At 48.4% G+C, this 250,984-nt stretch overlaps 6 protein-coding genes and 1 long non-coding RNA gene across 32 annotated transcripts; 2 read left to right on the forward strand and 5 right to left on the reverse strand.

Annotated features, from left to right (window-relative positions):
• Nucleotides 1-1,571: 1,571 nt before the first annotated feature.
• Nucleotides 1,572-136,046, reverse strand: GNG7 (G protein subunit gamma 7). 6 transcript variants are annotated; one of them, XM_030540819.1, is made up of 5 exons: nt 135,922-136,046; nt 115,394-115,470; nt 59,601-59,626; nt 11,684-11,802; nt 1,572-7,555 (listed from the first exon to the last, which is right to left on the reverse strand). In XM_030540819.1, the coding sequence occupies exons 4-5, from the start codon at nt 11,762-11,764 to the stop codon at nt 7,430-7,432; spliced, it is 207 nt and encodes a 68-aa protein (XP_030396679.1). In that variant the 5' UTR covers nt 11,765-11,802; nt 59,601-59,626; nt 115,394-115,470; nt 135,922-136,046; the 3' UTR covers nt 1,572-7,429. The 6 variants fall into 6 exon arrangements, with proteins under 6 accessions (XP_030396679.1, XP_030396678.1, XP_030396682.1 ...); XM_030540818.1 differs by having other exon boundaries at nt 135,850-135,932; XM_030540822.1 differs by lacking the exon at nt 59,601-59,626 and having other exon boundaries at nt 135,850-135,932.
• On the forward strand, nt 22,742-43,368 carry LOC115638826. Of its 6 annotated transcripts, none has more exons than XR_003997527.1 (4): nt 22,742-23,958; nt 24,199-24,334; nt 32,997-33,147; nt 42,558-43,368. It is a non-coding gene; the product is annotated as an uncharacterized LOC115638826 (long non-coding RNA). The 6 variants fall into 6 exon arrangements; XR_003997526.1 differs by lacking the exon at nt 42,558-43,368 and adding an exon at nt 34,741-35,029; XR_003997529.1 differs by lacking the exon at nt 32,997-33,147.
• Nucleotides 136,047-154,769: 18,723 nt separating the features above from the next.
• Nucleotides 154,770-173,033, reverse strand: DIRAS1 (DIRAS family GTPase 1). The gene is made up of 2 exons (XM_030540727.1): nt 172,970-173,033; nt 154,770-159,623 (listed from the first exon to the last, which is right to left on the reverse strand). Exon 2 carries the CDS (start codon nt 159,597-159,599, stop codon nt 159,003-159,005), a length of 597 nt encoding a protein of 198 aa, XP_030396587.1. The 5' UTR covers nt 159,600-159,623; nt 172,970-173,033; the 3' UTR covers nt 154,770-159,002.
• Nucleotides 173,034-178,531: 5,498 nt separating this feature from the next.
• Nucleotides 178,532-188,456, reverse strand: SLC39A3 (solute carrier family 39 member 3). 10 transcript variants are annotated; one of them, XM_030540448.1, is made up of 5 exons: nt 188,392-188,456; nt 185,918-186,036; nt 185,508-185,549; nt 185,044-185,395; nt 178,532-184,437 (listed from the first exon to the last, which is right to left on the reverse strand). In XM_030540448.1, exons 4-5 carry the CDS (start codon nt 185,248-185,250, stop codon nt 183,697-183,699), a joined length of 948 nt encoding a protein of 315 aa, XP_030396308.1. In that variant the 5' UTR covers nt 185,251-185,395; nt 185,508-185,549; nt 185,918-186,036; nt 188,392-188,456; the 3' UTR covers nt 178,532-183,696. The 10 variants fall into 10 exon arrangements, with proteins under 10 accessions (XP_030396308.1, XP_030396303.1, XP_030396302.1 ...); XM_030540443.1 differs by having other exon boundaries at nt 185,918-187,279; nt 188,392-188,451; XM_030540442.1 differs by having other exon boundaries at nt 185,918-187,724; nt 188,392-188,433.
• Nucleotides 188,457-192,843: 4,387 nt separating this feature from the next.
• SGTA (small glutamine rich tetratricopeptide repeat containing alpha) lies at nt 192,844-207,816 on the reverse strand. Of its 3 annotated transcripts, none has more exons than XM_030540413.1 (12): nt 207,670-207,816; nt 204,651-204,777; nt 202,671-202,774; nt 202,316-202,400; nt 200,647-200,746; nt 199,315-199,419; nt 198,985-199,123; nt 198,112-198,174; nt 197,665-197,702; nt 196,203-196,292; nt 195,661-195,784; nt 192,844-195,308 (listed from the first exon to the last, which is right to left on the reverse strand). In XM_030540413.1, the coding sequence occupies exons 2-11, from the start codon at nt 204,748-204,750 to the stop codon at nt 195,670-195,672; spliced, it is 939 nt and encodes a 312-aa protein (XP_030396273.1). In that variant the 5' UTR covers nt 204,751-204,777; nt 207,670-207,816; the 3' UTR covers nt 192,844-195,308; nt 195,661-195,669. The 3 variants fall into 3 exon arrangements, with proteins under 3 accessions (XP_030396273.1, XP_030396274.1, XP_030396272.1); XM_030540414.1 differs by lacking the exon at nt 207,670-207,816 and adding an exon at nt 207,431-207,583 and having other exon boundaries at nt 204,651-204,786; XM_030540412.1 differs by lacking the exon at nt 207,670-207,816 and adding an exon at nt 207,429-207,583.
• A 550-nt stretch (nt 207,817-208,366) lies between these two features.
• On the forward strand, nt 208,367-224,199 carry THOP1 (thimet oligopeptidase 1). 5 transcript variants are annotated; one of them, XM_030540328.1, is made up of 14 exons: nt 208,369-208,744; nt 209,863-210,066; nt 212,196-212,344; nt 212,912-213,019; nt 213,753-213,855; nt 214,249-214,409; nt 214,907-215,042; nt 215,129-215,495; nt 216,378-216,579; nt 217,176-217,362; nt 217,707-217,835; nt 218,444-218,580; nt 218,831-219,009; nt 223,257-224,199. In XM_030540328.1, exons 1-13 carry the CDS (start codon nt 208,435-208,437, stop codon nt 218,987-218,989), a joined length of 2,352 nt encoding a protein of 783 aa, XP_030396188.1. In that variant the 5' UTR covers nt 208,369-208,434; the 3' UTR covers nt 218,990-219,009; nt 223,257-224,199. The 5 variants fall into 5 exon arrangements, with proteins under 5 accessions (XP_030396192.1, XP_030396188.1, XP_030396189.1 ...); XM_030540329.1 differs by having other exon boundaries at nt 218,831-219,007; nt 222,754-224,199; XM_030540331.1 differs by lacking the exon at nt 223,257-224,199 and adding an exon at nt 221,211-222,747 and having other exon boundaries at nt 218,831-219,007.
• A 4,405-nt stretch (nt 224,200-228,604) lies between these two features.
• PLK5 (polo like kinase 5) lies at nt 228,605-242,146 on the reverse strand. Its single transcript, XM_030540503.1, is given in 19 exon segments — nt 228,605-228,636; nt 228,639-228,668; nt 228,671-228,738; nt 228,740-228,786; nt 229,744-229,854; nt 230,140-230,272; nt 230,655-230,814; nt 231,214-231,291; nt 231,336-231,338; nt 233,915-234,023; nt 234,125-234,213; nt 234,296-234,434; nt 234,970-235,168; nt 235,591-235,686; nt 235,766-235,853; nt 237,345-237,474; nt 238,438-238,554; nt 239,676-239,783; nt 242,033-242,146. Coding segments are annotated over 19 exon segments (1,851 nt in total).
• Nucleotides 242,147-250,984: the final 8,838 nt, after the last annotated feature.

A 250,984-nucleotide genomic window follows, 5' to 3' on the forward strand; every position in this document is an offset into this window, starting at 1 on the left:
CTGGGAAGCAGGACTCTCGGGGTTCTGGGAGGGGCAAGGTGTAAAGTCTAGTAAGGGACCAACAGCCTGGGCTCTGGTCTTATCCCTGTTGCAGAGACGTGTTGCAGGTGCAAGTTACTTTGCTGTAACTCCATTTCCAAGGGGGTAAGAAGTGTGTTAAACCCATCACTGCCTCCCAGGAACTGGGCAGGGTTCCTGGGTGGGAGGTGGTTTGAGGCTCCGTGTGTGAAAGATGCTACAATAGGTACAAGTTAGGCACATTCTGCAAGGAAAATCAATCAGTAACCTGACCCCGTTGCTTTGGACAGGAATGATTTTTGATGATTGAACATGCTCTCCAAATGCTCCAACTCTTCAACGATCCTGACTTCAGAACTGGGCACAAGCTAGAGGGGTCGGCGATCGTGCTCCAGCTGTTTCTTCCCCAGGGAAATAAACACTTGATGTGGTTTATGTCATTAGATGATAATCTGACAAGTGACTTTATAAAAGAAGGAAGCCCACACCAATCAAAAGTATGTTAAAGCCTCAGAAGGTGCAGATCTGGCTCAGTGTCTCCCTGCAGGGATCAGTCCCTTTCAGGAATGTCTCAGCTCAGTAATGCCTGGTTACTGGAGAATCCTGGGTAAGTCTGATTAGCTGCAGTGGCTTTGAAACACTACAAGTCAGGCTGTGATGCGCCCCTCTGGACAATCCTGGGAGGTCTGCAGGGAAGGTGCTTAACCAGAAATAAAACCCAGTTGCTTTTCTTTAGAGAAACTCATTCAAATCCTGGCTCGCACCACAAACAGGCACTAGCCCCGTGGTCAAAGTCTCTCCTGGGGATACACCCACACCAGAGCATTCGGCCCAATGGAGCACTGCTGGAGAAGACTGGGGGCTGGAACAGCAAGGGACTGCGGTGTGGTGTCACCCGGGTCCTTGGCTCCCTGGACTAGAACAGGGAAATCAGGGCAGGTGCACCATGATCCAAGGCTGCACTAGTCGCAGGGGAGATGAACTAGATAATGGAGTTCAGAGCCTTTACTCCCTCCAGTTTCAGTGATTCTAGGAATGGTGCAGCAGAGGGTTGCTGCAGGGAGCTCAGTGCCAGAGTGCAGTGACTGAGCAGGGTCTGAGGAACCTCACACTGCACTGTCTAGGCTCCTGCAATCCCATGTCTCCTGCCATTTCAGTTAGAAGATGTGTTTTCACTTCTGCCCTGAACTGCTGTGTAGGATTGTTGCTGTCATATCCCACCCCAGAGCTGCTGCAATTCTACAGCGGCGGCAGAGATTCCTGTATGTAAAGCGCTTCGGGAATTCGGGGCTAAAACCTCCACAATACAAATGCAAAATTATGCTGGCTAGCCATAGCCAATAGCAGCAGGCTCTTCAATTTGGTTCACTACCTCAAATAGTGAAAACTGGCACTGAGGTTAGTGGAGCTGCTCTCATTTTCACCAGTTGCAGATCTAGCTGGCTGTGTTTAGTCTCTGGTACTCTGGCATTCAAGGTAAGACTCTGCTCAGTCTTCAGGAACTGTGGCTGGCTGGCAGAAATGGCTGTACGAAGGATAAACAGCATACCAGGTAAAATGAAAAGTGAGCCTTTTTATTGTGTTATCAATTCACTTTTAACAACAATTCCACAAAATATTAAACACTGTGCAAGAAATAGTTCTATGGCACACCAGAAATAAAAACCAGAGATCCAAAAATGCAGACATTCTGAAGAACCTACATTACATACACTGATTACTTCCTAAAATACAGTTTTTACAACCCTTGATTTGCATTTGGCAACAATATCAGAGTTTGGCAAAATAATAATAATCGGAATAATAAACCAGAGAGAGAAATGAAGAGCGCTAAGTGTTAGATGCGTGGCTTCTTGTTTTGATGACGGAAAGGTGTTATTTTTACTCTAGTTAAATAAAGTTGACTTTTTAAGTTCTCGTAAAAGGAAGAGGGACTTTTGTTTCCCAGAACTGGGCAAAGAGCGATGAGTTCCCCATTAGCATTTCCTAAGGGCAATGAGCGGAACACCCTTCAAGCCCCTCCTCACACAGCTGGAACGTGAATTGAAGGATATGGACACAGTGCTTGAGGCCCAGAGATCACTACAGTATCAAAGGGGTTGGCTTTTTAGAAGCGCCTAGAGCTCTGCGCTCTTGTTTGTCACAGGGCTGAGTGCACCCGAGTGCAAAGGGGGCACAGAAGCAAGCATTGCTGCTCTGTCTTGTTGCCAAGTGCTCAGCTGGCCTGCTCTCCTAATGGATAAGCCTGGCTCACACAGGTAAGGATGCTGGTCAGAGCTAGGTAAGGAAAGCTGCCTTTATTCTAAGAGGAACAGGACCAAAGATGCATCCTGGAGAGGCAGAGCACTGGAGTTACATTTATAACAAGGGGACTGTTTAAGGGGGGGTTGGATGGGAAATAATCCCAAATCCTAGGCAACCATATGCCTGGTTTCAAGTACAGAGACCATCTATGGGGAAGGCCATAAGTAACATTCCAGGAGTGGGAGAACTGCCTGATCTTCCCAGCTAGAGACATCATGCAGCCTTTGTTGTGTCACTAACCTGTTTGTTGGGGCCCAGATACTTGGCACACAGCAGGGTAGCCTCCTGGCTACTTGCTAGCCCAGCAGGAAGCCGTCCAAGAGCAGGGGGAATGGGCTGGCCTAGAGATTACATCCCTGACCTTTCTATTTTAGGCAACAGCTTCACCACATGCTAAAGAAACCTCAGATAAATTTGGGAATGTGTTTGCCACCCAAAAAGGCATTTGTGGAGTAAGTGCTGAGCTGGCACTGGCTGGCTGGCCACAGATTCAGCTCACAATCATCCTCCCCCCTTTACATTCCGGAGCACTTAAAAAGTCCTGAAACTGTCTTTTTTTTGTTTGTTTTTTTTTTGGCAAATACACTAACAAAGTACAAGCAGCTACTGTAATTTGCACTTATATTTATGCTATACAAAAACATCTACGGTATGATCACCCATTTACTCAGACAAGGAAAAACTAAAAACGGTTGAGGATTTCTCCACCTAGAGGCAAGTCACCAGTTGAAGATACATCAGATACCAAGTGGCAAGGCTCCTAACAATCCTCCCGCCCCCCTCGGAAATAACTGTTCAGACCCAGCTGCCTTCGCCCTACCATTCCCCTTATATAGTGCCAAGGACTTCCATTCATCTCCATCGGTGAAGACCAAGGAGGGGCAAGGACTCCTGACAGCACAGGCCATGCACGTGTGAAGGGTTCATGAAAACCTGGTCTGAATCAGTGGGGCCCAAGCTGCCAGCTGCTCCCAGCTTCCCTCCTCCCCCTATTCTTTGCATAGCTCTTGTGGGGAAACCACAAAAACATCGACTGTATGAATCAAAGGAATTGGCTCTTGCTTGGCACATGTGGCCTGTCCCCTCTCCCCTTCCCATCTCCCCCACCTTCTCAAATTGTGTCCTGCACCAGAAGACCATTCCCCCGCAGCCCCTCTCCACACATGGGATAATATGGCAGAGGCTAGACTCCACTACAGCTTCATGGTGTAAAGGACCACCCTCCCTGGTTATCAAACCGGCTGGCATGTTAAAGGGATTCAGACAGAGGGAGGTTAGGTGAAGGTGCCGTACTGGATATGCCAGGCAGAGAGAAAGAAAAGGAAGATCGACACTAATTTGCTAAACTATTAAATGACTGGTTGGCGGAATTCAACAGCAGAATGACCTGTGGGGGAACCAAGGGTCAGCAGTTTATATGATTACTAAAGCCGAACCCTGCAGAAATGGTACAGGGGGTGAGAGCTTGACTCAGGGATGATTTGAAAGAGCTTTGGGGAGAAGATGGCAGTGGCATGGGACGCAAAAGGGCTGCTGGAAGTGGAGAGAGGGATGGCGTCAACCTCAGAGGTGTAGGTTTGGGGAGACTCCTTTGGCTGTGCGAGCTAATGACACTGGCTCGTCCTTTGCTTGGGTCTGGAGTGGAGTAGAAGTGGATAGCTTCTGCAGTAACCTCTGCCACTAGCTCTCTCCTATGCACATGAAGAGCCCAGGTCTTCTGGTTGACCCAGAAATTCATGCATCTGCCTAGATTGCCCATGATAGCACCATACACTGTTCTCTAACGTAAAGGAAGAATCAGCAATCTGGAGTAGAAAAATAAGGCTGGACCCACACTAGGTTAAGAACAGAAGGAATCTTTAGTCTACAGGAGAACGCCCCACTGGGGAGAAACCCAGACACCCCTTGGGACAGTGTTAATTTCCCACTACAGGAGTAACCTTCGACAGAGTCTTAAATCACATTGGATAAAGAAGAACAAAGGCATCGCTCGCCGATTTCATGGGAATAGCTCAGCCTACAGGAAGCCCCAAAGGTAGCTGGCTGCCCCGGGAGAGGCCCATTGGGTTTCTTGGCTGACAGAGCAAGGTTAACGCTGTGCACTAGACGGCCTACAGCAAGCTAGCAGTTCACAGTGCAAGGGAGAGGCGCGAGAATGCTGTGCCAGCCCAGAGGCCTTTAACGAGCACGTCCTGGGGACGGTTCACTGCAGAGGGAAGCAATACCCTCCCCACTGCTGCCCACTTCCTGTGGCACACAAGCGAAGGCAGGGCAGGAAAGGGAGTCACCCAGGGACCTTGGAAAGGCCAGTGGAAGGCTGAAGCTCCCTCAGCTCAGCACGAGGCCTTGGAAAGCCAGGCGAAAGCGACAGCCCGACGTACGGTATGTGTGGCAGTTTGCAGTAGTGTTACAAATGTGATTGTTCTAAAAAATTGTTTAAAAAGGCAAATGATCATGTAATAAAAAGCTGCCGGAAAAATATCTGGAACCCAGGAGATCAACAGAGCTCATCTCTCCTGCATGACAGGTGCTCCCGTCCTGTCAAAAGCCGACCCTGTCAATCAGTTGCATGAGCAGGTCGAGTGGAGTGGCATTCAGGAGAGGCAGACTCAGATTACTAGGTCCCCCCTCCCCAGTAGTAAATCTCACATTGAATGGAGAGAGGTCGAGAGTTACTCCCCAAGCAGACAGGCACTGGATGCACACTGAGTGGTAAAGAATCGAAGCTAGGTTTCTGCCCAAGGGCTGGTGTCAATGACTCAGCTATTATCCCTATAGATTTTAGCCTGTATTGTGGCACTAGCGCCCCATTTCACTCAAAGTAACTGCTGTTGGATGGCATGCCAGGAATGTGAATCCAGAGCACAGCCTGGGCTCCAGAACCGTCTTCAAGAGCATCACACGCTGCAACACTTTTCCCTTCCAGGAGCGCCAGGGACATAACTGGGGTGCAGTGCCTGCCTGCCTAGGCTGGGCTCAAGGCAAATCCCCGGTTGCTCATTTTACTATTAAAAGGTGCGTGCAGTCTCCATTATTGATATGCAAGTCTTCCCTCCCCCAGACTGCACCTCAGAAGAGCCGAAATCCTCAGAGTTCCCATGAAAGCTCAAACCCAGGTTCTCCTCTAGTGTTTCTTGTCCATTGCACAGAGATCAACCTGGTGACAGGAAGCATTCTCTGGCCTGCCATCATTTGAGGGTGCCAAAAATGCAAAGCACTGGGTTTCTATTAAAGACCTAGACATTTCCAAAAGACCTAAAACACTGGGGAAATGGCTCAGTGTGGCAGGCTTCCTAGGATTCCGTATTGGAGGCTTTTTTCCTTCTCATCCTGAACACAATCTGGACCCAAACGTGGCAAGAATATGTACAAATGGACACCCTGTGAGTCAAGTGAAAACGATTAGTACTTGCACCTTGAATTTGCCAGTATTCAACTCCTGTTTTAAATCAGAAATGAGAAATTAGTAACTGTTCTGCAGCCTCAGCAGCTTGTTCATCCTCCATCCCTCTGAAGGGCGCCACTCCCCTGCTTCTCCATAGAAAGCTGGGTATTCTCTTTTAGGAAGAGATCTAGGCCTGACTGTTTAGATAAAGCCGACAGTATTGGACAGGTTCTCTTATAAGCTGGTAAGCAAATCCGCTGCTGTGCCAGAGGACTGTTCAGAATTCTGTTGTGTTCTTATAAAATGTTCCCAGCATGCGCCCCGTGCTAACAGATCTAACTAGATGGGAGAGGCAGCAGTACTTCCCTGAGCTCTGATCTTTCTCCCAAGCACCATTTGGGTTGCACTGCAGGGGAGGGGGTGCTCAGAACTTGCACGCTGCAACAAGGATCCACAAAGCAGGTTAAAAGGCCCAGTTGTTATTACAGTCGCTTATATCCTGCAGCAGGTGACACAGGCAAAGAAGTGACTACCTCCCTTCTCCCTTGCCTGCTCTGCATCGAGTTTGTTCCCAAATTTGCAGTGCCCGTAGTTATGTTGGTAAATGAAAAATTAGTTAAATTTCATAATTCCAAGGGATGGGAACTGTTGGAGTTAATACTTTTTCCTGACAGCCTTAAACCGCCTCGCTCCTCCCTGAATAGGTTCGAATGCAACAGATTCATGTTAATGACTAATGAGAGGGAAGGAGAGCTGAGAGGTTAACAGTGGCCACTTCTAGTGTTTTGGACCTAGAATCTCTGAAGGGCCAGGATAGAAAAGTGGCAACAGGATACTGCAGAACAGAACAAATCGCACCACTCATCAGAAAAAGGCAGAACAAACCCAATTCAATGCCCTCAACATCGCAATTCTGCTAGGAAAATAGTGGCAACACCACAGAACTAAAAATCCAAACTGTGATCAGAGGGTGTAAACACCCACATCTCCTTTGCCTTGGGCCAAGCACGATTTAAGGAGAGTTATTTCATTTTTCATGGCTGATGGGTTACTCTACAAAGTATATTCCCCGCAATGGGATTCGCTTGTAACAAATACCATAAGATCACATGATGCTTCAGAACCACATGCCACATTTCATGGAGAGAGAAAGCTTCATGATTTCATTACACATTATAATGCAGCTGCCAAACACTCTGCTCTCCTTCCCCCACCAATAATTCTGAAATTACTAATTTATAATATCCATTTAAAAAACAAAATTAAAAAACAGCCACTCCCACCCTCCTCCCCAAGAAACAGAGCGATCAGACTGAAATTCTTTGAATACGTCAACTGGAATAATTAATTGAATCAAAAGTACACCCAAAGCTTTGCCCAAATACTTTAAAGGTCAAAACTCCATCTTTTTAAGAGGCCATGAATCCCATTGGCAAATGCAGTTAAATTCTTGTTTCCCCCACCACCCTGAAACTAGAATTAGTATTAATAATGCGCCCGCCTGCCCTGACGGTTTTTAAATTGGAACCCCTCTCAGTATGGAAACTGCCCAGGAGCAGCCGAGCCCCTTTCTGAACACTTCAAATTTGAGATTTTACGTTCTATTTGAATCCAACATTTAGTGTTTATCCCTCTGCGCAGTTTTAAGTTTGGGACTTGGTTTAAATTGATACAGAACGGTGCCCTGCCTGAGAGAGTGCGTGCACGCGAGAGCAAAGAAAGCTATAGGATGATACAAGGCTTTTTGTCCTTAAAAGGATTCTCCGAGGCGGGTACTCCAACCAGCAGTGGGTCATTCCTGGCATTTTGCTCACAGTAATTCATTAGTTCAGAAGATGCTTTGGAGACCTAAATGTTCAGAGAGAAAGAACAGGTTTAGTGAGAATGCCTTGGATATCCCCACAAACTCCCCTTATGGGCAGCACTCAGCCTGCACTAGACCAGCTGCTCTTCAACATTTTTGAGTTATACAGATGTGCAGCAAATACTCTAAGGAGGGGACAGAGACTGGAATTTTAGGGGTGGTGAAGTTACAAATCTAATGTTTCCCTACGGGAACTCTACAAAACTGATCACCAGAAATAAAAAGGGGAAATGAGCGTGGAAAGAAATGCTAAAGACTCAAAAAAGCGAGAGAGTTTGATTTTTTAAATTATTACTTATGGGACGGGGGAATATTTCTGTCATCTTTCAGGACGTTAGGAGAGAATACATGCCTGGAAGTGGTCATTCTCTGCTGCTAAAAATGGAGGTTTTGAAAACCACAGCATTGAAAGCATTAGAAGCCGTTACTTATGATTCTGCTTATTTTAGTTCAGAGATTTATTTTGAGAACTTGGAACCCGGAGTAACAACCCAACCAAGACACTAGATGGAAGGGCGGCTAACTTGGATGCACCTTTTAGTAATTAGAAGCCTGGGATATGTGGTTAGCTTTAAGTCAGGGAGGATTCGTCAGCTTCGGAGACCGTACTTAACACGGTATCCTTTGCTATTGACTTAATAGCTGGTTGTACATAAGGCTAACACAAAATATACAGATTCATCACATCACAGGGAGGTCTCTTCTGGTCCCAGATGAGAATTATTCATATTTAATAGCTTTATTCTAGGTTTCTATTTCAGCATCAGAGCGTGCCATTGCAAACCCTACCCGCAATCACAGATTAAAGAATGAAAAGACCCTGTTAAACTTAATTCCATCCCACATCCTTGGGTAGCACAGAATGGTCCTTTGCTTTCTAGCACTTGGTCCACAGCACATACAATCGACCCAAGCAAAGGAGCTTCCACTACTGCCCTTGGGAAAGGATTTTAGTCTAACAGATCTCACTGGTAGGAGTAATTATGAGGAGGAGGAAGACAGCCTACACGATGCCCTCGCCCCAGGATGCAGTCAGGATACATCCTCGTACAGCCTGCAGAAGAGGCGCTTACATTGGAAGATTCAGCAATTTGGTGCATTTCAGTTTCTAAACCTTCTAGCAACAACTCAGCATACAAAGAGCCAGAGGAAGACTGGTCTTGTGCTCGAGGCACTGGGCTGGGACTCTGGAGATCTGGGTTCAGCTCCAGGCTCTGCCACAGACTGACTTTGGGCAACTCACTTCATCTGTGCCTCACTTCTCCAGCCATACTTTCTCATACCCTCTGTTATTATTACTGAGGGCAGGGACCATCACTGTTTATTTGCATGGCACCTAGTACACAACCATGGTTGGAGTCTCGGACACTGGTGCAATAATACAAAAAGTACTGAAAGCCTAGGAGTCATGGCAGGATTCTAACATCAGCTGTCACTAGCCATCCTGACCAAATATGTGGAGGGGACAGTAACTACCTCTTCTGCAATCAGTGACAAGGTCAAACCTCCAGATGAAACCAACTACTCATACATGAGGCTCTAAGGAACAGTAATGACTCCTAATCCCAGAGCAAAGGGAGGGGAGAGAGATTATCTTGACAGGAGTCTGACAGTAGGTGGGTTTGAAAGCCCTGGCAGTAATCCTAAATCTTTAACTGATCTATAAACAGCTGAAATGAACTGAATAAGGGAGTAGGAAGAGAGACAACGGGGATAATACTTAGTCCGCTCACGAGTGCAGGGGACTGGACTAGATGACCTCTCGAGGTCCCTTCCAGTTCTATGATGCTATGTGATCATCTGTACGAGAGGTGTGAAAACTACAGAGGCTGGATGGCACAGTGAGTTATTCATGAACAGGAGAGAAGTGTGCAGTCAATCAGCATTGTGATGTGCTGGTGAAGCATAAAACCTGCACAGTGTCAGGTCCAGCTGAAGTCATTCATTGCTCAATTCTCTGAGTATTTAACCCTCCATCCTGGAGCTGGGGGTGAACATACTGCCATGCTCCTCTCCCAACTCATTCAACAACATGTTGGCGGTGGAGCGTCAGAGGACTGGAACAGTATTTGCATTTATCTTCATAGCTGATGTTTTAGTAATCGTTCCTCGAGGAAGCCCACCTTTTTCTCCCATGATAGAAATAGGAGTTCACCCACATTTATTTGCAATGCAGATAGACATTTCACTCCTTTTAGCTGTGAAACATCCAGAGAAGAAAACGGAGGATGTAGAAGGAACAAAAAAAAAAAAAAAAAAAAAAAAAATGTGGGGGAGGCAAAAATCATGCGCATCTGATCCACTCTCTCACAGGACCAGCAGATAGATTGCTTGGCTAGGGCTTGGTTTGTGGCTTTAAAAAAAAACAAAACACCACAACGAAAACCCAAAGTTGGCCTAGACAGCACGTCTTCTCCATACATGCTACATAGTAGTATGCTGCAGTCCCGCTGCTGCTGTTCTTTCCCCCAGCAAAGGCTCTACAATAAGCACAAAGGCAGGTAACTATACCCACACCCTGCTTGCTCTTCACCACACGTGGTTTTGGATCTGAAAGTCAGAGACACTTCGTAATACTTGGAGACTCAGCAATGTCTGTGCCAGGGAGACCTGTAATTTGTTGCGTCTTCCCCACACTGGCCTCTCAGATCAGTGCATCACTGGAGTCTGGAAAGTGGTGCCCCTAAAAACAGCTACAAAACCTCAGGCTGGATTTAAAGAGAGAAATTCCAAAGCAGAAGCAGCTCTCCCTGCCCATCAAAAGCTCAAGATGATGAATCTATCCCTGCAAGAGTTGCAGGAACTGACAGTCAAAGAAAACATTCTTCAACCAGGAAGCGTTTAAATCTTAAACCAGGAAGAATTAATGTATATTTAACCATTATTTTAGTTTTTACTGTGTCTTTCATCACCATCCAAAGGCTTTTTTTGCTCTGCTTGCTGACAGGAAGTGATTTTTCATGAACACTTCTCTGCAGTTACCCAGCCACCCACCTCCCCTCCGCTCCCCCGGAGCTTCACTTCAAGCCACTGACAGCAGAAACATTATACAACCTTCCTGCCCCTAAAAACCAGTGCATACAAGGCAAGTCATTTTCCAGATGGGAGCGACAGTGCTGGCCGTCTGGACAAGTGCAGTTCTTCCAGGGCACAAGAGCCCAGGGTTCTAAGGAGGACCTTGGGAGTCTTGTCCATTGGGGTAGAGGGGTCAGGAGAGTCACAGGAGACAATGCAGTTTGTAGGCAAGGATACGGAATGACTGCAGCCAGCGCGGCCGGTTAGTACAAGGTGCTAATGCACGAACTAGCAGCTGTACCCTTCAGCAGAAGCTGCCCACAGGAAATCCCATGCTCAATGGAGACACAACAGCCTCCTGGAGGGCTGAGAGGAGCATGGATCCCAGAACAGAGTACAGTCCTTAAGGATCCACTCTCACACCCGCTGTGCCTCCTGGGAATTGGAAAGAGGAGTCAGAGGGCATTTCCCTTTGCCCAAAACAAACTCTTCAAGAATGTTGTGATAAAATGCCTCAAAGCAGAGTTTAACGTGTGTGTGTGTACAGAGACGTTGCATTTATTTTGTATTTTAAGACACAGCAATGGCAGAGAAACAGCAGTGTAGCCAGAGACCCTTTGGCAGAGGTTGTGAACTGTGTTCAGGCAGGGTAGAGAGAAATAAAAGTTGAGATGGTTTGTGCGGTATTCATTGGGGAAGCAGAATTCACTAACAGGTGCTGCAAAACCCAAGTCCACTGAAGAGGTTACAGCAGCATGTGCCTCTGCTACAGGGTGCTTTTAGTGCAGAGTTGAGAGAACTGGTTCTGCCCATAGCATGACTGTAATGGTGACTGAATGTTTTTCCAAACAAGCGTTAACAGAGCAATATGCAGCCGTTAACAGAGGGGCAACATGCAGCCATTCCCATGAGTTAAAGGAAACTTGCTAGCAACAGGCATTGATTCAAGAGCAACATGGAAGGGACCTAATTTATTTTTTCGTAGCCCATTCTGGCACAGGCTAACAAGCATTGAACATAGAGGCCCCCCTCTTCCCCTCCTCATAACCACTGAGAGAAAGGTTACTCGTGCATGATACGCCCAATCCCCTTCTCACCTTGATCCTCTCAATTCCAGCCTCGATACGGAGCTGCTCCACCAGCTTCCGGGCCTGTGCTATGTTGTTAGTCGTTGACATTGTCTGCCATCAGTTCTAGCCCCCAGCACTTGAGAACACTACAACAAAGCAAAAAGAGAGTAAAAGGTTGGATTTAAGAAGCAAAAGGTTCACTCTGTGCTACACCCTCTCAGAAAGCTGGACAGGGAGAGAGTCTTAAAACAGCAGGATTTCACCTTCTTGTCCACTTCTTTTCTTCATACTAAACCCAATGCAACATATATAAGATGTCATTGTTCAGAACTGCAACAAGACACTCATGTAACCATTCTGGAAGAGATCTCATGTAATATGTTGTGATTCTTTCCCAAGTTCCCTTTATTAGATACATTTTGAATAAAAGGTAATTCTTCTGCTCCTGTTTATATATTATAAGGGTCTTTTCAGCAAGGGAGACGCTAACTAACTACAGAGGAAAGTGAAAAGACTATGCAGAAAGTGCTACCAAATTCACAAATTAAACAGACTGAAAAATTAACAGGAACATTTTTTCAGTTATCGTAGGTGAAACATTTTTAGTTAGACGAGTCTCATTGTTTCCTGAGGTTTCCACTGTCCTGGTCAATTTGTTGCATTTCCCTGTTGTCTCATCTCATACTTAGGGTATGTCTACATCTACAATTTTGCAGCGCTGGTTGTTACAGCTGTATTAGTACAGCTGTATAGGGCCAGCGCTGCAGAGTGGTCACACTTACAGCAACCAGCGCTGCAAGTGGTGTTAGATGTGGCCACAAGGCAGTGCTGTTGAGCGGCTTCAAGGGGGGTTAGGGGAACGCGAGAGCAAACCGCGGGGAAGCAGGTCTCCTTCCCAGCGGTTTGCTCCGGTGTTTTTTGAACCCCCGTGCAAGCAGATCTCCTTCCCCGCAGTGTGCTGTCGCGTTCCCCGAACCCCCATGCAACCAGGTCTCCTTCCCAGCGGTTTGCTCCGGTGTTTTTTGAACCCCCGTGCAAGCAGATCTCCTTCCCCGCGGTGTGCTGTCATGTTCCCCGAACCCCCCTGCAAACCGCGGGGAAGGAGATGTGCTTGCACGGGGGTTAGGGGAACGCGAGAGCAAACCGCGGGGAAGGAGACCTGCTTGATTACCAGAGAGGCTTCCTCTGGTATGCTGGGATACCTGTTTATTCCACGGAGGTCAAGAAAAACGCTGGTGAGTGTTTACACTTGATGACCAGCGCTGGATCCTCTACACCCGAATTTCAACGGGTGTACGGCCAGCTCTGCAAACAGGGAGTTGCAGCGCTGGTGATGCCCTGCAGATGTGTACACCTCCTAAGTTGCAGCGCTATAACTCCCTCAGCAGCGCTGCAACTTTGTGGTGTAGACAAGGCCTTAGACTGGAAGCTCTGAGGCAGTAACTATTTCTCTGCTCTGTGTGCATGGGGCCTCGCACAGTGGGGCCCTGATCCATGATTAGGGCCCTTCGGCACTAGCACAATACAAAAACAACACACATTACCACCACCACCACCACCCCCCAGCAATTTTTAAATGGGTGCCTTTGAAAAGCAGAGTAAGAAGCTCAAACGGTTCGATAAGGGAGAAGTCTCTGCTGGGATCTGAATTTAGATGGACAGTCAAGAAGCAGAGGAGACCCAAGGAGGTTCTTCCCAGGGCTGCAGGGGACAAGCGGGGCAATTTGTCCCAGGCCTCACAGGGGTCCTGCGAGCCCTGGCCCAGCGGCAGTCTGGGTCTTCAGTGGCATTCTGGCGGCAGGGGGCCCTTCAGTGCTGCAGAAAACGCGGAGCGATTGAAGGGCCCCCCACCACTGAAACTCCACTGAAGACCCAGACCACCGCTGGGTGAGTACAAGCGCCGCAGCTCCCCCACTTCACCCCAGGCTCCCTGAATCCTCTGGGTGACCCTGGTTCTCCCAGATTGCAGGAACAAAGGGAAAAGCTTTCACACCAGAAAGGAGCCCAGTGCTAGACAAGAAGCAGAGAAGCAAGTCAGATGAGCTGATGCAAGGCCATTACAGGGATATTTAGAGCATGTGTCTCAGATGAGGTCTTGCAAAAGAAGGCCATGAATGCACATGAAAGCCAAGTGCACAAGAACAGTGCCAGTGGAGGCGACATGTTTCAGAGGAGGTGGCAGCATGGTCCAGAGTCACAAAAAGCAACATTAAGGGATTTCATTGTCTGTCTCTGAACTGTGACCTGCTCAGCTGCCCTGGGATGGAAGGTCCAATGCAGAAGGGACTGAGACCTGGGTACCATCAATGTCGCAGAAAGTCAAATACACTGGGGGACTCTTATGACATGGTGAGTCTCCGCCGCAGCTTGTATTGTTTAGCTGTGCAGTGCAGACACAAGCAAGGTTTCAACCATGCTTACGCCTTGGATTTTAAGGCAGCTGCAGCCTGGCTCAGAACAAACACGGTTCCAAGGGGCTGCACAGGAAAGCTGAGGCAACAATTTAACTGTCCAGGACTAGGGCGCAGTGGTTTGAGTATTGGCCTGCTAAACCCAGGGCTGTGAGTTCAGTCCTTGAGGGGGCCATTTAGGGATCTGGGGCAAAAAATCTGCCTGGAGATTGGTCCTGCTTTGAGCAGGGGGTTGAACTAGATGACCTCCTGAGGTCCCTTCCAGCCCTGGTATTCTATGATTCTGGAATAAGTGTACTACATTTATCCCATGAATGAATTTGCAGAGCAGAAGCCAGTTAAATTCAGGGCAATCAAGGCAGAACAGCTGAATGCACTTTTTTAATGCCAGAAAGTAACAAAAACAATGTTGGGTGCTATCTACTTATCGGCAGGTTTATTCAAATTAAAATAAACCTCTGCTACTGCCATCCAAGTCTGTTGCTGATGAGCAACATGGCCGTCCCCTAGTGTTCAATCATGGACGCAGCACGTGATATGCAATAGTGACCCTCTGCCACAGTTTCACCCTGACCCATTTGGCAAATTTTGCTCCCTGATACCAGCCACTGACTAGTCCCACAGGCTGCTGCTACATTTGTATTACCCCAGGGCAGTTACAGAGGGGGTCATCCGAAAGATCCTGCTGGGCATCTCCTGACAGTGACTTATCCAGGAGCTGAAGGAAACTGGTGGGAACTGAGACAAGAGGGAGGAATGGTGTCAACACTGCCTCCCATCTTGCAATTCCTACGCCAATTGCCAACCCCCTGATAATTGCAATTGAACTTAAAATGAGACCAAGCACCAGGCTGCAGATGAACCACACTCCTGGATCTCTAGTCAGCCACCTACGGGAATCCTGGTGTGCCAGCTTTAATCCACAATGTTTCCAACTCAGAGAGCTTCAAAGCAGACACTAAACTGCTCTTTTTAAGAGGGAAAAACAGGCATCTGTCCTACTTAAAAATATCCCTCTCAGTCTAAATATAGACATTACAAGGGTGTATTCTAGACCAGAATGGCATGCTCTGGGCATGTTTTGCTTGGCAGAATTGTGCAATCCTCATTGAACTTTTAGATCCATGACAAATTCTACACATGAATTTCGTTCTGTAACATTGAATGCTGAAGAAAAACAAATGGTGTCTCAGCCAACATTACTAATTCTATTACTAGACTACACCCTAATGCAGTAGGGAGGAATTTCTTCAGAATTTTTCCTTCCCTGTACACTGGAACATGTTATCAGTGCAAGGTACCAACCCTTAACATACTGTTACTGGACAATTTGTAGTCAACAGTATTGTAAAAGAGCAGGCAATTTATTTATTTATTTTTAAAACAGGCGGAGGCAAGTCAGCTCCTGTAGAATTTCTAGTTTCTCAAGAAAAGCTGCAGAGAGAGAAAATCCAGGTGGTTTACACCAGAAAGTAGGTCTTGCCCCAAACTGGTGGCACCTGCAACTACCCAAATCCAAACTCTGGTAACTCTGCACCTCAGGGCATCATGGTATCCGGAATTAAAAAGTGATGGGATCCTGCAAAAATCTTAATTGTATGTCTCAGCACAACTACCCTCACGAGACCCAAATGTCACAATCTTAAAACCTTTGCTTCTCCGCTGTACAATCTGCCTCCTAGAGATTGCCTATAAGGGTGCTTGGCACAGCTTTAACTTTCATGACTCAGCACTTTCCTAGACACAGTCTGACTAGGGAGAGCGCGTGCGTAGGACGCTCCAAGATTTGATCTTTTCCCATGATAAAGCAACCACAGTTCCACCTCCCTCTCACACATAACAGAGTTTTGAAAATAGTTGCTTTAAAAAGTAGCCTTTTGAGACTGTACCAACATAGGCTGGGAGTTGCAAAAGGCACCTTATCTTGAAAAAAGGTTATTATGGTGTGAAGAGCTACACAAGAACTGCTAGTCTCCCTAACAAATACTGACAAATTCAGAAGAGGAATGTCAGTGGCCTGTGATGCGACCTTGTATCATTTATAGGAAGCAAACTTATTTAGCACTGAGCTCTTATACTTAAATTAAGCCAGAATTAGATATTAATTAGTAGTACGTGTCTATGGTATTAACAGTGTGAAAGGCAGGCTGGTTTTAGTGCAGCCAACAGCGTGTTTGGATCAGTGATGTCTCATTTACGTATCTAAAGAAAGTAAGTTACAGCCTGGTGAAATATCCTATTAGACAGCAGGATTATCATTAAAAAGGGAGCTACAGTGGAGTACTTCCTACAGCATATGCAGCGATATTAGGACCAGGGAAGAGAACCATCAAGACCTTACTGCAAATAAAGCAGCCAAATAGTCATTGTTAAAATATTAATTGTTCATCTGGATAAGGACTTATCACAGAGCTGAAGGGTGGACATACAAGCAACCAGACACCATTTATGTTTGCAACAGCACAAGTCACTTGTGTGTACCTTTACAGCTTTCTGTTTATGGAACACCACCGGTGAATCAGCCAAAACCTGTTATTTAACGAAGTTAGTACAATTCACTGCTTAGGGTATTGACATAAGTGCAAGATCACGCACAAATTTGAGCTAATTTACATCAACATTCAGCTTAGTTTCCAGATGAGAGACATAAATCTGACACAGCAAAGGACAGGTCTTGTCACCATGCTCCGCAGGGTTATCTGCCTCTTCTGCTAGCTTTACAATTCTTAAGCCAATAGTCTAAATTAAACCTTTTGCAAAGGGCAAAAGTCCTTACTCCTCCCATGTCCTGGCTTAAGAGGGTCCATCTGCAGCTACACATTGTCTATCGACTGTAATAGTTTGCAACACAGAACCAATGAATGCATGTCCTTCACTTTTAACATATAAATGACGTTTCATTTAGTCACTTCAAGAAGTGCAGAAGAAATCCCTCAAATGGTTAATTTGGAAAAAGCCCACAAATAACTCATTCTTTTGAAGGTAGGCAGATTTCCTTCTGCTGCACTATACTATTTTTTTTGACAAAAACTCCCCCAGCTGATGGGGATAGTAATGGGACATACCAACAAACAACATTTGAGCGCAATATAATCCACGTTCTACCCATTTCAAAGCAGAGCATCACTAAGAGCCACTGCTGGTATGTTTATTAGTTTTATGGCAACAAAAAGATGAGGTGGGACAACAGCCCTGCCCAAGAGTTTCCAATCTAAGTTTTAGATGTGACACCAAGCAGGGAGGAAGGAATACGATCATAAGGATACTCTGTTTAGATAAGTGCATGAAGTAGTACACATACCAACATCTGCAGGCTACTGCGATGTAATGGTTTGAGAAAGTGCAACCTAAAGGCTCCCTTAAAATAAAGAATGGAGAGCAACATAAACCCATAACATAAAACTATTCAACATCAGAAGGCATCAGGCTAAGCATGAACTACGTTACTGTTACACTGTTGAGAAACTGACGACTACATTTCCCTGGGAATGTTCTCCTGGTAAGTCCCGAGTAGACGAACAGATGCTAAAGATGGAGAACATCCTAATGAATATGCTAAACCTTGCTTTGCTCATTCAAGCAATAAAGACACTGAAATAATAACTAGAAAAGGACATGAAAAAAGACCTGAAGAAGAGCTCTGGGTTGCTTGAAAGCTTGTCTCTCTCACCAACAGAAGTTGGTTCAATAAAAGAACCAACCTTGTCTCTCTAGTATCCTGGGACCAACACAGCTACAACACTGCAAAAGAAAAAGAAAAAGAAAGTTCAAGTGTCTTGAAGATCAATACGATGCATACAACAAAAGGACAATGTATATTTCTGCTCTGTGAGGCTATGAAATTGTCCATATTGCCTCGGTACACCCCGGAATGCAAGTTCAGAAACAGAATGGCGTTTGAACGAGTAACCTATGTTTAAATGACAAGCCCTGTTTACAGTTATGGTAGAAAGCAGTTGATCATTTTTGCAGGAGTATGTCACTTTACACCGCCTTTTTATTTTGCATCTTTTCTGCTTCACCTGTTTTTTCATAGTCTAACTGCAGTCCGGTGAACTAAAGTAAATCCATAGGGCTCTCTACATGCAATGAGACCAGTTGCCTACTGTAAGGGGATACAATTGCCATCTTAACAATGGTTGGCAGCTTCAGGACTGAAAGGAGGATGCTGAGATATAAATTGCAATTCTGCTCTGTTTTGGGGGTAGGGGGGTACAATATCTTTGTATTGTGAAATGTATATGACAGAACTAAGACATGATTCTAACAGCAATAATCACAAATAGCAACATTTAAGTGCCCAAGAAACGCAAGTCAGATTAGAGATGATGCATTATATGCCACTAGTGCAAAATGTTTACAGATCATACTACATTTCTACACAACTTTTCAGCTTAAAGGATTCCAAAGTGCATAATAAAGTAAATACTTAGCATGTCTAGAGCACTTTGGAAACAAAGTGCTATGAAAATATCAATTGGACCTCACAAGAATCACTGTCCAAGAGTCAAATTGGGAAAAAAAAGTGGTACAACTTCTCCTCTACCTAAAATAATTTCAGAATAGCTGAATGGTTCCGCTAAAATGATCAAGACAGCACAGTTGATAGTTACTCTACATTTGTTATAATGAGGCTTCAGTGTTAACTGAGATTAAATTGTCCTGCTTTGTCACCTGGCAGAGTCAAATGACAAGTATTGCACTAGGTCACATCTGGAAAGTTTTCTTCACGGTCATAGAGGCTAGGAAGCTTTTTTAAAGAAAGATTTTTTTTTAAATGAAAGCTTAAAGTCCACACAAACTAGCAGGGCCCATAGAGGTGAGGGCAAAGCAACTACACCCGACTAGACCAGTGTTGCTCAGGTCTTGGTCAAACAGACGATAGCCCCAACGATAGCCCCATTTTTCAGACGGGGAAACTGATGTACAGAAAAGGGACATGGCCAAGGTCACACACAAAGTGACAGCATGGATTAGAAATCTGAAGTTCCCTGGTTCCCAGTCCTGAGTTCAATCCACTGCCTTAATACATAGGGATTACAATCTACCACAAATTCTCTACGATGGAATGTACCAGTTGCTTGACAGTGCAGATCAATGATACGCAACTGTCTGGACAAGATGACAGTGAAATTTATATACAGCAAGGAAGTCCAGGCCTAATATGCAGTGCGGCAGATTGTGAATTAGTGCAACAGATTTGATGCTCTTTGTAGTGACAAGGTGTGCAAGGCAAGTCAGAATATGGTCTCTTAAGAAATTTACCACTTGTCTAAGGAAGAAAACCTATCCACAAAATGCCAAGGCCCAGTCTGATTACTTTAGTAGCTTCCAAGATTATGGTACTTATGACTGTTGTATTGTTTAGCCAGACTAAGAACGACTGTTCGTCTGCAGCATTTGTAACCCAAACACTGCAGTGCTGAACTACTGCATGAGAACCAGAAAGTGACTCAGCATGTTTGACTGCCCAAGCTGAGAAAAGAACATGTGTAAGTCACAGACAGATTGAAAAACAAGTTAGATTTTAAAAGTTGTGATGTTCCTCTGTAGCACGAATACTAACATTAGGTAAGAAATGGGCTTCAACTATGATTTTGTCACTTGAATCTGTCCCTTTATCTTTTGTTTTCTGGAGAAGAGCGTGGCTACTTCCGGCAAGGAACACAGCATGAAAAGTGCAAGAACACAGTCTGTGTTCTAGTCATTAAAGCCGATCCTGAAATCACTGATGTCTGCGGGAACTGTGTATGCACAATCAGAAAATGATATAGAGGAGGGTACAAGACTGGCCTGTAGTTTTTAGAGAGGGAATTCAAATAGTAGTTCCCCTCCCACATCACTCCCACACAGACATTCTTTACATACAAAACCAGCTCAACCACGTTTGGCTTGCCTTGAGTTTTGGACCTTAGTAAACTGAAGTTTTCACACTTGTTTACAATAGAGTTGCACTAAACTTACCACAGGTTGACAGTGAGTGCCTGAGCCTTCTGCTGAACGCATGGAGCTTAAATCTCCAGAACCCCCCCCGATTTATGCCCCAGTTATCTGTTAATGCACTGCAGTCATGTATAAACAAAGAAAAGTTAGATTGTTGCTATATCCAGTAGGACCATGGGTGAAAAACTACAATCCTAGTTTCACTTGGGATTATCTACAGATAATCTGACCAAAGAGTTGCTTTGTAATTTTTATCAGGTCAGTGCAGAACACTTAGGACCCAACTCTGCAAAGGGTCAGGAGCCCTCAGCTCCTATTTTATGAGTGTGGGCTCCAGTCTGCTGAAACCCAACTAGTTTTCCTTAAAACGAGTATGCAAAGAGACTATTTGAAGCTATGTGCCATCCTAATTTGTTAATTTTTGCTAGTTTCTGGGGTTTGACCTCATTACTTGGCACAAAACGGCCAACTGGAGCTCTGACATGCATAATAAAGAGAGACAGGCCTTGTTTATGCCTGTGAGTCTTGACTGTGTAATTCTTCAAAGCCCAGATTCTTTTTATTTTGTTTTAAAAATACAAATTACTACAATCAGTCTCTTCTCCTCATCTCCCAAAAGAGCAACCATTGAATATTTCTATTATATAAAAACTACTTCAGATGCTACCCCTGGCCTTCATGCACAACATGCACTGAACATTTTCAAGTGCACTTAATATCTGTACTGTATCTGACTAAAATGTTCAGATCAGCCTCACCTGAAAGCTCAATATGTTCTGGTTCACTCAAGTATACGTGAGAAGCAAAGGCCTCTCTACATTTTGCTTTCACAGCCAGAAGAAAGGGAAAATTAATTTCACTGACCATTATCAGTTAACCTGCATTTAGCTTCCTTCTAAATTAACTTCATTTTCATTTCTAACCTAGCAATTGGAGTCATGGGGACGGGATGATGAAATTTCATCTCCAAGACCCAGCCAGCATTCTAAGCCTGGACAGCATTTCAGAGCAGGTGCACCAAACCATTGCTAAGATCTGGAGGTATGAAACTGAATACCTTGCTTCTCTTGTCAAGGGAACTACACGCCTAGTTATAATCTAGGACACTTTACATGAAAAGGCGGACAAATGCAAACATTCAACACAGCCCGTGGAGGAACTGGAACTCCATCAGGGTTTGAGTACACTAGACTGATTTTTCTGATTTCCCATCATTGCTAGCACTGGAGGTGGCACTGATGAGAGCATAGACGAGGTGCTGGCAGTCAGCGTGTCGTCTAGACCTGCTCCGAGGAGGGCGAGAGGACAGTTAGAAGGCTGGCAGTCCCAGCTGACAGTAGCACTCCCACTTGCCAATGTTAGCAAATGGGGCGGGGAGCTTGTATGGACTCTCCTCTAGGATTAGAAAGAGCTTGGTGGGCCACAGGCAAGCCATTCAACCTGCCCAGCCCAGACCTGTTTCTTCATCGATAAAGTGGAAATGGAAAATCTGCCCATCTCACAGGGATGTTGAGGGTCAGTTACATTTTTGGAATGCACTAGGAAGACAAAGCCATATTAACCCACCTTCGTAAAGCCCTCAGAGCTATGGAGAAAAGGTGCTGTAGAGAGGGCCTTGGTTTCTTACTGCTAATTCATTCCAAGTTTAGGAAAGAAATAACTGCTTGGACATTTGTTGTTTGCATCCAGACTTTATGGTCAGCCGGCAGCTGCTCACCTGGGCTCCTCTTGCAGGAACAACTACAGCTGATGGAGAAGCAGCAGCAGCAGCACTGGAAGTTAAATGAAAAGGAGCTTTGGAGGGAAAAGAGGAGGCCTCAGAAACAAGCACTGCAGCTATGTGCATTTCCTTGGCTGCACTGTACTGCTTCCAAATGCCATTTCCAGAACAGCATTTTAAACAATTCAATGAGAAATTCAGTATTTATTTACACATCAGGTAGCCTTACGTTGGAGATTTAGCCAAATAAAAACATCCCTCAGCTACTGGGGCGTACAGTAGTTATGCAACTCGGATTATTACAATGCATACGTGCTGCTCTTCCATTGACCCAACATACACCCATTCAACACACACATTGCACCCACCGACAGCACACCCCTCTTGTTAAGCAAGCTGAAAAGGCTGCTATAATGACAGATCTGGTCACGCATACTTCTAGTCTTAGCTGCATGGTAGCAGTATGTTCCCGGGCTTTAAGAACATCTAAATAAGTTTCTTTGAAAAGGTGTTGGATAGTTAAATTGCCTCTCAAGTTGAGATTGTTGGAATGTTTGTTTCAGGTAGCCAAGCTATAATACCGGTCACATTCCAGGATGGCTTTGCCAGGCAAGTATTGAAAAAAAGATTTCCGTTCCCTGGTAAATAATTGACTAAACGCGTCATTAGCAACTGGAAACCATGAACACAAAAGATCCAGCAGCTTGCTGCATAGCACATGAAAGGCTTGGATTACTGTTTCAGGACCTTTAAGAAACCCAAATAAAACTTTTAAAGATGTCATCTGGAAGATTTAATGGATACATAAACAACTCCCAACATGAAATTCTTTGAAAGAGGACCTTATGGAACTATGTTTGAGCAAAGCATTTTTGATCCTATGCTAGTTCATATCGGAATGAGGTTTAGGCCACATCTGATCCTCCCTCTTCTTCCCAAGGAGAGCCTAAAAGCAACGTGTACTTGGGAATACAATTTTAATATGAATAAAGGAAACACAAGACAGTCAGGACACCTGGGCTGTTCTCACATCTCTGCCACTGATTTGTGGTATGACCTTGAGCAAATAATTTTCCCACCCAACGTTCCTCACCTGTAAGTTAGGGATGATACCTTACAAGGATATAGATAGAGGCACAAAAGAATATTTAGACATCTGTCTAGGAAGACCTTTTCTTTCTGTGCCATCTCTATTCATGACTGCAAAGACAGAATAGAACTGAAGACTGTTCACATTCCATAGACTGTTCTGCTTTTGCAGAGCCTTTGAAACAAGGTAGGGGAGGTAATATCTTTTACTGGACCAACTTCTGTATCGGGTTTATGGGAGCATGTGACGGTTTCTTATTCGAAGGGGTCCCTTCTGAAGTATCTAAGGTGCAGGAGATGGTTCCTCAGTTTTTCTGAAGTCCTCCTGCAGAGCTGTTCAGCATATTTGAAGTTGTATCTAGTGGTCAGGGGGTTACAGATGGTAAGTCCTCTGGGGATGATGTTTTGTTTCTTGCATCAGGAAGTAGATGTTTCTGTTTAGTCTGGCTTCCTTCTTCATGCTGTGAAGTTTCCATTTTAAACAGCAAAATTCAATATCTTTCACGTTGTTTGCAGTGTTGGTCCCAGGATATGACACACACAAGACAAGTGAGGTAATATATCTTATTACTACTACAAAGGCAGCCATTGGAAGAGATGGAAATCAATAAAATTAATAACGTGTATGTAAATACAACGTAAGTATTGCACCAATAGAAGCTAGGACCTCACCTACCTCGTTTTTGATAACCTGGGAACAACAAGGCTACAACACTGCAAACTGCTTTCCATTCATGACTCAGCAAAGTGATGCAATTGGAAAGAAATCTCTTTCCTCATTCCTCCTTTGCCTAGGCAGGTTTTAACTCTCTTTAGCGTGCTGGATCAGAGAAGGGAGAGACGGAGTAGGAAGACAGTGCTTCTGCAGGGAAAACAGCCTGAGTTTCAGAAATGTTGCATTAGTACATGCAAAGTTAAAACATTCCTACATTTATATTCACGTGGTCATGTGAGCTAATACAGAATGGTTAGAGTGATACGCTTCAGAAAGTTAGGCAGTCTTGAAGTTTTCTGCCTACCTCCACATTCCTCCTCCAACAGTACATCACTCTGAAAACTTGCGAAAGGAACAAACTACAGGTCATGATCACCTGGTCACTGAAAACTCCATGCTGAAGAGGTGATGCTACAGCAACAAGGTAATAACACTTCCCACTTTTCTCCTGCTGATGATAGCTCATCTCAATTGATTAGTCTCTTCCAGCTGGTATGCAAACATCCACCTTTTCATGTTCTCTGTATGTATAAATATCTCTTGTCTGTATGTTCCATTCTATGCATCTGAAGAAGTGAGCTGTAGCTCACGAAAGCTCATGCTGAAATAAATTTGTTAGTCTCTAAGGTGCCACAAGTACTCCTGTTTTTTACTTCCCACATAGCAGCAGCAGCAGGACAGACCGGTGGAAAGAACAGCATTTTTGCACACTCCTGAATGCAAAGAAAATACTACGAAGGCAGCCGCTGGGAGAGAAGGCGATCAATGAAATTAAGACCTTGTATGCAAATACAACACAGGTATTGTACTAACTGGCAATGTGTGGAAATCTCTATAAGGAAAGAGATGTTGAAAGCATGGAGGAAGAACTGCACAGTCTTGCAGCAACCAGGCAGTAAATGGAGAATGGGGGTAAGGGACAGAGCAGCAATCAATCAGAAGCAGGAACAGAGCAGGCAAACAGAAAGAATTTTGGTTTGGGGAGGGTAGCATGAATTCCAGGCAAAAGATAAAGGCAAAACTGATCATGAAAAACAAAGAGTAAGTCCCAACAGCAAAGTTAGACTGAGTTGTGGGAAGGCCAGAATCCACTGTTTTCAATTAACGAAATATGTAGATCAGTTAACTGAAACCCATCTCTCACACAGGATATAAAACAAACAAACAATCTCATTGGTGTATAGAGGCATGTGATAGTCTGCCACCACTGCCCCACAAACCAGTTCTTTTGATCTAATGACTGGCTAGCAATTAGCTGGAGACACTCTTGCAGAAACGTTCCCATGTAATTGTGACAGAAAATCAAGTTCCATCAATAAATCAAACAGAATGTAAAGGTTCAAAATAAAAATGATGTAAAAGCAGGTTTCTCTGTTTAACATACATAAATTCCCTTTAAGGGGTTCAAAAACCTGACAGTATCTTCAGAGTTAAGATCTGATAAAATGCTTTGCACAATGTTTATACTGCTTACACACTAACGTGTGTTGATTTGTGATCCGTAAATTGCAATCCAACAAACATTTTCAAAATGATATTAAGTCATGAAAAACCAAGAGTCCTCAAAGCCTGGGATCACTTCAAATTTGTTTGGTTTGTTAATTCCTATAAACTACAGAGAATCCTCAGAGTTTCTCACTACAGTTTCCCTATTCCCAAAGCAATTTTTCATGCCCAAAGTAGTTTACAATTCTAATGATTTTAGAGTTTACAGCAGCAAAACGATTGCTTTGCTGAGTCACAATGCAGCGATACCAATGATTATTGCACTCAGCTATGAGAAATCATGACTCAGTACATTAGAGTACTGGGGTGGAACACAAGATGCAAAAAACAACCTGGCACTCAATCTTAATTTGGCTTTTAAGGATTATTTGCCCACTTTCATACCCCCAACTCCTTTCCATCAAAACACCCTGCCTGTCTGAATATAGCCTTCAAAATTAGCTCAGGAGAGAGAGACTTGAGTTCAGTTCTCTGTTCAGTACTGTAACATCACTGTGGTGGCAAACACGTTAAGTGGCAAATTTTTCTGCATATCTTGGAGTCTAGTTTTTCTATTCCTCCCCCAACATCGAGAGCATTCGAAGTGATGCACGACCCTCCTGCCAACCCCTCCATCCTGCACCTTGCACTCTTTTGGTGTAGTGCAGTGTTTAATATACAGCATCCAAATTAAGAGGAAGAAGCTGAAACACTCAGAAGCATACACTGAAGAACTACAGAGAAACCAGACTTGTCCTGACATGTTTTCGTTTGCAAGATATGAGGTGAGGTGTCCTGAGCTGTATTATAATAAGAGGGACACTCAAAGCAGTTTAATCATTAACCTTGTATAAAATGGAATGCTCAACAACAAATCCCTTTCTCTTCTATGCAATCAGTGCTACCTCCACCCTCCCACCCACAGGGTGCTCCCCAGCTTCAGGACAGGAAGTATTACAGTAGGAAATAAATATGCATTGATCCCTCTGGTTTCGAAATTCTTCCCATACTTCTCATAGCTGGGAAAGCAGTCACTCCTAGCTGGCTACATAAACAAGTTAACATCTGAGTTAACTGCTGAAGCTATGTTGGCATTTTTTTTAAATATTAAATAAAAATAACTTAATTCTGATGGATGTTTCTGGATGTCACTGAGTTCAACATGCTACATGAAAAGCATCTCAAGAATGCACTTTGTGATGCTGAGGAAGCTTTGCTTTGGTTTCACATCCCAAATCTCTGAAATTGATTGAACTGTCTGCCACACATCCTACCATCAAGAGCTGATGGAACTGGCCAGGGCACAAGCTCAGCATTTGCACCCTGGGGAGTCTATTAAGTAGATGTCAAGAGAAAAAGGTTTGAGAGAGAAGAACATACCGCTCCTTCAGGATCAACTTTGGCTACTGCCTCTAATTTACTGCAATTTGTAAGCCAGCTGCTGCATGTTAAAATCTCCTCACTATACTACAGCAGAGTGTGTAATTCCACCTCAGGATAGGAAAACTGTTTAGTACAAGTTAGACACCATTAGCAAGTTGTGGAGCGATATACAAGTGGGCACACACACAGAAAGCCATAAAAGCCAGCCCCCCATGTGAACATCTTAGCACTGCTTTCATCATCAGCACTATAAAAGCAATCTTGTCTGGCAGTCTGAAGTTAGGTTCTGTATTTCATTGGTGCCCAGCAGGGGACAACCATCAGGGACTCAAGGGAAAAAAGGTACCTGCAAATTCAGCCCTGTTCCCTCCCCTTCTGTCTCACATTCTAATTTCAGATACAAAAGGCACAAGCTAAAAAGGCATCGAGACTATAGGGAAGCATATAGCTTAGTAGTTTGAAAGCTAGGTTGGGGGAGCCTCTGGCTCAGTGGCTATTAGGATCTGACACCCTAGAAGAGACTAGAATTCTAATTTTAAATTATCTTAATTTTGCAGTGTTCAATAGAGGGGAAGGCCAGTTTTATAGATCAGAACAATCTGAGATGAGGCACCATCAAATAATGCCACAGTATGTACGTACACCCACCCACCTTTACCTTCTTAACACATTCTTAGGGCCATGCTCTGCAATAGCAGAGCCCCTGCAACCAGGGCCAGATTTTCAAGAGCTCAGCTCCCATTTAGATACAAATAAGTGGATAAATTAGTTGAGCTCTTGAAAATTTGGCAGGAGTTTAACTCTGCAAAATCTGCTCCACAGTTGAGGATGTTGGGTACTTGAAAGTCTGGCCTGATTGCTGCTTGCTGGGACTATTTGGGGGAATTTGAAAACCCTCTCACATCTAGGAATGGTTTCCTCAGAACATTGTTTAGAGCACATTATTCCTACCTACAACTCAAGCTATGAGAAGGGTAGCACAGAGTGAATACAACGCTCCTTCCAGACCAAAGCAAAAAGAAATCCACAGATCTGAGTCTCTGGAAGAGCATAGTGAACCACTGAGCAGAGACCTGGATTCTGAAGTTCCTGTAGTTCAGTGTAGACACCGTGTCCTGCATCTCTTGAAAGATAACCACAGCAATAGGTTATCCACCAATCCTTCTCTATACATTCAAGACAGCATTGCTGCCTGCCTCAAATATTTACAAGACAATGGACAACGCTCAGAGATCCACCCCAAATACACTGCCAAACTCATCCATTACATCCTCACCCATAACCATTTTAAATTCAACAACAAAACACTTTGTCCAAATCATGAGAACAGCGATGGTTACGAAGATCGTCCCCCAATATACCAGCCTCTTCCTGGGCCACCCTGAATAGAAATTTCTGGCCAAGTGCACCATGAAACCAATTATATACCTGAGATACATCAATGGTATTTTCATCCTCTTCACAGGTGACAAATTCTCTCAGATTTCCTCCACAACTTCAACTACCACCATCCATCCATTAAACTCTCTCTAGAACACTCCCACACCAGCATCAACTTTCTGGACATCACAATCAGCTTCAACAATGGAATGCTACAGATAACTATATACAAGAAACCCACGGATCACCACACCTACCTTCATCTGTTATCTACAGCCAGGCACTCAGATACCACAGAATATGCTCAGAGGAGAAGGTCCGGGATATACACCTTTAATCACATTGTGGCATGGGCCACCCAACTACCTGGAGAGAACCTGCTTCAATCCAGAAATAAATCCCGCTCTGCCTGCACACCCCTAGTTGTCACTTACCACCCTGCAGTGAAATCCATATGGGTTATCAAAAGAATTACAATCCATACTTGATAGGGACCCCATCCTGAATGAAATCTTTCCTGAATCCCCTCTTCTGGCCTTCAAATAACCGCCCAACATCATTATCAGAAGCAAGCTCCCCACAGACCAAGGCACACCAACTCATAGCAGCACCAGACCCTGCCAGAACAGATGCAAAACTTGCAGACATATCTCCACTGCTACAATGATCAACATTCCTTTCAAGATCCATGGGTCCTACACATGCCTATCGACGTTGTATACTTCATGCAGTGCACTAACTGCCCCAACAACTATGTGGGTGAAACCAGACAAATCACTACGCTCTCGAATGATCTTCACACAGGAAGAAGATAAAACACAAACACCGTATCACCTGTGGGTGAGCACTTTTCACAAAGCGATCACTCTATATCTGACCTACCAAGCCTCATCCTCAAAGGAAACCTGTACAGCACTTTCAAAAGATGAGCTTGGGAGCTTAAATTCATAACTTTGCTAGACACTAAGGCCTTGGCTGCGCTGGTGGTGGCTTTACAACGCTGCAATTTACTCACCGTCCACATTTGCAAGGCACATACAGCGCTGTATCTCCCTGGCTACAGCGCTGCATGTACTCCACCTCTGCCTAGGGAATAATGACTGCAGCTCTGGTAATGCAGCGCTGCTCCTCCAGTGTGGCCACCAAAAGCGCTCTTATTGGCCTCCAGAGGTATTCGGAGGTATCCCAGGATGCCTGCTCAGCCACTCTGCTCATCAGTTCAAACTCTACTGCCCTGGCCTCAGGTGACCCGCCCTTTAAATGCCCTGGGAATTTTAAAAATCCCCTTTGTTTGCTCAGCCAGGTGGGGAGTACAATCAGTGAATCTTCCCAGGTGACCATGCCTCCACGCGCCAAACGAGCCCCAGCAGGGGGCAATGGCGAGTTGCTGGACCTCGTCAGTGTTTAGGGAGAGGAAGCTGTGCAGTCCCAGCTGTGCTCCAGCTATAGGAATTACGATCCTATGGGCAGATATCAGGGGCCATGCTGGAAAGGGGCCATGACCGGAACACAGTGCAGTGCAGGATTAAAGTGAAGGAGCTGCGGAGAGCCTATTGCAAAGCCCGTGAGGGAAACTGCCGCTCTGGTGCTGCTCCCATGACCTGCCGTTTTTACAAAGAGTTGGACGTGATACTTGGGGGTGACCCCACCGCCAATCCGAGGACCACGATGGACACTTCAGAGCAGGGGAGGAGGAGGAGAAGGAGGAGGAAACCGAGAGTGAGGGTACTGGGGTGGCGGCAGACACCCTGGAGTCCCAGGAGGCATGCAGCCAGGAGCTCTTCTCAAGCCAGGAGGAAGGTAGCCAGTCGCAGCAGCCGGTACTTGGAGAAGGACATGCAGAGGAGCGGGTTCCCGGTAAGCAGCTTTTATTTTCAGAATGGAAATGTTTCGGGAGAGGAGGGAGGATTAGGGCTGCATGCATGCCTAGATGTGGAATAGCCCATTGATGTGGTCTATCACGTCGCGGTAATCGGCCTCGGTAATCTCTTCAGAAGTTTCAGCCAGAGCATGGGCAATGCGCTTGTGCAAGTTTATAGGGCGAGCCACTGTGGTCCTTGTCCCAGTCAGGCTAACGCGTCCGCGCCACTGTGCTGCGAGGGGTTGGGGGACCATGGCTGCACACAGGCAAGCTGCATAGGGACCAGGGCGGAATCCACATTGCTGCAGAAGACCCTCCCGCTCTTCCCAGGCGACCCGCAGCAGCGAGATATCTTCCAGGATTAATTCCTGTGGAAAATGTTGGGAGAGTGTTCAGTGTAGGTGCCCCCTGCAGCAGTTTGCTTTCTCCAACACACAGAAACCCCAGCACAGTCCTGAAGCAATCAGTCCCCCTTACTCACCATTTCGGGGCTCCTGTGGGTTGTGTGTGCTCTCTTTGGTATGGGAAAATTATGCTAAAGTGAAGACTGTTAACTCCTTCATTGTGTGGGAATAACTGTCTGAGATATAAACAATGCTGCCTCTGTTAACTGTTGCCTTTTTTTCCTTTCCACAAGCGACCTTGAGTTCTCAGCTGACCGTGTTAACAGCAGCTCAAAGACTCCAAAACCTGCAGAAGAAGCCGCGAAAAAGCAAAGACGATCTGCTGCAAACAGTTATGGATCACTCTGCCAGAGAGAATAAAAAACTGCAGAACTGGAGGTAAATGGAAAGCAGGATCGGCCAGAGAAACGCAGTGGCCAGGAAGAAAAGCACAAAGCAGCTGATAAGCATCCTGGCGCGCCAAGCAGACTCTATCCAGGCACTCATAGCCATGCAGAGCACTACCATACGCCCCCCCCGCCCCAAAGCTCTTTCCCTTGTGCCCCAATGTCAGTTCCAAACCCCCTTACCCAGCATCCAGGTTCTTAACTCCACCAGCTGCCTCCAACACCTGTACGTTCATCAACCAGCCCTGAGAACTACGACCCTTACCCTCTGCACTCAACCCCCATCACCATGCAGTATAGGCATCCTGAAGTGCAGCAGTCATTGCACAGCACTCCAGACAGGACATATTCAAACCTGTGACTGTACAGTTCCCCACCACACCCCCCTACCCTGTTAGGTTCCCAAAATGTCGTGTTGTCTGTCAAAGTTATTTTCTTTTCAATAAATGAATTCTTGGCTTTAAAAACAGTCTCTATTATTGCAGAAAGTCAAAGATACCTTAGCCCAGGAAAGAAACAGGCACTGCAAATCAGCTTAGGAAAAACAGATTCCTACTAACATTGTAACCACTGCACTTCACTCCCGTGCAAGGTACCAAACATTACTGTTGGTTTTCAGCCTCAAATTCCTCCCTCAAGGCATCCCTGATCCTTGAAGCCTTGTGCTGGGCCTCTCTAGTAGCCCTGCTCTCTGGCTGTGCAAATTCAGCCTCCAGGCGTTGAACCTCAGAGGTCCATGCCTGACAATGTTTCACCCTTCCCTTCACAAATATTATGGAGGGTACAGCATGCGGATATAACCGCAGGGATGCTGCTTTCCCCCAAGTCTAGCTTCCCATACAGAGATCGCCAGCACCCTTTTAAACGGCCAAAAGCACACTTCACAGTCATTTGGCACCGACTCGCCTGTAATTGAACCGGTCCTTGCTTCTGTCAAGCTTCCTTGTATACGGTTTCATGAGCCAAGGCATTAACGGGTAAGCGGGTCTCCAAGGATCACAATGGGCATTTCAACGTCCCCTACTGTGATCTTCCGGTCTGGGAAAAGTCTCTGCCTGCAACTTCCTGAACAGGCCAGTGTTCCGAAAGATGCGTGCATCATGCACGCTTCCAGGCCAGCCTGTGTTAATGTCAATGAAATGCCCACGGCGATCCACAAGCGCCTGGAGAACCATAGAGAAATACCGCTTCCGATTAACATACTCAGATGCTAGGTGGGGTGGTGCCAGAATAGGAATATGCATCTCATCTATCGCCCCTCCACAGTTAGGGAAACCCATTTGTGCAAAGCCATCCACAATGTCCTGCACGTTCCCCAGAGTCACAGTGGTTCTTAGCAGGATGCGATTAATGGCCCTGCAAACTTGCATCAAAATGACTCCAACGGTCAACTTTCCCACTCCAAACTGGTTCCCGACCGATCGGTAGCTGTCTCGAGTTGCCAGCTTCCAGATTGTAATAGCCACCCGCTTCTCCACCGGCAGGGCAGCTTTCAAATCTCGCGTCCTTGCGCCGCAGGGTGGGGGTGAGCTCAGCACACAGTCCCATGAAAGTGGCTTTTCTCATCCGAAAGTTCTGCAGCCACTGCTCGTCATCCCAGACTTCCATGACGATGTGATCCCACCACTCAGTGCTTGTTTCCCGAGCCCCAAAGCGGCGTTCCACAGTGCTGAGCATTTCCATGAAAGCCACAAGCAATGTTGTGTCGTATGCGTCAGGCGACTCGCTATCATTGTGGGACTCCTCATCACTTTGGAGCTTAAGGAATAGCTCAACTGCCGAACGTGATGTGTTGCTGAGACTCGACAGCATACTCCTCAGCAGTTCGGGCTCCATTTCCCACAGAAATCGCGCTGCACAGAAACTGTTGGGAGAGTCACAATGGCGCCAAACGTGGACGGAAAAACAGGGACTCCTGGGACATAAAGCAATGCATCACGGGGCGTTGGGACAGGAAGCAGAATGACCTGCACCCTTCTGTCCCTTTCCCACAACCCACGGCGCCAAAACGGGATGAGGTGCTCTGTGGGATAGCTGCCCATAATGCACCACTCCCAACAGCGCTGCAAATGTGGCCACACTGCAGCGCTGGTAGCTGTCAGTGTGGCCACACCCGAGGCTTTCCCTACACAGTTGTATGAAGACAGCTGTAACTCCCAGCGCTGCAGACCTCCAAGTGTAGCCAAGGTCTTAATAAAGATACTGGATTGATGTCTTATTACAGGTAATCTATAATCCACTAACCCCCCTTTTGTCTTATAACTACAGAGGTGTTAACAAGACACCTCACCCTGAATGGTCCCTTAGAATATGCGTTAAGTACTTATGCTAAATGATCTATTTGAACGTCTTTAGCTGTGATTCTCTTCCCCTGACTTGAGGAAGAGCTCTGTGCAGCTTGAAAGCGTGTCTCTCTCATCAACAGAAGTTGGTTCAATAAAAGGTATTACCTCACCCACCTCATCTCTCTAATAACAATAGGGATTCAATCTGCTTTTCTTATACACAAACTATTTTAATCACAGTCTCCAAACAATTTTTTTTTTTTTTTTTTTTTTAAAAGTAAGGACACGGCTCCAGAGAAAATCCTTGCTTGCAGATCACTGACCTGCACTGACCCTGGAGGAAAAAAGTGCTCTTCCCACACTACTCCTGGATGACAGCCAGGAGTGCACTGGCAGCAACTACAGAAGCTGAGTGGGACTTGACATGAGGTAATGCACATGTTACTGAACTGATACTTAGCACAAGTCTTGAACCTAGAGCAAGACTGGTGCTTCAGGAAAGGAGGAGGGGGACGGAGACTGGTAACCAAGTGTACACTCATTTGGTGGTTATTTCTTTTAATGATGACCTCATGCTTTTTTGGAACAAGAGAGTGGCTGTTGGGTGATGGCTTTTACTTCTTGTCTGGGGAGAACAAAGCAGGCTCCATTTTTCTTTTACACTTCCTGCATCAGTAGCTCAACAGCTGAATGAGCTATTGAAATTTTTCCTGAGTGCTGTAATTTTTTTTTTAAAACCTCCAAATTTCTATGGTGTGAAACAATACATGGTGAGAGCACTGCAAGAATCTCTGCAGACAGAGCTATATTTTGAGTTGGAGCACACAGTCTTAAAGGGACAGTGTCAGGTAAAGATAAGCTGCCACCCCCCCTCATTTCAATTTTGTTCGTGAAGAAGAATTAAACAAACGCAAGAGAAGTGTCTGCATTTTAGTTGGGGTTAAACATTTCCCTGCACTGTTTACAGCCCAAAGGCTGAAGCACAGTGCTCGTGCATGAGGACTAACAAGTGAAATTAATCTAGTCTATTTTCCTAATAGCAAATATTTTATATTCTGCCCAAGTGTTAGATCTAGGTTTAAGGCTCCATGGCACTGGGCACTGAACACCTCCTAGACAGAGAATCCCAGCCCAAAGGACTTGCAGTTTAGACTATGTCTATACTATGGACCTTACAGCTACAGCTGTGCCCTGTAAGGTCTCCTGTGTAGCTGCTCTTTGCTGGCAGGAGAGAGCTCTCCTGCCAACATAGCACCGTCCACACCAGCACTTTTGCTGGTAAAAAATGTGTCAGTCAGGGGTGTGTTTTTTTACACCCCTGACCAACAAGAGTTTCAAGATGAGTGGAATCCAAGTAATTAGTGAGTATCTGAGACTGGTTATCACTTTTCCTTTTGGGGTTGACGGGTATATGCTCTGGCTCTCGGTTCTTGGATTAAAAACAGAGGCTAGAACCGGGACTATAGTTTGAGAACTCCTGCCTTTGGTATTTGCTTTCCATCATGGTTCCCCAGATCCAGACACTAGTGAAGTTCAGCCATCATTTATTTTGTTGCTTCGAGTTTGATTTTTTGGTTTAGTTACGATTTAGATTAGATGATCAGCAAAATAAAGTAAGCAAGTGACTTTTAGGACAGATGGGATGAAAAAATAGCTTTCTAAGGATTTAGTCAATATGCTGAAGATGCGACTTCACATACAGCAAGCTGGAAATCATCATTTCCTGTTATTTTAGAAAGCAAATAAGGGCTTGCAATTCTGAACTGAGGAGTCAAGGCCTTCAGAGAGTAAGGGACAGAGAGCAAACTCTGAACTCGACTGACTTTTATACACTCCTCCAGTAAACATATGGCTAGCAGGAGAGGAGCTTGGGAGCTCATAGAACCAGCTTTGCAGTGAAAGCGTGTACTACCATGGTTGCCAAACACCGGCGTATTATTGCCTAGGCCAACAAGGCAGCAAATTTATGGGCAGGTCTTCACTATTGATCTATCAGGGATTGATTTATCGCATCTCATCTAGACGTGATAAGTTGATCCCCAAATGCGCTCCCTGTCGACTCCGGAAGTCCAGCTCACGAGAGGTGGAAACAGAGTCGACGGGAGAGCGGCAGCAGTTGACTCGCCACCATCCTCATGGCCAGGTAAGTTGACCTAAGATACGCTGACTTCAGCTACCCCTAGTGTAGTAGCAGCTCACCTCCGTGAGCACGCTGCCGCGTCCTGCTTCTCCCCCCTCTCCCAGCGCTTGCACCGCGAAACAGCTGTTTCGTGGGGCGGGGTGGCGGAGGAGGGGGAATGCGGCACACTGGGGGAAGAGGTGGGACCAGGGTGGGGATTTGGGGGAGAGATTCAATAGGGGCAGGGAGGGATGGAGTTGCGGCGGGGACTTTGGGGAAGGGGTTGGAATGGGGGTGGGGAAAGGGTGGAGTCGGGGCGGGGCCAGCAATTATTTCAGGTCCTAGGGGTGGCAAAATCATTAATCCGCTACTGTTGCCAAGTTACAACTGTGCAACCCCTGTAAAACTGCCAAGCCGTTTCTTCTGATGTAAAAACAAGAGCTTCCGTGTTGAGGGAAAGGGAGTGTTAACTGATACACGATGTTTAAAAAGGTGTACAGATGGGCATTGTAGTTTACAGCTAACAAAGACCAAAGTGTTAAAATGGCACTACCCAAGTCTGACATGAGAGCTCAGAGGCTAGTCTACTGCTGACATCAGAAATCTCAATGTAGCTACTGACTGAAATGAATCTTCATCGCCTGATTTAATCAGCCAGTAAGCTCAGGTGAGGTCATGCAAAAAATACAGGACTGAGTGCCATTATGCAAGGTCACTAGAAAATTTACAGAAAAACATGTGTTTCTCTCGTCTTCTGGGAAGCAGTATAAGATCTGTTCCTGGAAGCATTGCCCATGGAGAAATGGGGGTTAGCACACCTACAAGATGGGGAGGAGAATACAATTACACAAAGATGACCTATTCTCTAGCTTCAGCTCCATGGAATTTCTTTTAAGCTAACCAGTGGATTTTTCCCTCTTTCAGGGCACTAATTTACACATTAGTATCAATTTAGGCAATAATATGTGGAAAGAGCTCATGTGGATCAATAGCAACCACCCCATCTATAAGATCTATTACTTGCATAAATGTTTAGAAACTGGAGCAGTTTAAGAGAGTGTTCTCCCAGAATCCTTTGCCATTACATCTTAAGAGGTCTATAGCTCCATTTCCTTCCCATTAAAGATGATGTTACTTGCTAGAGAGAATATGAAATTCTGTAAGACAGCAGCCGCCACTTAAGACACACAATAATTAAAAAATGCAGGTTTGGAATTGTACTAGAATATGTTTATTTTAAAAATTACATGGTATATAATGTAAACCTTCAAGTCAGCGGCACTGCAATGGGTACCCGCATGGCCCCACAGTATGCCAACATTTTAACAAGTCTTCCTCAGCTATCATCGCCTAATGCCCCTACTCTGCTTGTGCTACATTGATGACATCATCATCTGGACCCATGGAGAAGAAGCCTGTGAGGAATTCCACCAGGATTTCAACAATTTCTATCCCACCATCAACCTCAGCCTGGACCAGTCCACATAAGAGATCCACTTCCTGGACACTACAGTGCTAATAAGCGATGGTCACAAACACCACCCTATACCGGAAACCTACTGACCGCTATACTTACCTACATGCCTTCAGCTTTCATCCAGACCACATCACACGATCCACTGTCTACAGCCAAGCTCTAAGATACAACCTCATTTGTTCCAATCCCTCAGACAGAGACAAACAACTACAAGATCTCTATCAAGCATTCTTAAAACTACAATGCCCACCTGCTGAAGTGAAGGAACAGATTGACAGAGCCAGAAGAATACCCAGAAGTCACCTACTACAGGAACGGCCCAACAAAGAAAATAACAGAACGCCACTAGCTGTCACTTTCAGCCCCCAACTAAAATTTCTCCAGCGCATCAAGGATCTACAACCTATCATGAAGGACGATCCCTCACTCTCACAGATCTTGGGAGACATGCCAGTCCTTGCTTACAGACAGCCCCCAATCTGAAGCAAATACTCACCACCAACCATACACCACACAACAAAAACACTAACCCAGGAACCTATCCTTGCAACAAAACCCGTTGCCAACTCTGTCCACATATCTATTCGACGGACACCATCATAGGACCTAATCACATCAGTCACACCATCAGGGGGTCGTTTACCTGCACATCTACCAATGTGGTATATGCCATGTGCCAGCAATGCCCCTCTGCCACGTACGCTGGCCAAACTGGACAGTCTCTATGCAAAAGAATAAATGGACACAAATCAGACATCAAGAATTATAACATTCAAAAACCAGTCAGAGAACACTTCAACTTCCCTGGTCATGTAATTACAGACCTAAAAGTTGCAATTCTTCAACAAAAAAACCTTCAAAAAACAGACTACAACAGAGAAACTGCAGAACTGGAATTAATTTGCAAACTGGACACTATTAAATTAGACTTGAATAAAGACTGGGAGTGGATGGGTCATTACACAAACTAAAAACTATTTCCCCATGTTACTTTTTCTCCTACTGTTACTCACGCGTACTTGCCAACTGTTTGAAATGGGCCATCCTGATTATCACTACAAAAGTTTTTTTTCTCCTGATAATAGCCACCTTAATTGATTACTCTCGTTACAGTTGGTATGGCAACCCCCTTTTTTTCATGTTCTCTGTGTATATATCTTCCTACTGTTTTTTCCACTCCATGCATCTGATGAAGTGGGTTTTAGCCAAGAAAGCTTATGCCCAAATAAACGTTAGTCTCTAAGTTGCCACAAGTACTCCTTGTTCTCTTTTTAATGGTAAGTTTGACGATTCCGCAGAACAGAGTAGATTAATGCACATATGCTACTGCAGATAGGCCTGTTGTTAAAAGTAACACTCTCTCTCTTTTAATTTTATCGTTAAAAAGCCCTTGGTGTCAGGTAGGTGGGGACTTCTGGTGCCAATGCATTTTCACACAATCATAACCTTTCTACTATTGAACTCAATGTGACCAGGCACTTCTGTGTTATAGCAGTTATACTTCTAGTCTGTCTGTCTATATAAAATCAGCAGGAGCAGCAAAAGCATGACGCTAAATATGTGCACAAGTCACTACCTGGTTTCACCACCCAGTTCTTTTGTAACTAATCACGTAAATGCAAGAACAGAAGCAACTGCTGGCTTCCGTTTTGCATGCATGTTCAATGTGGGCTGCCTATTTCAGTCACCTCCCAGATACCTACAAGTCCTCCCATGCATGAAAGCAAAGCAGTTAGAGTGGCTAACATATCTACTCCCTTCCTGAAACCAGACAACACAGCTCCCTTATCTAAGTAGCTAAATTTGATTGTTTTTCTGAAGATCTGAAGCTACCCCCAGGGTTTTTAATATTAGTCCATGGGGTAAGACAGCTAGTTATAAATACTCCACTAGCTAGATGAGTATCTAATTTATGCTAAAAGACTTTGATTTCAAGATGTCTCGGATTAGGATTTTGGAAGAGATATAGTCAGGATTTGGGAGCAGAGCAAGACTTTCAACATTAACATCTTCCTTTGTGTGCATTTTAGTTAATTTCAGTCAAGGAATAATGTATGCTGAAAATCAGGCCACTTGTGGATGAAGTGCTAAGCATCTGCTGCTCCCACTAATTTTAATAGGAGCTGCATGTGTTCAGTGCCTTTGAAAATCAGGCCACAGTGTACCTACTCAGTCTCCTAGTCCTAGAGGGTCTTCGTCAGTATTAATTACATTTTTGTCTGGGAGGGCAGGAAAAAAGAGAAAAAGGAATATGCTGATAAAGGCCCGTGAGTCGACCATTAATGGCTATAACGTGGCAGCTCGGTCTCCAGAGTAACATGCAGATCAGCGACAAAACTACAACACGGCTATGGCCACACAGTCTGTAATGCAGAGTTCACTGCTTGTAACCAGACATAAAAAATGCTTCCCCTCTATTATCAGAGTCTCTCCTGCTTTAAATCTTCCTACTTTTGATCACTTGTGGTTTATTCTCAGCTACTTTCCCTGTGGCTTACAGAATCAAGTTTTGTGGTGAAATTTACCCATATGCAGAGGGTCGTTACAAGGAATATGAATCACTTATGTCCCGCTTAGATGTACTATTTTGAGGGCTTATTAGCGTCTAGGGCTGAATTTCATCCATAGTGCTCAAGAATCCATACTGCAGAGAGGAGTAGGATAGTTACTCCCTTTTACTCTGATTCAGTAAATTCCCTGAATGATGTTTGCAGACTTGCTCATGGGATATAATAAACCCCACAACTGCTCAATACTTTTGTCTGCTAAATATTAAACCGTCTTTTGCATAAGGGCCTTTAAAGCTAAGGACATTTATGACCTTTGAGCAATACATACGGTAACAGTACGTGTAACCCGTAACCAAAGAGATCTGTGACACTGCCTAAGGAAAAAGGGTAATGCTCTTTATGAAAATAGATACACTGTGCAAAGAAATTCAGGTAGTTACTTTTAAACCTTGAAGAGGAGCAATAATTTTTAAGTAAAGGAACATTTATATAGGGCTTGCTAGATACAAGACTGTTAGCATTAGCCAGTTACCACACTCTAATATACTTTGAACAGGAGCTATCAATGAATTAGTATTGACTTTTTAATAACCTGCCCTAGATACATTTCACAAAGTATTTTATTAGGACAGTTCTATACAAGGGCATAACTAAATGATGTATTGGATCGTTCTTTGAAAGTCCTACCAAAAAACCCCAACCACTTTGTTCTGGTGTTCTGCAATGACATTTGGAGGTACAGCAAAACACAAATGGATAATAGTATATACAAAAAAGAATCCATTTTAGGAAGAAGAGGCAACAAGAAATAGTACTGCATCCCAGAAAGGCAGCTCTGTACTATTTAGCCTACTACATTGAAGCAAACTTGTTACTTTGATACACCACAATTACAAAAATGATCATGCATAAGTCATTATACCTTGAATTAGGAAAGCAACCCTGTTCAAGATAGTACAGAAGCTCCGGAATGCCTTGTGTAAGTCATATTTTGTGTAATTCAGGAACGTATCTCCGACAATTACGCAAAAACAACAAAAAAAAATCTAGATTTCCCTAAGTCAGGTTTGTATAACCTGGGGAGCGTCTGTAATTAAGCACATGCTTAAATACTGTCCTGAATTGGAGCCCTAAAAAAGGGGCTGATTTAAGTGGACAGATTGAGAGCTGAATATGTACAGCTTGGCTAAACCACCGGTGAGGTTGTAAATTGTTGGGAAAGGGGGGGGTGTGCTTGATAGTGACTCTACAACTATCTGACATGTAAACACTAAGCAGGGGGACAGGGAATTCAGACATTTTTAGAGTGGGCCAAGAGGGTATCGCTAGGAGTTACAGGATGAGATTAAGGAAAAGGAAGTTTAGGCTGAACATCAAGAAACTTCCCTTGACTTTTTCATAGTCTACGTGACCCGACTCGGGAAATGGTGGAAGTACCTCTGGGACATTAAAAAGAAAAATGGTAAGGACAAAGCTTTGAACAATGTGCTGGACTGAGCACGTATGCATACAGCGCTGCGGTAGCAGAATCAAGAGGTCTATGATTTGTACAGAAGGGAGGCAGGTTAAAGAAGTGTACTATGCAAAGAGAAAAGTAGGAGATTTTACAAAGCAATTAAAAATACAAAGCTGCCACCACCTACTAAAATTAATAATTCTGCTCCGCATTGCTCTTACAGTGTGATTTGTCCCAGATCTAAACTGGCATCAGATCAAAAACAAATTTTATCTTTCCTTTGCTGCTCTGTAGCTCCTGTGCATGCTCCGAGTGGGTGGAGAGGTTTTGAAATGAATCTTGTTTTCTCAAGATGAGCAAGGGCACCAGGAGGGGAAAACCCCTCCAAGTCCAGTAGCCTCATTTGTTTTCCCTCCCTACAAAGAGGGTCTTAAATGGAGGCCAATGTTAAATGTCATGCATTTGCAAAATTCTCACCTTCAGCAGCCAAGCAGCAGCCTAGCACTAAGTTGCACCTGAACTTGTGTACAAAGTAAAACTGGACCGAAACATACACAAGACTGTCCTCTGTCCACCAAGAACATGATGGATCCAAAATGGCTCAAGGCTGCGCACCATATTTTGAAGCCAAACCCTTGTGGAAGAAGGGCAATGCCTGCATGCACTATTCTTTAGCTGTTAACAGCAGCATTACACAGAACTGTCAGAATTCTGTTTTTCTGCCAAAGTCTAAACGTGAACCTTTTGAGTATCTGGCATTTGGGAGATTGAGAAAAGTTTGGTATCATTTTACCAACTGGAGGGGAGAGGGAATGTATGGATGAAGGCAGTGATTCAAGACACTGAATAAGACTGCTGTTCAGGTGTTTTTTTAGTGGACTTGATGCACGAGTGAAGAGAAATACACAGGTAAGTAACATGCCATTTATAGTAACAGAGCAAGAACTAAACTATACCTGTTTATCTCACTGTAGCTAGAGGATAGAGGTTACCTATGGTCTGTAAAACCCATCTTTCCTTACAGCAAACTAATATGGCTTACCAGAATAAAAGCTACCCTCATAAATAGAAGGTCTATGCCAAAAATATTTTACATGGTAAGTAGGCATTGAAGAATTAAATGTCAAGTATCTTTGCTCAGCATCTGGTAAGCAGAATGATTTTTTTTTTTGTAAAAAGCAAACCACTAAAATTTATTCTCTTCCAGAAATAGGATCATACTGTTGCAATGCAAGTTAGCCATATATTAAAGAGAATATAAAAACACCCTGTACTACACTCAAATAAGTCAAAGCAACTCCTGTGAGGAATACACCAGAGCGCATCATTCTTATTATAGCACTGATTTACAAATGGCACGGGGACAGTCAGAGCTCGGGAGAATAAATACACCCTAAGAAAAAAAAGGAGGGGGTATATTTACTGAAACTTTGCACAGCTCCGTGTGAGAGGAATGGAAAGGCTACGGCATTTGGTTTCATAGGATTTTAAATTGATCGTGGAAAGTGAGTTTGCTGGGAATGACATCAGAACCACAAGTTATAATATCCTCATTGTATGATTAGGCATAACAATCTTTTGTTCGGTCACTGCTACTTGAGATGCTAAGACTGCTGGTAAATACTGGAGGTAACGTGACCATTAAAACTTTCACTGGCACAATATGCCTATAAGCATTTTTTTTAAAAGGTAGTTACTGGAAGAAACCTTGGCTTCTGAATTATATTTCACTACAGGTACTAGGCCGGAAATACCCTTACTCTGTTTTCTAAAGATCAATTCAGCAGAAGCACAGCTGTGATGAAATGTTACTGACATCCCGGGGGGATAGCTGACCCTCTCAGAAAGGCTTCAAAGTAGCAAAAACATGTTTTTTTCAACTACTTTGCTGCAGCAAAATGTTAGTACCACCCAAAAGCTTATTTGTTCTCTACTAGCCTGCAGGTATTGTGCTTTCAGTTGTGATCTATTGGGGTATCCCACTCTGAGCAGGATCAGGCTTGGTCAGTATTGAGATTAGAGATATCCGAGGTGCTACATGAATCAATACTGGTGGTTTAGTAAGCAACAGCATTCCCTTCAGATCAGTGCTGAAGCAAAGTCCCTATGGGGTACTGGATTCTGTAGGTACAGTCTACATCAGGAGTGGGCAAACTCTTTGGCCTGAAGGTCACACTGGGGTTCCGAAACTGTATGGAGGGCTGGGTAGGGAAAGCTGTGCTTGAAATCAGAGCCAGATCCTTCTTACTGCAAGAATCTTTTTCATTTACTTTGCAGGCAAGTCTACAAACTGATCTATAAAGACCTACATGGTTAAGAACCAGAAAGTTACCATCTCGGAGTTGTCACAGAAGTTGGTCATCTACCAGTTTTAAGGTTAGGCAGTCAGGAGCTTGGTGAGAAGACATTCTTCACAGAGGTGTTCACTACATCTGGTCCAGCACTGCTTTAACTTGTTAACCTTTAGGGCACAATTCAAGACATTTCTTTTTTCAGGCTTTTGTCTATAGGTGAGCTGAGGGTAGCCTGCTCTGGGACTTGTCCTTCACATGACTAGTATGCACAGAGATGTCCAACTGAACATATTTTAGTAAGTAAAGAGTCAGTGCAGGGTAGAGTCTTCCCCCTTCAACACATTTTCTGCAGCTTCCAAAATAAAAATGTAAGCAACAGCTGCCTCTATAAAATCATGACAATAATCCCATACAGTACACAGATTAGATACATAAACATAATCCACTAGAAAAAGGTTTGGACATCACAGATTCAGTTGTTTGCAAATACCTGTGCAAGGAGATTTTTGGCCTAAGTATTTACCAGCAAAAAGTTTGCTAAAATTGATGTTATGACAAATATTTACTTCATATGAAAAACCCTATGTCTCAGTTTCAAGCAAAATAAACTATCAACTGGATACAACTGTTCTTGGTCAAACTTCACATTATTGGGAACCAGCATTCAGATGATGCTGAGCAAACAAGAAAAACACTGGCAGGCCCTTGGATGTGTCTTGGTGTAGTAAATGCCCATAAAAAAGTTTGGCACTTGTGTTCTTGGCGAACATACACTAACCTCTTTCATGTGCTTTGACAAACCTGATATACAGTTTGCTTCACCAGCTCTAAACAGACTTAAAAAAAAGAAAAAACCTATAATCACAGCATGTTTTCTAGTTGTCAGAGTAATTCTTTGCACATTGTATGTTTGTAAGGAGTCTCTATGAGCACAACACTGCATTTAAAATATGAAGTCTGAACACTTTGCTCCTAATGACAGAGTGCTTACCAGGAGTACAGTGGTGATGTGGAAGGTCAGACTGGTCGAGCCAGCCAACATGGTTTGCACAATCATTGCAGCTAGAAACTTCTTCCTTTTTTCTCTCTACTCCATTTTAACACCAAGTGGGGTTTCTCATCTACTGCTTCTTAGGAAAATGTTTGTCAGTTGAAGATAAAAGCAGACTGTAAACGACAGAGCTGGGACCAGCCAACCCAGAACTATCAGAATTACTTCCCCTGTTCTGCTTCCCAGGAAGAATCCAAGGAGACATCTTTCTTGGAATGTGCAGCTATGGCCCTCCTCTGCCAATCAATCTAGGGCACATCAACATTTTTACCAGACTAAGTGATATCTATAATGGGTGGATGTACCTAGGAGTCAGAATCTTCCAAAAGGGTCTTTTTGGTATTAATCTCAGCAGAGCTCCCAATACCTTTCAATTGAACAGAACATTTAATGTGCCAATGTGAATTGGCATTTGCTTGAATCTGGTACAAGCACAGAAAAGCTAGTTTTCCAGTTTCATACAAGAGCTATTTAGTGTGAACTCTCACCCTTCACGAGAACATATTCCTTTGCTTTACAATGCAGCTATAGTCAGAGAAGTGACTGTATAAAAAAGGCACCTCCTTATTCATCATATCTGCTGTATGCACATCTGGGTCAGGTCTGTCAGCAGCACTGCCAGGCATACAAAGTTTTGCTGCAGATCCACTACAGTTTTGGAAGAATGAGCTTCTGAATTCTATTGTTAGCTCACAGCTCTGTGTATGGGTACGTTTCCATTAGAGAATCTTTATTAGTGGTGACAATGTGAGAGGCAAAATGAGCCCAGTTTGGTTTGAAGATCCAGAGTTGAATTTGCAATACTGGCTGTTTGAGAAATCTCTTGAGTCTGGGTGACCAAATTAGATGCAGAAGAGTGCGTGTGCTGAAAGTCACCAACTAACTGCACTTTCACCCACGTCAGTGGAAGAGGAAGACAGCAGTAACAGGCCCCTCTAGAGTTACATCACAAGCACTGCAGGAGGTTAAAGAACAGGAGACTGCTACTGGGACAAGTAGTCCCGAGTGTCTCTCTCTCCTTTACTGAACATGCATCAGAATGCACTTCACACAAAATGTGGGACGAAAACCTGACTAACTGCAGAGGACAAAATCCTTTTTGTTGAAATCAAGTGTCTGATATGAATCTCTACTGAACCACTGAACGGTGGCCGAGTTCTCACACAAAGAAGTTTCTATGAATTTAAATACAGAGTGTGTATTTGCCCATAGATCACATGATTTAGTTTGGCGACACCCACATTTCTTCACATTCTAAAAGGACAAATGTTTCACAGTTAATATTGACAGCCTATTTTTAGAAGTAGATTTCATTTTGACCAATCAAACTTACACAACCACCAGGAGTATTTCTATTCTCAGAATCTTTGACTTGGATTTCTCATAAAGAAAGGTTTTGCCTCCTTCATCTCTCAGACTGCAGTGCCTGATTAGAACAGTGTAAGTGCGTAGCATCAAGTTATATTACAAATGTCATTGAACAAATGTCAGATTCTCATCCCATCGCTGCCCAGCCATTATGGTCTTGTGTCTTATTGCCCTACTTTAGTGAGATAAACACTTGTGGGACCAAAAAGGAGAGCAGAACATTGTGAGCACTTAGCATTTGATGCTTCCTACAAGAAGAGTAGGCAGAGGGATTTCGATGCCACTAAGTTTGACATGACGGAGGGAGGACATTACTATTGGTAAGTAATTGTCTCCAACTCACATCACTCAGTGTCATATTCCCTGTTACCCAAGGTAATGCTAGCCTAGGAAGTGTGGCCTGTGGGATTTTATGACTTCATTTCCCAGCATGCCATGCTCCCCACTGCTTCTCCTACTTGGTTGATGGCAGGGTGGATTAAGGGAAGACCCACAGGCTCCACCAGTAGACAACGTTGGGCCAGAGGAGAAGGAAGCGTTGGCAAGGTATGGAGCCAGCTGTGTGATAAGGTCTTTTACTGGATTCAGGCCCAATTCAGCCTTAAGCCATGCATGGCAGCTAATGGCTGCCTGGAATGACAGCTGAGGAGAAGAAGAAATGGAAAAAAGATTGGGGTAGGAACGAGTGCAGACTCGGGGAAGAAGAGAAGAGGGGAGAGAAAGTAAAGGCATGTAAAGAACTGAAGTGGGAGATTTAGGGGAGGGGAAGAGAGGAGAGAAGCAACCTAAAGCCAGGACTCAACATTCTCTATCTGTACAGTTTATCCATTCCCACACTTTGTTACGTTTCCCATTCAGAGGGGATCTGAAAAAAAAAGTGCTGTCCTCGGAGCTTGGGAAAGCTGCCACATGTCCCTGTATCCTGCAGTGTCTGGGCACAGTACAATTAAGGTAATTTCCCCACCTCCCATTAATTACAACTCCTTAGAAGTTTGAAATGTGAGCTGTTCTCTTGTGTCATGTGTGTTTACTTTGTTCTTGCGCACTGCTCTCATGAGTGTGGCTTTGATTGCACTAAGGAAAGAACAAGGAAGGATTTTCCCCTCCCCAACAAATAGTTACATGTTTTTTCTGGTCAAGGAAACCGGGGGTGAGGGGGAAGCAAGCGAGATTTTTAGTCCAGCAACCTTGATGCTGTATCTTTAATATCACATCTTTTAGATTAGTGATTTTCAAACTTTTTGTCTTGGTGACCCTTTTCACACAGGAAGCCTCTAAGTGTGAGCCCTCCCTAAAATAAAAATGCGGCGGGATTTTAATAGAGACTCAAGGCTGTCAGCCCCATGGAGCTGACAGCTCGCAATCCCTATGTAATCACACTGCGACCTCTCTGAGGGGTCACGACCCCTATTTTAGGCACTGGCCAGACTACCGTGTTATGGATTACGAGTTCATTTGAAAGGAGGTTTGTATGAGAAACTAAGGAGAGTATGTACAGTATACACAGGAATTAGAGCTGTCAAATCATTAAAAAAATTAATCACGATTAAGTGTGCGATTAAGCGCACTGTTAAATAGAATATCATTTATTTAAGTATTTCTGGATGTTTTCTACATTTTAGATATATTGATTTCAGTTACAACACAGAATACAAAATGGACAGTGCTCACTTTATATTTAAGATTACAAATATTTGTGCTGTAAAAAAATAGTATTTTTCAATTCCCCCATTACAAGTACTGCATTCAAAAATAAAACAGGCATTTGCATAGCACTGTTGTAGCCAGCATCGCAAGTATTTACTTGCCAGATGCGCTAAAGATTCATATGTCCCTTCATTCTTCAATCACCATTCCAAAGGACATGTGTCCACGCCAATGACGGGTTCTGCTCAATAACGATCCAAAACAGTGCAGACAGACATGTTCATTTTCATCATCTGAGTCAGATGCTACCAGCAGAAGGCTGATTTTCTTTGTTGGTGATTTGAGTTCTGTAGTTTCCACATCAGACTGTTGCTCCTTTAAGACATCTGAAAGTATGCTCCACATTTTGTCCCTCTCAGATTTTGGAAGGCATTTCAGATTCTTAAACCTTGGGTCGAGTGCTGTAGCTATCTTTAGAAATCTCACATTGGTACCTTCTTTGCATTTTGTCAAATCTGCAGTTAAAGTATTCTTAAAAATGAACAACATATGCTGGGTCATCATCCAAGACTGCTATAACATGAAATATATAGCAGAACGTGGGTAAAACAGAGCAGGAGACATACAAGTCTCCCCCAAGAAGTTCAGTCACAAATTTAACTAACGCATTATTTTTTTAAACACGCATCATCAGCATGGAAGAACGTCTTCTGGAATGGTGGCCGAAGCATGAAGAGGCATACGAATGTTTAGCATATCTGGCACATAAATACCTTGCAATGCTGGCTACAAAAGTACCAGGAGAACACGCATTGTCACTTTCAGGTGACATTGTAAATAAGAAGCGGGCAGCATTATCTCCTGTAAATGTAAACAAACTTGTGTGTCTTAGCAATTGGCTTAACAAGAAGTAGGATTGAGTGGTCTTTTAGGTTCTAAAGTTTTATATTGTTTTGTTTGAGTGAAGTTATGTAACAAAAAAAAATCTACATTTGTAATTTGCTCTTTCATGATAAAGAGATTGCACTACAATACTTGTATGACGTGAACTGTTTCCTTAATATTGACCTTACATTGGACAGTCCCAAATGTTCAGGCGTTCATTTCACAGGCAGTGAAACTAAAACTAAGAGGGTAGTAGAATCATACCAGAAGGCATTAAGAAAGATGACAAATTGCTCAATTAATGGAGACTTCTAGCTTAAACCAGAACAGTTGCACCTATATCCCATATGTGCTTTGGGTGCATTCACCACCTCCCCCACCCCTTTACATGTAGACATAAGCTCTTTTTCAATCTATGTGAAGCATAAACAACAAAGATGGGGATAAGTAAGCACACAAAGAACTCTCTGAAAGGTGCAGATTTCTAGGTACGCAATTTTCAACTGGAGCAACATACCATACGAACTTTCAGGGAACCATAAGAATCAAAGAAGAGAAGAGCAATATTCTCTCTGTGAACACTGTTGTGCCATTGACAATGTATGTAGCATGAACTGAGGTGACCGTGTCCTTGAAAACAGGGTGCCAAGACAGTCTGTTTCTAAAGAAAGCTAAATATTGCAAAACAGAGTAAGTAAAATACCAGACATTACTGCAAAGCCATGGGCAAGACATCCGGACACCAAGTAAAATTACTTGAAGCAGTGAGAGTTGGGCAGTTTCCACTTTCTAACCTAACCCTGAGAATCCCTCAGTAACCCTGTGTCAAGACAATTGCAATCCCTGGTAGATTCAGCATCTCATCTGGTGACACAGAGTGCTATTTAAAGCTCTTAATTAGGAACACAGCCATTCAAGATAGAATTAAGCAACCAGCCTGCTCTGGAAATCATGAAGGCTCTGTGCACACTGGCAGAGAAACTGTTAGCACCTCTAACAAACCATATTTGAATACTTCTTTTGCCAACCTATTTCCCTGATTTGTGCAGCTGACAGGGCTTTATAAAGGCAAGAAAGTCTTCATAAAACCAAAGACTGGTGCCTTGTCATCACTGGGAAAAGCAGGATCCATAATTCCCCATTGATGCTTCTGAAAAGCCCAACCTATAGCACAGTAAAATTCCTAAACACCTTCACCAGTATTAATTCAAGAGCTATCTGCCCAAAAGAAGCTAGGAATGGAGGAGTGGTGCACAACCTGCAAAAGAGGAAACATCACTTTGCAGGAGAACATGTTAAAACAGCTAGAGACTTAAATAAAAAGGATGACAAAGGATGACTGAATGGGCACTTTTGCACTCCAATGATTTTACCTATAGCAAGGCAGAGCCACACAGTGACGTGTGTTTGAGTAGTGCCAGTAACCTGAACCAAGTGAAGCAGAGAGGAAGAAAGTCTTAATGCTAGTTTCTTAAAAATATTTGATTCGTGATGCCATCTTTGTGAGGTGACCTTTGCTTGTCAGGTTTCAATCTCACTCAGCAGTAATCACTACTACAGTAAAGTTCACACAGCAACAGCAATCAAGATGTACTAAAATATCCTTTTCAATCCATCTACTCTTGTTCCTTTACGTGCTCTCTTTTCACTCTTGCAGATCTGGCTTCCCTCTTACTCCATGCTTAAGCCTTCTCCAGTTTATTCCACTCCAGGCCAACACAACACTCGAAGCCCGGATATTAAAATTAAGATCTTACAGGGAAAAAAAAATAAGCTTCTATAATTAAAGCTAAGCAGAGGAGAGCAGCACCTATCCTAAAGCTGCAGTTCGGATTGTGTGTTTTACCTTTCTCCCACCCCGCATCTGCCTTGTTCAGCTTGCAGGCTCTTTGGGACAGGGACCATCTACTCCTCTGTTTGTACCACACCTTGTGGAGCTGGGGGCCATTCTTTCTTGGCCCATAGGTAATACAGCAACAATAATAGCAGTAATTGCCCATGTCATAGGGAAGTGCATTTATTAACAACACTGAAAAACCAGATCACCTATAAAACTTCAATTCCTCTGTAAGTTATTTCTTTGGAAGTGGCAGGAGATGTATGGTATCCATGATATCTTTAAAGAGAAGCAGTGGCTGGCATCTCCCCCTAATCATATGACAGGCATTCCAAGAGATTTCTTAATATTTGTGTTCCAGTACTGCCTACAGGTCCCAGCTGATACCAGGGCCCCACTATTCTACGAACATACTAAATAACAGTCCCTGCCCCCAGCAGCATACAATTTAAATGAAAAAAAGACAAAAAGGTGGATGAGGACATGGAGGGGAACTGACCTGGCCATGGTCACCCAGAGAGTCAGCGGCAGAGCTGGGAAGAGAACCAAGGTCTCCTGAATCCCAGCCCAGTGCCTTAGCCACTACATTGTTTTGACAGGCCCCAATTAATACTGCTTCAATAATGGAAAAGCAAGTTTTAAATGAATGGTTAAGCAAGATGCCCTAGACGCATGGCAATAAGTTGCCAGAAGAATAAAACGACTCTTTCACATGCTAGCAGTTTTCAGGTATCTAAAAGGGTGTCATCAGGAGGAAGGAGAAAACTTGTTCACCTTAGCCTCCAATGATAGAACAAGAAGCAATGGGCTTAAACTGCAGCAAGGGAGATTTAGGTTGGACATTAGGAAAAAGTTCCTAACTGTCAGGGTAGTTAAACACTGGAATAGATTGCCTAGGGAAGTTGTGGAATCTCCATCTCTGGAGATATTTAAGAGTAGGTTAGATAAATGTCTATTAGGGATGGTCTAGACAGTATTTGGTCCTGCCATGACGGCAGGGGACTGGACTCGATGACCTCTCGAGGCCCCTTCCAGTCCGAGAGTCTATGAGTCCTCTGCCAGGTTCAATTACCAGCAACAATTGACTGCAGAAAAGATTTCTCATTCATATTTTGAAACTGCTTCACTCCCATGCAGAGAGAGCTCCTGGTAATTTCACTATAAATGTGCTTGACCTTTTGTAGTAGTCACATCACATGAGGACAGTAAGCACTAATGCCTTGGTTTATGTTAATAAAACAAAACAAAACATACTGGTATGACAGCAGTCTTGTGATTACTGCTCTCACTCCCTTTCTATATACTAACCTTATTTTCATTAGGGCTATGTGTGCAGAGGGCAAAAATGAGGTGCCCACAAGGGTCTCAAAATAGACTAGCAGTGAAGCCAAGATCCCTTAATTAAGTCAGCAGCATGCAAGTAAAAATGAGGATACTTGTTCCTTAAACCAGATTAAAATACAGCTTGATTGACTCGATGACTACGTTCTGCTTGTTTCATCCATCAAAGTAATTACGCTGCAGCCTGTGACTGCAGTGTCTGTGTAGCTGTTTTCACGGAAGGCTGGGTCTTTTGGTAATGCTGATGACTGCAACATCATGTGAGGATTTGCAACTGAGGAGCAACTCCCACATGGGCCATAGAATCTGTTAGGCAGGGAAAGGAAGCAGAAGGTCGCTTTCTTTTGTCTCTTTTACAGGAAGTTAAGTCACGCTGGCTTGGAATATGTTCAGGAGTTGAGCTAAGAACTGGGTAGTTTTAACTAATTTGAAAGAGTTCCAGGCTAGAAACACAAGGAGACCAAAAAAAGAAAAGTAACTGACAAATTACACAAGAAGTTATACAAGGAGATGAACAAGTAATGAACCCTCATGTAATAGCTGACCTTTAGTTTACTGATTTTTGTAGAGCTACACGTTTTAGAAGATCTAGTACAGACTAGAATATAAATCCATTCAAACTTCTCCGTTTAGATAATGGATGTTGTAAGAGATGCCGTTTTAGTAGTCTGTCCCACAAAAATATTAAAAATGAAGAAAGTCATATTGACCTAACCTATAAACTAGTAGTATTTTAGAGATTTACTTTTATAATATATTGTGCTTTAGACTTCAACAATTTATCTTTATATACCGAAGTGCATGTCACAAATTAGACTTTTCATACAGCACTAGATACAGAACAGCTGCCAGCAGCAGCATGATTAAAAGGCCAGCAGGATGCTATCTTGGAAACAAAAAACAGACCTCATTCCCCCCTCCCCTCAATTTTCTCTCCCCCTCGCCTACCACCCACAGCCTAACCTGAAAGCACTTAATAGGATGTTCTAGATTAGTACTATTTCCTTATTTCCCAGCATTGCATCTAACTCAGGTGAATGCTCAGTTTCAGGTAGAAAGAGAAAGAACTAAGGTGACCAGGGGGAGGGGGGAAGAGGGAGAAGAAAAAGGAATAACTAGGGTGACCAAAGCAGGGTAGATTGATTGATTGATTGATTTTTTTTTTTAAATCAGCAGTTCTGTTTACGATTTAAATTAGTAAACAAAACTGATTTAAATAATTTGATTTCAATCAATCTAGTTCTGCATTTGTACTTTTTATTTTCCTAAAGAAAGGCTCATTCTCATTGGTTGGTAACCATTAAAACATGTTTATTTGAAACCAACTAATTCATTACTTTTTGCTGACTTTTTGTCTATACATATTTAAGCAATTATATGACTGGAATAAATACATTAAACAGTTAATAGGTCACTAGGACCGGATGGTATTCACCCAAGAGTTCTGAAGGAACTCAAACATGAAATTGTACAATTTAACTGTGGTATGTAACCTATCACTTAAATCAACATCTGTAATAGATGACTGGAGGGTTAGCTAATGTAATGCCAATTTTTAAAAAAAGACTCCAGAGGCAATTCTGGTAATTACAGGCCGGTAAGCCTAACTTCAGTACCAGGCAAATTGGTTGGAACTATAGTAAAGAACGGATTTATCAGACACAGATAAACAAGATGTGTTGGGGGAAGAGTCAACAGCACTTTTTAAAAAGGAAATTGCCTCCCCAGTCTATTAGAATTCTTTGAGGAGGGTCAACAAAGATGTAGAGAAAGATGATCCAGTGGATATAGTGTACTTGGACTGTCAGAAAGCCTTTGACTAGGTCCCCCTCCAAAGGCTATTAAGCAAACTATGTAGTCATGGGATAAGAGGGAAGGTCCTCGCATGGATCAGTATCTCGTTAAAAGACAGGGAACAAGAGGTAGCAATAACTGGTCAGTTTCAGAATGGGGAGATGTAAATAGCAGTGTCCCCTAGGGATCTGTGCTGGGATCAGTTTTGTTCAACATATTCATAAATGATCTGGAAAAAGGGTGAAGAGAGAGGTGGGAAAATTTGCAGATGATATAAAATTACTTAAAGATAGTTAAGTCCAAAGCAGACTGCAAAGAGTTCCAAAGGAATCTCACAAAACTAGGTGACTGAATTTCATCTGCCATTTTATTGCAAAGTAATGCATATTGGAAAACTTAATCCCAACTCTACATGCAAAATAATGGGATCTAAAATTAGCTGTTATCAGTCAAGAAAAATCTTGGCGTCGTCATGGATAGTTCTCTGAAAACATCCACTCAATACTCAGCAGCAAAAACAGATCGTTAGGAATCAGGTAGGAAAGAGATCGATAAAACAGAAAATATCATAATCCCACTATATAAATCCATGTTACACCCACACCTTGAATATTGTGTACAGTTCTTGCTGCCCCATCTCAAAAAAGATATTAGAAATGGAATAGGTACAGAGAAGGGCAACAAAAATGATTAAGGGTACGGAACAACTTCCATATGAGGACTTTTCAAGCAGGAAGAGACAACTAAGGGGACACATGATAGAGGTTTATAAAATCTTGACTGGTGTGAAGACAGTGAATAAGGAAGTGTTCTTTACCCCTTCTTATATCACCAGAATCAGAGGTTACCCAATTAAATTAATAGGCAGGTTTAAAAACAAACAAAAGGAAATATTTCAGTCACACAATGCACAGTCAACCTATGGAACTCATTGCCAGGGGATGTTGTGAAGGCCAAAACCATATCTGGATTAAAAAAATAATTAGGTAAATTCATGGAGAATAGGTCCACCAATGACTTAACTAACATGGTCAGTGATGCAACCCCATGCTCTGTCTCGCTCTAAGCCTTTAACTGCCAGATATTGGTACTGATGATGGATCCAGGGCTGGTGCAAGGATGTTTCGCGCCCTAGGTGAAACTTCCACCTTGCGTGCCACCCCCCCCCCCACACCAGCCTAAGCTGATTGGCACCACAAGCCTGGGAGGTGGGAGAAGTGAAGCAGCTCACCCCTGCCCCATCTCCTCCCTGAACATGCCATCGCTGCTTCACTTCTCCTGCCTCCCAGGCTTGCAGCGCCAATCAGCTTAGGCGCCGCAAGCCTGGGAGGCGGGAGAAGTGAAGCGGCCACGGCGTGCTCGGGGGGTGCCGGCCCCTCGCCCCCCTTACTTGCTGCAGGCGGCCCTCCTCGTGCTCCCCTGCCCTAGCTCCCTCTGCCTAAATGCTGGCGGTGACCAGGGTGGCTGAAGATCCGGCTGTCACGGTCACTGCTGAAGAAAATGGCACTCCCCAAATCCTAGTGCCCTAGGCGATTGCCTAGGTTGCCTAAATGGTTGCACCGGCCCTGGATGGATCACTTGACTATTGCCCTGTTCATTCCTTTTGAAGCATCTGGCATTAGCCACTGCCAGAAGATGGAGTACTGGGCTAGATGGATCATTGGTCTGACCCAGCATGGCCATTCTTATGGAGCTTAATACATTTATTCAGATTCTTAATTTTTACATTATGTTAGTTAGCTGTGAATGATGCATTTCTTATTTCATAGATTATTTTACTTGGGATTTGTGTCAAGTTCCATTTGGATGGAAACTGGAATTCAATTCAAAATGTACAAAACCAGGCCTTTTTAAATGGTATTTATTAAAGAAATCTATTTTAAGTGTGCAGGATACATAAAAAGGTTATCAAAACATATTTTATATTTAAACAAAAGAAATATTAACTATAGTAAGTGAACTGAAGATAGAAAATCTGACCCCATGGTGAACAGAAACAAAGGTGCCTTCAGCTGCAGAAAGAGACCTAGTGGGATTTTTAAAAGCACTTAAGTTTAGGTACTTTATAGGCCCCTATTCTGCATCTTCAGGTACCTTTGAAAATCTGGCCCCAATGTCCTTCAAAATCTTAGAATTAGTAGACCTCTTCCCCTTCTCCCCTGATTTAATTCCTTGATTTGAAGAGGAAAAACAAGCTCTCCTGCCTCAACTCCCAGTCGTTTTCTTAACTTTGAATGAATTAGTCCAAGTGAAGAAAGTATTCTCTCCATACTCGTTAGCTGAACTTAGCCAAAAGTAATTAAGATAAATGAGTTTCTGGAGTTCAGAAAAGCTAAGTACTTAAGTTTGGAAAAATGTTAATACCAACATTCACTCCACTGTAACAACTGAAGATACAGATACTTAATGCAGTGCGTGACTTTACAATGCTTGAGTTGACCTCAAAAGTTAAAGATCCCCCCCAAGCACACATTCTGTATAAAAGAGCAGCACGCTTTAACTTATTTGAGGAGGGCTCACTGATGCAGCACATTTACATTATTTTGTTGTAGTAAATTTGTCATAATTTCAAATTTAGTTTTAAACAGGTTTACTTTTATTTAAATCTCATTTAAATAAAAAAAGTCTGATTGCTAAATCAATCCGTTAGTTTTATTTGAAACAGATTTTTATCTACCTTGGACCAAAACACTTCAAGCCTCCTACACCTTTCCTGGGAAACCTGTATCTCTTAAATAGACATTCATGTGACAACCACAGTAGAAAACAGATTCCAGTCCAGGCATCTGTAGGTATCACAGCAACCACTGTGTCTAGCCATTGGTGAGAAACAGTGATGCATGACCTCATGTCAGTGTCACAACCCAGTGCCACAGTACGGTTTCTACTGAAGACTCAGTGTTGAGCTACCAGAGAAAGGACTGTCCTCCACCTTGGAAAGGTGAGCCTTTCAGTACAAAGTAGGCTGATCGGCTGCAAATGAGTTAATTAATATGAACTTGTCTAAACATGGAGTTGTTTCAGATTCACTGGTTTCAGAGTAGCAGCTGTGTTAGTCTGTATCCGCAAAAAGAACAGGAGTACTTGTGGCACCTGAGAGACTAACAAATTTATTTCAGCATAAGCTTTCGTGGGGAAGTGAGCTGTAGCCCATGAAAGCTTATGCTGAAATAAATGTGTTAGTTTCTAAGGTGCCAGAAGTACTCCTGTTCTTTTTTCAGATTCACTGTTTCTGATTAACCCCATGTGTGGACACTTATTCCACAATAAATCTATTTCACTTTAAATTCACATGCTACCTTAGTCAGGAACAATTCTCAAGTTTAGCTAAGCCTTTGGACTCTGCCTACCCTTCCTTAAATCTGCTGAAAATAATTATGTCCCACTGTCTAAGCTCCAAAGACAGCTTACATAGGAACAGACTGATGTAGATTTAAGTGTGTTCCAAAAATTTAAAATAGCTCTCTTAAGAAGTTATTACAAACCCACCAAATTGAGATCCTACTTTACCTAGCAAGTAATTGGCTTGAGGCAAAACAATTAATTCTGCATTATAGTTTTGTTGCAATCACTTCCGGTTTAAGTAAAACCTGACACAATGATCCAATTCCAAGCCCGCAGGCTCACATTTATAGCACTGTTTCCTGGAACCAGTCTACAAAGAGCATATTTTGCATCATGATCAATACCCACAGTTTCCTAAATAGACGCTTTAGGCTGGCACAAGTGACAGGTAACCACCTAGTGTACACAGAATCCTGTGCTTATCTAGAGATACAGCCAAATGTGCACTCATCTGGGAATAGGTTTTTCAATCTGAATTTTAACCAGTCCTCCTATGCAAGATGCATTTTTTATATTTATATATAATTGGCCTTCTCTACATCTCTGGGGGTGGAGGTCAGAATCTTCTGTTACAAATGTAACATATGTCAAATCCAAGAAAAATCTTGTTAAAAAAAGCCTTAAGCAAGTTAGCTTTTCTTTTGACCTTTGCCCTGCCTGTTAGGAATAAGGAAGGAAGTTCCAATTTGCATGCATTCAATATTGTGTTGATTAAGGAAGCTTATTTCTTTAGAAATTGACTATGATGTTTGAACAAACATGCAAATCATGACAATAGATGGTACCTCTCCTTTGTTAGCTTGAAGAGATCATGCACATTTCAGGACCCCACAGTGGAAGATGCATTTTCAGAAATTGTAAAATAGATACTGAAATGTACAGAATACACCATGTCATATCTTATACAAAGGATGATCAGTATTTAAAGATGGGCAACCTACAATCACCAATCCACATTCATTCACTTCATATTAGAAAACTTTGCATGTATTTGTAATTTACTTTTCTGTTTTGTTCCATTCTCTCTCAAGGGTTTCAGTGCTTCTGTCATTCATTCTAGTACAGGGAAATAACTGATCATGCTGTTTCTACCCATCCCTGTTCTGCACTTGGAACATCAGTTCTTTAGATTTCACCACAAACCTGAGGCGAAGTTGGAGAGTCACTTATTTGTACTGTGGTTTATAGATTGCCCCATCAGGGCAGTGGTTTATATTTTGAAGTCTGGCAATTGTACTGAGAGAAACATAATCTTTACTCAAGTATAAATACAAACATATTGTGTGTCCCCCCCACCTTTTAAAAAACTAATTCTAGCAATGTAAACCCAGCAAAAAGAGTGTGCGCTTCAAGGTGTAGAAATCAATTTTTATAGGACAACCTTACTCAAAATTGCACCTGGGAGTATTCTGAATGGCATATTTACATGAACCAGGAATACCACCAATCCCGTTAGAATTCTGTGCTTTGTCCCACAGAGAATGCTGTATGCAAGCATGCTTACAATGCTCATGAAAGAGTCCAAGCAAGAGAAGGCCTTGTATTTTCACGTAGGTTGGTTTGCTAATGGAAGACCAGGATGTTTTTAGGTTTCACAAACAGGAATCAAAGTTCTGGCATGTACAGCACTTTACACTTAGTGCAACCTTCCAAAGACACCTAGCACAAGGACTCTCAAATTCTTCCCCAGGGTGGACCACATTAGTACAGAGCATTGGCTTAGACCACCTGCCTTTCCCATCATAATTACATGACGGTCTGTGGAACACAGAACTATGGAAACTGCCTTACACAGCAAGCTAGTGGCTTATCAAATAAAAATTATCAGTACCAGATGCTTCAGAAGTAGAAGGGAGGAAAGATTTATAATCTGCTTGGGGGGAGTTTCTTACTGATCCTTGTCACTTAATTGTTGGTTTAAGAGCTGACACACAAGAGTGTATTTATCCTTTCTAAAATAGCTTTTCCTTTTCCCAGATGGACTGCATACATTCTTGTCAGATCCTTTTCTGAATCTACTATGCCAGAGGTTGGCAAACTTTTTGGCCCAAGGGCCACATTTGGGTGGGGAAATTGCATGCAGGGCCATGAATGTAGGTCTGGGGCAGAGGGTTGGGATGCAGGACGGGTGCAGCAGGGGGCTCAAGGCAGGGGGTTGGGGTGCGGGCTCCAGCCCGGCGCTGCTTACCTTGAGTGACTCTGGAGTGGCAGTGGTACACAGCAGGGCTAATGGCCCCATGCCGCTCGGAAGTGGCCAGCATGTTTGGCAATGGCTCCTGGGGGTGGAATGGGGCAAGCGGCTTCGCCGCGCACTGCCCTCGCCTGTGGGTACCACCCCTGAAACTCCCATTGGCTGCTGTTCCTTGTTCTTGGACAATGGGAGCAGCAGGGGGGCAGTGCTTGCAGGTGAGGGCAGCACACAAAGTCCTCTGCCCCCCCAGGGATGTGGTGCCAGCCACTTCCAAGAGCAGCACGAGGTCAGGGCAGGCAGGGAGCCTGCCTCAGCCCCGCTGCGTCACAAGGCTGACAATCCTGCAGGCCGGACTGAAAGCCCCGACGGGCCAGATCCAGCCCGCGGGCCGTAGTTTGCCCTCCCCTGTACTATGCTCTTGGCTTCAACGACAGCCAAGGGCAGCCAGTTCTTCGGGTGAAGTGCGTGGTGTAGAAAAGCATTTCCTTTCATTAGTTTTAAGTTTGTCGCCATTCAGCATCCTTGAACATCTTGTTTGTGAATTTGTGGGAGAGGATAATTAGAAGTCCCCATTTATGCTTTCCACCTTTCTTCATTTTGTATACCTATCATGTACCACCGCCAGCCCCACAGAGTCCCAATCTTCTCTCTTTTCGTATGGAGCTTTCCCCATGCCTTCAATCAATCATTCTTCTTAGTCACTCCTAATGCTCTTCTATACAGTTTCTGAGGCAGGGAGATGAGACACGAACACAGTATTTCAGGCAAGGACATGCTATTCCTTATATTACTGCTTTTTGGCATATAATAGCTGCAACATCTGGGAATTCAGCAAGATCTAAAAAAGCTACTTCAGTGTGCACTGCTTGTCCGCCTCATCTTCTTACTGCAACCTAATGAATTCTAAAGCTTTCTACAAGAATTTAGCCAGCCTGTGGCAGATAAGAGATTTTGTGCAACCTGGATCTTCTGCAATTCAGCAGGCATAACCACAAAGGTAACTTGATGGAGAAGAGATATGAGACAGCTCGGTCATAAAGGCTCAGAAGCACCTTACATCCGGGGTGCCATGGATGTGAAGAGAGATAAGAGGAAAGCAGATACCCTGAAATATAAAATATGAGCCAAACAAATCTTGATCCAGGCTTGCAATGTGCATTATGTGCCACAAGCAAGAGCAGGGTGCCAATGAGCTGCCTCCCTTTACTGTTGCAGAAGAAGGAAAATAACTGGCCCGTGCATCATGCAGGTTACATGTGATGCAGAACCACTCAACAGTAACCTGCTCTGCTTGTTAAGAATAGTCCTTTCAAGACCTCTTCTGAAGAGACCTCTGTGTGTGGCACTGACCAATTCAGTGAATTCTGCCCAAAGGCTTGTCCTGTAGGTCTAATGACACAGTCAGTTTAAGGTTCAGTTCAGTCTGAACTATCACTTGTTAATACTAAGCAGTACTACAGACCAGAAACCATTCCAATCAGACATACAGGGATGCCAGGAAACAGCATGCCATTTTTAATTATACAGTTTTTAAGAAAAGGGCTCAAAATGGCCAGTGTGCACATACCTTTCCTCACTGTTCCTGGATTATTCCTGAAAGAAAAAACACTGGACGTAAGTGTTACCTTCAAATAATCACACAGAACTAGTTAGCATCTAGCGCGCACTTACACCCTTCACAATGGAACTCAGAATGTTGCAAAATGTTGCAGTTTGCAACATCAGATACTGGAAGTCCCTGAGGTTATAGCAGCCTAATGGTATCTGATGGCACAAGCTAAAACTTCCATGAAGGGTCACTTCAGTTGCACAGCATTCAGTAAATTACTTTCTAGCCAGGGGCTGAAAGTCAAAAGGTAGAAGTGATGACCAAAGCCGAAGGGAGCAATGAGACATCCAAGGGCAAGAAGGTATTTGGGCACACAGCAGAGCCTATGCCTTAGGCACTCCATGTTGGCAGGGATAAGGGGGCAGAAAGGATGTAACCAGCAGGACTCTGTAGTAGTGTGCATTTTTCACATAACCAGCATTCTTTAAGGAGTCAGGCTTTTCAAAAATGTGTTCTGCTTCATAATTTTAAAAACACAACGGGGAAAGAATGAATCAAGTTTATTTACCACAGCTCCGAGTAAAATGTTTAAGCAAACTCAGTTGGCTTTACGTGGTATTAAAGATTCTTAATGAGATTGTACTATAATTTCTAAGCAAAACTTTTAAACCAGAAGTTTCCACTTGTCAACACTGAATATGTCAGATATCTTTACAAGCTAAAAATCTTTGTGTACGTCCAACTTTGGGCTCTAGTTTTAAAAATGAACTAGCAGAGAACTTAGAGCAGCTGAAAGCTGGAAAACCATAACCTCCCTATCAAGCAAATTAACCTAAAATGGAACAAGTGACAGGGACATCATTACAGGAACCAATCTGATTTTCTGGCATGCTGTTTTATTACATTGAGTAGAGGGGGCAATGAAGGCAACAGGAAATTCATATCCCATGATCAGCTCACTTGTAATGGCCTAGGAAAAGGGTGGCCTTAAAAGGGATTTATGGAATTTTACCAGTTTACTAAAATCATTTACACAAAATATATTTCAGAAACACACCAGTACTTCTGAACCTTATGAACCTATGTCAGAAGAACTTAGCTTGCTATCCCGCTACAGGTTCAATAGGTGCAGGAACAAGGTCAATACCCAACACATTCTCATACATCCTTACATGAACATCTTGCGGTAAAACATCTAATTTATCTTTCCATCTTTTTTACCAGTCTCTTTTTTAAATTAGGAAAATCTAATTAACTGGTCAGTTTCATCTGAGCTGCACATTCTCATGCACTAGCTGAATTCTATGAAGTTTAGGTTGTACACACGGCACAAGTGTCACTTAAACCTTTTCAATATAAAACATGTTATGGAAAGATATCTATTAGTTGTAAGCTTTGCAAAAAAACATCTAGTTTTAAAAGAAAAAAAGTCTGAGACCAAATTTGACCTGGCGATGTCCCTTTAATCCCCAATTTGCATTCTTTCAATTTAAAGTTCTAATTTACCTTGTTAAAAAGGAACAAGACAAACAAGTTTCTATTGCAATTGCCACAGTGTTGCTAAAAAGTGACAGACTGAAGACAACCAATGGTCTATCTACCAGAACAGTGTCTAAGAGCAATCACTGTTGGATAAATTACTGAGGAAGGCACAAACTCCCCGAGAATTCACCTAGCTTTGTCATACTCCAAGACAAATGAGCATGATCACTGGCTACTGAATTTTTTTCATCCGGGAGGGCAAATTACAGTAACTCCCCACTTAACGTCCTCCCACTTAACAGTTATTTTGATCTTATGTCCCTGCTCCATTACAGAACATGCTCGTTTAAAGTTGTGCAATGCTATGCTATAATGTTGTTTGGCCACCTGCTCTGTCCACGGTTTACAGTCCCCCCCCACACACACCCCCAGCCATCAGCTCCCCTATGCGGCCCCCTCCAGTGCCTCCAGCCTGCTGGTAGACCCTGCGGATCAGTGCCTTCCCCCTGCTCCCCCCACCTCCTGCCTGAGGCAATCAGCTGGTTTGCGATGTTCAGGAGGCAGGGGAGGGAGCAGGCAGGCTTCGTGCCCTGTTCTCACTCCTCCCTGCAGCCTGCTGAAGACTGCAAGACAGCTGATTGCCAGAGGCAGGGGGAAGGTGCTGATCTGCGGGGTCCACTGGCAGGCAGGAGACACTGCGGGGGGGGGGAGAACGGGGGATGTAGGGGAGTTGATAGGGGGGCTGCCAGCATGTTTAATACCTGTATTAAATTGCTTCTTTAAAATGTATATAATGTCTTCTGTCTAGCAAAAACAACATTTCCCTGGAACCTAACCCCCTGCCCCTTTACATTAATTCTTATGGGGAAATTGGATTCGCTTAACATCATTTTGCTTAAAGTCACATTTTTCAGGAACATAACTACAATGTTAAGTGAGGAGTTACTGTACAATGCAAAAAGTTGCCAGTGCATTTTTACAACTAAAGTACTACTGCCATCTGCCAAGATGATTTCAACGAGTGTAATGAACTCTCTGTTCTTACAGCTGATGGAAAATGCAATCAATACCTGCTGTTACAAGAATACAAGATATGGACAGTCCAGCCCTTTCTCCAGGAACTTTAAAATTATTTTGATAATATAATCCCACCCACTCTATTACAGTTTACACCTTAAAATCTGATGCACAAGCATATGAGAAACACAACCAGCAGTGTCAGGTACACGTGCCAGTATTCAATATTTTAAAACCCTCGGCATTCCAGTTTCAAGGAAGAGCCCAAGTTCATTTCATGAGGATTCACTTTCAACAATTCAGCTAGTTGAAAGTGGTTGGAGATGAGGAAAGTGTATTACAATAGGTAAAAACAGCCAGATACACATTTAAATTTCATGTGGTTTGGTGTCAAATTTAATTTGTAGCACTGAAGTTAGTTGATCAAGATTGCTCAGCCTCTGCCAGCGAAATGAGGTTTCAATTCTCTGGAGAACTACTGTAAATCTGAAGAGAAGGGTGGAGAGGGGAGAACAAAAATATTTGTAAAAATTAATGGGATTCTTTCCACAACTGCTAGAGAATGTTTTTCAGGCATTTAGCCAACACTGCTTCAGAGAGTAAAAATGCAGGTGGGCTTTTCACAGCTCTGTACTGGAACATTAAAACAAAAAAGGCAGGCTCAGTGAGGCAGCTAGGCAACAGTCACTTTGATGCAGGAAAAACTACGTCAATCGGCTGCATCACTGCTGAGGCTCTGGGGACGGGGAACCCTCCTACAGCGTATCACTGCCCACACAGTGAGTTGATTTTACTGTTCTTGTCCTCAGTTCTACAGGCTCAGAGGGGAGGAGGAGGAGGAGGAAAAGCAAAGCATCACTTTTCCCTTGAGTGAAAGGACAAAGCTGAATCACACACTTACACACACACACACACACACACTTACACACACACACACGAGTAAGAAGGCAAACCAGTGTGTTTGTAAGGTTAAATGAAACGGTAACACTGCAAAGGACTGAACTGTCACAGGCTAAGCTATCAGGAGTTGAACATACTGCAAGTTACTATTATGTACAGGTTCTTCTACATTCCGCTTTGAGACCTCACAGGGTTGGGGGGCACTGAACAAAAGATGCAACAAATCCCACATCCCCGTCTGCGTCTACACAATACAGTGGCAACTCTGTTGAGTGTATAAAAATTAGGCAGGATCATTTTGGTCCTCATGTTGGTCAGTCCCCTCTCTCATTGAGATTTCTCCAACTTGCACTCAGGTGAGTATTTCTATTCAAACAGAGCAAGCCAGAGCAGCATATTTACAGCTCTAACACCAAGCTTTTCCATGCAATTTCATTTTAATAAGGAACATTAAATACCTGTTAGAGACTTGTTTTACAACTGGCTCCCAACTGACTGCAGAACTTAATGTAAGCATACAAAAAAGGCAGGACTTAGCTAAACCAGAAGTGCAATTTCTAGCAATCATGTTTTACTCAGAAAACTGATTCTCAGTGCCTCAGATTCCAATAATTAGTTAAAACAGGACTTAAGTCTCATTTCCCCCCCCCCTCTATTTTAATCCTTTCTGGTCTCCAGAATGAGTCTGGTGATAGTCTCATGGATGCAGATCTAAAGTTCACCCTACTAGTGTCACAATGCAGTAATGACTTACTGAGTCATTCCAGGACAGACTCTCTTTCTTATTCATCCTGGGAAAATGAAGAACAGGAGAAAGAGAAACCACTCAGAAAAGCAGGTCTCTAGTCAGAATACTGCTGCACCTTAGGGTATGGCTACACTTGCAGCTGTACAGCGCTGCTGTGGGAGCGCTCCTGCGGCAGCGCTTTGAAGTGCCAGTGTGGTCACGGCGCCAGCTCTCCCAGAGCTCTCCCAGCGCTGCACGTACTCTACCGCCCCATGGGGATTAGCTTGCAGCGCTGTTTACACTGGTGCTTTACAGTGCTGGAACTTGCTGCGCTTGGGGAGTGTTTTTTCACACCCCTGAGCGAGAAAGTTCCAGCGCTGTAAAGTGCCAGTGTAGCCAAGGCCTTAGTTTGCCACAGGTACCAGATGTATCAGATTCCAGATATAGACCACGTTGAACTGTTAGTGTCATTTTTCAATAGGTCAGAGAAGCTGAGGTTGCTAAGTGGTGCCATGAAGATTATTACTGAGAAATTCACAAGTTATTTACAGCCATTCAAGGAGTTTTGCAGTGAGACCATACAGATGACTTCAGTCTTTGCCTGTGTGGCCACCGGTCTCATGCAACAGATCCGTTACATTAAAAAAATGTGATATCGACAACAGAATTGCTTAACTCCCAAAGCATATGGACTCTGCTATGCCACAGTTTTGTTCCTGAGAGTAAGCTAGCATCAGTGTTGGTATCTAACAGCACATATAGCATAATTAGTTCTGAAAATAGTACCCAGAGTGGAGAAAGCTTGAATTTAATTTAGGGACATTTAAGGTATTTTTCCTACCACAGTTCAAAATAAGTGAACTTTCTGTTTCTATAAAGTCATTGGAAACTGTACTAAAACGATTTCCTCTCTATTGGTTGCACAGTAGTTTATTGCTGTAGGGTTGGTCGTTGATATTTAGTGATTAAAAAGACATCTGTTTCGGGAAAATACCTGCTTATAAAACATTCTTTTGGACCCTGCAAACAGGCTAATCTTAGCAGTGTCCCACTGAAGAAAATGTATTCATAAGATTCAGATTGCATGTGTTTTAACTAGAACTGTTTAGAGAAGACAATGCAATATCAGTTGGTCTCTTCAACATGTGTTTTTAGATAGTGAGCTCTTCAGGGTGGGGACTGTGTACTGTTCTACACCGTCAGGACTGAGCACAAGTTGGCCCTCATCATGCTTGATCCATTGGCACTGCTGTAACCACGATGAATAATAATCGCCATGCTTACAGAATGCTATAAAGACAAGTGCACAGTTCTTAGCAGCAGCAGTGCATCTCAGAAAGAAAGGATTCATTTATATTTAGAAATAAAAAGCAGGGCAGACTTCGTGGTTATTTGCTCCATCACAAAGCATTACATAATATTCTCTGGAGAACAGCCATCATTACAAAATAAGAATAATTATGAATGTGTGAAAGCATAGGGGTGCATTGTCTTGTCGGTACCGAGTGGAGACTGTCAGCAGCTTTCAGAAGTAACGGTATACAGAGTAGCTATCATTTAAAAAGTAGTAAGTAACTGCAGAGGAACCAATCATAACACTGCATTTTTAGACTGGATGCAAAAATGGGCATTAGCATTTCACCTCAATTTGAGTCTTAACTAGATTATACCTTGAACATCCAATGTCTGCAACATTAAAATTAAAACTAAGGGGCAGCAAAGGGACAGACAGGGAGTTTTGAAAAGCTCCTGTGTATGGGTGCATTGGAGGTGGCTCACAGCTGCTTTGACATTAACTATTACTAGGGCTAAAAACCATCAGGAAGAACATGCATAAGTCTTCAGTGTCTTGCTCCCCTCCTCCATCCACCCACTTTATCCACCCCCTCTATAAAGTCACCTTCATGATCAGCCTCAGAGTAAACCTGCCACACATACCACTCAGAGTGGGCTGTTTGTCAAACTTTGCCTACATTTGTCAGCTGAGGCTAGTGAGTCGCACTGCCTACTCCTCCGGCCTGGAGGAATCAGTGCCCTGTGTGCAAGCCTCTCCCCACTGCACATAAGGTTTTGTTTTTGCAGCAAAAGGTTCAGAGAAATAAGAAAATCCATCATCCGAGATTTGTATTTAATAAACCCACAGACAAGAGGAAAAAAAACAAACACGTGTGTGGCAAAGAGCTGAGGGCAAGATCTTAAAAATCCACTGGGACATGTGTCTCTAAATCCACTAGGTGCCATTGAAAAATCTAATCTTAATTCATGAAGTTATTCTCCTAAATCAGACCCATTCAGATCTCAGAATCCTGAAGGACCACGTTCATACAAAAAGCCACTAAAGTCTTTTCAGGGAATGCTGCATTTTGACCATTTTCAGAATGCTGTAACTGTTGTGGGTTATGAACTATAGGGCTCAGCATCCAAACCTGAGGCTCCATCCTGTAGAGTGTTTTCAACCCCCCTACTGAGGGCAGTGTGGGAGGAGGGCACTTGGCATCTCACAGGATCAAGCCTTTGGGCTCATCCAATGATTTTAAAGAGCGATTACAAGCAGGGTGGAGGAGAAAGGTTAAAAGGAGAAAGCCCTCGTTTCATGCTATGCATATGGTAGTTTAGGGTAATTCTGGATTAAAAGAGCAAAAGGGTTTTCCCTGAAAGAACAGAATCCGTCACAGCGAGTGGCAACTTTCAATGAAGTTTAAGTTTTACTCAGACACACTGATGATCTTTCTGCGCATTGTTTAAGATTAGTTAAATTATTTGCCTGGAATGACAGATAAGGCAGCAAGATGCTGTATCTCCTCCCTGCTTCCACCCTGTGTTAACACCTAATTTAGGATTGAAACAAGTGCTGCAATTTAAAGTGTGGGTAATTGCAATGGAGCGGATGTAATGTGAATGCCCCAGATAGCATCCTTACTCTTACACAACTAGCTTGTAGAAAAGGTAAAAGGAGATGCAGAAAGCTAGGATGAGAATCCAGGTGGGATTAGTCACTGAAGACTAAAAACACAATCAAAATATATTTAGTACATGCATCCATTCACCCCCTCCTTCACCACGCTCACACAAGGGATTTCAATATTCCACAGACATTATGTGCGTAGCAGCCCAGCAGTAAAGTAAACAAAGTTAAAACTAATTCTCTGCTGGAGAATGTAATTGCTCTGACAACAGACAAGCAGCTCCCATGGAGTGGAATTGAAAATATGAAGGCAGATGATCAGGTCACTAGGAAACTGCTCCCCAGCATGGTAGGAAGAGAATAATGGCCTCGCAGCACAAAAATTTTTCAGTCTGGAATAATGGTTAAAATCCAGTGACAGGAATATTGCTCTGTTTTTATTTGCCAAGACTGGAAGGAAGCCCTTGCCAGAAATAATAGGCAAGTTACAAGAATCAGTAGTAATGAGATGTGTCTGTTCTGACCCCTAGTGTTTTGTCATCAAATGTAAACATCCTTCAATTTTGCCACTAATGGGGTGAAACAGTCCCTGAAGCAGAAAAGGTAAAAGGAGATGCAGAGAGGTCAGTTTCCTCCCCTTCCACACTACAGGTAGGAAGATCCTTCCATAACCTCCTAAGAAACAAAATGAGCTATGTTACGTTCTTCATTGAAGTCTTCTTGGTTTCAACATTGGTTGAGAGCACAATCATTAGACCCACAGCTCAACACTCAAAAGAGTTCAAGGCATCTAATATGGAAAGTTACTACTACTTCCAGGCCAACAATTCAATGGCCAACCTGGAAGGGTTAACAAGGCTGCTCTTAATCCTCCTCTTCATTTCTAAGGTGCTTGCCCATACTGTTACTTATTGAGAGTGACAGGTGATGGCTAGTAATTTGTAAAGAATTTTGACAGTAGCAAATTTGCTGCTTACCAATGCTCAGAGAGCATTATGCATTCTTTGGCCTCATTAGTTTACAGATTCTGCGAGAGTGACTAATTACACAATCCCCCACACTTAAAAATACCACTAGCTAGTCCATCTGTAGCATCACAAGCTTGGGCACGAGACAGACTGGGATCAAGACTAGAAAACATGGGCACAAGACCATAGCACAGTGAGATAGCTAGGATATGAAAAGGGAAGCAGTGGATGTTGAGCTGGGCAATCATGAAGAGTCACGTGACATCTCATGTGGCCACCAGTTGCAGTGATTGCTTCTCCGGTTGAAGATCTGTTCAAGAGGGACAACTGAATAGCAGGATTTCTGACTCAATGCTCCTGCAAGCTCATTTTATGCTGTGGATTGTTCTACAGCTGAACCTTGGGGGAAAATACACACCGTTTGAAAATAAACACCCATTAGTACCGGATGAATCAGTGTCAGTCAGCTCCGTCCCTGACTAGTCCGATGCAGCAGAGGTCTGAGTCTCTGAAATGTCAGAGTAGGAGTCTGAGGCTTATTAATGCCTCATCGAGTGTTTGAACAATCAGAAGAGTGAGGTAGTGGGCCATGTGTAAGTCAAGTCAGTGCCAAATCAGGGGCTGGCTGAGGATTCTGTTAGAGTCTCTAAAATAGGGTTTGTTAAAAATAAAAGTTCATTTGGTTATAGCATAATAAGGCACAACGCACTGTTCCGGAGTCTGAAGAAAGACAGACGGCAGTAGCGAGAGACACACCTTCCCTTAGGCCCAGTTCAACACTATTTTCTGTCATGTTATGTTTAAAAAGAAAGAAGGAAAGAAACTGTCAGCTCATAGGGGTCTTCCTGTGAGATTCATGGGGCTAGATGACACAGATCAGCAACCCACTGGTTGAGGGTGCAATTCAAAACATAAATTTAACAGAAAAAATATAGGGCAGAGGAGGCTTCAATGGGGAGTTCATGGCAAACCATACAGCAGCAGTGATTGGTTAAATACTACAACTAGACAACACAAATACGCAAACTGAGTCACCGAAATGTAGCAATGGACAGCTGAGTCCAGGTCTGGTTTTATTGGAGGGACCCTGCCAATGCCCCCCAACCACACACACTGCCCCTCTAAAATCAGAACTAGACCCAGGCACCCTCTCCCAAACTCAGCAGATTAAACAAAAACAAAAGCCTATTTACATAAAAGTCGCTTTAGAGGCAGGTCTCACTTCAAACGAGGTGTACGTTAAACCTGCAACAAGTGAATCATCACTGAGAGCAGAAGAACACTTCCGTACTCCCCACCAAAAACAAGTGAAAAACTGATGTCAACTAAAATTGGCTGACAATTTAGGAACTGTGCTGCAGCAGTAAAATAAGATGCATATTTAAACCCACACCTGCATGGCCAGTGCAAGGATGTTTCGCACCCTAGGCGAAACTTCCACTTTGCGCCCTCCCCCGTCCGCCCCCCCCGCCCCGAGGGCCCCCCTGTGGTAGCTCCCCCCCGCCCTGAGGTGCCCCCACCCCGCGGCAGCTCCCCACCTTCTGCCCTGAGGCACCCCCTCGCCCCAGCTCACCCCTGCTCCGCGCACGAACACCAGCACCCCGTCTCTGCTTCACTTCTCCTGCCTCCCAGGCTTACGGCACCAATCAGCTTAGGCACCGCAATCCTAGAGGCGGGAGAAATGAAGCAGCCACGCCGTGCTCGGGGAGGAGGCGGGGCAGGGGTGAGCTGGGCGGGGAGTTCCCCTGCATGCCGCTCCCCCCTTACTTGCTGCAGGTGGCCCTCCTCGTGCTCCCCTGCCCCAGCTCCCTCCGCCAAAATGCTGGCGGCGACTGGAGTGGCCGAAGATCTGGCTGCTGCGGTTGCTGCCGAAGGAAATGGCGCCCCCCAAATCCTAGTGCCCTAGGCGACCGCCTACGTCGCCTAAATGGTTGCACCGGCCCTGCACACCTGTGTGGCTGAGAACTGCAGACAAGCAGTAAAGATATTCTGCTGCAAGGCTAAAATCTCAGCTTTAAATGATACACTTGTTGGCATAGTGAATCAAAGCCAAGAATCTGATAGAAGCTGAAGAGCTCCTCAAACCATTGCCAAAAAAATCAAAACAAAACCAAGAACAGCATGAAGCTCTGGACTTCCGAATGGCATACAGCATGCTAGAGTCCAGACGTTAATTAAGAGAGTGAGCAGCCATGGGACAAGAGAGAAGGTCCTCTCATGGATCAGGAACGGGTTAAAAGAGAGGAAAAAACCAGTAGGGGGATTTAGTTGGGGATTGGTCCTGCTTTGAGTAGGGGGTTGAACTAGATGACCTCCTGAGGTCCCTTCCAACCCTGATATTCTATGAATAAATGGTCAGTTTTCACATTGGAAAGAGGTAAATAACAGCATCCCCCAAGGATCTGTACTGGGACCAGTGTGGTTCAACATATTCGTAAATGATCTAGAAAAGGAGATAAACAGTGATGTGGCAAAGTTTGCAGATGATGCAAAATTATTCAAGATAGTTAAGGCCAAAGGTGACTGAAGAGTTACAAAGGGATCTCTCAAAACTCAGTGACTGGGCAACAAAATGGCAGATGAAATTCAATGTGGATAAGTGCAAAGAAATGCATGTTGCGAATCACAATCCCAACTACACATGCAAAGAAAGATCGGAGTTATTGTGAATAGTTCTCTGAAAACATCTGCTTAATTTATAGCAACAGTCAAAAAAGCTAATCACGTTAGGAGCCATTAGGAAAGGGATAGATAAGACAGAAAATACCACAGTACCACTATAGAAATCCATGGTATGTGCAAATCTTGAATAGTGCGTGCAGTTCTGGTCACCCAGTCTCAAAAAGGGGCATATTAGAATTGGAAAAAGTACAGTGAAGGGCAACAGAAATGATGAGGGGTATGGAACAGCTTCCGTATGAGGAGAGTGTAAAAAGACTGGGAGTGTTCATCTTGGAAAAAAAGATGATTGGGGGGGGAGGGGGAATAACTTTTATAGAGGTCAATGAAATCATCAGTGGTGTGGAGAAAATGAATGAGGAAGTGTTATTTACCCTTTCCTGCAGCACAAGAACCAGGGGTCACCCAGTGAAATTAACAGGCAGCAGGTTTAGAAAACAAATGTAAGGAAGCCCTTCTTCACACAATGCACAGTCAACCCATGGAACTCGTTGCCAAGAGAGGCAACAAGTATAACTGGGTTCAAAAACGATTTTGATAAATTCAGAGGATTAGGTCCATCAATAGCTATTAGCCAAGATGGTCAGGAACACAATCCCATGTTCTAGGTGTCCCTAGACCTTTAACTGCCAAAAGCTGGGATTGGGTGACAGGAGGATGGATCACTCGATAATTGCCCTGGTCTGGTTATTCCCTCTGAAGCACCTGACACTGGCCACTGTCAGAAGACAGGATACCAGAATAGATGGCCCATTGGTTGAACCCACTATTGTCATTCTTATTCTTATGAAATTACTGTAGGGAAAAAAAAATTATGCCACTTCATAACTGGAGCTGCAAAAGTGAAGCAGAGTTCACTGCTCCAACAACATTGTTTTCCGTAGTGTGTTCCACATTCCTCTGATGACTGCAGTCCATTAAAGTAAATGGAACATTCCACTGAACCATTCCCCAGCATGTAAAAATAAAATTAACAAAGGGTGGCCATAGCAACTGTTAAAGGGGGAAAAAAACAGCCAATCTGCCTTCCCTTTGTTTTCAGATTTTTTTTCCAATTAAAGGACTACTGTTGGTGAATGGTAAGAAATTAACACTCAACATTTTGTGGCAAGCTCCGATGTGCATTTATACAGAACAGGAACACGTTTTTTCTTTTTCGAAATGCTTGGGGCTAAGGTGCTATTCAGTGCAAAGTGTCTAATTTATAATTTACAATGCTTTAATCAAACCTTGACTCATCATTGGATTAGGTATTATCACTATTTTACAAAGGGGTAAAACTGAGGCCACAGTTACCCCAAGTCAATAGCAGAGGAATGAAACATGCAAGTCCCGTTTCTCAGGCCTCTAGTGCCTCACCTCCAAGCCAGATAAATGTGGCGCTGTTCAGTGTGTGCATGGTGTCTAAGCACTCAGCTATTTTTAAACAAAGTGCCAATACACAGGGCACACCGAGCCTATCTTTAGCACAGAAAAATGGACTAAGCCACTTAAAGCTGAAACTTTGCAGGAGTTGCTAAAGACTTGGGCATGTCTGTCAATGTTAAAGTCATGCTGGAGTTCGTACAGAATATGAGAACGGGAAAGAATCCTGCCCTGGGATTCCAGTTAACACTAAGGCCTTCTGTCTAGGATTTGAGCATGAGTAACATCTTAGTGACAGCCTTCTCTAGACTAGGGATATGGTCTAGTTTAGTCTCCTGAGGTCGGTAATACTTTGGCCTGATTCTGGCTGTTGGGTGGGGTGTGGTAGTAGCTGGCGTTTGACCTCCAGTATAGCACAGACCACTAGACAACGAGCTGGTGGTTCCTTCTGGCCTAAAATTCTATGACTTAAACATGTGTTAGGATGCGTCTTCGTGGCAGAGTGTAGCTCACTGGAGTTAATTTGAGTTCCTTCTTTTGAATTAGCCTAGCTCAAGTGAGAGCACCCACACTGTGATCACCACTCAGGCTGTTGTGCCCATCCTGGAGGGATCTCCACTCATATGTGGGTGCCAAGACTTCTGAGGGCATATCCAGTGGTTCTTCGCACTGCAGTAAACTGAGCCTCTCTATGAATTATCTTTCCCAGTGAATTATGGAACAAAATTGTCTGAACTTTCTGGGCACAGAGAGGAAATTGTTGGGAGGAACCGGAGAACTAGCAGCACTCAAGTAGAGCTAGCCTGCATCCACACTGCAGAGTGGTCATGTTAGCAGCTGACTTATGTTGGCTGGCCCAACAGGAGGTATGGGCTAAAAGCTTGAGTTAGCATGAATTAATAGCAGAACCACTCGAGTGAAGAACATGTGTGAGAGGACAATTATAATTCAGGTTAATTTTGCAGGGAAGACAGACCATTAGACTAGTCAAAGTTAAGTTTCAAATTCACTTTCACCCCACCCACCAGGTTTAAAACCTGTGCCTTTTTAAGGCACATTAAACTGGTCACTATCTTGCTTACTTCTACAGAAGCACAGGAACAAAGACACTGTCCGCAGAAAGTGGTATACAGTTTGAGAACATTTCTCATATCCTGAGGCCTTAGTATGGAAGCCAAACAGACACTAAATCAAAAGGCTTATGGATTGGGAAATCCAATTCAAGTGTAAAGACTTAATCCTCATTTTTCACTTCTGCTGAAGTCACACAAATACTTGTATATTCTTAACTGATTTCACATTAGTGGCTTTTAAGTCTAACAGCCATAATATGCATTTCTTTAATTCAGCGTTCCAAAAAAAGATTTCACTTGCACAGCATGATATTCAGCCACAAGACTAGAGAAGACTTTCTATTAAAGTCCACAAGTCACAAAAGAAAAAAAAAGTGTTCTAAAGACCGACTGAAATCAACATCTTCAAAGTGAAACTGAAGAGCTTATGTCATGCTATCATATTCCTAGAAGGGTCACCTGTGGATAATCCCCCTTAAGCAAACACCAGAATTAATATTTCACTTTCCCAGAAACATACTATAGACCCCCTTCTGGTGCTTTATTCCCCACCCACATGCAACAAGGCTGTTAGATACTCAATCAACTTCAACTCAGAATATGAATCAATATGGAAACTCCCCTATCTGTCCCCCATTCTCTTCTGGAGGCTTTTAATTTTCAAAAGTTGGCCATCTAAGTGCTGTTTAATGCAATGGCTTCCTGTAGGGACAAAGATGTACTTTTGATGTTTCTAACTGCAGACTGTTGCCAAAGGAGTACAGTGAATCTGCGGCAACAAAGAGCTCACCTGGAAAGTGGCTGTCTGCAGAAAGTTTTCAGCAGTTCTCTACCATTGGCCTGGAATCTAAGCAGTATGATAGTGCAATGGTGGGAACTGGATAAAAAATTTCTGTGCAGAGATGATCAAAGTGATAAAAGCTTATTCATGGATAATTAGTCACTGCATTGGGACTTTGTAACATACTGTTAGCTTGCCAAGATCTAAGATCATAGCATTAAAAAACTGGTTTCCAAGTTGTCCTATTCTTCCTAGCCTCCAAATACAAAAGCTACCTGAAACCAGAACAGCATTTGTGAAAACCGTTGTATTTAACATGGCCACATTTCCACGATGTGGAAGTTGGCTATAAAATTTGTCTCCAAAAGTGAAAACTTTGGCTCCACCATATTCTGTTTTGAAAGATAACAGCTCGAAGATCAATGCAACAGATCCTAGGGCTGGTGTAAATTTGCAGAGCTCTACATACATGACCTCAATGGAGGAACATCAATGTGTGCCAGTTAAGGATTCAGACTGACGTGTTTACCACTCAAACTCCTTTGACTTAAGGCAAATATACTTCCTGGCAGTGGCTAAACAATCCTCGCACAACAGGTATAGTATGAAGCATCTTGGATTTATGCCACAGTGTGTAGCACACATGATCAATTTAAGACCAAACTGAATGTTTAAGAGCATAAGCACGTCAAGATCACCAGCTCCAGGCCTTCACTGTCAGGTGTTCCGAGCGCTCATACCAAGACTAGTGATGGGAGAAGAAAAGACATTTAACCAAAAGGACTGGGTAAGCGAATTGCAAGGCTGTAAAGCCATGATTACAATCAGCAGATTTAAAATTTGCATGTTCGACACATTAATATTTGTTTGAGTAAAAATATCCTTCTCCTCACTTAACCTATAGGAGGACACCAGGCAAGTAATTAAGATGTGTGGTTCATGAACACCCACACTTCAAAACTTGTCATGTCTGAGAAGTGCGCCCAGCCTTGCTTAGATTTCCTAGGCGAGGTTTAACACCTTTCTGATATCAGTTTATTGTTCTATCAAACATCGAAAAGGTCTGATTTTAGTTTCATCTTTGGAGCAGACGCACAGCTCAACTGCAGGGTGGTGGGACTGATGCACCTAAAAGGTAATTTAGCAGGCTGCCTGGCTCATTTGCCTAGTGCAAGCCTCTTCATTCTAATCATGTAAAAAGCGACCTCCAGGTCCTAGCAACTTAAAGAAAGGACACTCACACCTAAGGTGTCACAGCTGAGAAATACAGCCCCCAGTCATAGCACTGCTATGGAATCTGACTTGATATCAGGCATTTAAAATGCTGTTAAAATACACAGGCCCTGCACAGGACAGGTGCATTGCAGGAATTTCAGCTAATAAATGATGAACAATCTTTGATGTATTGGGCTGGGAAGCAGACTCTCTACAGCCTATTAACAGAAGTAAAGTATCTAAGAGATCAGCAATCTGTATCTTCTATCTCTACCTGACCTGGTGCTGCTGACGGAAGTAGTTTGGTGCCAAAGGGGTATTCCCCTTTCCGTCAGTGCCTCTGCTGGAAGAATGGGTATGGTCTGTGGGATGAATTGTTTGCAGCAAGTAGCACATCAGTGTGGTACATTAAAATTCTGAGCTGAGAGAGTCAGTCAAGTAAGGACACAGCACACAGGATATCCTCAGTTACATTAAGAAAATTTCAGAGTGAGCTGTAAAGGACACGAGGTGCTTCAACAAATATTCAAAGAAAGGTCTCTGGGCCAATTTCTGATCAATTCCCACTCTGCGAACTACCAGCCTCTACTAAGTGGGACTTCAACCCTATAGGGTTTTCCATCAATTTACAAAATGGTCGTCATCAACTCTGCTCCCCTACCACACAGGCTGAAGAATCTAAATGAGTGAAAAAAAACAATTCCTCCAGTCCAGGGTGGTAATTATTAAGAGTACTGCTAAAAAGGTCCTTCCAAGATGACCACTATCTCCTTCCCCCTCTTGTAGAGTACTCATTGAGCCAAGGGAGTTGTTTGTCTTTGCTCTCCATGTGTCATTCTCATTCAAAGAGCACATGAGTCAGAGGCTGTGCACCACAGATGCCACTGATAAAAGCATACTGCATTTGGGAATATTAGCAACCCCGCAGAACAAAGAGGCAGCTCAAAAACAAAAACACAAAAAACCCTATACCCCATCCATCGACTCCCAATCAGCTTCTCCAGTAAGTGCCTGGTAAATGTCACTGGCTTCAATCTTCACATAAATATCAATTTCCAGTGGTTCCAGATTAACTCCTAAACTCCTGTGCATTAAAGAAGCACCAGCAAAAATTAAAGGTCATCAGCAATGCAAGCTGTGAAATACCTTTGATATTAAATTGTGTTCTTGTTAGCTTCGCCCATGTAGTTATTGTGAACAGAAAAAGTAAGATTTAAATTTTTCTTCTTCTCCCAAGCAATATTAAATAGCCTACTCAATACTGCTCCACCTGATCTTTTCCAGGGGAAGGAAAAGTCACTTATTCAAAGCAGAACAGCTAGTAAATGCAAGGCACTAAGAAAAGTAGAACAGTCACAAAAGAAATGGCTTTCATCCAATTTTGAAGTGTCAGTAGGTTGAAAGCTTGACCCAGTAACAGAAAATTGGCCTTCTAATTTAACCCTTACTGGGCTGACTTTGTCCTGTGTGTGGTGGAACAAGGAGTGTTATTTGCACCTTACAAAAGTCCAATATTGTTACTGTATAAGGTGCAGTGGGGAGTCCAAGTTTCTACCTAGAATAATGTAACAGGTTGTCTCTACACAATTTGCACCAATTTAGCAAAAATCTGTTTATAAAAATAAATTAAGTCTGTGCAAAATAAGTGTGGACATTCTTAAAATCAGTTTAAAAGTGGCTCTTTAATTAAGTTTGACGCAACCCTACCGCTCAATCCCACAAACACTTTAAGTAATGGGGCTACTAGCATGATTAAAGTCTGTCACAAGCTGTGTTTACACATTCAGATTCCTAATGAAGCTGCCACCTCTCTAAGCTACTGGACAATACAGTGCAGGCAGTTTTTACTGTGGTTTATAGATCTGTGCCTTGTTGACCAGAGATGTTCCAGAGCTGTGAGTGTTTGATTCCCTCTAGTAAATCAGAAGGACAGTGTGACCCACTTTGAATGAGAAGAAGTACAACTTGTCTATTTAGGTAGGGAAGAGACTCAGCTGCAGAGCAGACTGTGTTCTGACCAAGGACAGAACAGAAGTCTTACTCTGCAGGACGGGCTGTAGGATACCCATGCAGTACACAATAAGCAACTGCTCATAAGTACTCATGTTCTTTTTGCTCACCTGTCATAAATATTAATGGAAGGGTAACAACCTTCCTGTATACAGTACTATAAGATACCTCCTGGCCAGAGGCACAAAATCATTTTACCTGTAAAGGGTTAAGCAGCTCAGGTAACCTAGCTGGCACCTGAACAAACGGACCAATAAGGGGAAAGATACTTTCAAACTGGGGGGAGAGGGAAGAGGTTTTGTTTTGTCTGTTCTGTGTGCTTGCCGGAGACAGATCAAGAAAGCAAGCAATCCAACTCCATTAGGATTAGTGAGCATCAGCAAGGCAATGCATTAGCTCACTTTTATTTTGGCTTGCGATTTTCTCTGTGCTGAGCGGGAGGTGTATTCCTGGTTTTCTTTTTGTAACTTTAAAGTTTTGCCCAGAAGGAAATCCTCTGTGTTTTCAATCTGACCACCCTGTGAGATTATCTTCCATTCTAATTTTACAGAGGTGCTTCTTTTAACTTTTTTCTTTCTAATAAAGTTCTGTTTTTTTTTTTAAACCCCAAGGTTGGTTTGTGCTCATCTTGTTTATTCTCAAGCCTCCCCAGGAAAGAGGGTGTAAGGCTTGGGGGAATATTAGGGGAAAGTAGGAACTCCAAGTGGTTCTTTCCCTGAGTTTTGTATAATCAATTGGTGGTGGCAGCAGCATTACCTAATCCAAGGTACACGGGAGAATTTGTGCCTTGGGGAGTTTTTAACCTAAGCTGGTAGAAATAAACTTAGGAGGTCTTTCATGTCTGTACCCTAGAGTTCAGAGTGGGGAGGGAACCCTGACATCACGCAAGAGGCTTTCCTCCTACAGGGAATGCCATATTTTGTATAGGGCATTAACACTATTCATGAAATGGTCAAAAAAAATATCTTATACAGAGATTAGTGACGAAGGATCACATATAGCATCACTGCAGGAAGTTACTTCACTCAGCCTGTGAGCACTAGTTTATTTAGCCCTGGCAGTTTAAAAACATTTATTCTGATTGGAGTTTTGCAAGAAGTATACCTGAAAGAACGGTTCTTTGACAGAAGGGGCAAAAACCTAACAACAACAACTGAAAAGGTAGCAAAGAGCATGGAAGACATGCAAAAGCAATGGGATACCAAGGTTTATGGTCCACACCAGACTACAGAAAAAGAACAAGGAGAACTTGTGGCACCTTAGAGACTGTTAAATTTAGCCCACAACAGCTTATGCTCAGATAAATTTGTTAGTCTCTAAGGTGCCACAAGTACTTCTGGTTCCTTTTGCTGATACAGACTAACATGGCTACCCCTCTGAAACCAGACTACATAGCCTCTCTATCAAATCCGACCTTCTGCTGACACTGCTATTTCTACCATGGCAGGGGCCCAGTTGTTAATCTCTGGACCAGTGGTTCTCAACCTATTTATCATATGCGGCCCACAATGTGTTACCTGGGCCGCAAGTTGAGAACCACAACATGCTCCCCAACTCTGCAGATCCCTCCACATAGTGGGGCCAGGAGTATAGCTCGGGGCTGGGCAGTAGCCCCAAGCTGCTGGACCGCACCATGCAGGGCTGGGTGGCAGGGCCGCCAGCTGGCGGCCCCAGACCCCACCACACAGCCCGGTTGCTTTTAGTACACAGCTGGGCTGCAGCTGTGTGCTAATTGGGCTGCATGCATCCCGCAGGTTGAGAACCGCTGCTCTGGACACAGATAACACCCAGTTTGCGCCTGCAGTGTATAAAGGACTGGATTATACTTTGTCACCTCAACCTGTGCTCCAGCCTTGGACTGGTACAGGGCTGTAACCAAATTTGATGTTAACTACCCAACAATACAAAGCCATGTTTTAAGTTGTGGTAGTGACCTTGCAGCATAGATGCAACCAACAAGACATTCAAAAGGACACACGGCTAATCTGGAGGCAACAGCTCTGTAACCTTGCCTCCTGTGCTCAGAACAGCCATTATCTCCCTCTGTAGCATCCCGTGTGCCTCCTTGCCTACAAATGAGCAGAAGCTGGAGCCTAACACATTTCCTGTTATAGCGAGTTCCCAGCATTCTCAGACTAACAAGGCTCTGAATCAGCCACAAAGGAGGAAGGAGAAGAGAGCACTGCCATCTGTACACAGCCCTAGAGGACAGTGCTGTCTCTGCAATGCTCTCGAGCTAGCCCAAGTCTGCTCCAAAAACGTCCCCCCAGACTCAGCGCACACCACAGCAAATAGCACTGGGCTATAAGAGTGGCCTAGCTGTGTTAGTTTCAGGATGCTTTAAAACACCCCGGATGTAAGTCTCAAAACCTCATTCCTGGGAAATTCAAGGGCTAAATTTTCTTCTACACTTTAAAAAGGAACATAGCCAATCTCATCTGAATGGGACAGGGAAAAACAAATCAAGGAAAGGAAATGTCAGTTTATTATTCTGCAGCAAATTTGCACAATTTTTAAAAAAGAAACTCACAAGAACTAGCTGGCATTTTTCATGAGAGTTAATTCCAGGTGATTTACTTTGCTGAAGAACTCATTTACTTTAAATGTTGAAGACAAGGAGTTGGCAGACAAAAGCTCAAATACCTTCTGCTTTTTGCACCTTTGCAGCTTCAGTTTTAAAAAAAACTTTAAACACATGCCAGTGACATCCAGAAATCACAGATACAAGTAATTCTGGGTGCGTCAGGCACACACAGTACCACCATTATTAGCATGTGTATGACTGAAAAAAGTTAGAAAAATGGTCACAATTCAGTGCTTCAAGGATAAATGCTGGCTAAGTCTAGACAAAAGATAAGAGACAATTACACTGTGTTGGAGGTCACACTCATATGGTTAAAATCCAAAAAGGAAGCAACCTTGAATCCTGGTTAGCCTGCAAGGTAAGTTCAAAAACAAATGCTGAAACCTACAGCTACTTGATGCTTGAAAAAGTCACTCTTATCTTTTAGGCATAGCATCTACACAACCAGCTCTCTCCAAAGCCAAAAAAATGTTTAATGAAAAGACTCTGATGGATTGAGAAGCACAATGACTAGAACGGATACACAGAGAATAGCTAGTCTTGCAATTGGTTAAAAATGCATATCTTTCTAAGAAACAGAGTGCTTTATTACTTGATTTTAAAAAGCTCTGGAAGAACCCTTCATGTTTCGGGAAGTGCAAAGCATTTGATCAGGAAATGAATCCGGTTCTCAATTTCAGCCTTTGCTTCCTGTCCCACTAGAGGACAAGAATGTTGTGTAGGCACCTGAGAGTGAATATCTGGCATGACTGAACAGCAACTCCCTCCAGCTGATCACAAACCAGCATGGGACACCATGCGTGTGAACACAAGATGAAGGGAAGTCAGTGATCCAGGGATGCAGTGCTCTCTAAAGAAGAGGACAAGGTTACCTAATAAAGGTCTGTGCTTGCAAGATTAAGGTATTTACATAAAAGTCATCTTAATATTTACTAAGTTAAAACACGCCTCTAAACAAAAACAAACTGCCCCGTCCCCAATGTCAAAGTTGCATTTTACAGTCAGCTGTGGAAGCTGATTTAGCCTTGTAATCATTATCTTAAGAGGAATAGCAGAAGATTCATGAGTCCACTGAAGGTGGGTCCTACACCACCACAAAACATGCAGTTGTCTTATGGATGGTCCCATATTGTTCTGGAAGCCACAAACAAACAACTCTGTTCTTGAGGCGTTAACACAACTCCAACGTGGGTTTCAAATTATATCAACTCTGGAAATCAGTTTAAGATACAAGAGAGGTTCCAGAGCAGAGAGTGAAAATTTCAGTTCAGTATTGCTTTATCTTCCAAGACTGGCAGCTTACTTCAAGGAATGTCAAGAACTACTGAACTGCAGATCCACTGAGACTGGGTGCTGGGACTGAATGAGATGCCAGCTCTCACACTAGTGAAATAAAATGAGCTAAAACGTGAGTCCTAATCCAACAGGAAAACAATTTACGATGCAGCAAGGCCACAGTGTTTAATCTCCACTATTTTATCCCTGCTGCAACTTCGTTGGCTGTTTCCTACAGGTGTAAATTTGACCCATCATCCATCTCCTATTACACTGGTGCAGCCCTTCTCACCCAGTATGGTTAATACGACAACCCTCAACTTTCAGAAACCTGGAATTACCAAGTTTTCCAGTCACATCTTAAAAAGACAGAACAGGAAGGTAACCATGCTCAAAATATGGTAGAAGATGTCAACAGAAAAGGTAAACCTAGAGTGACTGCTTCATACAATCTTCCTTCTTAAACCAAAAGTAGAGTAAATACCAGATATCGCAGTGATGAGCTCTTTATAACTTAGATTTGTAGCAAAACAAAATGCCTACCACCAAGACTGAGGCTGGGTCATGTTCTGGAGCTCTGAACAAACCTCAGACTGGAAGGCAGGGTAGGGGAAGGATACAACACCAAAGCTTTTTTTAGGGATTGGCACATAGCCTGGACCTGTTAAAAATGTGTTTTCCAGCCCCATGCATGTTTCATTTGGTTTCGCCTTGTTTGGCAACTAGGAATCTGCCTTTACAAGATTATGCTGCCTGCCACATTACGCGAGAGCCTGTGAAAAATACTCCCTTCTCCTCAAACTTCGAGTTAACTTTCATGCCCATTTGTATGGTACACCTTTCCTTGTGCAACGTTCTGAGCCTTGAAAACTACAGTCTCCCCAAGATCTTTGTGGCTTTGTAGCTCCCACAGCAGACTGCCTTCTTTTAGGAATGCAAACAAGTCCACAGCAAATTTGCAGTTTTGTGACAGACCAACCAAGGTCAGGACAATTTTCATTCACACAGTTAACTGGAGAGATGGGCTGTAAATCCAGAAACTTAGTAACTGCTTATTTGAAAAAAGTGTGCACAGCTGGGACTTCAACTTAGTGTAAAAGGATAAACTTAGAAAACAAAAAACCCAACAGCAGACTAATTATAAACTTTATTTGGATTGTGGTAGCAACTAGAGACCCCAACAGGATTGGGACCCCACCGTGCTAAGTCAGATGATCCCAGCCTCGATAAGCTTACATTAAACGCATATTTCTCTTTGCAGACTCTGGCAGGAGAATAAATCTCTCTCTACATAACAAAATAACTCCATGATTTTGGTAAACTGAGCTCTTCTGCGAATTTATGGCCCTGCTAACAATGTGGGAAACTCATTACCAGAAACAAACAAATGAGGTGTTGGGTGTCATTAGCCACCTCTTGCCTACCCCAAACAAGGGGCTGTGCTAAGCAACTTTCCAGCTGACTCTTGCCTTATGTGGAAGGTGCTAGTTTGGCTCCCAGGGTGGGAGCCACAAAAGGTGGATTCAGACTAGGTCAGCAGTCTGCACCCAAAATACACCCTATGGACCTGTCTTGTTGCATAGACAGTGAGTGGAAAGCTAATCTATACGAACAAGAACAAATATGCTTTATCTAGTCCCTTGCTGCTGCTCAGCTTTAATAATCAATTAGCCCCTCACATTAAAAACCTAGAAGCAAAACTTCGCAGCCTTGAATCGGTTTGGCTGATTTAAGTGAAAGCACAAAGCACAGTATTGGGAAAGCCAAGACGATCATGTACCACTTCTGCCTACCCAAAATGATCAGAATTCTTCTCTCCCCCCCCCCCACCCTCCCCACTCTCACAAGTGCCAGAAAAGAACCTTGCACTTTCTGGTACACCAGAGCCAAAACATGCAATCAAAGGATTTTCTCCCCTTCTTCAATAGGCCTGACCTGTATATTATAGGTAAGTTAGTTTGTAGCTGACCATTGCAATTTAAAAATGTTATTAAGATGATGTTAAAAAAAGTGAACGGTACAGAGTTTAAGCATAGAAGTTTCTGGTTATCAGGGAATAAAATACAGATTATTGAGGGTGCAAAGTTTAAGATCGGGTGGCATAAGGAATACATAATCTGCAATATTCCCGATTGGAGGTAAAAGGTTGATGGGTCAAAGTACAGACATTGAGATATGAGGGTATGAAGTTCACAGAGTGGCTATGTCCGGGTGTGGAGTATAATGAGGGGATATGAGGATGGATTGGTAAGTTAGTTTGTAGCTGACAATTCAGCAGTACACTGTAGTTATATTTCTTGCATGCCAATCTGCAGACAGCAGGGCAACGTTTGAAGAGCATATAACAAACATCAAGCTCTGTCTGGGTTTCTGGAGAGCTGCCTTCAGAGTCCTTAGGATGGGAGGACACACATCAGCTGTGCTTTTTGCGGCACTAGAAGAAAAACTGCACTTCAGTTCGGAACTTGCCATCGGAACTAGTGTCATTAACTTCCATCTGGCTGATTAAAAAGGCACAAAGAGCACCTGCCCTTGTTGAAATAAACATTTTGTTTATCATTCTCCCTCTCGCCTGTGGGTTGCAAGCAGACGTGAAGCACTCCAAGGGCTCAACTGAGTACACTGGCACAGGCCAGACTATGGTTATCTGGAGGTCACATGCTTAACACTCCCATTTGTCCACAGCAAAAGCAACAGGCCACAGAACAAAGCCGTTTCTCAGGACCTTCTGGGAACCCCATCAAATTAAACTATCCATTTGGTTTATTTGTTGGTGATATGCGGAGCACAGCAGGCAGCAACACATACAGGCCTAGCTCTGAACTGTACTTCAGCAGTGGCTGTGATGCAGAATATTTTTGCACCCTTTGGGACTGCACAGTTGCATATTTGTTTGCCATTAATCCTTTTGGATCTGCAGTTTCCAGAGTTACTACTGATAGTAGTAGACTTGGGCATCTTTTTGAAAACCCGAAGGATTTTCCCGCCACAAAGACCCACGGGCAATGCAGAATGAAAACAAATAAACCAGTACAGAAAATAACTACGTAATGTCGCTGGAAGGACGCTGGACACAGTGAAGGTACCCAAGGTTATGGAGGGGAACCAAAAGGAAAGAGCAACAGCAGACAAATTATTGCAAGGTTCTGGTGTCTGGACAGGGATAATCTTTCCAACAAACAGAGCTTTGTGGCTTATTTACAAGCCAAAGGCTAAAAAAAGATTCAATAGACTTGTTTTGCATTAAGACAGTCTCTGCAAATCACAGAGATGCTCAGTACTACAAGTTTTGATCAGGTTTGTACTCCTGAAAGAGGATTGGGACCAGCAGCAGACGGGATCCTGTAAGCATGAACTTAGCATTTTAGTGCTGTAAACATGTTAGTTACTGAAACAGCGGGAGGAAAAAAAATTTAAAAGGGGGGTGGGAACTACTGTGCTTGATTAGCTCTATCCCTGGGTATCCTCTGCCCATTTAACTGCCAACTGACGTATTCAAAGCATGCTCAGAGCAATACCACTCCAACAGAAGCGAAGCCCTGAAAAGAACTCTTACAATGTAATTCTAAAGTAAAAACAAAGTAACAAAGGAAGAGAAGGATGAAGGTTAAAACAAAGATAACGTTAGCTGAATTGTATCATGCACAAACCTTCTTAGTTCCGTTACTTGTTAAATTTCTTACCTCCTTGTTAAAGGAAACAACTAGACAGCACAAAGGGGACATCAGTGGTGGAAAGCAATGCTTAAATAGTGCATTTTTGGAGAACAGATGTCGTACTTTATATGAATACTGAGTGTCGTACTTTATATGAATACTGAGAAGAGGCTGCTGGCATTACCTAGTGGGAAAGACCGAACAGTAAGCTTATTTCTTTTAAGCATAGTTGCCCAAAGCACGGTGGAGGGATACTCTGAATACCTGAAAGGAACCCAATTTTAAAGTCAAAAGCAACTGGCCAAAGTTCAAACAGGGTAAAATTTGCTTTGATTAGGAAAAAGTGACAGCAAAGATAATTGCACAGTGGAACAGTTTTCATCAAGACAGTTGTGGCATATTCTCAGCTATCATAAGGACAGGCAGCATTTTGTCTTCAATTCCCAAGCCTGCCAGAAACTTAGAGTAGCACTCCACTGCTGGAGAAACCTATCTGTGTGCATGCCTCCAACCAGGCTCTATACACCAGCAGCTTTAAAACAGGGGGCATAAGCCAGAATTAGTGAGTGACAGCACAATGAGCATTGGTATTATGACTGGGTGTATTAACAGTGTCACTTAACCTCACCAAAATTTTTTTAAAAAATAATTTTATAAAGAGAGAGAGAGTTAAACAATTATATTTTTCTGTAAGTCCCAAATGGCTAATCAAATTCACAGCCATTAGGTTCTGCTCTGTGGGGCTGCTCTTACCAGGAGGGCCCAGTTGGCTCATTCAGGGTTAACAACAGCTAGCCTGACAGAAGTAGGCTAGAGTACACAGACCAGAGGCTGGCCTTAGCTGCAGTGATGTGCCTATAGATGTCGAGGTAAAAAGTTTGTTTTCTGTTTCAAAAGGTTTTTGTGTACTGAGCAATATTCGTTCTATACTGTACATTTCCATTTCTCTAAGCATGTTTGCCAAGTGATCAAGCTGGCGAGTCCTCCACAACTGTGCTTCCTAGAACACTGGAATTTTAGACTGCTCAACACCTGTTTCAGCTGCATGTGAGGTTCCTATATGTAAATCAAATCAGGGTTTGCCAGTTAACCATACTTCCTCAAGATGGTTGCATCTATGATTGAAATTGACAAAATAACCTTCCCTCCTTACATGCTCCCTTCCCTCCACACCAACAGGCCAAGTTAACAGCACAGAGATTAACAAACAAAATCCGTATTTTCTCTGAATCATGCAACCACTTCCCTTGAAAGGATGTTCCATAAAAGCAACTAAAACAGAAGCCAGACAGGAACTGTAAGGAGACATTTGCTCCCCCTTGAACAGAAAACATTCAATGTATTTTCAGTCACAGGGTGTCAAGGTAGGTGGTGTAAAAGAAATTCATTTCACCACCGGAGGGGACATAAGGCTCCACCACTAGAATTCAATAGGATATCACTCTCAGAGTCCAGGAGACTCACAGTTTACATGCAGAGATGTTTTGGCACATGTCAAATCTTATGTGGCTCACTCACAAAATAAGCCACGCTGGCCACATGTTTACACTGCAGCAAAAGTTTGTTGCTTCACATTAAAGGAAGACTGCTAGCTCAAGGCTCACCGTAGAAAGTGATCCTCCTTCAGAGGTTCAGGGCATAAAATCTTTTGCATCACAACTTTGCTACCTGCCTGCCTGCGGCATCTCTCTGGAACTGCATGCTAGACTTTTTTGTGAAGTCTCCCGCTGTTACAACCCCCTACTGGAAGAAGACATGTCAGGAGTGATAGTATAGCCAGGGCACTGGTGTTCTTAATCAGCACATCATTTAACCCTGCTCAGAAGAGGTCTGGTGAGTATGGAAGTTAAATGCTGGTGGCTACTTAAAGCCTCCCTAGTCATTGCCACTGGAGCTGCAGCAGTGGGAGCACAATGGTGGGCAATTTCCCCAAAAAAGTGGTGTGAATAAGGCCATGGAGAAGGTCTTCTAGCCTACGTCTACACTGCATACCGTGGCAACAAAGTGTAGGATACTTGTAGCTGCATGCTGCAGTGAAAAAGCTGGTTGTGTCCACACTGCGGTATGTAACCTTTCCCGCTGCCAGTCTTTCCCCACTGCTGGAGTCTCTCTGTGGCAGGAAAAGACTCCTGCAGCACGATGCTACACTGCGAGGGGGGAGGCACTGTTTGGCCGAGCGTGGTCCATACTGAGGTTCATACCCACAAGGTGGAGAAGTATCCTTACTCTACTCACCAAAACAATGCCTGACCATTTACACTGCTATTTATACCTTTGCGGGGCAGGGGGAGGGGGAAGAGGAGCAGTTTAGTGTACGTACTCTACACACCGCTGAAAGAAGGGTCCGGCTACACTGCACACTGGTAAGCAGTAGCAGAGGGATCTTGAAAATGAAGTGCTACATGAAGCACTACATGAGGCTAAAAGCGGTAAAGGACGACTGTTTACAACATAGCTTGGAAGTGGCCCTTTAAAACTAGCATAACCCTTGGGTAAGTCTGGGGTTAAACCCACTCCCATTAATACTTTTTCCAGATGCAAAAGTTCATGATGGTAAAGCGCTGGGAAACGGCTATGGTGAAAAGAGAACCGTCAAATCTAGCACCTTGCTGTGGGAAAGAAGGGCCATTTTCCAAAGCTAGTGAAAACAGAAAGGTGTGAACTCATTTGAAGAGGCGAGTAGACGGCCTGCACACACTACAAGGATAGACTTATGGACGGCGTCAGTTCTGGGAGGTTCTAGAAGGTAATGATCCCACCACAAAAATGCCAACTTTGAAAAAACATTCCCACGTACAAATAAATGCACTGCATGGATTTCAGTGTCATACAAACACCCTTATCACTAGAATTCAGTACCCTTCCAACAGCTGGTTTTGTGTCTGCCGATTTCCCCATAACACAGAATTTGGATTAATGTTCACAGTTGTGCAAGGTGCTGCACAGAATACACGCAGAAGATGGGCCTCTGCCCGAAAGGTCTTACAATAGAAAAGTAGGTCTACAACAGTTCCAGCACACAGAGTACAGACACTGTATACCCACCTGGCGAGGGTGTAAATAGCTGTTTAATTGCTAAGGCACTGCTTACGTGAGTAGAGTAGATACACATCAGAATCTAGTGTATATACTCTACACGGCTCTCTACAAGCCCAAGAAGCACCTCCCATGTCTACACTGCTATTTTTAGGAGTGTAGTGTCCCACTGCTTGAGACTTTCCCTACTACAGTGAAAGACTCCGGCAGGAAGGAGCTGGCAGAGCATTTCACCACTGTGTGTAGTTACGCACTGCAGTGTGGACACAGCCTGCCTTTCACTGTAGTGTATAATTACACACACACACACTACATACCAACCTAAGAGAAGACAAGTACTTCCCTAAGTTTATTTTAAACCTGCTGCCTATTAATTTCATTGGGTGACCCCTGGTTCTTGTGTTATGTGAAGGGGTAAACAACACATCCTTATTCACTTCCTTCACACCAGTCATGATTTTATAGACCTCTGTAAAAATTATGCCCCCTTTAGTCATCTCTTTTCTAAGATGAACAGTCCCAGTCTTTTTAATCTCTCCTCATACGGAAGCGGTTCCATACCCCTAATCATTTTTGTTGCCCTTTGCTGTACCTTTTCCAATTCGAATATACCCTTTTTTGAGATGGGGTGACCAGAACTGCACGCAGTATTTAAGGTGTGCATGTACCATGGATTTATATAGTGGTGTTGTGATGTTGTCTATCCCTTTCCTAATGGCTCCTAACAGGATTAACTTTTTTGACTGTAAATTGAGCAGATGTTTTCAGAGAACTATTCGCAGTAACACCAGATCATTCTGTGTGTGTAGTTGGGATTATGGTTTCCAATGTGCATTTCTTTGCACTCGTGCACATGAAATTCATCTGCCATTTTGTTGCCCAGTCACCCAGTTTTGTGAGATCTCTTTTTGTAGTGGCCTATGTTTTGTTTTTAGAGGAGGGGTTCTCAAACTGGGGGTCGCACATTTATTACATGGAGGGTCGTGAGCTGTCAGCCTCCACCCCAAACCCCACTTTGCCTCCAGAATTTATAATAGTTTTAAATATATTTTAAAAGTGTTTTTAATTTGGGGGGGGGGGGGTCACACTCAGAGGCTTGCTTTGTGAAAGGGGTCACCAGCAGAAATATTTGAGAACCACTGAGGGGCCAGTGCTCTAAGAGATGAGCACAATCTCCTATAGCTCCCAAGCAGGCTTAGAAACACTGAAACACAACTAAATCTCCCAAAGCTCACATCAACTCATTCCAGAGTCATTAAACAAAGTAATCTATGTTTTGGAGCCTTTGGCTCTTGCATCTGGTTTGTACTCAACATGATCCAACAGTAAATATGCAAGTAACAACAGTAAGCAAAAAATATTTCTTGGAAATCGGTTAGGTTGTTGTCCCACAATCAGAAGAATTGTTTTCCAGACATTTTTCTCAACTAGTGAAAGACAGTAAAGAGTACAGAAGTATGCCTTAGTTTGCTTTTACAATCCTTTGCTTCTGCAGTGTAAGTGACCCTAGGCTTCTTTTGAGGATGGCACAAAGGGCTTTTAAAGATGCTGCCTCAAAGGTTCTCAGGAATCATGTCCTTTTGTTTTAGGGCTGTCTGAAAAGCTGTTTCTGTTGTTGCTCTGAATGGCTACATGGTGGATGACGTACAACCTTCGATAAAATATTTTTGTTTTGCAAAACCCTGGTGTTATTCTTTAGTTTGTAGACATGACAGTTACAGAATCTGCATCTTGCAGACATCTCAGCATCTCCACACAAATCTTACTGTCAAGGGGTGGATTTCGCATAAATCAAGCCTTTACTGCCACAGAGAAAGGAAAAAGGAGGGGAATTACTGGCAGTATGGACCATTTCCTGCTGGCAGTGTCTGCAGCCCCGCCAATACTTTATAAGGAAATATCTTGGATGATGTGATTACTGCTCCTGTTGCTATGTTTTCTGCATTGCATGTCAGAGGCTCTAACAAAGTGACTTGAGTAGGCATTTCTGCAATATACTCCACTGAGGACTATCTGCAGAAATATTTATGCAAGCCAGCACCTCTGAGGATCAGTTCCCAGTACTACAACCATCACTTTGATGGGAGTTGGGAGGTAGTGAGGGGGTTAAGCTTCCAGTCCTCTGCTATATGCCATTCATAAATCCAGAACCACTAACCTAATTAACAGGAAAAGGAAAAGCAGCCCAAAATCCCCAGGTTTTGCCCTTTCTGTAAAGGGGCACAAAGTCTCCTGTACAGGTCATCAACATGGCTGCAGCCAGCCTCTGACCAACCTTTGTATATTAATGGCCAGAAATCCATTGAACATACCAAGAGCTGTGATCTGGTTAGATCATGGTGAGGGGGGCTTCAAGGAAAGTTCAGGTGTTGCAGGAAGCAGTGCCCATGTGAGAGGCACTACTTCCTCAAATCAGTACCAGCATGGCACTGAAGGGACTAACGACACGAGAGGAAGCCATCTTTCTTCAATAAAGAGGTCCTGATTACTTGTGAGAATTGGTCGAGTTTGCAGAGACTTTAACGGTCAACTTGGCAGCATTTCTGTCTGTACGTAACTCGGTAACTTTTGAAGTCACAGTTGATCAATTCCAAAGTTTCAGGGAACATTCTAGGAATCAGTGGCCAGAATCCTATTGATTTGGGGAGAAACTGAAAAAGCAAAAGGGGAAGGGGGGCAATCAGGAACACATGGAGTCACAAGGAACTCTTTAGCACAGCCACAGCCTCAAGCATCTCTGCAACTGTCTATAGATCAAACACCTGGCTGACGGCCCCATGAACACCTTCCACAATAACAATACCTCATCTCATCCCTGCTCATCGTCCCAACAGAATTTAACATTGGTACTTTGTGCATGCCCCCATTCTCCTTTTCCTCCCCCCCCCATTGTTCTTCTTCATTATACCATCATATTGGGGTGGAATGTGGGACCCTGGTATGAGGATGAGGGAATAGGGCACAGAAGAGGGAGAGAAGGTGTGAACAGGGGGCAGAGAGAACTCTGACGTGGGAGAAGAATGTGGGAACAACACCTGATGGGTGGAGATTGTGCCCCCATCCCCCCCCATATCTGGTCCCCACAGAGCCTCTGCAATGATGCTGATATGGGAGACCCTAGTGTGTCACTCTGCCTGGCATAATGTTCCTTAGCAGACTGGGGGGAGGCGAGGGAATGAGGGGCACACAGAGCCCCTAGCTGAAGGAGATTGGGGAGTTGCAGGGAGTCCCTGAAAGAAGGGGATGGGAGGGTGGCACCCCAGGGAGCTTTTGGGAGAATGGAGTGTGCAAGAAGCTTGGGTAACAACAAGCTACCAAGTGTGTGACGCTAGTTAAAAAACATCTCCTTGTGCTTTTCAGAGAAGCAAAGGTGTTAACACCAGTGTGCCGGTCAAACTCCAGCTCCAGTAATTATGCCTCTCTGAAGCCTCATAGTAATGACCTCCTGCTGTGAACTGTTGCGCAGTGTTTTACCCAGTTTAGATCTATAACCAAAAAAAGCACCATCCCGGGCTCAAAACACCTGTGACAATTTAAAAGGACACAGAGAAGGGTTGCTTTGCTCTATTAGACACCTGCTGCATTTACTAGTTAATTTGTAGACCACTTGGAGGTCGTTCAGAATGAGAAATGCTAGAAAATGCAATTAAAGAAAGTCAGACAGACCCAAGCTGCTTCTCTCACCCAAAGAGGCTGAGGTAAAATACACACCTGCTTCTACTGAACATATAAACTACTAAAAAACAAAAACAAATCATCTTCAATCCCACTGCAAAAATAAACACAGCATATTGGGAGTCACATCAAGGAAGACTGGCAGAACAGGATGTCACGGAGTCCCCGGGCAATGCTCTGGAACTGCTCCCCACCAAGCCAGTCAGGACTTTGGGGAGCCTCCTGTTCCTTGGAGCAGACTTGTTCAGGGCAAGCAGCTCACATGTCTTCACCTCCTGGGTCTCTCCTTGGAGCATTCAGCATCCTCTGTCCCTCCGTGCGCTTCCCACAGCGAGCCCGCCCCAGCAGGCTCCTGGGGAAGCCACAGGGTCCTGCAACCTCACTTTGCAGTCAGATGCGACTCTCAGCCAGCCAGTAAAACAGAGGTTTATTCGATGACAGGAACATGGTCTAAAAACAGAGCTTGTGGGTTACAGCGAACAGGACCCCTCGGCCATGTCCATTCTGGGGGACATTGAACCAGACCCCCACGTCTGCACTTCACTCCTCATCCCCAGCCAGCTCCAGACTCCCAAAACCCCTCCAGCCCCACCTCCTTTCCTGGGCCAGGAGGCCACCTGGCCTCTTTGTTCTCCCACACCTTTAGCATCCCCTTGCAGGGAGGAAGGGCCTGGCCATTAGTTGCTAGGTGACAGAGGGTCAGCCAGGAACTGAAGCCCCCCCACAGTATTCAGAGGGAACATTCCTAGTTCCTCACACAGGACGTACTGTAATCTTTTGAATCAGGAGAAGAGTTGCACTTGTTCTGACTTATTTGGCCTCAGAGCAACATGTGTAACATGAAGCAGGGGGGGAAAAATTGTCCTAAGTTATCAGCAATGATAAACACTGGTGCTGAGTGGAAAACGGAGGCGCCCCTCAGATTTAAAAGCCCACGGTCCAAACAATCTCTGCAGCGTTGACCACAGAGCTGCTCTTGCACACACTTTTCTTGTGACCTTCCACAGCTACAAGGCATGTAATAATATAGTGAGTTCCTCTGGTTAGGACTGGCTAGGAAGCCAAATTCTTCTCAAAGGAAAGAAGAGCTCATGCATGAGCTCTTGTATACACAATAGGAGGAGGAAGAATTCAAAACAGTTGATTTCTCCAGTCAAAGCTGCCAGTCATAAAAAAAGTAACTTTCCCTTCAGACCTTTAACTGAAAGAGCTGGCAGCCTAATAAACAAATTGCAACAGCACTTAATCAGATGGTATTTTGGGATTCAAAATTAATTCCACACACTAAGCTATAGCAACAAGCAACTTAAAGTTGCCAAAATCCACTTTAAGTTAGTAGGAAGGAGACTTAAAATGCCAAAGGGAAAAAAAGTTTGAACATAACTATCAGAGGTGTCTGGTAGTTTAAGTGATTTGGAGACAGTTCCTAGGATTCAAAATTTAACAGATCCTAAACAAATGATCCAGTGTAGAGGAAAGGAGGAATGCTATTCTAAGGGTTGTGGAATGCAAGCCCGTAGAGACAGGAATAAGGGGTGGGTGGGGAGAGGGTGTTAGAAGGCTGTATAATGCACCTTGAACAGAGATAGGAGACCAACTGAAAATATGCAAAGTTAATACTGCTGAAGCATTTTTACATGCATCTATATTTAGAGAAATCAAACATCTAGAGAATGTAAGCAAGCAGCCCTGTCAAACTCAAGTGTTCTACACACCACAGTTCTACAACTTAAACAAAAATAAGAGTTTGACATTTGATAGGGGGCTTTCATACCAGATATACTTTAAAGTTGTCCTAGTAATATAGGACAAATATAAACACTATGCCATGGCTAGATTATTCAGTTAAATCCTCCAGCAAAACCTCACTGAAGATTTGCATTTAAAAACAGACCAAAAGTTTACAACCGGACAAAGTTCTCTTGTCTGTCTACAAGTTCAGACAGGACTGTAACTAGGTGGAAGAGTGCAACTCAGCCATGGTTTCCTAACCCTCTTTACAACGATGGGCTTAGTTTAATCCTGAAGTCCGCACTTTGCGCAATAAAAACGTGGACCAGGCTTTAGAGAACTCCTGTGCCACAAGAATTAAGGAATTTATTGGCAGACAAAAAAATAAAAAAAAATCTGTTGAGTTGGCCTATATTAAAACAGAGTACTAGCTGCATGCTGGTGACGGAAGCAATGCCAACAGACCCATAGTTTATTTTTTGGACAATTCATACATGTACATCCAACACAGGTACAACACACCATTTCATGCAAGAAAGAAATGAGCTGCTATTAATGTTCCACAGGAAAAGCAGAAACCAAATTTATCCCAACAGAGTGATCTAGGACTCTCCTACTATCCCTGAGCTAAGTTATCTTTAAGTCCATTAGATGACACTGAGTCAGTTCTGTAGGATGTGCACATTATGCTGTAGGACAGTGAAGCATCAGCCTGGTAATACTTAGGCTGCCTCTAGAATATAAATGCATTCACATTTGCGCGGAGTTTAGAGGTTGCAAAGGAAAGACATGTTTGGATTATTCTGGCTGTTTGCCAACACAGACACACCCCAGTAGGCTAAGTGCTCCCACTTCAGTAGGAACACTCTTCTCTCCTCCGCAGCAGCCCCTCCAAAAAATTTTTTTAGCTATATCTCCTTGTGAAAAAACACAAACTGTATTTGAGGGGGAGAATGATCGTTTAGGCAAAAGGAAAACAAAGATTACTTGACTGTTACCCATTGCACAGAAAAACCACATCAAGATTTCAGCTGCTAAAGGTTAGACCAGCATGCAGGTGGAGTGTGTAGGAGGGCTGGAGGGCAAAAACAAGAGGCAGTAAAGACTGACTCAGCAGACAGCTCACCCCCTCACATTATATCTGATCTCAAAGAGGAGACATTAAACACACTTGCAAATTAGAAGATGAGCTGGAGATGGTTTATATAACAGGTCTAGAATAGGATAAACCTTTTACTGTGTGCAGAGTTGACATCTGCATTCTCTAAGTCGTGTTAGAAAGCCAGCATCGCAGAGTGATTAGAAATCGTGTTCTGAGTCATGGGGGTAACAGGGCATTTTATTTAATAAGCAGTATCATACATCATAGATATTTCAGGGTTTTAGTGCTACAGACTACTGAAAGACATCCTTCCCACAGGGTATTTTGGGAGGCTAGATAAGATAGTGGTATACCCGAGGCAGGGTTGCCAAGCGTCCGGTTTTCAACCAGAACTCCCAGTTGAAAAGGGACCCTGACAGTGCTGATCAGGCTGTTAAAAGTCCGGTCAGCGGCCTAGCAGGGCTAAGGCAGACTCCCTGCCTGTCCTGGCTCTGCGCAGCTCCCAGAAACGGCTGGCATGTCCCTGTAGCCCCTAGGCTCAGAGACAGCCAGGAAGATCCTCATGCTGTCCCCGCCCTGAGTGCCGGCTCCACAGCTCCCATCGCGAGGAACCACAGCCAATGGGAGCTGAGAGAGTGGCACCTGTGGGCGTGGGCAGTGCACACCACGCAGAGCCACCTGGCTGTGCCTCCGCCTAGGGGCTGGCCATGCCAAGCGCTTCTGAGAGCAGTGCAGAGCCAGGGCAGGCAGGAAGCCTGCCTTAGCCCAGTTGCGCCGCCAACTGGGAGCCGTCTGAGGTAAGCGCTGCCTGGACAAAGCCTGTGTCCTGAAACCCCTGCCCCAGGTCGGAAGCCCCTCCGGCATCCCAACCCCGTCCCAGCCTTAAGCCCTCTCCCAGAGCCTGCACCCCACACCCCGACCCGATTGCCCCAGCCCTGAGCCCCCTCCCTGCACCCCAAATCCCTCATTCCTAGCCCCACCCCAGAGCCCACACCCCCAATCCCACTCCTGCACTCCAAACCCCTCATCCCCAGCCCCACCCCGGAGCCCCCTCCCACACCATGAACTCATTTCCAGCCCCACCACAGAGCCCCGCACACCCAGATGGAGCCCTCACCCTCTTCCGCAGCCCAACCCAGGGCCCAGCCCAGTGAAAGTGTGTGACGATGGGGTAGAGCAAGCAATGGAGGGAGGGGGGGAGGAGCCTCAGAGAAGGGGAAGGGCAGGGGGCGGGGCAAGGGTGTTTGGTTTTGTGCGATTAGAATGTTGGCACCCCTACCCTCAAGCAGCAGAATGGAAGCATGTTAACCAGTGGTTAGACCAGGGGACACAGTTAGCCCTTGCTTCTAGCTCAGTGGGTCTCAAACTTTTGTACTGGTGACCCCTTTCACACAGCAAGCCTCTGAGTGCAAGCCCCCTTATACATTAAAGATACTTTTTAATGTATTTAACACCATTATAAATCCTGGAAACAAAGCAGGGTTTGGGGTGGAGGCTGACAGCTCGTGACCCCCACTGTAATAACCTCTCGACCCTCTGAGGGGTCCCGACCCCCAGTTTGAGAACCTCTGTCCTAGTTTCTATTGACCTTGAGTCACAAATTCTGTGCTTTAGTTTCCCTATCAATAAAAGGGATTGTTGCATGGGCTGATTATCCCTACAGCTGAATAGCACTTAGTAGGACACCACCTCCAAAAGAATCTAAACTTTCACTTAAGGAAAGGTCTTTCTTTCGGGGGCAGGGTGCAAGTACACACCACATTCTGCAACTATGCCCCGCGGGAGACCTCTTGACTAGCTGAAGTTAAGGAAAGTGGACACTACATTTGCTGTAGACAGATGCTTTTCTTCAATAAAGACAAACCAGTTTGCTTCACCATCATTCATTTGAACTACATCATATACAAATACATATGTATATTTATACACAGTTGAAACACTCTGCATTGCATTCAACTAGTACCCAGAAAACCACATACTTATATTGAATCTAGGTTTACAAGAATCTTCCCAGTGTTTTCTTGGGAAGAGGTCTGATCGTCACATGGTAGCAACCATTGACCTTGTTGGTAAGCTGCCAAATACTGACCAACCAAGCAATGTTTTATTAAATCTGCACTTATCTTTCATTCCAGCTCACTGTGTCAAGTTAATGCTGTAAGGTTTTCAGCAAGATTTGGGAGAAACTTTACGGGAACTATCAGATTTCTATTGTGACACTTAAACGTGCTGCACCTCAATGCCACAAGTGTGGCATAAACTTTTAGATTAAATTATGCTGACTTTTAAGAGAGTGAAATAGAGAAATCCATCTAATAGGCTAGGTCTACACTGGGATGGGGAGGTGGAGCGTGTCAACCTAAGATATGCAATGGCGTATCTTAGGTCCATTACCTGGCCACGAGGACGGCGGCGAGTCGACCGTTGCCGCTCCCCCGTCGACTCCACTTCTGCCTCTCACCGCGGTGGAGTTCTAGAGTCAACGGCAGAGCAATACAGGGATCGATTTATTGCATCTAAATCGTTCCCCGATAGATTGATCACTACCTGCCGATCCAGCGGGTAGTGTAGACGTTACCCATAGATAACTAGATCACTTGTTTTCAAACTGCGGGTCGTGACCCAAGTACTGGTCACGGAATGTAAGGCACTGGGTCATGGCAGTTCTGGTCAGTACCACTGACCAAGCTGTTAAAAAGACCCATTGGCAGTGCTGCCTGGCTAAGACAGGCTAGTCCCTACCTGTCCTGACACCGCGCTGCACCCTGGAAGCAGCTAGCAGCAGGTCCGGCTCCTAGGCAGGGGGGCCACAGAGCTCCACGCGCTGCCCCCACCCCAAGCACTGACTCGGTACTCCCATTGGCTGGTTCCCAACCAATGAGAGCTGGAAGGAGGGGGGAGCACACTGTGCCTGCAGGCAAGAGCCACACGGAGCTGTTTGCGCGCCTCTGACTAGGAGGCGGACCTGCTTCTGGCCACTTCCAGGGCGCACTGCAGTCCGTGGTGCCGGGACAGGCAGGAAGTCAGCATTAGCACCCCCGCTGTGCCGCTGACAAGGAGCCACCCGAAGAAGCCGATGCCCCAACCCTGCACCCCAAAACCCTGCCCTGAGCCTCCCCAAAACTGGAGCCCCTTCCTCACCCCAAACCCTCATACTCCATCTCAGATCCTGTACCCCCAGCCCAGAGCCCTGACCCCTTCAAGCACCCCAAACCCCTGCCCAGCCCAGAGCCCCCTCCCACACCCTGGACCCCTCATTCCTGGCCCCCACCTCACAGCTCTCACCTCAACCCTGAACCCCTCCCACACCCCAAATCCCTCATCCCCAGCTCCGTTGGGTCGCAGGCATAAGAACATAAGAATGGCCCTACTGGGTCAGACCAAAGGTCCATCTAGCCCAGTATCCTGTCTTCCGACAGTGGCCAGTGCCAGGTGCCCCAGAGGGAATGAACAGAACAGGAAATCATCAAGTGATACATCCCCCTTTGCTCATTCCCAGCTTTTGGCAAACAGAGACTAGGGACACCATCAACAAGTTTCTTCAACTGGTTGCCAGAAGAAAAAAAAAAGGTTTTGAAAATCACTGAACTAGATAATGCACATAACAGTCCTTGTACTGCAAGAAAAAGTTCCTTAGATAAAAGGCAAAAATCTGAAAGATTCAATTTATGAGGAAATATTAAGATTTATTCAAAGAGCAGCAGACATAGGGAATGTGCTACAGGGGACAAGTGATGGCAGAGAGTTTAAAATGAGCGCTGGAGAAGTGTGTTGATCAAACAAAGTGGCACGATAGATTTCCACATACAAGGACAGAAATACCCAATGCAGCTCAGCGCTAGGAGGCCAGTTTTATTCCTCTAGAGCAAATAAGTGAATTGAGTGTTCACGGTTACTCTAGCCTATCAACTGTGATAGGTTGCCCCATCCTCCCTCGCCCCATCACTCCTCCCCCACACACACAGGAAGAACTTCATTAACAGAGGCCACAGAATAGTCAAATACTAACTGAAGATTATTTTCAGCTCAGTCCAGATTCAGTAGCCTAGATGTAAAAAAGCTCTGCATACTGTATCTGAGTCACTCCCAGTATTAGTACAGAAGAGCACAACAGTACTATGCCTATTCATTATCAAGTATGTGAATAACGCTTTAGTATTTACAGCATCCCTAGGATACTTCAGCATCACTGCACAGCTCATCAGCATTAGATAAAATCCATCAGCTAAAGGGTTTTCTTAAACTAAACTAATTGCATATGAGATTGCTACCCATTTTTCAGTCCCACCTCCTTCTCAGCAGACACTCAACACCAAGAGCAAAAATGCTCAGCATGAAGTGACTAAGCCACCTTTAAAACATAACCGATCCGCAAAGGTAATGCAGCAGCGAGCTACCCTAGTTCCTGGCTCTGAATTTCACTGTATGAGATGGCAACTTCCTTATTTAGACAGTTTGAAAAATGTAAAATTAAAAAGGGAGACTATGGCTGAAAATTTGCATAATTGGTGTCTACTCCTTGCTTACCTAACAGGAGAAGAATTCTGTCTGTCAGTTAGTCTAGACTGTGGTGTTCAGTCCATGGGATTCTGGAATTTGTGGGCCAGAAAAAACACAACAGCTGAGATGCACCAGAACAAAGAGAGCTGCCACCTGGTGGCTCTCTCATTTCACTGAAAATTTAAGACTAATTATATTGCTTTCTGCAAAGTCACCTAATAAAGGCGTCGCTAGAGTGTTCTGAGCATTCCATCTGGCACCCAAACAGTTACAAAGCAACTGCCAAACATGCCAACTAGGTTCAGTGCACAGTGGCAACATCTGATGCAATTTGCACCTCAAGTCTAAAGCACGTTAGGTTTATATTCTCGGTGAGGCTTTTTTAAAAGCTTCCACCCTTTACGTAAGGTTGGATAAAATGCCAGTATCAATAGTTTTGGAATTCAAAAGAGCAGCATTTCTACCCCTGAAACCAGTTACCTGGTTTAACAGCGACATCTGCTGATCAAATGGGTACACTGCATGCAGCTGCCTTTCCCTTCTTTCCCACCTAAATGAGTTGTGTGTGAAGACAGGACATTTTCAAAGGCACATGAGAAACCTAGGTGCCTGGCTGCCATGTGTGTCTTTGGAAGTCTCCCCCGTGGTACATCTCGTGCAACTCTATGAACCTTTAGCATCTTAAAGATTTTATGCTGCTCTGCACGTTTCACACATGAATTTCCCAAATGCTTCAGATTCATCAGACATACTTACAAGAAAAGCAGACTGGTGCTCAGATGACTACCAGTGGGTTACCCCAATTCTACATTGCTGATGAAAAGCAAACCAGTCTGGTTAAGGGGCAGGATTGGAGAAAGCTAGTCTCTATTCCCAGCTGTGCCATAGGTTCCCTGTCTAAGCTTACGTAAGTCCCTTCACTTGTGCCTCAGTAAAAAGGGGGAGCACATCCCTATTTCAGAGGTGATGCAAGGCTTAACTAATACCTGAAGAGTCCTTTGAGAAGGTGCTATCTACTTATTTGCGAAGTATTAAAACATTGAGCCAAACAAGAAAGCACACTTTAGCCCATGAGGAAAGGAACAGGACACTACTGGAGTTCCACTTGCACACTGAAGTCAGTTACCCTGCTGTAGAACTCTTAATAGCCATAAATTCCATATTAGGCAGTCCCCAGAGTAGCAGTATTTGACATTTATATAGAGCCTTTCATCCCCAAAGGGATCTCAGCACTTTATTTGTACAGGCAAACACCAATGAAAGGTCATGACATCTAGATGCACAGTACTGCACATTCAGTATTAAAGTGTATGTGGCCGGGAGGGCGAGAGAATGGATTTTGGCCTGGATATCTGACATTCTGAGTCCCAGGGAATCTTCAGCACCCACACAAAACAGACAGAGCCTCTTGGATCTGTGGAGAGATCCACGCAGGACAGAACTGCATGAAACTCAGCTTATCTACTTCAGGGGGACAGATAGCCTGGGTCTATCCATTTGGGATTCAACTCTGACTCCAGGGAGTCTATATCCTGTGAGCCCAATGCTTAATCTGTTGTTATCTCCTTCAAAGTGGCTGCAAATTCACTCACCTAGTTCTGCCAATCTTTCAATGTAATGAATTCTCACTGGTAGTTTAGCACCAGGAATAAATTGCAGCTGTGGACACAGTTCCAGTTTAAGAGTTAACAAAACAAGAAAGATTTTATTTTGAAGAGAGGGAAAACTCTTATCAAGAAAAGCCATGTTAGAGTCTGAACAGTTTGGAGTGAGACAGCAGAGGCTGTAAAATTGGGTAGAGCAATCCCAGAACACCCCCATTGTACCAAATTACAGGCAGATTCAACAATGTTACTGATACGTAACTTGTTATTCCACCTTATATAAAAGTCACGGAATTTTCATTACAACAGTGCTTCATTATATTAATTAGAGTTTGCTCATTGCAGAATTAGTCAGCCCTACAAGACAATACTTCAATGCTGAATGTGTACACAGAAGATTCATAGAATATCAGGGTTGAAAGGACCTCAGGAGGTCATCTAGTCCAACCCCTTGTTCAAAGCAGGATCAATCCCCATATAGATTTTTGCCCCAGATCCCTAAACAGCCCCCTCAAGAACTGAACTCACAACCCTGGGTTTAGCAGGCCAATGCTCAAACCACCAAGCTAACCCACGACCCCATGGAATGGGGAGTTAAATAAATTTTGACAGAATATAAGGTGCTAACATCATGCTCAGCAGGAAGAGAACAATGGAACAAATTGAAGTTTTGCTTTGCTAGACGCTTCCCAGAAAGAGACTTCAGTGTGATGCCATCAGTGTTCAGAGAAGCTCAGCACTTAAACCATTTATTGAGATGCTGCCTCTGCCATAGCCATTCTGCTTAATTAAAAATGACGGGGAAGGTATGACATTTCCAGCACATCTCATGTATTCCAGTGCACAGTAATGACTCTCGCAACACTAAAGCTGAAAGTCACCATGCTCAACAGCTGCTGTTCCCGTACTACTAGTTAATCAAATACCAGGTTCCAAAGAGGACTAGATTAAAAAAAAAAAATCTGGCATCCCTGCCACCCAATTAAAGTAATTCCCCAAAAGCACCGGAGATGCCTGAACTCAGTAAGTGTTACTTAGAGACCTTAGTAAAAAACATTCAATATGCAGGGCACATTTTGAGAGCTACAGCCGGCAGTGCATATTTACGGGCACTGGGAGGGAACAAAAGGCAGAAAGCGATCTTGGATGGATGCTGTGGTATCCTGGATGGATCAAAATGACTATACTCATCCACAAAGAGATTAGCAAAAAGGACCATACAAAAAGAGCTACCATGGCTGCAAACCTCCTGAAGATGCCACATAAGAAGAATTCCCCATCTCCCTTTGCTCCTGCATGGAAGCGTAGTGCTCTTTTACACCCCCTGAAGAAGGACTTCCAGCTAAGAGGGATGAACATCCTTTGGAGCCTATCCAGCTTGATCCCTAATTAAACCAGAGCCATCACTGTTCCACATGAGCCAACAGCGCTGCCTCAAATCAGCAGCAATCCCAGCTTGAAGGAAGCAAGAAAAGTCAAGCAGTCAGACACCAGAAGAGTGAAGAACTGCTCGGAACATGACCAAAAGGCTGGCAATGCTAGCGCTGACAGCACACTTGCATGCTGAAGCGCGTTCAGCTGCAAGCAGCTAAAACCAATGCAAACTAGAATACAGCTGAATAGCCACTCAGAAGTTTAAAAGATTAGAGAGTCCCCCTATTTGTCATCCAGGCAACAATAAACCTCTTCCAGCTTTCCTTGTGCATAGCAGGTGTCAGTGTTTGTGAGCTCAAAGTTATGATTCACTTTGTAAAATGAACTGGTATTCACAGACTTAACAGTCACTTAATGCATCATTAGTTTAATGCATTATTACTGATGTCACAAACTGGGGCAATATGTTTTGCCCTATTTACACAGTGATTTTATTGTAGTAATACTTCGAAGTGAATATGGGGCCTTGTTTATTATAACAATGAAAACAGTTTGTACACAATGAATATGAATTTTGTATACCTAGGTACATGTTGATTCATTTGAATTTGAAAGTGTTTCTGATCAGGGCTCCTGTCGAATATGCCAGAAAAACATTTGGCAAGGGATTTTTTTATAATACATAATGTACGTGCAGGCCCTAGAGGTCAAGCTGTGTTCTTATGATGTTTCAGATGCTGCCAAGTCAGACTGAGCATCAGATTAGTCATCTCCAATTTCAACTCCTAGATGAGTGTGCTCAGTTAGGAATAGCAATCTGCTCTCGAAATCTCTGCAGTCTGCTTAGCTGATCACATTCAATGGGTGACTAAATTATTGGTGCACCAACACTAGGCTTGGTCCTTTAAAAGCTTCAAGACTGTCCCCTTGTAACGGGGGAGGGATCCAAACAAACAAACAGAAGAATTTGCACCCATGTAATGCTGAGGGGGGAATTCTACACGATAGCGCTTTTACATTGAAGCCCCTTAGTATCTTAAGTCTCAATGGCTAAAAACGGCTCTAGTGACAAGCCTAACTTCCTCAGGCAGCCAGGACAAAAGCTGTTCTAAGCCTTGAAGCAAGTTGTATTTTAACAGAAAATTAAAAGTCAGAGAGGAAACATTAAAGGAACAATTAGTTTTTATATGTACTGAGAAGCTCTCCTCCTGCATCACCTTCCGACTCTCCTTCAGAAGAGCCTTCCTGCTTACCAGTAAGACATTGCTCAATCTTTTTCCGGTCAGCCCTGCTTACTGCACTAAAGACAAAGGTGATGTCTGTGTGTTCTGGATCAATTCCAAGAATCCAGCTAAGCTGAAATCTAAGTCAGCTTGTTTTCCCCACTTACTGTCTGAACACAAACAAAAATGTTCTGTGGAGCGAAAACATGTCACTTACGCTTATATCTCTACTGGGATCTGGGCCCACCAGTGCTTGGCTCCTTTCACCATTATTTTCCTCCGATTTATTTAAACCTCAGTCAATGGGACGGATATATGTTCTCTAATCTGGCTGGACAGAAGTGTTTTAATCAAATGTCATTTTATTGATACAAGATAGTAATTGCTGCAAATTCTTTATCATAGGCAAAACTGCCAGCTATCACTACAAATACTTAGGAACTGCAACGAATTTTGCATGCGCCTAAATAATATGTATTAGCTCCCTTTTGTTTGCTTGAATACTAAGTTAAGGTGGGGATGAAAAGAAACCTTGAGACTTTGATACTCATACAGAGATCTACTGTGATAGTTTAGTACTGTTTTGTGAACTTGTAGAAAAGCTCCTTTAGAATTAAATGCAGTCTCCTTTTTGCTATTAATAGGTATAATTGCATGTATGTCAACAACCAAAAAGTGCCCTTCCTGTTCCCTGGACACTTAAGTTAATTATCATTGCAGGAAAATCTGTTTTTGTGCAAAGTAAATGTTAAATCCTTAAGCCCCAGAAAGAACTCCAGTCTTCAGACCATGCCTTCCTCAAAAGGACCTTGCATTAGATCTGAAAGATTAACAAAAACCAGGCTCTGGATGACTCAGGGGTCAGGAGAGCAAGTTTAGAACAGAGGGTTCTCATTGTTACCAACAGCTCCTCTGCCCTTTTAGAGAGGGAATTCCAGCTCAGCACCTCCACTGATAACAGTGTAACCTATGACAGGAGAAGAGGTAGACTGGAGAAATCAGGCCCCAAGCCACTAAGCAAGGCAATTAGGCTTTAGACAAAGGAGAAGAGACAGAATGGAAGAGGCTGAGACAAAGGTCATGTCACAACCCGAAAAGCTTGCTTGTAGAGATCAGTGTCAGGACCAACAGCAGAGACTGGGAGATCCAGCAGAGAGATGGGATATACCTGAGTGCTACCATCAGGACAACTACTGTAGGTAAAGGGCAAACAGACATAATAAGATCTCAAACTGGTTCCTCTCAAAAGCCTTGTTTTTGGACCACCGCTGGGTACCCAGACATTCTTCAGACTACAAGGTCAAGACAACATCTTGTCTCTTTCACGTGCTCCACTTATACCCACACTTTTCCCTCAGTTAAATTTTCCATAACATTGGCCATATGTTCCTTTCTGAGGCAACCTTGGACTCAGTGACCCTCTGAAGAATTAACCAGAGTAATGCTAGCAGGGGAAGAACAGGTGGTTAGAATTCCCCTCGTTCTTCCCTCTTTGGAACAGATGTCAACATTTGAGCCAGCTAGTGCATCAGAGTCTCACTGAAGCAGCAAGGACTTGCTTGATTTGATGCAAGTTCAAATCTCATTATGAATACGCACCAATGATTGAGAAGGAAGCTTATGGAAACTCAGTGTCAGGTGAGCACTTAAGTCAAAGCCAAGGAGAGAAGGTGACAGAGGCAGTGAGCTGTGTAACACACCACACTAACTCAACCATGCAGGAGCTGCCTGCTACCTCTGCGCTGCCTTTACTTCAAGGAAGGGGCAAGTGAAAGATTAGAGAATCAAGAAGTGTCTTCACCCATTTAGGACGTGGAGAAACAAGTTCTTGAAGACAGTGCTATCCACTAATCATTCTCCATTGCCATTAGAGGCATTTTCAACATCCAGTACCGAAGGCTGCAGGCCTACAGACACCTTTACTACTCACTATAAAGGGAGAGAGGATGTTACATCAGTCTACTGTAATTTAAACCATCAATAAGTAACTATGTACTTAGGCCATTTCTATGCAATAACAAGTGTTTTTCTAATCAGGGAACGGAATGAACCGCTTTCCCAGGTGTCCTGCCATCTCTTACTAGTTAGTGTCTCTGTACAACAAAGTCAAAGAACTTACCCTCTTAACTCCCAGGTGCATTCCCATCTGTGGCCCCACAAAGTCACAGGACCTCCTGGTCAACCTCCTCCTGGCCCTGGCTGAAACAGCCATCTATAAAACCAGGGAGAGGAGGTTGACCAATGGGGTCTCCTGTGACTGTGGGGCTTATTTCCGATCCTCCATCTGCTCATGCATCTGGGCAGCGTCCTTGGGCTCCCTTGACGCCTTCGAGGAGCAGTGGGTGCTGTCCGGGGTTCTCTGCTTGGTGTCCCCGTCAGGTTCCCTTTGTTTGACCCTTTGACCTCACTCCTGTTATCTCATTAGTCGTCCCCTGGAATTATTTGGTTTCCAGGCCCTGTGGACCCTCCCCTTAGGCTGGGGGAAGATCCTTTAGCACTTCCTGGTTCCCAACAGGAAACCTCAGGTTACATTAGAGTCAGAGCTCACTTGTATTGCCCACCCCAAACTGCAAAGTTTTAACCAGTCCAGTACTATGAACTGCCACTTCCCTAAGCAAAAACTAAACTATCATCTCTAAGGCCCATTCCAACAGCACAATACATTTAAGGGAGAATGGTGAAAGCAGCTCACAGCCAGCAGAGATACAGACTTCAGCCATCCCTCCAAGAACAAACCATCAGAGGAACAATAAAATAATTCAATAATTGGATTCCTAGAAAAGCCTCACTAGGCTCCCAATCTACCCAATCTTTTATAAGGGTACCACAGAGTTTGGTTCACAGCAAGCAATGCACTACTTTTCTGCTTTTCCCGATGAGATTTAAACAAAAAAATTAGCATCTGTTCCAAAGCTGGCTCAGAACTACTGCATGCAGTTTTACACCATGGAATAGCAGAGAACATTAGGGGCTTCTAATCTGCAAACAGATTTAAATAGTCAATTACTCGGACCCTGCAAAGTATGCACAGTTGTTTAAATGCTTATGGTGTACAGTAAGAGGTGATATATAGTGAAGTGATAAATAGCAAGCTGCTGAAGGAGTCAACCACAAATTTTCAGACTGCAGAAGGAAGTTCAAGGGTTGCTTTATTAGAAGACTTAACTCTCTCACCAGAACCCATCTACCTTTCGGCTAGGGATGAAGCCTGTGCTGAGTAGAACCAACTGGTCCCCACATGGGATATGACCATAAGAAGGGACATGAGGCTCCCTGCGCACTGACATTTCTGAAAGTTCAACAAGTGACTGTTAACAAGCACTGTACTCCCCTTCTGCAGGTATGTTAAAGCACACAGAAGAGCATATGTTTGCACTCAAGTTATGAACACCAAACAGGAACTTCCTAAAATGTTTACACCTAATTAATGGAAAAACTGAAGGGATACATACAAGTGCTCATCTAAGGTTTACTCTTCTATCAGTGATTATCAGAGCTTCCTTAACATGCCATTTTGAAAAGAAACACATATTGCCCCCGGCTGATGAACAGTTCAGGCATAAGGAGCATACATCAGAATGAATAGCATTATCCAGCTCACAAAACTCTTAGGATTCCAACAGGCACCCGTAATCTTGTAAAAGTTAAAGTTAAAGCTCATTTACTTTACAGTCACCAGGTCCATGTTCTCCACCATAATGGAGTACCAGGCCAGCTTGTTACAAAAGCCCTAGAGCAATTTCAGAGGCTGTTCCCTTCTGCAATCCATCTTTTGGATAAATATAATTGTTACTTTCCACTAATCTAGTCAGCAGCAGATGCATAAGCCATTCAGAAATCTTTGGCTGACAGAAAGAAGGTGACCCCAAAGTTTACACAGGAAGGGCAAAGCAGGCAAATGCAATTGTGGTATGGATTCACTTATTGGACCAGCTGGCTGAATGTAGGGAATAGTTCAACTGAAACAACCTCCTCCACACACCAAGTGGCATGTTAAGGGTTTTTATTCAGCTGCTCTAGCTCTAGTTTCCAATCCCAGAAAATACACTTCCAAAATCCAAAGCCTTCCAAAAAATGTTAAACCTTTTATTATGTATCAATTGCAGCAAGCCATATTGAGAAAAGAGGGGCAGTGGAAACACTGGATTAATATTTCCCTATAGTAGTTTAAAAAGGAACAGGCTCAGATTCCTCGCAATATTTTCAAATGCTTTTGTAAGAGTTTTAAATTACTCCCTTAGACTGTGAGCTCTTCAGGGCTGGTACCATTTATGCAGCGCCACTATGGGGTCCCAAACCTGACTGAAGCAACTGGGCACCTCAATACAGAGGTTATATTCATTATTCATGAGGAAGAGGGAAGGCAGCACATGCTTACAATCAGCTGGCAAATCACATGTTTTGACTACTAGCTTCACGTGTCCTTTCAAAGATACTTCAACCAGGTAACACACATCCAGCAAGGTCCACTTACAAGAATTTTACTTTAAGAGTCACAAACTGCTGTTTTCTTTACTCTGAAGAAAAGCTTGCTGCTGCAGTTTGTTTTTCCCCTCACTGGCTTGTAAACAGTGCAAGCACTGTCAGATACTAAACACAGAGCTGATTAATAACATGTGTGGCTGCTGTAATGTTCATGCATATTCAGTCCAAAAGTTTCACACAAAAATCTAGGGGTGAGGGTTAGCATAATTCGGAACAATTCTCAGAAATACTAACCCCTCTTCAAATCTTCCTGATAAACAGAGCACCTCCTTTGGTGTTTTCCACAGAAATAAGCCTTTTGTTTACAAGGCTTGCAGAATTCCACTCCAGGGGCTAGCCTGTTCCTGCTCAGAAAGAGGGAAAACAAGTCTGACCTCAGATTGCTGAAAAACACCCTCCCTCCCCCCCACCATCATCCAGTGCAAAGGTAAAAGCACAAGACATCATGCGGTGTGACCAAGCTGATTGAGAACAGAAAGAATGACAGCAAGAAATCCTGTTTATTGCCAACAGCCTTGCAGGGAAAAACAAAAATTCCAGAGCCAAGAGGATAAACTGCACTGGATGCACTCCTGATTTAATTCATCAGGCTATGTAGAATTGTTCTCATCATTTCTTAGCTGGTGAAAGGTATGCAGAAGGGCAAATGGCCCACCAGTATATTAACTGCAGTACTCGTTGTTTATCCCAGCCCTCACACTGAATGCATGGGACAGACATTCAGTCTTTTACTCAGCCCTCTGGAATATTGTGATGAAAGAATCTTGGGGGTTTGGTTTTTAAGTTTCTAGCCCTTGTGGATTCAGAAAAAAGCTTGAAAATGGGCCTGAGCCTAACCTAAAAGACCAAAAAGGCCAACAGAAAAGAACCTCCCACATCACCTTTTATTTTTATATCTACAATTGGGGGGGGGGGGGAGTAGGGGGAGGGAAAAGAGGGCTGACATGATTTTGAACATGTGAAGTCGGCAATATATCCTTTGCACTGATTCCAGCTACAGGCACTTCACCCAGCCCGTGGCAGGATAGCTTGTTTCACAACAGCAAAAACAGCTTGACAGCAGTTTTATGAATTTAAGTTTTAGTGCTTATGGTTTTGTGTAAATTCAGATTGTATACAATGGCCATTTGCACAGATGGTGCATCAGTTTATTATTTGTACCACAATAGCACCAACAAGTCCCAATCCAAATCAAAGCCACATTGTGCGAGGCACAGTACGTGCCTCCAGAGAATTTACAATAGACAGAGTGGAGGGGAAATAGGCAAGTTACTTCATCCCTAAGTTCACAGCAGGTCAGTGGCACAGCAGGAAATGGAACCTAGGTCTCCCAACTACCAGGCTAATGCTCCAGCCACTGGACAATACTGCAGGCATTGAGATGTAATAGGTATCATCTCATGGAAGACAAAGATGTCAGATGGCAAGAGGTTTACTTGTTAGTTGCAAATAGGATTTCACTTGCTACATCACTAATCAAGTAACTTAGGGACATGTTACATAGTGTACCAATAGGCTAATTAAAGCACCACTAATATTAATTAATTGACTCAGACACCAAGACATTCTCACATGATTTTGATTCATGGTAGTACTGCAATTTTGTATATGAGGTAACAGTCTCGGATGTCAATATGATTCACCTTGTAATATTCACTTCTGGGCTAAAAGGTCACAAGCCCAAGGCCCATACCAGGGCTTTGTACTTCACTGTTACATTAGCATTACATAAGCATAAAGGGGGTGATGCATTACTGAAGGAGCAGTTGCTCAGGAGAGATATTCCACATACAATTGTCTTAGCTGGACAATAAGAAGGCTCTTTTTAATTCTGGTATGTAGTGCCTGGATAGCAATCTAGGGGCAGACCAAGTTACAAAATCAGGTCACTTTTCTAAGAAGCCCCAAAGATTAAAATCAGCATTGTCAGACAGTTTTAGGTGAACAGCCAACACAACATGTCTGGTATGCTTACCCCAATTACAGGGGAAGCTGAGCCTCCCACCATCAGATTCCCCAAAAGATCAGCAACTTTTGAATCTTTCCTCATCCCCAGCAGTCTTCACATTTTCCAAAGCCAAGAGTATGAGCAAGAATTCTCAGTAAAAAGCAGCTGCCTGGGTCAAATTCCAGAGCAGGTTGCCATTTGTGAAGTTGTTAGGAAGCTTGTTCTGGCACCTGGCTCTGAAGATAACAGATTCCTGAAAATGGAAGACTTGGTGATTGAGGAAAAAAAAAGGCGGCCTTCTCTCTCCTCTCCTACTGCTCTGTAGCAATCCATACATCAAGGGATCAATAGTTAGAGATGGAGATCCACAGGAACCATTCAAACCACCAGGAAATATGCTACTAATCTCCAGTCACACCTGCTTTTGTAGACTCACTCAGCTGCTTGTTAGCTTCTCAGCAAGCCAGTAGGAAACTTTTTAAATAGGGCAGCTGCTGGAAAACAGGGAGAGCAGCCTGATGAGCCTGTGCGCCGTGCGTCTAGGAAAAAGGGATTCCTGCATGCAGTGGTTCCAAAGGGGGTCCTAGTGGGAAGGTGCACAGAGTAACAGGTAACAGAAGCTATAAAGAAGTTGTCTGGAGACTGAGAAGCTATGGGGAAAGAGAGATTTAAGTAGTCAGGAGCTCCTGCAGAAAGGAGAAGATAGCCAGCACACCCTCTCAGAAAGACAGCCTCTTTGATGTTCAAGGCAAGCACACGACTGCAAGCACATTTGCCTACTCAATCATTTCACTGCCAGTATCTTAGTAGTTTCTTTGTAAAGCATTCTGAGACACCAAGAATGAGAGACATACGACCATGCAACCATGGTCTTAGGCTTTGTCTTTCTATAATGAGCAATAGGGGAAAGTTTATACCCAATAAACCCTGCACATAGCCACACCCTATCTGCATGAGCTCATTCGTTAAAGAAACAGGACAAGCTAATTCCATGGCAAATACTTCGGGTTATATACCCTAATTAATAGTATCTTGTTCCGCTCTTCCCAAGGCTTTAAATAGCTAACATTGCAGATCACAGCATACATGGAAAGAACAGAACTTATGTTTCACTGGTAACGCTGAAAACTATTTTCAAAAACATTAACAGGGATGCCAGTTTCCTCCAACTGGTTGGAAAAGTAACTAATGGAAGAAGTGCGTTACAGGAATAGTCCTTGCCTTGGCTAGATGATTTCCAGATCTTTTCAGTCTCTAACATCAGCACCAAAAGCAACCTCTCTCTTTTCCCTTTTAGGGGAAAAGTGGGTTGTGGGCAGCAGAGAAGATAAAGAGAAATACACGCCCAGGATATAAAACAGTAAAAGACAGTCCACTATTTGGCAAAATAGTTTCAGTCTAAGGTCATTTGCAATTTCCGTCATAAAAGAAGTGTTTAACTCGACACTGTATTTGGCACACATTAAGCTGGGAGTTTGTTTTCAACTAGTTAAATTTAAGTTTATTTAGCTTTTGATTAACAGAGTGAAAAAAATGTCTGCTGTGTAACAGATGAGATTTAAATTAAACTTTTATTCATAATAAATACTTCTGAGAATTTTTAGTTTAGACAAATGCTTTTGGGTGTTAAAGGCAACCCAGTAACTGTTTAAAATACCTTGCATTTGCAGCCTCTCATTAGAGGAGCTCTTAGCAGTTTAAAAATACTAACTGAACATAAATCTCAGGTAAGTACACAGCATTCAAAGGTTTTTTCACATGCCACAGACTCCTCCGAGTTTGGACAATTGTGAAGGGCATACCCATCTACCACAATTTAAGAGAGGAACTGGAGGAGGAAGAGTATCCAGTTGAATTTGAAGAGAATTAAAGAAGATATACTAAGTTCCAAAGCTGAAACTTAAATGGCACAATGAAGTTAACAATTCTCAAAGCACCATGTGATCTTTAATTGCACACGATCAGATTTTATCTCATATCTAAGGACTAGCACCTGAAGAGTATTTTTTAATATAGCCATATCCATATATACACAATGCTCTGCATTGTGTATTTAACATGATGTGCACTGTAAGCACTCCAAACTAAGACTGGCAAATATTAGGCCAAATGTAATGGCACACAGGTTCCTGTAATGAAATTAATGAACCAGAGGTAAGTCTGATTTGTCTCCAGACCAGTGTCAATCTACACCTAAAGTAAGGTGCCCCTCCCTTCCCAGGCTATACTTTCAGAATAGACCTTAATTCATTATTAGAGAAACTAAAAATTCAGTTTTTAATATAGAATTGAGGGATTACAAGACAGATTGAGAAGGAAAAAAAAATATCTTTAGCAAATAGGGAAAGACATGGAAACAAGGTTAACAGTGTTGTTTTAGATTTGCACGTTTCTCCCAGGACAGGTTTTCATTTCAGAAGGGCTTCCAAGGTTTCATTTCAATGTGCTTTCATATTATACAAGTGCCCTAACTTCTAGAGACTGATCTGAAGTCAATGAGCTATTTCAGAGAGTCAATTAATAAGGAAACTAGATAAATGACTTAATGAATCTTGGGAAAACACAATACTTCGGATACAACAGTGATAACTGGAACAGGGAAACATAATTTCTGCTGGATCTAGGTCAGCAACAGAGCAATCTTCATTTAACTCCAGGAAGAGGACAAGAACCACCAGAATTTAAAAAAAAAAAAAAAAAAATTAAAAAGTGGGCCTGCTGGATAAAGATTACTGTATTTTAAGGACATACTTGTAGCGCAGACACTCTGAATGAGTCCATTGACAAAGCACTGGTTATTCATCTAGAAGAGCTGAATGGAACAAAAGCGTTCTCTTAAATGCATCCTGAAAATAGAAGCCAAATCTAGCAGTGACATTTCAAACATGTGCCCTACTTCAGGAATAAATTCAAGAGGGGGAAAAATTCCACACAGCAGGGGCATAAGCTAAACTAAAGAAAAAGTATGAGCCCCCCCAAATTCACCACTCTGTTGAATATGTAATTTTATTTAAATATATTTAATTTTATGCAGGGGTTTACATAGACAGTGTCTATACATTGAAATATACTTCCCATTTGGAATTATAAATTAGCACCTAGTAGAAAGATTACCTGTTGGCAATATGCTAACCTCTGGGTCAGACAAGTTGATACTAATGCAACATGCAATGATCAACAGAAAGTTAATCCATGAATGTTTTCATTATATTTTTTTTCAGTTTCATTATGCTTTGACTCAACCCAGCCCACAGGAGGGCACTCTCGTCCAATTCTGTGAATGCTGAATGGGATACATTTCCTGCACAGCAAATTCAGTTCTAGCACACTAGGTGGCCAATAGAGAAATGGAGGAGAAAAAAAAACAAAAAAAGTGTTGATTTACTTTCTGCCCTTGAAGTGAAGCAGGTTAGGGGGACATTTTGGTTGTTAACACACAGCAACAGGAAGTTATTCCATTTCTGTTACCATTTGGAGAAAGCAGGGGGAATTGCCAGTCAAACAAACATGGACAGCTCTAACCACATATAGTTGGTACAACCATCACTTGGGCCTCATTTTAGCTAGTGAATGCCTGCTAACATATCCAGGGACCAAAGATCTTTTTTAGATAACTGGCAAATTGTCTTGTTAGACTGACCTCACACTTGGTAAGGCAACTCCCATCCTTTCTTGTACACCTCTACCCCGATATAACACGGTCCTTGGGAGCCAAAAAATCTCATCGCCTTGTAGGTGAGACCGCGTTATATCGAGTTTGGTCCAGTATGGCGTACCAGCAAGTACGCCATGCCAGACTGGACCAGCTTCCCCGGCGGTGATTTAAAGGGCCCGGTGCTCCAGCTGCTGCGGGGAGCCCTGGTCCCTTTAAATCACAACCAGAGCTCTGGCAGTGGGGCTCAGGCAGAGATTTAAAGGCCCTGGGGCTCCCCGCAGTGGCTGCAGCCTCTGGCCTTTAAATCACCGCCCAAGCCTGGCTGCCAGAGCCCTGGCGGGGATTTAAAGGGCCCGGGGTTCCAGCTGCTGCAGGGAGCCCCGGTCCCTTTAAATCACCGCCAGAGCTCTGGCAATGGGGCTCAGGCGGTGATTTAAAGGGCCCAGGGCGCCACACGAATTCGGATATAAGGCAGTAAAGCAGCAGGGCTTGGGTGGCGCTTTAATGAGCGAGGGGCTCCCCGCTGCTTTGCTGTGTTATATCCGAATTTGTGTTATATTGAGTTGCGTCTATCGGGCTAGAGGTGTTTATACTGCTCCTGTATTTTCCACTCCATGCATCTGATGAAGTGAGTTCTAGCCCATGAAAACTTATGCGCAAATAAAATTTGTTAGTCTCTAAAGTGTCACAAGGACTCCTCGTTGTTTTTGCTGATATAGACTAACACAGCTACTGCTCTGAAACCTGGCAAACGATTGATTCTGCTAGTTTAAAAGCACTAGCAGCTTTCCCACAACTCTCATGGACACATGCCCTCTTGTGGCAATTCCAAAGTCTTTAGCCAGAATGTATTACCAGTGACAGGAAAAGACACTGGGGACAAGCACACCAGTGGCATTGTTCTCTTAAAAATACTGGAATGTGCAAGTCAGAACCAGCAAACTGTTTTGTGGAAGTGCCTCTCCAACTTCCTTGCTGACAAGCTCAATCTATTTGATTTCTGGTTTATGTTTGGAAATCAGTTCCATGAGGACTTCATTCAGGTGACCTATCCTCATTCTGTCTTAAGGGGACAGGTTTAAAGAAGAATCACCTGCAAGGCAGGTCAGTTTTACTTAATAATGTTAACAATACTTTAAGTTACCATATCATTGCTTTAGGATCCGGGGGGGGGGGGGGGGGGAATTCATTGCTTGACAAAGCAGTGACAAAAGAGTAATTTATATAGAAATATTTGAAGAGTGTACACATCAAGGAAGGCAAATCAAATATTTAGTATTTGAAAACAGTCTTCCCTGTATTTCCCAACAAAAACCTACCAGAGAATGGACAGATTTGATGTGCTTCCTCAGTAGCCAACTATCCAAAACCTGGCTAAGCAATGAAAAAAACTTGTTCACTTGTCCCCTTTGCCTTCCACATCAAGGAGGAAGAGGAACTTCGGAGGATACAACCCCCAGGAGGTCTTAACCACGCATAATGGGATAAAATACAGTGGAAAACTTAGGCGGAACAGGAAAGTAATCTGAACAGCACAATCCAGTAGCCCGTTGAACACTCTGCCAGAGAAGTCACCCTATAAACAAAGATTTAACACTAGACTGTACAAAGCATGAGAAAGGGTTCAACAATCCTGCATTATCTCTTAGGGATGGACTAGATGACTTAACAAGCAAGCAGTCAGGTATGGGAAAGCATTACAATTTTATGAACCATCATTTTTCATTTTCTATGGAACAATAAGGGGAAGGATGGTGCAGGGGTTAGGGCACTAGCGTGTGATTTGGGAAACCTTGTTTTGACTTCCTGCTCTACCATAGACTCCTTTGTGTGATCTTGGGAAAGTTACTGAGTCTTTTTATGCCTCAGTTCCCTGTCTGTAAAACCCAGGTAGCAATGTTGCCCTGCTCTACAACAGTGTGGTGAGGCATTCAGATAATGGTCAAGGGGTTCATGTAGACACCTTGTAAAGACAGAAGTCGGCCTTTTTGTAATATTTCACATTAAGGGGCTGTTTGTGCACTGTGCCCTTCAACAAGTCTCTACACCCTATTCTTACAGGTTTCACAGACAACAAATTCTGAATGTGTAGATGTGACCTAAATATTTATACTGTTCAATCAATTATCCTTGTGACACTAAATTCAGGCTACTGCTTGGGGTTCTCTAAAATACCCAACATCTATCATATTCATACTATTATCCAAAAGTTAGAGAATCGTAACAACTCTTTCTTACTAAAAAGATGCCTGAAGTGCAGTCACAACTTTATATGTCCTACAAAATGCATCATCCAAAGACAGCAAATTGCTGCTCCAGCATTTCAGGATGCAGCCCAAGCATAATGCATGAAGATTTAGCACAAAAGGTGGTAGTTCAAATAAATTGCTGTACAGAGTGTTGGAATTTTACTTTTAGGGACAGAAACAGCTTTCTGCAACAAAGATGCTGCAGCAATCAGCTAGATACACAACTATTTAAAGTTCACAGCAAGAAAAGTGTCGCACAGAGCATCTGGATTAGGGAAGCAGGCAGATAACCCTTTAGGGGAATGGCACTATCCAATCTCACACATACATTCCTGCCCCGCTCCTCCCTGCCCGATATCCCCTAGTATCATTCCATCTAAACCCATATCCTTTATAGGGAAAAGAACAAAATACAGAACAGAACATACAATTACTGTTTGACAAACCTGCGGCAAGTCTTATCTGCCCTGGCAGTCTCTCTGATTGGATTCTAAGCTATTGGTATCACCCTCCTCAAGCCACTGGCAAGTCATTAAGAGGCATAGCAGTTATTTTAGGTGCATGTTGTGGTGCACTGTAACACAAAATGTACCTGTTTAGAGGATGTCAAAACTACTGTTTTCAGCACCAAGATAGCCGATTTCTCTGGCTTGACTGAAGACACTTTTCCTTTAAAAAAAACAAAAACAGAAGAGAAGAGCATTTACAATGATCAAGACTTGGTTACTGTGTTTGACAAGAAACATCATTTGCATAGAATATACTTTGCAGCTGTCATTGCTTCCAGAACAATGGATGTCCTGTGCAGTACTAAAGCATAAAGACACTGAGCCCAACTAGATACTGTATTTCCTACTTGGCAAAAGTCATTGAGTCCAGCCCGCTGCCTTTACTAGCAGGACCAAATACTGATTTTGCCCCAGATTCCTAAGTGGCCCCCTCAAGGACTGAACTCACAACCCTGGGTTTAGCAGGCCAATGTTCAAACCATTGAGCTGAGCTATCTGGTAGAGAAAGTTGCTGAGATACATCTCTCTCTTGTTGTTCTCTTGCCACAGAGGGCAGGACGAGAAGCAATGGGGTCAAACTACAGCATAGCAGATTTAGATTAAATCTCAGGAAAAACTTACTAATTGTAAAATCAGTAGGACAATGGAACAAATTGCCTAGGGAAGTTGTGGCAGCTCCTTCACGGGAGGTTTTCAAAAAGAGGCTAGATAGCCATTTGTCTTGGATGGTTTAGACAACAAATCCTGCATCTTGGCAGGGGGTTAGACTAGGTGACCTCTGCAATCCCTTGTAACCCTACGGTTCTTTGATTCAGTATGACAAAGAAATCAAGCATACCCTATGAAGTGAGCAGTCTAGATACTTCTCAAATGCAAGTCAGACTGGTTGAGGCAATAAAGCTAGCCAAGCTGAGACCCAAGAATTATTAGTTACATAAAATCATGGATATGTTTAATATTTTACAAACATTTAGCTCCGTATCTGCTTTTGCAGGAGAGAAAAAACTCATTTCTTGCACAAACTTAAGTGTTTAAATTATCATCTGCTACAATGAAAAACCTTTGGCAAAATCTTGCGTCTTTTTCAGTCAAGAGGAGTTGTGTCATTGCCTTCAATGGGGCCAGAATTTCATTCCTTGCATTTACACTGTGTCCACAGCTTCAAGTGTTACTGAAGTAGTTTAATACACGATGACAGGAAGTTGCCTCAACATTTCCATGACAGCCCTGTGTTCCCAGGGAATGGTTAGCCAACAAGATTCCTCCTGGGCTGAAACCCTCCAGAGAGGTTACATTTTTTGAGATATTGAGGGGGCAAGGGAGAACAAAACGCCAACACTGGATTCCTGAATGAAGAAAAGATGCTATTTTAGCCTTACCACTCTGAGCAATGTGGCTTTAAACCATCCACCATCTTAAATGAAATCTCTAAAACAGAGAAGTCAGGGAGGGCAAAGTACTGTCAACTCAGCCCTCCTCATCCATGTCTCAGTATTGCAGCATGACTGGCAAGGTCTCATGGCTGACACATCTTAAGCACAACAGGCCTGAGTCAAGAACTAAAGTACTACTGCAGTAAGATGGAAAAAGCCAGGAAGCTGCATGTGATAACTTAAAGGGAGGGAGAGGAATCTGTAATAAAACAGAGTCAGCAATTCTGACTCAGGCTCCGTTCCCAGTTGTGCTGCTGACATGTGTGACCTTGGACCTCAATTTATCCCCTCTGTAAAATAGGGGCTAAAATGCTCTGCTCCCTGGGGTAATGCAGTTCAATGTTTGTCAACCAAACTGATACCCTCTGCTGAAGGAGGCACCCTGATCAGTGTTTTTTATATTACATGTGTGAACAAATGAATTAAAATGTAATTGTTTGCTACACCAAGGCTGTCAGCAAGTCTCCTTTTACACTGCTATTGATGCTGCTCCACCAGGGGTGACATAGGTAGGAATGCTCATGTTAACAGGGCAACTGCATTTTTACCACTTTAGTCATCTAGACCAGAGGTGGGCAAACGACGACCCGTGGGACCCTCCTACCCAACCCCTGACCTCCTGGCCCGGGAGGCTAGCTCCCGCACCCTCCCCGGCTGTTCCCCTCCCCCACAGCCTCAGCTCACTGCGCCACCAGCGCAATGCTCTGGCCAGCGGGGCTGCAAGCTCTTGCTGGGCTGCACAGCTGTGGCCTGACCCTGTGTTCTGTGCTGCACGGAGGCATGGCTGCCTGTCCTGGTGCTCCAGCAGGCATGACTGTAGCGCCACCAGCCGCCGGTGCTCCAGGCACTGGGGTAAGGGGGCAGGGAGAGGGGGAAAGGAGAGGTTGGATAGAGGGCAGAGGAGTTTGGGGGGGGTGGTCGGGGAAGTCAGAGGGCAGGTATTGGGGGAGTTGAATGGGGGCAGGGGTCCCGGGGGCAGTCAGGAAGGAGGTGGGGTGTATGGGGCAGCAGGGGTTCTGGGGGTGGTCAGGGAGAAAGGGTGTTTGGATGGCACAGAGGTCCCGGGGGGGGGGGCAGTCAGGAATGAGAGGAGGGGTTGGATGGGGCAGCAGGGGGCAGTCAGGGGACAGGGAGGGGTAGATGGGGCAGGGGTTTGGGGGGGGGCATCGGGGGCAAGAAGTGGGGGGGGGTGGATAGAGGGCTGGGGCTGGGCCATGCCTGCCCTAACCAGTCCTCCATACAATTTCAGAAACCTGATGTGGCCCTCAGGGCAAAAAGTTTGCCCGCCCCTGCACTAGACTATGCCTACCCTGAGCAGATCTAGAGAACATGGTGACAAATAATGCTGGCAACTTTGAGCCCCCTCTACAACTACTATAGTTAAAAGAAGGGTTGGGCGGGGGGAACAGAAGAGGAGGAAAATCAAACAGACAAAGGTGAGAGAGATCTATTAGTTAAAACACATGTTAACTAAAGCCAAAGGAGAGTACAATGGAATGCCAAGCCCCCATTTTTTTTGGGAGGGGAACACAAAACTCGGAGTCTCTCAAGTCTCTAAATTATGCTTTCTGTTGTCCTGGCTCAAAAAAAAAAAAAAACCAAAACATTATTAATGGCCTGCTAGGCCACAGCGTAACAATACCATTCTTTATGGTCTATGCTCAGTCTTCATGGCAACAGTTCAGAAAATACAGATGCTCTGAGCTCATGTGATAGTAAGTACTACAGCTCCTACCTCCTAGACAGACTTCTTGTTTATGACTTCAATTATTAACAGTTTAAAAAAAAAAAAAACACACACCTCTTAATGTGCAGCCAGTGAGGTGGCTGGACATAGTAAAACAGTGATGCATTTCAAGTTTTAGAAAGTCAGAGAGGTCATTAGTGATAATCACCAGGAAGCTAGGGAAGTTTACTTATTCCTGTTATGAATCTTTCATGTTTCTACTGTAGGAGAGGAAGGTTCTCTGGAAACAATATAAAGAGTGGGAAACAGTCATAGGTCTGGACAGAGAACACTGCTATAGTTTAAAACGGAAAGAGGACATTACAAGAATACTGCTAGCCTCGGAGTGCTAAGGCAGACATGGTAACATGTCATTAACAGCTATATGAGGTCTAAGAGAAAGTAATTCCGGAGAATCTTTGGAGGAAAAGGAGTCTACAAACCACTCTACTAAAACCTAAAAATTGGGTTTTTATATATCCTTTCCTCCATACTCTAATCTCTCAAAATTATGGTCTAGAGATAAATCAAAAGTAAAATCTACCAAAAAACATATGGAATCCGAGGTAAGCAGCAGCTTCAAGTTTCTGACTCCCAAATATCTGAGGAAAAAATGGGGTACCTATGTTGAACCCTGTACTGTGAGATCTTCAAAAGATACTGCTGCAGGTAATCAGAGGGGAGGCAAATTGCTGTTGGAGATTGCAAAAACAACAAAGCATGAATTGGAACAGAGCTAACCAATGTAATTTTGCTCACAGTAAACTGCTGCTCTGTGCCTCCAAAAAATATATGGAAAAAACTCATCATCAAGTTTCATGTAACAGGCTGAGGAGCGGAAGTTGCGGCATGAGCACAACATGCATCATCCTTCTTTGGCTTTTCCACTTGACTCCTTTTATGACTTTACCTCCAAAGACAAGCAAAAACTGCTGGTCACTAAAAGCAGATACTACATGAATTAAAGGAGCATTAACTCAACAGAAGTGTAAAATCTCTTTAATAAAAAACAAAAAAGTAACAGCACGATAATAACCCAACTCAGGTTCACTTCCAGAAAATGAAATTGTATAACTAGCCTCTTTCTGGCCATTAAACAATACACTAAGAAACTCACTGCCCAAGGCTCTGCATTCATCTGTAAAGATATTATTATTTGCCAGGAGATGCCTCTAGAGTACTGAGCATCTTCCCTTGGCCATAAAGAACTTGTTTTTCCTTTTTCTTTAATGCAATGACAAAAGCCTATACAATGCAGTAAAGCATACCGCAGCACTATCCACTTCCATCGGATTTACAATCCTGTGCGATGAAATTGCAATGATGACTTACAGAGCACTCACTTAGGCATCCCAGGTTATTCCAGTATTTCACTCCTTGTAATATTAAAGGATAAATCACACAGGATTAGAGGATATTACCATATAATTAAATGCACTTCACATATATCTGCTTTAGCAATGCAAGCGATCACATAATCTCTAAGACTTGTATACGTAGAGAAAATACTTGGATAAAAAATAACCATTGTGTTAGAGAGCCTTGTAGAAATAAATGGGATAATAACCCATTCTGAACATGCAAAAAGCCTATTTATAAAATAGTCATACCCTGCCCTTCTCAGCTGCCTGATGATCCAATCAAGTTTTAGTGATCATAAACAGATATTCTGTTGATCATTCTGATCAGTGAATGGTGAAGCAGAAATGTATCTACTAAGTGAGGGCCCAGGAAGAACTTGGAAGAGAATCAGAGTACAAGGCACCTCTTGAAATTAGTTGCCTTTGTGACAGAATGCTATAGAAATTCTTGGTCAACAACTTACCCAAATACTTAATCTCCATTCCCCCCACACACACACAGCGCCGGCATTTCCCTATTCCCTGTATAACTGGAGTTCAGTTGTTTGTTTAGTAATTCTCTTGTGTTTTCACTCGTCTTTGCCAAGAGCTCCAGTTGACCTGCAATTTTGCAGTAAGTTTTGGGTTACGTAAACTAAAGGAGTTAGAAGTGGGTTTTGTCCAGATAAGACATGAATATACTGTTTAAAGTAGTGACAAACGAGATCAATTATGTTCTTAGGAAGATGACCCAGAGGCACTGGGATCATTTCTGAAATCATTGCTCCCCATGCCAAACTACCTACTGATAGCTACGCTTTCATTGGACACCTTTTCTAGAATGCCCACTCACACTGCAGTAGTTTGGGGAACATTGCAGGACAACAAACAGATGCCACAGGTTTTCCCTTTTCATAAGGGGCCCATGATCTAGGTTACCCTTCTAGCTGATGCCAAGAACCAAAAAACTGTGTGTTCCAGTCAAACAGTCTAGATTCTGGAACACATGATGGTTAGTCTGCAATATCCCAAGAAACCAGAGGGCTTTGGGCAAGCAATTTCTTATTCAACTCTGGCCATCTCACTAGGATAACATTACAGTAATCACATATACTGGCAAATAAAACTGGAATTAAGTTCATAATCCCCATAAAAATTAGGAGCAACAGCTGCCACTGGCAAAAAACCTGGGATTTCTCTAGCATTTGAAAGCTTTTCCTTCCTTAAATTAGATCTGTTTACAATGTCAGATTACAGACAAAGTAAACTAATATTTATAAAGCATCTTAGCAACGGATCTTTGTAAATCTAATTTTGCAAATAAACATCTTTTATGAACATAAAGCTTAATTGGTAGATACTGGTGGCAAGGACAAGAGATGGGCCATAAATTCACAAGCAGTTTTCTTTATATTATAAATAAGATTTTTCTGGCAAAGTTATCTGTTAAGAAAATACACCGACAGCTCACAGAAAACCCTGAAAAGAGTAGTTAGAAACAAATCTGGTAATGCTACATATTCTGTATTTTTCTTCCATCATTCTTTATGGTACGTATTTCTTCTTCTTACAACAAAACAGTCTTAAATGTCCCTAATGTCTCTAAATCTTGTGATTTGTAACAGGTCACCTGCTCCTAGGTTTTCCTCCCTGTCAATCATTTCCACAACAATCACCTACAACAGAATGTCACGGACAGTGATCTGACATTACAGAGGAGGAATAAGCATCACAGTGTTGCCAGCCCCTCAAAATACTCTGCTTTTTCTTAAAGGCCCAGCTCATGGAGTTAGGAGATTACATGAAAATATATAATTTCTTTAATGAAAGCAGATATTTATCTTAGCTTAGAAGGCTGCACAGAAAATAACTGAAACGCAAGCCTAAGGGCTCAAATACAGAAGGAAAATAAAAAATCTAAAATGTGTTATATTTAAAATCTGACGATTTAAGCCAGTCTTCCAATTTCTGAATGCTTGACAATAGAGAGAACAGGTAAATTCTCATGAAACATTATTTGCATGTAAATGCCTCCTGAATATTATCCCAAATAAAGGGAGGGATATCTGGCTACAACAAATGTAACATATCAGCCAGTCTTCAGATTATGTAGGAAAATGATAAAGGGTTTCCTTATTTTCCTAAAGCAGTGAAAGATTTATATTGGAACAGCAGTGTAATTATGATTATGCCAGCACTTCCACCGCAAGCTCCTATGCTTTCAAGCTTGAAAAATGGATGTAAAAATGTAAATCAGGCTAAAATTCAGAAAAAGGCAGGGTGAGGAAGGCAGAGAAACCAGAGGATCAACACTTAAAAGTAATGCAAAACACAAAAAAGTTGACTAATTTGGATTTCATGATCGACTTTTTTAAAGATGATCATGAAATCCAAATTAAAGTAGTATTTGGATCATTTAATAATATACTCACATTTTGCTGCTTTGCTGTTTAACACTCCCTCCAATTCCTTTCAAATATATTAGACACACACTGCTATTTACCAGATTGCCTGATAGAATATGATTCTATATGTAAGAACTTAGACCACGGGTGAACAAACTTTTTGGCCCGAGGACCACATCTGGGAATAGAAATTGTATGGTGAGCCATGAATGCTCACAAAATTGGGGTTGAGTGCTCTGGTTGCAGGCTCCAGGGTGGGGCCAGAAATGAGGAGTTCAGGATGCGGGAGGGGGCTCCGGCTGGGGTGGGAAGGTAGGGTGCAGGGCAGGGCTCCAGTGGGAGTGCGGGCTCTGGGGTGGGACAGGGAGATGAGGGGCTTGGGATGCAAAAGGGTGCTCCAGGCTGAGACCGAGGGGTTTGGAGGGCAGAAGGGGGATCAGGGCTGTAGGAGGGGATTGGGGCATGAGGGGAGGCTCAGGGAGGCAGGCAGGCTCCGGGAGGCGCTAACCTCAAGTGGCTCCCGGAAGCAGCGGCATGGCCCTTCTTTAGCTCCTATGTGGAGGCATGGCCAGGCAGCTCTACACTCTGCCCCGTCTACAGGCACCGCCCCTGCAGCTCCCATTGGCTGCGATTCCGGGCCAAAGGGAGCTGTGGGGGCAGCACTTGGGGCAGGGGCAGTGTGCAGAGAGGAGCCCCCTGACTGCCCCTATGCGTAGGAGCTGTAGGGGAGCCACTGCTTTGGGAGCTGCATGGAGTGGTCCCCACCCTGCTCCTTGGCTGGAGCACCAGAGCGAAGCAAGCCCCAGACTCTGCTCCCTAGCAGAAGCTCAAGGACCAGAATAGAATGGCTTGTGGGCCGTAATTTGCCCACCCATGACTTACACCCTGCTCCTCAGAGTTAACCCAACCTACTGCCAATCCACAAGTCTGAGCAGGCAAAAAGCTTGCAGCACTGAAGCCTTATTTACATAGAGGATAATCGCTAAGAGGACCCTGTGGTGCAACACTTAAATACATAAAGTTACCTAAAACAGTAAGTTCACATGAAAAGCCAGAATTCCACTAGAGATTCTCTGCCTTCTCACATACAACTTGTAGCTTTTGTTTCTGCAGTTAGTGTATACAAGTAACTAAAACTTGGTATGGATATTTTGAGCCAAAAGTTCTTAAGAAACTTAGTAATCAGAATCTACTAGATTTAGAAAGGCACTGAACTTTAATACTTTTGTCAGTCACAGCCTTACTGATTCAGCTGAAACCACACCCTCATATCATGCTATTGTGCCAGTGTCAACTTCAACTTTGAATTTCCTATAGCTGTGGCTTTTTGGTAAGTTTAACAAATTTCCGGTCCTCCAACAAAGTTTTTTCAGATTGTGTCTTCCTGGTCACTTTGGAGATATTTAAATCTTTCTACTGCTAGCACAATTTCCATCTGAAAACGTTAGAATGTTGATAATAGCACTTCCTTTAATACTATTAATCACCGAACTGCAAGGAATGGCTTGAGCTGCAAACAGATCATATTTCACCTGCAAAGTAACAGCATATACAGTATTATCCAAACAATCTGTCCCAGCTGTTATTTACTAAAGAGAGTAGGAAGTGGTTACTCTCAAGCTACAGCTAAACCTCAGCAACTTTTTACGAGACTAGAGAGCAAGAGTAACTTAGCATTCTTATAGCAGCAATATGCAACCTAAGAGCACTAGTCTCTGAGGATATTAATTAGTTGATACACCTATGTTTCTAGATCAGTGAGATTCTAGAAAGTGAAGTTACTGGTACCATGCCCTGGTACTGCGTAAACTATTCCCACAATACAGCACACTCCTGGCCTATAACAATGGTTTGCTATTCCAAGTCCTGGGTCTCTCCAACGGAACCTGACAAAGTTATACCAAAAGTTGTGCAATATATTCAGATGTCCACTAGGACAAAACCAACCAGAACACAAACCCATTCCCCAAGCAGTGAAAGACCGATGTGCTTACCTAAGGCAACACCAAGCCATCCCTTCTCAGTTCAAAGGAAAATTGTAGAAAATTTGCAGCTATCAACCCTATCTTAAAATAACCCTTAAGTGTTTATACCAAAATGAGTGCCAGTCCCAAAACAAAAGAACGGGAGAGGCACATGAAACTATTTGCCAGTAATGTAAATCATGGTCGTTTATTTCACATACTGAAATGCAAGAAAATACTACTGGCTATCAGGTGCTTCAAAAGGCATAGGTCTAATCAGTCCTGCTTGACCTAGCCCCAAAAATATTCATAAGCATAGGATGTTTAACCAAATGGACTTTGGAAGCACCAATATGATTCAACAGAGAGTTGTGCAGGGAGGACAGGGGAGGAGAGCAAATGTTCTCAAAACGATTTTCTGATTAAATCCAGAACTTGTACAGTAGAAACCTCAAGAGTGACGAACACCTCCGGAACGGAGGTTGCTCGTAACTCAAATTTTCAGTTTGTAACACTGACAAACATTATGGTGTTCTTTCAAACTGACTTTATACTGAACACTGACTTAGTACAGCTTTGAAACTTACTATGCAGAAGAAAAATGCTCCTTTCCGTTAATTTTTTAGTAGTTTACATTTAAACACAGTATATAATTGTACGTGCTTTTTCCCCTCTTCCCCCTCATCTCTGCTGCTGCCTAATTGTGTATTTTCCAATTTCAAATAAGGTGTGGGGTTGATGGTCAGTTGGTAACTCTGGTGTTCATAACTCTAGGGTAACTCCAAGGTCATTAGAAATCTGAATCACTTGTGTTAGTTTGGGGTAAATTTTCAAAAGCACTCAAGTGACTTGGGAGCTTTTTGAAAAATTTAACCTAGATCCATCCCTATAAAGAAAGGCAGAGCATGTTGTGATAAGACAACAGATGTTAGACACCTAATTAGCACCTAGTCCAAGTGCACATCTTTTTTGGTGGGCACAGAAGACAGTTGCTTATTTTACATTCATTCTTGGCAACTACAGACACCACAATTAAATAGGTCCTATTCTCTTCCCAATCAGAGATTTTTTAGGGCCCATAATGAGAAGAACCTGTAAATCCTGTAGCAATGAGATCTTGAAGATGAAGGGTTCTAACAAATTACACTTAACCATACCACAACAAAGGCTGAAGTTTTCCAAAGCATTTGCTGCTTCTGTACATGTGCAGCTCATAGTGACCCAAGGGTTTTGCAGACTGCACCTGCAGTTGCTCGTGATCCAAGTTCCACCTCACTGTTAGCCAGAAAGGTGGGTTCTTCAGCATATAGTTTCTGATTCAGGAAGACTGTAGCCTCCACTGTGTGTGTAATGAATTCTGCTAGCCAAATATATTCTAGTATAGGGGTCGGCGACCTTTCAGAAGTGGTGTGCCGAGTCTTCATTTATTCACTCTAATTTAAGATTTTGTGTGCCAGTAATACATTTTAACATTTTTAGAAGGTCTCTTTCTATAAGTCTATAGCATATAACTAAACTATTGTTGTATATAAAGTAAACAAGGCTTTTAAAATGTTTAAGAAGCTTCATTTAAAATTAAATTAAAATGCAGAGCTCCTCAGACTGGTGGCCAGGACCCGGGCAGTGTGAGTGCCATTGAAAGTCAGCTCGCATGCCTCCTTCAGCACACATGCCATAGGGAGCCTACCCCTGGTCTAGTCGGATGATCTTCCTTGGAAATTTGAATGTGGGGTATCCGAGGAAATAAAAGTTGGTTTGATCTTCACTTGGTTTACTGAAACCCCAGAATTCCCTTTTTTCTCAGTATCTAGTCCTGTCTACTAGATTTAAAAACAGAAGAAAAGTCAAAATACATGGTCTTGAACCTGAACTAACAAAGTGAAAATTCAATCAGAGTAGCCCAACTCCTAAAGAGGTCCAGAAGAAATCAGAACCACCTAAAGACAAGGTCAAGAAAAAACAACAACAAAAAACAATTCAGTATATAAAATTGCTTAGTACCTAAAGGAAGCTCTTTCAAAGCTGAATATGTCTGTAATTTCAGATTGTTATAGTATAAAAAAGAAAATACAAACTTCCCAGTTTTAGAAAGCTCTGGGGTAAAAGGCAAAATAAACCAGAATACACAAAAAGACACTGTTCTACCTCAAGGGTGTCAAGAGAAGGGAACGCTATGTTGCAGTAAGATCTGGAATCCTAATTTTGTCCAACATAAGTAAACACATAATTAAAACCTGTTTCATCAAAGAGGAAGAGAAGCAATCAGCAACATTTATCATCTAGCCTACAAAGATTAAAAAAACAATCAAACTTTAAAAAAATGATTCCCCAGGTCCTCTCCCCAATCACACCCCAACCTCCCAAAAAAAAAACCCTGAATCATAAAATTAAGCATCTACATGATGTACTTACCTATATGTGACAAGGGAACAGCTTTCCATTAAAGCAATGATACATGTGACTAACCACTTCCCTGCTTAGAAAGGGTTTGCAACACAGACAAAGACTGCATTCATCAACCCTAGAATGCCTCCTTCCCAAAAGACAGGAGGGAGGACAGTCTATCAGGGTCAACATACTGTGTCCATGAAGGAAAGGAAACCCTTGGGTATTTACTGCAGTCCTTCTGGCTGGACTGGTGTTTTCTGTTCCTTTGACGAAAGTAAGCTTTAATGCTCCTTTTTGATCCTTAACCTCAAAGCAAATATTTCTGTTCTTACTCCATTACCTAATTTATACATGAAAATTAAGTAATCTACCAAAAAGGATTCTTCTCACCCACCCTGCCTGTCTTTGCCAGCAGCTACCAACAGAATTGTCTTCCCCCAGAAAAATACAGGAATTACAGGACCTTTTGTACTTCTTCAGCCAGTGCAAACAGTGCACTTCTTTAAAACATATCATCAGCTTTTAATACATACCCTTGCTGCAGAGAACCATTAGCTCATTTTCAGGTACTGTTAGATCCAAGCCCCACCCTCCAAGACTTAGTTAAAAATCCAGTTATGTGGTGGATTTTGGTTATGATAAATGGCGATTAAGTGGAGAGCCCTGGTTTCGGCACACTTAGTGCCATAAAGTGCATTCTCGGACCCTGCCAACTGCCTGACTTCCCAAATGAAATGGCAGTATCCTGCAAAGAATGTACAACGCATGTCCTTAGATATACATGAGACACTCTAGACCCTCCAAACTATGGCATGGGGGCGAAAAGAAGTGTTTCTAGATACAAACATTCTGCTGAAAGCATTGTGACTGCTCCAGACTAACAGGTTTTAGAGATTAAGCAATGGAGAGAGAAAGAGGCACCTGTCTTTGCAAAATAGCAGGTTATAGAAACTGCTTGCAAAGTGTTAAAAAACAGTGCAAAAGATTTGTAAACTGGAAGAATGTGGAAAAAGCAGGAAGCCAACTGCCACTTAGAGTTTTTTCCTCATTTGGTTGCGTTTTTGTGTTCCAGGTCTGTCTAGGCTCCAACTTAATATTTGACAGGAAACTATCTGAAATCAAGCCAGTGGCTTTCCTATCATAAAGAGACAGTATCAATATTTAAAAACTGTGAAGAAAGGGAGTAATTTAGACTGGGAGTTACCACAGATACCCTAGACCAGAGGTTCTCAAACTGGGGGTCAAGACCTCTCAGGAGGTCACAAAGTATTATATGGGGGGGTCGTGAGCTGTCAGCCTCCACCCTAAACCCCACTTCGCCTCCAGCATTTATAATGGTGTTAAATATACAAAAGTGTTTTTAGTTTTTAAGGCAGGTCACACTCAGAGGCTTGCTATATAAAAGGGGTCACCAGTACAAACGTTTGAGAACCATTGCCCTAGACAAAAAATAACTAAGAGTTTTAAGAATATAAACCCAAACATGTTAGATTATTGCAATTAAAAACTATTTTAAATCAAGAAATTTAGAATTAAGTTAACTGTAGTTCAGACTCTGAATCGTCACACTCTGTTCACGGCACAGTGACAGATTTCCTTACCCTCACTACACTTCTTTTTTCATGTTCAACATCCATTCTTCCTACTCAGTCTCCAATAACTTTTACGTCACACAAGACAGACTTAGGCCTAGTCCATGCTACACAGGCTTTGCCAGTATAGCTAATCAGCATGGCTACCAGCAGAGGCTGGTAGTGTAGGCACAGCATATGCTGATACAAGGAGTTTCTGCCATTATAGTAACACCACCTTCCCATACATATTAGTTATGCCAACAGAATTTCTGTCAACATAGCTCCTTTTACAACTGGGGGGTTTGCAGAAATATCTTTGTCAGCTGAGGGTATGGTTTTTTCACACCCTTGACCAATAGCTATACCTATAAATCTTTGCAGCACAAACTTGGCCTTAAACAGGATGCCAGAGAAGCTTCTGTCTGCTTAGTTTACAGTATATGATTTCTATGCTCATTTCATCATGATTTTGAGGGCTACTTCTGTCCTTGTCTGTTAGCAACAATTTAAGCAAGTTATAAGAAACTTCAACAAAACCAATTCACAGGGTCCCAAAACCATGTGAATGAAATGAGATTCCAAACTATTGGACTCGTTTTCGGTTGTGGCCCTCAATTTGCTACAGCTTCTTCCACACTTGGCTCCATTGTCTTTCCTATTCCTTTTAGGCTAGCCCTCCAACCTGCTCTAACATTATTCCTTTGGTTCAGCATATTCTTCTGATCCCTACTTGCTTTTTCCGGCAACTTCATTTAAATAAAAAAAGAAGAAGAATATTTATAGAACACTTGTTTCCCCATTTCCAAGCAACATGGTTTTACTTCTCCTCAAGCAAAAAACATCCACAGTGCCAAAAGATTTATTCCACTTTTTTTCCTAGATCTAACAGGTACTATACAATGGGGGTTTTTTTGTTGTTTTTTTGTTTGTTTTTACATACTACCTGCTGAAAACATACCTTCTGTTTCAAGATTTAAAAGCCAATATTTTATAACAATAGGAAGCTATGGGTCAAAATTAACAGCATACCTCCACATATGATTTCAATGATTGGAATGACAACAATGTTTAATCTGGATTATCTGGCAATTAAATCAGTCTGATTTTATTAGCCCAACACAAAACTTTCTGTAGAATGTCCCCCACGGGGCTCAGTGCACTCATAGGAAAATGATTTGCCAACATTTTGTTCTAGATATACTATGAACTTCCTATTGTGATGAGGCTGGAGGAAAGGGGCAGTGATCCTCTTGAAAGATTGATCCTACCTCCACTGATCAGTTTCTTCAATGGAATAAACTTTTCCACTTAATGGAGTAGACAATCGCCCTTAAACATCCAAGTAATACTGCCTGTTTGAGTGGTTGATACCACAAAAGCAAAATGTTGTCTTCTAAATTTAACAATGACAATACTATCAGAGAAGTGATTGCATTCATTAACCTTAACTAAGGATTTTTCATAAACTTCTACATTTAAATCCTGTAACTATTTGCTCTCAGAACTGCTTTTAAAACAAACAATTACATAGTAATCTTAAAGTTAACAGAATTTGTGTTTGGAAATGTCCAAGTGGTGTACCACAGCTAGTCTCACAGTTCTCCTTTTCAGTAATCCACTAACAGTCATGACCTACAGAGCAAAAACATGATTGTTGCCAGCAAAAACAGAAATTTCACCACCAGCACAGTGCAGGGATCATGATATCACCCACCAGACTAGGAAGAAAAAACTACTTTCTGTAAAAGCAATTGCTGAATGACATCTGAAGAGAAACATCTGCCTGATTTTAGAGGAAAGGGTAACATGCTGGGGGGAGACAAGAACAGAAAACACCCAAGGACTAAGTTGCAAGAGCAAAGCAAGCAGAAATGGACAAAAATCCTGCCGGGCTTTGTGGGTGGGGGGGAAAACAAAACATCAATCTCAACTCTTCTATATGTTTAAAAATAGATCTTAAGTCCTCTGAATAGGATAAGCTGAAAAACATTTGAAGAACTTTAACAGAACGCTCATTTCTCATGCTGATTGTTCCAGGAGGACTAATGGAAAGGAGAGGGGTGTCACGTCTCTATAGCGACTGGAGCAGGACTGGGCAAGGTATCGAGTATGATGAACAACGTCCTGCAACTGTCATAGGCCCTGTATTCATGACACTAGCTTCAGGACCAAAAATGAAGGAAATTCTGCTTGCACTAAGACCTCTAGTTCAGTTACTGTCATATTCACACTAAAAGGGGTGGGTTATTTTCGAAGAGTACACACTCACAAATCCATTTTCAACCTTTTTCCTCCTACTATAGGAATAACAAAGTAGAACAGTACATAGGTGACTCAAGAGTTCTCAGATTTTACACTTAATATTTTAAACAAAAGTAATTTCCAAGTACACGTCTGAAAAGCTTAAGATTTTGCAAAGCAATATACAACAGGACAGGTCAGAATAAGGCAGAGGCTGCTGGAGTGGGGTGGGGGGGAGGGCAAATTATATGACAGCATCTGCCTTAACTAAGTTTCCCGGTTTGTGTCTCAACACTAACAGTTTGCCTGAATTTCCTCTTTTTTTGTAAACAGTAGTTTTAAAAAGCTGTTCATAGAAAGTATTTAGAACAAGTTTAGTCCAAAGATAGTAATGAGCTATTGGAGCTATTTCAGTCAAACACATATTTAAGATCAGTGACATACATGTAGCCCAATTCAGGAAAAAAAAAATCTGGTTTCCATTTTAACACACAAAAACATACTCCACATACGCTTTAAAAATTGCTTCCGCTCTGCACAAGACATTTGTATTGAAGAAGGCCAACACGCATTTCTAAGATTTCTATTTACTGAAATAAATCAGTGTAGTGAATATTCAACATTTTCAAAATTAAGCAGATTTTCTCTTGATTTTCCTGAGCATTTGGAGTCTCCTCTCTTGACTTAAAATAATTGTGATTCTAGTTGCAAAATACAGGTAATATTTAAAATAAGGCGAAACAAAGACACCCCTTTGTCATGATAATCTATCCCATAATATAAGAAGTTTAAATACTAGAAACCTCAGACACTCATGCATGAAAGAAAGTTGCATAACTGGTGTATACATCAAGTTTATCATCTATTCTTGCATATTTTGTTAAGCTGCTATGATGAGATATATAAACCCTGCACTGGCCAGGAACAGGTTAATGAGCTGCATGGAGCCCCCACCAGCCCCACTACACCTGTACTGGTCCTTAGGCATGTAAGAAGGAGTTAAAAGGAGGGAGCACAACTTCCTGACTGGGAAGGAGAGCAGACTGGCAGTCCCCACATTCAGAAAGAAGCCTGGGTGGAGCCGGGAGCTGCCTGAAGACTACAGTCTGCCAGTGCCTTCCTGAGGAAGGGTAGGTCAGACAGTTTGTTTTGTTATTAGGAACTGGCTGGTAGTCATTAAGCCAAGCCACTGCAGCTGAGGACCACCTGAGAGGAAGGGGGTTGAAAGCTGAACCCACCAGGCCCAAAGACTCTTTTTGTTTGTTGGTCTTAGCCTTCTGGGGTACTGAAGTCCCCACATCAAAGCCACATCCATGACCAAAAAGTGTCCTGAAGACTCCATTGGGTAAACAGAGGAAGAGCTGCTGCAGTGCCACAGCTACTTATTGAACTGAACCGGAACAAACAGAAAGGTGGAATGCTCATGTGATAGCAATAAAATCTACAGTGCTGTAGGCTAGCTCAGAGTAATTGGGACAAGTTCTACCCTCAGATATGCATATGCAATGCACATGCAACTCCCACTGAAGTCAAAGAAGTTTCACACATGAATCCAAGGGCAGAATTTGGCCCTTTAAATTTTATCTATGCTGCAAAAGTTTGGGTAATTATTATTTTTTTTTTAATAAGCTGAGGATACCAGCATGAAGACGTGTTTAAAAATAATGCCCTCTTCAGCTTTGCTGGTGGTTCTCTAACAGGTTTAATTTATTAACCAGGTGAGACCACAGAGCACTGTGGGAAGGAACATTACTTACATTTTTCTTAATCATTCCCTCCCCCCTTTAATATCTTCTGACATTTTGCACATCAAACTAAGAGATCCATAAAGGAGGAGGAGAACATAACACATCACCTTGGCAACACAGTGTTTACCACCTGTTAGGTCTCTTAACCTATCAGGAGGGTTACAAACCAGTCATACAAGCAATTTTCAAATTCAACACTTTCTGACAAACAACAGGTCAGGGTACCACTCAAGTTAAAAAATGCATGTGGCTAAACATATTAGACAAGGCAAATGATAATTTAACACTTTGCACTTCAAATCACTTGTTTGAACAGTAGCTAGTCAAGTCTCAACCCTTTCATCTGTTTTAGAGATGGGGAAACAGACCTTGTCCAGACAAAGGATTTCAAGCATTCATGGCTAGCCACCACTGTAGTTACGCTGGTGCAAACCTCTAGCATTCACAGGCAAAACATGGACTGGAGCAAGCTGCAGTTTATAGCTTCTTATCCTAGGGATCCTAGCACTCTGTTTGAAACTCTGTGAGGGGTTCACTTTTCATATCACTATCTTCTTAGCAAGAGTCTGATAAAATTAAGTCCCCCTATGGCTCTTAAAGAAGAGTTCTCTTCCTACCCCTCAGCTGCGCTAACCCAAAATACCTCATCTGTTATGGACTGTTTCTCTGCAACTCTAGCAACCACCATTTTTGGGCCATCCTTCCCCAGAGCCTTCCTTTTTCCAAGCAGCAATACAGTGAAACTGTCATGCTTGTTTTTCAGCTTTATTGCTACCCCCAGGATTCTGAATAGCAATAGTGAAACTGATCAGTTGTCAATTCTACACAACACCAGGGTCTGCAAAGTCCGTAAAATAGCACTACAAAGGCCATTTCTTCACAGCTGAAAGGACGAGAAGGTTTTTTGTTTTTTTTAAATGGCAGCTTAAATTCTCCTTTTCTCCACCCCCTCCCAAACACATCAGGGAAAACTTCCCACTAGTTAATGGTAAGTGGACAAGTGACTATTTCAAGCCTTGCACAAAGCATAAACTATTCTAATGACAACCAGTTAAGCCAAGGCATTTTGCCAGCACCAAGGCTCAACGGACCAGCCACTGTGCTAAGGGGATGTCTTTTGGTATGAGGAATCATGACTCCCCCTATTACTAAAAGTGACAAATTCAGTTACATGATTTTCATTGTACAAAATAGTGGGCTACTTTCACCAGCAGTGGGGGGAAAAATGGCATTTAATACTTTCTGAAGGCCAGAGTGTCTGCTCAAGTTTGAGGGGAACAGTGTCTAGTAGTTAGAGTTTGGGAGCCAGGAGCTAGAACTCCCCAAATTCTCATCAGTTCTGACACTATTTTCCCATATCTTTAGAACTTACCCAGCCCCCCATTACAACAGTATCTAAGCACCTTGTAATCTTTACTGTATTTATCCTCAGTACCCCTGAGTAATAGTAACATTGCCCTATCTCCATTTTACAGATGAGCAACTGTAATGCAGAGAGATTAAATGATTTGCCCAAGGTCACAGAGGAAGTCTGTGTAGGGTAGGGAACTGACCTTGGGTCTCCCAAGTCCCAAGCTAGCACCTAACCACTGTGTCATTCTTTCTGCTTGTCTCAGACTAGAACAAGTAATAGTGTGCCTCAGTTTCCCCACCTGTAAAACTTCCTCTATGTTGTGAACATTTAGTCAATGCTTTTAAAATATTTTGAAGACAAAAGTATGAATATTACCTTAATGGGGAAATAAGGAACATTACAAATGGAACATGTGAAGTACATTTAAAAACTGCTTCCTTTGGAAGTTGTAACATGTTACAACACTTGGAAGACCACAAACAAAAAAGTGTTATTCTTGTTTGTTTTAGAGTTATAAAAGGCATGAGAGAAAACTTATACAAAAAAAGCTGTACTTAAATATTTAGTCAGTGTTATTGTGTGTAGTATATTTCATACTGGCCATAAATACAGTTGAAGTAATCTAGGTAACACCGTGACGTTAAACTGCAGCAGACTGTTTGCCTTAGGAAGCTGTGCTGACTCAGGCCCCAATCCTACAAAAATATATACCCACATACTTGAAGCCAATGGGACTACACACAGTACATAAAGTTAAGAATATGCTTTAAGTCTGCAGAATCAGAGTCTTAGTTCACTGCCATGCTGTTTGGAAGGCTAAGGATGTTTTGAAAGCTAATATGCTTCAAAAGAAAACCAACACAAGAACGGTTACTGGAAGGACCTCGAGTTCTCTTACAGAGTTGGACTCAGATTAAATATCAAGTTACTGCTTCCTGTGGCCTGTGAGGAAGTCAACTCCTCTACTGGTAAAGTCACCAGAGTTGTATTTGTCAGAATACATTTTTTAAATACCTACATCTATAAACAAATAGGTCTAGGTTGTCAGTTTCACCAAGATCCATCCATCAAGTGCAATTCCACACGATTTTTTTTTAAAGTTGTACTGACAGGGAATTTAAATCAAAACAATCACTAATATAAAAAGATACAAAGAACAAAATAAATCTAACACTAGAATATAACCTAATTAGTTATTTTCCTCTTTGTTTCTATTTTAAGATCACATCTGCTAGCAATGGCCTAGTACAAAAGTAAACCCTAGGGTTTAGACCCTCCAAGACAGTCTAATGAAACAACTTTGAGGGGAAATCCACTGCCTCCAGAATAAGCCATAACACCCCCTCACTCACAAACTCTTCCCTTCCTAACCCCCATGCTCCTCCAGAACACTTGCCAATATTTGGCTTCCCCATTCTATACCACCTCAGCCTGAAATTCAACAAGGAGATGCAGAGAGCAAGGGAGGGGAATCCTTTCTCCAACACCACATTACCTGCCTAGCCCCTGTCCACCTCAAAAAAAAAGGAAAACCTTGACTACAATTACTCCTACCTAAACTAGCCTGTGACTTACAATCCATCTCACACCCCTCCAAAATACTCCCCCAAAAGAACAAGCAAGCTACTGTCAACCAGCCATCAACTCCTTGTCAGTGATATACCCCACCGACATCTAACGGCTCCCCAATACTCCACACTTACTACCTTCCAGCCCTCCACTACTCCTAGAATATCCTGACATTTGTGTCGCACACACACGCACTATAACCATGCATATTTATATGCATGTTACCAGCCCCACATACAACTCATATTACCCCCATGGTCTCCAGCTGTCCCCAACAGCCATATTATATCCCCAAGTACCCGCTCCCCAGTTATCTGAAAACGCTCCTATCCAACTCCCCACATTCCTCCATTAATTACCCCATTCCTCTTTATTCCCCTCACTCCACATACCTATTGTCTTATTACCCCAGAACCCCCACATGCCTTTATTACCCCAAACTCACCTATCCACATGCCACCATACCCCTCGTTACCCTCCACTCCCCAACCACATGCCCCTTTATTCCCCCAGTATCCTCCCTTCTCCCCGAGCCACAGACCCTTAGCCCCCCCCATCACCCCAGGACTTCCACATGTCCCCTCACCGCCCTACCTGCCCATCCCCCCTGTTATCCCCCAACTCCCTGCCCATCCCCCACCCCGCTTCCGGCCCGGCCGGGCCCCGAGGGGGTCCCTGGGGCGGGGGCTCCGCCAGGCCGCGGCCTGTGCCGGGACTTCCCGTCGCTCCCTTCCCGGGCTGGGCGAGAACCTCCCCCCGCCCGCCCCGGGGCCCAGCCCAGCCCGACCCCTCCTCACCCTCCGCAGGGCGCGGGGCACCGAGGGGGCGGAGGAGGGGAACCCGCCGCCGCGGCCGCCTCAGACACCAACCTCCGCCGCGCAACCCAACCTGCTGCCGAGCCCCAGCCGGGGACTGGAGGGGGCCACGGCGTGACTGACAGCAGGGAGAGCCAATCAGCGTCCAGCACCCCAACCAGGAAGGAGGACCCAGCACAGCCGCCGTGTTAGGCTGCAACCTTCTTAGCGGGGCCTCCAAGTAACGGGGAGCAAGAGAGGAGGGGCCGGTAGGCGGGCCAGGGAGTGACAGGGGAACTAGCCAATCAGAGCAGAAGGAGCCAAAAGAAGGCGGGGCATTCAAATAAAGTTCATCAATATTGATCAGCAATGTGGTCGGGGGGGCTATGTGATAATTGCACTGGGTTTTTATTTAAATTTATTTAAATTAGCCACTGTGTGAGCCCTGTTTCATTCATTGTCAAGTGTTCGTGCAATTAACAGCTGTTGGCTAGCCTGGCTTGAGCTGTGAACCCCGAGCCTCCTGACACATCTGTTTATTAACCCCTGGGGCTATTTGCGTCTCATTAGCTCCCCTAGACCTCCCTGAGGGGCCCCAGCCTCTGCAAATCGGGGCCAAGGGCTCGCAGACAGGGCCCCCCAGCGCCGCAGAAATCCATGTAACTGCGTCTACACTGGGGCTTTTGCGGTGTAGAGATGTCATTGCTCCCCCCCCCAGCCACCCCAAACGGACATCAGCCCTCTAGGTGCAGCCCTGGCCCAAAGCATGCTGTCTCCTTAACCATGAGCAAGGCGATCAGGATGGAGTTGTATTAGGCTAGAAATAAATCAGTTGGGCCATTAAACAAATATCCAGCCATTAAAATAAAATCTACATTCACCTTTATTTCATTGTCCATCTCTCATGCTATCTGTGTTCCCAAATCCTTTCCAGAGTGAAACACTGGCATGTAGAGTGCTAGTGAGTGACAGCAGAGGGGAAAGAGGTCGAAGGAGAGGGAACATATGTCATCCTAGCTTTGGAGTCAGATGGAGAGTAAAAGAGGTGGAGATACCCAGAATCTATCCCAGATGTCAGAAGCTGCAGAGCAGGAGGTCCTTGCACCTGTAGTGACAGGAGTGTGCAAAAGGAATGCAGGCGCGTTAGTCCATGAACCAATCTTCTCCGTATGGTGCCTGTTCAGGAGAAAACCATGGAGCACTTGACAAGAGTACAGATTGGAAAGCTGAGGTTAAGGTAGTGCAGCCCCTTGCTCTTTAGTGTGCTCACTGGTCCCTCTAGTGGTTCCTTTGCTGAGCTCATTTAGAAAATCTGCATTGAACATTTCACTGTGTCCTGGATGGGCACAAAGGGTTTGCAGTCTGGGGTGCTGGCCCTATGCACTGGGGTGAATTTCATCCTCAATAAATAACTGATTTTGAAGTTTACTAATTTATTTGTTGGTCCCAACTCTGTGGATGGCAGACTCCTGCCCCGTGACATTTCCCAGCACAAGAAAAAACCCCTAGATACTCCCCACACACACACACTGGTTCCTGGAGTGAGCAATAAAGCACTGCCACTAAAATCTTTGCACTGGCGTTGCGGTACTTTTCAGTTGAGGCTCTCCACGTGCTCCTTGAAGGTAGATAAATATAACCCCACTCCACAGACCGGGGAAACCAAGACAGAGAGCGGAGGTGACACTGCCAACCTCACACCTAAAGTCAGCAGCAGAGTGGGGAACAATCAGCTGACTCCCAAAGAAGGTGCCCGGAAGGTGAAATTTCAAAGCCACCTGGCAACTGCTCATGGTCCATGCAACTAGATGACAGGCGCTCACACCGCTATAAAGCATCTCCGGAGACCAGAAAACCAAACCCTTTTGCATCCCATCCTTCTGGCTGCAACTTTCTTGTTTCCTCCCCAACAGCAAGATGCCTGGGCTCCATCTTGCAGCTTCTGTACCTTTCTGTGAATCCACCCGTCTCATCAGCTTTTTTCCGCAGTGCCTGAGAGGCCCTCTCAGAGACAGGCAGCAGGATAGAGCAAGAGCTCCGGGTTCAGTGGAGGAATTTTTGATATTCCACTTCTTTGTGCTTTTAAATATCAGCAATGGCTGGTGTGAAATTTACCAGCATGTCACCCACACACAGCCCCATCGTGGCTGGTGAGGAAAGGGACCATCCCACACATGTGCCAATAAAACCTTTATTCCTCCTCCACCCTTCCCTAGTCTAGCTCTCTAGCTAGGCGAGAGGGGATGTTATTGACAGCAGTCAGAGAGCTGGTGGAAGATGCCCAATTTGCACCCCCCAGAGAGGCTGAAGCCCTCTCATTATCCACTGAACAAGCATAGCAGGTCAAAGCTCCCCCACACACACAGCCCCACAGACACAGACACACCACCAAGGTGCCCTATCCTAACCCAGTCAGGACACTCATTACGAGGGCCAGGGGAAACAGAGCTAAGTTTAGAGCAGCTTCTGAGGCTGCTCTAACTTACACCCAGGCTCAGGTAGGCTCCTGCACAGCCCCAGTATACACGGAGCACGAATGTGACTTAAAGCCTCCTTGTCCCCACCCAAGGAATTGAGAATCAGGCCCTTGGTTTTTATTTAGACCTCTGCTTATTTTCTCCTTTGGGCCTGACCCATCGGCTTCAGTGAAACATATTTTGTTTCGAGTACGAGAGGGAGGATCTGGCCCTGTGAATCAGACTGGGGGCTGGGAGGATCACTCAGCTGCCTGCTTCCTCTGGCACAGGAAGTCATGCTCCCTGGGGCTCCCAGGCTGGAGAATGAATCAAGGCTTTCTGTAACATCCCCCCATACCCCAGCCTGTCATGATCGGGTGAGGGTGACTGAGGCACTGCAGATCCCGTCATTAAGTGGGTGGTGTCCTTCCTTTGTCTTCCTGACTCACGGGTCACATTTGGACCTAGGATTGTGGAGGGCTGAGTGCTAGGGAGCACAGGGATCCCCACCTTGGAACCTCTATAGGGAGAGGGAGAGATCAAGCAGTGGTCTCATGAGAGGCTGTCTGCCACTAGAGAGCATGTCCTGGGAGGTGGGAAGGCAGCTACAAACAGAAAGAGATTTCAGGGGTAGCCGTGTTAGTCTGTATCAGCAAAAAAAAATGGGGCATCCTTGTGGCACCTTAGAGACTAACAAAATGTATTTGGGCATAAGCTTTTGTGGGCTAGAACCCACTTCATCAGATGTAGTGGGTTCTAGCCCAGGAAAACTTATGCCCAAATAAATGTGTTAGTCTCTAAGGTGCCACAAGGACTACACACACAGAGAGAAATCTGAACAGGTTAGGGCTGATCCCAGCCCAGAGCAGTCTGTCGGTTGCAGCAAGAGGCACTGGGAGGTAGGACTCCTGGTTTCTATGCCCAGCTCTGGAAGAGAAGGGTGGTCTAGTGGTTGCAGCAGGCAACTGGGATCCTGGCCTCCTGGAGTCTCTTCCCAACTCTGTTACTGTCCTGCTGGGTGACCTAGAGCACGTCACTTAACTCCCCTGTGACTCAGTTTCCCCTTCTGAGGAGCAGGCCTGATACAGCGAGTTACCCAGCTCGTTCACAGGGGCATGGTGAGACTTCGTGTAAATGCTCGCATAGCCCTTTGAGATCCCTGACAACAGCATCGCTCTTGTTCTCCTTGGGCTGCGGAGGAGGAGCAGCTTCTGGGACAGGCTATCCGTCCACCTGTCAGTGAGTCACAGGAGGCTCTGGAGCTCACCGAGCTGTGAATCCCAGACAGGGACCATTAATCAACTGTCGGGAGATGACTGCAGCCCTGAGCCCACTGTGACTGATCCAGAAAGCAGAGAATTTCTCAGAAGAGGAGACAGATCCCTCAGGCACATCCATCTGCCGGCCTGGGGACTCGCTGCCTGCAGCCCAATTCTGGCTCTGCTTAGACTCCTCTGGGCTATTCCCACGCTGCCCAGGGCAGAACATCATCCCAGGCCACACTCCTGGTGCAAAGGGTTCTTCCCACTGATTTGGGGCTAGCAGAGCAGCCCAAAACCACCCCCATCTCCTGGTGGAGCAGCATGCCCAGGCCATGAAAGGCACCCATGCTGGGCGTGTGACTGGGCCGCATTGCATTCCAGGAAAGCAGCCAGAGCTCAGAGGGCATAAGGGCGAGGTGATGCCCCCTGTCGTCTCTGCCTGGTTTGCACCTCCTGCAAAATGTGGCCCAGAATCCAGCCCTGGGTTCTGGGGCAGGGGCAGAGGGACTGGATCAGCATGGCCCAACTCACGCTTCGCCAGCCTCCAATGGCTGCTCCTCCCTGCTTGGCTAGAGGGAGGTAACCCCCAGGCCAGCCCAGCCCCTGCAACCCAGAGTGTGGCGCATACCTGCTGTGCTGGGGCAGGATCAGTCCAACTGGCCGGCCAGAGCTGCTGCCCACAGGCCCCCAGGGATCCCAGTGCATGCAGGGCAGACAGTGAGGGACCCCCCCGCTGCAGGACGTGTCTAATCGATTAGGTCCATGCTAGCGTCTGGCCATCAGCTGGCAGACAACAATTGGAGCCCCCCAGGAGTCAGACCCCACCCAAGACTCCCATCCGCTTTTTCGTGCTGCTCAAAGCCAAGAGGGGGAATAATCCCCCCTCCCCCGCTGCAACTCCGTGTTTATTCCCCAGCACGCATGGGACGGTGCCCGTTCTGCTCGGCTCAGCCATCTGCACCATCCCCCAGGAGGGGAGCTCCCCTTGCTGTACAGTTGCTGGGAAACCTATTGGAAAATTGAGTCTTTAATTGCATCTGGCATGTCCCAGGCTCCCTGACGGTAACAGCCACCGGGCCCCAAAGTGACATCACAGTAAGTGGGAGGAGGCAGCCCAGACAATCTCACACATGTGCCTTTGCTAGGCAAGCTGCTATCTCCCTGCTCCAAAGCTTGACCTGTGGCCTCTGGAGAGACGTGGATCTAGCAATGGCTGAGAGCCAAATTCCACTCGGGGCAGAATCCCCTAATAATTAAATATTTATTGATTCCCTCACCTAATAAATAGCAATGATAATGTACTGAGCCTAGCACACGGGGTCCTGGCCCACAGCGGTGGTTGCCAGATGCTACCGTCATACAAATGAATACGAAGAATTCACCTGCCAGTCACCATAAGGAACGTCCCCAGAAAATAAAAAACGCATCCCCAGTGGGTTACAAGTTCCCTGCAGCCGGGCCTGGGGATTGGAGAGATTCCCCGGCACAGTAATAGGCAGGGGAGGTTTGATAGCCCAGCCCTGCGTCAGGATGAGGGGCGGGGAGCTCCAAGATCAGAGGAGAGGAAAGAAGAAGGAAAGGGGAGAAGCAGACAGGCAGGCAGGCGAGGAAAATTCCACAGGTGAATGGGGGACAGGAGCAGCTGTTTCCCCCAGCCGCGCTGCTGCAGCCTCCTCTTTGGTCTTCCTCCGAAAAGGCACTGGAGAGGGAGGTTAACACAGGTGGCCAAGCGGCATAGCAGGGGCTGCTAGCAGGGAGGGGTATTGCAGGGAGCAGCTGCCATCACGGGAGTCCTCATTTCTGTTGCTAACAAGCTATTCTGCTGCAGTGCAGAACATTGCTCCTGGACCCTGTGTCAAAGCAGCACCCTACACAGAGCAGGCATCACCACGTGCTGCGGACAGCAACAGCCGTGCTTCACCACGCGCTGGGCCAGACCCTGAGCCAGGCCCCCAAGCTGGTGTCACTCAGCAGAGACTGACTTCCACCGAGTTACGCTGATTGACGGCAGCTGAGGCTCTGCTGGCCAAACCCAGGGCCTGATCCTACAAACATTGTGACCAGCTGCAATTCTTACTGCCAGGAGTAATTCCAGCAGCAGTCCCATTAGTTCACATGTGTTTGCAGGACTGGGCTGGGAGACAGATGATTTTTTTTTCTTCTTAACCCCAGCTGTAATCCAGTTTGGCTCCATCTGTACTGGCCAAACAGTGTTATAATCTGCTTCGGCCACAAATGAGTTTAAATCATCCTTCACAGCCGTTGCTAAACCCAAGGCCAGATGCCTCTCCCAGCTTTGACGGATATTGGATTGGACTGAGAAGGGATAACAGACGTGGCATCATCTCACCAGGGCACGAGGGAAATGATCGAGAACCAGTAGGTGAAATGACCAGACCAATTTTACTCTTCCAGCCTGAGAGCACTGGAGCCTCATCCACAGAAAAGTCAATTAGATTTGTAACTAGAGTCCTTTCGCTGTACTCTTTCCCTGACTGTAATTTAATATTATTCCAGTGTAGTGAACAAAGAGTCAATAGATTTGCAAAAAAAAAAAACCCACCCTGTAAAAATAAAAATAATTCAAGCCCCACATGCAGCAGAGTACTTAAATATTTGCTTCACTTCAACATCCCTGGGATGATCTGTGCTCAAAGTTAAGCAGGTGCTTCAATGCTGTGCTGGATCAGGGCTTAAAGGCTGGATTTCCAACACTTAACCCCTAAAAACCCTAGGGGTTCCCAGCTAAGCTCTTCTGGACAGCGTACAAGTTACTCCTGACAAGCTGGTATTTTCAAAAGTGCCTAAGTGATTTAGAAGCTAGGCTTTTCCATACACCCGAGCCATAATTCTGTGTAGGAAAAGGAAGATAAATAAGCACGGGGATTTGGCTCCTTGCTTGTTGAATCCGGTCTCTGGAGTCCCCCACCTGCCTGCTTTGTAAAGCGTGTCCATGCCATCTGCCAGTGGAGGCCAGAGTAGTTTTGCTTGGAGGGAGCGACAGCCCCCATCAGTCAGCTCTATTGCTTTCTATTATTCAGAGATGCTTTTCAGTTAGGAAATTAATTCACCACCACCCAGGGAAAGTGGCCATTCCTTTGCATCGCACATGCTGCTATTCCAGCCCCAGCTATGCTTCGTTATTCTGATCCTCTAAGCTGCAGGTGAATTAACCCACCAACAAAACAACAACTAGTTCTCAGCCAAAATAAACCACTTTAAGACAGAGAGCACCCATCAGCAACTGAAGGATAAAACCACCAGAGGGATGGTATCACTGTCCTAAAAGCAAGCGTTATAAACCCAGGAGATTCAGAGTGAAGGCTGCCCTGAAAAGCAATCCAAACAAATTAAGATACAGAAACGCCCAGCAAAGCTCCCGAACCAACCACTGCAAAGTCATTCAAGCATCACATAATTATAATTAAGACACGTGAGCCCCAATGCAACAAAACCAGATTTTAAAGCCATATTAGCTTTTGCTCCATATTTTCCCCCTTGTGATGTCACTACGGGGCAGAGTTAAGGTTGTTTATTCAGTAAGGAGTGGGAACAAGAGGCAGAGGTATTCCCTTTGTGTATTCCCATTAAGTAGGAGGGAGGGAGGGATGGAGAAAGAAAGGTCCATGCACAATTTCTCCTCCAAATCCATTTCCCCCTATGCCAACTTGGTTCTTTTGTACGTGTCAGAAGGTCAAATAGTTTTCAAAGTGGGACTAATGGAAAACACTGATTTGCAAAGGTGCCGAGCACCTGCTGCTCTTGCTAACTATGCTAGGAGCAGAGATTGCTCAGCATGTCTGAAAACTCAGGCTGTCAGCTGACCAGGGAACAGCATTTCTGGGCCTTCCTAGCCTTGTCAGGGCAGCCTCTGCCAGAGCCACCCTCCTGGCTTCGGGTGGAATCACACAATTCACCCCCTCTTGGACCAGCCTCTGGGTTGCATTTACCTGGGATTAACTCACCGGGCTTGACCTACGCTCAGACCCTCCTGCTCTGCTCCCGCCAGGAGCAATGTCAGTGGTTGGCAGGTGCTGGAACTAGGGATGCTGGTGAGGGGCAGGGCCTGCCACTCCCCCGGCTTGAAGTGATTTCCATCATACACAGTGTTTACAGTTTCATTCAATGGCTCTTAGCACCCTCACCATACAAGTTGTTCCAGCCCCCTGGGCTGATGCAGTGACCAGACACCCTCCTTAAGCAAAGGATTTCCGAGAATGCAGATGTTAAAGCAATACAGCAGCCAGGCTGCATCTCAGGCTTCCCATACCCTGCCTCTGGGAAGGCCCCCCTGCAGCGTCTCTCCCTCTCCTGAGACAGCTTAAGCCCAGGTGTGTTCAGTGATCACTCAGCACTTATGGGGCTTGCCAAAGCTCTGCTTTATTCTGTCCCGGTTCCTTTCCGCCAGCTGAGCATAACAACCAGAGGGTTGCAGAGCCCTGCCCAGACATTCGGGCTGGGAAGCTCAGCCCTTAAAGGCCCAGCCCTCCAACATCAGAACCGCTGAGAAGTGCTTTTTAACTCTTCCTTGTTTGTTTGCTCTCCAGGCTCCTAGCTTTGGCAAAAAACAAGACTTGCAACTTCTCAGCGACGCTAACAGTCTTTCAAGTGTGTGCCAGGGTGCTCGCACCTAGATCTGCTGTGATGTTCCTTCCATAACTCTCTGAAATAGATCAATACAGTTATACAGGAAATGCTAATTACCCATCATCAGTAGCCGTACCTCACTCACTGCCCAGAGCCCAAACCCTCAAATGTTTTGCAGCCTAACTGCCATGGATTTCAATGGATCCTTTGAGTATCTGTGCCTGGGTCCCTTCCCATAGTCCTGCCATTGTTACAGCTTAGTATTCATAAACAAACGCACAGCAGCTTCTCATCCATCACTGGGCCATCAAAGCCTCTTTCATGCAAAATTTCAGCCAGGAGGAGTGGCGTTGATTTTTAAGCAGGACTGCAAAAATCCAGCAGCCAGTTGGATAAGGAGTCATGTGACCCATGAGAATGAGCCCACAGATGGTCTGGCCAATGATGGCTGAGGCAGCACAGGATTTTAGGAGCACTGCGGTGAGTGGTGGGGAAGTAAGAACTGTTACTTTGCAGTTTGCAGATGGGGAAGAGAGACCTGGACAGGTTACGTGGTTAGGCTGGGATGTGCTGGCCTCCAATGCAAGGTTTCTTACCCCATGGGTCACAACCCAAAATTGAGTCAAAGGGCTGCATGGGAGGCTCTGCGGGGGGCACTGCAGTGTGGGGGACCAGAGGACCAAAGATGAGCGAGTGGTGCTGTGGCCCTGTGCTCCAGGCTGAAATGCTACTCACAGAAATTGGACCTGCCCTCAAAGCAGCGCTGGGACACCAGACGCTGCACCACTCCAAAGCACGGAGCTGAGCCGAGCCAGCCCCACAGGACAGCAGCTTCAGGAGCAGCGGCTATGGTATGCACAGTGTACTTTGTCCACACTTAGTACGTTAATGTGTCTGTTATGATATACTGCTTGAGAAATACTGAGTGAGCCAGATGCTTTTTGCACTGAAGCTATTTCCTGGGTCATGGCAGGCCATCATGGTTAACAAAGGAGTCCTGAGTCACGCATGGATCAGGTCCAGACCTGCTGTAGCAATGCAAAGCCTGGCTGGGCTCTAATCTCCATTCAGATTTATTGTGTGACCTCGTCTGAGTCAGGTAACCGTGCCCGTTAGAGGCCCAGGCCGGGCAGAAGCAATGTTTTCAGAGTGCAAGGACAGTGAAATCTACCAGGCATTTCAGTGCTTGCTAAACATCTGTCAAGATCTAACTGACTCTACATGTGACTCCCACCAGCTGTCACTTTTGTTAACTCTTTATATGAAAGGTCCTCAGTTCATAAAAGGTTAATAGATGTTTTAATCTGTGCTGATAGCTCATTATAAATTCCAGCCAGAGCTTATAACCACCTTCTACTGATGTGCTTATCACTGCCTATGACACACACTGCTCATGTTTGTAACATGCTTAGAACATCCTAATCATCATTAACCCTTTCTAAATTATTCCTAAAAGGAACCTTAATCTAATGGGTGCTCTAACTTTTTCTTCTTGCACCCGGATGGCTCCCACAAAGGCTGAAATTGTTTTCCTACCTTAAAAACCACCAAAGTGATCGCTTTCCACCTTGTATCTTCACAGCTGATCAGCATAAACAGAGGCCAGACACATTGGCACTGGAAAATGGCTTTGAGAGGGTTAATTTTTTGGATGTTAAACATAGGCACCCCAGATTCTGCTGTATTTATTTGTCCTTTGCCCAGGTGCCCTTCTGGGTCTGTATCGCTGCTGCTTTCCCTCCCAGTTGTTTGCAAAGAAGAAAATATAAACCCAGCCAAGGGCCCGAAGCAGGAAAAAGGAAAAGTGAATCCTCCTTCCTGACCCGCCCAGAATCAGCGCGCTGCCGGGACCTGGCTCTCCTGACGTACCCGTAACTCAGAGCTAAGATCCACTGTGTGGATCTGAAAGGGGAACTGGCGACTCAGCCCTCACAAGGCAGCAGTGGATCAATCCATGCTCCATCCCCACATCAGACGTGAAGGGCAAAGATCCCTCCACTGGCTGAGGTTTGGCATCTGGGAGGGACACTACTAAGGGGAAGGGAGACAGCAGACTTGACTGGCAGAGCTAAGAGGGAAAAATTCTTGCTGTCTCCCCATGCAGTTTGACATTAGTCCTTTATGCATAATGCACAATCTCCTCTTTCATCATCTCGCTGTAGCAGGGACTCCCAGAGCCACTGTCTTCAGCCGAATGTGTCACTTTGATGTCAGGACAGGGGGAGGGGGAATGCAAAGAACTTTGTTGTTTTATTTCAGCTTCTCTTTTTGCTTCAATCATGTGACATAAATGAAAGGAGCCCTGGCTGGTCGGGGGGTTGACAGAGGAGGAGCCTAGGGCAAAGAGACAGCCGGGAGGATGGGAAAAGGGAAGGGTGTGGTGGCCAGTGAGGACTAAGTCAGTGGTTGTTTCAAAAGACCGAAAGCAAAATAATCGCGCCTGAAACTGACAGAGGCAGTGGGTTTGCAGTGGGGTGGTAGCTGTGTTGGTTCCAGGATGTTAGAGACAAGGTGTGGGAGGGAGTATCGTTCATGGACCCAACACCTGTTGTTGAAAGAGACAAGCTTTTGCGCTCCACAGAGCTCCTCTTCAGGTCCCCAAAAGCCGCCGGCGCAGCTATAAAACCGTAAACACTGGGCAGGCACCCACGGCCGGATTTTCAAGAGTTTGGTGGGTTGGGTTCGGAGTGCTTGGAAATCTAGCCCTTATTTGGGTGCCTAAATAAACTCACAGGACATCGCCACCTGCCTCCCGTTGGCCCACGATGCCAGCCTTCATTGCCTGCATGTTTCATTTTCCAACAAGCACTTCTGGTCTCTCGCCCATGCCTCCCCACACGTGTGGGACAAGCTCCCTGTAGAAATCTGCCAAGCCTCCTCCTCCTCTTCCCCCCAACTCTCCTCTGCTGTGATGCTACGAGGAAACGGATAATGGTTAAGCCTCAACTGACCTGGATTGTCTCATTGGGTATGTCCACACAGCTGGTTCAGTGAACTTGATCTCCTGGGGCTTGGTCTATGGGGCTAAATATTGCAGTGTAGACGTTCAGGCTCGGGCTGGGTTCTGAAATCCCACAAGAGGATGTGACCTACCCAGGTAGAATCCAGACTAATGAGGAGCTGTGTCACTCCTGCCCTCTAACCTGAGGGGCCACTGACTGTGCTTTGCTGCGGTAGCCTCCTGGCTGGACTGCTCTCAAACTGCCTCCAGCATGCAAGTCACTCCCAGCTACATGTGCATGTGAGCTGCAGCCAGCCAGCCAGCCTGGGCTCTTACCAGCCTGGGTTATACTGCAGCGTGACCCCCAACGTACTCCCAGTCATATCCAGTACTGCCCATCCCTCTCCTGGACAGTGCAAGTTTATATAACACCTGTTATTTCTTTAATAGAAATAACATGCACGTAACTTGCCATCCCACGTGGAGTTTCCCAGGCACTTCCATTGAAACTCACTGGATTAGATACATCAGCGGCAGAAGTTTACTAACTACCAAGAGAGAGATTTTACGTGAGTACAAGTCGTGAGGCATACAAGTCAGAAACGGTTATAAAAATCTAAAATTAAAACACTCCTGGTACCTAACTTAACACACTATGTTAAATTCAAAGCCAAGTTTTCTCACCACATGCTCTCAGCGGTCTGACTTCTTAGGTCAGGATCCTTGCCCCCTCCAACGCTGCTTCCTTTGCCTTCAGGTGCTGTGACTGCAGAAAGAGGGAGCAGTGCCTTGAAGTGTTTACCCCTCCTTTTTAGAGTTTCAGTCCACCTTTGGAAAACTGTTTCCAGCTGGCTCTAGGAGACAAAAGGACTATGGGGAAGGACAGTCCCTGCTGCTTTTTTCTCAGCTGTTTGAGCTTCCTTTGTCTCCCCTTCCTGCTTGATGACTCTGCACACATTGCTTGATTGGAGCCAGACCTGTTCACCAATCTCAGTCTGGAAGGTGAGTTATTAACACCATGCAATGGAATCTTATAACTTCACAGGCACGGTTGTCACACACATTCTATCAGGACACTAATGACCTGCCAATTAGGAGTTTTAAAATGATCCCTCACAAGGCATAAGGTGTGGACAGAGCGATATCTTCTGTCATATAGGGAGGGGGGCTCAGAGCCTCAGCTCCAGGCCAGACCCTAATGTCTACACTGCAACCTTTGGCCCACTGCTTGGCCCCATGAGCCTGAGTCAACTGACCTGGGCTCTGAAACTCAATGCCATGGGTTTTCTTTAGTACACCTGTCTGTCTGTCTCCACCTACTGTCACTTGTCTTATACCTACATTGAAAACTCTCTGAGGCAGGGACCATTTTTGGTCCTAGAACTGATCGATTTGGCCTTGGGACAGTCACTACAATGCTCTGTGCCTCAGTTTCCCCATTCAAAAGCATTGTCTGTTCCATATGAAGCCAGGACCCTGTTCAGCCTAGAGGGATGAATGGGGAGCACAGGACTCAGTTTCTCCTCCCCTACACCCACTCTGCCATGGTGTAAATGAGTGCAGGGGGGAGGGATGAAGAATCAGGGTCTCTGTCATTGCCATATGCAGCCAGACCCTACACAACCTATAGGAGCCATGACTATGACCCTATGGAATTTTAATCCCTGAAAGGGAAGGGGCCAGTGGGTCTTGGAAATCCAACCCTGCTCTTTCTGGTGCTGCCAGTTCCAACGCCCAGTCTAGACATGTGGTCCAGCGGGAAGCCCCAAGTCCCACTCCATGCAGCCAGCCTGGCTCATTAAATGCTTCACAGGTGTGGCCAGCTGGCTAGAGGCAGCCAAGGCCCAGGTGGCCATTCCAGCACAGGGCCATCTCCCCAGCCAGCTTGGCTCTGGTGTTGCACAGGCTGCTCCTTCTGCTTTGCACCTGAGCAAGCCTGGCACCTGGGCATGGCGGGAACCTGCCTGAGAAAGCAATGCGCTCCACTCTGGGGATGCTGGATGATACAGGGCTGAGGCCTGGGTGAAATAAGCCAGCCGGGGGCGAATAGCAAAGACGTGAGAGCCAAAGGGAAAAGCCAAGTGGAGGAGGGAGATGCCCCTGGAGCTGGCAACAGCAGGGCTATGTTAACTTGCTGGGTTGTGTGTAGGGGCACTGCAGTCCCCTGCCAGATGCTGTGCCAGCCTGGCTCATGTGGGTATGTCTGCAAAACCCTCTACTGGGTGACAGCGCTAGCTTGCTGCCCTAAGAGACTCTGTCTCCTTTAGCTTGGGCAGAGGAAGTGTTTCTGGAGCAGAAGGTTGTTGATTCCAGCCCTGCTCAGGATTAGCTGGTGTCTGTATGTGCACAGTGCAGGGAATTGCTATTCCTGGGAGAATACCACACCTCCATGCCGGGCTTGGCAAGGGCCGTTACAAATGCACTGGCAGCTCTGCAGCCGGCAGGGATCTGGTGCCCCCTCACAAGGAGCCGCATCTCCATTCCCTACCAGCAGATACTGCGGCAGCCAAGGGGAAGGTGGAGCGGGAAGTGGGGGTGGGAGTGGACAGGGCTGCCCCTTGCCATTAGTTCAGCACGCTCCTGCCCTCGGGGATGGTGGGAAGCATCCATCCTATGGCTAGCACACACCCTGCACTATAGCGTCTCCATTGCAGGGGACGTGTGCTCTTGACCCTTTCACAGCAGATCCTCTGCCCTCCCACCCCGCCGCACATACCGAGTCTTCAAGGGGCCCAGCAGACACTGCCGGCCATCTGGAGATTACTGGGGTTTTGCAGCCAACAGTGGGGAAAAAATATACATACACCCCTCACTGAAACCCCTGCTGGCTCCACACAGCCCCCCACCCTCCCTCCTGCAGACAGGGAATCCAGCCCCTGGCTTCCGGCTCCGGCTAATACTGGCCCTTCCCTGACAAGAGCCCTGCTCATGCCCTGTCCAGGCTCTGGGCTCAGATGTCACTTCGACGACAGCAAATCCACTTGGGGCAAGCTGGGGCAGACCCAGCACTGACGGTGCTCATGTGCGGGTGCTCCCACTCGTTCCCCAGCCCCTCTGGGGTGTAGCCAGGGGCCATGCTGCCTGAAGCGGGTAGCTGGGTCTAAAGAGTCAGTTGGGAATCCTGCTGGGCTTGTGCAAGAAAAAGCAATAGCTCCCCCCGACCCCTCAAAAACCCCTTAGGAACTGCAGCAGTCAGATCCTGTGGCCTGGAAGTTGTTTCCACCCTCTGGTGGCTAAGCAGGGCTATGCACAAGCAGTGCCGGGAGTCGGTGCTCCCTTCCATCTGCTCCTGACAGGCCCTCAGCTTGCTTCTGCCGCAGGACGAGGCCCAGCTCTGGGGGGAGAAAGTCCTTTCCTGTGCTCCAAGCGAGGCCGCATGCCTCTGTCTTCCCTGCCTCCCTGCACAGCAGCGTCTGATGAGACCGGCTGAGACTTGGGGGGTTGTTTGGCTCTGCAACATCAAAATGGGTTAAAGGCACAGAATTCAGGGGCAGGTTTGGACTCAGAGAGCTGCCCGAGCGAAGGGGGTCTTGGTTCCTGGCTGTGTGCTGGGGTGTGTGCATGTGCTGGGGGTGTGCTGGAGGGGTCCTTCCATCTCTCCACGTGCCCCTGGCAGCGGGTGGGCAGCTGGCGTGCGGCGGCTGCTCCTTACACCGTGCACAACCACCTCGTGCGCTCACCTTGGGCTCCCACCTGTTGCCTCTCACTCGAAATGCAGATTGTGGGCGTTTCTGGGCAGGGATGGGGCTCCCTGGGGCCCTAAGCCTGGATTCACACCGCAAAGCACTGCCCCAGTACCAGTCTCCCAGGATCGCTCTCTGCTCTAACACAGACAGCAGCACTGCTGCAGTTTGAGCCCAGAGGCCCCTGCTGGCCCCTGCCATCCAGCCAAGGCACCGGCCGGGTCGGGGAGAACAGCCTGAAGGAGGAGGAAGCTCAGTAAATCCATGGTCACTTTTTGCACCTACACAACTGATGTGTACACCTGTGGCACAGGGATAACAGCCGACCTTGCCCCCTCGGCAGTGCGAATAGCTGCAGTGTTAATGAGAAATAGGTAGAAGGTGGACTGTGAAGAATAAATCACTCCAGGCAAAAGTTCCTTGCTTTTTGGTTTGGTTGGTGTTACAGGCTGGGGAGATGAAAGGTGTGCAGCTGATTGAATGAGGGGCCAGATCCTGGTGGAAGCTCCAGCAGCATAAATCTGGAGGAAGCCGATTAAACTAAGCAGATAGACCCATTGGAACAGAGCAGAGGTTGGTCCACTGGCTCTTGCAGCCTCCCAGAAACAGGCTGAGATCAGCATGGGTCTGGCTTGTGTTCCCAGGCCGTGCACTGGGCAAAGGGTGGGAATCAAAGCAGGGTGCTAAGCAGGACTGGCTTGGGCTGCCTGGGGTCTCAGCATTGCCGCTAACAATCTGGGAGGCCTGGCGGATGCTGAAAGCCAGCAAGGGAATAGAAATCCCGTGAAGGCTGCTCGAGGCAACAGATGGGAGCAGGGAGCGCAAGCGAGGATCCCGTGGAAACCTGCAGCCGAACGGGTCGGGAGGGAGAGGCCAGGGGCAGGGCTGAAGGAGACCAGGGTGGGACTGAGAATTTGCAACACAGTGAGTAGGGGGCTGGGTCAGGCAATATGGGCCCCGTTCATCACTGGAGGTGGGTGTGATTGTGAAAGGCTGCCCTCCGGATTTCACTAGCGTAAGCAGCTGGCCAATGACCTGGAGGAACACCCAAAATCATCACTGGTAAAGTTTGCAGATGACCCAAAAATTGGGGGCATGGTAAACAATGAAGCGGGCGGGTCACGGATTGATTCAGTGTGAACTAGATCCCTTGATAAAGGAGGTGCAAGTAAACAAGATGCATTTAAATACAACTGGATGTAAATATATATGTCGAGGAGCAAAGAGCGTTGGGCATGTTTACAGGAGGGGGGACTGTGCCCCTGGAAGTGGTGCCTCTGAAAGCGATTGGAAGGGGGGTGGGATAATCAGCAGACCGGGAGCTCCCAGGGTGGCGCTGTGGCCCAAAGAGCTGATGCCATCCTGAGATGCATAAATAGGGGAATCTTGAGCAGCAGCAGAGAAGTGGTTTTACCTCGGTGTTTGGCCCCGGTGCGACCGCTGCAGGAATCCTGGGTCCTGTTCTGGTGCCCACAACGCAGGAAGGATGTTGATAAACTGGAGCGGGTCAGAGAAGAGCCGTGAGGATGATTAGAGGGTTAGAAAACCTGCTGTATAGCGAGAATCTGTTGAGCTTAGCAAAGAGAAGGCTACAGGGTGGTGTGATCCCAGTCCGTACAAATATTTAATAACGGGTTCTTTGATCCAGCAGCTGGGGCTAGCCCGCTCCAATGGCTGGAAGTGGCAGCTAGACGGATTCCGAGGGGATCCAAGGTGTGAATTCTTCAGTGAGGGTAATTAGCTACTGGAACAAATGACCCAGGGGCCGGTGGGTTCTCCCTCACTGGCAACGCTGCAATCCAGACTGGCTGTTTGTCTAGCAGCTCTGCTCTGGGAAGGGTCTGGGGGCTGTTCTCCGGCCCGGGCGATCCAGGGATCAGACCCTTCTGGCCTTGCAGGGGGTGAACGTAGGATCTCCCCAGCCTTTGCCATCTCTTGCTCCCCTTTCTCCTCCAGCCGCCCCCACTCACCTGAGCCCCAGCACCCCCATCTCCCACGTGCCCAAAGCAGCCAGCTTCCAAACACCCAGGGAGCAGATGGTTTCCATGGCAACAGGCCAAATGACGCATTCCCAGCACTGCCAGCCCCTCTCCCCTCAGGGGAACCTGCCACCGGGCTCTGACAGAGAGGGGGAGGGGGCAGTGATTGGCACCTGCCTTGGCGAGGGGGGTGGCAAATCTGGGCGCTGGCACAGAAGGGGGCTGAGAGTGTGCACAGCTGTGACACCGTGACACATACACACACAGGGACACGCACATACACACAGGGGTGCATGCACATGCATTCACATGCACGCATGGACAGGTGCACGTGCACACACACGCTCCTATGCATGCACACCTGCTTGTGGCTATTCACTCCTCCATCACACCCCCTTCCCCTCTCATCCTGCCCCGATCTGGCCCATGCATCTCGCCTGCCCTGTTCACCGCACACAGGGGTTGTCGTGTGGGCAAATCACTTCCTCTCTCTCCCCCACACCCTGTGTCTCTCTCATCTGCTGTGGGTTTGTCTAGGACAGGGGATTCAATCTGGACTCAGCCAGAGGGTGGATTCACACAGCTGCCCTGGGAACTATGCCGGGATAGCCACGCTGGCCGGTCCGGGGCAGGGACGGTCTCTCCCTGTGTGTCTGAGCAGGACCTGGCACCCTGGGCCCTGAGCTCAGCTGGGATCTCCAGAAACATGAATAAATAACACTGCTCTGCCCCTGGGGGTTTCTAAGGCCCCATCACCTCAGTATTGACCCCCATCCCCTGGCTTGCCCTACAGACACCACCCCCATACACTGTCCCCCAGAGGAGCATATTGCACCCCACTCTCAGACACATCACACACCCCTCCAGTTAGCAATATGAGAGGTCTAGGTGTGCCCCCACCCTGGCTGAGCCCCAGTGCTAGGCTGATGTGTGTGTGTGGGTGCAGTGCAAGGCATCCATTTCCTGGGTGTCATGCTAGCAGGTTTCCAAAGCTGGTGCCTGCAGAGGGGGAACATCACTGCATGCCGGGAGGGAGACACATACCCTGGGCACCGTGTGCCATCCTGGATCAGGATCCCTGCCCAGCCAGGGCGAGGGGACAGGTGAGCTCCTCACCCCATCACCCAAGAGCTGGCCTCTGCCTCCTAGATTCCCAGCAGGTGCCAGGCGCTGTTCCTGGCTCCAAGGTCCTGTGCAAATTCCCAGCCCAGGCTCCTATAGGAACACACACACCACAGCAGCATGTGCACACTCAGACACACACAGAGTCTCCCTGTGCCATCACACACACACACATTCTCTCTCTCTCTCTCTCTTCCTCTCTCTCAAATGCATCTGAGCCCCTCAGACACACCTGCTCTGTGTCTCTCTCACACCTGCCCTGCCTCTGCGTGGACAAGGGCCCTTGCTGAGCAGCGCACCGGTGCCTGGTTGTGACCCCTCCTGCTCCCTGCCCCAGAGCCCCCACTTTGGAGCTCAGGGCCTGCTGGGGTGAGTCTAGGGCTGATGAGCACCGCGGTGTTGGGCTCCCCACCAACCTGCCTCTATACCTGTGTCACTCACCGTGCTGTGGATTCCAGGTCCCAGCCGCTCCGTATCCGCAGAAACTCAGAGAACGGACCAGGCACAATACTGGGTCCTCCATGGTGTGTGGGGGGAAGTCTAGGGCAGGCACCACCCACCTTGGGGCAAAGGATGCAGCCTTTAACCCCAGGTGAAGCACTCCTTCAGGGGCCTGTTGGCAGGGGAGGGATTCTGGGAAGGTTGCTACGGAGCCCTTGTTTAGAAGGGAGAGGGTTGGAAGCTGAGTACAAGGTTGGCACGGCAGCCCTCACCCAGGGGAGATGGGAAGTGACAGAACTGGGCAAGGCAGAGCCAAACGTCTTGTTGCAAAAACCCTTGGTCCAGGAGTGACCGACCCAGACCAATGAGGAATCAAGCTCCAGACACTTCCACCTGGGGAGATCAGATATTCCCAGCCAGGCCATGCTATAAGCCATTGATCACACCAACCATGAGGGAATGCAGGAGTAATTTATTTATTTCAGGAAGACTAGTTCTAGAATAAAGGCTACATTGTAATATCATCTTGTTCCTTTCTTTCTTTGTTCGGTTTGTTTTAAAAAGCCAGTAATGCATGGGAGCTAGTTACTGATCTCATGCTGGCGTCAGAGGGGTCTAGGCAGGACTGGTATTTACAATGCAAGATACGAGAGTTGAGTTTCAAAGCACCATACAATATTCAAGACGCCAGTCTCTTAGCTGGGAGTAAGTTATCTTCAATATCATATGACCGGGCGAGATACACGTGTAAACAAACATCTTGCTCCTCGTTATTATTATTACTGGGCCTCGTTTCAAGGTGATGTGGATGGGTCAGTGCCTCGACAAAACTCCTGGGGCCCTGGCCCCCAGCCAGTCCCCCTGGCCGTGCCTTGCTTTCGATACACAGCCTGGCATCTCCGGGGGTAACAGGCTAATGGGGCGATCCCAAGCCTGGCTCCCCCCGTCCGAGACATGGGCTGAGCACGGCTATGCTGAGGGGGGCTTCACTTGAGTCAGAGCCGAGTTCCTCGCGGGGGGCCTCAGCCAGCTCCACTTAGTGCCAAGGGGAAAGGTTCCCACTGAGCCGGGGGAGGCTGCTCTTCCTGACGGGTCGACCCCGCTAGCCGAGCAGACCGCGTGCTCAGATTCCGCCAGGGGATGCAGGAGGGATTTGGGCTTGGCAACCCACCCCCCACCCCCCACCCCCGGTGGCACCAGCGTGCCCACCCCGGGCCAGGGATAGCTGAGGCTCCTCCTCGTTAACTCGCAGCACAGCGGCTGCCCCCTGGACCCCCAGCCAGGGAGAGGAACGAGCTGCTGGCGAACCCCAATGCAGAGCGACTCCTCCTACCTGCTAGCGGACAAGCTGCCCCTAGCGGTGAGGAGGCCCCCAGCGCCCCCTAGGGGATGGGTTTGGGCAAGCAGAACGTCCCTTCCCTGGTGCAGAGTCGGGAGGGGACCGCCTGGCTAAGCCACCCAAGAAGCAAGCAAAGCAGGGAACACAGCTAGTGCCTGGAGGGATTCCAGCTGCTTCCTGCTGAGTCCTCCTTGGGCCGAAGGGAGCCCCCAGATTCTGCCCTGCGAGGGCAGCGAGGGGCTGGGAGGGGGGGTTCAGACAGAGCCCTCCCCTCTTCCTCCTCCAGCTGCACACCCAACACAACCCTGCCCTCTCTGTGATCTGACCCACCCTCTTATTAGGCATTTTTGTGGCTGTCTTTGAGTATCCAGGGCTGGAGCGGGTCAGATCCCCTCCCGGCATAAAGCGACGCAGCCCCTTTTGACGTCCGTGGGGATTTACTCCCGCTCGGGGAGATGAGCCTGGAATGGGCTGCCCCGCACAGATTTGCAGCCCAACTCTGCAGGTTCAAGGAGGCCAAATCCTGCCCCCACTGGAGCATGGGGTAAAGTCTGGTCAGAACTTCTCCCCTTCGTGTGCTGCTTTGGACTCTGACTCGCCTGGGGTTTGCCAGTCTCCAGGCAGAGCTGCCCCCACCCCCCGTGATGCTTCCTTCACCGGCTCCATCCATGTGGAAGTGGTGATGTCCAGTGACACCCGTCACCATGGCATCAAGCCACCAGCAGGCTACTTCAGCAAGGCAGCTGGAGGAGGGGTGAAGGGAGAGGCCATTGGGCCCAGTTCCAGATCTTCCTTGTCTGCAAGACTGCCAAGAGTCCAGCAGGCAGCACGTGCATCAGGCACGGCCTCACTCCCCGGGGCCCAGCAGCGCAAACCCAGGGGCGCCCCCATCAGTGCTCACCGCCGTTGTGCTAGGTCAGGGCTCCCAAGGAGCCCCACACATTGTGCTTAGGCCGGCAGCTTCCGGGCTGCGAAGGGTTAAAGAGTCAAGGGGGCTGGTGAGTGGCAGACTGAGCTCAAGGGGCTCCTGCCGCAGAGAGGGGCCCAGGCTGCAGAGGTTGTGGGTTAGCCTATTACAACCACAGGGGCTGGGTGCAGGGTTTGGGTCCAGCTGGGATGTGCCTGGGATCACCCCACTTGGCACGGCTACCCCTGAGCATCTGCAGCCATCGGCCCTGGGGCCCAACGGGCAATTCCCTAGGGAGTGTACGGATAAAATACCCCCGCCATGGCCGCCCCCTGCTGCAGTACTGGCACTGCCAGCTGCAGTGCTTGGGGCTGCCCCTGGAGCAGACAGGCGGGGGTGGGACACACGGCTGCTGTGCATTGGCAGAGAGGGAGGGTGGTCCTGGGAGAGCAGGGAGGAGGGTCTTTTTAAGCTGAGTGGTACACACTGGAGCACACCCTGTGCCATCCGTCGCCGCTGGCTCGCTCATTCTGGTATGAGGGTTGAAGTGCAAAGGTTTCCCCTCCCCCTGGCTCCTGATTCAGATGTCACAGAGCTGGACCATGGCCCTCTGCAGAGTCTGTGGCCGCTGAGGGAGGAAGGCTAGGAAGCAGCTCAGGATTCAGACGTCTCTAGCTGGAGAGATCCAGCCAGATTTGCAAAGCAGGCCCCTAGTCCATGTGCAAAAACAGGGCACTGTGTGTGCAAAAGGGAAAGTGTGGAAACTGTGTGTGCGCAGAACAGGCATTAGTGCAAGCACCAACGGGCAATCAAGCCTGTGGGTGCCCAGTTTTTGCGTGCATATGCTTGTCTCGCACACCCACCCATTATGTGTGCACTATAGCCTGTTTTGCACCACCACCAGCTGTTGTGCACTAAGGGCTGCCTGCTTGCACCCGGAAATACACTGTTTGCACAAACAGTGGTGCTAGGGGCAGATGTTCCAAAGGCAGCGCCCAGTGACACTTTCCAAAGATTCTTACCAAACCTAGCACTGACATGCATGCCCCGGCCCAGCCTATCTGCCACGCATAGCCTGGCCTGGCCCATCAGTTTGCCTCTCATCCCTCAATGCCCTGAAAATCCCACCAGCTCCACACTGCGTCCAAAACACCATCAAGGTGCTGGCGCTCACCCCTCCTCCTTCACCTCTAGCCCTTTCGCCCTCACTGCTGGCTAGGTATGTGCTATTCTTTTAGTCACCTCTGCACTACCAGCCTCTCACGCTGCGCTGCTGCCACTTGGCATTTTAGCAACAACAAAAGAAAAAGGCAAATCCTGGGGGCAAATCTGGACACCTGGCCCTCATCCCACCTCACAGCTGCCTCAGCGTAAATAACTCCCTTCCAGCTGGGTTCTGTCTCGTCTCGCTGCTCTCCCATTCCTGGCCACTCCTCCTAGGCCAGTGTCTCGTTCTCTTTAACTTGGCCATGGCCAGCTAAAATCCTCCTTGGGCTGAGTACATGCATTTTGGTTTTCAGTATCTCCCACTGTTCAAATAGCCAGGGCATTCGACAATGTAGAGACCCCTCCTTTGAGTGCCACTGCCCAGTGGGGTATCGTACCCGCCCCAGCTGTCCTTGTTGGCTTCCAGGTCCTTGGGCAGATCCTCATTGATTAACCAGCGTCTCTTGGAATTTGGGCAAACAACCTGAAAGCGTCCCCATCCCCAGCAGGGCCGCGGTGACCTTGGGATTGTGTTCCAGCCTGGACACACGAAGCGAGTTGCTAGTCCTTCAAAGTCTCCGGTTAAGCGACGTACATCAGATCACCCCTTTGGGAATTGTGTGTGTTCCTCTGACTGGTAAGGAAGGGTCTGGTGAGGGCTTGAGAGCAGCCTCTTACCCCTCCCTTGTAGATATGGGGTCTTGGTGGCGTTAGGGAACCAAATGATGCCCCACTATGCCCCAGCTAAAAGTTGTCTGTGTTAGCAGCATTCTCTGTTCAGTTCATGCTGGAATACGTGAGCGTATCTGTGAAGGGCTGTGTGTCCATGCCAAGGCTCAGACAGGTCTCCCCGCAGGCTGCACCCACACACGGAGTCAAAAGCCAGAGAGTGGGGAAGAGAAGAGAGAAAATTTTGATCGAGAGTCTTCTTCCTGCGGCGTTTCCTTGGCTTCCCCCATGCGTCCCTCGTCTCGCTGCAAACAAACGAAACCCAAATGCACGTGTGCGATCCAGCCCCAGCCCCTAGTATTGCATATTCCCCTTCCAGAGAGCGAGATCATGGCCCTCGTCGCCAGGGGAGGGGAATATACCGAGCTGGAATCGGAAAGGAAAACGGTCCCCAGAGCAGTCACAGTGATAAGATGCAGTGAGGGGGAGGAGTAGGGGAGACGGGAGGGCAACGCCGATGTTTAACTTGTAGGGCGGAGAAGAGACGAGGGACAGTCCGGTGCTTTACATAAGGCTGCATTTTCCCTTGATTTTATCTGTCCTCTTCTGCTTGTTGGACCGCTTGCCGTCGATACTGAGGCTCATGTTCCTCCTCTTCTCCAGGTTGAGCAGCTCCTGGAAGAGCTCCTTGACATTGTAGTTCATCTTAGCCGAGGTCTCCATGAAGGCGCACTTCCATTCCTTGGCCACGGCCTCTCCTTCCTTGGTCTCCACCTCCCGCTGGGTCTCATCACACTTGTTACCCACCAGCATGATGGGGATGGTGTCCACGCTGCCCTTGATCTGCAAGATCTGCTGGTAGATGGGCTTCAGCTCCTCCAGGGACTGCTTGCTGGTGACGGAGAAGACCAGGATGAAGGCGTGGCCTTTGGAGATGGAGAGGCGCTGCATGGCCGGGAACTGGTGGCTACCCGTGGTGTCAGTGATCTGCAGGGTGCAGACGCTCTTGTCGCAGCTGATGACCTGCCGGTAGGTGTCCTCAATGGTGGGGATGTAGGTGTCCCGGAACGTCCCCTTCACAAAGCGCAGAACCAGGGAGCTCTTGCCCACGCCGCCAGCTCCAAACACCACCACCCGGTAGTCATTGCTTTGCTCGGGCATTTTGAATGGGAGATGCTGACGCACCTGGAGGGGGATCAGACAAAAGGGAGAGAGAAAGAGACACGTCACAGGGTAGGAACGACGAGGGGCAGGAATGGAATGGGCAGAGCAGGGCGGGATGGGCCAGACTGGCTGTGGGGTTTGACCACCCAGTGCAGCAGACGGCTCCTCTGTCATACTGGTTCCAACCATCAGTCCCTGCACTCCACCTCCCCATCTCTCCGGATCCTCCCCCCAGCCCTGGGTCTCCCCCGCCCCGGATCCTCCCCCCAGCCCTGGGTCCCCCCCGCCCCGGATCCTCCCACCAGCCCTGGGTCCCGCCGCCCTGGATCCTCCCCCCAGCCCTGGGTCCCCCCACCCCGGATCCTCCCCCCAGCCCTGGGTCCCCCCCGCCCCGGATCCTCCCAACAGCCCTGGGTCCCCCCACCCCGGATCCTCCCACCAGCCCTGGGTCCCTCCTGCCCCGGATCCTCCCACCAGCCCTGGGTCCCGTCGCCCCGGATCCTCCCACCAGTCTTGGGTCCCCCCACCCCGGATCCTCCCCCCAGCCCTGGGTCCCCCCCGCCCCGGATCCTCCCACCAGTCTTGGGTCCCCCCTGCCCTGGCATATGGTTTGCTCCATCTAGTCTGTGATGTCAGCCAGCAGACCCCTAACTACTCCTCTCCTATGTGAATGCAAGATCCTAGTCTTTGTCCTTTCCCCTCCCAACCCCAGCTCTGCCTTGTCTTCTCCTGTTAGTTCTGTTTCCACAGCATCCAGAAGCACCGACGGTGATCAGGGGCCCCCTACCGAGGGCTGCACAGGATCCGACAGGCCCCCAAACGCTCATAGTCCAAACGGCAAAGACGGGGTGGGAGAAAGGAAGGATCCGCATCCCCGTTTCATGGTCAATTCGCAGACCAGCCAATGTCTATAAGAAACAAGACCAGCCTCCCAGCCCGGTGCCTGTCTTACCCCATCGCGCCATTGGGCCATCAGAACTGGTAGCCTCCCTCGCCAGCGGCCCCCAAGTGCAGGAGATGCGAATGTGGAACAAACCCCCATCCTGGGCTGTGCCGTAAGAGATGTAATCCCGCATCTAGCCCCCTAGCTCCACCCCTGGCGGTGGCATTTACAGGGCCCCTGTCTCCTTCGTACCAGCAACTCCCATTTGGACCCTTAGCTTCTATTCTTCCCCCTAGCCTTGCCAAGGGGCTGTTAAGCATTATGATCCCCATTGCAGAGATGGGGAAACTGAGGCCCAGAGCTCGTGCCTGCCTTGCCCGGGGTAACACAGCAGGAATCACTGGTACAGCCAGGAGGGATGCCCGGGTGCTGTGCCCATGAGAACACGAGTTCTCATTGTCCCACACGCCAGGCACAGCTGCAGCCCTGGCTTTTCACTGGCAGCAGCGGTTCAGAGCCCGTGAGGGGGCCCAGTGGCGAAGCCGGTGCTGACCCCAGCTCCTGTTCCAAAGGGAGACACCGGGCTCCCCAGATCGGCTCATCAAACCCACACAGGCCAAAGCAGGAGGGTCGGACCCACGGGGTGGTGAGAGCGAGACAGACAGGGACGCGGGGGTTACGCTCCAGTAGGGTGACCAGACAGCAAGTGGGAAAAATCAGGACAGGGAGTGAGGGGTAATAGGTGCTTATGTAAGACAAAGCCCCAAATATCAGGACTGTCACTATAAAATCAGGACATCTGGTCACCCTCCACTCCGGCCTCAAAAGCAGCCTCTGAAGAAAGGGCTGGGGACGGGGGCCACGTCCCCTTTTAACTTATAAGGAGACAGGCCAGTCATCAGTCCTCAAGCTGCAGCAGCTGAGGCATGAGAAAGAACCACATGGGGCACGACTGTTACGTTTGCGCCCAAGGCCCCAGCTGGGATCAGGGCCCCGTGGTGCCAGGTGCTGCACAGACATGGTGAGAGACTGTCCACGGCTGGAGGAGCCTACACTCGAAACAGACAAGAGAGGCAAAGGAAGGGCCACTATGCCCATTTGACAGACGAGGGGATAAGGTGCAAAGAGAGTCAGTGACTGGGCCATGGCTCCATAAGGATCAGGACTTGAACCTGGCCCAGCGCCCCCAACCCCAAGGCACAAATCGCTTGCATTTCCCTAGCCCCTGGCAGGCCAATGGCATCACCTCACCCACCACTGAACTGCAGCCACCTCTGGGGTGGAGCATGGCAGCTGGCAAGCAGCAGTTGCACAGGGCAACCCAGACTGTGCTAGTCTTGGAGCTTGAGAATGAGGGAGAATGACCAGGCTGGCTGGTGCAGGGAACGTGCTGGAGGGATCTGCTCTGCCGCCCCCACTGCAGTGGGAAGAGAATGAACCCCTGATGGTCAGCATGGGGCCCTCTCCTCAGTCCCTTGCCTGGGCCCACGCTGCCGATGGTGTCACCCCCCCGCCAGCACAAAGAGCTGATGTGCCATGGAAGCCCAGGCTGGTGGGGAGGGGAGGGCAGGGCTGGGAGTGAGGGGGACTCCCTGCGGTGCGGCTCCCTGGCTGCACCAGAGAAGCTGGCAGAGAGTCCGCCAGGCCCTGCATGCTAATCAGCCTCCTTGGGTGTTCTCCAGCCATGCGGAGGTGGTGAGGAAGGGCCTTCAGCCGGAACCTCCCCCGCTGCTGTCACGAGCCCCCAGCGCTGCAGAAGGGAGCCCTGGGCTTGGAGAGACGCTGGTTGGGCATGGGATGGGGCTGGGATTCCCTGGGTTTCATGCTGGAGGGACTGACTCCCGTGGGGTGACTCCTGCTTTGCAATGGGTGGGGGCTGGGGTACGTGCTGCTTGGCAGGGAGCCTGCGCTCCAATATCTCCCCCACCCCCTGGATGCAGCACATCGGGGTCTCCTCCTCCTCTGGGAAAGCTCCATCTGCTGCCACCCAAGCTCCCGCACATGGGTCAGGCAGCCAGGAGCTCGCAGACCCAGGGCCCTGCTTCTCTCTCCCAGCACCCCCAGCTGGCAGGATATCGGAGGGCGGGGCAGGTTGGATGCTACCCCATTGCTGGAGCAGGCTCGGAGGGGGAGGGAGGGGCACGGCCGTTAGCGCTGGTGCAGAGGGGCAGGAAAGCGGCAGAATGGGGGCTGAGGGGAAGCTGGGAGACTACAGTGTGTGCATGGAGGGGGGAACCCCACGGAGGTTTCACTTCCCCAGCCCAGGTCTGGGAAGGGGTAACTGGTGGGTGTGGGCTGGTAGTGGTCCAGACACCTGAGCACACATCACCTGGGGCCCAATCCTGACCCACTGGCATAGTCCCATGGAAGTGGATAGAGTTACTCACTTGAGTGAGAATTAGCCATGTGAGTAGGGGGTGGCAAAATCAGGCTTTTGCATTTTGTTCTTTTGTTAACACTTAGGGGACCCAGCTGAGATCAGGGCCCCACTCTGCCAGGCATGGCCCAGACACAGTAAGAGCCGGTCCCTGCCCCAGCTGAGATCAGGGCCCCACTCTGCCAGGCATGGCCCAGACACAGTAAGAGCCAGTTCCTGCCCCAGCTGAGATCAGAGCCCCCTTGGGCCGGACGCAGCCCAGAGACACAATGAGAGCCAGTCCCTCCCTCAAAGAGCTCACCGTCTAAACAAAGGAAGGCTCATTAACCCCATTTCACAGAAAGGAAACTGAGGCCCAGAAAGATTAAGGCCCACATTTTAGAAGGGATTAAGGTGCCTAAAGACCTTTAAAAAACTGGGCAATTTCCTCGCAGCTAAACCACCCTTCCTCTCCATGTCTGGGTACTTCTGCCATGTGCCCATCAGTCCCTGAGCCCACCCCACAAGAGTCCAGTTCCAGTTCTCTTCCTTCCCCAAGGGCCTCTGCTAACTCCCATCTCCCCTTTGGCATTGAAAAATCCCGGGAAGGAGTTTCGTGCACACCCTGGATCCTGGCTGTGCCAGTGCTGGGTATAGAAGAGAGATGGCTCTCCACCCGCAGGTGGTAACCACTTCTCCCCATCCTCCGTGGGTTTTCTTTTTCTCCACTCCAGCTTGGTTTCTGACCCCTCCCCAGCAACGGGCGATGGATCCAGAGGTCAGTTGGTGAAATTACTCGCAGCATCTGGCGATCGGGGTTTCCAAGCAGCCCTGCACTGCCAGGCAGCTCCGCAGCGGCACCGTGGGTCACGTATGCACAGCAGCTGCCGTTTTAGCTATTTAAAAATAAAAAGGTGGGGGGAGGGGGGTCTGTACATCCAGAGGAGTGGGGAATGGGGGGGACATTCCTCTAAATTCCCTTCTCATCGCTAGCAAAGGGTCCGTTTTTCCTGCCTGTTGGATGAAATTCACCCCCGTGCAAAGGGCCAGCCTAGCCCAGCAGTCCTGGCTTCCAGCCCCCCTCACTTTAACCTACTAGCCCCCACTCCACACCCAGAGCTGGAGCCCAGGCGCCTTGATTCCCAGGCCCCTCTCTCTAACCACTGCAGCCCCCTTGCTGAGGGGTGGCACTGCCCAAGCACCGCGCCGTCTGTTTGCCCTTGGAGAGTCCTTGCGGCACCGTCCTCACTGAGAAAGCCGCAGGCCCCTGCCCCAGAACAGCCTGGGCCAGGGAACGTGAAGGATGCAGTGCTGGGTCCTGCCTTGCTGCCCGGGGTGGACTTCCCAATAATAGATCCGCACGATGCCACAGTGCAGCCAGCTGGCCAGTTCGCTGCCACAGGCACAGCATCTGTAGCAGGGTTTGCTGGGAGATCACAGTCTTTGAGGGGGTGGGGGCTGGCTGGCTGCCACCCCCTTTTGCCTTGGGTTCCCGGCTCGGAGCTGGCTCAGTTCAGCAATGACAGAAAGCCAGTGGCGTCGCCGTCCAAGGTGAAATGAGTAAGTTTGGGGGCTCTCAGTCCAGTGCCCTGGACACTAAATTCACCAGCACTAACCAGCTGGGTTCTCGGCAGGCTTAGCAGACAAGCTGAGGACTGAGGTGGCCACAGCCAGCCAGCTCCCCTCTCTGCCTACGGAGAAGTCAGGGGCAGCATGCAGAGGTGGCTGACTCTGCAGGTCGCCAGGCTCTGCCTGGGCTGGAGGATGAATAAAAGGCTCCAGTCTGCAGGGCTTTCAAATCGGCACCTTCAGCCAGCAATAAACACCTGGGAAATTGAAACTCCCCCCACCTGCGCCCTGCAACACTCAGGGGTGGGCGCTGCATATCCCTACCTGGGGAGCTTGTCCCTTTCAGCAGACCTCAGCTCCGATTCTGCTGTGGGATGAACACAGCACGGGAATGATCAAAGCCAGGGGCTGGGTTAGAGCACTGGGAACCCCACACGTGCACCATTCTTTGCTCTGTTGACACGGGGTGGAGGTAGCTGTGAAACTGTGGGGCCTTCAGCTCAGCAGCCAGTGCCCAGTGCAGACCAATGAGACACACACACCGTGCTCTCGCCATCTGTCCTTTCCTGCCCTCCTTTTCCTGAAGGATTTTTTAGACTCAGTGTATGCATTCTGCCTTTTGCACAGGGAAACGTTAAGAATTTACAAGTAAAGGGAAGGATTCTTTGTAACTAACAGCGCCAAATGCCACCTGGGACATAAAAGTTGTACTCAGTTCTTCGGACTCCTAGCAACACTGGAAACAAAGGGACGTCATTCCTCTGGGCCTCACACGGGCATTTACACCAGTGCCAAGTGAATGCAAAGGCACTTGGACCTCGTAGCATCTTATACCAGCTAAGCACAATTGTAAATGGTTGCCCAAGGCTGCAGAAAATTGGACCCAAAGCTTCCACAGTCAGAAGCCAGTTGATGCTGTTGCTAGTGACATCGGGGACAGAATATTGCTGTGATTACAGTACGCCTAGGCTCCCCAGCTGAGATCAGCATCCCATAGTGCCAGGTGCAGCACAGACCCGCAGTGAGAGACAGGCCCTGCCCTGAAGAGCTCGCCACTTAAATAGACAAAGGGTGGGAGGGGAAGTGACTTCCCCATCCCAGCAGGTCAGTAGCAGAGCTGAGATTCAAACCCAGGAGTCCTGATGCCCAATCTGCCAGACCACACAGCCTCACGTAGCTTTCATCTGTTTTGTTCATAGCACCTCCTGGAGGGCTAATGGGAGGGAAGCCACCACTGCTGCATTCAAGTCAGCAGGCCTGACTCCGACAGACACACAAGCTGCAGATCTGCTGAGTGAGCAGCTGCCATTTTCATACAGGCATTTGTGGCTGTTTTAACGGCGGCGGCAGCGAAAGACACTTTTGATCAGCCACTTCCTAACCCTGGAGACAGCATGAAAAACAACAGCACCCGCCAGGCGCTGCGGTTAATCACCCCTCCGGTGTATTGCGTTACCCAGCAGCCCTGAATCCCGCTGGAGGTTCTTTAATACCGTTCAGAAATTTCCCTCCACCGTCCCCATCAATTATTGGTGGAAATCACTCCAAACAACAGCCCAATTCACCAGTTGCTGCACCTCACGAGCAACTCCAGGGAAAGGCAGTGGGGTAAAGCCAGGGTGAGTGAATGGGGACATTGAAAACCAGGCAGTGTGGGGAGATGCCACAGCTAATCTGCCCCATAGATGGCACCTGAGTCTGGGCATCAGTGTGGTGTGGTGGATAGAGCATTGTCCTAGGAATAGGGACACCTGCTTCTATTCCCAGCCCTGCCACTGGCCTGGTGGGTGACCTTGGGCATGTCACTTCACCACCGTGCCTTGGTTTCCCCATCTGTGCAGGAGGGATCACGAGACTGACAGTTGCTTTGTAAAGCACTGTGAGCGTGACTGATGATAGGAGCCAGGAATTAGCACTGTTCCTCGGCTAACTGGAACAAGAGCATCTCCACTGCAGCTGGGAGCAAGCCAGAGAGACAGACTCGAGCTAGTGCACTAAAAAATAGCAGTGTGGATGTTGTGCCTCCATCAGAGACACAGGCTAGCCCAGAGCCCCAGGGGTCCAGGGGGCATCTCGCCCCCAGCCGCAGTGTAGACCCAGGAATTAACAGGATATTGAATGTGGCTTGGGGCCAGGTTTTCAAGGCAGGGCCCCCAATGTGCAGAACGCTGGGGAAAATCTGGTCACTTCCGTAGATTCCTAGACAGGTGCTGAACTCCTGCAAATATCCCAACCCCAGCGCTCCATGTAGATGGGGATGGCTGGAATAACACGATCCCAGCTGGTCCCCAAGGGATTTTGAACCATAACAATCCCAGCCTGCCCTGGGGACCTGATCCCCTCGCCTTGCTTCACAGATGCCAGTGTGCAGTGGTGGTGAAATGGTACCAGGGCACAACGGTAAACTTTGCACACCTGCTTTGCACCAATGTGAGTGGCTGCGCAAGGTGCAGGTGACGTGAGACCCAAGCCCAGACGGTGTTAGTTACCCTGACCCGGCAAGGTCATGCACTGCTGTTGGGACCTACTTTGCAAGTGAAGACAAGCAAGGTGGAGACAGGAGCTGAAGTCTCAGGGCAGCTACATGGCAGCTGGACGTCCTTTGTTTTTCAGTAATACACAAACACCTCAGAGCCCAGTGCTGAGCTGGGTGGGGGCTCTCCCGCACCCCAAGACTGGCGGAGTCCCAGGCATGCCTCACCCTGTCTCCCTCTAGGCCACCTCTTGCTACAGGCCTTAAAACAAATGCTTCTCCCAGAGACCATTGGCTCCAGATCACCAGCTCCAACCTCCCCCCCACACCCCAACTGTTACCTATTGGGTGGCCTGTGCGTAATGAGTTTGCTCAGTTTCAGCCCATCTTCCCAGGGTGTCCAGATCACAGACATAAAACCACATCAGCACCCAGATTTTCCAAAGCACCCAAAAGCACCTACTGGGAATCCACCACCCCTCCCTCATTGAGACCAGTGGAGAATCCACCCCTCATCCTCCACTGAAAACAACAGAGAATCCACCCCCCCAATTGAGAACAATGAAGAATCCACCACCCTTCTCCCCATTACAATGGAGAATCCACCCCCCATCCTCCACTGAAATCAACAGAGAATCCACCCCCCCAATTGAGAACAATGAAGAATCCACCACCCCTCTCGCCATTACAGTGGAGAAGGGCCCTGCAGGCTGAAGGCCCCTCTGATCTGCCCGCTGGCCCAGGCAAGGCTGGTTCACCCTCCTTGATGCTCTCAAAACATCCCAATCCCTTCACAACTGTGCGAGCAACTGGGAGGGGAACCGGGGCGAGTTCACCCGCTGCTCTGCCGGACTGGGGGGGGAAGGGGCCTGTACAGGCCAACAATGGAAAAGTCCCACTAGCGCATCTGACTTCCTAGTCTGGCTCCCCCCACCCCAGCCCTGTTTGTGTATTTAAACCATCACTGGTTAGGCTTTGTTCTAAGCTAATTTAATGCTGGTGAAAGACAGAACAGGGGGACCCAGGAAAGCTGGGCTTGTGGTAAGGCATTGGAAAGGGACTTGTTAAACAGCTGCTGCACTCCAGCCCAGAGGTAGCTGCATTTCAGTGGTGGGTGAGGTGATTCCTTAGAGGCAAACGGGGCAAAGGAAACCCAAGATACTGTTGCGAGGGGAGAGGGGGGGTTAGTCTTGTGGTTAATGCTAATGGATGCTGAGCACTTTGGAAAATCATGTGCCTCACCTGAAGCAGCCACTTCTGGGGAGGGAGGAGCAGCCAGGTGGACAAGATGCTGGTCTGTTTGTGTGTGTGTGTTTGGCTGGGGAGCGAGCTGGGAGGCTGTTGGGGTGTGAACCTCTTAACTGATACTCTGGGTCTGCAAAACTGTTCCAGATCCAGCCCCCTTTTTGCCTCTTGTCATTTAACCTCATGGGTTTTTCCCTCCAAGGGCAGGTCCAGGTACAGACCCAAACACATTTCCCCAGCCAGCCCCTGCTTTGTGTTAGGATTGGCCCCTCTCTGCCTTGAATCCAGGCCAGCACAGGGGGCTCTGGCCACTGCACAAAACCTGCCTGCGTTTTCTTCTCCCTTCTCCTTTCCATTCCCTTTCCCTGCTGCAGTTTTCTACTTCCCCCCACCAGCCAACCTCCTCCTGTCCCTGGCCTCTCTCCTCAGTGGAACGCGAACAGCCGCCCAGCCTGAGCCAGGCTTTCAACCTCCTCATCTGTTTAGCTTGGGTTCAAACTTAGGGGGAATGAGTTTGCCAGGCCTGCTGAAAAGCCAGCTTGAGACCCCGGACAGAGAGGAACCACCCAGAGATTTCTCTTCTATTGTCCTTGGAAAGACGAAGGCCGGGGTTTGAAACATTGAACACAGAGGGTTCTGCTGTTCCGAACCTGAGCAATGAGCCACTCTTAAAAACACAGAGCTCTCAGATGGCCTTGTCTATGCCGGGCAAATGGACCGTGTTAGAAGGCATGTTAAGAGAGGCAGCGTTTCCCAGTGGTGAGGGCACTTTCTAGGAGCCAGCCGACCTGCGTGCTAGTCTCAGCTCTGCCACTCACCTACAGGGTGATCTTGGGCATGTCACTTCACTGCTCCTTGCCTCAGTTTCCCTCCTGCCCTTCATCTTGTCCCTTTAGATTGTCAGCTGTTTGGGGCAGGCACTGCCTCTCACTGTGCATCTGTGACGTGCCCAGCACCATGGGGCCCTGATGTCAGCTGGGACAGGGACCGTCTCTCACTGTCTGTCTGGGCAGCGCCTGGCACAACGGGCCCCTGATCTCAGCTGGGAACTCTGGAGGCTAGCATTATAATAAAGAAAGGGACCGTCCTGTCCAGGCAACGAGGCACTCTGGCCTTAACTACGAGCAGCTAACGCATTCATCCATGTCCACACTAAGTGCTACTTCAGGGTTAACCTCATGTTAGCACACAGCCCACCGCCATGGTACATCTCCCCAGTGGAGACACAGCCAGACTCTGCAGCAAACACCACCCATCCCCAGCTCCCCTGTTTCAGATCACATGAGGGGTTCCACTCTAGTGCCATGGTTTCAAGCTACCCCCTGATGGGCACATCCCAGAGAAATGAGGAGACGGGCCAGATAGGGTAAAGGGTAAAGCAGTGGTTGGGGTGCCAGCTTGTGACGCAGAAGACAAGGGTCAATTCCCAGCTCTGGCACAGATGCCCTCGGTGACCTTGGGCAAGCTGATTAGGTCTGAACCCTCAAAGGGATTTAGGTTCTTCACTCCCATTAATTTCTATGGGAGTCAGGTGCCCAAATAGCGGAGGGGGGGGGCAGTGCCTCAGTTCCCCATCTGTGCAATGGGGACAATAGCCATCCCCATCCCCGCTGGCTTGTAGGGATAAATACTTCAAAGATTGCTAGGTGCTTGGGGCCCATGGTAACGGGGAGCGATAGAAGCCCCTCTGTAGGAGAGGTTGGTCCCTCCCTCCTTCTGCTTCACCAGGTGACACCAGCCTCCGGGTGCAAAATCCCTGTCCTTCGCCATGAGCCACTGGTGCCTTCGTCCCGCCAAGCTCGCAGCCCCCTGGAGCCCCCAAGGCCCCTCGGCAGGCTGTGAGGCGCAGAGGAGAGCTCACCGGTGGTGCTGGGCAGCCTCACCCAGGGCCTGAGGGCTCCCGACCTGCTTGGCAAGGGGGTAGATTTGGGCTGAGGAAGTGACAGAAGCAATCGCAGGTGGTAAATTCCCAGGGGTGCAGGGAGAACGAGCGAGCAGACAGCTCTACGGCCCTAAGAGTCCCAGTGAGAACCCCCTAGCCACTAGGCATCACTCCCCCCTCCTCTGCAAACAACGCCCAGCCCCTGGCGACAGGGGTGCAGCGCCACTGGGCGATGCCCAGCTCATGTGCCAAAGCTTGGGCTGGCGTGCGCAGGATGCAGTGCTGGGCTGGGCTCTCTTGATCTCCATTATATGAAGGCCAGAGGTGGGCACCGAGCTGTCGGGGTGACAGGACAGGCTTCTCCTTTTGCTGCAAACAGCTGTCCTGCCCCTTCGTTCCCAGGTCCATCCCAGGATCTCAGAAAGGCCCCCGGCCCCAGTGGGGGAAAGGCACCCGCTGCCGAGAACAGAATCGGTTCCCACCACTTTTCAGATGATTATGAGGGGCCTGATCCTTCGAGGAGATGAGCACCCTCAGTTCATGCAGGGTGGATGGGAGTCAGAAGGCACCTAGCACCCCACCCGGCCCCTTCATCAGGACATCCCCTCACTACCCCAGTCAGCAGACTCCGTACAGCAAGGCCATTATCCTGCAGTCCCCAGAGCAGACCGGACCCAGGATAAGGCAAGTTTCAGGGTTGGAGGTGGGACACTTAGAGCAACTCATGGTGATTAACTCTCCAAGCCACTTCTCTGGTATTGTGTGTGTGTGTGTGGGAGGGGGGCACATGGCCTAGAAGGGGGGGTGCTCATGGCACCCACTGTGTCCCACCTTCATCTCTGGCATTTGGCAGGGCCTGAAACATGGTGGGTTTCACCAGGTGGAGTGTGTGGGGGCGGGGAGTGGGGGAAGGGGCAGATGGGACTGCCACCCGGGTTCTTCCAGTATCGAGCACTGTCCGCCCAACCCCTAGGCTGCGTGGTTTGCCCAAACCTGTCTGATCTCCCATTCGGGTTACAGGAGCCTTGGACAGCTGAGTGCAGGGTTCCCACGGTGCTTCACAAGCAATGGCCTGCATGTGTGTCTGTGTGCCATGTGTGTATGCGCTCTATGTATGTATATGGAGATCTAGAGATAAATATACACAAACACGTGTGTATGACCTCTAGATGTGCATGTGTGCATGTATGTGTGACCTGTATGTATGGATATACAGAGAGAGCTAAATATATGTCTGCTCTACATAAGAACGGCCGTACTGGGTCAGACCAAAGGTCCATCTTGCCCACTATCCTGCCTTCCGACAGTGGCCAGTGCCAGGTGCCCCAGAGCAGTGAACCTAATAGGTAATGATCAAGTGATCTCTCTCCTGCCATCCATCTCCACCCTCTGACAAACAGAGTCTAGGGACTCCATCCCGTACCCATCCTGCCTAATAGCCATTGATGGATTTAATCTCCATGAATTTATCCAGTTCTCTTTTGTATGTGTATATATATAGAAATCTAGACACACACACAGACACACACATGCATCCACACACGTACACACATTCACATCCACTCCAAGAGCTCGTTAACAGTTCACGCCTGGTTTGCACGCGTCTGTTCATGCTCTGAACAAAAATACCTTGATTGGACCCATACCTATTGGATCCAATTCACCTAACAGCAGTCTGTGCCTTCATTAGCAGCAGGACCCTCTGATTAGGAAATTGAGTGTGTGGAGGAGTAATGGAGGGGTTTATTTTGGGGCCTCCATGAGCCAGCTGGCTGCCTTGTGATCACCTTCCGGCACAGAACACGTAGCTATTTATATATTTTTATATATTGCCTACAGAGGGTCAGAATAGTCGTGTACAGCTCAGCACGGAATAAACAACTGCTAATTCCGGATGGGCAATGAGGAAATACTGCGCTAGAGAATGCAAAAAGCACAAAAGGAAGATGCCTGCTATACAGCATGGAGCTATAGACAGTTACAGGATAGATAGATAGATAGATAGATAGATAGATAGATAGATAGATATGGGGTGGAGGGAAATGAGAGAGGAAAGACAGCAAGATCTACACAAAAATACGTACATCAATCAATCTATACACCTCCGTACATACACATGGATAGTGCAATGTACATCAATTGATATACATCGATACCTCTGTACATACACATCTCCATATATTTATATGTACACAGACACATTTACACACAGATACACATAGAGACACATGCATGTAGAGATGCCCTTCCATGTGTCGATAGATGTACAGGTGTGTATATAAAGATCTGACTGCAGAGATAGATGCCCACACAGTCAGATGGCTAGAGGGGTGTGTATGAGGATAGATGGCTAAAGGGATAGAAAGATGGGGATGGGGTTGGGGGGTATCTAAGGACAGGGGGTGTATGGATGGGTGGGTGGGTGTGGGGATAGGTGGCTAGAGGGGGGATATGAGGATGGGAGGATAAGAGGATAGAGGGGTGGATCTGAGGATAGAGGGACGGGGGGATGAAGATGGGGGGTGGATCTGAGGATGGGGGGTATGATGATGGGGGGTATGAGGATGGGGGGTATGATGACAGGGGGTATGAGGATGGGGGGTTGATCTGAGGACGGGGGGTATGAGGATAGGGGGTGGATCTGAGGACGGGGGTATGAGGATATAGGGATGGGGGTGTACGAGGCTGGGGGGCATCTGAGGGGTATGAGGATGAGGGGGATCTGAGGACGGAGGGGTATGAGGATGGGGGGGGATCATTTACACTCGCTCTCCGCCCCCGCCAGGGTCCGGGCTGTCGGGTCCGATGTGCTTTTCAGTGCCAGCCCCCCCGGCCCACGAGGCCCCGCTGCAGGGCTCCCTGCCCCGCCCCCCCCGGGATCGGGCTGCACTGGAAGGTGGGGTGCGCTGGGGGGGTCACCAGGCGAGCTCGCCGCCAGCCGCGCCCGGCGCTGCCTTACCGTCCGCCCGGCCCTGGGCTGCAGCCGGCTTCCCGCGGCGTGTGCTGGGGCCGCGCTCCGAGCCCCCCGGCCGGCTCCTGCGGCCGCCCCCGCCTCCGGGCCAGCCCCGGCCACTGGCACAGGGAGCGGGGAGCCTGCTCATGGGTCAGCGCCGAGCCCCGAGCCCGGCTTCTCCCTCCCCGCCCGGCACAGCACGGCACGGCGCGGCGCGGCCAGCTTTGCGCAGAGGCAGCCGCGGCTGGCGAGCGCCTGACACCGGGCTCAGCAGAGCTCCAGCCCCACCGGGTGTGGGGGGGAAACTCCTCCCCCAGGCCGGGGGGGGGCCACAGGAGCCGCTGGAGCAAGGAGGACGCTGCACCCCCCCCCCCCGGTCCTGGGGGATTCAGCCCCTCAGGCCAGGGGGGGCTTTGGGGGTCTGTCCCCTGCCTGGCACAGGCCGGAGACCTGCCCCCAGCATCCTCCCTCGAGCCTCATGCAGCCCCCGCAGGGCCTAGGGCAGCCTAGGAGCCAGGAAAAGGGCAGGGGGCAGAGGCAAGTGGGTGTTTGTGTGATAACCCCGGCTCCAAGCCCAGGGCCCTGGGCTTGCTCAGCCAGCCCCGTGGGGAGGACATGGACCAGCAGAGGGACCCACCCCAGGGACCTGAGCGAGCTTGCTGGAGGCTTCTTCCTGGGGCAACCGGGCACTGAAGTCGTCTCCTAGCCCAGCTGCTTCCTTCTGGCCATGAAGCTGGAAGGGAGGCCTGGAAAGGCTGGGCAGGGGCAGAGTTAAGGTGATGGGCTCACCGGAAGGCTGCCTCGGCCATGCCGCTCAAACATTGCGTTACCTTTTTTTGCAGTTAGTTGCAGGGGCATTTTGAAAGGAAGAGACTATTGCCTAACCTTGTCTCACTGGCCCCTTGGACTCCCTGCAAACCTGTCTCCATCCCTCTTGTCTGATGCTTAGACAGGGAGCTCTGTAAGGCGGGGCCATCTTTCTGTTGTGCTTGTACAGTGCCTTGGCCATGAGTGGAACGCCTCGCTGCTGCAGTAATATAAACAATTCATAACAACACAGAAATGGCTCCAGCCGAAGGGGTTAAAGACCAGCTGGTGCAGATGGACAGCAGCATAAACTGTGGCCATGGGGTGAAATTCACCCCAGAGCAGAGGGCCAGTACAGAGTCCATAACTCCTCAGCCAAGGGCATAAGTGGTGCCCAGCCCTTGCTGCATGGCGGGAAATTTCACCCATGTACACTTAAGCCCCCAAAGGTAACCTAGTATCTAGGCGCATTGCACAGGTCCATAGCAATGCTTCCAAGCATGTAATTCAAGGGATCCTTAAGGTAGCAACAGAGGCGCATGCTGCTTGGCCAATCCTCTTGTTTTGCACATCACTGGGGCGTTCTGAGGCTTCTGCGTGGGGTAACTTCCACCCATCATTAGCTAAGTTCCTGCATACATGCACCTTGGAGATGAAAAAAGCCAGGCCTGGCAGGCTCACTTTGTGTTGTCTAAGGCTCTGCAAACCCACCGAAGGTCTCACTGAGGCGAGAGGTGTTTTAAAAAGCTACGATGCAATGGTTTTACAGTGGGAAAAGTGTATTTACTTCTCCACACCCCCCCGCGCACACAAACATACCCTTTCTCTACCACAACTCAACAGCAACTCTGGGCAAGGCACTCCGTTTCCCCCCCCAAAATGCACCTTTCGGCTAAGCCCAAGCCAGGAACATTCATCCCCACGGGTGAGTTTCTGGAAAAGTTACAAGCATGTTGAAAACAAGGAGGAGGGAAGGGGTGGTAAACAAAAGCTGTTTTGCAATTTTCAGAGAAGCTGGAGGTTAAAAAGAGCTTTGGGTAGCATGGCCTAGTGGCTAATGCAGTTGGTGTAAGGGTCAGGAAAGCAGCTTCTATCCCTGTCTCTGCCACAGACCTTGGTGCATCACTTGAGCCAGGACTCTTAAAGGAGTCAAAGGAAGGCAGGAATTCTGTCCCAGTGCCCTGTGCCTCAGTTTCCCTGTAAAATGGAGAGGACACTTCACTTCCTGTGTGACGTGCTTTGAGATTGACCCAGGAAAAGCCCCTGAGAAGAGTCAAGTAGTGGGATTCTGGTTCCTCTTTCCATGGTCTGGCTCTCTCCAGGACTCTTTCTAGCATGTTGTCCAGTCTAGGTTTAAAAGTCCCAAGCAATGGGTTTCCCACCACTTCTCTTGGGGGGTCATTACACAGTTTAATGCAGCCTCCCCCACCTTCTCTGCCTCGGAAAAGATTTTCCAGTTTCCATGGCCTAATGTGTCCCAGGCTCTCTGCTGAGATTGCCAGCACATGGTACCAATGGGGTGATGGTTTTCTGACACATCTCCACCCCTAATCGAATCCAGCCTGTTAGTTGCTGCCCTGCCTGAGGTTAAATCCCAGCTCGGGTGGGAGAGGCAGCCCCTTCCCTCCAGGGAAATATCTGCTACTGCAAAAGCCACCCAGGCCCAGCCATGGTTCTGCTCAGCAGCAGCAGCCACCGAGCTTAATAAGATAATGAAACAGATCAAAATGCACCAAACTGCAGCAGTCTTTTGGGACAAAATTCCTGGAGCAGGTGAGGTTGGGACAGGGGGGCATGGTTGTTTCCCGTCCTCAAATAAAGAGCCCCCCCGGCCTTATCTCCACTAGGGATTTGCCCCAGTTTCAGTCATTGTAGCAGCTTCAATGCAAACAGGCCAAGTTGCTATTTACACCAACCCAGCTGAGCTCAGCCCCGCTTGGCATCACAGTGAGGGCACCAGTGCAAACGGGGGATCCGGTGGTTAACCCATCTGCACCCAGAACTGTGTCTGGACAAGGTCCCATTCATGCCTGGTGAGCCCCATTGCCCTCCATGGATTTGCTCTTGATTTACACCACAGAGAGAGCAGGATCAGGCACAAATTCCCTATCCTGTCTTGTAGACCGTGACACAGACTCAAAAAGTTAAATGCTCCTGCCTGAGCAGCCTAACCCTCTGCTCACCCACCCCAGAGACAGTCACTGCAACCCACGCACTCATGCTGTCCCACTGGTTTACGCGGGATGGGGAGCAGGCCCCGAGGGACCAGATCCTCAGCTGGTGTAAACTCCACTGGACCAGCACTTGCAAGCCCTAGCTGAAGAACCCCTGTCTTGGGGCAGTCACAGAGCTCTGCCCTGGAGCTCTTCAAGAGAAGGTTCTCTACAGGAGGCTGGGTAGCCAGCTGTCCTGGATGGTTCAGGCACAACCAATCCTGCGGAGGGTTACACTAGCTGACCCTTGTGTCCCTTCTAAGTCTCACGCTCCTTAACAAATGTATCATCCCAACACCCCCTGAGGCCGGCCAGTGCGATTATCCTCATTTTCAAGATGGGGAATGAGGCCCAGAGAGACTAAGTGACTTGCCCGTGGTCACCTAGGAAGCCTGTGGCAGAGCAGGGGAATTGCATTCGGGTCTCCCAAACCCTAGGTGACTGCCCCAGCCACTGCACCACCCTGCCTCTTGCATCTCATCGCTGCCACCCACACACCCTGCATAAGTCAACCAGGCCCATTTTGCTGTCACCGGAGCACTGGAGACATTCCAAGCACCCAGCTTCCCCCAGCCCCAGGTTTTCAGCATGGTAACCCTATGGCCTTCAGGGAGTTACTCCAGATTTACACCACAGAACATGAGGTGAGGATCAGCCCAGGGCTATACAGTTTGGCAATTTCCAATGACAGCTACTGCCCCAGAGCAACTCTTCTGCTGGCGATTGTAACAGCTGGCAGCACGACCCACTGCAGGTAACATGGCAGAGCTCTCGGCCAGACGCTGCTGGGCAAACCAGAGTTTTACAGGTATTACTGTTAGGAATGAATGACAATAGAGCGTCTGCGATCAGGGCCCCATCATGCCGGGTGCTGCTCAGACAGTGAGAGCGTCCCTCTGTCTCTAACTTGCAGTCCCAACAGACAAGTCAAACAAAGAGCAGGAGGGGAGGTGACTTGCCTGAAGTCGGAGAGTGGCCAGTGTCAGAGCTGGGAATGGAACCCAGGTGTCCAAGGCCAATGCTCTACCCCCAGGACCACCCTGCTCCAGGTGGCTGTAAAACTGCCTCTGCGGGGGGGATTTTTTTGAAATCTGTTCAAAATGCAGAAAGATGTTAAAATGGCCTGGAGATCAATCCAGCAGGAGGCAGCTCTAGTCTCTGCATGAATGAAGCAAAGATGGCAGGGAAAGGACCGAGGAAGAGCTAGAGGGAGGGCGCAGAAGCAGGCCTTGTTCTGCTGAAGGCCCACAGCTCCGATCCCGGCGGACTGGGCTTGCCAGGCCGCTCAGCGCCTCTTTGCGAATCCCCGCGTGGGAGCTGGAGGCGGGATGACTCATGCGAACGCTGGCACAGCAGCAATTAAAATCTGCAGCTGCTATTAATAGCTGCCAGCGGAGGAGCCTGGCCGTCGCTGAATGAGTGCGGCTCCCACGCAGCTGTCAGCACAGCTCCCATTGAGAAACACAAGCGAGTAACAGCACAGAGCCAGCAGGGAGGGGTCGCTGCATCCTCGGGAGCCTCCTCCCTGGAGATGCAAGTGACAGGATCCTGCTGCGAACACGATGCTTCCCACCTGATTACAAGGGATGGTAGGCAGTGACCCCCTGGGGGACACAGTCTCTTCCTCTACCAATGATACAGGGCCAAGATGGGGCTTCCCTAGGTGCATAATAAACATACCCCCTCACTGCCCAGTTGCAGCATGTACAGAACAATTCCTTGGCCCCTTGGAGTGGAAGGAGCTGAACTGTTACTCATTAAAAAAAGAAATCGAGTCCTCCCTCATTTTAATGACTGCTGGGCTCTTCCTCCTCTGGTTCCTTTCACTCCAAGGTTCCCGCCAGAAGGAATCCTGCAAGCTGCACTGTGTTTGCACAAGCCCCCAGGTGAAACATGTCAGAGATGCCATGGGGCATCTCCACTGGCCTGGTGGGATTAAACTTAGGGACGGTGAAGTTTCTTCCCCAACTACTGCACTTGGGCTGTCAGCACTTTGGGACAGATCCTGCCTTTTGTTCTGTGCCTGTACAGCTCCAAGCACCCCGGGCTCCTGGTCCATGACTAGGGTTGCTAGGCGCTACCAGAACACACATACATAACAACCACCCTGGCTGCAACAGTCCTAGTTTACTCAACTAGACTCCGTGGGTCAATTCACCGTGACCTTGTGCCTGGGACAGCCATGGCAGTGCAGAGCTGTAAAACCAACCCACCCAGATGAGAATGGGGGCCTGGTGCACCCACAGAGCACGGGTATAAATGCCTGTGGAAGGCAATGAGCAGTTGGCCCCCATAAGCCAAATTCCTATCTGGAATAAGCAGATACAACTCCAAGTGGCTTCTGCAGTTAGCCAGGCCCAGGGTGTAAATCTGGAACTGGACCATGGCATGGAAGGCTCTGGTTGCATCGGGGCCCCTTACCCACAAGCTAAATGCACACCATTACGTGTGTACATCATGGGGCATCATCCGGAGAAGCAGCCTGGGGCACGGTGTGACGGGCAGAGCAGCCCAGAAACGTTAAGAACTAAACAATGAATGAAACAAATCAAGAAAAGAACCAAGTGTTTATTGGGAGCAGTTGTCAGTTTTCTGCTTTTCTAAACAAAATAACAACTGTACAAATAATAACCACAAGTTGCCCGCGCAGTTAAATAAATATTTCCATCACACACCTGGGTGGATCATTCTGGAGCACAGCAGAGTAACAGGAAAAGATGTGACCTCAGACAGTGCTTTTAGCAACCCCGCAGCCCTGATCCACCTGCAAAACGTGCCACATTTGTGGCTCTTAAGGGGTTAAATCCCAAAGTCTATCAAAACAGAAACCTGCCTTGATTGCAAAGGGCTCGCCCCTTCCATCAGCCAAGCTGGAACCCTGGAAACTGAGGAGGATGAATGACCAGCACCCCCGGCCCCACACACGCCAGGCTTGGCTCCAAAGGGTACTTCTGCAGGAATATTAACAAGTACGATCAATCCTGCTAGGATGATGCGTCAAAGGTTGGGACTGCATCTGGCACAGACCTCAGTCCATACCAGGAAGACTTTCAATTCACTTGAGGGGTACCCTTTCCTCTTCTGTGAACTCAATCTCTTGCATAAGAGCAATCCCCCCAGGAGTATTTTAAGCTGTAACAGCCCCTCTCTCTACTGGGGTGTGTGTGTGTCCAAACAATCTGAAAATGCCTTTAGCCCTTTCCTAATAGCTTGGGGTACATGCAGAGATTTGCCCATCCTGAGCAGATGACCCTTGGACACCACAGACAGATCTTTCAAAGACATCTCGTAGCTAGTGTTGTCTGCTTTGGCATGATTTTAACCCCAACCCCTCAGCTAGGAGACAAACACCTCTCTCCGGACAGAGCCACCGAAGAGGACAGTGACGATCAGGGATGGGGGACTTGGATGCCAGGAGGGCAGATGGGCCAAGAAGAGAGTCTCCCCCTTACAAAGGGATCCCCAGAAGGTCAGAGAACTACAATCAAAAATGCCCAACAAGGCCCAGGGGTTAAATACTCATTTAAATCCCAACAGCCCCTGATTTTCTAACCCAGGTTATCTGACATTTAGATCTGACCATGCCCCCATTCACACGTATTCATTTAGGATGTGACACAAGCACTGAAGAATCCCAGTGCGCTCTAAAATTCACTTCCCACGAAGCCCTCCTCGCTAATGGGCTGTCTTAAACTCAGAGCAGCTGAGGGATTATGGCTTATATTCTATTCAATTCATTGCATTTGTCTAGCTCAAAGCCACATTACCCCAGACCACAATGAAATACGGTACAGAGGCAGGGTAAGAAGGGTCAGTCAGCGCGTCTGGGAACCAACAATCATATGGACACATGACAAACACAACTTCATCATGCCCCACAGTGTACTCAATTATTTGTCCCTTCATTAGGGTCGATTTTCTGATCAGATCTGTATTAGTGCAGGCTCCCTCTTTGTGGATCCGACTGCAGAAGCGGACCTGTGCCTGTAAAATAAGCTATTTTGAAACTGAAATCTACACCAAAGTGGTACAGTTCACTTGGCCTTTAACAGAAGGTAAAAATCGGCTATCTGGTTGGAGAACACACCTTCTGCCCTGCCAAGGGGATGTTTCCATTACCTCTCTCTAACCACAGCACTATTCTCGAATTGACACGCCTTTGGAGAAACCCAGCGTTTATGAGAGAGACAAAAACGGAAGTGACATTTTCATAGCCACTCACGTTCCCTGACCTTTCACTATTCTTTCTAGTCTGGGCTAAAGCCCGTTATTGCTCCTTGTTACAAGGACCAGTTTTAAGTTTGGCCATTGTCTTGTTTTGTGTTGTAGGGTGCGTCTACTGGGGGGCCAAGGCACCGAACCTGGGTCACTTGATTCTGGCTTGCGGGGGGCGGGGCTAGAAATGGCAGTATAGACATTCCCGATACAAGAATCTGCAGGCTGAGCACTGGCTAGAACAAGTTAAAACCTCGGCAGACCAAACATTATCCCAGGGGGCTGGATAGGATCCACGTGCACGTCTACATCACTTATCCCATGCTGGAAAGGAGTAGCCCTTCCTCTGCATGGTATTTGCACGCATGACATTCAGTTAGAGGAGCTGAACGACCCCTCGCCTGCCCCAGTCTGATGCTGTCCAAGTAAATGGCTGCAAAGGCCCTTCTACCATCGGCTGCAACTGGGAGGATTTCAGCACAGTGCAGCGCCTGGGCTGGACCTTGCAGCTCCCCATCCATAAAGGCCAGCAGTCTGTCCTGTGATCTTGAGATGGGAATGTCAAGATGAAATAAAAGCCATGTTCCATGGTAGGAAATCTGCAGCACTGGCCGGGGACGGGACAGGACAGACGGGACATGGGAGGGGGAAGGGAGGGGACATGTGCTCACACACAAACACATGCCCAGAGCCACAGGGCAGCTTTCCTGTGTGTCCCAGCAGAGTACGCAATCTCGCCTGCACTCCTGAGCCAGGCACCCACTCAGCAATAGCAGGGTGGGGGATAGGTGCTGACAGAAGATACTGCTACTTTCCCAGAGAAGGAAACATGGACTCTGGCTCTCTCCTCCGGATAAACTCTGCAGAGAGGGACACTTCACCCAGAAGTACCACTGAGCAAGCGCATGTTTCTGGGCCAGGAAATCTATCCCTGGTTTGGACTGGGGTCCTGCAACTCACTGGAGCTTTGCTGGGATAAGCCTTGGCTATTGCTTCAGCTTGAGAGCATCCTTCAGGCTGTGGATCACTCACAGGGAGGCACTCCATCTCCTACCTTGCTCTGATTAACATTCAGCAAACAGAAGGTGCTCCAACAAGCGCTGGCAGGTGTGGGAGCTCCACTAAAAAGGAAGTCATTGCCCGTGGTTGTGGTCTGCCACAGGAGAAATGCAAATCTGGATACCACCTTGGGATTTTAGCTCCTCTGACGACAGAAGGGAGATCCAACTTTTCTGCACCTCGCTTCTCCAGGTCACGTCACCCCAAAATACACAGCCCCCGTCACAGTGTGCACGTAAGAGAATTGACAGGCCTGTACATGTGATAGTCTATAGAGGCTGCGGGTCTCACACTGTAATATCAGCCCTGCCTAGCCACCGATGGGTTGGAGGATGGGGGAAGATCCTGAATGTGGAAGTGGAGGAAAACAAAATGCTCTTGAACAAATGGGCAAGTGAAAACCCTGGGACTGAGACACCGCCCACGTCCGCTGTCTGTGAGGGGCTCAAATCTGGCAGCCTACCTGCAAGATGAAGCCTGCGCAGGACAAAAGCGTCTGCAGCCAGACGCAGACCACCTTTAGAGCAGCAGCAATACCCATCCCACCTCTGATTTACACAATGCACCACAGAAAACCAGCCCCCTTGCAAACTGCCCGTGGCCTCGCTTGTTTCACATTAACGCTCACATCAAACACGTTGGATCCATTCTCACTGCACACGCAACCCTTTTTAGTGATAATACTCAGCACTGCAATAGCTGGGACATAACTGACTAATTCTCACAACACCCCCAAGAGGCAGGATAAATATCATCAGCCCCTTTTTACAGGGGGAGAAAGACCTACCCAAGGTCACTCGGGGCTTCTGTGGCCGAGTCAGAACTGAACTCAGAACTTCAAGACTCATCCCAGGTCTCAGCCACTCCAGTGGTGAAGACGATCCAAGATCCAAACCAAACTGATAAGATTCCCGGATACTAAGGTGGTGTGGGAGAGAGCAGGAAAGAATACAATCTATCCTATCTCATGGCATCAAAGACCCCCAAGTATACTCCCTACAGCCGTTGCGTAGTTTGCACATCTAACTGAATATTTTTACACGCAGAAACAGCCAAGCCATTATGGACACTATGCCTGTCTCGCCATCAAAGCCCTGAAGAGGCCAGAATGAAGGGCGAGCGATAGAAGCAGCAGGATAGGCTGTGACTGCAGCATTGGACTCAAACCTCCATGTGGTGGCTAGCTACAAGAGAGAAAACAGAGAGAAAGTTTGCAATGCCACCTGCCCGCAATTCTGTATTTGTGAACCAAATTGGCACATCAAGCCAAACTGTATTTTAATTTGCCCTTGCTAACTGGGGTCATCTGAGGCCTAAAATTAGCCCCTCCCCATTTCTTCCAAGTAAGATTAATTAACTCCGGTGTTCTGTAGCGATTAAAATATTGGTTGCCAGACACCATCAGTTGGTCCTCATAAGTCACCGTATGGGACAGATGTGCCGTTATAAGAGAGAAGCAAACACATTAGCACAAAGACATGGCTTTGGGAGAGTCATTTCGGATCCGTCCAAGGGTGACCTCCCCCCCACAAACCAAAATCCACCTCAGACAATTGAAATGACCTAACTGGATTCTAGAAATTGCAAACATTCATTTGTACAAAGTCAAGACCATGCAGCCAGAGCTCCCTGGATGCTTTGGAAAGGATTTTGGATTTTAATGTTAAATTTTTCAAAGTGATCATTACCAAACTCCTAGAGATTCACGAGTGACTGTGCAATGAAGGGCCAGACAACGGTGATGGAACATGACACGTGGGGGTAAAAAGGACTCTGGCCTATTTCTTTGATTAATCTCTCAGGAACAATACCGACCCAACGGACTTTTTGTGGGTTAACAGAAGCTCTGCCAGCAGAGGATCCTGGCCCAAATCACACCTAAAAGACATTTGTTGTATCCCAGAACAGTTGATATTTTTGGCAGGTAATAATACCAGCCAGGTTTCTACTCAAAACTAAACTGGTACAAGCAGCTTAGTGCTGTCTTTCGATCCATTATCCCAGACTGCTTTCAGTTCGGTTTCTCCATTACTTTTCACCTCCTTGGAGCCCAGAGACAGATGGCAGGAGACACAGGATATAAAGGCAGGTAATCCTGTGCTGGGGGTGGGATCTCTAGATAAACAGCAGAACGCACAGCTGACAAGGGCCCTTTGGAGGCAACATTACAAACTAACTACTTCACCATGACCTCCAGCAATCTCTGCACCAACTCTCCAAAGCGCTGTTACAATGCCACATGAAATCTCTTTTTGGTCACTCCCCAATCTTATTTTCTGTGAACCCCTAGGGAACAATTCTCCCTTTGCCAGGTTGATGCGGAAACAGCCCCCAGACGGTGATGTTCCTCAGCGTCCCTGCTTGGCTGAAAAGGGGTCATGTTCTCGGCACCATTTACAATGGGGAGGAGTCGGGGTTTACTGTCCATTGCTCCAGCCTTCACCACTTGAAAAGGATAAGCAAGGCCAAGGCCGTGTAGCCCAAGACGAGGAAGAGGACCTTCAGCAGGCGATCGTTCTTATCTTCCAGTTCCTTTGCCAGGATCTCAAAGAAGGTGACGAACAAGAAAGTTCCCGCGGCAATGCCCTGTAAGAGCACAGAAGCCACGCTGCTGGCCACGTTCTGGGCGCTCTCGATGCCCATGCCGATCCCAATGCCCAAAGGAATCATCAAACTCACCGTAAGTGCTAGCTTGGCGGCATCTTTCAGTGTTAATGAGATCTTGGCCATGCTGATGCCCAGCGCCACAGCCACCAGCGTCTCGTGGATGGCCACGCCCAGGAACAGACTCATGATTTTGTTTCCTTCCTCCTGGAGGCCCAGGGCCAGGCCCTCAAAGATGGAGTGGGCAGACAAGGCAAACACCAGGCTGAAGAGCCGCAAGGGGCTGGATTGGGAAAGCTCCTGGACATTCAAGCCGTGGCTGTGGGAATGGTGGCTGTGCTCCTCGTAAAGCGTGCGCCCTCTGGAAGATGCTATGAAGGGGCTCTCATATTCTGAGTCACTCCCGACGTCTGAGCCGGCGTTGAAGGTCTCCAGGTCGATGAAGGAAGGCTTCTCCTTCCGAAAGGTCAGGATGAGCTGCTCCACAAAGACCGTCATAAAGAAGCCCACCAGCATGATGGTCTCAGCCAGGGGGTAGTCTGTGGTCACCTTCCCAAGCTTGAGAACTTCCTGAAGCTGGAACAAAGGAAAAGGAACCTGCAGTGAAACTGGCTGCGTCATTCACCATAAAAAATGACCGGGGGGGGGGGGTGGAGAACTCCTCCCTAACCTTTAAAAGTTTTCAGTGTAAAGGCCAGAACCACAGCAGGCTCCCAACCACGGGCATTTGCTAGGGTACATCAGGCTTGTGTTACTGGGTCTCTAGGATCCTCCCCCTTGCTTTAAGGATCAGCCTCTTCCTGGGGTTCCCATGGTATCTGGTGTGCACTGTAATATGCAATGAAGCTGGGACTGCCTAAACTCATAATGATGAATACGGGGTTATGGGCAGCCCAAGCATGTGCCTTTGTAGGGCTGGGATTAGGAGAAGCCCCTATGTGGCCTACAGTTGAACTGGAGATGTTGGGCACTAGCTGGCAGAGCAGAGGGTTTAGTCTGATAATGTGATAGCTTCCAGAACACCCTGGGAAACTCATGGCACCGTTATCACATTGAACAACATCTTCAAAGCAATGTCATCTGCAAGCAGAGACTCTCCCAAATCCCCGCGTCAGAACAGAAGGGATTATCTGGACTCACTGCAGTTGCAAATAAAACCCCAACGAGTTTGCCCACAGCTACCTTTTCTCGTACGGCGGGGAGCAAGGCGTTGAAGCAGGTGGCCAGGAAGACCCCTCCTCCGAATGAATTGCAGAGGGCAATGAGCTTTCTGGAGCGATGAGCTTTCTCATAATCCGCTTCTATTATCTTGACAGGCAGGAGGGACCCAAGCAGCATGAGGAAAAAGACCCCCAGTAGACACAGAACTTTGACTGCTTTGATATTCATCTTGTCTCCCTGAAGAATGTCCCCTGCCAGGGACTCTGTGAAAAGTGAGTTTGGTGGCGTCCTTCAGATAACTACTTCAACTGTCACATCAGCATTTAAACTGCAAAAACAAGTGTCCAAAGAATCACGCTCCTGAGCTCGCTAGCTGTGGAAAGGAGCAAGACAAATGATATTTTCCTATGTAAATAAATAGTTATAAGAGCGCATTTCATCCCAAACCTGCATTTCAGTCTATATACAGGAATTACGGCACTCACCACTAAAATGCAGCCATCTCTAGAGCGGAGGGAACCAAACAGCTAGCACGCACAAATGGGGGTAAGGAGGTAAGCAGAGAAAAGGGAAATTTTCAAAGTTAGGACACAGGGCAAACTCATAATCCCATAACAAGCACCTCCAGATCTTTCATACTGAATAGAGGCAGCCTCAGTTTTGAAAGCACCATCTGAGAGACCCAGTCACAGTAAAACACAGAGAATGTAGGTACCAATCCTGCAATCGGATCCACACAGGCAGAACTTTGCACCCACCAAAATCAAACTGCAGGATAAGGGCTTTAATTCAAGCCACTTTGGAAGAATATTACTTCACGTAGGGTATGGGTAACTTCTGTTGTTCAAATTACTCTTTTACCATTTATGTGGTTTTCTTTTTAAATGTAACTTACCTGGATCAGTTTCAATTTCTTATGCCCGGAGTGCAATGTAGATATGGTTGGGCTGAAAATCCTGCTGCAATGTTTGGGTTGCCAATTCTGAAGGTGAACGGCTGAATTATTTAAAAAGCCTGTTTTAAATTAAACGAATAAACAATCCTGAAAGCATGTATTTTATTAGGTTTTGAAATATGATAATTTTTGTTTAGCAAAAACCTAAACCATCTGTAGTATGCCCCTTTAAAGGGAAGCCCTAGGCAGAAATTCAGTGTTTATTCTTTATTTTCTCATACAGAACAACAACAGAGTGGATGAGAGAACGAACAGATGGTAGCTTCACAGAAGACAAAGATGTAAAACTCAAGCTCCCTGAATCACTATAAACAATTTACTCTGAAACATAAAAGTTTCCCCCCATATGGTATATGCAGCCAGGGTGCAATTTGTATTCCACAAAGCACTTTAAAAGAAGAAATGGGTTAAATTAAGATTAAATATTTTTTAAAGGTATACGATCAATGATGTTTCCCTTGAGATCTAGAAATTAGGCAGAAGCACAGCTAAGATTCTAGCCCACTTCCCTTAGCTATTACACTGAACTAAGTTACAGAGTCAAACCAATGGCATGTTGAGAGGTTCTTACTGCCGTGACTCAAAGGTAAAGAGTTCCATACGGCCGGGAGCACTCAGCAATCACAATATATTTCACTCTAATGAATGAAGACAAAATGTTCATAGCCATACCGATGCTCAAACCAATGAGGGACAAGGTAGATAATTGGATACCTGGTTACTGGACCAGCAAATGAGATTGAAAACAAAAAACCTTGGGGCTACAGATTTCCTTGAGGGGGTGACAGTGTTTATGATCATCATCTCTGTGTACTGGTCTGGGTTATTCTACACTTTTGTTTATTAAAAAAATTTTAAATGGTTGGGGATCTGGTAAAAGGATATAGCGCCTTGCATCTGTAGGTTAACAGTTCCAATCCAACCCCAAGGCAGTAGTGAATTAAAGGGGTTACTGTCTGATGGCTGTCTGGTGGCGTGCGTGAAGTGAGTTGCTGGATTTCAGTCAGGTTTTTGGTGCAGAGGCATGCCCAGTCACGAAAAAATACCTTTGTCAACAAGTGGGCCAACCGGTTCCATTTTCAAACTTGGCAGAGAAGCGAGAGAGCGAACAGATTGAGAGAGAGAACTCTTCTATCATGTTTCCAAGGTGGTCTGTCCAGGTCAGGGCTTAGGTACATTGCCAGTAAGCTTGATCTGCCTGCACCTGATCTGTAGCTAGAGAGAACTTCATTTTCCAGAGCTGTCATTCCTGAAGAAAGTATCTTCCCCAATGCATGTGTATTAAAACATATGTTTGTCCAACTAAAGGTAACATATTCAACATTAGCTGTCTTGCCTGCACTGAACTAGCAAAGTCTACAGAGGATTCTGAATATAGACTTCGATTGGAAACACCCTTAGTTTCTTTGGAGCAATGCCCAATCTTTTAAGAACAGCATATTACTGCTCTGCAGAATGTTTTCCTTTGTGAGCTGCATGGTTCTAATAGCAGATGGAAATTACCATTTTGTAGATAATTTCTTCCACAACAAAAGTGTTGCATTATAACATTGTACCAGACCCAAAGACTGTTTTAATGCCCCCTCTCTCCGCCTGAAAAGGAGCATGAAAACTGGACTGGTGAATTGGAAAAATGGACGGTGACGAAAGAAGTTTGCCATTTGTCAATGCTTTGATCTCCAGGACAAAGTCGATATGTTGTTCTGATCATGCTATGCTGTCATACAAACAAGACCATGCTGGGTCCCTGAAAATATTTGGGAAGGTTGTTAATGCCTGTAACTCATATGACAGCCCTATCAGATTGGGCTGGGCACGGCAAATTTAGATTGAACAGCCGTCTGACAGAGGATGGTAGCTCCTGCGTTCTTAGGGACTCAAAAATGCTGACCCAAGACATGAGGGTTGGAACCCCAACTGCATTTTCTAGCTGCTGCTGCTAGTCCCTCATTTGGGGGGCTACTCTCCCCCTAGCTTTCCTGCCTCCTCAGAGCATAGTGCTGTTGGGTCACCGCACCATCACACTGCCCCCAGAGTGCGGCTGGAGGCCAGCCCTGGGACGTGGGGGGAAATCCCACCCCGCCCCCAGACCCCTCACACCAGCCCCTGGGTCCCTGGTGCCAGGCTCCCCCAGCACCGTGACCACCCGCCCCTGGGGCCGGGGCCAGCCCCAGCTCCTTGTCTCTGACTCCCAGGAGGCCCAGGGCTCCTAGACCCTCTAACGACCCAGCCCCAGGCTTCCACCCAGGCCTTGGTCCCCCACGCCAGGCTCCCCCTCCCCCATCTGACCTCCCCTCCCCCATGTCCCCACCTGACCACCCCTCCCCCACCTGTCTGCCCCCCTCCGTGTCTCCTTCCCCTCGGGCCTCGTCCCCCAGCACGCCCGGCTTCCGGGACGGTCCCTTCCCACTTACCTTCGGGATCTTTGGCCGGCTCCACGCCCGGACACCTCCCCCTCCTCTCGCAATACTGAGGTTCCACCCTTTCCGGAGACGTCCACCTGTGATTGGCTGCTGGGGACGCCAGGAGAGAAACCGCCGTTTCTCACTGGCTGGAGGGGACGCCAGTCAGCGACTCTGGCCTCGCCTACCCATGAAGCCGAGCCAATGCCCCGGGCCACGGGGTGTGTCGCTGATGAGGGCCCGAGGAGAAACAAGAGCCCGCTGTGAAAGGTTCCGGTGCCTGTTCTAGAGGCTGCAGAGCTGTCCGGGGCAATAGGTGCTGAAAGTGGCATTGTACGTGTGGGGCTGGTGGTTTCAGCAGGGCGGGCAGAGGTGCTGGAACTAAGGGTGCTGCGGCTCCCCCGAGCTTGAATTGGTTCCTATTATATAAAGGAGTTAGAGTTTGGTTCAGGGGATTTCAGCAACCCAGCTAGACAATTTGTTCCAGCAGCACTGGGGAGTGGGAGGAGGATTCCTGGGTTCTGCTTTCAGCTCCAGCAGGGACTTCCTGGGTAACCATGAGCAACTCACATCCCCTCCTTGTACGTGTTTCCTTAACTGGAAAACAGGACAAGTGCTAGCACCCCTGCCCCACTACAGCAAACTAGCATCTCAAGTTCTGAGGGACCCTCAGATGAACAAGACTCGAGCAGGGGAAGAGTGGTGGTATCAGTATGAGAACAGCTGCTTTTAACAGAGGCCTTCGCTCTGAAAGAGAAAACACTTGAGCAGAAGCTGTTAGCAAAGTTCAGCAACTGCCTTGCTAGAGGGGAGTCGAAGTCTCCCCTACCAGTATACAGGAGCAGGGCTAAGGTAGCTCACAATGGGGATACGGAACATTTTAGCCCTAAGTCAGTCATTAGAACAGACCAGGTGGGAGTGAATGAAAATAGCAACCTGTAGAATGTGAGAGCAAGGTGAGTAGGGGTCACTTAGGGCAGCAGCCAAACATCCACCAGCCTAATTGGTGTGGACCGGTTCCCTGACTGTCTAAGCAGAGAGGTGGAGACAGAGGAGACTGAACCCTCAGTTCTAGAGGTGACACTGGCAGAATTCAGGACTGAGACACAGCAGTGGAGGTAGCATCTCTGAGAACAACCAGCACCACCATTTGTGCTGCTGTCCTGTTGAGAAGTTAGAGGACTTCATTCTCACTGGGGAGTAAGTAGGTCCTCTCCCTTAAAAATAAAAATTCTAAACAAAGAACCTTCCTCTCTCTGCATTGCAGGTGGATGGTCAAGAGTGAGAGGTAAGTGTCTCCCACATACCCCCTCTAGAGGTGCTCCTCAGGGCATGACTCACCTTCCAGCTTACAGGTCTGGATTTCTGCTCCCAGGAAAAGTCCTACTATTGCATTTGCAAACAGAAAAGGCAGTTTGCTCTGCACCTCTGACCGCGCAAACCGTTGCGAAGGGACTATAGTGAAATCCAGCTGACACATTCACATCCGCTAAGGAAATGTCCAGCTGTACTAAATATTCTCCCAATCTTTGGCAAAACTGCTGTAAATACACAAGGCAAGGAGCAGTTCAACACCTGTAAGTGATGGCGGGTGACCCTAGGTAGGTTCCCTCCCCACTGCATCAGTTCTGCACCTGCCATGCTACCAGAGGGGGCCTTCACATTCCCATAAACACTTGGTCTTATAGGTAACAGCAAGTATTTTTATGCACAAGATGCTGTTTTTCCAATGAATTTTATTTGGAAAGAAGATCAGAATCCATGAGATGTAAAATAAATGCATTTTGCAGGACATTATAAGAGGGGACGGGCAATGGCCACCAGTATTAGATGAGTGTACACACACAAGAGGGAGAGAAATTGGTTTGGCTAGATTAAACACACATACCTAGGAACAAATAAAGGATAACATTTAGGTTGAATACCAAGGAAAAACTTTCCCAACGAAGAGTTTTTCAGCTGTGAAGAGCTGCAAGGGAGGTAATGGAAGCCCCATCATTACGATGTGGACTGTCAGGAATGATTATGAATTGAGTGCAAGGTGGGGAGAAATTGACGCTGTTCCTTCAACCACACATCATCTCAAACAGGTGTGCTTCTAGCACAAACTGGGCACTGAAGATCCTGCATGGAGAAGAACCAAGTAGCATTTCTATCAGCTGACACACACACACACGTTAGTAGTAAAGCTGAAAAGCCAACAGGACAAACAGCATTTCCCAGTCTGAGGGGTGGAGATAGAGGAGAAACCAAACCTGCTTCTTTTCAAGCAAACGGGGTTTTGGAGGCAGGGGGCAAGAAATCCTCTCAAGCTAATTGGAAATCTGCAAAGACTATGAAAGGCAACTGGCTTTGTGAAACAGAAGGCTCTGAATACACAGAGGTGCTGTTGGGAAGGACAGACATTCACGGCCCTAAGCAGAGGAGTCAGTAAAGTGAGACAAAGGCACAGGCTGCACCAAAGTAACAACAGGTTCTCTGCTCCACAGGGAGGTAGGATGAATGATGAAGCAGGGCTGGTCAGGGCTGCTCAGTAGAGAGGAAAAGCCAACAGAACTTTTCCCTTTGCCAGCTCCCAAATGAGACAGCAACAAGAAATCTTTGCTTTTCCCTATTTACATCTGGCCTCCTTTTGTGCCTGAGGGCTCAGTGGCTGGCTGAGATTACAGGGGGAAGATGGGAACTAGGGGAAAAAAGATGATACTTATAGTTAATATCATAGCTACATGAATTTAGTTTATATTACTGTAGCACTTAGAAAGCACAACAAAGGATCACAGCCAATGGACATTGTGGAGCATGTATTTCTCTAAGAACCTCACCAGGCTCAAACTTACCAAGCATTGGTGAATTGATTAAGATCAGTATTCACTACTGAAGTTCCCCTCTGGGAGTAGAAAAGAGGCATAACAGCACCTTAACTGGATGCTTCAAGTTTTGCACTGAGTGTCCAATTTATCCCAGGGACTACTCTAGTTTAAGGGATGGACTTTGTCCAAGGGCTGAAGTTTCATAGTTTGCTGTTTCATAGCTGGTGACAGAGCCACAGAAATTGTTTCTTGCTGGGAGCGAAGTTATAGTCAGGCCTGACAAAGCCTGCTCTGTAGCTCTGCATCTTTCTTACACCTGCACAAAGTAATCATGCTTGTGAGGAAAACAGAAGCTACAAGTAACTTCAAAGCCAGAAAAGACCAGTTTGTTTCCAGGGTGGGGACTTAGTTATGGAGCTGGAGGCCATGGCTCTGGCTGAGAACCTCACTGTATCCATTGAGGCATCGGCTATGAATGCTGCTGCCCGGGAAACTTTTGTTAGACACACACCGTTCACTCAGCTGCAGGAATGCAATGCTCCTTTGCCATTTAGAAAGAAACTGGAAGGGTTAAAAAAAAAACCCTTCAGTATCTCTGAACCACTGTTTTAAAAAAATTCACACCAAAAGGAAGAGAGAAAAAGAGTTAGCTAATGGTTCCCCCACTGAAGTTCTAAATTGCAAGGACATCACTCAGTTTCACTTTCAGGTGTTTTATCTTTATAATACAGTGGGTTGTGTTTTTTTTTTAAATAAAAACATTTAAATGCATTAGTTAGTTTTAAATGTATCACTGCAGGTGCTGCATGTGAACTGCTAGCCACAGAAGGTCCCAGGGGACAAAGTGCAAGCCTCACCAAAAGCAAAAAGTTCTCTGCACGAGGTGAATGCAGCGAGAGGAGTTGCGCCCCTTCAGCTTGTGAGATGGAGTGTAGATGCAGGTATTCCAGAGAGCTAGACATGACTAAATATTAGCTGATTCCATACACTATATTGGATCATCCAATCACAGCCCTTTCTTATAAAGTTATCAGTTTTTGCTAGGAAGATGGGGGAGAAAGTTGAAGCGCTAAGAACAATCTTAAAATGCCATGCCCATTTTTGAACAGTCCATAATAAAATTTGTGGTGAGGTGGATGTTGTTTTTACAACTCTAAATTTAAAATATCCTTTGGGTAACGCTCAAAAAGACACAAGAAAACAAACATGGTGACAGGACAACCCAGGTGGGAAAGAAACATAAGGAACCAGAGCAGTAAAGTCTGTCAAAAAATGGAAATGAAAGCAGAGTGTAGCCCCTCCGGGAGTGATTCTCAAATTGTGATCTTACAGCAGCCTCGAAAAGGGACGAGAGACCGTGACCATTGCTCACGCAAGAACATGCTGCAATGTGTCCTGCCTTGCTGGCGTAAGAGGTTTTACTTAATGTAAAAAAGCATCATAAAATATTCTACTCTAATCAAGTCACATGAAAGGGATGTCACCAGCCTGAAACCTTGTTGCTTAAAAATATTGAATTTAAAGTAATCTCTAGCTCCACAACTGCTCTGTAGCTTTGTGGTTCTACAATTTCATGTTCCTGGTTTTAAAATTGTTTCTTCTCTCATTACTTTGGGAAAGACCCACCTAAACAAAGGACACGGACTCTAAAAGGGAAAGCAACAATGCTACATTTATACAATGCTGTCAAATGCACAAAATGAAACAAGAATAAGACATCGTTTGTTTCACTGAGCTTTCATTTCAAGTAATCTTGAGTGTTACTGATAAAAATCTCGAGACAGAAGTATGATTTTTAAATTGATAGTGTCCCTTTAAAACACTTCTTTATATATCGAAAAAGGACTGGTAAGCTGCAATAGTTTAAGGGAAGAATTTAGGTCCAAAATTTTCCAGGAGTTTAAGTTATCATCAGCTATTGCAACATTTAATAAATATATTTCCATCAATTTTTAAAAAATTGCTATGGAACCAGTTAATTTTCAAAGTAGCAACATTCCCCTGGTTGCAGCACAATGCCCCTGTAGGACACCCAGAGTGAAACTGATTAAAAGCTGCATATAAATGAAGTGAAACTGACTAGCCTATTTTCAATGGCCAAGCTGAGTCTCATACAATAGTAAATAAGCTGCATGAAAAGGACATTAGAATATTTAAAAATGTAAATGTTATCAGTCTAAGGTGGAACTGGTAACAAACGGAGAGATAGATTTCTAAGTAGGCTGTGAATTTTAGCTGGCATCTCTCCCTTGTTATTAATTTTCAATTTAACTATAAAAGATCCTGCCAGGTTTCTCTTGCCAAATTACTTAGAAATATGCCGGGAGAGAGTTTCACATAAAGGAGCAAAACAATCAGCAAAGTGAGGGGGAAAGAAAAACCACCTGTAGGTTTTCTCCAGTTGTAACTGTTGCACAGTGAAAGCAAGGTCTCGATCCTGCAAGTGTCGGCACCGGGGTGGATTGCTGTATCTGGGCAGATCCCACTGAAGCGAGCAGAACTCCATACAGGTGCAGCAGCCCACTCATGAGCGAGCTAGCCCAGGACTGGGGCCCAAATTAATTATTCCTATGAAGAGACTGGGCAGGCCAGTCACACCCTGCGGCTTACAGCTTCGCTGTTTTGGTCACCTTTGGTCAAAAGGGATGACAAAGCGCATCAAAGTATTTTATTCTCCACAAGTTATAATGACCACAGTTAGAGTATTTAAAAAAAGTTGTTTACAGATGGTATCAAAACAACAACAAAACCCTATTTAGTTGGATGCACACCTCCCTCCCGCCCCACTCATCCCCCAGGCTTTTTAATCTCTTACACCTACCAAGCTTTAAACTAGATGGTTTTCTTGCACTTGGCAATATGACACTTCACACACATCCCCTCCTGCTGAGTTACTCTAGCTTGAATCTCAGATTTATAAAGTTCCTCTGAGCTTGACTAGTGGAATTTCCAATGGAATCACTTACACATTTTGAAGTCAGTATGGGCATTTGAGCTACAGAATCATTTTGGTAATACTAGAGGTCCTGGTAGATGCAGGACATTTATTCTGATAAATTGCATGGGTCCCCTCCCCATCCTGCCTGTAATACACTGAGGCATAAGAGTTCCTTGCCGGTTCCACAGCTCAGTTAGTGACCAGTCAGTATATTATGGATCCAAAAAAGCAGTTTTATTCCACCAGCTCACATTCCCATGTATTCAGCAACTCAAACCCCTCTGAAATGGGTATCTGCAACTCCCATCTCTATCATAGAAGCCCTGATCTCCGTGACCACTCACACGTAAGAGACAATAAAAACAAAAACTTCTAAAAACTTGAACTAAAAGGAGTCAAATCTTCTCCTTCCAACTACCGCAGAGAGGACAGCTGACAAAGATAGAACCATGATTTTTTTTTTTTTTAAAACACTAGATAAATTGTCTCATTATTGGCAAAAAAGATCTGAAAAAAGTGTATCAAAAATGCTCAGTTTGAAGGAGTCACAGAAAACGGTCTTACTCCAGGCAACCCATCCCCCAAAATACACTTACATTCACAAATGCCTTTAGAGATGTCCACCATCTTAATCTCCTGTGTAGAAACCACATCAGCAGTATCGCTATGCACTCGAATAAGAAATGCAGGGAACATAAGCGATGTTTGACACCTGGCTGTTGGGCCAAGGAGATTCAGTGAGCTGTGACGGGTTAATTGCATTTAAACAATGGCATCTCTTAAACATGATGAAAAGATGTAAGAAGGGGAATGGAGCTGTTCACTCCTTTTAAGCAGCTGGTCAAGAGGATGGAGGCTTCTTACAGTGAAGAGTGCTGTTTCCTTGAAAATAAATTCAAATCCTCAACGTAGCCGGTAACAATGTGGTTGGTTTTCTGAGTTCGAGAAAGATAATTGATGCTGGTTTGTGTTTACTGCTTGCTGGATCTTCCAGAGGGAAAAGAGGGATTTGGGGGGCAGGCAAAGGGACTAGGGGAAGAAAATGAGAATCTGTCTTTAACATGCAGGTCGTATAAAGTTTTTCTTTTCTGGTTTGTTTTCCTCTCTCTTTTCCAACTGGAGAAATGGCAACACACACATGGTTTCCAGTTTTTTATAGTGAAGAATTCCCACGGGTAGCACTGCAAAGACAGGAAGACAAGACATATTTGTGACTTTGGTTTTTTAAAATTGCCCCTCTCCTAACCCCTCTGCACATAAGATGAGACTTATTTATTTATTTGATGGCCAGCAAGGGACATGTAAATAGCACCTTGTGCTTCTATAGTATTGTTCAAAGCACTTTACAACCACTAATCCTCAGTCTCTCTCTGAGGTATGGTGCTATCTCACACATTTTACAAGTAGGGAAACAGGCACAGAGAATGTGTGAAGTAAGTTGTCCAAAGACAATGAGACAGATCTTGAGTAACCCAGCATAGAAGTCCCTGCTCAATACAGCTGGCTTGTATAACGTAGGGCTTATGAACTCACCTGGTATTCTCATTCCTGCTGATCCTCATTGCTAGCACTGGGGGTCCGACTCCTAATCTGACTTCGTAACTGTTCTATTAGCTCTGGATTCTGCTGCTGCATCTGCTGAGCAAACTGTTGACCTCTGAAGGAAAGAAAGCAACATATCTAATCAATTTTTCTCATCATGCATGTCAGGCAGGGTGACCAGATGTCCCGATTATATAGTGACAGTCTCTGTATTTGGGGTTCTCTCTGATATAGGTGCCTATTATCCCTGTCCTGATTTTTGACACTTACTAACTGATCACTAATGTCAGAGCAGTTTGGAGCACAGAGAAGTCTAGCACTGCGACCCAGGGGATACTAAGTTTTCCACGGCACAAGAGATGCCCCCTGTTCTATTTAAGAAAAGAAGCTGGGGTATGTTATTGAAAAGCAGGGTCGAGACTAAAGTTTTCTGGAAGGTACTTGATTGTAAATGAAGCTTTGACTTTTGACCAAGAAGGCTGAAATGCATCTATTAATTATTCAAAGAGGTGGAAAAAAGTCATTCGACTTACGCTTGGATAAGGCTGGCAAGGTCGTTAGGGGAAGGGCTTGCTCCTGCTGCTCCCATAGGGTTCTGGCCACCTGAAATCATCCCAGACATTCTGCAAAGAAATATTTATTGCTCAGAACAAAGAGAGATGGAGATTTCACTTACTACAAGTTTTTTGGTAGGCACAAAAGTTACTTTTCTTAAAGTCAGCACAAAGCATGTCAGTTTCACGATTAAGGAGGAAAAGATTTGGCTTGCTAGAATTAAATTTAAATTAAAGCACTGCTACAATTAGAGTGAAGAGCCAGAGTTTCTCACGGGCTTAAGCGTAATCCAATCCCCCTCTCCTCAATTCTACTGCTGAATGCTTGGTCAGACATTCAGGAGAATCTTACTGAAACCCCTGCCGCTTGCCTTCTGATCGTTAAGGTCTGGTGACAGTCAAAAAGCTACATACAGTAGAACCTCTCTAATTCACCATTTGTTTATTAATTTCATCAGCTGCAGTTTCATTTTAATTTAATTTATGTTATCAACAGCACACTAGCAAGTGCGCTGGAGTATAGATATTGTAAAGATCTTAGAAATAATGGGCCTTGCTACAGTATCTGCTATTGTTGTCTTGACAGATGTGAAGATTCTGCCTTGTGCATGCATGGTTTATAGAGGAGGTTGTATTACATTAAGAGATCTGCTCACTGTGTGTCTACAAGTGAGATCTGTGGACACTGGAAGGCCAAAGGTGTTTCAACTCATGTAAGACAGAGGGACTATGGGCATACAAGATGGATCTTATCCTGCCTTTTGTGTCATTAACAAAATTGGCAGTTCAGTTCCAACTGCAGAGCCTCTATTCACAATGATGATGGAAGAGGCAGAAAGAACCAATTGGATATGGTGACACCAGATCTTTGGCTTGTAAGCCAAGCCAATGGGATCAGGAAGTCAGAATAAATTATAGCATCCCCAGAATTTCGTTAGAGTGCCCCATTTCTAACTGAAATTGTGCTTTAAAGGGGATAAACAGAAGAGTCACAAGGCTTATCTTTGTATTTTATGGCCCGACAGTATGTGAGCACCTCACAAACACTCATGAGTTTGTGCTTACAGCCCTCCTGCGACGCAGGAAAGTATCCTCATTTCACAGACAAGGAATGAGACGCCGGTGAAGTGACTCGCCAGTGACGCAGGAAATCTATGGCAGAGCCATGAATCAAACCCTGACTTCCTGAGCCCCAGCTCAGTGTGGTAACTACAGGCCACCTTCCCTCCCCTTTCTGCACATCTTTCCTACACAAGTCCTTAGCATGTCAAGCCATGATGATCACAACAGGTACACAGAACAAAATAATGTGTTGCTTTAAATGTCTTCATGCACGTTTCTGAGCCCCAGAACCTCACTTCAGCTGTACCCCAACAGCCAACCAATGCACAAAGTCAAAGGAGTGATTCAAAGAAGAAATACAAGATGGTACCGAACTTACAGCTGTTGTACTTGTGGATTGTTCATGAGGTTAGATGCCTATTTAAAAAGAAAAAAGATTACATCCTATTTAAAGAAGTGCCTACGTGGATATACAGATGTCGTGCCATTCAACTCCACAAAGTGAAGGCTGCGACACTAAGCTATATTAACAGGAAGAGCAGCGACAAGAGAAACACAGTACACCACACGAGACAAGGCCGATCACGCAGAGCAGGGAGTCTCTATCACATCCTCACATCTCACACTGAAAAGCCTGTGAGTAAGTAACAGGTTCTTTAGCTTTAATTCAGTCTCCTCAAAGCAATCCTTTGATGAATGAAATGAAAACATATCTGCTAGTGAAATGTCTGAACTCCCACGGTCACGCATCAATACATTTCGTTCCTTACATCCGAATACACGGACAAGATGCAAGCTGGCTGGGATCTAATGTGTGCAAATTTACCATACTCATGAAGCCTGGGTTATTCAGCAATCCAGCTAAATCAAATCCTCCAGTGCCTCCAGTCTGCAAGGAGGAAACCAAACATAAATGTAGTCAGGCACAACAACATCTACCTGCCTCCAGTACAGCTCACAGCATGCTGCAATTAACCTGCAGGTGTACGTCTTTAAACAGAACATCACTCCAGCTGCAAATCATTCTGTACACAGAGCTGTGATTTCAACCTACACAAAGGTAAGAGTGACTGTTGCTTAAGGGTTCTTCATTTATACTCTTGCCATAAGGGCTAATGCTCATTTACACTGAAGTCCACTGTCAGGGGCCCTTAGTGGAATTGCGAATCAGTCAAACCCTAAATACTCTGGCCTGAAAACTGAGTGTGATCAAGGATATTTTTCCCGCTGAGGTTTGTCCCTTTTTAAAAGGCCACCAAGATAAAAACACATACTTCCTACTAGTAAGAACTAATGAACACAGTTTCATAGTTAAAAGTGCAATAGGAGAGTAAACATTATTTAGGGCTGTGAAACTCCGCTTTTCAGTTTCACTTTTTCTAGGCATTTTCCAGATAAGCCCAGTGCTGCTGTGTCTGGGTTCACAGTGCTGCAGGGAAGTTATTCTAACTGGGTTTTAATTGTGTTATAAACTGCCTTTTCCCCTACTCCTCCCCACCATTACCACTTATATGTTACACCCATATTCCAGACTTAACCCAAGTTAACAATGCACTGTCAGATATTGAGAGACGACAATGTAGCAGTTAGAGCTGGCCAGTAACACTTTAAAGTAGCACAATTAAGACATTTATTTTTCTCCCCACAACCCAGCATTAATTCTCAGCTTGGCCCTCAAACAGGATGGGAAAGAACTTACTGGACTAGGGGTTTCTTTCATTTTCTGTTCGGCTATTTTAAGGTTTGATTTGTACGTTTCGTTGTCTGGATCCAACTCCAGGGCTTTTTTGTAGTAAATGACAGCTTCTGCGTGTTTGTTTAAACTGGAGAGGGCTAAGCTATTGAGAGAGGAAATAAAATGAAGGCCCGTTATAGAAGGTTACACATGAAAGATCCACAGGCCATTAAGCACTGGATATTCCCATGTCACCATTCAGACGCAGACCACCACTACCAGGATCATTACCACAGGACTTGCCATTCATTTTGAAGTCAACACCTTTATAAAGAAGCAGTTGCCAGTACCTACCCCATTCTGCCATAAGCTTTGCTGTAGTTTGGATCAATGCCGATAGCTCTTTCACAGTCTCTGACCGCTCCAGCATAGTTTCCTAATTTGCTGTAAGCAGCAGCCCTGGGGAGAATGGAGAAAGCAATGCACAGGAAGCTTATTGGGTCTGAATATGCCAATCAAAGTAACCCTTCATGCTCCTCTTTCAGCGCCCAAGGGAAGGTTTAAACTTAAACCTGACTTCAGCTCGGATTCTAACTTGAACAACAACCTACTGCCATCCTAAGGTCCCCCTGTAGTTTCAGGTGAATGCACTATCCTCTTCCTTCATTTTCTCTCCCAAACATATCATGGAGCTTGGCTCCGTCCCTGTGCCATCTCAGAGGTGGCTAATGAGTGAAGGAGACGTGTCTACTAGTTTGTAGATCTGTTCAAATTGGTATTATTCAGAATGGAAACTGATCCCTTAATACAAGATATCACAGCTCTATGCCTTGATTTCTCAGGTCATAACAACGTTTATGCTTTTCCCCTGCCCCCCGGTCTTCTCCCGCCCCCCCCATCACACACATACACAGATGGAGGCAAAAATATATATATAAATCTGGAATATGCTTGTTCATGCCTCAATCCTGCAACTTCTGTTGAAAGTGCTCAGCACCTCATAAGCTCAAGCCCTCAATGCCCACATGATACATGCAAAATTCAGGACGGGAAGGCAGCTTATGAATGATTTTTCAAAAGAGCTGGACATGCATTGAGGCTAATAATAGGTTAATTACATGGCCATTTGTATACATGCAAACATGATAACTGTAAATATAAGTTGGGAGCGCAGGCACTGAGCCAAGTGAATGAGCGTCTTTCCATTGATTTCAACGAACATTAAATCAGCATTTTTCGCACACAACTGCATGTTGAATTCCTTGAAAACCAGGCCTTCAATCCTCAACCTCTGAAAGATCAGATCTTGTTTTGCTGCTTCGTCCATTAGCAACACAATCTTTCCAAATCTGTGCTGTCTGCGGCAGTTACAAAGGGGTTTTCGAGCAGAGCCAGACAGTGTTACTTGGTATCCACATATCTCATCAAGTGCTTAATAGGACAGGGATATGGAAAACAGCCCTCCCTAGAAATGCCAGTGCCACAAGGCAGGCAGAAGTCAAAGGAAAACACATCAGCACAAGTTGCCAAAAAACAAAGGACAAACAATAAATTAAGAACAGATTGATAAAGTTCAAATCAGGAGTCGGACCATGCAAGGGCCCCATAAACAATGAAAAATGAGGCGAGGCTCAAAATACAAGAATGTGAATATAAAAACCTGCAAAGAGAGTTAAATGTCAGTACCTGTTGCAAAAATATACTGCATTTGATGGATTTAATTCAATTGCTTTTGCGTAGAAAGACACAGCACTTTCAAAGTTTTCTGCCTTCATTTGTTCATTACCTAAATGGAAAAACAAAGGTCTCTGTAACAAGTCAAACAGATGAAGCAATTAGAGCAATGGGCTGGGGTCTCAATTCTTCTTGGCCTCTGTTTAAAACATAATGCAAAAAGGAGCATGTAGATATGCTGAAAACTCCACCCTTTTGCACATCCCTTAGAACAGAGGTTCTCAACTTTTTTCTTTCTGAGTCCCCCAAGCATGCTATAAAAACTCCACAGCCCACCTGCGCTACACCAACTGTTTTCTGCATATAAAAGCTACAACCAGCATTAGGGGGTAGCAAGAAGGGCAACTGCCTGGGGCCCCAAGTCACAAGGCGCCCAGTGAAGCTAAGTCGCTCAGGTTTCAGCTGCAGCCCCAGGTGGCAGGGCTTGGGGCAGCAGGACTTCAACTTTCTGCCCTGGGCCCCAGTGAGTCTGATGCTGGCCCTGCTCGGCAAACCCCCTGAAACCTGCTCACAGCCCCCCAGGGGGCCCTTGGCCACATGACTGAGAACTGCAGCCTCAGAATATGAGCAACTGGGAGAACTGCTCAGCAAACAGTGCAGGGAGAAGTCTCCAGCAAGGAAACCATAGGTCTTTTGGCATTATTGGGCTTCCAAGCTAAGCACGACCATTTCAGAAGGGATCCTGCAGGCTCCCTCATTAATTTCTCTTTAGCATCTTTCAAGCCCACAATCACCATAACAGCTTTCAGTTTCCATCCACAGATTCATTGAGCCAGGCAGCACTGCTCTAACTGGCCACTAGGGGTGCTGCAGAGTGGGGAGAGTTTCACTTTCTTCCAGGATGAGCATGCAGTCTTAACATTGCAGGGAAAAGGGGTTACAGTTGAGAGGAAAACCATGCGCATCTGTGCCATGTTCCGGTCAACATGTTCTTTTCCAGAATACAATGATCAGAGCGAACGCTAACTGGGTCTCCTAGCTAGATTCCAACTGGAGCCACTACATTCTGCCACCTAAATACACTTCTGCAGTTTTAGTTGAACATAGGATTCTGCTCCTCCTGCTTGAGAGCCTGCTGAGGAGCTGCCAGATGCCCACGCAGAGGGTGCTGCCTCTAGGTTGTGGAAGCAGTTCCTATACATACAGTCTGAACAACATTCCAGCAGCCTTCTGCTTCAGCAGCACTCTGGGGAACTAGCAAGACAAACATCTGACGAAGTGAGTATTCACCCACGAAAGCTCATGCTCCGATACGTCTGTTAGTCTATAAGGTGCCACAGGACTCTTTGCTGCTTTTACAGATCCAGACTAACACGGCTACCCCTCTGATACTTAGCAAGACAAAGGCATGCTCTTTCATCAGAGCACAAAAACTGGTGAATCGCTCACACAGGTGGAGCATTCTCTGACTCCATGTGACTATACACAGAGATGAACCCGTTCTTAATTCCACCACACTGCTCCTAATTACATCACCCTGCACAATTCCTCTTCCTTCTTGCTGTGCAGACCTTCAGATACTTTGAGTTAAGCTTGCCTGCCTCCTTCATTGTTAGTTGCCTGTACTGTATATACCATGTTATCGTTCCCCTGTCAATATATCAGCCCAATATGTGGTTACCTTCAGTCTTAAGTCTTTCAGCTTCAGCCATGTCTTCTTCTGAGGGGGTGACTGGCTCAGAATTTGTTCTGACATAATGAGGCTCCTTATAATAGCAAAGAAGAATAAGAAAGCTATGCTTTATCACTGGCAATTACTATAAACCAATGCTTTAATTTCCCTGACACTGCATCTTTAAGAGTTAAATGCTTCCAGCTTTTGATTCCCCCAATGGGGAGACACAGATGTGAAACTAAGCCCAACGGGTAGCTTTCCACTGTTTTAGTTGAAATCTCAGAGCTATATTATTAATAAGTATCTCGCGCTTAGACAATGATTTTCATTACTAGATCAGAGAAGTCTGTAGGACACAAACCTTTCCTGTGGCAGCTTCGAAAATTTCAGGGAGAGTTTGAGACACAACCAGATCTTGATCTTCCATGGATACTCCAAAAGCAGTCTCCAGGCACTGGATTGCAACTGGGTGGAAAGGAAGGTGGGCATTTAACATTCCCCACATCCTCTAAACACCTGTTCATGTCATTCCCTCCCTCCAACGGAGTCTGAATTTATGAAGATATCCGAAATATAAATTTATATGAAGCAGATTACATATTTGGGGCATAATCTAGCTGTGGAGTGGTAGTGTGGAACAGTTGAGAGTGCCTAGGACTATGGGGTTTTATTTCCTGATCTGCTTCTGGCGTGAGACACACCTAGGGCAAATCATTTCACCTCTCTGCCTGTTTCCCCGTCTGTAAAATAGGGACATTAAGTCCCTTTCAAGGACTTGGATTGCAAGGATTAATGTTTGCTGAAGTGTTCAGGGAGGGGCCCTTCATTTCTAGCTATGTACTTCTATGGCCCCATCCCTGTAGTATCTGACAGCCTTAGAAACAAATTTATCCATACAACATCTTTGAAAGAATGATCCCAGTTTTATAAATGGAGAAACTGAGGCATGGAGCAATTTAGTAACTTGTCCAAGGTCACCTAGGGAGTCTGTGGCAAGGATAAAAACTGAACCCAAATCTCCTGGATCCAAGTCCAGTACCTTAGCCACAAAAGGCCATTGTTCCGTACATCAAGGATAACACCGTGTTGATTAGAGCATCTGAAACCTCATGCACAAGCCATTACCTGTTGAGCACAATGCAGTTTCTAAAGGATCAGAAGACTGCAGCAGTCCTTTGGCTAGAGTGGCAGGCAGGTGCCTGAATGAACATTATCTTGCTGAAGCTGGCACAGTACCTTACATGTCGGTGTTTTCCCAACACACTTAATGGAGATGTGCAAACCTTGGCTCCAAAGACAGAGCTTCTAGAGTGAGTCACAAGGGCAACCTCCCCATAGCCTCAGATGACTTTAGGGAGGAAAAAAATCAATATAGCTCACAGATGGCAAAGCAGATCTACACTCCTGCAAGCATACACAGCATCTGAAGTGCTGAATTATTGTTTGTATGTTTTTTAAAAACTTAAATGCAGGGGGTTAATTGCTCCTTACTAGCTTTTTGAGCTGCTTGCTGTAGCCTCTCTGGCTATACACTGGCAATACCAGAGATACAAAACAAAATGGGGAACTCCTCTAACACTGGCTCCTGGCCCCTCTTTCACAGGTCACCTACCAACGTTCCCAGTCCTGAGTCAAGGACGGTATATTAAGGACAGACCCAGGGACATGCTGGAAGAGTTCAGTCTAGCAGAGCCCCTCTACCTTGTACCTTTATATACACAGTATTCTGCACTTGAAATAATCTTTCCAGGTTTCAAGGAACCTTCTCTATTTCTCCTTTGCCTACAACAGTCACTCCCTGTCCCGGCTCTGGCTGCACGCTCTCTTTCAACTAGTTTCTGTGTGTGCTGCATTTGGGTGAAGGGCCACATGCTCCTATCGCTAGCACAGCCCTCCCACAGGGTCTGTAATACCCAGGGAGGCCCACAGGGAAGGTTCTTAACATCAGGGTTGGAAAGCTTCCAACAAGAATAAGGCATTCATTTCTACCATTGCATTGTACTATCAGATGCTCCTTGATCTCTCAGTCTTGCAGAGCATTCTGAGACTTAGGGCTATATTCCTTTCCTGGGTTAGCCTGTGCTTCTCCTGGAAGAGGCTAGCAGGAAAGTTGGTCTCTTGTCTGGCTGCTTAACATTTTGGGTTCCCTTCTCACTAAGAGTTTACATAGGACAAGATTTCACTTCATCGATTAGGAAGGTTTAGGGACTACAGCACCGCAGGAATTGTACAGCTGAAAGGGAGGCAGGTAGTAAGGACTGATCTGCTTGGGTTCCCCAAGAGCCCTAGAGCAGACCTCTTCTCTAGAAGGCACGAACAGGGAAGACACCAACCCACTTACCTTCTAAGCTCTCCTGGGCATCAGGAGAAAGACCCCCGTTCTGTAGCTGGTCATGTAGGAACTGGATGATGGAGTATGCCAGCCGCCTCTTGTCAGCCATTTCGTCTCCCCGTCAGAACTTTTTGCTCTGATGTCACAACAAAAAAATTTACAGAAAAAAAAGGTTCAATGTAATGAGCAACAGGGCAAACAGTGAGGTTCTGCTAAGTAAAATACAGTTATCTACACAGAGGGGAAGGATGGTCCACTGGTTAGGGTGCTAGCCTACAATTCAAGCCTTCAATTCCAAGTTCTGCCAGAGACTCCCTGTGTGAGCCTGGGCAAGTCACTTCATCTCTCTGCCTCAGTTTCCCACCTGTGAAATGGGGATAATAGCACTGCCCTGCCTCACAAGGGTGCTGTGAGGCGCTCGGATACTATGGTGATGTGGGCCACGTAAGTACCTTTGAAACACTGGTCAAGACAAAAGACACTGAACACTTGAAAATCTAGCACAAACCCCTACTCAAGAGCATATACAACCATTTCAGAGAGGGGAAACTGAGCCCAAGAGGCAAAATGATTTGTCCAACACTAATATCAGAGCTGGAAAAAGAATTCAGGGATACCCCACTGCCAGTCCTGTGCTAGTCCACTAGCTTCCTACCACGCTCTGGGTATTTTTGGCTCCTATGCAACTTGACCAGGTTAACAATAAAACTTAGTACAGAGTAAGAAGACATTCTGAACAGGTGATTGGGCTCCATTAGCTGGGGAGCGGGTAAAGATTCAATTAAACTTTGCAGAGTCAACATTTCAATGAGACACCAAAGCAAAATAGTCACCTGAAAAGCACAGATCAGAACTGAGTGGGACAAGTTATCACTGCTGAACTCAAAAGTGAGAGGGAAATGGGGATGAAGGTCTTATGTCAAGCTCTTACCGAAATATTGGGTCTGCCTAGCTGAGAGCCAATAACAGCCTGACAGGGATAAGGAAAATATGCTTTATTCTGCCGAACAAAGGAGAGTCCTGTACCTTGGTACAAAAGACTTTGTCTCATACAAATTTTACAAGCTTTTTATACACATTTAGACAAAGACCCTGGCCGTGTTAACACTTGATTAGTGGTTGTTAAACCTTGCACTTTTGTTATTTGTTTAGTAAAAACTGGTTTGAAGCAAGCTCTCTCTGCTTTGAGGCAGAAGAGAAAAGATAGTTTAAAAGTTTAGGTTACTGTGTACATGAGGCTTTTGCTTTTCCCTACTGGCTGCTTGTAAGCTGTTAAGGGGGGCTACCAGTAACTTTTACACTAGCACCTTCGGGAGTCTGCTTTCCAACAAAATTATACCCCTTTCCCTGTGGTTTATTCACAACAGATGCTTGTGTCTGCTCGAAATCTCCTGGCGTCCAGCTCCACCCTCTGACAAATGGAGGCTAGGGACACCATTCCTTACCAATCCTGGCTAACAGACATTCATGGACTTAACCTCCAGGAATTTATCCAGTTCTCTTTTAAACCCTGTTATAGTCGTAGCCTTCACAACATCCCCTGGCAAGGAGTTCCGCAAGTTGACTATGTGCTGTGTGAAAAAGAACTTCCTTTTATTTGTTTTAAACCTGCTGCCCATTAATTTCATTTGGCGACCCCTAGTTCTTATATTATGGGAACAAGTAAATAACTTTTCCTTATTCACTTTCTCCACATCACTCATGATTTTATATACCTCTATCATATCTCCCCTTAGTCTCCTCTTTTCCAAGCTGAAAAGTGCTAGCCTCTTTTCAGAGTCACCTCTGCTATTTCAATACAAGGTAGCCACCCTTGCTTTTAATCAAATTTAAGAACATATAAAGCTATCCCCGATGCCCAGGCACTCATGCAGAGATATACCTTTTTTTAAAGGCCATGTCTACACTATAGACTTCTGCCAGAATAGCTGTGTTGGACAGAGGTGCAATCCTTGACCAGTGTACTGGAAGAAGCCGCTAAGACAGATATAGTTATACTGCACTTTTACTGGTTTTGTTTGAGTGTATGTGGAACAAGCTAGATCAGTAAAAATGTGTTTTGCCAGTTTAAGCTGTGTCACACTAGGAGTGCTTTGCTGGTACAGTATACCAGTAAAGCGTGCCTAGTTTAGACACTGCTTAAAGCTTGCTCACGGTTTCCGTGCTGGTATAACTGTGTTGGTTAGGGATGTGATTTCTGGGGCAATACTGTAGTTATACTAGTACCACCCACAGTGGGGACACAGTTATACTGGTATAAATATGCTTCTATTGATACAGAACATCCCCCTCCCCGTGTAAGATTAAGCTGCAATGGTCTAAGCTGTTTATACTGGTGTAACCAGGCCCAGAGTAGGTGGCTGTACTGATTCAGCGACGGGGGTGCAGCTGACGCAGCACGGCTTCGGGGTGCAGGCAAAGCCGAGGGGTTTCTACGGGCAGGACAGTGGCGGGTGCGAGACGGGAGCGGTGCAAAGCCTCAGCCTCCGCACTCGCTTCTGCTTTCCAGACAACAGACTCAGCCGCCAGCCGCGATTTAAACCCGACCCACCGAAAGCCCCAGGCCAGCAGCTGCTTTCAGAAACGGCGGGGCGGGGCTGGGCACCAGGCGGCCCCGGGGGCTCCCCATCTCCAGGCGGCGCCCCCCGCCGGCCCCAGCAGCGCGCTCTACAGACGGGAGGGGGGGGCTGCTCCCGGGGGGACCCTCCCGAGTCCCGGGGGGGGGGCCCGCCCAGCCCGGGGGGGGCAGCCCCAAGGCCCCGCCCCCAAGTGCACCCTGCTACTCACCGAGCGCCTCCAAGCTCCTCTCACCCCCACCACAGCCACACTGCGCAAGCGCGCAAGGACCCGCTCCGCTCCAGCTGCGCAGGCGCCAAGGCTTCCCCGCAGCCTCCCTTCAGCGCCGCATGCGCACTGGAGCAGGGCCCGGCCACCCCAGCCGGCGAGCAGGCGCAACGCACCCCGCCCCCGGGCCGTCACACGGAAGCGGAAAGGGCGTGAGCGGAAGTGCTCCGAGCCAGGCGCTTACCATCGGGCACGGACACGTGCGTGGATGTGCAGCAATGCATTGTGGGATCGCGGAGGGTGGTTCACGCAGCCGCTCTGCCCCGAGATTTGCCATAGAGATGTAGCGCGGGGCGGTGCTAAAGTCACAGAGAGCTCCGCCCCGCCCCTCCCGCTGTGTGACACGGGGCGCCTGCCCCCTCCCCACCCCTCGCTGGGCCCCCTTGTCCAGCAGTGCCCCCAGCCACCACCCCCCGGGGCTAATTCTGAGGGACTGCCCCACCCCCCAGCACCGTGCCCCCCGCAGCCCCCCCGGAGCTGGGCTCCCGCTGCCCCCCCCCAGCACCGTGACCCCCTCAGCCCCCCCCGAGCTGGGCTCGCGCTGCCCCCCCCAGCACCGTGCCCCCCTCAGCCCCCCCCGAGCTGGGCTCCCGCTGCCCCCCCCCAGCACCGTGCCCCCCTCAGCCCCCCCCGAGCTGGGCTCGCGCTGCCCCCCCCAGCACCGTGCCCCCCGCAGCCCCCCCGGAGCTGGGCTCCCGCTGCCCCCCCCAGCACCGTGCCCCCCTCAGCCCCCCCCGAGCTGGGCTCGCGCTGCCCCCCCCAGCACCGTGCCCCCCTCAGCCCCCCCCGAGTTGGGCTCCCGCTGCCCCCCCAGCACCATGCCCCCCTCAGCCCCCCCCCGAGCTGGGCTCCCGCTGCCCCCCCAGCACCATGCCCCCCTCAGCCCCCCCCCGAGCTGGGCTCCCGCTGCCTCCCCCCAGTGCTGTTGCCCGCAGAGAGCAGTTCCCCCATGGGGGGGGCAGGATCAGGACCCTGGTCCTGTCGGGGGGGGCTGTGCCCTCTCGGGGGGGGGTCCCTGGGCTGCCCCCCTGCGGAGGCCAGGCCACTGCAGTGGCCACCCCCGCAGCCCTCCCCGGGGCCGGCCAAGCGCGGTCCTCCACCCTCCCAGAATCCTTCACGTCGCCCGCTTCTCTCCGCCCCTTCTCTGTGGCTGAGCAGGACCCAGGGCAGGTTCCCGTGCGTGGGGCTGCGCCGCGCGTCTGGCAGTGGGGTAGCAGGATCAGGCCCGCTGGATCCGCACGCCATGGCTCCCCCCACAGGTACCCCCCCGCTGGGGAGGCGGGGCCAGGGAGGGGGGCTGCGTGGGGCAGGGGGAGATGGCTCTGGGGTGGGGGTTGGGCATGGAGGGGAGAGGTTGTGGAGACGGGGGGGTGTAGGGTGAGGGGAGTAGGGCGCAGGGAGAGGGTATGGGGTTAGGGAGGGCTGGCAGTGTGGGGGGGGGAGGGAGAGCAGCGAGATCAATGTTGGGCTTGGGGAAGCAGTGTTTGGGGTCGAGGGCTGGGGGAAGGAGGATGGGAAGTTGGGATGGGGGGCAGAGTAAAGGAGATGGGAACGGGAAGCCGGGGTGCAGGGAATGGGAAGCAGTGAGGCAGGTTTTGCTAGAATTCGATGATTGTAAGTTGGCGAGACAAGGTGCGTGAGGTGATACCTTTTATTGCACCAACTCCAGTTGAGTATAAAGTTTCACCTACCTTATCTCTCTCATACCCAGGGACCAGCTCAGCTGCAGTGGAGATCACTTGTAAATCAGAAGCTTTCCAATCCATATTGCTCTCTTTCTTTCCCTCTAATTTGGGCATCTGCTCCCGACTCTCTATTTAAACTTCCCCTGCAAATAAGGAGAGACTCGTCCCCAACTTGTAAACTTGCGGGGCTGGAGTGAGAGAAAGCTCACTGCTGTGGAGTTACTCCCAGCAGAGTCTGGGCGGCAGCTCTGCAGCTGGGTCTGCTGCAGTCACTGGTCTCATTAAGGCTACACTGAGGTGCTAAGGTGTAATCTTCCCATCACCTACCCCCTGCTGCACCAGTTCTTTGTCATTCTTTATGTGTGTTACTTTCCCCCCAAACCAAAGTTTCAAAGCTCCTCTACAGATCTCTGCCAGCCCTCCTGCCATGTGTCTGATTGAGGGCGGGGTAATTAAGGGGTCAAGTTTTGGTTAAGGGGTTGCCATAAATGAGGGGATGAAACATTGACTGGAAACAGTTCCGTTTACTCTTTGGTTCAAACAGATCGACTTTTCTTCTGAGCCTGTTACAGGGCATCTGTGGTATTTGCCAGACCTGTCTTTTGAGTCCCTGCCTTATTAATCTGCGGGTGAGTTCACCACACTCTTCTAGGGCAATATCTTACATGTAGATCTCTTTCCTACCTGTTCAGGTAACGTTGTGGACAGCCAGTCCCACAGACCCCCAGTGAACCGACTAAGATGGGACCTGACAGCAGAGCAAATAGAAAACATGACTGTGGAGCTGCTAGAAAGGAGCAAGCAGGTGTATGACCGAGTGGGCTCCCAGGAACAGGGGGAGGTCTCCTATGAAAATACCCTCAAAGCTCTGGCTGATGTGGAGGTGGAATATACAGGTATGTGGACAAACAGGATTTGGCTGTTTTCTGGAACCCTCTATTGCTCTTGTCAGTAGCTGAGTGCTTTTTAGATCTTGTGCATCTCTAGTGTCTAGAATCATTGGGTTTTCCTAGCATAGCTCCACCAGCCTCTCTCTTACATGTCCTCGTTGGGGTTTATACAGTGGGGCATAACTAGGAAGAATGGGATGGAATTGGATGGGAAACAGAGACAGAATGTCAGGAAATATCTGCCTGATGGTGACTTGGCAGTGAGATGGTTTCCAAGAGGAGCTGCTGGAAGTGATTTTTAAAAGCAGCACTTAGGACTTTGGAGTTGCCTGTTGTTGCAGTATCTGGACAGAGGGTAGACAGTGTGCTGTAGGAAACAACCAGGCATCGGCAGAAAGATGATTGAGGGACTAGGGCTTTTCCATCTCTAGCTTCTATGATCAGATGTGGGAGGACACACATGGGGGTGAGCTCCCTTCTCTGTGTAAACAATGTCTTTCTTTTTAGAACTACAGCTAAAATGCTGTGAAAAAATAACACTGTTTATAAATGAAGCTGGCCTCAGGGTAACACCTGTTTATTCTCAATCAGACAACCTTCCCTGCTCGCAGTATCTTTTCCCCAGTCTGACCACCGATGGTGCAAGGGAAGTGTCATGAGTTTGCACCTTCTCTGATTTTTCCACACAAAAAAAAAGTGGGTGGGGGGGGGTTGGAATTCCTTACTAAGCAGAGATAGTGTTAACATCCACAGACCTGTCAGCCCTTTCCTGGCACACCCCAATTCTTTGCTCAACAGAGAATTCTTATGGTGGGTCTATGGGGACAGCAGGGCCCTGCTGCAGGGTTTTGTTGTTCAGGGCCGCATAGAAGTTGTGGTAAGGGATATACTCCCTGCCTTTGCCTTCTGAAGTGGAAATGGGCAAGGAGAAAACAGGCTGTGGATATGGAGGCTTTGAGAAGCATCCACGCTAGAACTGCATTGTTTTAAAATGTGATTATTTGAGGTTTTGTTTTTTTTAGTCCGTCTCAAAAGACCTTCCTAACAATTAAACAATCAACAAGATCAGACTTTGGAGCACCTCCCCAAACCAAAGCACCTTCCCCCACCCTGTTGTCTTTGGCGAAAATCCAACCCTGCTGGACTTTATCTATATTAGCCATTCCCTGACCTGCAGCAAACCCTGGGGTGGGTCCAGCTGAGCAGAGCTAGGTAACCCAGTTCTTTGTATGATGCAGCGTCTGGTGCGGATTGCCCCGGTGAGGAGTTACAGTAATGAGGTTTGCTGCGTGAGGTGTCCCCCTTGAGGCAGATCCGGCACCCACAACAAAGTCACTGTGATCTTTAGGAGGGGAGAACTAGGGACTCTGTGACTGCTAGGTGCCTTGCTGGCTTGGCACAGGCATTCTCCATGCCAGTTCTGCGGTGATAGCTGGGTGCATCCTTCCCAGCCCACGCTGAGGGAGAGTCTCAGGGCCCAATCCTGAACCCCCAAGTTCCTGGGTGTGGCCAACTGGATGTATGGGTATTTCCTGATTAACCAGCAGTGCTCTGTCGAACCCTGTCTCTCTGGTTAAGCAGACAGCAGTGATTGTGCATAGGGCAGCATCTTCTAACAGGGACACATCATCTGGCTTCCACAGCATCATAGGATTTCACCTAGAACTATGGCTTGAATTCTAGTGCTCATGAAAAATGGGAGACAGGTGGCACCGGTCAGATCCAGGAGTTAGGTGGGCAACCACTGTGCGAGCTTCCCCACACCCCTCTGCCTGTGTGTCATGGCAGGCTGAGTCCCAGGCCATTTCCAAAGGGACAGGTGTCACCAACACCCCACACAGTACTGCCAAACAGAGCCATACGATGCTTTCTATATGACACACAGATCTGGCTCTGAGACTAGGAGGCTCAACAGAGATGTCAAGGACTGAATGAGCTGCGACGGATCGAACTCCTTGCTAGAAGGGGTTGTTCCGGGTGAGGTGTGGGACGTGCCGGTGGGAGCAACCTGCCTTGTCCCTGCTTGGGCTGTGTGTTAGGCTCCAGACTGTGAAACTGGTACCTACTTCAAACACTAACCCTGTAGCGCTCCGGGGCCCTTGCTACAGTCTGAGCTCCTGGCTTTGTCGTTTCAGTTCAGAGGAACATGCTGGACTTCCCCCAGCATGTCTCCCCTTGCAAAGATATCCGCACGGCCAGCACGGAGGCAGACAAAAAGCTCTCGGATTTCGACGTGGAGATGAGCATGAGGCAGGACGTGTACCAGAGGATCGTCTGGCTCCAGGTTCAGAGGAAGGGGGGAAGGATAACCTGGGTGGCTCACAGTGCTGAGAAGACAACAGGCCCAGCATCCCAACAGGGAGTATACAAGGACCTCCCTATCATTTCAATGAGTCCCTCTCCCTACTGTCTGTCCTATTACAATGTGAGGGCAATATCGTTTAGTAGTTAAAACAAAAGACTGGGGAATTGAGGCTTCTGGATCTAGTCTCAGCTCTGATGCACTGTGTGAGCTTGAGAAGCCCCATCCCTTTGTTGTGCCTCAGTTTCCTCATCTTTAAAATGAGGCTGATGACCTTGACCTACATCCCATGGAGGCTCAGGGTTGGCTAATGATTTGTAAAGTTGGGATCTATGCTGAAAATAATCTAGTGGGAACCAGCCTCTTGAATCTAACCCTTCTACAGGGGGGTGTTTCCTCTAGTTCGGGGTCCGCAGACATTGAAACAGACCATGCGTAGGACCTACACAAATAACTTGCTGTGGCTGCGTCACAGCTGTAGATTAGCAAACCCCTCTCCCTGCACTGTCGCCCCTTCAGCTCTGGATGCTCCCCCTTTTTGTCTGACAGGAGAAAGCGGAAAGTGCTTCCCTGAGGCCAGAAGCGAAGAGATATCTAGAGAGGCTGATTAAACTGGGTAAACGAAATGGCCTTCACCTCCCGGAGGAGACGCAGGAGGTGAGACTGTCACTAGTGTGGTAAATAGCTGTACAGGGGGTGGCTACGGCTAAAGGAGTGTGATCTTGTGGCTAGACCAGAAGGCTGTCAGCCCGGACTCCTGGGTTCTATTCCTGGCTCTGTCACTGACTCAGGGCAAGTGCAGTTTTCCCTCCTGTAAGGTGGGGATAATGGCACCTGTCAGTCTGGGGAGCTAATCTCTGTACCCTTTGGGATCCCGGGCTGAAGAGAGTCAAAGTAGAATGTAGCAACCTAGGAATGACAGCAGCTCCCAGCCCGAGAGCAATGGTAACGTGAAGTTTGCATGTGAGGGGCAGAGGTTCTGTAAGGAAGCTGGGAAACAGTGAGCAGATTTAGCTTGACTAGGGTAACCCGCATCTCATGGGCTGCACTGCGGCAGAAAGGGCTAGAGGGCAGTTGAGGGACTTGACAAGCAGGGGAAATGAAATTAGCCGATGGCTGGATGGACCTTGAACACTCACCGCTCCTTGAGTTGGCCACAAACAGACGGGCCCGGGGCGTGATGGCTGGGTTTCCACCAGGCATGAGCAGAGATTGCCTGTCCTGGGTTGAGATCTCTGTATCTCTGCACAGCCGGCCCTGTTTGGAGAGAAGCCAGTAACAGGGAACCGGGTGCGCACAGAACTGACCACGCATGGCAAACACTGATGCTCAGCTTCCTCCCCCAATTTAGTTGTGCCTGATGACGTGTCTCTATATATTTTTTCAAAAGAAAATCAAAGCCATTAAGAAAAGGCTGAGCCTGCTCTGCATCGACTTCAACAAGAACCTGAATGAAGACACCACCTATCTGCCCTTCTCCAAGGAGGAACTGGGTAAGGGCTGCTCGCGGTCGAGGACCCAGGCCTACTGGCACCTCCAGGAAGGTTTGCTTCTCCTGACGCTAAGGCTCCAGGCATTGGTTCGTCTCCCTTCTGTGACGATAACCCGTCTCCGAGCTCGCTCTCTAACTGCTCGATCAAGCGGAAATCTGCCAGTAGAAATAACTGGCAGCTGCTGCTGGCCCGAGCTTGCTTCGGTCCAGGTGAAGCAGCGGGAGAGTTGCCAGTTACACCCAGCTACAAAGCCCCTTTTGGCTGGTGTGCTCACCCGTTTGCAGGGAAGATGTACCTTCCTGTGCTTCCTGACTAAGCCGCCCCAGAGCGCCCTGCGGGGATCTGCAGGTAATCCTCAAAGTCCACCCGTCTTTGTCTCCTCTCCTTCTCCAGGGGGGCTCCCCGAGGACTTCCTGAACTCCCTGGAGAAGACAGAGGATGGCAAGCTGAAGGTCACCCTGAAGTACCCGCACTATTTCCCCCTCATGAAGAAATGCTACTTGCCTGAGACAAGGAGGAAGGTGGAGGAAATGTTCAACTCCAGGTGCAAGGAGGTAGGTGGAGGAAAGTTTTGGGGCAGATCTCCTGAGCACGCAAACCTGCTAGCTTAGAGCACAGCACTGGCTTTCACCCTAAGCCACAGCCTCCCATCCCAGCCATTGATGTGGGAACCAAGCGCCAGAGAGTGTTTCCATATGTAGGTCACTAGTGCCAGTTGTGGCCTGGAGCCCCTTGGTGTCACACTGGCCAAGATCAGTGGCGTCTGCAGGGCACCATCATCTGAGGACAGTTCAGTGGCCCAGGGGCCTGCGCCACCCAACCCACCATCCCAATGAGCATTCTCAGTGGAGAAGCCAAGGGTTTGAATGAGTGATGGAGGCTCTGGCTGGGCTGTCTGGTTTTGTGGGGGTCCTAGCCTAGCCTTTGGGTATGAGGGGACTAACCTGCTGCTGCTTTCCTGGGGTGGCTGCTCTGTTCCACCTCGGCCTTCGTGCCTCCTCTCTGCCCAGTACTTCCAGCTCCACAAGCTGAGCTTTCTCCTTTGTTGCAGGAGAACTACTTGATCCTCAAGGAACTGGTGGACCTGCGGGCTCAGAAATCCAACCTCCTGGGCTTCGACACTCATGCTGATTTCGTGCTGGAAATGAACATGGTGAAAACCAGCAAGACCGTGGCTTCCTTCTTAGGTACCGCACCTGGCTTTGGAAAGGGAGGGGCTGGGTTTTCCGGCACACCCTGCTCTCATGCTTCTTCCCCCTCTTGGTCTGTCCAGATGAGCTGGCCCAGAAGCTGAAGCCGCTTGGGGAGAAGGAACGGGCCGTGATCCTGGACCTGAAGAAGAAAGAGTGCAAGAAGCGGGACTTGGAGTTTGACGCCTGCATCAACGCGTGGGACATGCGCTACTACATGAACCAGGTGGAGGAGACCAAGTACAGCGTGGACCAGAACCTGCTGAAGGAGTATTTCCCCATGCAGGTGGTCACCGCTGGCCTGCTGGAGATCTACCAGGAGCTGCTGGGCCTGAACTTCCACCTGGAGGAGCATGCCCAGGTCTGGCACGAGGACGTCCAGCTCTACTCGGTGAAGGACATCGCCTTGGGCAAGACCATTGGGCAGTTCTACCTGGATTTGTACCCCCGGTGAGCCCCCCGTCACACCAGAGCGAGGGAGATGGGCTTAGGGCCGGATCCTGCAGGGCCCCTTGGGGACGGTGGATCTTGCAACCCAGGCACATGGGGGAAACTCCTGCGCCCCCTTTGGAGTGACAGGAGTCTGTCTGCAGGAGGGTTCTGGGCTCTGGACTCCTTCCCAGTGTGACTGTGGAGCCGGTTGCCTATGGCTAGTCGGGCAGTGTGTATGGTGCTGCCTCTTGAGGGCAGGAGTTGTTTGTGGCTCTCTCCTTGTGCCACCTGTCCCTGGCAGTACATCAGCATTGCCCGCCTGCCTCTCAGAGCGGCCTTAGCTTTATCCCTGCAATCAGCAGGGCCTGACTACAAGGTGACGGCGTATGGTGCTGAGTGGGGTTTCCCACCGTCACCTAGAAGCTCTCCATTGTGCCTTGCTCTGGGGTGTGTTCCTTGTCTAACACCTCCATCAGGCCCAGCCCTGGGGTGTTTTCCCCATCCCTTCTGAGCTGCAGTGGCAGCCACCCCCACAGCTGCCAGAGAAGCCCTGAATCCCACATCCCTACAGCCTCTCTTTTCTCTCTGGTGGGTGCCTGACCTCCTCTCCCACCAAAGAAGCACGACAAGCGCTGAACATCCAGTTACCCTATATAACTCACCCTGGGGAGATGGCATCTGGGGGGCTTCGCCATCCCAAACCACTTGCTAGGGTCAGCTTGAGTTCTGCTATGGGATTGGATCTGTACCTTGACGCCGATGGAGAAGGAACAGGAGTGCGGTTGGTCCGGCCAATCCCAGCGAGCACTTGACCTGCACGAATCCGTCAGTGCCTGGTAGGCTCTCTGGGTGACGAGGCTGGGCTGGATTCCGTCTGACAGTCTCCTCCACCCACTCCAGGGAGGGGAAGTACGGGCACGCGGCCTGCTTTGGCCTGCAGCCAGGCTGCCTGCTGCCGGACTCCAGCCGGCAGATCTCCGTTGCTGCCATGGTAGCCAACTTCACCAAGCCCACGCCGGACGCACCGTCCCTGCTGCAGCACGACGAGGTGGAGACCTACTTCCATGAGTTCGGCCATGTCATGCACCAGCTCTGCTCGCAGGTAAGGGCAGGGCCGCATGGGGGGCAGTGGGACTCTGGCTCCTCCTAGTGCCACAGAACATTGCAAGGGAGATGACTGGAGCACTGGCCACAGCCAGGCAGAGAGCAAGGGGTGCAGACATCCTTCTGCACTGCTCTGCCCGTGCCTCTTGATCCTGACCCGCAGCTCCTCCTGCTAACCCAGCCATGGGCCCCCCACCATCACCGCTCTGCCGGTGCCCCTCAATCCCGAGCTGCAGCTCCTCCAACACGCTGCTGTCCCACCCAACTCTGCCCATGAGCCGCAGCTCCCACTTTGCCAATCCATTGTCACACTCACGTGGGAGCTGACTGTTGTGTCACGCAGTGCGGTGACTTGGGACAAGCCTGAGAGCAGCAAGCTCATCTCACTTATGATGGAGGCTCTACATTCCAATCTCCATGGTTGCCAAGCCCGGTCATTTAATTGGGGGCTTCCGGTGGCCAGCTGGGGCCATTCTGCTGGGTTGGGTTATTCCTCACCCCTAGGTGGGCACTGCCTGGGGCAGGGGGGATCTGGGTCACTACTCTGTCCCCGCTCTGACTGGGTTGTATTGTAACAGCATGTGTCTCTTGTAGGCAGAGTTTGCCATGTTCAGCGGGACCCATGTGGAGCGGGACTTTGTTGAAGCCCCGTCTCAGATGCTGGAGAACTGGGTGTGGGAGAAGGAGCCCCTGGTGCGCATGTCCAAACACTACAAAACTGGCAGTCCCATGCCCGACGAACTGCTGGAGAAGCTCATCCAATCCAGGCAGGCGAACACAGGTAGGAGCCATGGTACTCCGCCCCCCCTCCCGAATTGGGGTCAGCCTTGTCTCGCCCCTCTGCTGTGCTGGGTGGGGTTGGCAGGGAAGGAACCTACTTGTGATCATTAGCAGTCATGGGGCAGGAGGGGCTGCAGGTCCGGATTGAGGGGCGTGAGTGGGGGGCTCAGCACTAGAATAGTGGGAGGTTGCAGGACAGGCTTGGTGGGGAGGTCTTGGCAGAGCTTGGAGGGTGGGGAGCAGGCACTCTCAGCAGTCTCTGCCGGCTGTTACCCACCCACCGTGGCCTCCCTGCGGAGGCGCTGTCTGGCTCACCCTTTGGCTCCCTCTCCACTCTTGTGACAGGGCTGTTCAACTTGCGTCAGATCGTCCTGGCGAAGGTGGACCAGGCCCTTCACACCCAGACGAAGGCAGACCCCGTGGAGGAGTACACCCGGCTGTGCGAGGAGGTGCTGGGCATCCCTGCCACCCCAGGTAGCCACCTGGCACTGATGGGCATGTTGGTTCTACAGGCTCTGGGGAGAGGGGCTTCTCTGAAGATCATGTCAAGGGGCAGGAGCTTTTCCTCTCTTCCTGGCCTCCTGCCTCCGCACGGTCCAGGGCAGACTCTCAAAACCTCCGGTGCCAGCTGGGCAAAAGACCAGCAGAAATGGCTCCTCTGTACCCCACAGCAGGGGGCTAGAGCCACTGGCTATTCCTAGCCCAAGCCTATAAAGGCAGTTTTGCTTCACTCTGCTTCCCCACTTGCCTTGGGCATGTCAGCCACAGTTAGGGCGGCATGTCCAGGAGCGCTGGGCTCGGGGAACAAGCCGTTCTCTCCATTGGGAGCAATGTTAAGCCAGTGCCGAGCATGGTGGAAAATCTCCCCCCGATGTTTTTCCCCCCTGAGATCACAGGGAAGTTGATTTGGTGCCTGGGCTGGTAAATTTCCACATCGGGTTTTTGCAGCTTGAATCAATGATGTAATCGTCCGTTGTCTCTCCCCTTCCCCTGCGCCTGCCCATTCCTCAGGCAGTTGTCTCAGTGCCCGACTCCTGCAGCATGTCTCATCAGCAGGCCACACATCTGTCTTAATTCCCAAGGTACGAACATGCTGGCCACGTTTGGCCACCTGGCTGGAGGCTACGATGCCCAGTACTATGGCTACCTCTGGAGTGAAGTGTATTCCATGGACATGTTCCACACGCGCTTCAAGCAGGAGGGGATCATGAACTGTAAGGTAATGGACGCTCCTGTCTGTCTGTCTCCCCAGTGTGCTGCCTGCTGTGGGAATAGCGGCCCCGCAGGAGGGATGAGGTGGTCCGTGGGGAGACCCTCCCTGGATGTAATCAGCCCAGAGCATGCAGAGGGGCTTAGCACAGGCAGCAGTATTGAGGGATGAGAGCGCTCTCCCTCGCTGGTCTCCCATGCCCTGATCCTTCCTCCCTCTCTGTCTCCCCTTCCCCCTCCCGGCCCGTCTCCCTCTGCAGGTGGGCATGGATTACAGGAACTACATCCTGCGTCCCGGAGGGTCCGTGGATGCGTGTGACATGTTGAGGAAGTTCCTGGGTCGAGACCCCAAGCAGGATGCCTTCCTGGCCAGTAAAGGACTGAAGGTTGAGTCCAGCTCACTGCCTTCTGCCTGCTGAAAACCCGCCCGCTGCCCTGTGAGTAGAGCCAGCTCCTGTGTCTGCGAACCCGTCCTCCTGAGCCAGAGAACCAAGCAGCACCAGACTCCTTTGTCATCCAAACACCCGCCGGGTGGGCTGACACCGCGGCTGCTCTTCATCCCCAGAGTGAACGTAGGGCCTCCAGCAGAGGGGTTTAGCTGTGGCGCTGCCATTTCCCCTCTCTGGAATGACAGCTGTGCCACAGGAAGGGCGGTGCAATCTGTCACCCTTTGGCGCGGGTGTGTGTGTGTGTGTGTTATAAGTAGCCCATACAAATTGGTTTAAAGCTGAAACTTTGCACCCACAGTGTCTGCACAAGGGTGCAGCTCAGGAAGGGGTGGGGGGGTGTTAAAAATTGGATTCACCATTTTAGAAGTGGCACCGTTGTTTAAGAGCTGAGAATTCCCCAGCCCTCCGCTTATTTTGTGCCCGAAGGTAGAATCGCGGCTCTGCCCTTAAAACAAACGAATAGAGAGAGAACTAAAGGGCAGGGAGGATTTGGGCTCGGTCTCCTCTCCAGTGGGCAGATTGGAAACCTCTGAATAAACCCAGCTGCGAGGCCAAGGTGTAAAAAGCCACAAAGTGCACTTGTGCTACCTTACTAGTCTCGCTCACCCCAAAAGGAATATTCCCCTCCACACTACAAGCCTGCCGGGCGGGTGGGGTGTTAGTCCCCTCCCGCCCCAGCATCACCACCTGGGTGGAGGAGACTCCACTCAGACCTTCCCCCCGTTTTGTTTTGAGCAAAGCAAATGAAATTCCAGCCCATGTCAGAAGGAGGCGCTGTCCCCTCTCCTCCTCTTCCTCCCCTGGTGGGTGAGTGTATTCAGAGCTGGAAGAGATCCCACCCTGCAAAGGAACCAAGCTCCCTCCTCTGGGCGGTCAATACTTCGCAAGCTCAGACGCTAACTACGCTGTCGGGGGTGTCAATATTGTTATATTACTGGGCCGCTGCAGCTCCGTAAGCAGAGGTTGGCGCAGGAAGCGGGGGCACAGACACAGGACAGCAACGTGGCCCACAGGGATATGAAGACCTAGGGGCTAGTGACCTGGCTGGGGATCCTTTGATGTCAGCCTGGGGGGCTGGTGAAAGTCAGCCGGCTCAGGGCCCTGTTTGCGCTGCAATGGAACCTGTGTGAGCAGTGCCTCCATCCGCCCCTGGGTACAGCCTAGTGCAGAGAGGCCAGTGCTGGCACCATGTGCCTCCCTCGCTGTCTGGCCGCCTCTAACCCTGCTCGCAGGCTGGCGTCAGAGGTGTTGGTCTGCCCCTGCAATCCAGGCGTCTGGCGGTGGGGCACTCAGACCCTCCACTGACTGACTGACGCATCTGTTATGAAACACTCCATTGTGTTGGAAGCAGTAGGCTGGGGCTGTGACGCAGTCCCTCCGCCCTGCCCTGAGATGGCTAACCGCTGTCTGTGCTCCTTTCAGCAAGGTCCCTTTTTGGTCTAGTGTTTTGCTGTGCTGCGTAAAACCAAGCAGGGAGACGATTCAGCTCCTTGTACAGTGATCCAGCTGAGTTGCATCATCTGCTCTCCCCGCTGCTTCTCCTCAGGGACGGTAGAAAACCACAGCAGATTCGCGCTAAAACTGTTCTCCCTCCATACCTGAAATTTCACGCCAGGCGTATTCTATAGCACTTGAGTTCTACGCTTGTATAGTCTAATACTAGATGTAAGATGGGGAGAGTCACTGGAAATATTTATTAGCTGTTTAATGTCAATTACTGCTGCTGCCGGACCAAGTGTTACAGAAAAGCCCTGTGAACTGCCGGGCAGGAATCTCACCTACTTCTTTAGCGGATGCTCTTTTAAGGACTGTAGCAAAGCGTGAATTCATTTAAATGGTACAAGCCTCCCACTAGGGTAAGATTTGAGGGATAAATGATTCTTATCCACACTCCCTTTTCCCTGTGCTTATGCCCCTTTTCTCTGTGCTTATGCCCTCTGTTGATCCATCTCTGTTCTAACTGCCTCTGCTAAATGGGGTTAAAAACCAAAATCCCAAATAACCAACCATTTTATTTTCTATCTGAAATTTCCCCCCAAACTCCCTCGCCCTGGGCAGGGAAAGGCGAGCGCAGAGAGAGGTGCAAAGTTTTTAAAAGTTGTCACTGAATTTGAGCTCCTCAATTGTGGGGGATCCAACTTGAGCCCCTCAGGGCTTGACTTTTCTTTTCTTTTCTTTTTTTTTCCCTGAGGGTGTTGATTTCAGCTGGAACTGTGGGTGCCCGGTGCTGCTGTTGGACCTTTCTGCCAACATGTGCCACTCTTGTCAAAAGAACAGCCATAGTTGTGTTTCTTGCTTCGGCTTAAAGGGTCCCCATTCATGTAAAACTCACACTTCTGCCTGGATTAAAAAATCTGGGGGTTGGTGGATATTTTCCCTATGTTTTCACTAGGGATGTAAATATTGGTTTAAAAAGTTAACTGATTAAGTGATTGAAATTCTATCGGTTAACTGGTTAACCATTAACTGATGTTCCTCTGGCAGGGCAGCAGGGTCTAGGGTCCTGCCGGGACCACTCCAGTCCACCTGATGCGGTGCTGTGTCCTGCTTGACACGGCTGGACCTGCTCCAGGTGTCCCACCCGGTCCAGCGCAGCCAGGGCTGGAGTCCCGCTGGCCGATGTGGCCAGCTGTGGGGCTTAACGGTTAAGGTCTGGTTAACAGTAAGCCTAATGCTTACTGGTTAACCTTTTACATCCCTTGTTTTCACCCCCACCCTGTGCATCTGACAGCAGGTCACGAAACTGATTTCAGTGGGGCCAGGATGTCACCCACCGTTCTGATCCTCTCTGGTCAGTTTGCCTTGTTGGGGGTTTCTCAGTAACAGGAGAGAGAAATATTTTGTTTCTTCACAAAGGATAACGAGGGTGTAAACAATCACCCAAATTGGAGAAGGCCCCAGGGATTGGGGTAGAAACTGCAACCGCTTGTGATTCTTCTCTTTTACCAGACTTGATTTCAGGATGTCTTTGCCCCTTTAACAACCTTCACATTTACCGTGCCCAGCTCAGGAGCTCGCCCCCAACCCATGCCCCGAGAAACAGCGACCACCCCTGTGCTGCTGTTAGGCAGCTGGGTGCAGCTCTGTCTGCAAATCCTGGCTGAGCAGATTTACGGGGAAGGGTTTTGGGCAGTGGGGAAGGATAGAAACCAAACTCTGGGAGTTTAGCTGCTTGTGGGAGATGGCAGGATCTGTCATTTGCAGGCCATCCCTGCCACCTCCTGACTTTCCAATTTTCCATTCTTCCTGATCTCCCTGTGTGCGGCTCATTCTCTAGTGGGTGAAGGTGAGACTTGTTTTCTGGTGCTTCTGTTGGCATGGTAGCTGCTGCAAACATGAACAATCAGGACAGGACCCCTGGCTGCAGTCCTGTCCAGCCCACCCTCTTTGAATTGCAAATCAGCCCCTCCTCTTAAGTTCCACCTTCAGCTTCCTTTGATTCTCTTTCCCTTCTCCTGCTGTGAACATCAGAAGGGCTCAGTGGCTGTTGCGTGGTGGTTACATCTCTGCTGTTACCCAGAGACCTATCGCCATGTACAGCCAAATGTGTTGAGGTGCTGAGCGCCCTGGACACAGGATTGGAATGTTATCTGCTGTAGAAATCTGGGCAGCGCCGTGGGATAGGTTCTGCTGGATCTCTTCGTTAGATCTTTGAAACAAAGCATCCCTCCCCCCCTTCAGATTGTTTTAAATTCTGCCCCCCCCCGCCCCCTTCTGTATTTATTTGTATAAAGGAATCGTGGCTTTTCCCCTCCCCCGCCTGGCTCAGTGTTCACCAAGAAAAATCCAGACACAGAAAAGGATCCGCAAAAATTGTTTCACAAAGCCATGCAGGTGAAACCACCTGTGCAGTCCTACCTCCCTGCCTCTTCTGGTGACCGGGGAAGGTGAGCGGATGTGGGATCCTTGCTCGCCAGCCCCTTCTTTGGCTCGGCCTCCCAGCCTTCCATCCCGGGGCTGGGTGTGTAAGAAGGGGTGTGGCCCCTTGGTGCCATTGTGCACTTTACATGCATTTTCTCTCCTCGTTCTAGACAGAAACTCTGTCCCTGGGCGTCTGTGCACACATGGCTCGTGGCTGTCATGTATCAGTGTCGGGGTAGGTTTCTTTAAGTGTCAAGTTTCTGGGATTAGGGATCTGCCTTTTGACCTCCTTCCCTGCCCCCTTAAACCCACATAGCTTTTTACTGACTAGGCTGGCATGGGATATAACTCTGCGCCTTCCTCTTCTCTAACAGACCTCTGTGCTGCTTCTCTCAGAGCTCGCCTTGGCAGTTTGCATGCAGGGGCTCGAATTCGGGTCCGGACCCTCCCTATCGTCCCACAGAACCCAGCAAACGCTGTGGCAATCTGCACTCAAGGCAGGCTCAGGACTGGAATAAGAGTGTGGCTCTAAACTGTTGGTAGCTGTGTGGTGCCCTCTCGAAGCAGGGAGTCCTTGTCCCTCACTTTCACTAACACTGGAATTGACTCACATGCCCCGTGACAAGGATCAAACCCATACTGCTGTGGGCACCTGGTCTCGGAGTGTGGCCGCTTTCCCCCTTGGCCCCGTTTCACTCTCTCTCGATCCAGCCGGGGCAGAGGTCAGGTTTGTTTTCCGTTAATCTTCTCCCAGGCCAGGGTGATGCGTGTGAGGTTTTGTAACAGTCACGTCCAGCACTGCTTGTTACCGGGGTCGGATTTTACATGTTCCTAGCACTAATAAAGAGTTTTTCTGAGCTGATGTCACTCAGTCTCTGCCAAGGCCTCCTCGTGAGAACGTTGGAGAAAGAGAAAGGAAAGGCGTCTGGTGGGACTTCAGCAGGACTCCTGGCTTGGTGAGAGCAAACCTCAGAATCTCTAATATATTTATCATCGCAGCATGGCTGGGCTGTTCTCCCCATTGTGCAGATGAGAGCATTGAGGCAGGGAGAGATTAAGTGGCTTGCCCCAGGTCACAGGGAGACTTCGGCAGACCAGGAATCGACCTGGGGCCTTCCCTGTCCTAAGTTAGCACTCATCAGCCTTTCTCCCTCTTTCCCACCCTTATACCTCCTTAAATTACAAGGTTGATCATTCTCCTGTGTGCTGCAGTTGCTCCTAGCAGCCCCATTCACGTGCCAGGGCTCACTGGTGCTAGGCCCTGTATAAACCCAGATAAAGAGCTGGGCCCTGCTCTGCAGAGCTTCTGCAGAATCAGACACTGAACAATCAAGTGTTTTATTCACAACCCAGGTCCTAAAATGTGTGTCATGGCTACACCTCTCCCCACGCGGGCCGTTCCCCGCTGCAGCACATTGCACGGTGCTGGGATCACGGGGGCTTTGAGCATGGATGTCTGGGGCTGGAGAAAGCGCTTCTCCCCTGCAGGGGGCAGCGTGCAGCTGCTTTCTGCCCCGTGCACTTCCCATGCAGATGTGTCTGGGCTTCGGGCATGTCCTTTAGTCTCCAGGACTCAGAGCTTGGGGCCTGGCCTGGCTTCTATTTTTGGAGCAGTTTAGGAGGGTGGCTGCTGTGGGGGAGAGGATCAGGTTTTCCCGTCCCAGCTGGAAGTCGGGACCACAAGGCGACGAGGCCTGCCACAGCTCTAGCGGGAATGCGGCTTCCCTGGCTAGCCAGGGCTAGACGGGAGGGATTCCAGAGCTCGCCGCCGTCTGGGCTTCTCCCACCCGAAATAAGGCGGGTGGGGCTGGGGCCGTGGGCAGGATCACCTTGGCCATCGCTGACCTTTGCATTCCTCTGTTCCTGTGCCTCTCCCCGAACCAACTCCCCCAGTGCAGCTTATCGCTTTACAAACAGCTCTGCGTGCTTGGCATGCGCCTGGACATTGTGTTCAGGCCGGGGGCAGCCGAGGCTCTGACGAAGTCAGCCAAAGAACCCCCTCTTCCACTCCTTGGGAGCTGGAGATGGGCTCTGCTATTTGTACCTCCTGACGGCCCCATCTGGGTCTTACCTGCAACTCTAGCTGGTGCGCCTGGGCCTCGTTCTAACCCTGGTGGGGCTGTCAGGCAGGCTGTGCCAAGCCAAGGAGGGGTGTCGCCTAGAGGTGGGGGCAGCCTGCACTCAGGCCTGCTCGGATCGCCGGGGATGCTCTTGCAGCCGGTTCCTCTGGCACATGCTGGAGCCCAGGAGCAGAAACCAAGGCAGATCTAGCTGCTCAATGGAGACTCTCCATCCCACAGCGAATCTGGCCCTCGTACAGCCCCTAGCGCAATGTGGCCTTCATCTCCCCAGGGCCCACCTGTGCCAGGCATGCTGTTTGCCAGCCTCCTACCTGCCTGCAGCTCTTATGCCATCCCCGGGGGCAGCTTTGTCTGCTGGGGGTGTTGGGGTCTGGCTGTTCTATGCCATGCCCCCTGCATGCCCTGGTGGTGAAAGAACCCAGCCCTGCAGCAGCACTCCGGTGGCACAACCGTGAACATGAGCCCTGCGGTGCCATGCTCCCTGCACCATGCAGCCTGCCAGCCCATGAGCTCTCTGGGTGGTGCCTGATTGTAATGGGGAAGGTTGGGCATTACCCCATGAGCAGTAGCAGCCTGGGGTATTTGCCCCCGTGTCAGGGCGTGTGGCATAGGGGGTGAATCCTAATACATGTGCCCACTCACTCTCTGGGGTGGCAGAAGGGGTCCCTAGTGGTTGGGGGGGGTGGAATGCCAGCCCCAAGCCTGATTTGTCCTGTCTGGTCTTTAATGGCTGCAATTTAAATAGCAGAGCCCAAATTAGCCCTGCCAGGCAGCCAGGGTGATTGGCCAGGCTTCAGTGCAGTGCGGGTATGAGCAGGCTACCTCTCTTCCAGTACCCAGGGCTCCCCCTCCATTGCTCCAGCTGGTCCTGCCAGGGAGGGATGTGACAGGCCGGGGCCTTAGGGAAATGGAGGCACAGCAAGGGGAAGAGACTCCCAGAAGCAGCAAGTGGGGGGGAGGGGGCAGGACCCTGGCTCTGGGCCCTGGCGTGTGAAACACCCACCTCCCTGGGCAGGGCTGTCACGCGGGGACATGGAGTGCTGCAGTGGAGACAGCCCCAGTGGGCGCCAGCCCCAGGGCACGAAGCGCCCAGCTAGGACCATGGGAGGGGGAAGGGCTTGGCAGGGCCAGGAAAGCCATGAAATGGGACTTGCTGCAGCGCTGGCCCCCTGGTCCTTGGCCTGTTCACAAGTGGGGGCTCGGGGGGGGCAGGGCGCATTCCTCCACCGTGTACGGCTGAAAGGGTCCGATAGCTCGTCACCGAGACCTTGTCGCACTCAAGGGGCTAATCCTCTGAACATGGGGCATGTGAGCTGGGCTCTGCATTCTTGGCAAGGGCCGGCCATGGGGGGGTTAGACACAGAAGAGCTCCTTATAGGGCCAGGGCTATGGGCCCCCACCCTGCCCAGCCATTGCCAGCAGCATTAGCTCATTCAGTTCCGTGCAGGCAGGGGACAAGCACCCGGGCTATAACCACTGGCCACCACTGCCAGCCCCCTGCACACCCAACACGTGTTCTCCTCTTCCTCCCGCTGCTTCCCCGGCCAAAAGCCAATGCCAGGGAGGATGGGGCCTTGGGGCTGGTTAGTCACGGCTCTGCCAGGCCAGGGCCTTTCGGAATCAGCAGCCGCCTGTTGTTACCCCCTCTGACCCCAGCTGGCTATGGAAGAGAGAGAGGCTTTTGCCCTACTTAGCGTGCGCCCCTATCGTTAGAGCTGGAATCTCCGGTTTCTCCGCTAAACACGTTAGCCAGAACGCGCACACGGGCATGGCCTCGTGTGCACGGATGCACAGAGACAGACGTGTGCATGTACCCAGGGGTGTGCGAGGCCAGGCAGACACAGCCGCATGGAGCCACCCAGATAAGTGCACGCCCAGATGCATGCGTGTACCCACACGTGTAAGAGCACACACGTGTAGAAACACACGCACACACACCCTGTGTCTGGCACCTCTGAGCCAGGCTTTCTGGCCTCCCCCATGGTCTCTGCTCAGTGCTGCCCCCTGCAGTTCATGTCCCACCAGGCGGCTGACGCAGGGCCACAGAGAAGCAGCTGGAGGAGACTCGCGCTGCTGTGCAGCCCAGGCTATTGGCAAAGGTAGCTGCTTATTGCCCCTAGCTAGTGGGCCGGGCAACAGGGCTGCTGGTCAGCTCAAAACCAGGCAGAGGCCCTGCCAACTCCGGCCACGTCCTGTGCGTCAGCCAGGGGCTGTGTCTGGGTCACTAATAATCACCCCTGGCTCTGACCTAGGACTTTTCCTCGGTAGGTCAAAGTGCTGTTTAGCGGAGGGCAGCGGCATGATACCATTTTACAGAGAGGGAAGTGAGGCACGGAGTGGGGCCGTGACTTGCCCAAGGCTGGTGCAGAGCCAGGAATAGCACCCAGGTCTCCAGCATCCCAGCCACATGCTCTATCCCCCAGGCGACGGATTCCAGCCAAAGCAGGTTTGCAAGGGTCGGAGTCCTGTGTTATAGCCCCAGAGCCCTCAGAATCAGACGCTGCTGAACCGCGGCCACAGGAGTTAACTGGGAACAGTATTTCTAGGCCTTACCCCAGCCCAGCCCCTGTGCTGCCGGCATGCTGCAGCTAGCGACCCACGGGTCCTGCTCCCCCCAGCCCTGGGCTCTCTGGGGCCTCACAGCTCTGCCCATCCCCCTCGCCTCCCTCTCTGCAGCCCCCCACATTCACATCCTGCTGTGCCAGGCCCCCCTGCCCCCGCTGTCCCTGGCAGTTCATGCACCCCTCAGCGCTGGGACAGTGCACATGGCCAACCCTGCTCTTTGCCTTCTCCCCCCAACCTCAGCGCCAGCTGGCACTGCGACACCCTCACCCCAAGCCAGAGTGTGGCTGGAACCACTGGGCCAGGCCGGGCCTCCTTGGGCAGGGACGAGTTTAGACTCAACAGGGCCCAGAACCAACCAGACACCCCTGAACCCCAGTCACCTGCCTCCAGCTCCTTCACCTTCCTCCATTCCCCCTCCAGCCGGCTCCCTCCCCCTCTGTACCCTCCCACACTTGCACTCCTGGGTTCTCTTGCCTCCTCAGAGCGCCTCCCTCCATCACATAACCTGAGCTTTCCGTGCCCCCTTCCCATCCTGGCCCCAGTCTGGGTGGGATCCTGGCCCCAGCAGGCCCTTCCCCACCCTCCGCCAGCCAGAGCGGTCAGGCCTGGCCTAGCTCCAGCCCCAGCCCCAGCCCCCCACGCAACTCCCCAGTTTGCTGGCCACCGGCCCCAGCTATTCTAGGCAGCCTGGCGCCCCCCCCCCCCCCCCCCCCCGCCGTGCCTGCTGCTCCAGCTCTCCTTTGGGAGCCACCCATGAAGACCAAGGCCTGTTTGCTGAGCCGCAAAGTCCCACTGGGTGAAGCTCCTGGGCCAGCATTGGCACCGGGCAAATGGGCACCTCCAGCCCTGCTGGTTCCAGGGGGCAGAGCGGAAAGGACTCGTGTCCTCCACAGCACCCTCCAGCCAGGGAGCAGGGTTTGATCATCACATGGGGTCCCATAAGAGCCCCTAATGGGCCTGCCCCGGGCTGCCACGTCACCTCAGCCGCCCTGTTCCGTGTCCACGCCAGGCCTGGCGCTGGGCAGCAGGTCTGGCTCTGGGGCCAGGAGAGAGTCCGGGTGAGGAGCACCAGAGGCAGCTACAGGCAGTGGGCCATGTCAAGGGAATACGTAGGCGCTCCCGCAGGGCCGGGGCGCAGCCCCCGCAGCAAGGGCGCCAGCGGGGAAGGTGGCACTGATGCGCTGCTCATCGATGAAGGTCAGGAGGTGCCCAGCCTGGGCAGCTCAGCACCAGCTGGTGTGGTCGTGATAGAAAATTGACCTGCGGGGCAGAGACGGGAGAGTGAGTGACACAGCGTCCCACAGAACCTGGGCCAGGAGCGAGAGTTAATAACCCCCCCAAGCACACATTGGGAGGGGGCAGGGAGCGCAGCTGGTGGCCCCGGCTGCTGGGATCAGACAATGGGACAGCTCCCATAGGCTTAGGGGGTTCTGCGGGCGGGGGGGGGGGGGCTCCTGCTCCACCCCCTCCCCCTTGCCCTCTAGTTCTGCCCCCTGACTGCCAGCCCCCAGCTGCGCTTGCACGTACGCCCCCCTTTCACAAGGGGCTTCCAGCCCCCGCTGCCACTGTGGGGGGGTCACAGACCACAGCCCTGCTGAGCCCCACATTCCCCACTATCCCAGCCCCGGGCCTGTCACCCCAGCCAGGCTGTGCTGCAGCCCATGGGGAGGGTGGAACGTGGCTGAGGCCGTCAAATTCATTTCACTTGTGACACTGGGTAGACCAGTGCAACCTAGGTCTGCAGAGGTCCTGTGTCGCGCGGGAGGAGCCAGAGCCTGGGGAGTGGCTTGGGGATAGTGGGGATGGCGGTTGGGGAGAGCCGCTGTGGGATGGGGTGAGGAGGATGGAGGCGGGAGAGGCTCGGGAGAGGGGGGAATGGCCACGGGGCAGGAGGATGGGGGGAGAGGCTCGAGAGGGGAGGAGTGGCCATGGGGCAGGGGGATGCAGGAGAGGCTCGGGAGAGGGGGAAGCGGTCATGGGCAGGAGGAGGACGGGGGGAGAGGCTCGGGAGGGGGGGACCGGCCACGGGGCAGGAGGACACGGGGGGGGGGGGAAGAGGCTCAAGGATGCGCTGGGGGAGGAGAGGCTCCGGAGAGGGGACCGGCCACGGGGCAGGAGGACGCGGGGGGGGAGTGGCTCAAGGCTGCGCCGGGGGAGGAGAGGCTTGAGTGGGGGGCGGGGGGGAGTGGCTCAAGGCTGCGCCGGGGGGGGGGTTACCTGCAGCGTCCCATTGCTGAAGAGCATCAGCAGTGCCCGGTCCGACTTGGCGCAGCACAGGAGACAGGGGGCGTCCGTGGAGCTGCTGGGACCCGCCGGCTCGTCCCCCCCCTGCCAGCAGGAGCAGAGTCAGGCAGATGGCTGGGCTGGGCGGGGGCACCGAGTGTGGCTCCCCCGTATAGCCGCCCATGCGGGCACAGCCCAGAGGGGATGGGAGATTCACCTGGGGCGCAACCCCTGGGTCCGCTGCCGCAGCCACGGCTGGGCCCCTCCCCTGCCAGCGGGGGCAGCCCAGGCAGGGCACAGGGATGGACCACGCTGCCCATGGCATTGCACCCTGGGGCCTCCCCCAGCTGCCACTGCCATATCCCGCCCTGCCCAGCCCCAGGGTCTCACCTCCAGCAGCTTCTGCTGCATGTACTGGGAGAAGAAGTGCAAGATGCCCATCTTCGTGGCCAGGGAGGTGGGCACGGCGCTCCGGGGGAAGGACACGGCGGCCTCCCCGCGCCCCGGGCAGTAGTAGACACGCCTGAAGGAGAGCAACAAAAAGCCGCGAGGCTGGAGCAATGACCCAGGGGCTGGGGAGGGGCGCCATGCAGAACCCCTGGAGAGGGGGGTAGCAGGTGTCCCAGGTACCCAGATACCTGCAGGGCAGGTGCCAGGCGAGGTGGGTGTCAGGGACTGAGCAGAGGGTTGGGGGGAGGTGTGGAGGTATCTACCGCTGTGTGGGCAGAGAGGGTGATGGGTGGCTGAGAGGGGGTGACTGTGCAGAGGGCTCCAGGGGTGGCAAGGCAGATGCTGAGCTGGGTGCTGGCAAGGTAGAGGGCCAGGGTGGGGGCAGAGGGCATAAGGTAAGGCAGGTGCCTGGGGGAGGGGGCAGAGGGCCAGGTGGGTGCCCGGGGGATACCTACGGTGACTGCAAGCACAGGGCGAGGTGGGTGCCATCCGGCGAGCAGGGCGCCCGTGTGCCATCCGAGAGCAGGTAGCCGAAGCCATACTTGTTGGAATAATCCACCCACCTGGTGACCCAGAGGACGGGCAGTGCCAGGAGCTGCACGGGGTTGTGCTCGCCTGCAAGGAGAAAGAGAGGAGCCTGAGGCTCAGCAGAGAGGCCCCCACAGGCCCCCGGTGCCCGCCAGCTGGGGAGAACCCTGACAGAGCAGGTGGGGTCAGGAGGCAACCTGAGCAGTGCCCCACTGGCCTGGCCTGACCCCTGGACCAGCCAGGCCCAGTGGGGCAATCCCACCCCCCAGCACAGGGTCCCAGTCCCTGCCACGCGGCCCAAGGGCTGGACAGTGGCTCAGCTGGAACCTCCACGCAGGGTGGGTCCAGTCAGCCCAGCCCAGACTCCACCCGCATCCGGCCAGGTTTGCACGGGGGGCTTGGTGCCAGGGCTGAGGGAAGGCCCAGGGGATGATGGAGCTCGGCGTGCAGGGGTTTGGGGTTCTCCAGCGCCAGGGTCCCTCTTACCCAGAGGCATGTTCTCCAGGCAGCTGCTCAGCACCCTGGTGACTGACTGCACCGCGCTCGCCACACTCCAGCCTGCATCTGGTGCAGAGACGGGGCTGGGATCAGGGCACCATGCACGGCACCTGCTGTAGGCCTGGCAGGGTCACCCCTCTGCTCCCCACCTTCCAGCCCCCACCACTACACCCCACTCCCCTGCCAGAGCCAGGGAGAAAACCAGGAGTTCTGATCCCCCCCCCCCCACAAAGCTGCACCCCACTCCCCTCCCAGAGTTAGGGTGAGAACTCAGGGTCCTGATCCCCCACCCCCATCTAACCACTAGACATGCTTCCCCAAGTGAGCATAGCAGGTGGCTGGATTCATTTCTCTGCCCAGCCAGCCCCGTGTGCTCTTGTGCCCTGAGTCCCTCCCCCCACAACTAGTGGGGCTGTTGCCCCAACAGGAAGCAGCGGGGGAACCCGGGGGGCCACAGCAGGGGGAGGTGTAGGGTTGCCACCTCTCCTGGTTTTGCCAGGAGTCTCCCAGAATCAGGCCCTATCTCCCCGAGGCTACTGAAGCCAAACCAGGAGATTTTTAGGTGCTAAAAATGTCTGGGAGCTGTGGGGGCGATGCCCTCAGGGAGGGGCAGTATGCAAAGCCTCCCCCTCACCTCCCAAGCACCACAGCAACATGCTGGCCGATTCCGGGAGCAGCGCGTAGGGGGGCAGCATGTGGGGCACCCCAGCCCCGCGGCGTTGCAGAGGGGCTAAGGCAGGTTCCGCCCCGGCAGCTCCCATTGGCCACAGCTCCCGGCCCATGGGGGCTGCAGAGTTGGCACTCAGGGCACGGGCAGCACATGGAGACCCCTGCCCCACCCAGGGGCCGCAGGACATGACGGCCACTTCCAGGAGCAGCATGGGGTCAGGGCAGGCAGGGAGCCTGCCTTAGCTCTGCTGGGCTGCCCACCCAGAGCCCAAACCCCTCATCCCCTCCTGCACCCCATCCCCCTGCCCCAGCCCGGAGCCCCCTCCTGCACCCAAACTCCTTCCCAGAGCCCGTACCCCTCACCCTCTCCTGCACCCCACCCCTCTGCCCCAGCCCGGAGCCACCTCCTGCACCCAAACTCCTTCCCAGAGCCCGTACCCCTCACCCTCTCCTGCACCCCACCCCTCTGCCCCAGCCCGGAGCCCCCTCCCACAACCAAACTCCTTCCCAGAGCCTGTACCCCTCACCCTCTCCTGCACCCCACCCCTCTGCCCCAGCCCTGAGCCCCCTCCTGCACCCAAACTCCTTCCCAGAGCCCGTACCCATCACCCTCTCCTGCACCCCACCCCTCTGCCCCAGCCTTGAGCCCCCTCCTGCACCCAAACTCCTTCGCAGAGCCCATACCCCTCACCTCTCCTGCACCCCACACATCTGCCCCAGCACTGAGCCCCCTCCTGCACCCAAACTCCTTCCCAGAGCCCGTACCCCTCACCCTTTCAACGCACCCCACGCATCTGCCCCAGCCCGGAGCCCGATCCTGCACCCAAACTCCTTCTCAGAGCCCGTACCCCTCACTGTTTCCCGCACCCCACCCCTCTGCCCCAGCCCTGAGCCCCCTCCCACAACCAAACTCCTTCCCAGAGCCCGTACCCCTCACCTCTCCTGCACCCCACCCCTCTGCCCCAGCACTGAGCCCCCTCCTGCACCCAAACTCCTTCCCAAAGCCTGTACCCCTCACTGTTTCCCGCACCCCACCCCTCTGCCCCAGCACTGAGCCCCCTCCTGCACCCAAACTCCTTCCCAAAGCCTGTACCCCTCACCCTCTCCTGCACCCCACCCCTTTGTCCCAGCCCTGAGCCCCCTCCTGCACCCAAACTCCTTTGCAGAGCCCGTACCCCTCACCCTCCTGCACCCCACCCCTCTGCCCCAGCCCGGAGCCCGTTCCTGCACCCAAACTCCTTCGCAGAGCCTGTACCCCTCACCCTTTCAACGCACCCCACGCATCTGCCCCAGCCCGGAGCCTGATCCTGCACCCAAACTCCTTCCCAGAGCCCAAACCCCTCACCTCTCCTGCACCCCACCCCTCTGCCCCAGCCCTGAGCCCCCTCCTGCACCCAAACTCCTTCGCAGAGCCCGTACCCCTCACCCTCACCCCACCCCTCTGCCCCAGCCCAGTGAAAGTGAACGAAGCTGGGGGACAGCGAGCGAGGGAGGGAGGGTGGCTGGAGTGAGTGGGGTGGGGTCTTAAGGCAGAGGGCGGGGCAAGGGTGTTTGGTTTGTAGGATTAGACAATTGACAACACTAGGGAGGTGGAGGGGCTCGTAGGCCCAGCAGGCTCCCGGAAGCCCCACTGGGGGCTGCTCCAAGCCCATGGCCAAGGGAGGTGGAGGCTGAGAGAGGTGTCTGGTCTGGGGGCCCAACAGGAGGCCCCCCAGGGCCTGATCCCCAGCAGGGGCTCAGCACATGCCGCTCCCAGCTGGCATCGGGCCCCAGATGTCTCCAGCCAAGAACCCTCCCAAATTCCAGGCCCCACAGCTGGAGGCCGATCTGGGAAATGTGGCTTCAAATTTTGTCCCAGGCTACTGGCCCCGCCCCTCCCGAGCTATAAGGATCAAAATCCCCCCCCCCCCCCGCCTCCGTGTTTCTGCTCCAATGGGCTCCAGTGCCCCCCGGGACGCCTGCCTGGCATGGGGTGCTCTGTTGGCCCAGCCGGCACCCGCAGCCCCCAGCATCCACTTACAGTCGGCACCAGAGCGGCTGGGCCTGAGGGCTCCTGTCATGAGCAGATGGATGGAGACCATGCTGGGGGCCTCGGCAAATGGCGCAGCCTGGACACGGCCTCTTTCCACCTGGCAGGGAGATGGGGACTGCGGGTGAGAGAGGGGAGAGCCGGGGCTGCAGACCCTCCTCCAGGTCCCTCCCCGCCCTCCTGCCCCCAGACCCCTCCTACCTCGCTGTGCCGCTCCAGGCTGGGCAGGTTCTGAGCCTGCTGGGATCGGCTCATCAGCCTCTCCGGCTCCTTGGCGGGCACTGGGCTACCTGGATGGAGACACAGCGTGATGTGACATGGGCACTGCTGAGCCCGGCCCAGAGCACGGGGGGCTGCGGCCACTTGACTCACCTGCCCGGGGCTCCTGGCACGGCAACCCCCTGAACAGCACCTTGGCCGCCTTCTTCAGGAGCTTGCCGATCGGGCTGGGCAGGGCGAAGACGGGCACCGAGTGGCAGGCGCGGGATGGCAGCTTGTCCGGAGTGAAACCCTGGGAGACAAGAGCCACGTCACTCCATTCCTGGCTGTACCACGTGCTGGTGCCACGGAGGAGGCAGGGCAGGGACCCCACAGTTCCTATGGGGACCAGGGCTAGAAGGGGCCCCAGATCCCAGGGATGGTGGAAGTAACCCAGAGGGGCTGGAGAGGTTGGAGCACCAGCCCAGGGACTTGGGGCACTGTGCTGGGGGCTGGATACAAGGACCTGCCAGTGCCCGCGCCTGGATGCTATTTGCTTTGGTTTGCACCAGGTGTGGCCACAGCTCTTTGCAGCTGAGCTAAGGGCACTTCTGGGGGCTTTGGGCAAGGGGAGGTGGCTTTCTTCCTAAGACAGGGCAGCACAGGTGCACGCCCACCTGGGCACCTAGACGGGGTCCGCGGGTACAAGTGCATGACCCGCCATCAGGCCCGGCTCTACCAAGCTTAAATCCGAGCAAGCGGCGTAGCGACCTGGCACACGGGGTCGCAGCACCACCCAGGATTGGTGCCCGCCAGGAGCAACTCGCCCGTCCCAGCAGCGCCCAGACCTGGGTGAAGAACTCGTGCTCCAGCACCTCCTCCAGGCTGGGCCGCTCCAAGGGGCTGGGCGCCAGCAGGCAGCCGATCAGCTTCCTGGCACCTGGCGAGAGGTGGTTGGGAGTAGGGTACCGGCCCTCCCGGATGCACTGGTACATCTCCTGCTTGTGGGTGATCTCAAAGGGGGGGCAGCCTGTCAGAGCGGTGTACCTGGGGCGAGGGAAGGCAGCCAATCAGAGCCTCCCCAGCACACCAAGGCAGGCACAAACAGCCAATCAGAGCATTCCCTAGAGGGGAACGGCCCCATGTCCCATTCTCCACCCCACTGAACCAGCCTGTTCCTCACCCTGGGGCTGGATCAGAGCCTGTGTCCCATAGAGTCAAAAAGCCCCATGCCCCATTCCCCACCCCACTGAACCAGCCTGTTCCCCGCCCTGGGGCTGGATCAGAGCCGGTGTCCCATAGAGTCAAAAAGCCCCATGCCCAATTCCCCACCCCAGTGAACCAGCCTGTTCCGCGCCCTGGGGCCGGATCAGAGCTGGTGCCTCATATCCCATTCCCTCCCTATCGACCCAGCCCTGCCCACCCCTCTCGGAGGCATTTGCCCAGTTGCAGCCTGGCACCTCACTCACAGGATGCAGCCCAGGGCCCAGATGTCAGACTGGAAGGAGTGCCCCTTCTTGGCGATCACCTCGGGGGCCAGGTAGTTGGGCGTCCCACACACCACGCTGCAGGGGGAAAAGGAACAGGAGGTGAATCCACGAAGCGCCCTGGCGAGGCTGCAGGCTGAGCTGGGCCAGCACTCACCCCCGTCTCCGGCCGGCCTGCTCGTCTCTTCTCGCCAGCCCCAGGTCCCCGATCTTCACCTGCATGTTCTTTGTGAGGAAGAAGTTACCTGTAGGGTTAAGAGAGGTCAGCCGCTGAGCACACTCCAGGCAGTTTTCCAGCCCCAGGGCCAGAGACACCCCCCTTTACAGATGGGGAAAACTGAGGCTGGCTCCAGCTCACACAAGGAATCCATAGCAGGGCTGGGAACGGTGTCCTGGCTCCCAGGCTCTAGCCACTAGACCATGCTGCCGGGGAGAAGGGAACATGGATTCGAGCACCAGAGCAGGGCGTATGCAGGGCTGTCTGTGCTGGTACATTTCTATACAGCCGCTCAAACAGCTGTGGAGATGGGAGTAGCCCATGGCTCTGGATGGGGCCTCCTCAGTAGCCCTGGCAGCTTTGTGTGCGCCCCAGGGGAGCAATAAATCACAGGCAGGACGGAGGCCCTCCCCAGCCCAGAGGCTGCTTGGCAGGGAGAGAGGCCGCACCTGGGGGTCCCCACGTATCTCCCCCTCCACGGGGCAGCCCCTACATGGAGCGCTGGCTCCCGGGCTCCCATTCAGAAGCATGAAGTCACGCTGGTGGCATTTACTCGCAACAAGCCAGACGGCCAGACGCGTTGCTGGGGTATTTATAACCACTCTGCAGCCCCCGGCCTCCTTTGGGTGGGGTCTCAGAGGCCAAGGTGAAGGGCACAGGGGCCATTAACTCCTTCATTGTTGCTCAGGGCTTCAGGCTTTGAAAGGGTCCCCAGGAAGATGCTGCTGCATTGCTGTGGGGCACAGATCAATCCATCCAAGGGTCTGAGCCGTCTGGGAGTTCAGTCCCATCTCCCCATGCCACAGCAGGGGCGCTGAGAGGAAGGAGAAGGATGTGACCTGCCTCAAGTACAGTTAGAAAAAGAACCCAGGAATCCTGACTCCCGGCCACTACTGTTCCTCTGTTCCCCCCACCTCTTGGACCAGAATCCCAGAACCAGGACCAGAACCCAGGAGTCCTGGCACCCCAGAACCAGCTCAACACTTCTCATGGCTGGAGAGAGGACTCAGCTGCCCCAATTCCCAGCCCCTTCCCTCCGCTCCCTCAACCTACGGGGCCGCCCTCCCAGAGCTGAGACCAGAACCCAGGAGTCCTGGCACCCAGCCACCTGCTCCACCGGCCTCAGAGTTGGAAAGAAGACCCAGGAGTTCCAACCCCCCCGGCCTCCCCACACTCCAATCCATTGCACCTCCCAAGCATAGAACCCAGGAGTCCTGATTCCCACGCCCTGGCTGTAACTAGTAGGCAGTACTGCCCTCCTGTCCCCATAGGGTGCCTTCCCCACTGCAGCCAAGTCCGCTAGCACGTCCATTCATTAGGCGAGGACACTGGAGGGGTGGGGTGGGATCCAGTTCCCTCTGCCAGCCGCTTTCCCATGGGCACCTGCTCGGCATCAGAGGGCGATGTGTAAGCTGGCGATGCGCCACTTGCATGGTCTCTCCCCCTGCACCCTTTGGAGATCCCCCCTCCTCCTGGCGTCACCCTGTGCTCCAGCCGGCCCCAGGCCCGAGCCACATACTCAGCTTGAGGTCACGGTGGATGATGCCCTGCTGGTGGAGGTAGCGCAGCCCAGCAATGATCTGCCTCAGGTAATAGCGGACCTCTGGCTCCGTCAGAGTTTTCCTGGCCTTCAGGATGTGGGCAAGGGACTGGGCATGGGCAGAGAAAAGCAGATCAGTGACAGATCTGGTCCAGCACAGCACACGGGCCTCCTCTCGGCAGCACGGTCCATGGTGCTGGTAACCCCCAATCCCGCCTTTTGGGGATAGATTGGATCAGGGAGGGGGCAGAGGGGCTTGAGTCAAACCCATCCCCCCTTCCTGTGACCCTCGACATCTGGGCCTGACTTCCACATTTCCAGCCCATCTCCGCTGTGGGAGGTTCAGTGGAACTGCTGGAGGCAGGTGAGTTGCTCTAGTATCGCCTCTGAAAGCTGCCCTACCCCTTCACTTCGTTAACCAGAGTCAGCCCTGAAAAACGAACCCGTCTGTCCCTTTCAGTCAGCCAGATCGAGCGCTGTGTTTGGAGTGACGACTCTGCTGCTCCCAGGAAATCTTCCGCTGCCTCGGTGTAATTAAGAGCAGCCTAAGGACTACCTACCCTTAGTCTGGATTATAGTAACGCCCAGGAGCCCTGGCTGAGATCAGATCCCCCGTGGGCCAGGTGAGACAGACCCCACCCCGAATTGCTCTGAGTCGAAAGGAGACAAAGAATGGGAGGGAGGGGAAAGTGACTCACTTGAGGTCACACCCAGTGGATCACAGGCAGGGAGGGACCAGAACCCAGATCTCCAGGATCCCAGCACGATATCTGCTCTCTGCTCTCCCAGTGCTAGTCAAACAGGACTCTCATGATGTGTTGCAAGCCAGATAAAGGCCGGTCTCATATTTTCAAGCCAGATTTGCAGACCCCAGATGATTGGAAAAGATCCAGGAGAGGTGCCCAAGTTATTATGGCCCCAAATGCGTGTGGGTGCCTAACTTTCCTGGATTTCAACAGAAGTTGAGTGCAAACGCCTTGGAGGTTCTGAGTCTAGGTATTTCTTTGAACAGGACTTGGCTCCCTTCCCTGACGAGCTCCAGGGCCCAGCGCCTTGGCTCAGCTCGGCTCACCTTGTGGCTGCAGTACTCCAGGATCATGTAGATGTTGTCTCGGTCAGCAAAGTGCTGGTGGAAGCCCACGACATGCTGATGGCTCAGGTGGCTGTGCAGCTCGATTTCCCTCTCGACCTGCGGGAGGAGAATTGCAGACACACACACAACGAGCAAGCAAAACGAGTCACGAGCCCGAAGCGCTGGAGTCAGCTCGAATCATACAGCGCTGTGGAAAACACACACGCATGCTGCTCCCCGGCGGGGGCCGTGCATGCTGGGTCCTCATGCCCAGCTAGGAGTTTCACAGCTGTCAGCATTGCACTCACAGCCCCTGGGAACTTTATGATAGCAGTAGGGGTAGAACTCAGATCATTCTGCTACTGGAGCGATAGGAGAAACCCCATTAGCTGCTAGCAGTATAGGGCCTATGAAACATAGCTTTGCAGTTCAGATCCCAGCCTGTAGGTGGCAGCTGTGCACACCGACCCACCACTGAGAGCCCTTTCATTAGAGTCAGAACCCAGCTCACTCACAGCATTCATGCTTTTTGGCTGATGCCAATGTGAGCTGGTAAAATGACAGCAAGACTGAGACATTAACGAGATGTGACGTCTCTCGGGCAAGAGGGCGTTGGCAGACAGTGTGCGCAAGGGAAATCACGCCTCTGCCACTGAAATACAGCTGGCTCTGCGGTGGAATCTCAATCTTCAGTGCTCAGGAGCAATGGTGTCTCTACGCATAGGAATCAGAAGTGGTCTCACCCCGCGCTGACATTTGAGGCTGCTGCTCATCTGTGCACGGTCCGAGGTTTGCTCTGTGATCCTCAGAGACCGTGTCTCGGGGGTGGGGGGAGCTGGGCAACAGGAATGTGGAGAGTCTGCGGTGGGAGGGGGGCTTCTTTGTTTGCCCTGGGGTTTAACCCCCACCCCTGCCCCCAAGATTGAGGTATGGGTGAGGGGGCCCGGGAATCCCTTGTAAAGAAGGGAAGGGGCTTGATGGGGGGAGGGGTATAGATGAGCCCTGGGTGCTGGCAAGGAAAGGGTTAACCTTCCCCTTAGTTCATGGGTGTCTGCCCCAGCACAGGCAGCCCAGCTGGAGAAGGCAGAACAGGGCCCAGCTGCAGCCAATTGCTCCTCTGGGGGGATGATAAGAGGGGGAGGGGGCATGACCTCTAGGCTTACCCGGCCAGACCCCTCCTCTCTCTGGCCAGTGTGAGATGCTTCCTCCCCACCCCCACCGAGTAACCCCCGACTCACCTTCCCCCTGCTCTCCAGCCGGGAGATGCGGGACTGGGGGACGATCTTGATGGCGTAGATTTTGCCAGTGGACGTGTCCGTGAACTTGTAGCACCGGCCGAAAGCCCCCTGCGTGCAAGGAGCTGTGAGGATTCTGGTAACATGGGGCTGCATCCTGCTCCCCTGGCCCTGTAGGGGCTTGTACCCGGAGGAGCTTCCCTGGGAAAAAGCCATGGGGGCTGGGCAACCGGGGAGGGTCGTTCCCACCTTGACAGTGCCTCCAATGATGACCCTTGGCCCTTCCATTTGAGGTGCTCAGGCTCACCCTAAGGGGGCTGATCCTTGTTTTGCAGAGGGAGAAAATAGCTGTGCCTGTTCCAACGTCCCGTGGCAGGTCAGTGACAGCAGCAGGACTGGAACCCAGGAGTCCTAGGCTGGGCTCACCTCCCAGAGATGGGACATCCCAAACCCTGCTTTAACTCCTAAAGCCTGCTCCCCTCAATGCCAGAGCCCTGAGGCCCCATTGCTGGCTCTAACCACTAGGCAGCAGGGCCCATGCTGAGCCTCACATGCTGCACAAGGCCCCTGCCTTTCCGGTGGGGAGAGTACATGTTGTGGGCAGCTTTGCATGGCAGATGGGTCTCTCCTGCTTCCTGACGTGGCCGCTCCTGCCTGCCAACGCAGCTCTCTTGAAAGAGACAAAGTCACCCTGCTGCAGGTGCAGGGGCAGCTGACGGGCGAGTTGCTTTGCCTCTGTGCCTCAGTTTCCCAAAGGAGAGCGCAGCAGTTTCCACAACAAAATGCCCATTTGCCACCGGGCTCTGCTTCCCCTCGATGTTTAGCTCCAGGTTCAAGGCCAGAATGCAAAGCTACTTAACCTGGGCCGAGGGCCTCTTCCCTTCTCTGCTTGGCAACAGCTACACCCCAACAGCTTCCCCACCCACCCCTCTCCAGGCAACAGCTACACCCCAATCCGCAGCAACTACGCAGACCACCTCTCTCTGTGATCCAGTTCCTGCCTCACCACTGTCTGGTAGCACAGTGAGGTCAGCACAGGATGTTACGCTATGAACAGAGATGGGGAATGAGACAGACAGGTCTCTAGGTGCTAGAACTCAGGGTGCTGGGGGGAGGCTGCCTCAACCCCCCCTGGCTTGAAGTAGTAGTGACAACCCAAATACATGGTTTCCACCTTTAGTACCTCCACTATAAAAGTTTGCAGCACCACTAGATGGCCAACCCCTCACTGTGCCTCAGTTTCCCCATCACAGGGGCTGTGAGACCGAGGCCTTGTCTGGGAGGGGGCAGGATGCAGCAGCGCCAGTAGGGAGCAAGCCCGGCTTTCCAGGCGTGGGCTAGTGAGCCCCTGGCATTGAGCTGGGCTGGGCACTCTGCCCTGAGCCATCCCAGCCTCCGGCACCCAGGACCTGCAGCGACAGCATGGAGCAGGGCCCTAACCAGTGCATTAGCCTGCTCCGTCCAGGGTAACTTTACGAGCTCAGGGCTTCCCTTGGCAGACTTGTCGGGAGCTGGCCGCAGCAGGAGGTCCTGGGGCCAAGCGCCTCTGATCCCTGGATTCCCAGGTCCCTGGCATCAGGGCAAAGTAGGTGTAAACAGCTGCCCCTGACTGGTGTAAGTGATGGCACAGTGCGATGGAGGATCGGGCCTGGGGTATTAGGGAGGGTAAGGAGCGGGGTAGCTCAGTGTTCCCTTTGCACCCAGGAGGAAGAGCCCCCGACGACTCATTCATGAGTTGTAACTTCTCCCTGGTAAGTGGCTTCCAGACTCTCAGAGGAGCGAGGGCACCTCTGGCAGACCCCCGCTGTGAGCGCGGCCTGCTGCTAATCAGCTGCTGCTTCTGCATGAGTGCACCCCACGGGCTTCGGCTAACGTGGTACATCCTGATCCCTAGAATCAGCAGAGATTCTCCTGAATCAGCCCGTGGCCTGCTGCAGCTTGGAGCTGGGGTCTAGTGAGAGCAGTGGGGGGGCGCTGGATTTTAATCCCAGCTCTCAGAAGGGAATGGTGTCTAGTGGATCCAGCGGGAAGGGGGTAGGCATCAGGACACCTGGGTTCTATGCCCAGCTCTGTCACTGATTAGATGACCTTGGGCAAATCGCCCTTCCCCCGTGCCTCAGTTTCCCCATCTAAACTGGAGACCACAATGACTTACCTACTTCACGGGGGGGGGGGAGGGAAGAAGGGGGACTGAACGAGTTTAATCCATTGCCAGCGTCCGGTGGCAGGTGCTAGAGAAGCGCAGAAGTCGCACTGTCTCCATCAGATGCGCACACACAGCTGCTGTCAGACTCTGCCCCCTGACAGCCCTGGGGGGAATTGGCTTCCTAGAACCGCTTGAAAGCAAATAAAAGAGGTACCTTTCCCAAGAGCTGGCCCCTCCTGTACAGCGTCCCGGTGCCTGGATCCTCTAGGAAGTAGCTCAGGTTGTCTCCCTGGGCCCTCCTGCTGGCTGAATGCTCCATCCTCCCCATGGCCCACTGCTTCTGCAACTCCCCAGGCCCTCTCCCCCGGCTCTGTCTCCCTGCTCCACTCCCTGGACTCAAGGCAGAGCACTTGCAAACCTCTTATAATGCACGAAGGGGGTTTGCTCTCCCCTTCGCCTGCCGATTGGACACCCAAGATCTGGGCTCAAGACTCCACAACTTGGGGGCGGGCAGAGAGGAGGGGCCGGCAGAGCTGTTAAAGAGGAATCCAGATTTGGCAGAGCAGCTGCGCCTCCAGCACTCGGAGCTGGTTTGCCTGGCCCTCACCTGGAGTCCTGGGAGGGGTGACATCACGGCTGGGAGGGGTGACATCATGCGGTGACGGTTGTGATGTCACACATTGAAGGGGGGGGTTATGGTAAGAGAGGAAACAGCCTGATATCTGCCCCCTCCCCTGTGAACACCTTTAGCCAGAGAAACATGGCAGATCCGTGACCCAGTCAGACCAGGGGTCTGGGGACGTTTCAGCGGCTCTGGATGTGGGCATGGGGAGCGATACTTCACAATGGAGCAGAGTGATGGGGAAGCACTACGGTGAGCAATGCCACCTCCTGGGGTGAGGCTTGCCATGTAATAGCCCTTGTCTGTTACAATGGTGCCCAGAGGCGTTGGTAGAAATCAGAGCCCTGTTGTGCTAGGTGCTGCACAGGCCCAGCCAGCCCCTCCCCTCATGGCCTAGATGGACAAAGGAGGGCGAGAAAGACAGGTGAGAAAATGGAAGCACACAGAGAGCAAGCATCTTGCCCATGGCCACATCCAGAATTGGTGGCAGAGGTGGGGATAGAACCCAGGCCTCCTGTGCCCCTGTCCAGGGCTGTATTTGCAAGGCTTAACCGTCACTTTGTGGAATTAGCCTGTAACTCCAGCTGAGAACAATAGATCCCTGGCCCCATGCGGCAAGCATTTGTGCAAAAACTCACAGCTGGGATAATGCTGCCAGGTCCATTCTGCACCCGACACACCTCCCCACCCCCATGGTACTGCCACTGCGTGCAGCCTCCTCCTCTGTGTGCCAGCCCCCCACCGTTCTGTAGCTTTGCAGTGCAGCTGTTCACCAGCTGCCTTGCTCCACCCTAGAGCTGGCTGTGTTTCGGTGGGGGTGGACTGGTCCCTTCCAGAGCCGTGGCTTCATGGCTGAGCGAAAGTCCTGTGAGATGCCCAGGTGAGGAGGGCGCCATGGGACGAGTCCAGCTGTAACGATGCTCATGCCAGCAAGGAGATGCTCTGTGCTGCTTGGTTCTACTCTCCCAGGGTCCCCTCTGCAAGGGACGGTGGCCCCAGGACTGCGGGGACAGGGTGGGTTAGCTGGGAGGATGGTAAGAAACTTTCTCTGAGGTCATTTTGGAGGGGGATCTTTTTTGGGGGGGGTCTTCTTCCCCCTTGACCCTTAAGGTTTGTCTCCACGGAGAAACTGTGGCCACTGTTCCACAGTACAAGTGACTCTATTCTGGGATATTTATTCCACTTTGGAATTTCCTGGTGTAGACAAACTCTCCCGCCTGCCCCTCATTGCACCCTTGAGCACCCCACTTGCATGTCCATGCACCGTGGGGGAGCCCAGCGCCCCCCCTCTGGAACTAGCTGTGCCCGGGGGGCAGCCCTAGGCCCAGGGCTGGCTTGGACTCCCCTGTCTGATCTTTCTGGCGTGACTCCCTCTGGTGTCCAGCTCTTGCTGTGATCCTGGGTTTGGGTTGGGACTGATCGAAGCACTTCCTGACGCTGGGCTGGGTGGCTGAGGGGTCGTCTCGTCAGGGGTGGGAGCCCCCATGCCAGGGCCATGTGCAGCTGGGCTGGAGAACCGCATGTAGGGCAGTGGGCAAAGGGGACGGAAGAGCTGTTCTAGGGTCTCTTTCATCTCTATTGTCTCTGGCCTTTATAGAGAAGCTGATTTCCCTTCCATCTCTAGGGTGTGGGGAAGGGACCCTAAACCCCCCTGATAAGGGCCCCTAACCCCATCCTGGGAATCCCCCGGGCACATCCCAAAGGTCCTGCCCATTCCTTCCATCCTCCCACATCTGCTGCTCACCCTCCTCTTTTGTAGAGTGTGTGTGTGTGGGGGGAAGGGTCAGAATAACCCACCCAGCACCCCTCCCCCCACTGCATTCTGGCAGCAAAGCCCCACTGAAATGCAGCCACTTCTGGGGGTGGGCACAGCTAGTGCCCAGCAACGTGAGGAGGAGGCGGGCAACCGGCAGCTCCCCCGGGATCTCTAATGCAGGCAGGATGGGCTTATGTCAATCTTGGATGTCTAAGACTAGGTCTCCTCTGTCCAGGTTTAACTGCGTAAGTGACCTGATTGGCAGAGGTGCCAAGTATCCACAACCCCATGAAGTCTGTGGGCGCTATAGGTGTGCAGTAGATTTGCAAATCAGACCCCTTGATTGGGTGCTTAACTTGAGACACCCAGGCTGGCAAATACTGGTCTTAAATCTTGCTCTGCCTCAGTTTCCCCATCTACAAAATGCTGGGGGCGAGGGGGGCTGTGGGCTAAATTGATGTATCTAAAGCCCAACAGGACCGTAGGATGGAACGTGCTGTAGAATGGCAGCATCTTATTGTTCTTGACCTCCGCACTGAACCAAGAGCATCTCAGTGCTTGAATCGTCCGCCTGGATCTGCCTTGGAGTAAAGCAACCCTCAGAAAACCTGAAATGAAATTGGAAAGATCTCCCCGGACCCTGGCTCGGTGCCTGCAGTAGCTGGAGAGAGAGGAGAGGGGGCAGCAGTCAACAAGAGATGGAAGGCGGCCACCCACTTCAGCAAGACTGTGATGGGTGAGCACTTAGTTATCTGTATGATGGTACAAATCGGGCAGTGCCGCCCTCCTCTTCCCTCGAGGCAAATGCCCTGCCCTGCCCTGCCCTGCCCCGCCCCGGAGGGACCCCTGGCTGGTGGAGGAGAGGGGAGTTCAGTCCCCATGGTGCATTCAGTGCCGTGCCTCTCTGCTGAGCTCCCAGCGAGGAGCTCCAATAACTCCCCATCCTAGTGGGCCCTTGTCCCCTGGGAGCTGGGCTGATCTTACCAGGCTGAGCTGGAGGTGAAAGGAGGATACTATGGTTGCCACGGCAGTGCCACTGTTGGAGCGACGGGATAACCAGCTCTGAAATGGGCATGCGCTGCTGGTCGAGCAGCCCCAAAGAGGGGCAACCTTCTGGGAGGCCCAGCGTGCTCCTGGGGGTCATGTGCGCCCCCCCATGGGTGGCACTGTGCGCTTGCAGCTCGGAGAATGCAAAGGACAGGGGGCAGAGGCCATGGAAAGGAGATGAAAAGGAGGAAGGGGATGAAAGGGGCATGCATGGGGCACGGGTCACTTGCTGGAGGATTCTCTGCAGCTTGAGGTCTTCAAACCACAATCTGAGGACTTCAATAACTCAGACATAGGTCAGGGGTTTGTTACAGGAGTGGGTGCGTGAGATTCTGTGGCCTGCATTGTGCAGGAGGCTGGACTAGATGATCATAATGGTCCCTTCTGACCTTAAAGTCTATGAGTAAAGGGAACGTAATCAGCAGGGGGGTGACTCAGTGTCTTGCCATGTCTTCCCATTCCATCAGCAAGCAGCCGGTGCCACCTGGCCGACGTCGGGGTGCACGCTCCATCCGGGGGGCTGGTTGCAGGGGGACAAGCCGGGCTGTGATGCCAGGCCTGTGGAATGTGTGTCTGACACCAGATCTCCTGGTGTTTACAGGGGCACCTTCTGCTTTTCACTCCTGGAAGGAGAACAGGCTGCAGAGAGAGCCTGCTGGCTGCCTGGGTTTGGGGAGAAGAGGGACTTGTTTAGAAGGCAGGGTCCCCCCTGGACTCCTGGGTCCAGCATGAGCCTCATTTCCCAACTCCTGGCACCTTGGTTGGGTCCCTTTAGGTTCCGGCTGGAAGGGATGGGTCAGGCTGAGCCAGGCCGGGGGACTGAGCTGAATCCCAGGTGGCTGCCTCTCTGCTCCACCTGCAGGGGCTGCTCCAGTGCATGGGGCAGGGTGGGGGTCCCCACCAGTCTGCGGATGCTGATGACAATAAAAGCAGAAGCACTTGGGAGCAGAGAGAAACCAGCCATGCATGAAGGAGCCCCCTCCTTCTCCTGCTGTCACCCTGGGCTCCTCGCCCCACCCCAGGGCCCCCAAATGCAATTGACAGACAGAGTTAATTTCATGCCCTTGTGAAAGGGGCAGGGGGTTAATCACTGCACAGGAGCATCATTGGCTAGGGCCGGGGGAGCCCTGCTCAGGGCTGTGGGAAAGCCAATGCTTCCCACTTTTCCTCCCCGTTACACCCTTTGCAAGATTCCTTCCCTATCACCAGTCTGGCCTAAACCAGACCCCAGCTCCCCTGGAATGTGGAAATCCAGCTCTACCCTGGAGTTCTGCCCCACTGTCCCTGGGAGGGCTCAGATCCCCTGTGGGGTAGAAGGATGTAAAGACAAGGTGTCAAGTTCTCCCTCCACCACACACACCTCCTTTCACTGCACCCCCCCTTTCCAGCTGGGGTCCCCTGGAGGGGAACATATCCTGTCACCCACACCCAGCCTGGCTGATGCCCAGTGACTTGGGAGTTTGGGTGAGAGGATAGGTGTGTCTCTGGGGCACCTTTCCCCTTGGCCCGGAGTCTGCAGCTGGGGGGCTTTAAACTCTGCAGGGTTGGCGAGCAGCCAAAACAGGGGCTGGGAACAGCTGCTCCCTGTCCCACAACAAGCACCATAAAACTTTAACTCATTGAGTGCTGAGCCACAGGGCCAGGGCCCTTTCTTTTCAGTACGCTGTGTACAGAGAAGCAACACAGGGTCCGATTAATCAGTAGGTGCATCCCCCATCCCCTGTTAGCACCTGGATCTGCAGTGATTTAGTGAGACAGGAAGGTGGTCATGTGGGCAGGCTATGGGGCTGGGATACAGATGACATGGGAGCAATTTCTGGCTCTGCTCTGACTCCCTGTGTGACCCTGGGCAAGTCACATCATTGCTGTGTGCCTCAGTTTTCCCATCTGTACAGTGAAGATAACAATCCTTCCCTGGTCTGGGCTGGTTAGATTGTAAGCTTTCCGGGGTAGGGGCTGTCTCATTAACTTTTATATACAGCACCTTGCACAATGGAGCCCTGACCTTAGCTGGAGCTTCTTGGTGGGATAAATAACTCTATAAAATAGTCTCTGCTTCCCTGTTATTTACAAGTCACGGACCAATGATCTCAATAAACTCCCCATTTCCATCGATGTAGTGCCAGGTTGAAATCCAAGAAGGCTGCATTCCTCTCTCGATCTGGAAAGCAGGCTGCAAACACTCCACCAGTCCGTCTAGCCTTCAAGAGCAGCCAGTGCCAGATGCTCCATATGGCTTTTTAAAACTGCAGTGCTCTCCCCATGGGAGCTAAATCCCTTCCTGACCCTCCCTGAGCATGTGCTCTGAAGCATGAGGACTGGGAGTCATGTCGGTTTCCCTTAGACAGTGTCACTGCAAGGGCTGTTCTTTGTGGGAAATGCCTGATCCCGTCTTGTTAGGTAGTATTGTTACAAGAGTTCACTGCACAACAGATGCCTGTGTAAATCCAGGTAGTTAATAGATAAGGTGCCAGGATGTGGTGCCTCGCAGAAGATGGCATTGTCCCTGGATTTTCTAGGACCAAGAAGAGCTATTGCTGAGGCCTGCAAACAGCTGATGGACTATTATTAGTATTGGTGCAGCACCTAGGAACCTCAGTCACGAACCAGGACCCCGCTGCGCCAGGTGCGGTACAAACAGAACAAAAAGCTGGCCCTGCCCAAGGAGCTGACAACTGAAGTACAAGAGATAGCAGGTGGTTACAGACAGCTGGCCAGGGAAGCCCATCTAAACAAGACTTCTGCTTTGCTGCTCTTTAGGTGGATCCCTTCATGCTGCTTGCCCCAGTGACATCCTGCAGTGGGGAGTTCTGGGGGTTGATGGTGTGTGGTTGGGGGAAGGGCTCACTTGCGATCTCCTCCCTGGTCCTCGTGCTACGGGGCAGGGAGCAGAGCTGAACGGTGCAAAGCTCCTGGAAGAGAGATGCACTTGGGGCTCAATCCTGGCCTGGGAACGACTCCTCACCACCCCCACTAGGAGAGCTTGTCTCTGAACCCCTCCACGAACACAGCTGCTGTGGGTCCCACCAAGGCCATGCTGGGAGCTGCTGGCCACCATCCCTCCAGCGGGCAAGGTGCTGACGTGTCCGTGAATGCAGGCTTCAGGCAGGCACCTGGCTAATTATCCCCCCCCATACTGCCAGCGCCCCATGGCCATGGGGAAGGATGCTGAGCTGCAGGTGGGGGAAACTGAATCAGGAAATGGTTCCCGGTTCCCATTTCCCTGCAGGGGCCTCAGGGTGTCCAGAACTGCCTCTCCAAGGGGTAAGGCCCAGGTTCCCCTCTGTCCCCTTGGGCTGGGGAGCTCTGGGGTCAGGTTCTCCCAGCCTCAGGCCACGGGCCCTCTCCTGCGGAAGCAGGGAGCAGCCTTGCCCCTGCCAGCATCTTCCTTCCAAAGGCCAGAGGTGGGAGGGACATTCCTGCCCCCCGAGTCAATGCTGGAAATGCCATAATCCCCTGCCCCCCGTGTTGGCTCAAGAACCCTTCCCCCACCTCCTGCTTTGTCCTTCCTGTCCTTGTGTTCTGTACCCCTGTTCCCCCACCATCTACTCCCGGCCAGACCCCTCCCTCCCGGCCTGACACCCCCGCCTCCCCCCACACACGTCCCTTTCTTCTGTTCTCTGACCTTCCCCTCCTCCACATCCCTGACCTCTCCTGTCCTGCTTCCCCGCCCCCCCAGGCCCGAAGCAGCCTTGGCAGGAGAACAAGGCGCAGCCCAGCTGCAGGTGCGAGGAACTGCCCGTTTCCCAGCATGCACTGCATGCGCTGGCCTTGTTCTCGGGGTGTGGAGGGGTTGTCAGTTGCATTCCAGCAAAAGGTGGAGCCCCCCTTGCTCTGCCCGTCTCTCCCAGCCCCTGGTATCCCCCCCCAGCTCTGCCCATCCTTCCCAACTCCTCCATTCTCTCAAATCCCCCAACCGTCAGCCCCTCATAGGGCTGCCAACCCTCCAGGATTGTCCTGGAGTCTCCAGCAATTAAAGATCCATCTTTAATGAAAGATTATATCATGTGATGAAACCTCCAGGAATGCGTCCAACCAAAATTGGCAACCCTAACCCCTCGTGCCCCCACTCCCTGGCCCTAGTGTGTGGCCCAGCACAGAACTTACCCGACTGCCACTCCCTACGCTCCTCCCCCATCCCCGTTATCCCATTGTTCTCAGCAGTGGGCTGGTGGCCTGGCCTGCTCTTAGGAGTGGGGAAGGCTGTGGGGTGGGGAAGGACAGGAGGGGGGGCAGGCAGGGCTCTCGGGGAGGACTGATTCAGGGTGCAGGGTGAGAGCAGAAGGGTGTTCTCAGAGCCCATAAGCAAAGAGAGAGAAGGAACCCTGGCCCCCTGATCCCCGCACCCCAGGGGAGCTCTGAGCTGTCCAGCCCTGAGCTGGGAAGCCGGGGGCTTGGCCATGGGGCCTGGTTCAGCCCAGTGTGCAGAGATCCAGCTCACACTGCCAGGCTCTGGCCATGCCTGGTGCTGCTTCACAGGAGCCTCTTCCCCCAGCTCTCCTGGGCTGGTCCAGCTTCCTCCCCCCATAACCCGCCCATGCCAGCCCGCAAGCCTTCCGAGCGCTTGGTCTCAAACCTGGGGGGTCTTCCCCGCAGCTGGGCTGTGATCGTGGGCCAGGCAGGGCTTGGCAAGCCCAGCTCCCTGGGGCTAGCACCGCCAAATTCTGGGTTCCTCCCAACCCTGCCCCGGCTGCCCCTTCACATAGGGCCAGGCTAGCTCGCCGGCAGGCCACAGAGACAGCCCACGGGCTGTTGGTACCAGTACAATGAGATCTGGGCATATGGCCAGGATTTGGCACATCACCCATGTGGCTGGAGCACTTAGCGCCACATCACCCTGCTGCATTGGCACAGTGCAGCCTTGCCCGCCCCCTCCTACGTGTCCAATACCCTCAGCCAGGACCTCCCCTCTCCCCATTGACTCAGGGAGCTGGTGCCTCGCGAGGGGCAAGGGGACCAGCCCCTGATGCTCTGGTCCCCATCTCTGCCTTCCCTGCCAGGAGGGTCCGGGGCGGGCAGCAGGCCCTGCCTGGCATCCCCCTGGACTAGGATCTCCCTCACGGTGCTGGCCCTGGCAGGGGACAAGGCTGGAGTCCGTATCTCTGTCACCTCCCAGGGTTCGCCTGCTGGCTTCGCACTGTAGTAGGGCGGGGAACAGCACCAAAAACAACCTGTCTGGGACGGGCTTTGAGCCCAGCCCTGGCACTCAGCACCTGCGGGCTGATGGGAGCTGAGCTCCTCCAAGAACTGCCTCCCCCATCCCCTGCCCCCCATGCCCCTGGTTCCTTCAAGCCCTACATGGGGGGGGGGGGTTGCACTCCAGCAGGGGCGGGGGAAATAGAAATGCCCCCCCAATCTCCTGTCACTGCTTGATCCCAGCCCTGGAAGGGGAGGGGGGTCGAGATCTGCCCTACCTTCCCATCCAGCTAGGGAAGCGAGCGCCCCCAGCAGAGCAGGGTAGTTCTGTGAGGTGGGTCCATGGCTCTCCGCCTGCCAAGGGCTTGCTGGGACTGTGGGGTGGAGCCCCTGGGAGTAAGTGGGGCCCGAAGATCTAAGGGATGGAAGTTGACTTGTGCTGGGCCGCAGCGGGAAGGGGCTGAGTCTCTGGGGCGAGGCCGCGGGAGGGTGACAGGTCCTCGCTTTACCTCGTGATGGGCCTGGGGCTTTCGGAGCAGGGACAGGGATGCTGTCTAGGAGGCTGGGACTGGGAGGCAGGACTCCTGGGTTCCGCTCCCAGCTCT

The sequence above is a fragment of the Gopherus evgoodei genome, chromosome 22 (assembly GCF_007399415.2).
Source record: "Gopherus evgoodei ecotype Sinaloan lineage chromosome 22, rGopEvg1_v1.p, whole genome shotgun sequence".
NCBI classification, from domain to species: Eukaryota; Metazoa; Chordata; order Testudines; family Testudinidae; genus Gopherus; species Gopherus evgoodei.

What these genes read in the sequence shown, in the direction of transcription:
- DIRAS1 (XM_030540727.1), bottom strand. Translation starts at nt 159,599, where the DNA reads ATGCCCGAGCAAAGCAATGACTACCGGGTGGTGGTGTTTGGAGCTGGC.
- GNG7 (XM_030540819.1), bottom strand. Translation starts at nt 11,764, where the DNA reads ATGTCAACGACTAACAACATAGCACAGGCCCGGAAGCTGGTGGAGCAG. An exon ending in CTGGAATTGAGAGGATCAAG is followed by an intron (nt 7,556 to 11,683) that starts GTGAGAAGGGGA and finishes CTGAACATTTAG; the next exon opens with GTCTCCAAAGCATCTTCTGA.
- SLC39A3 (XM_030540448.1), bottom strand. Translation starts at nt 185,250, where the DNA reads ATGAATATCAAAGCAGTCAAAGTTCTGTGTCTACTGGGGGTCTTTTTC. An exon ending in TCCCCGCCGTACGAGAAAAG is followed by an intron (nt 184,438 to 185,043) that starts GTAGCTGTGGGC and finishes CCTTTGTTCCAG; the next exon opens with CTTCAGGAAGTTCTCAAGCT.
- THOP1 (XM_030540328.1), top strand. Translation starts at nt 208,435, where the DNA reads ATGGGGGGGGCAGGATCAGGACCCTGGTCCTGTCGGGGGGGGCTGTGC. An exon ending in TACCTGGATTTGTACCCCCG is followed by an intron (nt 215,496 to 216,377) that starts GTGAGCCCCCCG and finishes CACCCACTCCAG; the next exon opens with GGAGGGGAAGTACGGGCACG. An exon ending in GGGCATCCCTGCCACCCCAG is followed by an intron (nt 217,836 to 218,443) that starts GTAGCCACCTGG and finishes TTAATTCCCAAG; the next exon opens with GTACGAACATGCTGGCCACG.
- SGTA (XM_030540413.1), bottom strand. Translation starts at nt 204,750, where the DNA reads ATGGCTGACAAGAGGCGGCTGGCATACTCCATCATCCAGTTCCTACAT. An exon ending in GCAGTATATTTTTGCAACAG is followed by an intron (nt 199,420 to 200,646) that starts GTACTGACATTT and finishes CATTCTCCCCAG; the next exon opens with GGCTGCTGCTTACAGCAAAT. An exon ending in AAAGCTTATGGCAGAATGGG is followed by an intron (nt 199,124 to 199,314) that starts GTAGGTACTGGC and finishes CTCTCTCAATAG; the next exon opens with CTTAGCCCTCTCCAGTTTAA.